This window comes from Ranitomeya variabilis, chromosome 4 (genome assembly GCF_051348905.1).
Source record: "Ranitomeya variabilis isolate aRanVar5 chromosome 4, aRanVar5.hap1, whole genome shotgun sequence".
NCBI classification, from domain to species: domain Eukaryota; kingdom Metazoa; phylum Chordata; class Amphibia; order Anura; family Dendrobatidae; genus Ranitomeya; species Ranitomeya variabilis.
The window spans coordinates 78,559,123-78,847,480 of record NC_135235.1 but is presented as its reverse complement, the minus strand read 5'-3'; the positions used below and the strand labels follow the sequence as shown (position 1 = coordinate 78,847,480).

Below are 288,358 nucleotides of genomic sequence, written 5' to 3'. Positions count from 1 at the left end.
TAGTTTTTTAGAGCTTCAATGGTGCCATCCTGCTTTAGTAGTGCAAATGCTTTCTTTTTACTGTTAATTGCCTGTCTTACTTCTTTGTTTAGCCACATTGGGTTTTTCCTATTTCTAGTCCTTTTATTCCCACAAGGTATAAACCGCTTACAGTGCCTATTTAGGATGTTCTTAAACATTTTCCATTTATTATCTGTAATGTTGAGTATTTAGAGGGAAAATCTCATTGGACAATCCCTCTATTCCCTCCCCAATCCATGCACACCCACCTGTCAGGGCTCTGCATGTATGTGTCCTTTTTGTGCCTCACCTCTGGAGCGCTTCAAGATGCACTTGCACCATGTCCACAGGCCGGAACAGGAAATGCCTGCATTCCAGGCTGAAGAGTAAGCGAGTAAGCAAGTGTACCGCATATGTATGAGATCTCAAGGTAGGCTGGAACCAGAATTCAATGGCTACTGGAAATGCCTGCATTCCACATTGGAATGCATGTAGGCTAGCTGCGCCTGTGCGTGAGAGGTGCTTGCCATTATGGCATACATAATATTGGTGCGCATGCATCTGATGAATGGTAATAGTGTAGAGCCAGCCCAGTGGAGGATCCTTAAACTTAGATGAGACTCATTATAGTACTCTTAAGGATACATATGGGATGTAACATATGGGACAATAAGGGGAAGAGGGGGCAACTGATGGAATATATGGAGAGCCCATTATATTTCACTGCAGATCCTGCAAAACTAAAAATGCAGCAATACTTAATGAGGAGACATAAACCAAGGGTATAAGATGGAGATGTCGACACTCGTTAGTGTAGAGAGCAAATGTAGATGAGATAAAGAACTCATAATAGAGAAATCACATATAGTGATTCATGCCAGCTTCCTAAGGGATTATTTCAGAGTGGGGGGCATAGAGTAAGTGGAGTTATTGGAAAAAGGTATATAGTATATGTTTGTTGAGTCCTTTAGTACTCAATGATCAAAGCCTAAAAATCCATTCAGACTCTATGACTTTTTGCCTTATGAGTTTCACCATACAGAATGAGATGTCATACAAGAGACCATTATGCACACTGTTTATATGTCTGGCTATTGCGGTATCCCATTTGTTTCGCATATCACCCAGGTGTTCACCCATCTGTCTTCTAAGCTCCCTGGTGGTCTTTCCAATATAATCAAGTGGACAGGTAGCTTTAGGCCATGTTCACACAATGCGTTTTTTACTGCGGAACCGCAGCGATTTTGCCGCTGCGGGTCCGCAGCTGTTTTCCATGCAGGGTACAGTACAATGTTACCCTATGGAAAACAAAACCCGCTGTGCCCACGCTGCGGATTTCCGCGGGAAAAGCCGCGCGGCTTTTCTGCAGAAAAAAAGAAGGAGCATGTCACTTCTTGGTGCAGAATCGCAGCGATTCTGCACCCATAGAAATGCATTGATCCACTCACTTTCCGCACGGGGCTGTGCCCACGTTGCGGGAAGTTAAGCGGATAATGTGCGGGTGGTACCCGGGGTGGAGGAGAGGAGACTCTCCTCCAGGCCCTGGGAACCATATTTTGGTGTAAAAAAAGAATTAAAGTAAAAAATGATGCTATACTCACCTCTCAGCGCTGCCCGCGGCGTCCGGTCTTCGGTTTGCTGTGCCGAGCAGGACCTGTGGTGACGTCGCGGTCACATGACCGTGATGACACCGCGGTCACATGACCGTGACGTCACGAAGGTCCTTGTCGGCACAGCCGCGTGCAGCGCCGGGGAGATCGCGACGTCAGAGGGTGAGTATAGCCAATTTTTATTATTTTTTACATTACTATTGATGCTGCATATTGCTGCATATGCAGCATCAATAGTACAGGAGTAATCCCGCAGCGGAAACCGCGGAACAAACCGCGATAAATCTGCAGGGATAACCGCAGCGGTTTTGCCCTGCAGATTTATCAATTCCGCTGCGGGATTAACCCGCAGAGCAGGCTGCACAGTGTGAACGTGGCCTTATAAACCTAGGGGATAAAATTAAGCACACCAGTAGCGCTTCAGAAACTGTGAATCCTGCAGCGGATACAAATACAGTGCCACCCTTCTGTATTAGTAGCTATAAACAGGTATATATATAAAAATAATCCACGCTGGGTTCTCCAGTTTTGTGACCACTAAATACCTCCAAAATACAATAAGTATTTGCACCTTTTATATAACTTTAAAAAACTATTAAAAAATAAGTTTGTGCTGTGTTTTAAAATAGCTCCACCGTGGAGCACGACATTACCATAAGGAAATTCTGAGCAAGATAATAAATTGATTTTTTACCTGGTGCGGTATAGTCGATAATGTCCACAGTTCCCTTTAATCGGTCTTTGTAAAAGTCCAAATGTGGAAAAATGCGGCTTCGGTGGAGTTTTTTTTCCTCTTTTGCTTTCACGTGAGCGGGCTCCAGGCAGTGCCCCGGCCGGCGGCAAACAGCCCTATGCTCGCTCACTGCTAGTAGTGACTATGCTCTGTTGTGCAGCTCTCGGTTCTCTGCCTCTGCAGGACCTTGCGTGATGTCACGGTCATGTGATTGCTCACGTGACTTGCTACAGATAGCACGGTGGACCAATTTCCTACTAGTTTCGGAATAGGATGTATTCCTTCATCAAAGGGAACTGTGGACATTATCGACTATACCGCACCAGGTAAAAAATCAATTTATTATCTTGCTCAGAATTTCCTTATGGTAATGTCGTGCTCCACGGTGGAGCTATTTTAAAACACAGCACAAACTTATTTTTTAATAGTTTTTTAAAGTCATATAAAAGGTGCAAATACTTATTGTTTTTTGGAGGTATTTATTGGTCACAAAACTGGAGAACCCAGCGCGGATTATTTTTTATATATATACCTGTTTATAGCTTTATAAACCTAGCCTGATGTCTTGCAATTTCCAAAATCTCTAACATAGAAATTCTTACCCGATGCTGAGCTAGTGAAGGTCTTACAGGGATTCATCCATTTACATACACATCAGTCACCACATCTACATGAGCCCCAGATTTTCCAGCCATGTAACTGCCTGCTGTGACCTTGAATATAGACAGTGTCAGACATTCCCCTATAGACCTTCCCTTGCAGTAGGTGATCTTAGGTGTTAACGGCACAAGCTCATTGAGATTTGGGTCCGCCAACAGGACATCCCAATTTTTTTAGGACACTGTAGACTTTCTCAGACTGGCTATCAAAAGTCCTGATGAATCTGATGTTACCGTACCGCACAAGAGGTTGGTACACAAAATGAGAATGCTTGGTCTGGGGGAAAATGTGTGTAAATGGGTTAGTAACTGGCTTAGTGATAGAAAACAGAGGGTGGTTATAAATGGTATAGTCTCTAACTGGGTCACTGTGACCAGTGGGGTACCGCAGGGGTCGGTATTGGGACCTGTTCTCTTCAACATATTCATTAATGATCTGGTAGAAGGTTTACACAGTAAAATATTGATATTTGCAGATGATACAAAACTATGTAAAGCAGTTAATACAAGAGAAGATAGTATTCTGCTACAGATGGATCTGAATAAGTTGGAAACTTGGGCTGAAAGGTGGCAGATGAGGTTTAACAATGATAAATGTAAGGTTATACACATGGGAAGAAGGAATCAATATCACCATTACACACTGAACGGGAAACCACTGGGTAAATCTCACATGGAGAAGGACTTGGGGATCCTAGTTAATGATAAACTTACCTGGAGCAGCCAGTGCCAGGCAGCAGCTGCCAAGGCAAACAGGATCATGGGGTGCATTAAAAGAGGTCTGGATACACATGATGAGAGCATTATACTGCCTCTGTACAAATCCCTAGTTAGACCGCACATGGAGTACTGTGTCCAGTTTTGGGCACCGGTGCTCAGGAAGGATATAATGGAACTAGAGAGAGTGCAAAGGAGGGCAACAAAATTAATAAAGGGGATGGGAGAACTACAATACCCAGATAGATTAGCGAAATTAGGATTATTTAGTCTAGAAAAAAGACGACTGAGGGGCGATCTAATAACCATGTATAAGTATATAAGGGGACAATACAAATATCTCGCTGAGGATCTGTTTATACCAAGGAAGGTGATGGGCACAAGGGGGCATTCTTTGCGTCTGGAGGAGAGAAGGTTTTTCCACCAACATAGAAGAGGATTCTTTACTGTTAGGGCAGTGAGAATCTGGAATTGCTTGCCTGAGGAGGTGGTGATGGCGAACTCAGTCGAGGGGTTCAAGAGAGGCCTGGATGTCTTCCTGGAGCAGAACAATATTGTATCATACAATTATTAGGTTCTGTAGAATGACGTAGATCTGGGGATTTATGATGGAATATAGGCTGAACTGGATGGACAAATGTCTTTTTTCGGCCTTACTAACTGTGTTACTATGTTACTATGTTACTGACATCTTTTGTATTGCTGCCTGCTCGGGTCTCCCTCTGATTTGAAAGAAGGGAACATCTATCTCTTCCAACGGTGTGAGCGTAGGACTGCTCAATGACAGATTGTGGGTGACCTCTCTCTTCACATCTCTTATGTAGATCTTTTGCATGAGTCCTGAATTCTGAGGTGAGGGTACAGTTCCTCCTGATGCAGATGACTATCCCACTTCAGTAAGCTATTGGTGGAAGTTGGCTTAAGATATGTTTGTGTGATCAAAGGCCATTGTCTTCCTTAAGTATGTGGAGATCCAGTAAAGCAATCTCCCTAGCGTTATATTCAAACGTAAATATTAACCCAATGGTATTAATATTGAGGAGATCAACAAAAGAAAGGAAGTCAGCCTCTGAACCAGACCAAAATATAAACATATCATCAATGTACCTGGCCCAGAGGCATTAAGTTTACATAGCTTCCCATTTGCTGGGTATCCGTATTCAGGACCCAGTCTTGCTCGGCCCGTATTTGCATGACGTCACTTTGACAGACTGTAAGGTTATAATAATAGAAGTTAGGCTCATCCCAATTTGGGTAAACCTTGACACTGGTGGGAAGGCTTTTATGTTTTTTTTGTATTAAAAACAGTGCTTACTATGTACTCTTTGTTATTTATATGCATTATTACTTATACTTATTTACTTGCAGCACAGCATATGTTCATTTTGTTTCTGTCTTAACTTTGTCTGCTTAATGGCTAGTGTGAACATGCTCCTATTTTGCATGCATGCCAACTTATACTCCAGCAAGTACGTCAAGCAAAAACATCCAAAATGCTATCCTATTGAATAATTTAGTTTTTAATCTCCACAATGAATTGGGGCTGGTGGGAGGGAGCTAAACATTGCATTTTCAACTGTGAATGTATCATGCAGAAACTGCTGATACGTTGCTTTTGACAACCTTTGCCGTATTTGACAACTCCTGGTGGATTTGGGGTTTCCAAATTTCCCATCATGCAGCTGACACATTGAAAAGTTGTATTGTTGGTTGTGGAATTACAATTCTGAGAGATTAACACCGTTTTATATCAAAGATACTGGGTATAACCATGTTTCAAATTATCCTTGGTTTGCAGCCAGGTACAAATTAGTGAGTGTGTTTCCAAGGATAAAGTTGGTGATAACAATTGCCATAGAATAAAGGCTTTACAGGTGCACAACACAACCTACACCAGGCCGCTAATGTGATTTTTAAAGATCACTATGAAGTAATTCTAAGGAGAACTGGGTGGGAAAAGCAATAGACAACTGTTGTTTAAGTATGTTATAACAAAAGTTGTTCTGTAGTTCTGCAGCAAATTATGTTCTCAGCACAATTTAATGGTCTCCAGTGGTATCCTTGTTTAAGTTTAAAATTAATTTCCAGTACAAATTTTGGTCTCCTCAAAGCAAATTGTATTTTGCCTTCAGCAAGTCACCAATGTGGACCCCTTTTACAGTATGTGCAATATGACACTAACAAGCATGCAGCAAAGAATTCCTTGTGTTTTCCTTGTGGTTCATGGTAGTGATCACACTGTGATTTGCAGTAGCCACTTTCAAGGCTAAGTCAAGGAATAGAATTAACATGTAATCAAAAGTAGAATTAAAATGGAGGCATATAACATTGCAACTGAGGTCTGACATGTGCTGCGGCATGATCGCCCTTGCCACACCAGCACCATCTCAAAAAAAGATTGTAGGAAGCCAGACAAACCAAATGCCAAAATAAATTGCAACAGATGTGAAAAAGAGATTGCATATCCCAAAAGGTTATATGTATTAGTCAATATTAGTCAACTAAGGGGACATTTTATCACTCACTGAAGCTCCAGTCTTCTAGAGAAAAACATTCCCCATTAAAAAGAAAAAAATATTCTTCAAAAGATAGATGTAATTTCAACCAGTTATGTTTTACTTTAAAATCTGCGGAGTTTCAGAGAAAACAAACACTTAAAAGCCGGTTTGGATGACAAGTCCACTAGTGTTCTCCCCATATCAATCTTCTTGAATGACAGATCTCCCCTCATACACACGTAGGGAGCTGCACAGCCCAACATTTGACGTTACATCTTATGAGTCTGCTTCAGTAAAGGAACAGTCCAATATAGATTAAATATTATGGTTTTGAATTCTGATTTCTTATTTAGACTTGATTTAGGGCTACTGATGGAAGAACATTGTTGAGACCAAGAATATTCTATGCTTGTTTTGTTATAACATTTTGATCTCTTTCTTTTCATTATATTCTTTTTTAAAGTACATGCGGTCTATTGCTCTTGATTTTCTTGTCTCGATACATCAAATTCATCTGATCTTTAGAAACTGCAACTTAATCACAGAGAGAAATAATATTTTCACATATGTTCATAAGGAGTTTAGGAAGATCTGTCAAGTCTGCAGTGTTTCCCATGATTGTGGAGCCTACTGAAACAAACTAAGGGACGTTTTTAAACACTTAGGAAGCTTTGGAGGTCTTTTTTGTTAATTATTATTATTTACTGAGATAATGACTCTTGGGTTTTCATTAGCTGTAAGCCATAATCATCAACATTAACAGAAATAAACACTTGAAATAGATCACTCTGCTTGTAATGGCTCTATATAATATGAGTTTCACTTTTTTTTATTGAAGAACTGAAATAAATTGACTTTTTGATAATATTCTAATTTTGTGAGAAGCACCTGTATGTTCAAACCTGTTCCATGAAATCAGTAAATTTAGGCAACTTTTTTTTTTATGTGTATGGGCAGATTTAAAGGGTTACTGTTAGAAAAAACTAAGATTATAGTTCATGAATATCAGATTTGTGGAGATCCAACACTCAACAACTCCACAAATCAACTGTCTTTACCTTTGGCAACAACAGGATGTAAACAGTGGACAGATCTGGAACAGCATGGCTCCGTACAATATGTAATGGTTGTTACAGAGATGGCCAACTCACTTCCTATGCTATTCACAAAGTTCCATAGCTTTTTTGTGGCCACAATCTGTTGAGATTCAATTGGAGCTATGATATCTTAATCATGATATGTCTTCTCTTTCTGAAGCTATGCAATGTCATAGCTGAGCTAAACTTAGCAGAAAGGGGAACTTAAATAGTTTTCTTTTAGTTTTCCACTATAAAAAGAAGTATCAGCTGGAAGTTAAGACACCCAAATTATCATGACATGTGTTAACTTTTTTTCTCATTCATAACCTGTGTATATTGTGGCGCAGTGACCAATCTTACAGACAGGGGGCGCTGTGTGTGTGCTGCAGGATGCGCTTGGAGAGTGGTTACAGGTATGTAATGTGACCAGTGTGTGAGTCACATGGTTCCTGTGGGTTCAGAGTGTATGGATCTGTGTGGTCCATGTGCAAGGTCCTGGATGGTCAGTGTTGGAGTCTCCTGGCAGTGGAGATGTCCTGGAAGCACTGAAGAGTGAGTCCCGTAATAGCCTGTGTGTTGGATTGTCCTGAAGTAGGCTGAAGTCCTGGAAGCACTGCTGAGGCTATGGACTGAATGCTCGAGGTGTTGGATTTTCCTGCTATGGACTGGAGTCCAGCAAGTGCCTGGTAAGAGTGAGTCCTGTAATAGCCTGTGTGTTGGATTGTCCTGGGATGGACTGGAGTCCTGGAAGCACTGCAGAGGCTATGGACTGAATGCTCGAGGGTGTTGGATTGTCCTGGTGTGGACTGGAGTCCTGCAAGCACCTCGTAAGAGTGTGAGTCCTGGAATGGTCAGGGAGTTGGATTGTCCTGGGATGGACTGGAGTCCTGCAAGCACCTGGTAAGATCATGGACTGATAGCCTGTGTGTTGGAGGTGCCTGTGATTGGACTTCCTGGAAGCGCATGGAAAGGCTGCATCTACAGAGCCTGACACGGTTTCTGTGTTGGGGAAGCTACAGTTCCCACTGTGGGTCTAGACTATCCGAGGTGCCCTGATTCCAAGGATGGTGATCCCAGTGAGGCAGTTTCCCTGTGAACCAGCACTGGCAGGAGTCAGTGTGTGGAGCCGGAGCTCCTGAGAGGTAACCCCTGGTATGGGAAAAAACCTGTAATATACGGCAGAGACGTATCTGCCATTGGAACAGTCTGCTGGTGGTTAATATGTTCCATTGATGCATGTAATGAACTGTGCAGTCACCTGCTCACTGGAGAGATAAGGCGTGACTAGTGAATGCTTTGCAAAGCCACACGTATTAAAGTAACAGACTATGTGTAAGCTGGTGATGTACAACCTGACTTACGGTGCGGTTTATGACGCTTTAATAAACCAGAATGGACTTCATTTGTGTGAGATATCGTGCCTGTATGCATTATTCCCGTGCAAAGCGAGTGTCCCCCAAGACCCGAAGTAAGTGAAATGCTACAATATGTATATGTAGTTTACTGTCAGTGTGTTAATACACTCAATTACAGCCATGCTTTAGTATAAAGCATTGCTCTGGTCCTCTTCTCAGTAATATCACCGCTTTGCAGACTCTCCGGGTCGATCTGCGCTGTTCACAATCTAGAAGTGGCTTTTACAATGTAAGTCTATGTAGTGACAGAACAGGGCTCCATAGGCTTACATTGTAAAAGAGATTTCCAGCTGATGCATAGAGCATAGAGTAACCCTGATAGTCTTCAGAGTGGTGACATCACTCAAAAGAGGACCAGAACAGCAAAGCATATAGCGATAGGTGAGAATATTAACACACTGACAATCCACTACATACAAATATAAACAGATTTAAAGAAAAAAGAGTTAATGGGAGGGCTTCTGTAAATGGTGTACAGCACATGTGAATACAGGCAGAATAAGACCCATGTGCATTAGCAATATATAGACCCATCACTCTCCAATAGCTCATTAAAGAACATAACCCAAATGAATCATCTGTGCTGGTCTCTACTTCAGCTGTTAGGCGGCGCTGCACCTTTGTTGTGGTGATGCTTGACAGCATCAATCTTTTTTTATTCCTGGGACTTGTGGCTCTCACCAGTCCAGAAGCTATGGGCTTTATCCTGTTAGTTTTGGCTTTCTCCCTTTATCAGAACTGGGTAGGACTGTTCACTATGTAAACACCTAAGAGTCATTTCCCACAGCCAGTCAATGTTTGAGCTAACCTGGGTTTACCTGTGCTCTATGCATCTGTTGTTTCATCCTGATGTATTCTGTTCCCTGTCCTCGAGTAGTTTATTGACGTTTCTCCTGCCTGACAATTTTGTACTTGTCATATATCCTGGTTCTGGCCTGGCTACCTAAGTATCCTTCTTTCCAGCTTGTGCCACCGAACAGCAGCTGACTCTGTGGCCCAAATCTAGGGACCCCTGTGTAAGTCCAGATCCTTGTACAGAAGTTAAAGGGTGAAGGCCAGGGCAACCCCAGGACTCTAAATATTGGAGTAGCTAGCACCAAGCCTGTTCATGGCAGCCATTTTGGAGCTGGCAGGTGATCGCGAACAGTGCACTTATGACACTGAATTTTGTCTTGATAAGAATTCACCTATGAACCAATAAAATTGTTAGCTTAAAGGAGTTTTCCATAACTTATATATTTATGGCAATTCTTTAGGACAGGTCATTAGTATCATTATTTATTAATATCAGATCTGTGAAGGTCTAAAACCTGGCAGCCTAACAAGCAACTGTAGCTCTGCTGGAGACAGATATACACTGTTTATAAAGGAGGACCACCTCTGCTCCATACCCTGTGTAGTCGCTGTTCTTGCGTACTGAAATGTAGCTGTCATTGAAGTGAATGAGGATTGTGCTGCAGTAACCATGTATGGCCGCTGTTTACACTGTGTACATCTGGCCTTAGCAAGAGCTACAGACAGCTAAAAAGTGTGGGAACGAGTGTTGGAGCTCCACCATTTTGAAATTGATGATGTATCCTGAGAATAGTGTATTGATATTGAACCCTTTTGCATTAGAGCCTGTTTTCACCTACATGACCAGGTCAATTTTTTCAATTCTTACCAGTGTAATTTTATGAGAAAATAACTCTTCAATATATCTCAGTGATTCTAAGAATGTTTTTTGTGACATTGTACTTCATGTTACAGTTAAGTTTTGTGAAAATATTGGAAATTTGTCAAAAATTTGGAAACTTTCGCACTTTTCAAACTTTCAAATTTTTATGCCCTTAAACAAGAGTTATGCCACACAAAATAGTTAATGAATAACATTTACCACACGTCTAATTTACATCGACATCATTTTTGAAACATTATTTTTTTTGTTGGGAAGTTACAAGGGTTGAAAAGTTCAGTTATAGTGTTTCTATTTCAAAAACACTATTAATACCCTCAGGGCTTATCAAAAATTAGCTTGGAGAGTGTCCTTGTATACAATCTAAAACATAACCTTTATTAATTCCAACCCCGAGCAAAAACATTAAATACAGAACATACATGAATTAAGTGCTCGTGCTAAACCAGTGCTCATTAAAAGAGTTGTTTTGTCTCACCGGTCCGTAAAGTTCTGTCAGTAGTCAGATCCCAATTTACAGGAGCATTAAAGTATATGTATGGGGGAGGGAATCTATCTTTCCCTGTCGTGCCTCTGCATAGCTCCCGTCCTTACAAGGACAGTACCCAAGTATGATCTGCTACTGACATCCTGCCAAATATGTTTTAATAGTTATCTTCCCAACGTGCTTTTTCCCCAATGAGGGGGATTCATCAGGGGAATAGAAATAGAAAATTAGTGGGTATGCATGGACACTGCAGTGGCAGGAGCCCGGTGTCCTAAGCGTGGTCAGCTATAACTTAACCCATATGTTGTAGAAAACTACTGTTTGGACATACAATCAAAATGAACAAGGCCTGCACCCACAACCACAATAGGAATGGTGCAAAAATAAAGGTAAAGTGCCAATGATAATGGGAACTCATGCAAATGAAAAGCACCATGAATACCAATAAGATACAAAAGTTTATTGAAATATTAAAAACAAGAGGAGTACAACAACGTATAATAGGGATGTGAGACGGTCACCCAATAGTAGATGGCACCACAGGCAAGAACAGAGCAACAACCAGGCATATATTAAAGATACAAAGTGCATGCTCACAGAGTAGACAAACCAGCAGGTGTGCAACCAAGCATAGAGAGCAAATAGGAGGTAGGGGAGCTGTATACCCCCCTGCCCGTTATGAGCAAGCAGAACAGTAAAGTGACTGAGTGCAAAGTAGTAATATAATAGTATACCTGAATGTGCTCTGGAGCTCTGAGGTGCCACCGTCCCCAACGCGCGTTGCGGCGCTTAAGCCTTCTTCCGGGGGATGGCACCTTAGCAGAACCAGAGTCTTTAAATAAAAAACCATACCCAATCAGAGGGATCCAGCTGTCCATGACGCTGTATTGTAGTAGCGCATGTGGACGCCGAATCACCGGAAGTGGAGGCGAGCGAGGGCGTCAGCGGGCGTGCCCGCCCAGACGCGAAGCCCCGCCCACATGAACCACGTGAGCAGAGACCCGCGCCCAGGACAGAGCAAGCCGGGAGGGACGCCATCGCCTGCGTCCAGTTGCCAGGACACAGCGCACATGCGCACAACAGCGAAAGGCAGATAGTACACATGGTAGGAAAATGTTGTGCTGAAAGCTTTATGCAAAGTGCTGTATATAAAAGGTGTAAAGTGCGGTGCATATATTACACAGTAAGTAATGATACAAAGCATCAAAATACAAATGATAATATGAGTATATAACCATAATAAATAAGACATATTAATATTTATAATCATAAATATGGATTAACAATTATCCACTTAGAAGGTGCATAAGAAAAACAATAAAAGAACAGACACCACAATATAAAATATACAATAACAAAAATGCAAGGTGAGTCCATAGTGAATCCATTCGGACAGCTGAAAGATTTCCTCCAAAACTGGATTTAGGGCTGGTATTGATGGGAAGACTAAAACATATAAGGTAAAAAAGAAACATTTAAGACACTAGATAAAAAGATACCATAAAAACAATCGAAGTGGATCAAGGGGTTTGCAAAAAAGGAACAAAACTTAGGACCTCATTAAGACCCTGTGGATGGACAGTACGGAGTTTCCAAATCCAGAAAGCTTCTTTTTGCGCCAATAGGCGACTCAGGTTACCCCCGCGGAGGCTGGTAACAATGCGGTCTATGCCCTTTACAACAAAGCCGGAAGGGTCACAGTCATGAAATTTTCTGAAATGGCGCGGGATGGTTTTTAAGGCCTCAATGTTTTCTTCTTTGGCCGCAGCTAAAATGTCCCGAACATGCTCCCTTGTCCTCACTTTGAGAGCTCGTGTGGTAAGACCCACATATATTTTATTACACAGGCACGAAGCATGGTACACCACCATTGTGGTTGTACAAGTAATCGTTTGCGTGATGGTAAAAGAGCGGCCATCTGAAGAAGAAAAATCACGGGCCGTGGTAATGTTGGGACACGCCACACATCTACCACAAGGTTGGCAGCCCCACGGTTTTATCCGAGGAGGTGGGCATGAAGGAAATAATGGAGGAGTAGGACTAGGGGCTAAATAATTCCTAACTAGGTGGTCACCCAAATTCTGGGACCTACGAGCCGTAACAGACGGTTTGGGTGGTAAATACTGCTTTAAGACTGGGTCTGCCAGAAGAATTGGCCAATATTTAGAGACTGCATTAAGCATGTGTCCCCACTGAGAATGATATTGTGTGACCAATCTTACCTGTGAACCCTCAGCCTTTGTACCAGAAGAATAGAGAAGTTGGTGCCTCCCCGTGTTCCTAGCTCTATTGTAAGCTCTTTTGAGACATCTCCTACTATAGCCTCTTTCCAGGAAGCGGTCCGTCATTTCCCGAGCCTGTACCTCGAAATCTTCATTAGTCGAGCATATCCTCCTAATTCGAAGGTACTGGCCTACAGGAACAGAATTAATCACATGGGGTGGATGGGAAGATGTAGCATGCAGTACAGAATTGACTGCTGTATCCTTACGGAAAGCATCGGCGATAAGGATACCATCCCTACCCCTCCTCACAGTGACATCTAAAAAATCAATAGAGTTTAAATCAAATTTATAAGTTAAATGAATATTCAACTCATTATTATTTAAAACAGAAAAGAAAGTCTGTAACTCAAAAGAGGTACCCCGCCAGATCAGAAAAATATCGTCAATGTAGCGGGCCCAAAAAATGACCCGCTCCATTGACGAACCCTGATCTGACAAGAATAGGTCCCTCTCCCACAGCCCCAGGAACAAATTAGCGTAAGCCGGCGCACAAGCCGCGCCCATCGCGGTTCCTTGGAGCTGCAGGTAGAAGGACCCATTAAATAAGAAAAAATTATGAGTAAGTAGGAATTGTAAAAGAACAAGCAAAAAGTCATTGTCACTGGAGGAGAAGCTAGTCATGGAAAGAAAGTATTGGACTGCCCTCAAGCCATCCTGGTGGCGGATATTGGTGTACAAAGACTCTACGTCACATGTCACGAGGATCATGTCCTCATCAATGTGAACGGAGTCTATTTTCCTAAGAAAGTCAGAAGTATCCTTCAAATAGGAAGGAATAGTCTCCACCAGGGGCTTGAGGAACGAGTCAATATACCTACCGATGCCCTCCGTAAGTCCACCCACCCCAGAAATGATAGGCCTACCTGGAGGGTTGCGGATGTTTTTGTGCACCTTCGGTAGAAGATACAGCGTAGATATTCGAGGGTCCTTAACCAGAAGAGCATCACGTACTTGTATGGTAATGGTACCATCATCCAAGGCCCTCTGTACAATTTTAGACAATTCCCCTTTATAAGAAGCAAGAGGGTTAAAGGTTAATTTCTTATAGCACGAGGCATCCCTCAACATGCGGTAAGCCTCTGCAAGGTACATTTTAATAGGCCAAATCACAACATTCCCGCCCTTGTCGGCCGGCTTGAAGACTACATCTCTGAGTTTTTTGAGTCTATTCAAGCCCATGTTTTCAGCCCTAGTAAGATTATTACCATGAATAGAAGAAGGGATCATGTCAAACTCATTAGAAACAAGCCCGACAAAAATATCCACATTTGGGCATAGTGACAAGGGCGGGAATTTAGTGGACCTAGGGCGTAAGGATGACGGTAACCTACCCAGAGCTGGACCAACGTGCTCCTGTGCCAACTCCTCCAACATTCTCAAAGTTGCCTGCTCCTCTGGTAACGGAAAGGCCTGTTGGATTTCCTCGCTATGGTGCCACTTCTTGAAGATTAGGGACCTAGCAAACATGTGCAGGTCCTTCAGTGCTACAAAAGGATCAAATCGCATGCTAGGAGAAAATGAGAGACCTTTAGCAAGTAGACTAATCTCATCCTGACTCAAAATGTGTTCGGACAGGTTAATTACCTTAAGAGCGTCCTTTTTACCATTAGGACGCTCAGGGCCACGTTTGTTGCTGTTAATTTTTTGGTCCCACTTTCTCTTACCAGAATTGCCAAAACGGGTTTGCATAGACCGTTGAGATGTGTCCGATGCCTCCCCAATAGATGAAATAGAAGACGCAGAGGGGGATCTCTGACCCCTATTAGTAGACACAATTCTTCTCCATCTATAAACTGTTTTATGTTGGAAGTCGGTGCTATCCCGGAGTAATTTTTTAGCATGTGTAGTTCTAATCTGAGTTTCCCAATCAACTGAATTTTTCTCCAAGATGTCATTAAATGCCGAGATATTCTCCGTTGTTGCCACCTTTCTATACTCCACAAAAAGGCCATCAATCTCAGTCTCCAATAGGGAAACAGATTTTTTATTATACTCGGCCAGCAGTTCCATAAATTGTACAGAGGCCTTGGTGCAAACCTCCTCCCATTTAGTAGTAAAAGTGTCATCAGTAACCGGAAAAGAGGGAAACACCTGAATACGTAACCCTCGTGGTATTAGGTTCTTCTTGAGGTAATTTTCTAAAAAAGCCCTATTCCACCATATTTTGGTCCGTTTATGCAAAAGTTTTTTAATTTGCACTTGAAGTGCTAAAATATCCCCTTGATCACCAGATGTATTACTAATGGGACCTTTGTCAAAAACCTGTGCAACTTGTGTTTGCCAGGCAACATCCCTGGATTTGTAATCCATTAGACCTAAAGAAAATCTGTGAAAATACACAGGGTAAGTATAAATCAAAATGAACAAGGCCTGCACCCACAACCACAATAGGAATGGTGCAAAAATAAAGGTAAAGTGCCAATGATAATGGGAACTCATGCAAATGAAAAGCACCATGAATACCAATAAGATACAAAAGTTTATTGAAATATTAAAAACAAGAGGAGTACAACAACGTATAATAGGGATGTGAGACGGTCAACCAATAGTAGATGGCACCACAGGCAAGAACAGAGCAACAACCAGGCATATACTAAAGATACAAAGTGCATGCTCACAGAGTAGACAAACCAGCAGGTGTGCAACCAAGCATAGAGAGCAAATAGGAGGTAGGGGAGCTGTATACCCCCCTGCCCGTTATGAGCAAGCAGAACAGTAAAGTGACTGAGTGCAAAGTAGTAATATAATAGTATACCTGAATGTGCTCTGGAGCTCTGAGGTGCCACCGTCCCCAACGCGCGTTTCGGCGCTTAAGCCTTCTTCCGGGGGATGGCACCTTAGCAGAACCAGAGTCTTTAAATAAAAAACCATACCCAATCAGAGGGATCCAGCTGTCCATGACGCTGTATTGTAGTAGCGCATGTGGACGCCGAATCACCGGAAGTGGAGGCGAGCGAGGGCGTCAGCGGGCGTGCCCGCCCAGACGCGAAGCCCCGCCCACATGAACCACGTGAGCGGAGACCCGCGCCCAGGACAGAGCAAGCCGGGAGGGACGCCATCGCCTGCGTCCAGTTGCCAGGACACAGCGCACATGCGCACAACAGCGAAAGGCAGATAGTACACATGGTAGGAAAATGTTGTGCTGAAAGCTTTATGCAAAGTGCTGTATATAAAAGGTGTAAAGTGCGGTGCACATATTACACAGTAAGTAATGATACAAAGCATCAAAATACAAATGATAATATGAGTATATAACCATAATAAATAAGACATATTAATATTTATAATCATAAATATGGATTAACAATTATCCACTTAGAAGGTGCATAAGAAAAACAATAAAAGAACAGACACCACAATATAAAATATACAATAACAAAAATGCAAGGTGAGTCCATAGTGAATCCATTCGGACAGCTGAAAGATTTCCTCCAAAACTGGATTTAGGGCTGGTATTGATGGGAAGACTAAAACATATAAGGTAAAAAAGAAACATTTAAGACACTAGATAAAAAGATACCATAAAAACAATCGAAGTGGATCAAGGGGTTTGCAAAAAAGGAACAAAGCTTAGGACCTCATTAAGACCCTGTGGATGGACAGTACGGAGTTTCCAAATCCAGAAAGCTTCTTTTTGCGCCAATAGGCGACTCAGGTTACCCCCGCGGAGGCTGGTAACAATGCGGTCTATGCCCTTTACAACAAAGCCGGAAGGGTCACAGTCATGAAATTTTCTGAAATGGCGCGGGATGGTTTTTAAGGCCTCAATGTTTTCTTCTTTGGCCGCAGCTAAAATGTCCCGAACATGCTCCCTTGTCCTCACTGTTTGGACATACTGTAGGGCTCAGAAGGGAATAGGTTCCTGACCCCAGAGTTGGTCAACATTTTTATAAATGTTAAGAGAACTGAAGGTAAACTAAGCAAATTTGAAGACGATGCAAAGCTAGGAGAGACAGCTAACACTAGAGAAGACAGAGAAAGGATTCAGAAGGATCCAGATAAGCTTGAACACATGGCAGTGACTAATAGAATGGTATTTAACAGGGAGAAATGCAAGATTCTACATCTGGCCAAGAAAAATGAAAATTACATCTATAGAATGGGAGGAATAGAACTAAGCAACAGCACGTGTGGAAAAGATTTGGGTATACTAATACAGACTGCATATGAGACAACAGTGTGATTCAGCAGCAAAAAAGGCAAATACAGTTCTAAGATGTATTTAGAGAAGCATAGAGTCTAGATCATGTGAAGTCATTAACCTCCTCTACTCCTCCTTGGTCAGGCCTCATCTGGAATACTGTGTCTAGTTTTGGACGCCACGTTTTAAAAAAGACATTGAAAAACTGGAAGAAGTTCAGAGGGAGCTACCAGGATGGTAAGCGGACTGCAAAGTATGTCCTATGAGAAACAGTTAAAGGATCTGGAATGTTTAGCTATCAAAAAAAGAAGGCTAAGAGGAGACTTAATAGCTGTCTACAAATATCTGAAGGGCTGTTACATTTTAGAGGGGTCATCATTATTCTCATTTGCACATGGAAACACGAGAAGCAATGGAATGAAACTGAAAGGGAGAAGATAGAGATTAAATATTAGAAAAAAAGATGATCAATTATTGAAACTGGGTGCCACGAGAGGTGGTGAGTTCTACTTCAATGGAAGTCTTCAAACGTAGGGAAGACAGACATCTGTCTGAGATGGTCTGGTGAATCTTTCATTGAGTGGGGGGATGGATACGATGACCCTTGAGGTCCCTTGCAACTCTAACATTCTATGATTCTATGAGGTTGTGGATGCCATGTCACAGTTGATGAGCCCCTGACATGCCAAACCAGCAGAACCCCCCACAAGTGACCCCATTTTGGAAAATACACCTCTTGAGGAATTTATCTATGAGAGTAGTGAGCATTTTTAATCCTCATGTGACTCACAGAATTATTTAACATTGGGCTGAGTAAATGAAATATTACATTTTTTTTTCCACTAAGATGTTGCTTTGGCTCCAAGTTTGTAATTTTCCAAAGGGGTAATAGGAAAAAACAAACAGTACATTTTCTTACACAATTTCTCCTGAGTACGTCAATACCCCATAAGTGGTCAAAAACTACTTTTGAGGGACAGTGCAAAGCTCAGAAGGGAAGGAGCATCCTAGTACAGTGCAGATTTTGCTGTTATGGTTTGCAGGTGCAATGTCACATTGGCAAAGCCATTGAGGTCCCAGAACAATGGAACCCCCCATAAGTGACCCCATTTTACAAACTGCACCCCACAATGATTTAATCTTGGGGTCAGTGATCATATTGACATCACAAGTGTGTCACAAAACTTTATATCATTGGGTGGTGATGAAAAATTAACTACATTTTACCACTAAAAAAAATTGTTAAGCCACTAGATTTTAAATTGGTAAAAATGGCACCAAAATTTGTCACACAATTTCTGCTGAACATGGCATTACCACATATGTGACTTAACAATACTGTTTAGCCACATGCTCGGGAAGGCAGGATTATTTGACTCTTGGAGAACAAGTACCACCTGTAAGTACCATAAAAGCAGAACCCACCTAAAGAAACCCTATTATGGAATTTGCACCCTTCTGTGAATTCATCTACAGGTGTTGTGATGACTTTTACTCCATGTGTGCTTACCAGCATCAAGCAGCAATGGATGTTGCTTAGTGAAAATTGCAAATCTGCCATTGTAGTTGCCAGTATGTTGTAGTGCTCAGTACATTACAGTGCCCATACATTGTGCCCAACTCTTACTTCTGGAGACATTCTCCCCGTAAACTAAGTGGACTCTCATCACCACAGAAATGTCAAACATGTGGATGCCTAATGTGCTTTAGGCATACTGTTGGCCTCAGGAAAGAGAGAGGCATTTGGATTTGGGAGCTCAGAATTTGCTGGATTTGTTTTGAAGTATCCAGTGCCCTAAGCTGAGCATTTACATAGGGGTTTCTATTTAAATCTCAGAATGACCTGATTCAGATGAAATCCCGGTGGGATCCATTAACTATAATGAGGCAACAGAGTTACTCTGGACCAACCGCACTATTATGCACTCTTAAAAAGACAGGCATGACTGCCAGATGGTGTCCACAGGGTATCAACCTGCCTCATTATTGGGAATGTTTCACCAGTGATTCAATCTGAATCACGTATTTCAGAGATTTACATGGAAATCCCGATGTTAGCGCTCACTGCAGAGCGCAGAATAAATGTGAGCCAAACCTTACTGTGATCTTTGCAGGGCAAAATGAACAAATCAACAGCAGGCCAAAAATTGTTTTTATTTATTTTTTATGCCATTCACCGTGCAGTATAATTGATTAGATGACTTTATTCTTCGGGTCGGTGCGATTACAGCGGTTCCAGATTTATATATTTTTTTAACTTTTGGCTGCTATCACACACTAAAAACACTTTTTATAAAAAAAAAATATATTTTTGGCATTGCCATATTTTGAGTGCTTATAATTTTCCTATATATCTGCCAACAGAGTCTTATGTGGGCTTGTTATTTGTGGAATGAGTTAACGTTTTTATTTGCATCATTTTTGGGCATATAATATTTTCTCATCATTTTTATTCAGATTTTTAAGAAGCAGAATGAATAAAAACCAGCAATTCAGGATTTGTTGTTCTAGTTTTTTCTTAATGGTGTTCACCATGTGGTAAAAGTACTAAGACGGCGTTAATTTTCTGGTCAGTATGATTACAGTTAGTGAGTAGCGAGTATACTCGTTAGGCCGGGTCACACACAACGTATAAAAATACGGTCCGTTTTACATGGACGAGAATCGCACAAATGTTTACAAAACAGTGATCCGTGTGCAGTGCGAGAATGCAATTTCCTTGCATCAAATTATCCGTGTGACATCCGTATGGCATCCGTATGGCATCCCTACGGCGAGATTTTCTCGCCGACTTGCAAAACGGACATAGAATGGATCCATAGCCTTAAATATTAGTAAAAACATATATACAGTCTAAATATATACATACAGTTAAATGAAAAAGTTTATTGTACATGTGTGTATTGAACAGAAAATGTGCAATCTGCATTCAAACAAAATTTGACAGGTGCATAAGTATGGGCACCCTTATCATTTTCTTGTTTTAAATACGCCTACCTACTTTTTACTGACTTACTAAAGCACTTTTTTTGGTTTTGTAACCTCATTGAGCTTTGAACTTCATAGCCAGGTGTATGCAATCATGAGAAAAGCTTGTTAAAGTGGCCACTTGCAAGTTGTTCTCCTGTTTGAATCTCCTCTGAAGAGTGGCATCATGGGCTCCTCAAAACAACTGTCAAATGATCTGAAATCAAAGATTATTCAGCATAGTTGTTCAGGGGAAGGATACAAAAAGCTGTTTCAGAGATTTAACCTGTCAATTTGCACTGTGAGGAACATAGTAAGGAAATGGAAGAACACAGGTACAGTTCTTGTTAAGGCCAGAAGTGGCAGGCCAAGAAAAACATCAGAAAGGCAGAGAAGAAGAATGGTAAGATCAGTCAAGGACAATCCTCAGACCACCTCCAGAGAGCTGCAGCATCAACTTGCTGCAGATGGTGTAACTGTGCATTGGTCAACTATACAACGCACTTTGCACAAGGAGAAGCTGTATGGGAGAGTGATGCGAAAGAAGCCGTTTTTGCAAGCACGCCGCAAACAGAGTCGGCTGAGGTATGCAAAAGCACATTTGGAGAAGCCAATTTCTTTTTGGAAGAAGGTCCTGTGGACTGATGAAACCAAGATTGAGTTGTTTGTTCATACAAATTTGGTGGAGGTTCCATCATGCTTTGGGGCTGTGTGGCCAATGCCGGCACCGGGAATCTTGTTAAAGTTGAGGGACGCATGGATTCCTCTCAGTATCAGCAGATTCTTGACAATAATGTTCATGAATCAGTGACAAAGTTGAAGTTACGCAGGGGATGGATCTTTCAGCAAGACAATGATCCAAAACACCTCTCCAAATCTACTCAGGCATTCATGCAGAGGAACAATTACACTGTTCTGGAATGGCCATCCCAGTCCCCAGACCTGAATATCATTGAACATCTGTGGGATCATTTGAAGAGGGCTGTCCATGCTCAGCGACCATCAAACTTAACTGAACTGGAATTGTTTTGCAAAGAGGAATGGTCAAAAATACCTTCATCCAGGATCTCATTAAAAGCTACAGGAAGCGACTAGAGGCTGTTATTTTTGCAAAAGGAGGATCTACTAAATATTAATGTACCTTTCCTGGTGAGGTGCCCATACTTATGCACCTGTCAAATTTTGTTTGAATGCTGATTGCACATTTTCTGTTAGTACAATAAACCTCATTTCAAGGCAGAAACATTACTGTGTCCAACAGTTATTAGATATATGAAACTGAAATAGCTGTTGCAAAAAAAACAATTTTTATAAAACATTAAGCTTAAGATTAATAGGGGTGCCCAAACTTTTTCATATAACTGTATATATATATATATATATATATATATATATATATTTATATATATATATATATATATATATATGTGTGTGTCAGTGAGACACATATATATATACATATATTTATTTTTCATATAGCGCTAGATAGCAGAAAAGCCGGTAATTCAATTGCCGGCTTTTGCTATCTCCTTCCCAAACCCGACATGATATGAGACATGGTTTACATACCACTCTGGCGGAGAAAATTGCGTGGGAGCCCACGCCAGTTTTTTCCGTGATTTAACCCTTTATTTTAACAGCTAGAGACCCCAAATTTTGCACACATACAATTGGAACATTATTAGTGCGAAATTTGTTAAAAAATAAGGGATATGAAATGGTTTAATGTATGTAATCCATGTCTCGTATCCTGTCGGGTTTGGGAAGAAGAAAGAAAAAGCCGGCAATTGAATTACCGGCTTTTCTGCTATCTAGCTCTGAATTAAATATAAATATATATATATGTGTCTCACTGATATATATATATATATATATATATATATATATATATATATATATATATATATATACAGGTCCTTCTCAAAAAATTAGCATATAGTGTTAAATTTCATTATTTACCATAATGTAATGATTACAATTAAACTTTCATATATTATAGATTCATTATCCACCAACTGAAATTTGTCAGGTCTTTTATTGTTTTAATACTGATGATTTTGGCCTACAATTCCTGATAACCCAAAAAACCTGTCTCAATAAATTAGCATATCAAGAAAAGGTTCTCTAAACGACCTATTACCCTAATCTTCTGAATCAACTAATTAACTCTAAACACATGCAAAAGATACCTGAGGCTTTTAAAAACTCCCTGCCTGGTTCATTACTCAAAACCCCCATCATGGGTAAGACTAGCGACCTGACAGATGTCAAGAAGGCCATCATTGACACCCTCAAGCAAGAGGGTAAGACCCAGAAAGAAATTTCTCAACAAATAGGCTGTTCCCAGAGTGCTGTATCAAGGCACCTCAATGGTAAGTCTGTTGGAAGGAAACAATGTGGCAGAAAACGCTGTACAATGAGAAGAGGTGACCGGACCCTGAGGAAGATTGTGGAGAAGGACCGATTCCAGACCTTGGGGAACCTGAGGAAGCAGTGGACTGAGTCTGGTGTGGAAACATCCAGAGCCACCGTGCACAGGCGTGTGCAGGAAATGGGCTACAGGTGCCGCATTCCCCAGGTAAAGCCACTTTTGAACCATAAACAGCGGCAGAAGCGCCTGACCTGGGCTACAGAGAAGCAGCACTGGACTGTTGCTAAGTGGTCCCAAGTACTTTTTTCTGATGAAAGCAAATTTTGCATGTCATTCGGAAATCAAGGTGCCAGAGTCTGGAGGAAGACTGGGGAGAAGGAAATGCCAAAATGCCTGAAGTTCAGTGTCAAGTACCCACAGTCAGTGATGGTGTGGGGTGCCATGTCAGCTGCTGGTGTTGGTCCACTGTGTTTCATCAAGGGCAGGGTCAATGCAGCTAGCTATCAGGAGATTTTGGAGCACTTCATGGTTCCTGGCACCTGCTCACAGTGCCAAAACCACTGGTAAATGGTTTACTGACCATGGTATTACTGTGCTCAATTGGCCTGCCAACTCTCCTGACCTGAACCCCATAGAGAATCTGTGGGATATTGTGAAGAGAAAGTTGAGAGACGCAAGACCCAACACTCTGGATGAGCTTAAGGCCGCTATTGAAGCATCCTGGGCCTCCATAACATCTCAGCAGTGTCACAGGCTGATTGCCTCCATGCCACGCCGCATTGAAGCAGTCATTTCTGCCAAAGGATTCCCGACCAAGTATTGAGTGCATAAATGAACATTATTATTTGATGGTTTTTTTGTTTGTTATTAAAAAACACTTTTATTTGATTGGACGGTTGAAATATGCTAATTTATTGAGACAGGTTTTTTGGGTTATCAGGAGCTGTAGGCCAAAATCATCAGTATTAAAACAATAAAAGACCTGACAAATTTCAGTTGGTGGATAATGAATCTATAATATATGAAAGTTTAATTGTAATCATTACATTATGGTAAATAATGAAATTTAACACTATATGCTAATTTTTTGAGAAGGACCTGTATCTACCTATACTATGTGTAGACATTAAAGGGAACCTGTCACCCCGTTTTTTGAAGATGAGCTAAAAATACCGTTAAATAGGGGCAGAGCTGGGCGTTACATTAGTGTCTTTTGTGTGCCTTTATAACCTACCTAAGCTGCCAAAATACCTTTGTAAAGTCGCCGTTTTTTGCTGTCACTCACGCTGGTCTGGTCATATGGGCGTGGTGACAGCGCTGTTTCTCCCCCAGAAACCTGCTCATCATTACGTTGGTGGCGTAGTGGTGTGCGCATGTCCAAAGCGAAGATCCACTGCCCAGGAGATTCAAAACAGCGCGGTCTTTGCTATTCGCCGTTTACCGGTGGGCGCGGCCATCTTTCCTGTGGCCGCGCGTGCGCAGATGGAGTGCTCTGCTGCCCGGGGCTTCAGGAAAATGGCCGCCGCGATCTCCATCTGCGCACGCGCGGAATCCCACGGCCATTTTCCTGAAGCCCCGGGCAGCAGAGCACTCCATCTGCGCACGCGCGACCACAAGAAAGATGGCCGCGCCCACCGGTAAACGGCGAATAGCGAAGACCGCGCTGTTTTGAATCTCCTGGGCAGTGGATCTTCACTTTGGACATGTGCACACCACTACGCCACCAACGTAATGATGAGCAGGTTTCTGGGGGAGAAACAGCGCTGTCACCACGCCCATATGACCAGACCAGCGTGAGTGACAGCAGAAAATGGCGACTTTACAAAGGTATTTCGGCAGCTTAGGTAGGTTATAAAGCACACAAAGACACTAATGTAACGCCCAGCTCTGCCCCTATTTAACGGTATTTTTAGCTCATCTTCAAAAAACGGGGTGACAGGTTCCCTTTAATTTTATCTGTTCTATTCTAACCTGTCAGTGTGATTTTACTGTACACAGCACTGAATTGCCGGCTTTTCTATAGAACACCAGTGCGTATTTCTCGCAAGTCACACTGATGGTCCGTGTGTAATCCGATTTTTTCTAACCCCTTAGACTTTCATTGGCGATTCTCGGCCGAGATACGCTGACAATCGCAGCATGCTGCAATTTCACTCGGATCCTGAATACGGCCAAGAAAACAACAGATAATAGGAGCTGCCCCATAGCTTAACATTGGGCCGAGTGCTATGCGATTTTTTATCGCATTGCACTTGTCCGTATTACAGTCTAGTGTGACTCCGGCCTCACTCGAGATTTCTCGAGCACCTCGGATGACCTCCGAGTATTTTTTAGTGCTCGGAGATTTAGTTTTCATTGCCGCAGCTGGATGATTTACATCTGTTAGCCAGCATAAGTACATGTGGGGGTTGCCTGGTTGCTAGGGAATCCCCACATGTACTTATGCTGGCTAATAGATGTAAATCATTCAGCTGAGGTGAGGAAAACACCCGAGCATGCTTGGGAAATCTCGAGTAACGAGCATATTCGCTCATCACTAATTACTGTGATTCCACATTTATATAATTTTTAGATGTTTTGCTGCTTTTACACAATAAAAACTATTTTATAGAAAAAATTATTGTTTTTGCATTGCTATATTCTCAGAGGTATAACTTCTTTATTTCTCCTCTGACAGAGCTGTATGGTGGCTTGTTTTTTTGCGGGCTTGTCAACATTTTCAGTGATACCATTTTTATTTACATTTGTCTTTTTGATCGCGTTTTATTCCACTTTTTGTTCAGCAGTATGATGAACAAGCATAGTTCTTTGCCTCTTATTGCATTAATATTTTTATGGTGTTCACTGAAGGGGTTAACTAGTGTGACAGTTTTATAGATCGAGTTGTCCCAGACGTGGCGATTTCAAATATGTGTACCTTTTTTTTCTTCTTTTTTTTTACATGAGCACATGTTTTTATTTGTTTAGTTTTTTTTTCTTTTTATTTTGTGATTTTTTTTGTTTTAAATAGTTTTAAAACATTTTACATAGTTACATAGTTACATTGTTACATAGTTATTAAGGTTGAAGGAAGACTTTAAGTCCATCTAGTTCAACCCATAGCCTAGCATGCCCTAACATGTTGATCCAGGGGAAGGCAAAAAAAACCCATGTGGTAAGAGTAAGCTCCATCATGGGGAAAAAAATTCCTTCCCGACCCCACATACGGCAATCAGACAAGTTCCCTGGATCAACGCCTTATCAAGGAATCTAATATATATACCCTGTAACATTATACTTTTCCAGAAAGGCATCCAGTCCCCTCTTACATTGAAGTAATTAATCACTCATTACAACATCATACGGCAGAGAGTTCCATAGTCTCAATGCTCTTAGGCTGAGTTCACACGTAGCAGAATTGCCGCGGAAATTTCCGCGGCAATTCTGCGCCTTCTGCCGCGGGTATATTGCATGCAGAATTTGCATGCATATACGCGCAGAAAACTAGCGTTTTGCAAGCATAATTAGCTTGCAGAGTGCTAGCATTTTCCAAGCGATCTGTAGCATCGCTTGGAAAACTGTTTGACAGGTTGGTCACACTTGTCAAACATAGTGTTTGACAAGTGTGACCAACTTTTTACTATAGATGCAGCCTATGCAGCATCTATAGTAAAAGATAGAATGTTAAAAATAATAAAAAAAAATAAAAAAAAGGTTTTACTCACCTGCAGACCTCAGCGGCTTCCGTTCCTAATGCTGTGTGTTCAGGACCTTCCATTGACGTAGCGGTCACGTGACCGCGACGTCATCGCGGTCATGTGACCGCGACGGCATCGCAGGTCCTTCACACACACCTCTGAAGCCTCTGAGAAGGTCGGGCCGCCAGAAGGTGAGTATATCGCTATTTTTTATTTTAATTCTTTTTTTTTTACCACTTATATGGTGCCCAGTCCGTGGAGGAGAGTCTCCTCTCCTCCACCCTGGGTACCAACTGCACTTGATATGCTTACTTCCCGCATGGTGTGCACAGCCCCGTGCGGGAAGTAAGCAGATCAATGCATTCCTAGGTGTGCAGAATCGCCGCGATTCCGCAATTTTAATGAACATGCTGCGTTTTTTTCTTGATTGCGATTCCACTCAGGAAAATAATGCAGCATGTGCACAAAAAATGCGGATTGCAATCTGTTACATAGGATGCTTAATGTTAGCGTTTTTTTCGCGGTTTTATAGCGTTTTTATAGCGAAAAACCGCGAAAAAAACACGAAAAATCTGCTACGTGTGCACACAGCCTTACAGTAAAGAATCTGCTTCTGTTATTATACTTAAACCTTTTTTCCTCCAGACGTAGAGGATGCCCCCTTGTCCGTGTCTCAGGTCTATGATTAAAAAGATCATCAGAAAGGTCTTTGTACTGTCCCCTCATATATTTATACATTAAAATAAGATCACCCCTTAGTCTTCGTTTTTCCAAACTAAATAGCCCCAAGTGTAATAATCTATCTTGGTATTGCAGACCCCCCAGTCCTCTAATAACCTTGGTCGCTCTTCTCTGCACCCACTCCAGTTCAGCTATGTCTTTCTTATACACAGGAGACCAGAACTGTGCACAGTATTCTAAGTGTGGTCGAACTAGTGACTTGTATAGAGGTAAAATTATGTTCTCCTCATGAGCATCTATGCCTCTTTTAATGCATCCCATTATTTTATTTGCCTTTGTAGCAGCTGCCTGACACTGGCCACTGAATGAGTTTGTCATCCACCCATATACCCAGGTCTTTTTCATTGACGGTTTTGCCCAGAGTTTTAGAATTAAGCACATAGTTATACATCTTATTACTTCTACCCAAGTGCATGACCTTACATTTATACCCATTAAAGCTCATTTGCCATTTATCAGCCCAAGCTTCTAGTTTACATAAATCATCCTGTAATATAAAATTGTCCTCCCCTGTATTGATTACCCTGCAGAGTTTAGTGTCATCTGCAAATATTGAAATTCTACTCTGAATGCCCCCTACAAGGTCATTAATATATATGTTAAAAAGAAGAGGGCCCAATACTGACCCCTGTGGTACCCCACTGCTAACCGCGACCCAGTCCGAGTGTGCTTCATTAATAGCCACCCTTTGTTTCCGTTCCCTGAGCCAGCTCTCAATCCACTTACACATATTTTCCCCTATCCCCATTATTCTCATTTTATGTAACAACCTTTTGTGTGGCACCGTATCAAAAGCTTTTGAAAAGTCCATATACACTACATCTACTGGGTTCCCTTGGTCCAGTCTGGAACTTACCGCTTCATAGAAGCTGATCAAATTAGTCTGACATGAACGGTCCCTAGTAAACACGTGCTGATACTGGGTCATGAGGTTATTCCTCTTCAGATACTCCAGTATATCATCCCTTAGAATGCCCTCCAGGATTTTACCCACAGTAGAGGTTAAGCTTACTGGCCTATAATTTCTGAGTTCAGTTTTTGTCCCCTTTTTGAATATTGGCACCACATTTGCTATACGCCAGTCCTGTGGTACAGACCCTGTTATTATGGAGTCTTTAAAGATTAAAAATAATGGTCTATCAATGACTGTTCTTAATTCCTGCAGTACTCGGGGGTGTATCCCATCCGGGCCCGGAGATTTGTCAATTTTAGTGATTTTTAGACGCCGGCGTACTTCCTGCTGGGTTAAGCAGGTGACACTTAATGGGGAATTTTTGTTATCACTGATCATATTGTCTGCCATGGGATTTTCTTTTGTAAATACTGATGAAAAAAAGTCATTTAGCATATTGGCTTTTTCCTCATCCTCATCCACCATTTCACCCAGACTATTTTTAAGGGGGCCAACACTATCATTTTTTAGTTTCTTACTATTTATGTAGTTAAAGAATATTTTGGGATTATTTTTACTCTCTCTGGCAATGAGTCTCTCTGTCTCAATCTTTGCTGCCTTGATTTGCTTTTTACAGAATTTATTTAAATTTTTGTATTTATTTAATGCCTCCTCACTACCTGCTTCCTTTAATTCTCTAAATGCTTTCTTTTTGTCACTTATTGCGCCCCTTACAGCTCTATTTAGCCATATTGGTTTCCTCCTATTTCTAGTATATTTATTCCCATACGGTATATACTGTGCACAGGTCCTATCCAGGATGCTAATAAACGTCTCCCATTTTCTTTGTGTATTTTTATGTCTCAGGATATCGTCCCAGTTAATTGCACCAAGATCATCTCTCATCTGTTGGAAATTTGCCCTCCTGAAGTTTACTGTCCTTGTAACCCCTCTATTACACATCTTATTAAAGGATACACGAAAACTTATTATTTTGTGATCACTATTCCCCAAGTGACCCCCAACCCTTATATTTGATATGCGGTCTGGCCTGTTGGTTAATATTAGGTCTAGCAGTGCCCCCCTTCTTGTTGGGTCCTGAACCAGTTGTGAAAGGTAATTGTCTCTCATAGTTGTCAAAAACCGATTACCTTTGCTGGAACTGCAGGTTTCTGTTCCCCAATCTATTTCAGGGTAGTTGAAGTCCCCCATAATAATGACTTCTCCTTGAGTCGCAGCTTCATCTATTTGCTTTACGAGGATATTCTCCATTGCTTCCATTATTTTTGGAGATTTATAACAAAGCCCTATCAGTAATTTATTATTTTTTCCCCCACCCCTTATCTCCACTCACAGGGACTCTACATTTTCATTAAATTCACCTATATTATCATGCAGGATGGGTTTTAAGGACGATTTTACATATAGACACACCCCCCCCCCTCGCTTATCTGTACGGTCATTTCTGAACAGGCTATAGCCCTGCAAGTTAACAGTCCAGTCATGGCTCTCATCCAGCCATGTTTCAGATATCCCCACCATGTCATAATTATGCTCCAACAACATTCATTCTAATTCGTCCATTTTGTTGACGAGGCTTCTGGCATTAGTATACATGCACTTGATGTTCCTCTCTGTACCTCTATTCTTTCTTAAATTATTAACTGTTCTAACCCCACCCCCCATGCCACCGCCACCCCCAGCTTCCTTATTTGTGCCCAGTCTCTATCTGCACTATCTTCCCCTCCTATAAATTGAATACCCTCCCCCCAATCCCTAGTTTAAACACTCCTTCAACCTTCTAGCCATTTTCTCCCCCAGCACAGCTGCACCTTCCCCATTGAGGTGCAGCCCATCCCTAGCGTAGAGCCTGTAGCCAACTGAGAAGTCGGCCCAGTTCTGCAGGAACCCAAACCCCTCCATCCTACACCAATTCTTGAGCCACTTATTAACCTCCCTAATCTCCCGTTGCCTCTCTGGCGTGGCACTTTTTTACTTAGTTCCTGTAAGGGACTTCATGTTTTATTTCTCTGATCACTGGTCTCATGCATTGCTTTACACATTTATTGCAATGCATGAGACCTGTCAACTTTACACTGGCAGATCTCCTGTTAGACCCTGCTTTTGACTAGGTCTAACAGGCCACCATAGCTGGCAGACCCGGAGGTCATCATTTGACCTCCGGTTGTCATGACAACCCTTGGTTTCCCCTTGACCACATCGCAGGGATGCTGGAGGGGTGAGAGAAGGACATCAAGAAGATATCAAAGGGTTAACATCATCAGGACATGAGCAAATCACTCTGTACCAGAATCCCAGTGCTTGCTGGACTTAGTGGGTCCTGAGCGCTGCAAGACCACCAACCACAGAGAAACATCAAAATGAATCTACCATTTGAGGTTTGGAAGCAGTTAAGTTACAAAATACTCCTTTAATATCTTACATATAATGTAATAAATATCGATAAGCTGATTATGTACTGAGCCACCGGTATCAAAATGTTGATTTGCAGTTTATTTCAAGGTCTACCCCATTTTTGATCTATCAGCAGTATATCCAGTATGACTCACTATCTTAGTAAGTGTAAATGCCTGTAGTGTTTCTATATTAGGCTCAAATACTTCCTTTATCCATGCCAGCTGTGATGAATTATTTCTGAGTAATTACTGAGTATTTTGAGTAAATACTGAACTTTATTTTATTCTGTGCGGTTGTCAAAATATAGTACATGACTGATAACATGGACAAATTTGCTATGTAAGTAGAGCAATTCTATATATAAAAAATATCGCTTAGTTTGTTTAACTTGGATGATATGAAAAATACACAAATGGCAAAAAGTAGATGGAACATCAGAAAACTGGCATCATAGTAGCAAAAATGCCAACTGTAACCTGGTTATAGATAATGTATCTTTATTACCTACAAAATGACTGGGTGAGAAGGACAAGGGTTTGTTCTATGCCTTGATGTAAAAAAAACGTTAGCACCAGATTTTTATTCAAATTGTGCCAGATTTGTTGTCCATCTAAAAAGGGTTTGCACCATTATTATACACTATGTTCCAAATTATTATGCAAATTATATTTTTCTCTGATTGTCCTAAATGGTCGGTGCAAATGACAGTCAGTGTAATAAAAGTCATCACCCATTAGAGTATACATTGAATTTTATTGAAGAAACCTCCCAATGATAACAGTATAATCTCTAAAATGAATAAAAACTCAAAATGCACTGTTCCAAATTATTAGGCACAGTAGAATTTCTAAACATTTGATATGTTTTAAAGAACTGAAAATGCTCATTTGTGGAATTTGCAGCATTAGGAGGTCACATTCACTGAACAAAAAAGCTATTTAACTCCAAAACATCCTAACAGGCCAAGTTGCATGTTAACATAGGAATCTTCTTTGACATCACCATCACAATTCTTGCATCCATTGAACTTGTGAGTTTTTGGAGAGTTTCTGGTGGTATTTCTTTGCATGAAGTCAGAATAGCCTCCCAGAGCTGCTGTTTTGATGTGAACTGCCTCCCACCCTCATAGATCTTTTGCTTGATGATAGTCCAAAGGTTCTCTATAAGATTGAGGTCAGGGGAAGATGGTGGCCACACCATGAGTTTATCTCCTTATATGCCCATAGCAGCCAATGACTCAGATGTATTCTTTGCAGCATGACTGCATGAGATAGTGCATTGTCATGCATGAAGATGCTTCTGCTCCTGAAGGCACATTTCTGCTTTTTATACCATGGAAGAAAGTTGTCAGTCAGAAACTCTATACACTTTGCAGAGGTCATTTTCACACCTTCAGGAACCTTAAAGGGCCCTACCAGCTGTTCTGGACCAAATCATAACTCCTCAACATCCTTGCTGACGTCGCAGCCTTGTTGGGACACGGTGGCCATCCACCAACCATCCACTACTCCATCCATCTGGACCATCCAGGGTTGCTCGACACTCATCAGTAAACAAGACTGCTTGAAAAATAGTCTTCATGTATGTCTGGGCCACTGCAACCATTTCTGCTTGTGATCACTGTTTAGGGGAGGCCGAATAGTAGGTTTATGCACCAAAGCAAGCCTTTGAAGGATCCTACACCTTGAGGTTTGAGGGACTCCAGAGGCACCAGCAACTTCAATTAACTTTTTGCTGCTTTGTAATGGTATTTTGACAGCTGCTCTCTTAATTCAATGAATTTGTCTGGCAGAAACCTTCCTCAATATGCCTTTATCTGCATGAACTCTGTTTCAGTCATAAATCTCTTCATAGTATGATGATCACTCCTAAGTTTTCGTGAAATATCTAATGTTTTCAAACCTTGTCCAAGGCATTGCACTATTTAACACTTTTCAGCAGCAGAGAGATCCTTTTTATTTCCCATATTGCTTGAAACCTGTGGCCTGCTTAATAATGTGGAACATCATTTTTAAGTAGTTTTCCTTTAATTAGAATCACCTGGAAAACTAATTATCACATGTATACCGATAGAGAAAAACAATTGGAGGAGCAAAATCCAATATAAATCATTTATTAATTAAAATGTACATAATACAACATGCAATAAACAACAAAATAATAATAATATTGCTACAAAAGAGTACAGCTAGATGGAACCATCCACCTGTGGATAGGTTTCAGCAGAAATAGAAAATAACGGGAACAAAGCCCCCAGGCCTAAAAGACCAACTTGAAAACATCCATAGGGCAGTATGATAGTCAGTCCTAAGTGTTAAAGTGCAAAAAGCAGTACGATATTATAATGCACCCAATAGAAAAACCGTCTGCAATATCATATACTGCTGCCACTTATATTGCACTAGCCCTATAGCCTGAAATGCCAGTTAGACCTAATTGTAACTATTTCACATGCCTCCATGCCTCCCTCGTTCCCTTTTGCCTCTTTAGATTGGTATATGAGGCGGTCTCTTTTGGTGTATAATTATCACATGTGTTTAAGATTGATTTCAGTGATCCATTGAGCCCTGAGACACAATACCATCCACGAGTTTATTTGAAAAACAAAGCGATTAAATCTTTATGACACTTAAATCCAATTTGCATAATAATTTGGTACACAGTGTATTGATGCTCATGATGCATGGAAAGCCATTAATAGGATTAGATTATTTTAAGGAGCATGTAATGGGACACTACTATTTTCAGGGACAATGTGGCAATGTGTGACACTTATGTTCAAGAATAAAAGGGTCAAAAATGTCTCTGAAAAGTAAGCTGCTGCAATGAGTCACGATCAGGAGATGTTATGGTTGTCTAGGTTGAATGGAGGAGAAAAGAAAAAAGAACTGTAATCATAGACGACTTGACCTATGAGTCACCAAAATTTCACAACTTATTCTGCCTACAACTGCATCTGATCAGTACTGGATGCACTTGTGTAATCTGCACCATAATGTGTGTTACTATTCTTGCTAGTAAAACAATGACTTCCGACATCCCATTGTGAAGGTCATACTTGGAATAGTAGTTTCCCATACTCCCGTTATACCACAGTTGGATGAATTTATTTTTATTTAAGTGGAATTGATTTGTACGGTACTTGAACATTCTAAAAAATGTTATTCTATTATACTTGTCCTCTGGCTTACAAATACGGATGTAAAATGCTGAGCAAGCACTAAACATTTGAACATGGCCTAAAAGCATATACAGTGGGTACGGAAAGTATTCAGACCCCTTTAATTTTTCACTCTTTGTTTCATTGCAGCCATTTGGTAAATTCAAAAAAGTTCATTTTTTTCTCATTAATGTGCACATCTTGACTGAAAAAAACAGAAATGTAGAAATTTTAGCAAATTTATTAAAAAAGAAAAACTGAAATATCACATTGTCATAAGTATTCAGACCCTTTTCTCAGACACTCATATTTAAGTCTCATGCTGTCCATTTCCTTGTGATCCTCCTTGAGATGGTCCTACTCCTTCATTAGAGTACCAACGGAGCATAGGTTTGTAAAAAATAGTAAATTTTATTTAAATTACAAACATGAAGTGCATGATAATCATAATTTAAAGTGCCAAAGGATGGTGCAGAAGTGGTGAGTTACCGCCGGTGCACAGTGCTGCTACATGCATCATGCATTGAATACAAGGGAACGGGCAGTCATAAGTAAAAGCTCAGCCCGGCTGGGGGCTTTATGGCACTATCTAGTGCATTAATCTCCCTGAGTTTTTTAACATGTTACCTGGTTTTGTTCTCATTAAACTGTCTGTGTTTATCACAGTTTTTTTCAGGTCCACTATGGATTTTAGGGCGCGCGACCTGACATGGCGCGCGCAGATTAATGATACATTTAAGGATGGTCTGACTGGGGGTCTGGATGGGATGAGTGGAGACTTACAGGAAACTATTGTGCATTTTAAGGATCTCCTAAAAAGGAGGATGAGGATATGGTGGAATCATGCCTTTCTGGAGAAATACCTAGAGGGGGGACTTATCCCTCGTGGACTCAGAATCCAAGTATTTCCATCATTCCCCATAACAGATGAGGAATTTAAAAATAAGTGGGAGGAACTGTCTACTAACTGCTCCCTGGGCTTTATATCCTTGTTGAAAGGACTGGATCTGCAGAAACTAAATGATGTTGAGACAGAAATTGAGACTGTCCAGTTAACCCTTAAAAAGGAGATGTCTGGGGATGCTATAAAAAAACTTAATGAGGAAGTCGATGTAGAGCTCCAGAAATGGGTTAATGAAATACAAAGCTTGAAAGCTAGAAAATTTAAGCGTGATGTTCATGATAAGCAGACCTCAAACATGTATAGATGGCGGAATCCGGGGGACCGCTCACGTCCACGTTTCAGGAATTTCTCTAGCTCCCGTTCCAGATCCAGATCCACTAAATCAAATGCTCCATCAGAGGATAACATTTCAGCTTCATGCGACCAAACTGGCTCAAAACCATTTGCCAAAAAGATCGTGACACGCCAAACTTCTAAAATCAAAGCTGCTGTGGAAAAACAAGGGGCAGGCAGCAGTGGTGGCCTCCAGGTATTGAATTTGTCAGCACGGTCCTTTACGGATGTTCAGATTGAGGTTCTGAGTAGAGGTCTTAATTTCTCTCCAACTAACCCATTTAATTATTTCCTAGCAATGAAGGATCTTCATCTATTTTCTCGGAAATTAATTTAAAAAAAATTACACTCTAAGAATTATCCATCTCACGAGTCTGCCGCTGGGATAGAGTTGGAGGCACTACAGGCCTTGGAGGATCTCTTGGAGGAGCAGACCTCTGCACCCCAAGGTAGGTTTCCACAATCTATATTGCCTAGATCGACGAGGTTCCCCTCCTTGTCCTTATGTCCGGCTATAGAGATATTCACAAAATTAGTCATGGAGGATTTTAAACTTCTATCCTCAAGACGTAGATTCGACAATCTTACATGGAAACAGAGAAAGGCGGTTAGGGAACTGCAATCCCTTAAGGATGTGGTCTTTAAGCCGGCAGACAAGGGGGGGAACATCGTGATCTGGCCATGTGATAAATATGAAAAAGAGGCATTCCGTCAATTGAGGGATGCTACCACCTATTCAAAACTGGCCTATAACCCGATTGCCTCCTTCTCATCCCAGCTGCAGACACTCCTCGGTAAGGCTCTGGAAGATGGTGTTATAAATAAGAAGGTCTTGGAGGGACTTACCGTTAAGGCTCCTAGGATACCCACCTTTTACCTCCTGCCAAAGGTCCATAAGGACGCCGTCAACCCACCGGGGCGTCCGATCGTGTCAGGTATTGATGGCTTGTGTGATCCGATTTGTAGATTTATCGATTTTTATTTAAAGCCACTTGTGGAGGTTTTACCATCTTTTATTAAAGACACGACGGACGTCCTATCACGTGTTGACGGCATCATTGTGGACCCAGGGGTCCTCCTGGTCACCACCGATGTGCAGACACTATATACCTGTATTGATCACAGGGACGGTTTGGATGCGGTCCGCCTTTTCTTGGGGACCTCCGACCTGGATGTCCCTATGTGTGAACTTATTCTTGAGCTGCTGCGATTTGTCTTGACCCACAATTTTTTTGTTTTTAAGGACACTTTCTATCTACAGAGGCGCGGCACAGCCATGGGCGCGGCCTGTGCGCCCTCGTATGCTAATCTCTTTCTGGGATTCTGGGAGAGACATATTTTTGGCGATGGGGGCGTGCAGTCCGCGGACCATGTGCTGTGCTGGATGCGCTATATTGATGACGTCCTGTTTTTGTGGGGTGGCACGACACAGCAGCTCAGGGAATTTATGGATCAGCTAAATAATAATCCCTTTAATATCAGGTTGAAATATCATTTTGACCATAAACATATTGACTTCCTAGACGTCTCGCTGGAGATTGACGATACCCGTCACGTCCAGACGGACGTCTTTAGGAAGTCAACAGCATGTTCCCTGATATACGTTGGACTTACGTCTAGGGAACTTCGTGTACGTGTCCGTGAACATGTCAGGGACATCCGCGCAGCATCAACAGTGGATGATGACTCTGACCTGAAGACACTCCCCAGACACTTTAAACAGTTTCATGGTTGTGATGCGGGGACTCTTCAGGTCAGAGGCATTGAGAATGTCCATCTTGGAATAAGGGGCGGTAATTATAAAAAGATGCTGGCTCAACGTGAGGCCGCCTGGATCGTCCGTCTTGAGACTTTGACCCCTAGGGGACTCAATGAATCTCTTAGTTTTTCCTCCTTTCTGTGACATGGGCATTTTCATCTGATCCCTGTAGGGTATTTAGGTATAATTTTTGTACCCTAATGTTCTCTTGTAAGTCCCCATTTCCCATTTAATGATCCCCTTAGTGTGTGGGTCCCTTTTGGATCCTTCCCTGTGCATTTTAATGTTTTTTATTCATTATTGTTTTTCTTTTCTTATTTTTCTTTAGTTTTAATTTCACCTATTCCTAAGTGACCTTTACCTTTAAAGACCTTGGACAATCATGGACTTTTTCCCTCTGCTGGGGATTTGACATCATTACCTTCCACTGCCTTCCACCAAAATCAGTTGCCATGTATGGATTTTTTGCTCTACAGTAATAATGTGATATATTGATTCTGCTCTGAGTAGAGTACCTGTTTTTTACTCTTTATTGCATTAAAATTTTTCAGTATTTAGTTGTGGTATATCTGTATATCTTCTGCTTGTATATGTAATGCACTGTCTCTATTTATTGAGATGGCTATTTTCACGTAGCCATGGCCCCTTTAATTTATATGAGATATATCCCTTATCCGGGACTTACTCAGTCTCCCCGCAGTGATGGTGCGCGTGCGCTGTATGTGGGCCTCTTCCTTCGGTCCGGAGCGGCGTCTTACACTGCCTCGCGCATGCGCCGTGGGCCTTCATTGCCCTAGGCGGCTGTGTGATGCATGACGCCTTCTCCGGTGCGATGGTGTGGCAACCCATACGTGCACGCGCCGTGGATTCATCTGCTATTGGCCCGTATGTACCATGTGATTGGTCACGTGCTCCACCGCCCGCCCTATTTTAAGGTCTTTGTCCGGTACTGTGCCACTTCCCCTTGAGAAAGCTTATGAACTAGAAGGCGAAACGCGCGTCGGGGGTCCTTTCCTTGGGAGGAACCGATCCGGTGCACTCTGTTATGCATTTTGGTAAGCGTTGTTTTTTATTGTTCCCTTGGGCTTTGGTACATTGTGTTACACGGGCTGAGCTTTTACTTATGGCTGCCCGTTCCCTTGTATTCAATGCATGATGCATGTAGCAGCACTGTGCACCGGCGGTAACTCACCACTTCTGCACCATCCTTTGGCACTTTAAATTATGATTATTATGCACTTCATGTTTGTAATTTAAATAAAATTTACTATTTTTTACAAACCTATGCTCCGTTGGTACTCCTTCTTCTTAGTGTTTATGTGGAGTTGGTCTGTCGCTTTTTGGCTGGGGGCTTTATGGCACTATCTAGTGCATTAATCTCCCTGAGTTTTTTAACATGTTACCTGGTTTTGTTCTCCTTCATTAGAGTCCAGCTGAGTTTAATTAAACAGATAGGACTTGATTTGGAAAGGCACACACCTTTGTATATAAAACCTCACAGCTCACAGTACATGTCAGACCAAATGAGAATCATGAGGTCAAAGGAACTGGCTAAGGAGCTCAGAGACTCAGAGATTATGGCAAGGCACAGATCTGGCCAAGATTTAAACAGAATTTCTGCAGTACTCACAGATCCTAAGAGCACAGTGGCCTCCATAATCCTTAAATGGAAGGGAAGAAGTTTAGGACTGCCAGAAGTCTTCCTAGACCTGGCCATCCAGCCAAACTGTGCAATCGTGGGAGAATAGCCTTGGTGAGAGAGGTAAAGAAGAACCCCAAGAACATGGTGGCTGAGCTCCAGAGATGCAGTAGGGAGATGTGAGAAAGTTCTAAAAAGTCAACTATCACTGCAGCCCTCCACCAGTCGGGCCTTTATAGCAGAGTGGCCCTATGGAAGCCTCTCCTCAGTGCAAGACATATGAAAGCCTGCATAGAGTTTGCTAAAAAACACATGAAGGACTCCCAGACTATAAGAAATAAGATTCTCTGGTCTGATGAAACCTTTTTGGTGATAATTCTAAGTCGCATGTGTGCACAAAACCTGGCACTGCTCATCACCTGTCCAATACAATTCCAACAGTGAAACATGGTGGTGGCACCATCATGCTGTGGGGGTGTTTTTCATCTGAAGGGACAGGACGACTGGTTGCCATTGAAGGAAACATGAATGTGGCCAAGTACAGAGATATCCTGGATGAAAACCTCTTCCAGAGTGCTCTGGACCTCAGACTTGGCCAAAGGTTCACCTTCCAACAGGACAATGACCCTAAGCACACAGCTAAAATAACAAAGGAGTGGCTTCAGAACAACTCTGTGACCATTCTTGACTGGCCCAGCCAGAGCCCTGACCTAAACCCAATCGAGCATCTCTGGAGAGACCTGAAAATGGCTGTCCACCAACGTTCACCATCCAACCTGACAGAACTGGAGAAGGAAGAATGGCAGAGGATCCCCAAATCCAGGTGTGAAAAACTTGTTGCATCATTCCCGAGAAGACTCATGGCTGTACTAGCTCAAAAGGGTGATTCTACACAATACTGAGCAAAGGATCTGAATACTTATGACCATGTGATATTTCAGTTTTTCTTTTTAAATACATTTGAAAAAAATTCTACATTTCAGTTTTTTTCAGTCAAGATGGGGTGCAGAGTGTACACTAATGAGAAAAAATGACCTTTTTTGAATTTACCAAATGGCTGTAATGAAACAAACAGTGAATAATTTAAAGGGGTATGAATACTTTCCATACCCACTGTACTTACCCTGGTCTGCTGCTTTGTGCATTCTTGTTTCTTCAATCTACAGTTGTTTCTGGTTACTGACTATGGACTCTTTTGACTTCCTATCTATCTTGTGATTTTGATTCTCACCCTGTTTTCCTGATATTGGTTCAAGTTCTTCCTGATTAAGTCCCTGACTTCAGATTCTGTACTGACTCAGTCCTATCTGCTTCTGATCTGGAATGTCGACTGTCCTCTGTAAACTCGCCTCACAGGCCAGCAACGTCTCCATGGATGTAACTCAAGGGAGGTCTGCACAACTTCATATTCCTATATAAGCATTAAAGCGTGAAATCCAGGTTTCCTCTGGTATCTGCCAAACAGACTGGCTTAAGCAAAGCCTGTCAATGAAGGTTCTTTTAAGAACTGTAAGGCTTCCACATAGGGCTCTAAATTACAATATGGTGCATTTAAAAAAATATATAAATAATATTCAGTTAAAAGTGTTAATCCCCTTTCTGTTTTAAAGCGAACCTGTCACCCCCAAAATCGATGGTGAGGTAACCTCACTGTCATCAGGGGCTTATGTAATTCTTATTACATGAATGCTTATGCATTCTGTAATGCTGTAGATAGGCCGCCGATGTTACCTGAAAGAGGAGAAAAAGACGTTAGATTATACTCACCCAGGGGCGGTCCCACTCCGATGGGCGTCTCAGGTCCGGTACAGCTCCTCCCATCTTCATTCCATGACGTCCTCTTCTGGTCTTCATGCCGCTGCACCGGGGCAGGCTTACTTTGTCTGCCCTGTTGAGGGCAGAGCATAGTACTGCAGTGCGCAGGCGCCGGTAAGGTCAGAGAGGCCCGGCGCCTGAGACCAGAAGAGGATGTCATGGAATGAAGATAGGAGGCACCGAAGCGGACCTGAGACACCCATTTGACCGCGGACCGCAGCGGGACCGCCCAGGTGAGTATATTATAACCTCTTTTTCTCCTCTTTCAGGTAACATCAGGGGCTTATCTACAGCATTACAGAATACTGTAGATAAGCCCCTGATGACGGTGAGCTTACCTCACCATCAATTTTGGGGGTGACAGGTTCCCTTTAAGGATTCACAATCGGTATTAAACTGGAGTAATAAGAAAAGAGGAAAAATAGCAGGATTTTCAACCAGAATATAGTCTCCTTTTTAGGAGTGTAAATTATATTTTTAAGTTCGCACTGTTGGGCAGAAGCCAAGCATAGCCTTTAGACACATTATTATCTTCCTCTCCAAATAAATTAGGGTATAAAATGTGTCTATCAGTTGGAGCTAATAGAACAGAAGTGGAAAAAAAAGCAAAACTTGCATCCTAAAAAAATTATCGCCCTATATACAATGTTCAATACAGCAAGCCCTGTCTAGACCACATTACGGATATCCCCTTTGGTGAAATGTAAACATGAGCAAAACTCTACATTGTGAACTAAATGATGCCTCATTTAATTTATATTTCGAGTACACAGTGGGGGCTTTATTTATATTTAGGGGAACAACGGTGGCTACAAGTTTGCCAAGCGGCACAGTGTTGGCTTCATGTATAATCAGGGGGCACAGGGATCACTTCATTTACATACAAGTGGTGAACAGTGGTGACTTTTTTTTATATTCGGTGGGCACAGTGGTGGCTTCATATATATTCAAAGAGTACAATGGTGGTTTCATTTGTATTCCAAGGGCAAAGTACCAGGGGAAGAGTGGTAACTACATGTTTATGCAAGGGTAAAGTGGTCGCTTCTCATATACAGTATTCAAGGAGCACACTGGTGGCTGAAGGGACACAATGGTTCCTATATGATTATTTAGGGACACAATACTGGCTTCATTGATATTCCAATGGCATAGTGGTGGGCTTTAATTATGCTCAAGTGACATATTGGTGGCTTTCAGCAATAAATTACTTGGCACTCAGAAGGTCTTTTTGCAAGAAAAGGAAACTCGTTTATTCAGTGCATCCAGTTTAAAGTTTTAAACGTTTTCGGTCTAATCATAAGACCTTCATCAGAAAGGTTTGTTTGAATACTGGATAACACAAGATATATGCATGGGCCTACTATGGTGCCAATTTGAGAGGAAGTCCAGGAGACAACGGACGCCTTAGAATGCCTGGAGAGATGGGAGATAAGCGCTGTAGATAGGCGAGCTTTCGCAGGGGTAATAGCGCTGTAACCTCCGTAATGGTCGGCGCCGTGCTGCAGGGACCGCGGTGTAACCGGAACTGCTGTACGGCGCCGACCATTACGGAGGTTACAGCGCTATTACCCCTGCGAAAGCTCGCCTATCTACAGCGCTTATCTCCCATCTCTCCAGGCATTCTTTCGGTCTAATCATAAGACCTTTCTGATGAAGGTCTTATGATTAGACCGAAAACGTTTAAAACTTTAAACTGGATGCACTGAATAAACGAGTTTCCTTTTCTTGCAAAAAGACCTTCTGAGTGCCAAGTAATTTATTGCTGATGTTTGACGGGCTGGATACCCAACTTGTGCACCTCTAAGAAGCCTAGAGTGCCGTGTCTACTATTATCATATTGGTGGCTTTATTTATATTCATAGCATGCAATGGTGACTACATGTTTATTCAAGAGGCAAGGTGGCTACAGTTAGATTTGGCGGGGGGTAATTTCGTATTCACGGGGATAAGCGGTTAATTCATTTATTCAGGGGTCCTAGAGGCTAATTTTTGTGTTGGTGGACAGAGAAAATTCTATATTCAATGGCTTTTTATATATATTTACTATGTTAGCTATAACTTCATGGGAGGCACTGGGGTCAAATTTTATATTTAGGTGCACTGTGGCTACATTATTATTCAGAGGGGCGCAGTGGCTAATTTTACATTCGGAGAAGAGGGTGACAAATTATATATTTAAAAGTGGCAAATGATATTGGAGCGCCCCCACACCGCCGCAGGGCCGAAGGGTACCCGGAGCCGGGCCTCGGGGATCTCAGTCCTGGGGTTGTCACGGTGGCTAGACCCGGTCCGTGGCCCTGTCTGTCAGTGGGGGACGTCCGTTGCAAATAGGTGCTGTTAACGGTGGTATAGCGGTGCAGTTGTGGGGTGCAGGTCGCGGTAAATAACGAGGACACCAGGTTGCAGTCTCTTTACCTCTTTACTGGAGATCTCTCGGTCCTCAGTCCAGAATCCGGTCCACCAGGCTGCACAAGTCCGGCCGGTTCAATGGCACCTCCAGAGTTCTCCTCACAGGTGGAAATCAGTGCCTTCCTTCTTAGCGCTTTGTGTTGTAGTCCTTCCCTGCTGTGCTTACGGAAAGTACCCCACAACTGTTGTGTCTGTTTCTTAAGTTCCCTCACAACTCGATTAACTGATCTTCTGCTAATCTTCCGTCCCTTCCTGATGTTACAGTAAGAACGGCACCCGTTTGTCAGGTAGGCCTGGAGTTCTTCCGGGACCCTAGAGACGCCCCTCTCCCGCAATTGCCCCCCAAGACTTCATAGGTGATATGTGGTAGACAGCCCGCCTGAGACTGACTGTCCTGCCGCTGTTTGGAGTATGGCTTAAAGCTGTATATTATTCCACTCCCTCGGCGTTCCGGCCACCGGTAATGCGCCTCAGCAAGGTGCTGCCTCTTTCAACAAAACCCCTGCTGGTATTCTCCTTCTGCTCGATTTCGTTTCTCACTCAGCACAATCTATCTCGCTTCTAATCCTTTCTTAGGGCACCGCCGCTATTCTGAGCAGGCACGGTCCCGTTACGTTCTTTCAATGCCAAGCCTCTGCCAGGATCCCACCCCCCTGGCAGAGGCCCTACTGTCTCTTCCTCCACAACACCCTCTCTCACTAGGTGTTGCTTCGTTCGATCCAGTCAGCTTTCTCTACTAACTTCCTGCCTGACCCCCAGTTTACCCACTATGGTGGGGAGTGGCCTAATGAATAGCACCCTTAGCTCCCCCCGGAGGCCCAGCTGTGAAACATATTGGTGTCTGTGATACCTGATTGGAGGAACTCCTTCAGTGCCATCGAACGCACCATGGCTCCCCTTAGTGGCGGAGCCACAGTACTGCAACGACCAGGACTCTGGGGCGCTGCACTCCCCCCTGGTTAAACACAGTACTCCGGGACTGGGAAGAAAACAACAATACAGGTTAGCAAAAAGACATACAAATTTGTTGAGTGCAAAACAATAAGCATACTTGAACAGGCTTCCCTTTATGGGAGGTGAGGACACTTTAACGTTACAAAACATAATCAAATATCATAGCAACAGGCTACAATTAACTCTCATTACCCAACCGGGTATTCTACTAAGTGCAAATGCTGGAACAATAAATTAACATTGCCTTTAAGAAACATACACTCTTAGTTTATCAAAGGCCTTCCTATAATCACATTACAGGGCAAGGTAACTTCACATTCTCCTACTTTGAACCTGCAGGACCGCCTGTCCCTATGGCACCAGACCTACTGCCTCTCCTTTCTTTTACAGGACCGCCCCGTTCAGCCAGGGCCTACTGCCTTTCTCTACTATACATAGTATAGACATAACATTCCTTTCCATTTGAGAGCATGGAGCCCACTCTGCTTGGCTCCTATAAGGACTCACTCACTAACCCCTACGGGTCTACTTTCTGTCCTTAGTAACGAACTAACTTTCTATGGGGACGCAGGGTTTACATTCTATCCTCACCTTCGTTATTACTTCTTTACTTTCAGTTAAACGGAACTCTACATCTACCCCTACGGGCTTTCTACATCTTTTTCTTCAAAGAACATTATCTAGGTTTCACATTTTAAACAAATTAAACACACATAACTTTTCCATGAAAAACAGTTACATTTCCTTCAAAGCATTATCTTGACATTACTGTTCTAAAACAGTATCACTTTCAAGTTCAATTCTAACCTCCCCTTTAAGAGGAGATCAAGTCTTTCTGAGGTAGCTCTTCTTCTCAGCCTACCAGTCCATGCAAAGGCTCCGGAATGGTATCTTCACAAAATGTCTTTAAACAAAACCAGTAGGAAGCACCTTTAAGAAGGTGCAAACTATTTACAAGAAAGTTCAAATCATGCACAGTCCATGATTTCGCAGTTTGTGTAACTTTGTGCAAAACTTCAAGAAAACAACAATAGTGACCCCGGGTCAACAAAGGGGTCACCTTTTTAAAGTTTACCCTGGACGGGTTTAGCAGCAACTTAAAGAACAAACAGTAACTATTTACATTTTCATAAAAGAGCATTCAATTCAGAATCCCCCACGAGGCGCCACCTGGCGGGGGAACCCCTGCAATACAGGCAGGTCAGGTTCCAGATTCACTCCCGCGGCCAGGTACACCCCATGGGTGCGGGTCTGTTGCACAACCAGATCGTGTGCGGTGATGAGGGTCTGCGTTCCCACGTCTTTCTGCGCTGGTACATCAGGAACATCGGTCACTTGGAAAGGCACTTCCTTGGCCACTACGGTGGTTGCGGGGGTCATGCGGCAGATCGCAGGTTCTGTGATCAGACAGGTGGGGGCGACCGGGGTGGTTACGGATCGATCACACGGTGGCACCTTGGCTACAGGGGCTGGTTTCTCTTTCTTGTAGACGTTCAGAGCAAACCACCCCTTTTCTCCAAAATGCCGGGTGTAAGTAACGCTGTCCCCCGGGTAGAGGTCCCGATCGGGGTGGCCCTCTCTAAGGTGTGACTCAACATCCCGTCGGTTGACAAAGATCTCCGCATATAGCCCCGGTTCCTTAATAAAGCCCCAGCCTCCTCGGAGCTTAAAGGTGGTGACGATGCCCTGCCTGCGCGGGGCCTGGTGAGTGGTGGGGTCCTTGCGGGCCCGATCCTTGACCGCCAAATCCTTTTGATGGTGAGCCTCCCGCCCAGCCTGATGTACTTTCTCCTCCTCTCGCCACCGATGTTCTAGCTGGATTTGGTATTCCTCCCAGCTTAGGGCCTGTACCATCTCCCCCTTCTGGGTCTCCACCCCGGGGAACCCCATAAGATTGGATCCGGGGTTCATCCAGCGGCACGCCGTGCGCTCCGCGTGGACCTCACACAGCAAGGGAGTAGGGGTGATTGGGGCTCGCATACGGTGTTCCATGCCCGTGGCTTCCTCCCATGGTAGCAGGCGTTGGAGTCTATGGGTTCCCGGGAGAGGTGGTGCCGCTACAGGACCCACTAACACACCCTCGGCTGGCGGGGCAGGATCGGCGGACTCACCAACTGGTACAAGTTCACTTTCCGTAGCAGGTCCCGCTGGTTCTTCCGGTGAGAACTCCGATGTCCGGGAACCCTCTACCGGCTCCACCGGGTGCGGAGCCTGGACTCTCACATTCAGTTGGAGGAGCTGGTTATATAAGTCCTCCATCTCAGCTCTCAGGAATCTGGTGTTATCCACGGAGGACGGGCTACTGGGCTCATCCGGGTAGTCGGGGGAGACTTCCACTTCAACCCCACTGTCGGGTTCGGAGCTGCTGGCCATAGCGTCCTCCACGCGGGTCACTTCCTGGTCTTTTTCCCGCTCTCTCCTTCGGGAGCGGTTTCGTTTTCTCTGCCTCCGCCCCCCATTAAGAATTAGGAGGCGGATCTCTGCTGCTGACGGACACGTCCTCACCGTGCAGAAATATTTAGACTGGGCGGCCATTGCTGTTCGCGCTCTCCAACTTGTCTACGCCCACTCCACGCCCCTCTTCTCTTCCTGCGCTCTCCTCAGCGCTGCAATGGCGGCGGATTTTGGCGGCAAATGGCACAACACACAGTCTTTTCAATAAAGTACGGTTCAAGTACAGTAAATCACAGTCTCTAGGCACACATGACCTGATTCTTCAGGCTTAAGTAGATCCTGTTCGTGACGCCAAGATTTGGAGCGCCCCCACACCGCCGCAGGGCCGAAGGGTACCCGGAGCCGGGCCTCGGGGATCTCAGTCCTGGGGTTGTCACGGTGGCTAGACCCGGTCCGTGGCCCTGTCTGTCAGTGGGGGACGTCCGTTGCAAATAGGTGCTGTTAACGGTGGTATAGCGGAGCAGTTGTGGGGTGCAGGTCGCGGTAAATAACGAGGACACCAGGTTGCAGTCTCTTTACCTCTTTACTGGAGATCTCTCGGTCCTCAGTCCAGAATCCGGTCCACCAGGCTGCGCAAGTCCGGCCGGTTCAATGGCACCTCCAGAGTTCTCCTCACAGGTGGAAATCAGTGCCTTCCTTCTTAGCGCTTTGTGTTGTAGTCCTTCCCTGCTGTGCTTACGGAAAGTACCCCACAACTGTTGTGTCTGTTTCTTAAGTTCCCTCACAACTCGATTAACTGATCTTCTGCTAATCTTCCGTCCCTTCCTGATGTTACAGTAAGAACGGCACCCGTTTGTCAGGTAGGCCTGGAGTTCTTCCGGGACCCTAGAGACGCCCCTCTCCCGCAATTGCCCCCCAAGACTTCATAGGTGATATGTGGTAGACAGCCCGCCTGAGACTGACTGTCCTGCCGCTGTTTGGAGTATGGCTTAAAGCTGTATATTATTCCACTCCCTCGGCGTTCCGGCCACCGGTAATGCGCCTCAGCAAGGTGCTGCCTCTTTCAACAAAACCCCTGCTGGTATTCTCCTTCTGCTCGATTTCGTTTCTCACTCAGCACAATCTATCTCGCTTCTAATCCTTTCTTAGGGCACCGCCGCTATTCTGAGCAGGCACGGTCCCGTTACGTTCTTTCAATGCCAAGCCTCTGCCAGGATCCCACCCCTGGCAGAGGCCCTACTGTCTCTTCCTCCACAACACCCTCTCTCACTAGGTGTTGCTTCGTTCGATCCAGTCAGCTTTCTCTACTAACTTCCTGCCTGACCCCCAGTTTACCCACTATGGTGGGGAGTGGCCTAATGAATAGCACCCTTAGCTCCCCCCGGAGGCCCAGCTGTGAAACATATTGGTGTCTGTGATACCTGATTGGAGGAACTCCTTCAGTGCCATCGAACGCACCATGGCTCCCCTTAGTGGCGGAGCCACAGTACTGCAACGACCAGGACTCTGGGGCGCTGCACTCCCCCCTGGTTAAACACAGTACTCCGGGACTGGGAAGAAAACAACAATACAGGTTAGCAAAAAGACATACAAATTTGTTGAGTGCAAAACAATAAGCATACTTGAACAGGCTTCCCTTTATGGGAGGTGAGGACACTTTAACGTTACAAAACATAATCAAATATCATAGCAACAGGCTACAATTAACTCTCATTACCCAACCGGGTATTCTACTAAGTGCAAATGCTGGAACAATAAATTAACATTGCCTTTAAGAAACATACACTCTTAGTTTATCAAAGGCCTTCCTATAATCACATTACAGGGCAAGGTAACTTCACATTCTCCTACTTTGAACCTGCAGGACCGCCTGTCCCTATGGCACCAGACCTACTGCCTCTCCTTTCTTTTACAGGACCGCCCCGTTCAGCCAGGGCCTACTGCCTTTCTCTACTATACATAGTATAGACATAACATTCCTTTCCATTTGAGAGCATGGAGCCCACTCTGCTTGGCTCCTATAAGGACTCACTCACTAACCCCTACGGGTCTACTTTCTGTCCTTAGTAACGAACTAACTTTCTATGGGGATGCAGGGTTTACATTCTATCCTCACCTTCGTTATTACTTCTTTACTTTCAGTTAAACGGAACTCTACATCTACCCCTACGGGCTTTCTACATCTTTCTCTTCAAAGAACATTATCTAGGTTTCACATTTTAAACAAATTAAACACACATAACTTTTCCATGAAAAACAGTTACATTTCCTTCAAAGCATTATCTTGACATTGCTGTTCTAAAACAGTATCACTTTCAAGTTCAATTCTAACCTCCCCTTTAAGAGGAGATCAAGTCTTTCTGAGGTAGCTCTTCTTCTCAGCCTACCAGTCCATGCAAAGGCAACGGAATGGTATCTTCGCAAAATGTCTTTAAACAAAACCAATAGGAAGCACCTTTAAGAAGGTGCAAACTATTTACAAGAAAGTTCAAATCATGCACAGTCCATGATTTCGCAGTTTGTGTAACTTTGTGCAAAACTTCAAGAAAACAACAATAGTGACCCCGGGTCAACAAAGGGGTCACCTTTTTAAAGTTTACCCTGGACGGGTTTAGCAGCAACTTAAAGAACAAACAGTAACTATTTACATTTTCATAAAAGAGCATTCAATTCAGAATCCCCCACGAGGCGCCACCTGGCGGGGGAACCCCTGCAATACAGGCAGGTCAGGTTCCAGATTCACTCCCGTGGCCAGGTACACCCCATGGGTGCGGGTCTGTTGCACAACCAGATCGTGTGCGGTGATGAGGGTCTGCGTTCCCACGTCTTTCTGCGCTGGTACATCAGGAACATCGGTCACTTGGAAAGGCACTTCCTTGGCCACTACGGTGGTTGCGGGGGTCATGCGGCAGATCGCAGGTTCTGTGATCAGACAGGTGGGGGCGACCGGGGTGGTTACGGATCGATCACACGGTGGCACCTTGGCTACAGGGGCTGGTTTCTCTTTCTTGTAGACGTTCAGAGCAAACCACCCCTTTTCCCCAAAATGCCGGGTGTAAGTAACGCTGTCCCCCGGGTAGAGGTCCCGATCGGGGTGGCCCTCTCTAAGGTGTGACTCAACATCCCGTCGGTTGACAAAGATCTCCGCATATAGCCCCGGTTCCTTAATAAAGCCCCAGCCTCCTCGGAGCTTAAAGGTGGTGACGATGCCCTGCCTGCGCGGGGCCTGGTGAGTGGTGGGGTCCTTGCGGGCCCGATCCTTGACCGCCAAATCCTTTTGATGGTGAGCCTCCCGCCCAGCCTGATGTACTTTCTCCTCCTCTCGCCACCGATGTTCTAGCTGGATTTGGTATTCCTCCCAGCTTAGGGCCTGTACCATCTCCCCCTTCTGGGTCTCCACCCCGGGGAACCCCATAAGATTGGATCCGGGGTTCACCCAGCGGCACACCGTGCGCTCCGCGTGGACCTCACACAGCAAGGGAGTAGGGGTGATTGGGGCTCGCATACGGTGTTCCATGCCCGTGGCTTCCTCCCATGGTAGCAGGCGTTGGAGTCTATGGGTTCCCGGGAGAGGTGGTGCCGCTACAGGACCCACTAACACACCCTCGGCTGGCGGGGCAGGATCGGCGGACTCACCAACTGGTACGAGTTCACTTTCCGTAGCAGGTCCCGCTGGTTCTTCCGGTGAGAACTCCGATGTCCGGGAACCCTCTACCAGCTCCACCGGGTGCGGAGCCTGGACTCTCACATTCAGTTGGAGGAGCTGGTTATATAAGTCCTCCATCTCAGCTCTCAGGAATCTGGTGTTATCCACGGAGGACGGGCTACTGGGCTCATCCGGGTAGTCGGGGGAGACTTCCACTTCAACCCCACTGTCGGGTTCGGAGCTGCTGGCCATAGCGTCCTCCACGCGGGTCACTTCCTGGTCTTTTTCCCGCTCTCTCCTTCGGGAGCAGTTTCGTTTTCTCTGCCTCCGCCCCCCATTAAGAATTAGGAGGCGGATCTCTGCTGCTGATGGACACGTCCTCACCGTGCAGAAATATTTAGACTGGGCGGCCATTGCTGTTCGCGCTCTCCAACTTGTCTACGCCCACTCCACGCCCCTCTTCTCTTCCTGCGCTCTCCTCAGCGCTGCAATGGCGGCGGATTTTGGCGGCAAATGGCACAACACACAGTCTTTTCAATAAAGTACGGTTCAAGTACAGTAAATCACAGTCTCTAGGCACACATGACCTGATTCTTCAGGCTTAAGTAGATCCTGTTCGTGACGCCAAGATTTGGAGCGCCCCCACACCGCCGCAGGGCCGAAGGGTACCCGGAGCCGGGCCTCGGGGATCTCAGTCCTGGGGTTGTCACGGTGGCTAGACCCGGTCCGTGGCCCTGTCTGTCAGTGGGGGATGTCCGTTGCAAATAGGTGCTGTTAACGGTGGTATAGCGGTGCAGTTGTGGGGTGCAGGTCGCGGTAAATAACGAGGACACCAGGTTGCAGTCTCTTTACCTCTTTACTGGAGATCTCTCGGTCCTCAGTCCAGAATCCGGTCCACCAGGCTGCGCAAGTCCGGCCGGTTCAATGGCACCTCCAGAGTTCTCCTCACAGGTGGAAATCAGTGCCTTCCTTCTTAGCGCTTTGTGTTGTAGTCCTTCCCTGCTGTGCTTACGGAAAGTACCCCACAACTGTTGTGTCTGTTTCTTAAGTTCCCTCACAACTCGATTAACTGATCTTCTGCTAATCTTCCGTCCCTTCCTGATGTTACAGTAAGAACGGCACCCGTTTGTCAGGTAGGCCTGGAGTTCTTCCGGGACCCTAGAGACGCCCCTCTCCCGCAATTGCCCCCCAAGACTTCATAGGTGATATGTGGTAGACAGCCCGCCTGAGACTGACTGTCCTGCCGCTGTTTGGAGTATGGCTTAAAGCTGTATATTATTCCACTCCCTCGGCGTTCCGGCCACCGGTAATGCGCCTCAGCAAGGTGCTGCCTCTTTCAACAAAACCCCTGCTGGTATTCTCCTTCTGCTCGATTTCGTTTCTCACTCAGCACAATCTATCTCGCTTCTAATCCTTTCTTAGGGCACCGCCGCTATTCTGAGCAGGCACGGTCCCGTTACGTTCTTTCAATGCCAAGCCTCTGCCAGGATCCCACCCCTGGCAGAGGCCCTACTGTCTCTTCCTCCACAACACCCTCTCTCACTAGGTGTTGCTTCGTTCGATCCAGTCAGCTTTCTCTACTAACTTCCTGCCTGACCCCCAGTTTACCCACTATGGTGGGGAGTGGCCTAATGAATAGCACCCTTAGCTCCCCCCGGAGGCCCAGCTGTGAAACATATTGGTGTCTGTGATACCTGATTGGAGGAACTCCTTCAGTGCCATCGAACGCACCATGGCTCCCCTTAGTGGCGGAGCCACAGTACTGCAACGACCAGGACTCTGGGGCGCTGCAATATAGTGAATGGTACAGTTGTTAATTATTTATGAAGGGGGCACAATGTGCAGCTATTTTTATTCATAGAGAAATATTTTATATTTAGAGACACTGTAAGTCTTATTTTCTATATGAAGTTAGATACACGTATGTGTACAAAAACATTCAATAAAATGTAGAAGTAGGTCGATTGTGAAGGCACATAGAATGGACAGCAAGCACACACTAAACACGGATTGGGGTTGCGGTTGCACACAGGGACACGTTTTTAAATGGGTAAGCAGTAGCACCTGTATTATTAGACCTTTTAATAGATTTTTCATGTATTACTTCTGATTGTATACTTACCCGTATCTCATTCTAATTGTTCTTGGGTTGATCATCATTGGTTTGAGCCTTGAGCCACATGGTGGTTGCCACCTTCAGGAAACATCATGGAAACACACTCAATATCGTTGAGCATATGTACTTTGGTTACTTTTTGATTACACCAGTTTTCTTTCTGGCTACCCTTATATATACCCTTCACCACTGACCTACTTCTACATTTAAATGAATAATATTTCGTATACTAGATGAAATATTGAATAAAATTTGGTATTTTTCTTACAAATTCTCTATTTTTATTGCTCTATTTGTGGTCACCCACTCCATGTTTTTGTAGAATCTTTTCCTCCATTATTATGTGTAGCATGATCCATTATTGCATACAGTGGCCTGCTTTATTATGTATAGTTTTCTTTTATTACAGAGAGTGCCCCTTAATATGATATACAGTATCCTCCCTTATTATAAGTTGAGTCACCCGCTAGGGCAGTGGGGATACTCGGTACCGGGTTCGGTCGCAGTAAAAGGGGTGGTCACGGTGGCAGCGACCCGGTCCATGGACACTCAAGTAAAAGGGAAAGGTCTTTAAAGGGATTGGTGAATAAAGTTTGTGTTTGTGACGCCACCTGTGGTTCTCGGTCAGAGGGGACCAACGCTGCTTAAAGGGGTCCTCTGGGGTGATGTTTCTGCAGCAAGATCATAACACTTCCCACACATGAAGCGGGGTCCCCAGGGCTCCCAGTGTAGTGGGCAAGGATGGTGGGTTGCCGGTAAATAAACGGAGGACACAGGGTTGCAGTCTTTACCTGGTTTACTGTTGTTGTAGTCAGCCTCAGTCCAGGGTACCGGCAAAAGGTGTAGATGGAGTCCAGGCAGCCTGAAGACAGGTGAAAACCCCTTTGACAGGCCAGTTTGGGAGCCTTCCACTTTGCGCTGACTATTAGTCCCTTGCTGCCTGTAGTATCCTAACAAGGTCCTCGTTCTCTCCTGTCCTGGGACAGTACCTGTACGGTAGGCAACTTGAGCCGTTTCTCTGGGGTCTCTTTATACGGTGACTCCAGGCTCTGGAATGCTGCAGGTTTTATGTAGGCAGGTTACTTTCAGCTCTCTGCCCTCCGGTTTTGCTGTGGAACTTGCAGTTGTCCACAACCTCGGGCTCCCGGTGCCCGGTTTCTGCGCTCAGCTTTGAGGGGCCCTATCGTAGCCTCCTCTAGTTTCTGATCACTCCTCCACTCCTTCCCTGTCTCTTGTCTGCACCAGACTAACTTAACTCCTCCTCCTGACCAGGATGTATATAGGGAAGTTCCCCTTAAACCAGGTTTTGAGCTCCCCCTTCTGGCCTGGAGTCAGAATGTGTTTAATGTGAGATTACCTGCCAAAGGGATCCCTCCTGTCTCCAGTTATGGCATTACCCTCCCCGAGAGGAAGGCAGCACAACTGTGGTACCTGAACTCCTGGGGTGCCACATAATATATAACGACTGATGCCTCTGTGTGTGATTTGTATTTGTTTATGAAGTTTTGATTTTTAATAGCAGTCACACACTGCAAAATATGCTTGCAATATATAAATTAACATAACAATCACAGGGATGAAACACTGCAAAAGCATCTCACAGAGTGCCACAAAATAATATTTTCTTTTAACACCCCATTCCAGTGTATTTTTTTATTTCAGGTTTGGAGTGGTGCTGCGAATCTTCATTCCCTGCCCCCTAGCATTATACTTACCCGCCGTCATCTTCATTTATTATCGTGCTGTTTCGGTCGGTCTTCTGCAGTTTGTAACCTGTTGGATCGCTTCAGTGTTTGCTGGGCAAGCTGGAAGTACAGAAGAAGGCCAGACCAAGGCTCTTGCATTAAGAGCTTGTGACCGTTACATCCGACTACCAGTCAGTCAGAAGCTATGGTCACAAGATGGTGGTGACAGACTGGAGAGGCGCCATTAACAGCTGAAGACAATGACTGGCAAGTCTAAAACTAGGGACAGAGAACTTACATTAGTGGCACCACTCCAGTACTGAAAAAAAAAAAAATCTGCTGTAGTGGTGCTTTAAGCAGGTCATCTTGCACAACTCAAGTATGCCAAGAGAAAAAGTAAGGAAGAACACATCTGTAAATGTATTGACGTACAGTTCCATATCTTGGGCCATACCTTGAGGAGAAACAAACATTTTAAAAGATCCCAACAAATGTAGTCAATGAAGGGAAGATGCAGAAGTCTTTAGGTGAGGGTTGCTGTCCTGTCAATAAGAAAGGAAAGCAGCGCTCAGCTGGTCACTTCTGCTCTTATGTTTATTGTTAAGTAGGTAGGTGGGTTTCTATAATATGTCAGATGTTTTCTACAAGTGCAGTTATTATTGTACAAGTGCACTTATTCTTTAAACATTTCATCAATAAATTACAAAAAATATTTTCCTAAGTGGAGAACCCTTTTAACATTAAAATGCAAGACCCTCAATCATATATTTTTTTAGAATTCATGCAGTATAGATATAAGAATCAATCCATGTTTCATGGGGGTTAATTTTCTACCAGCAGATCACTTTTAGTAATATAAATGGAATAGTAATTCTCAGACCAGAATAAACACACAATAGAACACAGTTAATGACAAAGAACACGCTCAGGCTGTGTAATGACCTAAGCAATTCAAATGTGAGAATTGTAAAAGTGCATTAATTAAATGGATAATTTCAGTAAATTAGCCTATTCTCGTAGTTTGTATTGTTGATTCTATCCTCTATTGTAAAACAGTTTATAGAGAAACAATGTCTGAAATTAAGAGCTACATTAAGAACAATGAAAGACAATTATTTTTTGGCTGATGTTAACATTAACTTTCTTGCCATTTTTTTTGTCTATGTCCCATGTTGCGTATTTAGTGGTTACCGTTCGACAATATTTGTCTCTGTAAATAATAGCGAGCTGCAGGGAAACATGGATGTAAGCAACCTGTGATGCTTTTCTGTTTTGTTTTAGATATTTTAACGTTTAATATTCTGAAAAAGAGAAACATTTTTGGAACAAATTCACTATTGCATTTGTGCATGTTTTTTCTTGAGTTTTTAGCTACATTGTTACATGGATTGAAAAATGACTTAGGTCCATCACGTTCAACCTTTCTCCGACTGATATGCATTCTGTATCGTTAGATTATCTATAACCCCATGTCATTTAAAAAAAAAAAAGCATTGCGCCCTTTTTTAAAAGTGTCTGCCATTAGTACCTCTTACAGTCAAGCATTCCATAGTCTGACTGCTCTAACTGTGAAGAACCCTTTCCTATTTAATTGCTTGAATCGCCTTTCTTCCCCCCGTAATGAGTGCCCCCTGGTCCTTAGTATGTTCTTTGGAAGGAATAAGCCATGGTCCAGTCCTTTGCTCTGACCGCACATATATTTATACATATAAATGAGATCAGAACTGAGGCTAAACAAGCCCAACTTTTACAACCTCTCATTATAGGAGAGGCCTTCCATCCAATGTAATAATCTCGTTGCCCACCTTTAAACTTCCCAAAATCCTATTTAAAATATGAAGCCCAAACTGGATCCCATATTCAGAAGGTGGCCTTACAAGTGATTTATAGCAGGGTAATATTAGATTTCGATCACATTCATTTATTTCTCTTTTTATACATCCTTACATATTGTTTGCTTTTGCAGCTGCTGTTTGACATTGAGTACTGCCGCTTAGTTTCCTTGTAAGTAAAATAACTAACTCCTTCCCCTACTCTGTAATCCCTAGTATACTTCCATTTAAAGGGAACCTGTCGCCACTTTTTTCCAATATAACCTATGGACACTACCTTTCATCCCCGTGTGACAGCAATCTATAATGATGCACACATGACTCAAGTTTAACCTGCAAGGCAAATAAAAGACCTTTCATTATGCTCACCTACCAGGTGGTCCGGTCCAATGGTTGTCGTTGGTCTGGGTCCGGTGCCTTGTTTCTTCTTGCAATGCAAAGAACTGTAATGTTCATGCGTCAGCGCTCTTTTGACCTTTTCCTGCGCATACGTAAAACAATACCTTACTCTACCCGTGGCAGGGCAGAGAGAAGTTCGCCTGTGCAGAAGTGTGGAGGGGAATACTATGTGAATGACATAGGACTTGTCATACCCACAAAGCACAGAAGGAGGCATCGCAAGAAGAGAGAAGGCACCGGACCAAGACCAGCGACACCCATTGGATCAGACCGCCCCATAGCTGAGAATAATAAAAGGGGTTTTTTTTGTCTTGCAGTGTGAATTGGAGTCATATGTGTAGCATTATAAAATGCTGTCACGTGCGTCTGAAAGCTGGTGGCTGTAGGTTATGTTTGAAAAAAATGGTGACAGGTTCCCCTTAATGTATATGCAGCAATATGATTACTTGGGACGTAGTGCATTACTCTACATTTATAAACATTAAACCTTATCTGCCCTGTGTTTGCTCTTGCATACATTTTATCCAGATCCTTTTCTAATATTATACTGTCAAGTTCCATTTTTATTATCCTATATAGGTTTTTGTCTCAATCCCATGCACAAGGTCTACAATAAAGACAATAAAAATAATTGGTCCTAGCACAGATCTTTGTAGTCCTAACCGCTGACTTGATTCAATTTAGAAAATGTACCATTTATGACTTTTTGTTTCCTGCTCCTTAACCAGTTTTTTTTTATACATCAGTGCATATAGTTTTTTTTGCCCTTTTGTTTGTGCATATTCATTTTTGAATTTGAGCCTTTTCTGAAATCTGTTCTGTATGTGTTCTTTTTTGGGGGAAATTGTTAATGTGAGCATTGTTTAAGGTTTCCACATGTAGCAAATATATTTGAGTCCTCCAGTGATTTTAAGAACGATAGGTAGAGAAAACTTGGTACAAATTTTATGTCATTAGGAAAAATATACTGGAAAGACAAAGAGCGCAATAGGGTCGAGTATGGATAGAGAACGTATAAGCAAGTGTGCTCACCTGGTGGGATTGTGTTGTTCTTCATCAGGACGAACCTGATGAAGAAGTGTGTTATTTCGAAATGTGTTGACAATAAAAATCGCTAATGAGAAAAATGGAGACCATTCAATGCAGAATTTGCAGCAAAAAAAGGCAATGAATATCACAAGACAAAAAAAGTAAATTCACCATAACAGATAATGGTGAATAGGGGGCTTTGTTTTTTATTCTTCACTATTTAAACAGGAATTTATTCTGAAAGTGTTTAGGAACTGTAAATATGTGAAGAAGGAAAAAAAATTCTCCCAAGGGAACTGAAATAAAATTAGATTAGAGAGACACTCCAAAAGACAAACAATAGGAAATGCCCTCTCACTATTTTAGACTTCTATTCATAGTGCTAGTTAAAATAGATTTGTGTATAATGCATCAAATACAAAAGGGAAGTCTTTGAACAAGCAGAAGACATGTGTGCATGGAGTTATATCTCATGCATGGCTAGATGTAAATAAATAGGACCATGTATGTATCTGTGATACCCAGGGTCTGATCATGCGCCAGGTTTCTACAGGCGATATAATTCATCTGCTGGTTCCTTCATATACTAGTAAAAACATTGTACGCGACTTTTCGAAAAATATGATGTAGTCAAACTAGTGAACTTAAAAAATGATATAACCAAACTCATCATCTTTTCTTCTTCTTACTCAACCCCTCTATCAGATCTTTGCATCATAATAAATGACATCACACTTTCTCGTTTATCACAAGTCTATGGCCTTGGTGTAACCCTCGACTCCGCTTTGTCCTTCATAACACATAGCCATGCCCTTAATACCTCTTACTGCCAAGAACTCAAAAATATTTCCAGATTTTGTCCTTTCCTTAACCCTACATCTACTACAACATAAGTGCATGTGCCCATCATCTCCAGTCTTGATAACTGCATTATCACCCTTTTTGGCCTCCCAACTAACACAATTGTACTTCTTCAGTTCGTCCTTAACTCTGCTGCTCGATTAAACCATCTCTCCCCTCATTACCCCACTGCCCTTCCTCTGCTAATCCCTTCACTGGTTTCCAATTTCCCAGTAAAACCCTTTTAAATGACCAAGAATGACTCACAAAGCCATCCATAGTTTGTCTCCTTCAAAATAATCTCCAGATACTATCAATAAATGCAATTTTCAATTCTTACAAAGCCTCCTTCTCTCCTTCGCTCTAGAATTTTGCTCACCCAATTGCCTCTTAGATTTTCCAAGCGCACCCATCCTCTGGAATTCTGTGCCCCATCACGTCCGAATATCTCCCATATATGGACCTGAAAAATCATCTCTTTAGAGCCTGAAATGTTCCCACTGTCACTGCAAAACCACCAGAGCTGCTACAACCCACGGTCTCCCTAACTGTCAAAGATTTTGCAGCCCGGGAAGGTCACGCAGAACCACCCACTGCGATCTTTGTGTCTAACAGCTCTCCACTGCCCCAATAGTCAGCACAATTACATGATTGGCAACAATTAATGGAGGAGGCTGCAGGCTGTCACCACTAATAGGCCAGTTACAGGGAAACTAACAGTGAGCGTATGGTATATACACCTCCGATACCAATGCATGGAATATGTACATACCCCTCATATGATCACAGCTAATGCCACGATAACCCCAGACTACTCGCTGCCACCACCAGTTGATTTTTTTCTATTATACACAGGCTGACCAAAGGCCCGGTCGGTAGCAAATGGCTTCGAGGTGAAGGTTTACAGAACAAAAGGAACATAGCTATTAAATTTTATATTTATTGCAAAGGGAGGCAGTGTTTATGAAAATTATACAAAAGATTTAAAAAAATGGCCAAAACAATACAGCATATACAGTTACAGAAAACAAAAGGGATTAACACAAGTACCCCTTCTCTACAGAGTCATAGATATTAATATTTTCTAGGGCATCATCATTACCCTGTAGATTGTAAGCCTGTTAGGGAAGGGTCCCCTCCTCTCTGTACCAGTCTCTCAGTTTGCATACTTTATTTTATATATGTAATATGTATGTGACCCTTTTCAAATGTACAACATCATGGAATTAATAGTGCTTTATAAATAAATAAATAGTAATAACGCCCTACACAGCAGCTGCCAAAGTACAAGATTAACAATGACTCATGAGAAACAAAAGGGGGGGCTTGTTATACTTTCCTCTAGATAAACATTAATGGACAATAGGTTGAACTTTATGGACTGTCAACCATACTATCTTGTGAGGCTATGCACGCTCATTGAGTATTTGCTTGCCTTCTTATTTAAAAGACAGTGCACATATTTTGAAAATTTTGGAGGATGTTCGATGGCAGGAACATTACATTTTGGGTACATTGGATATAACCTCACTATATACCGTGATTCAGCATACTAAAGGCTGTGAGGCAGTAACGCATTTTTTAACCAAATCATGGTCCTTTCCTCATGAACAAGTAATGTTCATTAAAGACTGTATTTATTTTATTTTAACTCATAATTATTTTTACTTCGAGGCGAACTACTACTCCCAGCAATGAGGTACTGCTATGGGGACCAGGTTCGCGCCCAGCTACGCCAATCTTTATGTTGGCCAATGGGAGGACTCCGCCATCTATGGGGGTGGTGGGCTGCGCAAGAATCTGGTCCTCTGGCATCGATTTATTGATGATATTGTGTTTATTTGGTCTGGAGGTCCAGACTCTTTGACTGATTTTTTAATGGAGATAAATAAAAATTCATACTTTTTAAAGTTTACTGCGGTTACTAGTAAGGAATCAATCAATTTTTTGGACCTAAATGTTTTGTATCCAAGATGGCACTATTCACACCCGTACGTATTTTAAACCCACTGACTCAAAGAACTACATATCTAGAGACAGCTGCCATCTTCCCAGTTGGCTTTTAAACGTACCAAAAAGCCAGTATACTCGTCTGCATAGAAATTGTTTACGTCCTCAGGACTTTGAATTAGAGGCGGATACACTAACCGCAAAATTCCTAAAAAAGGGATATGATAAGTCTCATCTCTCAAATATGAAAGAAATGGTAAGGTGTAAACCACGAACAGAGTTGCTTCAGGGCAACAAGAGTAATGAGGGAAATAATAACATTATAAATGATATTCTCATTATTACCCAGTATAATACCAATATATACATTTTTTTAAAAATTGTTGGAAAACACTGGGATTTGCTCAGAGGGGATAAAGTAATTGGGGACCAGATACCACCCAACCCCAGATTTATTTTTACTAAAAGCCAGAACCTGGGGAATGCTATTGCCCCCTCAATACCTACCTACAATCATAGAGTAGGTCCCACTCCTTCCGCTGGAAGTAAGAGAACTGGCTTTGTCCCATGTCATGACTGTGGAATGTGCAAATCACTCAAGCTAATAAAACAATACACTATCTCAAATGGGACGACAGAATTTAAAATCCGTGATTTCATCACCTGTACCACTATGGGGGTGATTTATTCTCTCAAATGCCCTTGTGGTAAACTATATGTGGGACGTACGAAACGCCCACTAAATGTAAGAGTGAACGAACACCTTAGAAACATAAAAAATAAATTTTGTGGACATCCACTATCCAAACATTACTTTGATTTTCATGATGGACGAGTTAAAGGTACTATAATCACTGGTTTAGAAATAATAAAACAGGACTGGCGGAAAAGTGATTTTATTAAAAAAAATGTCCAGAGCTGAGAGTAGGTGGATCTTCAACCTGGACACATTGAGGCCGATTGGCTTAAATAGCGAAGTTGAACTTTTTGCATTCATCTAATCAACTGTGCAGCTTGATTGCGCAATTTAAGTGGACAAAGGAATTGTATATAAGTGAGTAGTGGTGGACAATCCCTGACGAAGAAGACCGCGATCTTGGAAACGCGTAGGAACTGGTCCTCACAGCGTTCCTTACTTTGGATGGTCACGTGACTATCTACGTCACGCAAGGTCCTGTTCAGTGTCTGCAGCACCACAGGTTTCGAGCGTGTACCGGCTCTTGTCGCACACCACTAGTGAGGACGATAAGGGGGTGTATGTCACCGGCCGGGACTACACTCCTGAAGAGAATTCCTTTCTTTCTTTTTTACTTCGGATTCTATCTGGACATCATCCGACATCGTATTTCCACCTCCGAGACTGATGTAAGGTAATCGCTAGCACTATGCACTTTATTTTACTGAACTGCAGACAACTTTGCGGTACTTGGACTATTTTTTTCAGAAATTCGGTGGACTATTGCCTATGTCTAATTAGTCTGAGGGAGAGAGGAGGGGAAGGGGAAAGTTGGAGCTTGACACGCTGAGACATGCATTTGTAAGCCGTTGCAAATGAATGTAACTGGTGGGTGCCGTACCTGCTGGTGATTTCAGCTGAAGTAGGAAAGGAGGAAGGGAATTTCCAGCACGTCCATCCAGTGTAAGTAAAAATTTCCAAGTTTATTAGAACATTTTAAAAAACAGTTTTTAAAAAAGAGAGAGACTCTCTGCCTGACGCGTTTCTGGCGCACCACGGCGCCCTTAGTCATAGGAGCCTATGACTAAGTCATAGGACTCCTATGACTAAGGGCGCTGTGGTGCGCCAGAAACGCGTCAGGCAGAGTCTCTCTCTCTTTTTTAAAAAACAGTTTTTTTAAAATGTTCTAATAAACTTGGAAATTTTTACTTAAACTGGATGGACGTGCTGGAAATTCCCTTCCTCCTTTCCTATGTCTAATTAGTGTATATATGTGCGGTTTGGGTTTTTAGGAAGATTTTTTGCTATTTGTTTTACAACATTACTATTAAATATGGGTATTTTCTATTGAATATAGGTAGTTGCGTTATCAAGAAGTGGAGATTTTATGCATAGCGCAAACAACATAGCATTCTTTATACTTAATCTTTGACAATATTTGTGGTTTTTTGTCCTGTTTTGCTGCTGCATTCTTTCTGCTAAATATTGCCATTTTTGTGCCAACCGCCACACATTTTAAATAGTAATAACACCCTACACAGCAGCTGCCAAAGTACATGAGTAACAATGACTCATGAGAAACAAAAGGGGGGGGGGGCTTGTTTAACTTTCCTCTAGATAAACATTAATGGACAATAGGTTGAACTTTATGGACTAATGCCATCTGTCAACCATACTATCTTGCAAGGCTATGCACACTCATTGAGTATTTGCTTGCAGAAATCTCTGCAAGGTTTCTACATTTTTTGGCAGCAAAAAACGCTGTGGAAAAATCCACATTTTTGTTGCAATTTTTTCCCTGTGCATTCAATCCATAAAAAAAGCATAACAAATGCACCGTGTGCACATAGCTTTACAGTTAAAATATAGGTAATGCACAGGAGTCCAAAGCACCTGAGATAGATAAAGTTTGAATCCATTTCTGATGCCTTGGACCTCATTGACATTGTTTCTTCAGCTAGCTTGAAGATCACGCCAAGTTTGCTCAGAGTTCTCCTTGTGGTGCAGGAGACTGTTTTTTATAATTTGGAGGTAAGAAACACCTCCAAAGAATTTTATGATCAGGACTTAAAAATATATTGTCTGAATATACTTTATTGAATGTCTGCTTTTATTACTTTATGGCAGAGGTAACAAACCATTTGCTGCCAAGGGCCATTTGGATATTGATACTATCCTTCGTGTCAGGACTCTGAACATTTTTTACCTTTTGTGCATTACTGCCCTTTTCCAACATGGTGTCTTTGGTCTCATGTGCACTGTGTCTTCCTGCTATAAAACTCCACCCCAGCCTTCAGTCTGTGCTAGAGTATTCTGCCTTGCATCCAGCTCCTGACCTCTGGTTACTCCCTGGCTATATACCTGCTCCTGTGAACCTGTGTGGTGATCCTGCTACTCTGCTCTGAGTTCCTGCTGCATACACCAGTTTCCAGTAATCCTCCTTCATCTGCTGCTCGTATTTACTTCCATCTGCATTTGCTGGACATGTAAGCGTTTGCTGCTCTGCAAAAACCTGAGACTATTAACCAGGCCTCCCTGGTTGAGCTAAGATATTATTTGAACTGCCTTATAAGCTTATCTATCTGTGTTTGGACTAGGACAAGGATTTATTCGTGTCAAGTATCCTCAAGAATAACTGTGCTTCATAGACTTTCTGCTTGATTAGATTTTCCTCTGAAGTTTCCTATATACTGCTAAGCTGCGTTTAATATTTACACCAAGTGTTGTGGACTTGAGTTTCTCTCTGCACCTGTTTGAATCACCATGTGATAATATAGACTTTACCACTTATAAAACTGTGTCCTGTAGTTGTCCTGTTCCACGCAAAGAGTCTCCTGAGTTATCCCCTATAATTATTACAGGATACTCTAGCCATAAAAAAAAGGAGACTGCTGGAACAATGACTGCAGAAAGCAGACTAGAGCAGGTGTTTTCCATAATTAGATCACTGCAGAAAGATGTGGAAGGTCTGCAAAAGAAGTTTGGAAGCTTTGAACTCAATCAACAAGTGTTTGGACAAACTTTGCAGGACTTAAGCAACCGCATGGCAGCCCAGAAAAACACACTTGCTGGCATAGAGTCCCAGTATGGATGGGCTTTTCAGGACATAAGCACGCAAATAGCTGCACAAGTGACTTTACCCTCTGGGCAACCGCCACCAGCTAGCCCACCTAAGTTGCCCCCATTCAGATTTAATGGTGATCGCGACAAATTTCATGGCTTTGTGAATCAATGTATGCTATATTTTGATGTGCATGCTGACCGTTTTCCTACTGATAGATCCAAAGTATTATGTGTAATAATGCTGCTGACCGCACGAGCGCTCGCCTGGGCGAATCCGATGATTGAGTCTTGTGACCCACGGTTAAATAACTTGGATGATTTCTTGGCTGCTATGGCATTAATGTTTGATGACCCTAATCGCCGTGCAACTGCTGAATCTGCTTTGTTGTCTTTACACCAGGCTAAACGTTCTGTTATTGAGTATGCCGCTGAATTCAGGAGATTAGCGGTAGATACCAATTGGGACAGTTATGCACAATTGCCTATTTTTAAAAGGGGTCTATCTAGTATTATAAAAGATGAACTAGCTCGCTCAGAGTCACCCCAAGAGCTAGAGACATTTATACAGCATTGTGTGCGCATAGACATTCGCCTTACTGAGCGTAGGCAGGGGAAATTTGCTGCTTATAACCGTATTTCTAACTTTTCCCTTCCTTCCAAAGAGCCTGCAGGTAAAACCTCTTGGGAGGTGGAGGAGGTGCCCATGCAAATTTTGATTCCGTTCAGAGGCGCCAGATCAATGAGCGCCGGGAGCATCACCTTCGTGAAAGTCTATGTTTCTACTGCGGCCAGTCTGACCACTTCTTGATCAATTGTCCTAAGTGTCCTAGACGGCCTAACAAGGTGCTAGCAGCAGTAGGGGAGTATGACAACTGTGATGATGAATCTGACATCTCTGAATGTAGCCTGCCTTTAAACGCTGTATTCCATTCACTTTCTATGACTTCACCCCCCAAGGAGCTGAAGGAAAAGAACTCTCACTGTTCTCTCCCTATTAAGATCCTGTGTTCAGGACAGTGGATTTCCAGTGCAGCTATGATTGACTCTGGTGCAGGTGGCAATTTCATGGATATCGCATTTGCCAAGGAACATGGTATTGAAATTCAGCAAAGAGCCTCTCCAATTACCATGGAAACAGTGGATGGGTCACCTTTAATCTCTGGGCCTGTGGATCAGGAGACCTTACCCCTTGAAATTGTGTTGGAGCCTAATCATCAGGAGCAACTTTCTTTCTTGCTAATTTCTTCTCTTTTTCCTGTGATTTTAGGCATTCCTTGGTTGCCTTCTCAGAACCCAATTATCAACTGGGAGACCAAGGAGATTACCGTTCCAACAAGGAGCAACTCAGTGTTAACAGAAGCTGTCCCGGAGTCCACGGCTACAGAACCACATGTACTTTACCTCCAGCATATAAAGAGTTCTCTGACATCTGTGACAAGAAGAATGCAGATCAGCTTCCTCCACACAGGCATTATGACTGTCCCATTGAGCTGCTTCCTGGGGCAGCTATTCCTTTTGGTAACGTATACCCTTTGGCGGCACCTGAGCTTCAAGCCTTAAAGGAGTATATTGATGAAAATCTGGCCAAAGGCTTCATACGTCCTTCTTCCTCACCAGCAGGGGCACCTATATTTTTTGTAAAAAAGAAGGATGGGACCCTGAGACCCTGTGTTGACTATCGGGAACTCAATAAGGTAACTGTACGAAACCGTTACCCTTTGCCTCTGATTCCCGAATTACTGGAAAGAGTCCGCCATGCTAAGGTGTTCGCTAAACTGGATCTTCGTGGGGCTTATAATTTGGTGCGTTTTCATCCAGGGGATGAGTGGAAGATAGCATTCAGATGCCGGTATGGACACTTTGAATCTCTTGTGATGCCCTTTGGGCTTTGTAACGCCCCTGCAACGTTTCAACACCTTGCTAATGACATTTTCAGAGATTTGTTGGACCAGTTTGTGGTGATCTATTTGGACGATATGCTAATCTTTTCTGACTCTCTACAGGAACATAAAGAACATATCAAAACTGTTTTAAGACGTCTGAAAGAGAACCATCTGTATATTAAGCCAGAGAAATGCGAGTTCCATCGTTCTGAGATACAGTTCTTAGGTTATATCATCTCTCCCCAGGGGCTGAACATGGAATCTGGTAAGATTCAGGCTATCCTTGACTGGCCAGTACCCAAGAACATTAAGGAGGTCCAACATTTTATTGGTTTTGCAAATTTCTACAGACGCTTCATTCGAAATTTTTCTGATATTGTCCGTCCCATTACTTCCTTGACAAAGAAGGAAAAGCCCTTTAAGTGGTCATCACAGGCTCAAGAAGCTTTTGATCGGCTTAAGATCTGCTTCACATCAGCACCGCTGTTGATACATCCAGATCCAACACTTTCATTCATTGTGGAGGTGGATGCTTCTGATAATGCTTTGGGGGCTATTCTCTCCCAAAGAACTGGAGAGAAGGGTCTGCTACATCCTTGTGCTTTCTTTTCCTGTAGACTAACCTCAGCAGAGAAGAATTACGATGTTGGAGACAAGGAATTGCTGGCTATTATTGCGGCTTTCAAAGAATGGAGGCATCATCTGCAAGGAGCTGCACAACAGATCATAGTGCTAACTGACCATCGCAATTTAGAGTTCCTTAAATCCGCTACATGTCTTTCTCCTCATCAGGCTCGTTGGAACTTATTTTTAAATCAATTTAACTTTGTTATCTCGTACCGTCCAGGTTCTCGTAATGGGAAGGCTGATGCTTTATCCCGAATCCATGCTGCAGATTCCGTACCTGGAGCCCCGTCCAAGACCATTCTATCTGATGCTAATTTCATCGGAGTTATCCACGATCAGGACTTGTGGAAAGAGTGCAGGGAGGCCTATGACGGTGATGTATTTCTGGCCAACCCACCTGTGGATATTAATCTTGTCTTTAAGGGTGGCATGTGGTTCAGAGATCGATGTATCTACGTCCCTGAGGTCGTCCGTCTGCAGATCCTCAAGTTGGTACATGACTCCAAGTTGGCTGGTCACAGGGGAGTACAGAAGACACAAGAGTTCCTGAGCCGATTCTTCTGGTGGCCAACTTGCCTGAAGGATACCAAGGACTATTTCTCTCTTGCGAGGTATGTGCCCGTTACAAGACTCCTCATGTGGCACCTACGGATCTTCTACAACCATTACCTGTTCCGTCCCACCCTTGGGGGTCTATATCAATGGACTTTATTGTGGAGCTGCCTACATCGGGGGGCATGAATACAGTCATGGTGGTAGTTGATCGCCTGACTAAAGCTGCTCATTTTGTTCCATGCACCGGCCTCCCCTCAGCTAAAGATACAGTGAACTTGGTTATACAGAATGTCTTTCGGTTGCATGGGGTTCCGGATGAGATCATCTCTGACCATGGAGTACAGTTCACTTCAAGATTCTGGAAGGGGTTTTGCTCTGCAGTCAATAGCGTACCAACCAGACGCTGGAACAATATCTAAGATGCTATGTCAGCCATCTCCAGTTTGATTGGTTGGAGTTGCTGCCGTTAGCCGAATTTTCATATAATAATTCTCAGAGCGCCTCCACTAAATTTACACCTTTCTTTGCCAATCCGGGTTATCATCCGTGTATTTTACCTAGGTCTCCAATTAATTCTCCCGTTCCAGCAGTGGAGGAAAGGCTGACTGCGAGGAGACAAAATCTGGAGGTTCTGAAGGAGTCCCTGACCACAGCTCAAGAACGTTATAAGAGATCGGCTGATAGATTCCGTAAACCTGCACCCATGTTCAAGGTAGGAGATTCCGTGTGGTTAGCAACTAAGAATCTGAAGTTAAACGTTCCTTCACAAAAACTTGGACAGAAATTCATTGGCCATTTCAAGATCAACGGTATTGTGAGCTCTGTGGTCTGTAGTTGTCTTGTTCCACGCAAAGAGTCTCCTGAGTTATCCCCTATAATTATTACACTTCGGGAGCCGCATGAATTGCATCCCAACTCCACCCATAAAGTATGTCCTGACACTGGCATCAGTATGTAATTTTTTTATTGCATGCGCTTCAGTGTTCAATAGTGAATGCTACATGTGCTTGCGCACAAAGCAAGAAGAAATTAAAGTGCTGGCTGGTCGCTGTCAAAACACAGCTGCCAGTCCCAGCATTGCGATCCCCAGGAATCTGTTCAGGGACTGAAGAGAAGGTAATTGCGGGCTGTAAACGGTCTGTGTGTCTGACTCTCCCCACCCCTGAAATTTGCGAGTTTATCTCAATAAAAGAAACAGAAATACCTAAATGTAATTCTTATGTTTTTATTTTTATTTTTTCAAATTTACATCCAGATAGTACTTCAGGTTCCCCCATACTGCCAGCTTCCCAATGGGTACCAATTTCAATAAGATGGTTTCATTTAACTTTTGGTTGCCATTTACATCTTCTCTTCATACTTTAGTGTTCCATTAAATGTCTCTTGAATAGAGTACATGTGGAAATGTACAAGCATGCTCCATATTTCCACTAGCATCACTAGAATGTTCCTGGAGCTCAATAGGTACACAACAGAAGAATAAACTCATTTATAATAATGCATTCAAAGTTCTTCAGATAGAGATTCATCAAGTGTAATAGCTGCACTGGCTTCCAAACTTTTCGTTTCAGAAACAAGACTTGTGGCTGGCATTTCTGGATCATCAATAGACTCACATGGGCAGCATCCTTCTACCATCTGCCCTTTTGCTTCCCGGTTTTCCAAAGAACTATGAAAGTCTACCAATATTACCACAAGTCGATATAGCTGTAGTAACACAATAAGACTGTTTTTTGCAGCAAAAAACACCAACATTTGGTTGGTTACATTGAAACAAGCCATAAGAATAATCCGACTTATAAGAAATGGACCATCTTGAATGAGTAGACTTATTCCAATGTTCCAAAGATCGGCACTGTATCTACAGAAGAGCAAACAAAGGTTCCTCTTGGTTGACGATCCTTGCTGACATCCAATATTTCTCACTATAAAACAAAAAAATAACAAATAATATAGTTAAAAATGTATGTGGCATTGGATTTTGCTCTGCCACTAAGTTAAAATATACAGTACTGTGCAAAAGTTTTTTAAGCAGGTTTCCAATTTTCAGGGGAAGTAATCATAATATCTCTTTCATTCGCTGCTTGTTTGCGTTGCTGACCAGTGTGCCTACACTCCTCAATGTTTCCCATTATTTGGTGCTACTTCATAAGAGCTTGGATAGCACATTTTGAAACCCCAGTTTACTTTGAAATCTTGGAGAGATGTTTCTGTTGCAGTATAACCATATTACAGTATGTCTTGTTGCTGTGCTCATTCTTTCCATGGTGTATGATCTGTGTCATGAAACAGTCTCCCACAAGCACACCTTTGTAGCAGAGTTTGGCTGTTCTTTTCCCCAGTCAAAATACAGTAATTTGCACTCTAATTGTAGAATTTATTTTAATCGACTTTCAGAAAAGACACGGTATATCATTTTTTCAACATAATCCCCTACTTTTGAATACAATTTGTTGTTGTTGTTGTAGGCAAGCTGTTTTTTATCGTCCCCAAAAATTTTTTTAAGCATGTGCTGTGAGTCACAATTGCAATTGAATTCTTCATACGGAAATTTTTTGACTCTCTCTTTAATTTTTAATTAATGGTATAATTGTTATGTTATTTTCAATGGTAGAGAGTATTATAGGCTGGGCTGTTCTTGTTGTCAAAAAACTAAAAGATCCAATAATAGCCCCACAGCTCAAGTGTGATCAGAGCCTCACTTGTCTTTTTTTTAAAAGTAACACGTACCAGCCAAGTCAAGTGGAAACTGCAACATACTCCATGTCCATACTCCAAGGATAGCACAGACTAATGTAGGGTTTTCTCTGCAAAAAAAAAAGGAAATATATGATTTAATTCTTGATAAATTACATATTTGCTGTATAAAAATAGCAGGAAAGTTTAACTTAATCCCTTAACCCCTTAAGCCCCGAGGGTGGTTTGCACGTTAATGACCGGGCCGATTTTTACAATTCTGACCACTGTCCATTTATGAGGTTATAACTCTGGAACGCTTCAACGAATCTTGGCGATTCTGACAATGTTTTCTCGTGACATATTGTACTTCATGATAGTAGTAAAATTTCTTCGATATAACTTGCGTTTATTTGTGAAAAAAAACAGAAATTTGGCAAAAATTTTGAAAATTTCGCAATTTTCCAACTTTGAATTTTGATGCCCTTAAATCACAGAGATTTGTCACACAAAATACTTAATAGATAACATTTCCCACATGTCTACTTTACATCAGCACAATTTTGGAACCCAAATTTTTTTTTCTTAAGGAGTTATAAGGGTTAAAAGTTGACCAGCAATTTCTCATTTTAAAAACACAATTTTTTTAAGGGGCCACATCTCATTTGAAGTCATTTTGAGGGGTCTATATGATAGAAAATACCCAAGTGTGACACCATTCTAAAAACTGCACCCCTCAAGGTGCTCAAAACCACATTCAAGAAGTTTATGAACCCTTCAGGTGTTTCACCGGAATTTTTGGAATGTTTAAATAAAAATGAACATTTAACTTTTTTTCACACAAAATTTATTTCAGCTTGTTGTACAATTTGTCCTGAGTACGCTGATACCCCATATGTGGGGGTAAACCACTGTTTGGGCGCATGGCAGAGCTCAGAAGGGAAGGAGCAAAATTTGAATTTTCAATGCAAAATTGACTGGAATTGAGATGGGATGCCATGTTGCGTTTGGAGAGCCCCTGATGTGCCTAAACATTGAAACCCCCCACAAGTGACACCATTTTGGAAAGTAGACCCCTTAAGGAACTTATCTAGATGTGTGGTGAGCACTTTGACCCAACAAGTGCTTCACAGAAGTTTATAATGCAGAGCCGTAAAAATAAAAAATCATATTTTTTCACAAAAATGATCTTTTCGCCCCCAATTTTTTATTTTCCCAAGGGTAAGAGAAGAAATTGGACCCCAAAAAGTTGTTGTACAATTTGTCCTGAGTACGCTGATACCCTATATGTGGGTGTAAACCACTGTTTGGGTGCATGGCAGAGCTCGGAAGGGAAGGAGCGCCGTTTGACTTTTCAATGCAAAATTGACTGGAATGGAGGTGGGACACCATGTCGCGTTTGGAGAGCCCCTGATGTGCCTAGACATTAAAACTCCCCACAAGTGACACCATTTTGGAAAGTAGACCCCCTAAGGAACTTATCTAGATGTGTTTTGAGAGCTTTGAACCCCCAAGTGTTTCACTACAGTTTATAACGCAGAGCTATGAAAATAAAAATTCTTTTTTTTTCACAAAATAGATTTTTTAGCCCCCAGTTTTGTATTTTCACAAGGGTAACAGTATAAATTGGACCCCAAAAGTTGTTGTCCAATTTGTCAAAAGTACGCTGTTACCCCATATGTTGGGATAAACCCCTGTATGGGCGCACGGGAGAGCTCGGAAGGGAAGGAGCACTGTTTTACTTTTTCAACGCAGAATTGGCTGGAATTGAGATCGGACGTCATGTCGCGTTTGGAGAGCCCCTGATGTGCCTAAACAGTGGAAACTCCCCAATTCTAACTGAAACCCTAATCCAAACACACTCCTAACCCTAATCTCAACGGTAACCCTAACGACACCCTTAACCCTGACACACCCCTAACTCTAATCCCAACCCTAATCCCAACTGTAAATGTAATCCAAACTCTGACCCTAACTTTAGCCCCAACCCTAACTTTAGCCCCAACCCTAACCCTAACTTTAGCCCCGACCCTAACTTTAGCCCCAACCCTAACCCTAACTTTAGCCCTAACCCTAACTTTAGCCCCAACCCTAACCCTAACTTTAGCTCCAACCCTAGCCCCAACCCTAACCCTAGCCCTAGCCCTAACCCTAGCCTTAACCCTATCCCTAGCCCTAACCCTAGCCATAACCCTAGCCATAACCCTTGCCCTAACCCTAACTCTAGCCCTAACCCTAGCCTGTTGTGAATTTGGATTCTGGGCTCCCCCGGTGGCTACTGGTGGAATTGAACTTGTGTCTTCATCTTCTCTGTTCACCTGTTCCCATCAAGATGTGGGAGTCGCTATATAACCTTGCTGCTCTGTTAGTTGCTTGCCGGTCAACAATGTTATCAGAAGCCTCTCTGTGCTTGTTCCTGCTCCTAGACAACTACTAGATAAGTTGGACTCTTGTCCATGTTTGTTTTTGCATTTTTGTTCCAGTTCACAGCTGTAGTTTCGTTACTGTGTCTGGAAAGCTCTTGTGAACAGGAATTGCCACTCTGGTGTTATGAGTTAATGCCAGACTTTTAAAGTAATTTCTGGATGGTGTTTTGATAGGGTTTTCAGCTGACCATGAAAGTGTCCTTTCTGTCTTCTGCTATGTAGTAAGTGGACCTCAAATTTGCTAAACCTATTTTCATACTACGTTTGTTATTTCATCTTAATTCACCGCCAATACATGTGGGGGGCCTCTGTCTCCTTTCGGGGTATTTCTCTAGAGGTGAGCTAGGACTAATATTTTCCTCTGCTAGCATTATTTAGTCCTCCGGCTGGTGCTGGGCATCTAGAATCAACGTAGGCATGCTACCCGGCCACTGCTAGTTGTGCGTTAGGTTTAGTTCATGGTCAGCTCAGTTCCCATCTTCCAAGAGCTAGTTCCTATATATGCTTATGCTATGTTCTCTTGCCATTGAGATCATGACAGTTTGACCGGCCATCTAAAGGGTTAAAATCCTTGGCTGAGAAAGGAGAGAAATAAGTAGTCTGCTGAAATTTTTTTTTTTTTTTTCTCTCCTTCTAATCTTTGAATGGCTCTGTGTCCACCTGTTTGTAATGGATCTTCAGAGTGTAACTGCAGGTTTGAATAATCTCGCCACGAAGGTACAAAATTTGCAAGATTTTGTTTGTCATGCACCTGTATCTGAGCCGAGAATTCCTTTGCCGGAATTTTTCTCGGGGAATAGATCTGGGTTTCAGAATTTTCGAAATAATTGCAAATTATTTTTGTCCCTGAAATCTCGCTCTGCCGGAGACCCTGCACAGCAGGTCAGGATTGTGATTTCCTTGCTCCGGGGCGACCCTCAAGACTGGGCTTTTTCATTGACACCAGGGGATCCTGCGTTGCTCAATGTGGATGCGTTTTTTCTGGCCTTGGGGTTGCTTTATGACGAACCTCATTTGGAGCTTCAGGCAGAAAAAACTTTGATGTCCCTATCTCAGGGGCAAGATGAAGCGGAAATTTACTGCCAAAGATTCCGTAAATGGTCTGTGCTTACTCAGTGGAATGAGTGCGCCCTGGCGGCGACTTTCAGAGAGGGTCTCTCTGATGCCATTAAGGATGTTATGGTGGGGTTCCCTGTGCCTGCGGGTCTGAATGAGTCCATGACAATGGCTATTCAGATCGATAGGCGTTTGCGGGAGCGCAAACCAGTGCACCATCTGGCGGTGTCCACTGAGAAGTCGCCAGAGAGTATGCAGTGTGATAGAATTCTGTCCCGAAGCGAGCGGCAGAATTTTAGACGGAAAAATGGGTTGTGTTTCTATTGTGGTGATTCTACTCATGTTATATCAGCATGCTCTAAGCGCACTAAAAAGCTTGGTAAATCTGTTTCCATTTGCACCTTACCGTCTAAGTTTATTCTATCTGTGACCCTGATTTGCTCTTTGTCATCTATTACCACGGACGCCTATGTCGACTCTGGCGCCGCTTTGAGTCTTATGGATTGGTCCTTTGCCAAACGCTGTGGGTATGATTTAGAGCCTTTGGAGACTCCTATTCCTCTGAAGGGGATTGACTCCACCCCATTGGCTAATAATAAACCACAATACTGGACACAAGTAACTATGCGTATTAATCCGGATCACCAGGAGATTATTCGCTTTCTGGTGCTGTATAATCTACATGATGATTTGGTACTAGGATTGCCTTGGCTGCAATCTCACAACCCAGTCCTCGACTGGAGAGCTATGTCTGTGTTGAGCTGGGGATGTAAGGGGGCTCATGGGGATTTACCTGTGGTTTCCATTTCATCATCTATTCCCTCTGAAATTCCTGAGTTCCTGTCTGACTATCGTGACGTCTTTGAAGAATCCAAGCTTGGTTCGTTACCTCCGCACCGAGAGTGCGATTGTGCCATAGATTTAATCCCGGGTAGTAAATACCCAAAGGGTCGTTTATTTAATCTGTCTGTGCCTGAACATGCTGCTATGCGAGAATATATAAAGGAGTCCTTGGAAAAGGGACATATTCGTCCATCGTCATCTCCCTTAGGAGCCGGTTTTTTCTTTGTGTCAAAAAAAGACGGCTCTTTGAGACCATGTATTGATTATCGGCTTTTGAATAAAATCACTGTTAAATATCAATACCCATTGCCGTTGCTGACTGATTTGTTTGCTCGCATAAAGGGGGCCAAGTGGTTCTCTAAGATTGACCTTCGTGGGGCGTATAATTTGGTGCGAATCAGGCAGGGGGATGAGTGGAAAACCGCATTTAATACGCCCGAGGGCCACTTTGAGTATTTAGTGATGCCTTTTGGTCTTTCAAATGCTCCGTCAGTTTTCCAGTCCTTTATGCATGATATTTTTCGCGATTATTTGGATAAATTTATGATTGTGTATCTGGATGATATTCTGATTTTTTCGGATGACTGGGACTCTCATGTCCAGCAAGTCAGGAGGGTTTTTCAGGTTTTGCGGTCTAATTCTTTGTGTGTGAAGGGTTCTAAGTGTGTTTTCGGGGTACAGAGGATTTCCTTTTTGGGATATATTTTTTCCCCCTCTTCCATTGAAATGGATCCTGTCAAGGTTCAAGCTATTTGTGATTGGACGCAGCCCTCTTCTCTTAAGAGTCTTCAGAAATTTTTGGGCTTTGCTAACTTTTATCGTCGATTTATTGCTGGTTTTTCGGATATTGCTAAGCCATTGACCGATTTGACTAAGAAGGGTGCTGATGTTGCTGATTGGTCCCCTGATGCTGTGGAGGCCTTTCGGGAGCTTAAGCGCCGTTTTTCCTCTGCCCCTGTGTTGCGTCAGCCTGATGTTGCTCTACCTTTTCAGGTTGAGGTCGACGCTTCTGAGATCGGAGCTGGGGCAGTGTTGTCGCAGAAAAGTTCTGACTGCTCCGTGATGAGGCCTTGTGCCTTCTTTTCCCGTAAATTTTCGCCCGCTGAGCGGAATTATGATTTTGGGAATCGGGAGCTTTTGGCCATGAAGTGGGCTTTTGAGGAGTGGCGCCATTGGCTTGAGGGGGCCAGACATCAGGTGGTGGTATTGACTGACCACAAAAATTTGATTTATCTTGAGACCGCCAGGCGCCTGAATCCTAGACAGGCGCGCTGGTCATTATTTTTCTCTCGGTTTAATTTTGTGGTGTCATACCTACCGGGTTCTAAGAATGTTAAGGCGGATGCCCTTTCTAGGAGTTTTGAGCCTGACTCGCCTGGTAACTCTGAGCCCACAGGTATCCTTAAGGATGGAGTGGTATTGTCAGCCGTTTCTCCAGACCTGCGGCGGGCCTTGCAGGAGTTTCAGGCGGATAGACCTGATCGTTGCCCACCTGATAAACTGTTTGTTCCTGATGATTGGACCAGTAGAGTCATCTCTGAGGTTCATTCTTCTGCGTTGGCAGGTCATCCTGGCATTTTTGGTACCAGGGATTTGGTGGCAAGGTCCTTCTGGTGGCCTTCCCTGTCACGAGATGTGCGAGGCTTTGTGCAGTCTTGTGACGTTTGTGCTCGGGCCAAGCCTTGTTGTTCTCGGGCTAGTGGATTATTGTTGCCCTTGCCTATTCCTAAGAGGCCTTGGACGCACATCTCGATGGATTTTATTTCAGATCTGCCTGTTTCTCAGAAGATGTCTGTCATCTGGGTGGTGTGTGACCGTTTCTCTAAGATGGTCCATTTGGTTCCTCTGCCCAAGTTGCCTTCTTCTTCCGAGTTGGTTCCTCTGTTTTTTCAAAATGTTGTTCGTTTGCATGGTATTCCTGAGAATATCGTTTCTGACAGAGGGACCCAATTCGTGTCTAGATTTTGGCGGGCATTCTGTGCTAGGATGGGCATAGATTTATCTTTTTCGTCCGCTTTCCATCCTCAGACGAATGGCCAGACCGAGCGGATTAATCAGACCCTGGAGACATATCTGAGGTGTTTTGTGTCTGCTGACCAGGATGATTGGGTTGCTTTTTTGCCATTGGCGGAGTTCGCTCTCAATAATCGGGCCAGCTCTGCCACTTTGGTGTCCCCGTTTTTCTGTAATTCGGGGTTTCATCCTCGATTTTCCTCTGGTCAGGTGGAATCTTCGGATTGTCCTGGAGTGGATGCTGTGGTGGAGAGATTGCATCAGATCTGGGGGCAGGTGGTGGACAATTTGAGGTTGTCCCAGGAGAAGACTCAGCTTTTTGCCAACCGCCACCGTCGTGTTGGTCCTCGGCTTTGTGTTGGGGATTTGGTGTGGTTGTCTTCTCGTTTTGTCCCTATGAGGGTCTCTTCTCCTAAGTTTAAGCCTCGGTTCATCGGCCCGTATAAGATATTGGAGATTCTTAACCCTGTTTCCTTCCGTTTGGACCTCCCTGCATCCTTTTCTATTCATAATGTTTTTCATCGGTCATTATTGCGCAGGTATGAGGTACCGGTTGTGCCTTCCGTTGAGCCTCCTGCTCCGGTGTTGGTTGAGGGTGAGTTGGAGTACATTGTGGAGAAAATCTTAGACTCTCGTGTTTCCAGACGGAGACTCCAGTATCTGGTCAAGTGGAAGGGATACGGCCAGGAGGATAATTCTTGGGTGAATGCATCTGATGTTCATGCCTCTGATCTGGTTCGTGCCTTTCATAGGGCCCATCCTGATCGCCCTGGTGGTTCTGGTGAGGGTTCGGTGCCCCCTCCTTGAGGGGGGGGTACTGTTGTGAATTTGGATTCTGGGCTCCCCCGGTGGCTACTGGTGGAATTGAACTTGTGTCTTCATCTTCTCTGTTCACCTGTTCCCATCAAGATGTGGGAGTCGCTATATAACCTTGCTGCTCTGTTAGTTGCTTGCCGGTCAACAATGTTATCAGAAGCCTCTCTGTGCTTGTTCCTGCTCCTAGACAACTACTAGATAAGTTGGACTCTTGTCCATGTTTGTTTTTGCATTTTTGTTCCAGTTCACAGCTGTAGTTTCGTTACTGTGTCTGGAAAGCTCTTGTGAACAGGAATTGCCACTCTGGTGTTATGAGTTAATGCCAGAGTTTTAAAGTAATTTCTGGATGGTGTTTTGATAGGGTTTTCAGCTGACCATGAAAGTGTCCTTTCTGTCTTCTGCTATGTAGTAAGTGGACCTCAAATTTGCTAAACCTATTTTCATACTACGTTTGTTATTTCATCTTAATTCACCGCCAATACATGTGGGGGGCCTCTGTCTCCTTTCGGGGTATTTCTCTAGAGGTGAGCTAGGACTAATATTTTCCTCTGCTAGCATTATTTAGTCCTCCGGCTGGTGCTGGGCATCTAGAATCAACGTAGGCATGCTACCCGGCCACTGTTAGTTGTGCGTTAGGTTTAGTTCATGGTCAGCTCAGTTCCCATCTTCCAAGAGCTAGTTCCTATATATGCTTATGCTATGTTCTCTTGCCATTGAGATCATGACACTAGCCCTAATCCTAATGGGAAAATGGAAATAAATAATTTTTTTTTATTTTATTATTTTTCCATAACTAAGGGGGTGATGAAGGGGGGTTTGATTTACTTTTATAGCGTTTTTTTATAGCGGATTTTTATGATTGGCAGCTGTCACACACTAAAAGACGATTTTTATAGCAAAAAAGTTTTTGCGCCTCCACATGTTGAGACCTATGATTTTTCCATATTTTGGTCCACAGAGTCATGTGAGGTCTTGTTTTTTGCGGGACGAGTTGACGTTTTTATTGGTAACATTTTCGGGCACGTGACATATTTTGATCGCTTTTTATTCCGATTTTTGTGAGGCAGAATGACCAAAAACCAGCTATTCATGAATTTCTTTTGAGGAGGGCATTTATACCGTTCTGCGTTTGGTAAAATGGATAAAGCAGTTTTATTCTTCGGGTCAGTACGATTACAGCGATACCTCATTTACATATTTTTTAATGTTTTGTCGCTCTTATACGATAAAAACTATTTTATAGAAAAAATAATTATTTTGGCATCGCTTTATTCTGAAAATTATAACTTTTTTATTTTTTTGCTGATGATGCTGTATGGTGGCTCATTTTTTGTGGGACAAGATGACGTTTTCAGCGGTACCATGGTTATTTATATCTGTCTTTTTGATCGCGTGTTATTCCACTTTTTGTTCGGCGGTATGATAATAAAGTGTTGTTTTCTGCCTCGTTTTTTTTTTTATTTTTTTTGCGGTGTTCACTGAAGGGGTTAACTAGTGGGACAGTTTTATAGGTTGGGTCGTTACGGATGCTGCGATACTAAATATGTGTACTTTTATTTTTTTTTATTTAGATAAAGAAATGTATTTATGGGAATAGTATTTTTTTTTCTTTATTTAGGAATTTATTTATTTTTTTTTACACATGTGGAAATTTTTTTTTTAACTTTTTTACTTTGTCCCAGGCGGGGACATCACAGATCGCTGATCTGACAGTTTGCACAGCACTCTGTCAGATCGGCGATCTGACTTACAGCGCTCTTGGCTTACCAGCGCCTGCTCTGAGCTCTGAGCTCTTGGTAAGCCACCTCCCTACAGAACCTGGATGCAGCCCCACGGCCATTTTGGATCCGGGGACTGCAGGGAGAGGAGGTAAGAGAGGCTCGGAGCAACGCGATCACATCGCATTGCTCCGAGGGTCTCAGGGAAGCCCGCAGGGAGCCCCCTCCCTGCGCGATGCTTCCCTATACCGCCGGAACACTGCGATCATGTTTGATCGCAGTGAGCCGGGGGTTTATGTGCCGGGGCGGTCCGTGACCGCTCCTGGCACATAGTGCCGGATGTCAGCTGCGATAGTCAGCTGACACCCAGCCGCGATCGGCCGCGCTCCCCCCGTGAGCGCGGCCGATCGCATATGACGTACTATCCCATCAGTGGGAATTAAGGCCCACCCCACCTTGACGGGATAGTACGTCATATGGGATTAAGGGTTAATGACCAATGACAGACATGAGCAGCACGGAAAAAGGTGCGAGGACCCATGGCATCGGTCCCCACACTCAGATGGCTGCACCTCTTGCCTGATCACAGCAGTAGCTCACCACTGTTAGTGGCTGAGCTCCTGCATCAACAGCCAGGGACAAATGGCTAAATATGCGAACGAGAGTGATTACAACATTTAGGAGGCATGGACAGGTAGGGAGCTCCCTCTGTCATCAAATCGGCTCCCTTGTGATGTCATTGTGGTGGCCCAATCGTTACCATGGTGACCCGGGGTTGGCATGACGACCCCTCGTCAGCAATCAAAGCTCAAAGCATGGTCTAAGAAGCTTTCTATACAGGTATAATGCTTTGCAAAGTGAAAAAAGTGAAAGTCCCGCAGAGACAATAAGTAAAAAAAGTTTAGAAAAGTAAAAAAAATTGGTAAAAATACATTAAAAATTATAAAAATATATATATTATACCAACAAATACACAAAAGCTGAAATACAGTTCCATCAGCAGAAAAATTTAAAATTTATAGATTTCAGAATACAGCGATACAAAAATAATTATTTTTTCTATAAATGTTTTTATTGTGTAAAAGCTTCAAAACATAAAAAAATTATATAAATGAGGTATCGCTGCAATCGTACTGACTAAAGCTGCCTTATCAATTTTACCACATGCAAAATAGCTTTAAAAAATCCCCAAAAAAACAATTCCTGAATTGCTGGTTTTTGTTCATTCTGTCTCCCAAAAACTGGACTAGAAAGTTATCAAAAAATGTCATGTGCCCAAAAATAGTGCCAATAAAAACGTCAACTCATCCCGCAAAAAAAAAGCCCTTACATGACTCTGTCAGCAGAAATATGGAAAAATTATAGCTCTCAAAATATGGGGCTGCAAGTTTTTGCAAAAAAAAGCATCTTTTAGTCAAACAGAAAAACTCAATATAAATCTGGCATTGCTGCAATTGCACTGACCAGAAGAATAAAGTTGTCAAGTAAATTATACCACACGACACGAGGAATGGCATGAAAAATAAATAAAACCAATTCTTCACCTGCTGTTGATTTTTTCATTCTGTGTCACAAACATCGCAGTAAGGCTCAGCGCACATTTGTCCTGCGATGTGCGCTGAGCACTTACATCGGGGCTTTGGTGTAAATCTCTAGAGTACAGAATTCAGATGTAAACCCAACGGAAGATTCCCTACAGTGAGGTTCTGTGGACGAAGTCTGGCCTTTGATCCGGTGGTGAAGAGAGACAAGACAGGGTCCAGAGTAACTCTGCCGCCTCATTACAAAGAATGGATATCTTGGGGGTTTCAACTGAATCACGTCAAATGTTGATTTACATGGAATCCCCAATGTAAGTGCTCAGCATAGAGCGCCAGATAAAAGTTATTCGAAATGTTAGGTAAAATGTTCCCAACAAAAGCTTCAACTCAATCCACAAAAAAGCAAGTCCTCACTCAGGTCTGTCAATGGAAATATAGGGGGCTTCTATGTTACTGGTGGTACAAATGCTCTTGAAAAATGCTATGGTTCCTCCCAAAAATTCAGCAAATTCTGCACTGCCAAATCCAAATGTCCTGCACCCTTCTGAGCACCACAGTGTGCATAAACCACATTGAGCATCCATATATTTGGTAAGGGTATAATTTACAAAATAGGGGTCAAAAGAGGAGGGTTTTCTGCTCTTCTAGCACTTAGATGCTATGTTTATGGAGTCCAAAACAGTAGATACACTAACGAACATACAGCCAATAATAAGTGAATAATTATAACAACTAATGTCACCAGAAGACACAACCACAAACAAGTGCATATATCCACATAAATACAGCAATAGAAAAGGAAATAATCCTCAATATTCAGCAAAATTTGGATGGCCCTCCATTTCAACCATATAAAAATCAAGCAGTATCGATTTCAAATAATGATATAAAAAAGGGGAACCATCTCACCTCATATTCCTTTGTTCATCATATCGAGGGACAATATCCCTTAAAAACAGGTGCCATATAAGTAGGGGAGGCAATTAATACTTTTGTCCATACATTACCCCACGTCGATCATCAGTCTGCAAACGTCATGTCACCCCAGAATTTAGGCTTCCCAACGCGTTTCTAAGACTCATCAGGGGAAGATGTAGAAATAGAAGAAATCGGGTGTCGCACCATCATAATATGTGGACACCCATCATAACAAATGGGGGAAAAGGAATCTCGAACCTGTTGTGATGCTGACGGTTAAATAGACTGCCACCGGTCCTGTTTTTGACTCTATTGTCCTCAGTTTTTAAGGATTTTCAATTAAAGGTTAGATTTTAACTTATTAGTCCCACCCTGCTTAATTTAAACTATTTTTGGATTGGTGGACATAGTCTAATTAGAAGCGCACATGACCAGAAGCCATCTTCAGAACTTCCGGTCATGCGCAGTGCGTCTCTGAAGCCAGAAGTGTACACCCAGCTCTTGGTCTGCAAATGGCACATATATTGTCCTTACACAGGGGCCCTTTTCCGTCCTTTTCAGTTAGAATAGGACATGTGCACAATATCTGCTGACCATGCACGATATCTGGCAAGCATCAGTAGGGTCTCACAACTCTGACGCAGAACCCTATTGACAATATCATGTCCTTGCGCATGCTATAAATCAAATTTAAGGAACTGCTCCGGCAGGCAATTGTAAACATATAACAATATGCCAATATGAAAATAAAAATATATGTATAAAATAAATAAAAAAAATATTAAAATATTAGAAAATTTATAAAACTATATACATTCCCTGTAAACTACAACCCCCACTTTATTCATTGTTTTTTTTTTCTTGGCAACTTGTCTCTAGTGCAGTTATCACACATTTTTTTTAGCAGATATCATCTAGATGGTTTCTAGCAAGTAAAGCTTTCATGCCCAACTATAATAAGGCAATGACTTGATAACTGGTGTTAGAAAATGCTTTCAGGACTTTTATCTTAAATGCATTGTGCCGGCACTTTGCCAAATTTCAAAATGATCAAGCTTTCTCAGTCTGCAGGTTTCTGTATTGATTCTGTCTGAAGAACAAAATCCACTCGTATATAAAGCCTTTAGCACATGATGAAAAACAGATTGTTAGTTCCACATCAAACACCCAGGGCCAAAAATCCTCTTGCACAGAAATCATTTGTTCGTAATTTTTATTAATAGAAGTGTTAAAATAAATATGACGGGTTCTCCATCTTTAGATGGATTTAATCATCGACTACTAGGGTTGAGCGACTTTCATTTTTTTAAGATCGAGTAGGGTTTTGGGAAACCCGATTTTGTCCAGAGTCGAGTCGAGTGCAGTCGGCCGATTATCGCTAAAAGTCGGGGATCGACCGAAACACGAAACCCAATGCAAGTCAATGGGGAAGCATAGTCGGCAGTGAGTGGAGGCCAGGAAAACACCTACAGTGCCCATTTTAATGCCAAAAACATCCATTCTTGTTTCTGAAGCTTGTCAATCTTAATTAACTTTATAATAATAGTTGGGCATAGGGAATTGGGGGTCATTTGGCAAAAGTTGTGGGGGGAGTAGGGCCGGCTCAAGTTTTTCGTGGGCCCAGGAAATGCGGACTACGTCACGGCGGTGTTGCAGGGAAAGGTAATTATTTAAAAGTTGCAAGTGCTGTGATCCTGAGCAAGCAGGGGGGGGGCCCACTCGTTCGCATTGCCACTGGCACAGGGCCCCTCAAAGTACGGCGGTGTGTTTGCATGGCGGGGGCGCCTCCCACCAGCAGCGACACTTTTGCGTACTCTGAGGGGCCCTGTGCCAGTGACGTCGCCAACGAGTATGCCCCCCCACCTGATGAAGGAACCTGCACTTTCATCTGCACCTTCCTCTTTGTCCCTGTGTAAGGTGGTATAACATGCGGGAAGGGGAACCTTACTTTCAGCAGGGACAGATTCTGGCTGTGTAGAGTACAAGGGGAATGTAGTGGTCTCGGTCAATGTACCAGCAGACTCATTTAGCAGTGGCTGGGCAATGGGCAGGATGAGGAGGAAACAGATATAGGGCCAAAGAATAAAGTAGGCTACATGCAGTTCAAAATTGGTAACAGGACTAAACAGGCGGCATTGCTTTGTTCAGTGGAGTAGCAAACCCAAGAGCAGCAGACACTGTTTCAAGGGCCTAACCACACTAGTAGGCCAAATGCAGTTTAATATCTGATAGTATAGGGCGAAAGCCAGAATGTGGAAGCTCAGCTTTGTTCAGTTGAGGACAACACCAGGGAGGGGCAGACACCTTTAGTAGGCCGGAAAAGCCTATTGCATTTTTTAAAATGGTAATTTGGAGCAGAAGGTTGAAGCTCAGCTTTATTTAGTTGAGGGCAACACCAGGGAGGGGCAGAAGCCGTTAGTAGGCCCTAACCACCTTTTTTTTTTTTAAAACCACATAATGAGAGCCGGAAGGTTGAAGCTCAGCTTTATTTAGTTGAGGACAACACCAGGGAGGGGCAGAAGCCGTTAGTAGGCCCTAACCACCTTTTTTTTTTTTAAAACCACATAATGAGAGCCGGAAGGTTGAAGCTCAGCTTTATTTAGTTGAGGACAACACCAGGGAGGGGCAGAAGCCGTTAGTAGGCCCTAACCACCTTTTTTTTTTTTAAAACCACATAATGAGAGCCGGAAGGTTGAAGCTCAGCTTTATTTAGTTGAGGACAACACCAGGGAGGGGCAGAAGCCGTTAGTAGGCCCTAACCACCTTTTTTTTTTTTAAAACCACATAATGAGAGCCGGAAGGTTGAAGCTCAGCTTTATTTAGTTGAGGACAACACCAGGGAGGGGCAGAAGCCGTTAGTAGGCCCTAACCACCTTTTTTTTTTTTAAAACCACATAATGAGAGCCGGAAGGTTGAAGCTCAGCTTTATTTAGTTGAGGACAACACCAGGGAGGGGCAGAAGCCGTTAGTAGGCCCTAACCACCTTTTTTTTTTTTAAAACCACATAATGAGAGCCGGAAGGTTGAAGCTCAGCTTTATTTAGTTGAGGACAACACCAGGGAGGGGCAGAAGCCGTTAGTAGGCCCTAACCACCTTTTTTTTTTTTAAAACCACATAATGAGAGCCGGAAGGTTGAAGCTCAGCTTTATTTAGTTGAGGACAACACCAGGGAGGGGCAGAAGCCGTTAGTAGGCCCTAACCACCTTTTTTTTTTTTAAAACCACATAATGAGAGCCGGAAGGTTGAAGCTCAGCTTTATTTAGTTGAGGACAACACCAGGGAGGGGCAGAAGCCGTTAGTAGGCCCTAACCACCTTTTTTTTTTTTAAAACCACATAATGAGAGCCGGAAGGTTGAAGCTCAGCTTTATTTAGTTGAGGACAACACCAGGGAGGGGCACACAGACAGACTCCTTTAGTAGGCCTGAAAAGCCTATTGCATTTTTCAAAATGGTAATTTGGAGCAGAAGGTTGAAGCTCAGCTTTATTTAGTTGAGGGCAACACCAGGGAGGGGCAGAAGCCGTTAGTAGGCCCTAACCAAAGTTGAAGGCCAAATGCAGTTTAATTTCTGATACTATAGGCCGAAAGCCAGAAGGTGGAAGTTCCGATTTAGACAGTGGAGCACAATTTGAATTAGGGACTGCAGACAGACTTAGTAGGCTGTCCCCTGTGGACCATGCATCCACCACATTAACCCATTGCGCCGTAATGGACACGTAATCTTCCGTGGCCATGCCTACAGGTCCATGCGTCTGTTGTCAGGTGCACCTTTGTACTCACAGATTGCCAGAGTGCATGGACAATGCGGTCTTCTACATGCTGGTGGAGGGTTGGGATGGCTTTTCTCGCAAAAGAAGTGTCGACTGGTTAGCTTGTAGCGTGGTACAGCGTAGTCCATCATGGCCTTATTAATAGTAAATAAAATATATAACTAGGCTCTATGAACTTTTAAATAGGTTCCAGGGGTACACGGGCAGCATTGGTGTGGTCAGTGGAGGAGTATTGCAAGTAGGGGCTGCAGACAGGCTATCAAAGGCCTAAAATAACAAACAGTAGGCAGTCATGGCAGTTTTACATCGGTTACATGGATACACAGGCAGGCACTCCAGGCAGCATTGTGGTCAGTGGAGGAGTATTGCAAGTAGGGGCCGCAGACAGGCTATCAAAGGCCTAAAATAACAAACAATAGGCTCATTGCAGTTTTACAGCGGTTACATGGATACACAGGCAGCTTGGTGGTGGTGAGTGGAGGAGTATTTAAAGTAGGGACCGCAGACAGGCTTCAAAGGCCTAACATAAGAAAATGGGCTGGCTGTAGGCACTTTATAATTGGTTCCAGGGGTACACGGGCAGCAGTGGTCTGGTCAGTGGAGGAGTATTTAAAGTAGGGACCGCAGACAGGCTTCAAAGGCCTAACATAAGAAAATGGGCTGGCTGTAGGCACTTTATAATTGGTTCCAGGGGTACACGGGCAGCAGTGGTCTGGTCAGTGGAGGAGTATTTAAAGTAGGGACCGCAGACAGGCTTCAAAGGCCTAACATAAGAAAATGGGCTGGCTGTAGGCACTTTATAATTGGTTCCAGGGGTACACGGGCAGCAGTGGTCTGGTCAGTGGAGGAGTATTTAAAGTAGGGACCGCAGACAGGCTTCAAAGGCCTAACATAAGAAAATGGGCTGGCTGTAGGCACTTTATAATTGGTTCCAGGGGTACACGGGCAGCAGTGGTCTGGTCAGTGGAGGAGTATTTAAAGTAGGGACCGCAGACAGGCTATCAAAGGCCTAACATAACAAACAATAGGCTCATGATGGCAGTTTCACAGCGGTTACATGGATACACGGGCAGGCAGCTTGGTGGTGAGTGGAGGAGTATTTAAAGTAGGGACCGCAGACAGGCTATCAAAGGCCTAAAATAACAAACAATAGGCTCATGGCAGTTTCACAGCGGTTACATGGATACACGGGCAGGCAGCTTGGTGGTGGTGAGTGGAGGAGTATTTAAAGTAGGGACCGCAGACAGGCTTCAAAGGCCTAACATAAGAAAATGGGCTGGCTGTAGGCACTTTATAATTGGTTCCAGGGGTACACGGGCAGCAGTGGTCTGGTCAGTGGAGGAGTATTTAAAGTAGGGACCGCAGACAGGCTATCAAAGGCCTAAAATAACAAACAATAGGCTCATGGCAGTTTTACAGCGGTTACATGGATACACAGGCAGCTTGGTGGTGAGTGGAGGAGTATTTAAAGTAGGGACCGCAGACAGGCTATCAAAGGCCTAAAATAACAAACAATAGGCTCATGGCAGTTTCACAGCGGTTACATGGATACACGGGCAGGCAGCTTGGTGGTGGTGAGTGGAGGAGTATTTAAAGTAGGGACCGCAGACAGGCTTCAAAGGCCTAACATAAGAAAATGGGCTGGCTGTAGGCACTTTATAATTGGTTCCAGGGGTACACGGGCAGCAGTGGTCTGGTCAGTGGAGGAGTATTTAAAGTAGGGACCGCAGACAGGCTATCAAAGGCCTAACATAACAAACAATAGGCTCATGATGGCAGTTTCACAGCGGTTACATGGATACACGGGCAGGCAGCTTGGTGGTGAGTGGAGGAGTATTTAAAGTAGGGACCGCAGACAGGCTATCAAAGGCCTAACATAAGAAAATGGGCTGGCTGTAGGCACTTTATAATTGGTTCCAGGGGTACACGGGCAGCAGTGGTCTGGTCAGTGGAGGAGTATTTAAAGTAGGGACCGCAGACAGGCTATCAAAGGCCTAACATAACAAACAATAGGCTCATGATGGCAGTTTCACAGCGGTTACATGGATACACGGGCAGGCAGCTTGGTGGTGAGTGGAGGAGTATTTAAAGTAGGGACCGCAGACAGGCTATCAAAGGCCTAAAATAACAAACAATAGGCTCATGGCAGTTTCACAGCGGTTACATGGATACACGGGCAGGCAGCTTGGTGGTGGTGAGTGGAGGAGTATTTAAAGTAGGGACCGCAGAAAGGCTTCAAAGGCCTAACATAAGAAAATGGGCTGGCTGTAGGCACTTTATAATTGGTTCCAGGGGTACACGGGCAGCAGTGGTCTGGTCAGTGGAGGAGTATTTAAAGTAGGGACCGCAGACAGGCTTCAAAGGCCTAACATAAGAAAATGGGCTGGCTGTAGGCACTTTATAATTGGTTCCAGGGGTACACGGGCAGCAGTGGTCTGGTCAGTGGAGGAGTATTTAAAGTAGGGACCGCAGACAGGCTATCAAAGGCCTAACATAACAAACAATAGGCTCATGGCAGTTTCACAGCGGTTACATGGATACACGGGCAGGCAGCTTGGTGGTCAGTGGAGGAGTATTTAAAGTAGGGACCGCAGACAGGCTATCAAAGGCCTAAAATAACAAACAATAGGCTCATGGCAGTTTTACAGCGGTTACATGGATACACAGGCAGCTTGGTGGTGAGTGGAGGAGTAGTGCAAGGAGTGTCTGTCCCAGTACTCCCAAAATATAAATAGATGTTAATGTCTCGCAAAACAACCAAAACAAAAAAAAAAGGTGGCATACTTAGGTACAGGGGTGGGCTCATCTACTGAGTTTCTGACATTGTAATTTGGCAGTAACTATTTAATGGTGCCAATATAGGACACAGACACAGACTACTTTAAGTTGCATCATAGATGTCTACAAATTTGTATTGTCAGTGCCAGACATTGAATGATGTCAGCGAATAGACTAAAGATTGGTGGAGCTGTGCGACATAATTTTGCACGTGGTAGAGCACATTTTGAGCTGGGGTAGGGGGGAACTCTCTTGAGGCCGGCGGGACCGCCCCAGGGCCCCTCATGTTACAACGGTGTGTCTGACGTTGGGTGCGCACCACCACCGCCAGAGACACTACATTGTACTATGAGGGACCCAGTAGCAATGCCGTCAACCAAAAGCGAGCACACCCACCTCTTCAGACAAACAGCAGTCTCACGGGTGCTTGCGCCAAGTCGCGATACCACGGCCCCGTGTGGGGAGTTTTGCCATTTAGGGAGGTGTAAACATGTCGTATGCTGTACAATCAGCTGCAGCAAATTAGACATTAGAAAAGTAATTCACAGGCAAGAGCTTTTCATAGGAAAGCTAGGTGTCGGCCGGGCAAGGTGTGGCAAAAGATTTCGAAATCCAGTTGTGGTTCATTTTAATGAATGTTAGATCGTCAACATTTTGGGTAGCCAGACGAGTCCTTTTTTCGGTTAATATTGAACCTGCAGCACTGAATACTCTTTCTGATAGGACACTTGCTGCCGGGCAAGCAAGCTCCTGCAATGCATATTCTGCCAATTCTGGCCAGGTGTCTAATTTGGAGGCCCAGTAATCAAATGGGAATGACGGTTGAGGGAGAACATCGATAAGGGATGAAAAATAGTTAGTAACCATACTGGACAAATGTTGTCTCCTGTCACTTTCAATTGATGCAGCAGTACCTGTCCTGTCTGCGGTCATAGCAAAATCACTCCACAACCTGGTCAGAAAACCCCTCTGTCCAACGCCACTTCTGATGTGTGCACCCCTAACACTCCTAGTCTGCTGCCCCCTGGAGCTTGTGTGAGAACGATCACGTGCGCTGTGTGCTGGGAATGCCTGAAGCAAACGGTCAACAAGAGTTGATTGTTTGGTTGCTAATATTAGTTCCAAGTTCTCATGTGGCATAATATTTTGCAATTTGCCTTTATAGCGTGGATCAAGGAGGCAGGCCAACCAGTAATCGTCATCGTTCATCATTTTCGTAATGCGTGTGTCCCTTTTTAGGATACGTAAGGCATAATCCGCCATGTGGGCCAAAGTTCCAGTTGTCAAATCTCCGGTTGTGATTGGTTGAGGGGCAGTTGCAGGCAAATCTACGTCACTTGTGTCCCTCAAAAAACCAGAACCCGGCCGTGACACGCAACCAATTTCCTGTGCCCCCGTGAAAGTTTCCGCATTAAAAATATACTCATCCCCATCATCCTCCTCGTCCTCCACCTCCTCTTCGCCCGCTACCTCGTCCTGTACACTGCCCTGACCAGACAATGGCTGACTGTCATCAAGGCTTCCCTCTTCCTCTGGTGCAGACGCCTGCTCCTTTATGTGCGTCAAACTTTGCATCAGCAGACGCATTAGGGGGATGCTCATGCTTATTACGGCGTTGTCTGCACTAACCAGCCGTGTGCATTCCTCAAAACACTGAAGGACTTGACACATGTCTTGTATCTTCGACCACTGCACACCTGACAACTCCATGTCTGCCATCCTACTGCCTGCCCGTGTATCCTCCCACAAATAAATAACAGCACGCCTCTGTTCGCACAGTCTCTGAAGCATGTGCAGTGTTGAGTTCCACCTTGTTGCAACGTCTATGATTAGGCGATGCTGGGGAAGGTTCAAAGACCGCTGATAGGTCTGCATACGGCTGGCGTGTACAGGCGAACGTCGGATATGTGAGCAAAGTGCACGCACTTTGAGGAGCAGGTCGGAGAACCCAGGATAAGTTTTCAATAAGCACTGCACCACCAGGTTTAAGGTGTGAGCCAGGCAAGGAATGTGTTTCAGTTGGGAAAGGGAGATGGCAGCCATGAAATTCCTTCCGTTATCACTCACTACCTTGCCTGCCTCAAGATCTACTGTGCCCAGCCACGACTGCGTTTCTTGTTGCAAGAACTCGGACAGAACTTCCGCGGTGTGTCTGTTGTCGCCCAAACACTTCATAGCCAATACAGCCTGCTGACGCTTGGCAGTAGCTGGCCCATAATGGGACAACTGGTGTGCAACAGTGTCATCTGCCGATGGAGTGGTTGGCCGACTGCGTTCTGTGGAAGAGCTGTAGCTTCTGCAGGAGGACGAGGAGGAGGAGGAGGGGGTGCGAACGCCTACAGCCAACTGTTTCCTAGACCGTGGGCTAGGCACAACTGTCCCTAAATTGATGTCGCCTGTGGACCCTGCATCCACCACATTCACCCAGTGTGCCGTGATGGACACATAACGTCCCTGGCCATGCCTACTGGTCCATGCATCTGTAGTCAGGTGCACCTTTGTACTCACAGATTGCCTAAGTGCATGGACGATGCGCTGTTTAACATGCTGGTGCAGGGCTGGGATGGCTTTTCTGGAAAAAAAGTGTCGACTAGGTAGCTCGTATCGTGGTTCAGCGTACTCCATCAGGGCTTTAAAAGCTTCGCTTTCAACTAAACGGTAGGGCATCATCTCTAACGAGATTAGTCTAGCTATGTGGGCGTTAAAACCCTGTGTACGCGGATGCGAGGATAAGTACTTCCTTTTTCTAACCAGAGTCTCATGTAGGGTGAGCTGGACTGGAGAGCAGGAGATCGTGGAACTTTCGGGTGTGCCGGTGTACATGGCAGACTGAGAGACGGTTGGAGACGGTATTGTTTCCGCCGGTGCCCTAGATGCAATATTTCCTCCTACTAAACTGGTGATTCCCTGACCCTGACTGCTTTTGGCTGGCAAAGAAACCTGCACAGATACTGCCGGTGGTGCGGAAAATGGTGGCCTTACAGTGACGGAAGGGATGTTGCGTTGCTGACTAGCTTCATTGGCCGAGGGTGCTACAACCTTAAGGGACGTTTGGTAGTTAGTCCAGGCTTGAAAATGCATGGTGGTTAAGTGTCTATGCATGCAACTAGTATTTAGACTTTTCAGATTCTGACCTCTGCTTAAGCTAGTTGAACATTTTTGACAGATGACTTTGCGCTGATCAGTTGGATGTTGTTTAAAAAAATGCCAGACTGCACTCTTCCTAGACTCGGATCCCTTTTCAGGGATTGCAGACTGAGCTTTAACCGGATGGCCACGCTGTCCTCCAACAGGTTTTGGCTTTGACACGCGTTTTGGGCCAGATACGGGCCCGGCAGATGGAACCTGTTGCGATGTTGATGCCTGCTGCGGCCCCTCCTCCACCTCCGCTTCTGAACTACTGCCGCCTGCACCCTGTTCCCCCAATGGCTGCCAATCGGGGTCAATAACTGGGTCATCTATTACCTCCTCTTCGAGCTCGTGTGCAACTTCGTCTGTGTCACTGTGTCGGTCGGTGGTATAGCGTTCGTGGCGGGGCAACATAGTCTCATCAGGGTCTGATTGTGGATCTGTACCCTGAGAGGGCAATGTGGTGGTCTGAGTCAAAGGAGCAGCATAGTACTCTGGCTGTGGCTGTGCATCAGTGCACTCCATGTCAGAATCTACTTGTAATGGGCATGGCCTGTTAAATGTTTCACTTTCTAAGCCAGGGACGGTATGTGTAAAGAGCTCCATGGAGTGACCCGTTGTGTCGCCTGCTGCATCCTTCTCTCTTGTTGTAGTTTTTGCTGAGGAGGACAAGGAAGCGACTTGTCCCTGACCGTGAACATCCACAAGCGACGCGCTGCTTTTACATTTACCAGTTTCGGAAGAGGAGGCAAAAGAGCTAGAGGCTGAGTCTGCAATGTAAGCCAAAACTTGCTGTTGCTGCTCAGCCTTTAAAAGCGGTTTTCCTACTCCCAGAAAAGAGAGCGTTCGAGGCCTTGTGTAGCCTGACGACGAAACTGGCTCCACAGCTCCAGACTTAGGTGGAATATTTTTATCCCCACGACCACCTGATGCTCCACTACCACTACCATCATTACCAGCTGACAATGAACGCCCACGACGACCTCTTGCACCAGACTTCCTCATTGTTTAAAAATCGTAACCAAACTAACTTTATTTGTTGCTGTCAAACAACTTACACGGTGAGCTATAACTTCAGTATGATTTCAATATCCCTTAACAGGTTGGTGAGACCACAAGGAAAATCAGGCACAATGTTACACACTCTGTTTTCTGTGACACCAAATCACAGAGATGACACACACGCAGGACTGTCACTCAAGCACTAATGTCAATATTAATCTCCCACCTAATTTATTTTTTTTTTTTTCTCTGTGAGACTTTAGAAACCAAATAATATTTAAAAAAAAAACAAAAAAACAAGGCTTTCTATGGCCCACTGAATGAGAGATGGCACGCACAGGAGTGGCACACAAGCCCTGACTGAGGCCAATATTTTTCTCCCACTGATTGATGTAGTGTTTTTGTGTTGAGGTTGATTTTAAAACACAAATGAAGGAAAAAAATAAAAAGGCTTTCTATGGCCCACAATTAGAGAGAGAGGTGGCACACCCAGGAGTCAAGACTGGCACACAAGCTGAAATGGCAATATTACTCTCCCACTGTTTTTTTATGTTTTTTTTTTTTATTTTCAGGGAGACTTTAGAAACCAAATAATATTAAAAAAAAAACAAAAAAACAAGGCTTTCTATGGCCCACTGAATGAGAGGGAGAGAGGTGGCACACCCAGGAGTCAAGACTGGCACACAAGCTGAAATGGCAATATTACTCTCCCACTGTTTTTTTATGTTTTTTTTTTTTATTTTCAGGGAGACTTTAGAAACCAAATAATATTAAAAAAAAAACAAAAAAACAAGGCTTTCTATGGCCCACTGAATGAGAGGGAGAGAGGTGGCACACCCAGGAGTCAAGACTGGCACACAAGCTGAAATGGCAATATTACTCTCCCACTGTTTTTTTATGTATTTTTTTTTTTTATTTTCAGGGAGACTTTAGAAACCAAATAATATTAAAAAAACCAAAAAATAAATAGGCTTTCTATGGCCCACTGAATGAAAGGGAGAGAGGTGGCACACCCAGGAGTCAAGACTGGCACACAAGCTGAAAGGGCAATATTACTCTCCCACTGTTTTTTTATGTATTTTTTTTTTTTATTTTCAGGGAGACTTTAGAAACCAAATAATATTAAAAAAACCAAAAAATAAATAGGCTTTCTATGGCCCACAATTAGAGAGAGAGGTGGCACACCCAGGAGTCAAGACTGGCACACAAGCTGAAATGGCAATATTACTCTCCCACTGTTTTTTTATGTTTTTTTTTTTTATTTTCAGGGAGACTTTAGAAACCAAATAATATTAAAAAAAAAACAAAAAAACAAGGCTTTCTATGGCCCACTGAATGAGAGGGAGAGAGGTGGCACACCCAGGAGTCAAGACTGGCACACAAGCTGAAATGGCAATATTACTCTCCCACTGTTTTTTTATGTTTTTTTTTTTTATTTTCAGGGAGACTTTAGAAACCAAATAATATTAAAAAAAAAACAAAAAAACAAGGCTTTCTATGGCCCACTGAATGAGAGGGAGAGAGGTGGCACACCCAGGAGTCAAGACTGGCACACAAGCTGAAATGGCAATATTACTCTCCCACTGTTTTTTTATGTATTTTTTTTTTTTATTTTCAGGGAGACTTTAGAAACCAAATAATATTAAAAAAACCAAAAAATAAATAGGCTTTCTATGGCCCACTGAATGAAAGGGAGAGAGGTGGCACACCCAGGAGTCAAGACTGGCACACAAGCTGAAAGGGCAATATTACTCTCCCACTGTTTTTTTATGTATTTTTTTTTTTTATTTTCAGGGAGACTTTAGAAACCAAATAATATTAAAAAAAAAAAAAAAAAAAAAAATAGGCTTGCTATAGCCCACTGAATGAGAGATAGCACACACAGCAGTGGCACACAAGCCCTGACTGAGGCCAATATTTTTCTCCCACTGATTGATGTAGTGTTTTTGTGTTGAGGTAGATTTTAGAACACAAATCACGGAAAAAATAAATAGGCTTTCTATGGCCCACTGAATGAAAGGGAGAGAGGTGGCACACCCAGGAGTCAAGACTGGCACACAAGCTGAAAGGGCAATATTACTCTCCCACTGTTTTTTTATGTATTTTTTGTTTTTTCAGGGAGACTTTAGAAACCCAATAATATTTAAAAAAAAAAATAAATAGGCTTTCTATGGCCCACTGAATGAGAGGGAGAGAGGTGGCACACCCAGGAGTCAAGACTGGCACACAAGCTGAAAGGGCAATATTATTCTCCCACTGTTTTTTTAGGTTTTTTTTTTTTTTTTCAGGGAGAATTAGAAACCAAATAATATTAAAAAAAAAAAAAAAAAATAGGCTTGCTATAGCCCACTGAATGAGAGATAGCACACACAGCAGTGGCACACAAGCCCTGACTGAGGCCAATATTTTTCTCCCACTGATTGATGTACTGTTTTTGTGTTGAGGTAGATTTTAGAACACAAATCACGGAAAAAATAAATAGGCTTTCTATGGCCCACTCAGTGAGAGATGGCACACACAGGGATGGCACTGTAGCAGAAATGCCAATCTTAATCTCCCACAAAAAAAAAAAACAAAAAAAAAAAAAAAACTGTCCTACAATTACTATCTCCCTGCAGTAATGTAAGCCAGGTATGGCAGGCAGCAATAGGAGTGGACTGATGCACAAATTAAATAAAAAGTGTGGAAAAACAGAAAAGATAGCTGTGCAGAAAGGAAGGAACAAGAGGATATGTGCTTTGAAAAAAGCAGTTGGTTTCCACAGTGGCGTACACACAGCAATACAGCTATCACGGAGCCTTCTAGGGCAGCCCAATGAGCTACAGCGCTGAGGGGAAAAAAAAAAAAAAATAGCTTCCACAGTCCCTGCACACCGAAGGTGGTGTTGGACAGTGGAAATCGCTGCAGCACAAGCGGTTTGGTGGTTAGTGGACCCTGCCTAACGCTCTCCCTGCTTCTGATGAAGCGGCAGCAACCTGTCCCTAAGCTCAGATCAGCAGCAGTAAGATGGCGGTCGGCGGGAACGCCCCTTTATAGCCCCTGTGACGCCGCAGACAGCAAGCCAATCACTGCAATGCCCTTCTCTAAGATGGTGGGGACCAGGATCTATGTCATCACGCTGCCCACACTCTGCGTTCACCTTCATTGGCTGAGAAATGGCGCTTTTCGCGTCATTGAAACGCGACTTTGGCGCGAAAGTCGCGTACCGCATGGCCGACAAGCACAGGGGTCGGATCGGGTTTCATGAGACGCCGACTTAGCCAAAAGTCGGCGACTTTTGAAAATGATCGACCCGTTTCGCTCAACCCTATCGACTACATTGATGATTTACAGGTCGACTATATCTGGATCACATTCCTTACTGTCTGTAATGGTTTGTTGCTGTGTGAAGTATAAACTGTGGCAAGGTCTCGGTCTACTCTATGTGAATGTTGTGTTTTTGGCTTCTCCCCAGGCTATCGTCACTTTAATATCAACTTCAAAGTACAAAAGATGAGATGAAAACAAACTGCATGAACAGATTAGTCATTTTATCGTTAAATGGCCTCGTCTCACAGCAAGTAATAGGTAAACAAGTTAAACACATATAATCCTTGTTAGCTTCACTGAATCGCACTGAATTTATTTACACCAGTTATAAGCAATTTTCCTTTAAATGTCATTTTAAGAAAAGTTTGAACTTTGTCTTCTCTTTGCCCATCAGTAACAAAAGCCGACATAGACTTATTTTTTACAGTAAGATGGTAAAAACACAAAATAGTAAGGAAAGACTCTTACATATCAATTTTTCTGGATCTATTTCTTTGTCAACTAAGCTAAGACTGAGATTTAACTAGAACTTTACTGAAAACATGGTGTGATAGCAGGTCCTACTTTTGTCACACTCACAAGGGTCCATGAGGGGCTGGTATATGATGAGTTTCTTAGTTATGTTTAGAAGATCAGAGAAATCAAAAGTTGTTTTTTTTTATAATAATTCCTGGACATTGGGGCTGCAAAGTTAGTCCAAAGTATACATATATGGATATTGGGCTATTGATGTCAATAATTTAATGTTTTCAACTACTGTTTTTTTTCTTGACTCATTTTCTACATATTACAGCTCTGGCAAAAATTAAGAGACCACCACATCAAAACCCTGTCATGGGCAGCCCAATCTCCAGACCTGAACCCCATTCAAAACCTCTAGAATTTAATCAGGAGGATGATGTATAGTCACAAGCCATCAAACAAAGAAGAACTGCTTAAAGTTTTGCACCAGAAGCAGTGTGAAAGCCTGGTGGAAAGCATGCCAAGACGCATGAAAGCTGTGATTAAAAATCATGGTTATTCCACAAAATATTGATTTCTGATCTCTTCCTGAGTTAAAACATTAGTATTGTTGTTTCTAAATGATTATGAACTTGTTTTCTTTGAATTATTTGAGGTCTGAAAGCACTGGTTGTTTTTTTTCACTTTGACCATTTCACCTTTTCAGAAAAAAATACAAGATTTATTGCTTAGAAATTCGGAGACATGTCAGAAGTTTATACAAAAAATGAACAATTTATATTTTACTCAAAAATATACCTATAAAGAGAAAAATCTGAAAAACGGAACATTTTGCAGTGGTCTCTTAATTTTTGCCAGAGCTGTATAACTCCAGGTGAAAAATTGACTTTCATAATTCAACAAGCTTCAACATTTTATAAAAAGTAATTATCCACTTCGGCCAGCATCTTCTCACAAAAAAAATTGCTGATGATCAACTGATTGAGGAGGCCCTACTAATGGATACTTTTTTAGACTAGCACTTCAAGAATACTGTGCTATTTGCTAGTTACATTATGTGATTTCATGGTAACCCCCTGGAAATACATTTCTTTTTGTTCACTGAAGGGGTAACCATTTTGTTCAGCAGAAATACCCACATGTCATCACATGACCTATAGCCAGGGCCGGCGTTAGGGGCAGGCAGACTAGGCAGCTGCCTGGTGCCCCCACTGCCCTAGGGGCCCCCAGCCAGGGGCGGACATACCACCAATGCCACTGCTCTAGGGCCGAGAGGTGGAGGGTGGCCCCTGCAGGCAGGCCCGGTATCATGTAGCAACGGGCCCCTCTCACTCCCTCCTGTAATCATGCCAACACCACAGCTGGGGAGAGAGTGGCGCGCGAAGTGCAGGACTTCAAAAGGGGGGGCGTGTCATGCAGGGAGAGATGCTGGCCAATGAACGCTTTCCTCACCAGACTGAGGAGAGCGCTCATTGGCTGCTGTCTCTGTTCTCCAGCATGGCACGTCCCAATGGTGACTGGTGAGTACTCACCTAGAGACAGGGGCCCCGCTGCACAGCACGCAGGAACAGCAGTGGAGGAAGAGCAGGACTTACGTTGCTTCTTCTGCTCCCTCCACTGTTCTGTTCTCGGCAGGCTGCAGCATCTCCTCACAGGGAAGAGATGGGGGAGGATCTCACTGCACGGGACAACAACACGGCAGCACCATGGGGGTGATATCAGTCCTGTCTGCTCTGTGCCCCATCCCCCACAGTGGGTTCTGCAGCCCTCTCCAGCTGAACTGACCTCCTCCAAGGCTCCTCTGATCACCTGATATACAAGATTAGTATGTGTGTATGTATGTGCTCTTATATGTATGTATGTATGTATGTGTGCATCTGTGTATGTACAGTATGGGTGTATCTATGTGTATGCTTCTGTGTATGTATCTGTGTATGCATGTACAGTATATGTGTATGTCTGTGTGTATAATATGTGTGTATCTGTATGCGATATATATTTGTATGTATATACAGTATATATGTATGTTTATGTGCATGTATGTACAGTATATGTGCATGTATGTGTGTACGGTATGTGTATACTTTGTGTATATAACTGTATATGTATGTACAGTACGAGTATGTGTACCTGTAGGCATGTACGGTATATGTATGTGTATCTATGTGTATGTACGGTATATGCGTGTATGTATGACGGTATGTGTATCTGTGTGTATGTACAGTATATGTATGTATGGTATGTGTGTGTACGGTATGTGTGTGTATGTACGATATATGCGTGTGTGTATGTATAGTACATGTATGTATGACGGCATATATATGAGTATCTGTGTGTATGTATGGGATATGTGAGTGTTTGCATATACGGTATATGTATGCGTATCTGTGTGTATGTATGTATGTACGGTATATTTATGTGTGTGTATGTATGTATGTACAGGGTGCGTATGTATGTACGGTATATGTATGTGTATATGTATGTATGTACACTGCAGTATGTGTGTTTGCATATAAGGTATATGTATGTGTATCTATGTGTATGTACGGTGTAACATATATATTTATTACAAACACACAGTATATATATATATATATATATTTATATATATATCCATCTCAGTGAAAAAATATAAATATAAATATTTTTTAGAGGTGTGGGGGCCCAAATAGAACTTTTGCTATGGGGGCCCTTGCTATGTACGCCCCTACTTGCAGGGCAGTAATAATGAGGGCAATCTGACTTGTTTCTCAGAGCCCGAGGCTCCAGGGTGCCATTGCCAGATTGCCATCATCATAAGCAGTGTACCGGGCAGGAAGGGGGGCCCAGACACATTTCTTGAACAGGGGCAACAAGCTATCAGTGTCCGCCCCAGCCAGTGGCGTGTCGCTAATAGCAGCACACCATGCAGCTGCTATGGGGCCCATGAGTCAAAGGGGCTAGCCCAGTGCCAGTGAAGAAGGAGCAGTGGGTGACAGGAGGCAGGAGCCAGCTGCTGCGGCTAAAGCCTTTGCCCGCTGCTAAAGAGAAATTCATAGTCACTGCTCCCCACACCCATAGTCGCTCCCACCACTATGCACTGAAGCCAGTGCAAGAGATGGGAGGGACTATAGGAGTGGAAAGCAGTGAATATTCATTTCACTTTAATAGCGGTCACAGTAGCCGCAGCTGCAGGCTTCCTGCTGCTAGGCAATCACATCTGCCCGCTACTAAAGGGAATGAATATTCACTGCTCTCCACACCCATGAATATGATATATATCAGTGAGCGAGTGAGAACGTGGTGGCCATAATGCTGTAGGACTGCATTATATTCTGTTGGGGACTGCATTACATTCTATGGGGGGGCTGCATTATATTCTATGGGGGGGTTGCATTATACTATATGTCAGAATTATATTCCATATGGGGACTGCATTATACTCTGGAGGACTATGGGAATGTATTATACTCTATGGAGGACTATGGGAGTGTATTATACTCTATGGAGGACTATGGGGAGTGTATTATACTCTATGGAGGACTATGGGGAGTGTATTATACTATATGGAGAACTATGGGGAGTGTATTATACTCTATGGAGGACTATGGGGAGTGTATTATACTATATGGAGGACTATGGGGAGTGTATTATACTATATGGAGGACTATGGGGAGTGTTATGATCCTTAATGGCTGAGGATCACAAACAGACCAGCAAGTGAATAAACTAAGGACGAGCTCTAGGGAGATGGTAACTGGACTGATCGCAAATCTGAACCTATCCAAAACAACTAGAGGTAGCCGGTGAACGTGCCTAAAAAATTCCTAGACGTCTCGAGCCAGCCTGAGGAACTAGCTACCCCTAAAGAGAAAGAAAGACCTCGCTTGCCTCCAGAGAAATAATCCCCAAAGATATAGAAGCCCCCAACAAATATTAACGGTGAAGTAAGAAGAAGGCACATACATAGGGATGAAATCAGATTCAGCAAAAGAGGCCCACTAGTACTAGAAAGCAGAAAATAGAGCAGGGGTCTATGCGATCAATAAAAAACCCTTACAAAATATCCTTCCTGAGATTTCAAGAACCCACACACCAACTAACGGTGTGTGGGGAGAAACTCAGCCCACTAGAGCAACCAGCAAGCGAGGGAATTACATTTTAGCAAGCTGGAACAGAAAACATGAAAAACACTGCTGATAAGAAATGAGCAAACAAAACTTAGCTTGAGCTGGATGGACTGGGAGCAAGGTAGTCAGAAGGAATCTGAGTAGCACTGAATACATCGACAGCCGGCAACAAGTGGAAGTAAAACAGAGCTATATAGGAACCTCCCAGAGGATAACGAACCAGCTGATAGCCAGAGACCAGCAGGATAACAGACAAAGCCACCAGGGGGAGCCCAAAGCAAAAGTCACACCATACCACCAGTGACCACAAGAGGGAGCCTGAACACAGAGTTCACAACAAGGGAGTCTATTATACTATATGGAGGACTGTGGGGAGTCTATTATACTATGGAGGACTATGGGGAGTCTATTATACTATATGGAGGACTAGGGGGAGTACATTATACTATATGGAGGACTATGGGAGTGTATTATACTATATGGAGGACTATAGAGAGTCTAGTATACTATATGGAGGACTAGGGGGAGTACATTATACTATATGAAGGACTATGGGAGTACATTATACTATATGGAGGACTATGGGACTGTATTATACTATATGGAGAACTAGGGGGAGTGTAAAATGCAAGATATTCATCAAGTGATTGGATTGGTTATGCCTGAATAAAAATGATTGTTCTCATCAGCACATCGCCCAGTGAAAACTGCAGATATGCTGCTGCTAAGATGATGCTGTATGTGGACAGATTGATCTAGTGATTATTCTGATCCCATCATTATTCCTCAGCCGATGTAAAGCGGTGCTTTACTTCAATATTATTAATCACACTCGTTTAGTGGCCTGAAATTGACGCATGTAACTACAACCTAAATATTTCTGTGTGATGGTGCAATTTGTTAGCATTTGGGGCCCCATTTTAAACTTTTGCCTAGGGCCCCACTTTGCCTAAAACCGACCCTGCCTATAGCACTGAAGATCTCCTCAGAGGTAAACAGAAACTCCTATCAAAGTGAATGATTATGACTGCACAGCCCATGTCAAACAGTTATAATGTAAAGATTCCACTTCAGTCTCTTATAGTGAATACTTAAACCTATTAATTTATTTAAGAAAATATATAGTACATGGGAGGATATTCACAAAGTCATCTTAATAGATGGCTTTAACTGGTTATATTATGCTGCACTGATGTATCATGGCATTGGAAGCAGAGCTTAAAGAAATACAATGCAAGGTGAGTGTCAATCAATATGACAGCTAATGAAAGCTGGACTGCATGAACATATTTAGGAGAAGTTCAGAGTGTTATGGAAAATAAAGTCGGAGTGCAGTTATTGAAGAAAAAAAGCTGGAAGTACTTTTTTAATGTATGGCCAGTCCTTACTTGTCTTGCAACAATACTGCAGCATAAATAAAGCATTATTCACAGTCTATAGAAATCTATGGGTCATCCATGTAATGCAGACAACACCTTTACAATATAATAATATAATCCACTAGGAAATACTACATCTGCTAACCATTGAAGCTGACTTATGTTAACTTAAAGGAGCTTAGACATATGATATTGATGACCTATCCTTAGGACAATTGGGTACTATCAGGTTGGTGGAGGTCTGTGGGTGCATCTGTCGGATCACCATCGACCTGATGATGATCTACCTTCTAGAGGATAGGTTGTCACTATCATAAGGCTGAACAACCCCTTTAAAAGACTATTATGTTTTCTTTGCAAAACAAGGTTTTATCTGATAATGAAAAGAGTACAATAGGAGATCTTTGTAAAAGTACTGTGCAGGTAAAATAAGTTTTGTCAGCTTAAATAGGTCCATGAACACAAGCTACAATTATTTTACTAAACGATGTTCCAATTTATGGTTACATAAAGACTTGATAAAGATATATATTGCCCTCGCTATAAGGTGAAAAACTACTGTGACTATATAATACATAGATTATTACATCATACCGTAAAAATATTGACCCCGATTGCACTAGGCAAAGTGGATCAAGGTTGCTGCATCCACATTTAGTCTGGATTTGGTCTCGCTTGATTGGCTCCTTTTTATTAAAGACAGTGAAAATTGCAGAAGCAACTAAACAATACTTCCTAAATATCTATTTAGTTAGTACATTATACAATATACCTTATAGTGACGTCTTCCAAAGTCTCGCTAGTAAATTCCAAAATGTCTGCTGCAGTTCCCACAAACATGAGGAGAAGCTGAGAAAGCTGATCACGTGTTACTCCATCTCCAATTGGAAGAAGCCATTTCCCAATAATAAGAAGCAGTAGAAATGTCTGATGCAGTCCTAGTGTCCATACCGATTGGCAAATTTCATTTAATGATTTAACAAATTCTTTGCCCTACATTAAAATAAAACAGTGACATGAGCTTGGAGCATTTCAGGGCAAAGAGATTAGTTATCATGTCATGGTACCATGAAGAACAACTAGTGTTTGGCCCCAACATCGTAGATAGCTCTGCCATTGACATGAAGCTTCTAGTATTAGCTCACACTAAAGCACAATTCTTTTTGAGAATCCAAGGACTAAAATATTAGCAAAAGATAAACATTGTATGGTTGCAAGCGTCAGTCATTTAACCCCTTCATGGACCTTGCTATTTTCCGTTTTTGTGCTTTCATTTTTTCCTCCTCTTATTTCAAGAGTTTTTTTATTTTTCAGTCTCCATAGCCATATTAGGGCTTTTTGTTTGCGGGACAAGTTGTACTTTTGAATGACATAATTCATTTTATCATGTGATGCACTGGAAAGAGGGGAAAAAAATTGAAAGTGAAAAAAAGTGCAATTCCACATCATTTTTTTTTTTGTTTTATTTACTATGTTTAATATATGGCAAAATTGACCTGGCAATATGACTCCCCAGGTCAGTAAGAGTACACAGATACCAAATATGTATATATATTTTTTTTATTTCAGTGCTGACTGAATGTGATATGAATGTGATAGAAACTTTTTTTTTTGCCTATTTTGTCATTTTCCGAGTCCTGTAACATTTTAATTTTTGGGGAAACAGGAGTGCCGATGAGCATGTGTGACATGCTTCCTGTCGGTGCATGTTAAATTCCGCTGTCAGTGAATGACATCGTGATTTAACTGGTTAACAGCCGTGGTGCTCTCCACCCGTGGCTGTTAAAGACACATGATGACTGATTAAATCAGTCATCATGTGCAGGGAAAGGGGTGGGTTCGAAGTACAAGCCCACATCAAAGGCAGGAACATGACATTTGACGCACTGTAAATATACGTAAAAGGCAGTGATGGGGTTAAGGTACTTGAATGATTCTCATCATGTATAAAGGTATTTTATAATACATGTAAGGTTGGGTTCACACTATCGTATGTTCTCTCATGCAAGAGAATCAAGCTGTCAGAATTTGAGCCGAAATTTCATCTTAGTGTGCTCCAATGCTCTCACATGAGAGGATCAAATCAGAGATCTGAAGATGAGGAACTTAATTTCTCCATTTTCTTCATTGTCTGAGTCTGTGGATGTTGGACATTTTCTGAATCCACTGCTGACATCATAGTTCAGTCCAATGTATCACACGCACCCTCAACAGGGCAGACATGCCTGCGCCGGAGCCGCAGTGTGAAAAGCAGAAGAGGACGTCATCTGATGAAGATAGGAGGCACCGGACCGGATTGCGACACCCATCGGACCAGAACCGGACCAGGACCGCCCCTGGATGAGTATAATCTAACCTGTTTTTCTCATCTTTTAGGATACATCGGGGGCTTATCTACAGCATTCCAGAATGCTGAAGATAAGCCCCTGATGCCGATGGGCTTAGCTCACCTTCGATTTTGGGGGTGACAGGTTCCCTTTAAAGGGACCGCTGGGGACAATGGTGATGCAGCTGAGATGGTTTGGCTCCCCACATGTGGAGCGGAGGCCCCAGAGCTACCAGAACAGTCTATGAGGGGTTGTGGATGTTGGGGTGCCGGAATGATTGGAGGACACAGTGACTGTAGTTTCTTTACCTTTAATTTCAGATGCATTCTAGGGCACTGGTGACAGGTGATATTGGAGATCCAGGCAGCCTGGAAGCAGTTTAGAATCCCCCTAGCCAGGTGGGGTTGGAGGCCTCCCCACTGCGCTGTTCTCTAGGATCTTGATGCCTTAAGCTCTCTTCAAGTCCCTCTCTCAGTCAGTCCCTTAAGTGGAACACTACCCACATGGCAGGCAGCTCGAGCCTTTCCCAGGTGTCACTCCTTCGTGGTGACTCCGGGCTCTAGTCTGCTGCTGTGCCTTCGGGTGTCAGTTGTGGCCAGGAGACCTGCAATCTCCTGCCCTCCGGATTTGATTCCTGGGCATGCAGTCCACACACAACCACAGACTCCGGTGTCCGGTCTTTTGCGCTCAGTCCTGAAGTGAGCTCAGTCACAGCTCCACTTCCAGGCTCTCCTCACTTCTTGCCTCCTCTTCCTTCACTGTCTCTGACTGACTAACTAACCCTGCCTCCAGACCAGAACTTATAGGGCAGCTCCCCTGAAACTGGGTTTAGAGCCCCCCTTTCTGGTCTGGAGTCAGGAAAGTGTTGCATAATAATAATAATAATAATCTTTATTTATATAGCGCCAACATATTCCGCAGTGCTTTACAGTTTAACAGTTTCAAACACAACAGTCATAGGTAACAATGTTAACAATACAGTAATAAAGCAGAATAAAACAAAATAAGACGACCCTGCTCGTGAGAGCTTACAATCTACAATAAGGTGGGGAGATACAAAGTACAGGTGTGTATTTACAATGGTGTATTTACAATGATGTATTTACAATGATGGTCCAGCCATCTTCAGGGAGTGGGGGGTAGATGGAGATAGCGAATGGGCTACACACACACAAACATAAAATGAGATTGATTAGGGAATGTGATAGGCCGCTCTGAACAAATGTGTTTTAAGCGAGCGCCTAAAACTATGCAAATTGTGGATGGTTCTAATATCTTGGGGTAGAGCATTCCAGAGGATTGGCGCAGCACGGGAGAAGTCTTGGAGTCGGGAGTGGGAGGTACGGATTAGTGCAGAGGTTAGTCGAAAGTCGTTTGCAGAGAGCAGTGGTCGGCTAGACCGATAGACAGAAATGAGGGAGGAGATGTAAGGCGGTGCCGCACCGTGGAGAGCTTTGTGGGTGAGAGCAAGTACTTTGAATTGTATTCTGTAATGAATGGGCAGCCAGTGTAATGACTGGCGAAGAGCGGACACGTCCGAGTAACGATTAGCCAGATGAACAACCCTGGCTGCTGCATTAAGGATAGACTGGAGAGGGGAAAGTCGCGTGAGAAGGAGGCCAATTAATAGAGCGTTACAGTAGTCCAGACAGGAGTGGATTAGGGCGACAGTGAGAGTTTTTGTTGCCTCCATGGTGAGAAAAGGGCGGATTCTAGCGACGTTCTTTAGGTGTAAGCGGCACGAGCGGGCAAGAGATTGTATGTGGGAGGTGAAGGAGATATCGGAGTCAAACATAACACCCAGACAGCGTGCCTGCTGCCGGGGTGTTATTATGGTGCCACCCACGGAGAGGGAAATGCCTGATTTAGGGAGATTAGTAGAAGGCGGGAGCAGAAGAAGTTCAGTTTTGGAGAGGTTGAGTTTCAGATAGAGAGCGGACATTATGTCAGAGACTGCGGACAGACAGTCAGTGGCGTTCTGTAGTACAGCGGGGGTAAGGTCAGGGGATGACGTGTATAGTTGTGTGTCATCAGCATAAAGATGGTACTGAAAGCCAAATCTGCTGATGGTCTGTCCAATTGGGGCCGTGTAGAGGGAGAAGAGAAGGGGGCCAAGGACTGAGCCCTGAGGTACCCCGACAGTGAGAGGAAGAGGAGATGAAGTGGAGCCGGAGAACAGAACACTGAAGGAGCGTTCAGAAAGATAGGAAGAGAACCAGGAGAGAGCAGTGTCCTTGATGCCTAGTAACTGGAGCCTAGAGAGTAGGAGAGGGTGGTCAACAGTGTCGAAAGCTGCAGAAAGATCGAGGAGAATGAGCAGAGAGTGGTCACCGTTACATTGTCAGAAGGTCATTGGTCACCTTGATGAGTGCAGTTTCTGTCGAATGTAGGGGGCGGAACCCGGACTGTGAAGGGTCTAGGAGGGAATGAGTGGAGAGGTAACGGGTAAGACGGGAGTAGACTAGGCGCTCTAGGAGTTTTGAGATGAAGGGGAGATTGGAGACCGGTCTGTAGTTGTTTGTGCATGATGGGTCAAGGGTGGGTTTTTTTAGTAATGGAGTAATGATAGAGTGTTTGAAGGAGGAGGGAAGAATGCCAGAGGAAAGGGAGAGATTAATAATTGTAGTTAGGTGAGTTGTGACGACTGGAGAGAGATACTGGAGGAGGTGTGAGGGAATGGGGTCGGTGGTGCATGTAGTCGGACGAGAAGAGGAGAGGAGCTTGGAGACGTCTTCTTCTGTGATGGAATCGAATGTGGAGAGTGAGCCAGGGGAGATGCAGGGAGGAATGGGAGTCATTGCACTTGGTGTCTGGGAGCGGATTTCCTGACGGATATTGTCTATTTTCTCTATAAAGTGGGAGGCCAGGTCGTCAGCACAAATGTCTGTGATAGGGTCTTGTGCTTTTGGCCTGAGGAGGGAGTGGAAGGTGTTAAAATGTTTCTTGGGGTTGTTGGATAGTGAGGAGATCAGGGTGGTGTAGTAGGACTGTTTGGCGAGGTGAAGGGCAGAGTTATAGGTCCTTAATATAAATTTGAAGTGGATGAAGTCTTCTGGTGTGTGTGTTTTCCTCCATAAGCGTTTAGCACTCCTAGAGCATCGCTGGAGAAATCGGGTTTGCAATGTGAGCCAGGGCTGTTTCACTCTGTGTTTGGAGGTTCTGAGGGTGACAGGAGCTACTTGGTCAAGGGTGCTTCTAAGAGTGTCATTATAGTGATGTACAGCCAGATCAGGGCAGGAAAAAGAAGAGATTGGGGACAATGATGAGTGTAAGGAGTCTGAAAGTGTATGAGGGTTAATGGCTTGTAGATTTCTGAATGTGTGGTAGGTAGGAGAGTGCTGGGGTGGGCGAGGAATTGTGAGTGTGAAGGAGAGAATGTTGTGGTCAGAGAGGGGAAGTGGTGAGTTATCTAGGTAAGAGATGGAACAGAGCCGGACAAAGACCAGGTCCAGGGTGTTACCGTCTTTGTGTGTTTCAGAGGTTGAGAGCTGTGAGAGGCCTAGGGAAGTGGTTAGTGATAGAAGCTGGGATGAAGATGTGGAAGTGGGGCTGTTAATGGGAATGTTGAAGTCTCCCAGGATAAGGGTTGGTAGTTCTGAGGACATGAAGTGCGGCAGCCAGGCTGAGAAGTGGTCCAGGAAGTGGGTGGGTGAGCCTGGGGGCCGGTATATGACCGCTACTCTGAGGGAGAGGGGACGGAAGAGCCTGATGGTGTGGACCTCAAAAGAAGGGAATGAGAGTGATGGAACTGGGGGTATAACCTGGAACGTGCATTGTGGGGACAAGAGTATGCCGACTCCACCACCAGGTCTGTTTGTGGGTCTTGGGGAATGGGAGAATTGTAAGCCACCATGGGAAATGGCAGCAGGGGAGACAGTGTCAGAGTCCTGGATCCAGGTTTCAGTGAGGGCCAATAGACTTAGAGAGTTGTTCAGAAAGTAGTTGTGTAGGAAAGAAAGCTTGTTACATACAGACCGTTGATTCCAAAGGGCACAATTGAAAGGGAGAGATGAGGGGGTGCAAGTAATATTAATAAGGTTAGTATGGTTTTGATATGAGGTAGGGTAGCTGTTTAGGTTGGGGGATGGGGGACCGGGGTTAGGGGATATGTCCCCTGAAATCAGTAGGAGTAACAAGATAAAAAGCAAGTAGTTTTTGGAAGTGTACGAAGTTTTTTTGTGCAGTGTGTTTGGGTAAGATGGGCTGAGGTTTTTCAGGAAGGTGAGAAGTGCATGGGAGCTGTACATGGGAGATGGAAGGAGTGAGGAGCTGATGTGTATGAGTCGTGGTGGAGGGGGGATTGGGCGGTGAATGTGGATTGCAAGGGAGCATAGGAGTATAGGAATAAAGCACATGGATAGAAGGGAGAACATAGTGTGGGTTACCTGACTCCTGCCCTGACTAACTGCCATGAAATAACTGCTGTATCACGACGCTTATCTTCCGTGACGCTTTGCTTCTGGGACGCTTGCGTGCACCCCCACTTGCGTGCACCCCTAAGGATGGTTCTACATTTATAGTCCAATGCTGAGTCAGAAGAGATGGATTGTGGGACCAGGGTGGTGATAGTTTGGTAGCTGGGGCCAGCACACCAGGGGGTGATTAAATGATCAAACACATTGTGGCTGGCAACATCTATATGCTACAAACACCTTCAGTAAGATAATATCTAGAGTGACCACAGTCATGGATATACATTAAACAGTGAGTGTTACCTGCTAAGGGGATCCCTTCTTGCTTCCAGGCATGGCATCACCCCTTGTGAGGGAGACAATGCCACTGTGGCAACCGGACCCCTGGGGTGCCACATTTTTACTTCACTTAAAGGACTTTACTCTGTGTATGTTTTTATTACATTTGACTATGTTGTTAGTAACGAGGGTGTCTTATAGATGCCTCTCCATTACTAACCTGTGGGTTTGATTCAGTCAGCTGACATTAGAACGCCTGTACTTGATTTGCATTTAAAGGGAATTAGTCACCAGATATTTGCCACCTAAATTGAAAGTAGCATAGTGTAGAGACAGAGACCCTGATTCCAGTGATGTGTTACCTACTGAGCTGCTGGTAATAGCTTTGATAAAATCACTGTTTTATCAGCAGCAGATTATCACTAGAGGAATTGTAAACCTGCTACCAGTTAGTCCTGCATATTCATGAGCTCTGTATAACCCCTACCCCAACAGTGATTGGCAGCTTTCTGCCTATGCACAGTGTACACAGGAAGCTGCCAGTAAGTGGTTAAGGTGGGGTTATACAGAGCTTAGTATTCAGGGAACTGGCAGGTCTGCAGCAGATAAAACAGGGATTTTATGAAATCTACAGCAAGGACCTCAGTAAGTGACACATCTTTGGAATCAGGGTTTCTGCCCCAACGTTATCCTGTGCTCAGATGGGGTAAAAATAAACCTGGAGACAGATTACCTTGAAAATTGTTTCTTTAACAATAGTTTGATTGCTGCTTGACCTTCTTCAAACAGTTGCTTACGTTGAGAGAGCAATAACAGATGTTTTGAATTGTTCTGTACAAAATCTGGCAACTATGGTTGAAAAAGGGGGGTTGTACGTAAGAGAACACCATCTATTTACTGAGAATATCATATGTTTATTTCAAAAGGGACTGATGACATAACCATACAATGCCACACAATAAACCGTATCATGCGGCTGTAATGATAAACTTTAGTTATACCACAAATTATTTCAACATATTTTCTCATGGAGCATTAAATGAAACCAATTATAGACATTAATTCAAGTAACATGATGGGACACTAAATATACTTTATTTCCATGTTAATGTTTTGGTCGGTGGATGAGAGGCAAATCTCTCTACAACATCCGTCAGAAAAATACAAAAAATGCACATTTCCTTGAAAGTCTCTTTGGCCAAGATTTGGTCACGATGCTTCCACTATGTAATAGTCAGCAGGTACGTCGACATCTATTTTATTAGCTATATATGTTACTTGGAATTGTAACTTGGCCAAAGTTCTGATAAAAATTGTAATCTTTTCTCTGGTATTTGGTCTCATGTACCATTGGTGGAGCTTTCCTCAGCTGGGTAATCTCTGGTTTTAAAAACTTTGGTGTAACAGCTGATAAGCAGGCTCTGCAGACTGTATTGCATAGCAGCTGCTGCATAGACTTCTATGGGCAGCAGCTGTAATGTGATTTTAGAACTCTCATTCATTTTGCTGTTATTGGAACAGGAATAGTTGTGACTATTTCACTGTGGATTTTCAAGCTGTGCTATCACTCTGCAATCGTGCAGCGGGTCTCTGATTCATGCTGCCCATGGTTTCACAGGTTCCCCTTTAAGTACATTTTCTTGCTAACAGGTTCCCTTTAACGTTGTGAGTAACAAACAGCTGATGGGTTTATTTTGCCCTTCCTCAATTACCAATTTAGCAAGATATTGGTGTGTACAGTATATAGTTGGCAAATTTATCACTATTCTGTACAGTAGGAGCAAATTGAACAGATTATATCTAGGTTCGTTATTTGGTGCTAAAATTCACACAACACAGCGGAAAGATGATTAATTCTTAAAAATGAAGAAAACACTGTGTAACTTACCACTTGTAGAATATCGGTATGGTTGCCATTTAATGCGATATCCACAGTTTTATTATTACATGGCTAGAAAATAGGTAGATAAAAATAGATGGTGTTAGGATGAAATAAGAAAAAACATCTGAAGATTGAGAATTAGCCATTGTTGGCACATTACAACAGCCATGGCCAATACCAACTATGACTAACAGTAGAATGTCACATAAGATATCATTATTTCATGTTAATGTACTCTGGGTTAATACCCCGGTCTTCATGAAACTGCGGTTGCCTTCTGATTAACACCATCAATTCAATTGGTTATAGATGTCTTAATATTTCTACTTGAGATCAGAAAAAAGATTTTTGCATCCCTGGTCCCACTTCCGGTCCAGTCCTCTTTTACAGCTAGATGTTGCTCTGCGACGCACGTCATGATATTGTATGACGTACTGGCCACTAGTGGCACCCAGGATGCCAGGCTCATACTCATTTGCGAGAAATAAGGATTGCACTTGGACCAATGTTATTCAATGGGTGACATGTCATCTGTGATTTTTTTCGGACTGAGAAAAAAAATCAGCATGCTGCGATTTGCTGCATATCTTGGAGTAGACTTGCCAATGCAAGTCAATGGATGCGAGAAAAAAACACACAGCACACGCACCATGGCCAAACTGTGTTTAGTGTTTTATTTCATTAAAATACTTTATTCTGGCTGTGTCTTTATTTAACCCTTTACCAACTATAGGAATAGTAGTGCATAGGTGTCTTATTGACTCCTGTCCATTACTAGGCCAGCTTGATGTCACCTTACAATACAAAGGTGACATCAACCCCACAACTATTACCCCACTTGCCACCGCTACAGGGCAAATGGGAAGAGCGAGGTTAAGCGCCAGAATTTTCACATCTTACAGATGTGCCTTTTCTGGGGCAGCTGAGTGCTGATGTTTTTAGCCAGGGGGGCCAATATCCATGGTCCCTTCCTAGTCTATCAGCCCGCAGCTGTCTGCATAGCCTTGGCTGGTTATTAATTATGGGGGAACCCCACATCATTTTTTGGGGGGTTCCCCATTTTAATAGCCAGTAAAGGCTAAGTAAACAGCTGTGAGCTGATATAAATAGCCTGAGAAGCTCCATGGGTATTACCCCCTTCCCAGGCTATAAACATCTGCCCCCAGTCACTGGTTTTCCCTCTGCTGGTTTTGAAAATTGCGTCAGAGCCTATGCCATTTTTTTCAAACAAATAACCATTTATTAACCCCATAATCCCATATGACGTACCATCCCGTTGAGGTGGGGTGGGCCTTAATTCCCACCGATGGGATAGTACGTCATATGCGATCGGCCGTGCTCTCGGGGGGAGCGCGGCTGATCGCAGCCGGGTGTCAGCTGACTATCGCAGCTGACATCCGGCACTATGTGCCAGGAGTGGTCATGGACCGCACCCGGCACATTAACCCCTGGCACACCACGATCAAACATGATCGCAGTGTTCTGGCGGTATAGGGAAGCATCGTGCAGGGAGGAGGCTCCCTGCGGGCTTCCCTGAGACCCTCAGGAGCAACACGATGTGATCGCGTTGCTCCGAGCGTCTCTTACCTCCTCTCCCTGCAGTTCCCAGATCCAAAATGGCCGCGGGGCTGCATCCGGATCCTGCAGGGAGTGACTTACCAAGTGGCTGCTCAGTACAGGCGCTGGTAAGCCTGCAGCGCTGTAAGTCAGATCGCTGATCTGACAGAGTGCTGTGCAAACTGTCAGATCAGCGATCTGTGATGTCCCCCCCTGGGACAAAGTAAAAATGTAAAAAAAAAAATTTCCACAAGTGTAAAAAAAAAAAAAAAAATCCTAAATAAAGAAAAAAAATATATATATATGTTATTCCCATAAATACATTTCTTTATCTAAATAAAAAAAAACAATAAAAGTACACATATTTAGTATCACCGTGTCCGTAACGACCCCACCTATAAAACTGTCCCACTAGTTAACCCCTTCAGTGAACACCATAGGAAAAAAAAAAGAGGCAAAAACAACGCTTTATTCTCATACCACAGAACAAAAAGTGGAATACACGCGATCAAAAAGAAATATAAAAATATAAAATAACCATGGTACAGCTGAAAACATCATCTTGTCAGGCAAAAAATGAGCCACCACACAGCGTCATCAAAGAAAAAATAAAAAAGTTATAGTCCTCAGAATAAAGCGATGCCAAAATATTTTTTTTTTCTATAAAATAGTTTTTATCGTATAAAAGCGCCAAAACATAAAAAAATGATAGAATTGAGGTATTGCTGTAATCGTACTGACCCGAAGAATAAAAAAGCTTTAGCAATTTTACCAAACGTGGAATGGTATAAACGCTGGTTTTTGGTCATTCTGCCTCACAAAAATCGGAATAAAAAGCGATCAAAAACTGTCACGTGTCCGAAAATGTAACCAATAAAAACGTCAACTCGTCCCACAAAAAACAAGACCTCACATGACTCTGTGGACCAAAATATGGAAAAATTATAGGTCTCAAAATGTGGAGATGCAAAAACGTTTTTGCTATAAAAAGCGTCTATTAGTGTGTGACAGCTGCCAATCATAAAAATCTGGTATAAAAAACGCTATAAAAGTAAATCAAACCCCCCTTCATCACCCCCTTAGTTAGGGAAAAATAATAAAATTAAAAAAATGTTTTTATTTCCATTTTCCCATTAGGGTTAGGGCTAGGGTTAGGGTTAGGGCTAGGGTTAGGGTTGGGGCTAGGGTTGGAGCTAAAGTTAGGGTTAGGGTTGGGGCTAAAGTTAGGGTTAGTGTTGTGAGTTCCGTTCTCGAACTCCCTCCTGTGGTCATGAATGGTACTTTGGCGAGTTCTGTCTGTGAACTCCCTCTGGTGGCTGTGAGTGGAGCTACTAGCCATTGAGGTGCTTTCCTCACCTGCTCCTCATTTGTTGCTAGACTGGCTTCTCTATTTAACTCCACTCAGATCGTTAGTGTATGCCAGCTGTCGATGTCTTAGCATTGGTTCAGATCTCTCTGGGACCTTTCTGAGGACCTGTCTATTCCAGCAGAAGCTAAGTTCCTGCTTGTTTATTTTTTGCTCATTGTTTTCTTGCTAAATTCTAGTCCAGCTTGCAACCATGATATTTCCTTGCTAGTTGGAAGCTCTGGGGGTGCAGAGTTGCACCACCGCACCGTGAGTCGGTGCGGGGGTCTTTTTGCACACTCTGTGTGGTTATTTGTAGTTTTTTGTGTTGACTGCAAAGATCTCTTTCCTATCCTCAATCTGTTTAGTTAGACTGGCCTCCTTTGCTGAAACCTATTTCATTCCTGTGTTTGTATATTCCTCTTAACTCACAGTCAATACTTGTGGGGGGCTGCCTTTACCTTTGGGGAATTTCTCTGAGGCAAGGTGAGGCTTTGTTTCCTATCTTTAGGGGTAGTTAGCTCTTAGGCTGTGAAGAGGCGTCTAGGCAGAGTCAGGCACGCTCCACGGCTATTTCTAGTGTGTGTGATAGGAGTAGGGTTTGCGGTCAGCAGAGTTCCCACTTCCCCAGAGCTAGTCCCGATTCCGTGTATAACTATCAGGTCATTCCGGGTGCACCTAACCACCAGGTCCATAACAGGTTAGGGTTTGGATTACATTTACGGTTGTGATTAGGGTTGGGATTAGAGTTAGGGGTGTGTCAGGGTTAGGGGTGTGGTTAGGGTTACCGTTGGGATTAGGGTCAGGGGTGTGTTTGGATTAGGGATTCAGTTAGAATTGGGGAGTTTCCACTGTTTAGGCACATCAGGGGCTCTCCAAACACGACATGGCGTCCGATCTCAATTCCAGCCAATTCTGCATTGAAAAAGTAAAACAGTGCTCTATCCCTTCCGAGCTTTCCCGTGCACCCAAACAGGGGTTTACCCCAACATATGGGGCATCAGCGTACTCGGGACAAATTGGACAACAACTTTTGGGGTCCAAGTTCTCTTGTTAACCTTGGGAAAATATAAATTTGGAGGGCTAAAAAAAGATTTTTTATTTTCACAGCTCTGCATTGTAAACTGTAGTGAAACACTTGGGGGTTCAAAGTTCTCACAACACATCTAGATAAGTTCCTTGGGAGGTCTAGTTTCCAATATGGGGTCACTTGTGGGGGGTTTCTACTGTTTGGGTACATCAGGGGCTCTGCAAATGCAACGTAACGCCTGCAGACCAATCCATCTAAGTCTGCATTCCAAATGGTGCTCCTTCCCTCCCGAGCTCTGCCATGCGCCCAAACAGTGGTTCCCTCCCACATATGGGGTATAAGTGTACTCAGGACAAATTGGACAACAACTTTTGGGTCCAATTTCTTCTCTTACCCTTAGAAAAATAAAAAATTGGGGGCAAAAAGATCATTTTTGTGAAAAAATATGATTTTTTATTTTTACGGCTCTGCATTATAAACTTCTGTGAAGCACTTGGTGGGTCAAAGTGCTCACCACACATCTAGATAAGTTCCTTAGGGGGTCTACTTTCCAAAATGGTGTCAATTGTGGGGGGTTTCAATGTTTAGGCACATCAGGGGCTCTCCAAACGCAACATGGCATCCCATCTCAATTCCAGTCAATTTTGCATTGAAAAGTCAAATGGCGCTCCTTCCCTTCCGAGCTCTGCCATGCGCCCAAACAGTGGTTTACCAACAGTGGTTTACCCCCACATATGGGGTATCAGCATACTCAGCACAAATTGTACAACAACTTTTGGGATCCATTTTCTCCTGTTACCCTTGGTAAAATAAAACAAATTGGAGCTGAAATAAATTTTGTGTGAAAAAAAGTTAAATGTTAATTTTTATTTAAACATTCCAAAAATTCCTGTGAAACATCTGAAGGGTTCATAAACTTGTTGAATGTGGTTTTGAGCACCTTGAGGGGTGCAGTTTTTAGAATGGTGTCACACTTGGGTATTTTCTATCATATAGACCCCTCAAAATGACTTCAAATGAGATGTGGTCCCTAAAATTGCTTGTCAACTTTTAACCCTTATAACTCCCTAACAAGAAAAAACATCAGAAATGCAGAGAAGAATGGTGAGATCAGTCAAGGACAATCCTCAGACCACCTCCAGAGAGCTGCAGCATCAACTTGCTGCAGATGGTGTCAATGTGCATCGGTCAACTATACAACACACTGTGTTTTTTTGCCGCCATGCATAACGCCTTTTTGTATTACCAAACAACTAAATCTTAGTTTCATGAGTCCACAGGACCTTCTTCCAAAAAGAAATTGGCTTCTCCAAGTGTGCTTTTGCATACCTCAGCTGACTCTGTTTGTGGCGTGCTTGCAGAAACAGCTTCTTTCGCATCACTCTCCCATACAGCGTCTCCTTGTGCAAAGTGCGTTGTATAGTTGACCGATGCGCAGTGACACCATCTACAGCAAGTTGATGCTGCAGATCTCTGGAAGTGGCCTGAGGATTGTCCTTGACTGATCTCACCATTCTTCTTCTCTGCCTTTCTGATGTTTTTCTTGGCCTGCCACTTCTGGCCTTAACAAGAACTGTACCTGTGTTTTTCCATTTCCTTACTATGTTCCTCACAGTGGAAATTGACAGGTTAAATCTCTGAGACAGCTTTTTGTATCCTTCCCCTCAACAACTATGTTGAATAATCTTTGTTTTCAGATCATTTGACAGTTGTTTTGAGGAGCCCATGATGCCACTCTTCGGAGGAAATTGAAACAGGAGAAGAACTTGCAAGTGGCCACTTTATGTAGCTTTACTCATGATTGCATACACCTGGCTATGAAGTTCAAAGCTCAATGAGGTTACAAAACCAAAAAAAGTGCTTTAGTAAGTCAGTAAAAAGTAGGTAGGAGTATTTTAAACAATAAAATGATAAGGGTGCCCATACTTATGCACCTGTCAAATTTTGTTTGAATGCAGATTGCACATTTTCTGTTAGTCTAATAAACCTCATTTCAAGGCAGAAACATTACTGTGTCCAACAGTTATTAGATATATGAAACTGAAATAGCTGTTGCAAAAATTTTTTTTTTTATAAAACATTAAGCTTAAGATTAATAGGGGTGCCCAAACTTTTTCATATGACTGTATATCATTAAGCAATATAAAGATATATATATGTGTGTGTGTCATTGACACATATGTATATATATATATATACACCTATTCTATGTGTACATATCTCTTCTATCTATTCTATTAAAACCTATTCTATTCTATACTGTATGCGGCAGATCATTTGCCAGCTTTTAATCCCTTTCTGCCAGCTGACGGAATAGTACATCAGCTGGCAGTATCCCCTGCTTTGAGGTGGGCTCCGGCTGTGAGCCCACCTCAAAGCCAATACATGTTTGCTGTTTTCAACAGCTGACATGTGGGCTCAATGGGCGCGAGTGGAATCTTGATCCGCCCGTGCCCATTATCTAGTTAAATGCCGCTGTCACACTCTGACAGCGGCATTTAACAAGCGCTCCCAGCCGCACGGCCAGAAGTGCCCGCACCGCTGACCCCCGTCACGTGATCGGGGGTCATCGGTGCGTTGCCATCACAACCAGAGGTCTCCTTGAGACCTCTGTGGTTGTTGATGGCAGATTGCTATGAGTGCCACCCTGTGGTCGGCGCTTATAGCAAGCTTGCAATTCTGCTGCATAGAGGTGATCAGGGCATGACCTCTATGTAGCAGAGGCGATCGAGTAGTGCATGCTTCTAGCCTCCCAAGGAGGCTATTGAGCATGCTAAAATTAAAAAAAGCGTTTAAAAATGTAAAAAAATAAAAAAAATATAAAAGTTAAAATCAGCCCCCTTTCTCCCCAACCAAAATACAATAAAAAATTCAAACCTACACATATTTGGTATCACCGAGTTCAGAATCACTCGATCTATCAATAAATGAAAGGACTAACCTGATCGCTAAACGGCGTAGCGAGAAAAAAATCAAAACGACAAAATTACTTTTTTTGTTCGCTGCGACATTGCATTAAAAAGAAATAACGAGCGATCAAAAGAACGTATCTGCACCAAAATGGTATCATTAAAAGCAACAGCTCGGCACACAAAAAATAAGCCCTCACTGAACCCCAGATCACGAAAAATGGAGACGCTACCGTTGTCAGAAAGTTGCTCAATTTATTTATTTATTTTTTTAGCAAACTTTGAAATTTTTGTTTACCACTTAGATAAAAGAGAACCTGTGATTAGTGTTGAGCGATACCGTCCGATACTTGAAAGTATCGGTATCGGAAAGTATCGGCCGATACCGGCAAAGTATCGGATCCAATCCGATACCGATACCCGATACCAATACAAGTCAATGGGACTCAAGTATCGGACGGTATTCCTGATGGTTCCCAGGGTCTGAAGGAGAGGAAACTCTCCTTCAGGCCCTGGGATCCATATAAATGTGTAAAAGAAAGAATTAAAATAAAAAATATCGCTATACTCACCTGTCCGACGCAGCCTGGACCTCAGCGAGGGAACCGGCAGCGTTGTTTGTTTAAAATTCGCGCTTTTACTTGGTTACGTGAAGTCCCGGCTTGTGATTGGTCAGAGCGGCCATGTTGCCGGGACGCGGACCAATCACAGCAAGCCGTGACGAAATTACGTCACGGCTTGCTGTGATTGGTCCGCGTCCCGGCAACATGGCCGCCATTAACCAATCACAAGCCGGGACGTCACGGGAGGCTGGACACGCGCCCATTTTAAAAAGCGCGTGTGTCCAGCCTCCCGTGACGTCACGGCTTGTGATTGGTTAATGGCGGCCATGTTGCCGGGACGCGGACCAATCACAAAGCCGGGACGTAATTTTAAAATCCTTAAGGACCTGAAATTACGTCACGGCTTGCTGTGATTGGTTGCGTCTCCCATGTGACTGCGACGCAACCAATCACAACGCCGGAACGTAATTTTAAAATCCTGAAGGACCTGAAATTACGTCACGGCTTGCTGTGATTGGTTGCGTCCCGGTCACATGGGCGGCACGCAACCAATCACAAGCCGGGACTCACGTAAAGGAAAGAAAAGCGCGAATTTTAAACAAAGAACGCTGCCGCTTCCCTCGGTAAGGTGCAGGCTGCGTCGGAGAGGTGAGTATAGCAATATTTTTTATTTTAATTCTTTCTTTTACACATTTTTACATTAATGTTGTTTCGATACCAATACCCGATACCACAAAAATATCGGATCTCGGTATCGGAATTCCGATACAGCAAGTATCGGCCGATACCCGATACTTGCAGTATCGGAATGCTCAACACTACCTGTGATACATGTTTGGTGTCTATGAACTCGTAATGACCTGGAGAATCATAATGGCAGGCGTTTTAGCATTTAGTGAACCTAGCAAAAAAGCCAAACAGAAAACAATTGTGGGATTGCACGCTTTTTGCAATTTCATCGCACTTGGAATTTTTTTTACCGTTTTCTGTTACATGACATGGTAAAACCAATGGTATAATTCTCGTCCCGCGAAAAATAAGCCCCCACAAAGCCATATTCACGGAAAAATAAAAAAGTTATGGCTCTGGAAAGAAGGGGAGCAAGAAACGAAAACGGAAAAAACTAAAAAAGCTGCGGGAGTGAAGGGGTTAATCTATCTATCATATATATATATTTTGAAGAATATTTGAATTTAAAAGGATGTGTACAGTTGTGTATTACAATGTGATTTTAACATGAGCTGTTACATACAGAGAACTGCTGTATGTAAAAGCTCATGTTAAAATCGCATTGCAATCGGAAAGCAATCGCAATGCACTTGGATGTAAATCAGATGCTAGGTGTGAAAATTGCATTGTACTCACATAACACTCGCATGACTCTCGCACTAGTCCGTTTTTTTGGTCTGGAAATCGGACTGTTTTTTTCTCACATAAGGGTATGAGCCCTAAGGATGATGGCTGCAGAAGTGAAGATTGCCATGGTCTGGCTGCTATGGAGGTTAGGAAGGGATACCAAAAGAGGACATCACTCATTTTTTTTTCTTAAAGGGGTTTTACATGTTAAGAAAAGTTTTCCAAAACACTTTAATACTTTTTAAATAACATGAAGAGCAAGTATAACACCCCAGGTAACCGGTTGTTACAGTGATGTTGCCTTCCATTCGGGAAGGGCGATATCATGCTTGGAGGCAAGGAGGATTCTCTTTACCAGGTAAGGCACGAACACACAACACATTCTGAATCCAGGCCAGAAGGGGGAGCTCAGCACCTGGATTCAGGGAAGCTTCCCTCAGCTTTAAGTATTCTGGTCTGGAGGAGGATTTAGGCAGTTGGTCCAGGGAGACCAAGGAGTTCAGTTGGAGAGAGACACGGAGAGAGAAGGAAGTGTGGAACAGAGTGAAGATACGGTGCCGTGCAGCCAGGACTGAGCTGTAGCTCCAGGAAAGGATGAGATCCCGAGGGGTGTTGTGCTCCAGGACACGCGACAGGACCGGAGGGCATTGAACTGTATGTAATTTGCCCACACCACACCTGAAGACGAAGCAGCACCTGAAGAGCCCGGGTTGTGATAGAGACCCTGTAAACAGCTCAAGCTGCCTGCCATACAGGTACCTGTCCCAGGACAGGGGACGGAAGGGGTACTTTGCCAGCAAGCTTAAGGCAGCAGGGACCTCGCACATCAGCACAAGTAGGAAAGGCTTATGGACTTCACCTGGGAGAGGGATCTACCATTGCCTCCAGGCCGGCCGGGCCATACCATCACCTGTTCCTGGTAATCTAGACTGTGGACTGCTACTGCCAGTAAACCATTTTAAGACTTTACCACTCTGTGTCCTCCACTTATTTGCCAGCATACACCATCCTTGCCATACACCTTGGGAGCCCTGGGGACCCCGCTTCACCTGTGGGAAGCTTCACCATCTTGCTGCAGCAACATCACCCCAGAGGACCCCTTTAAGCATCATCGGTCCCTACTGACCAAACACCACAGGTGGTGTCACGAGCAAACTCTTTATTACCAAATCCCCTTTAAAGTCTATTCCCCTTTTTATTAAGTGCCCAGGGCCATGGACTGGGTTGCAGCCACAGTGACATCCCCTATAAGATCGACCGGACCCAGTATCGAGTATCCCCATTGCCCTGGTGGGTGACTCAACCTTGGTGTCACGAACAGGATGGACCGACCCATAGGAATGGGTCCTGTGCGCTATGGACTGTAATGGACTGTATTGATTTGTTTAATGGCCGCCATTGCTGCACCACGAGGCAGAGAGAGGAGGAAGAAGATGTGTTACCATGGGTGGAGTTCAGGAACCGGCGCAAAAGCTGGATCCTACAGAGACTCTAATGTCAACCAAAGATGTCTGTCACCAGGACTGATCTGCCCCAGGTGATGGCCGGCGGGAAAGTGGGGAAGACACCACCCACGAAGTGAGAAAAAGATGCAGGAGGACACGGGAAAGCCTGGCCGCAGAATGGCTGCACGCTACCCAGTAACTACATTGGCGAACAGCAGTGGAGAGCCGCCGGGACCTGCAGACACCAACAGAGATGTCCCCAGTCCGCAGCGACAAGAAACCTCGGACCTGAAGCCTACCTTGGACCCGGAGCTCCTTGGCACAGAGAAGGAGGAGCTGGCCCGACCACTCCTGCAGACCTAGATGACAGCAGTCACCACCTAGAAGGAGTCCCTGATCCGGAGGATGATGACCGCTCAGCCTCAGACCACGCCGTCAGTGCTCACAGCCCCAGCGGAGCCGGAGGGAGCAATGCTGCAGCAGGAGATGGCGCTGACAGGAGATCCGGAGCCTGTGCCTTTGACCTCGGCAGAGCCAGAAAGTAAGGCACTGCTGAAAAAGATGACGACACCAACGGAGAACCCGGAGCCCGCACCTGTGACCGGAAAGCGAGATGCTGCCACCGGTGATGACAACGCCGCAGCACCAGGCCTTGCCACCAGCGATCCAGGCCCCAGCAGAGACAGAAAAAGATACCGGCATCAGCGAGACAGGTATGAAAACTGCCCCGGTAGCTTAAGACACTCTGGTAGGACCCCTAGCTCCCCCGCCGACTGTATCACCTGGCCAGTCAGTAACAGTCACAGTAACCTGGGACCGTATGCTTGATATGGGAGACGCACTTGCTGAGCCAATGGTATTTGAACCATCGCCCCTGGAAAGTATGAAAGCCTAAAGAGACTAATCATGGAGGCACCCTAAAACAGATTTAATGGGATTCCCAATAGAAGCCCAATCCGCAGCTAATAGTGTTAAAATAGCTGAAACAGAAAAATACTGCAGATAACAGATATTGAAACTGGCCGCAGAGGAGAAACAGCGCAGAGCTAGATGAGAGGCTATGGAAGAACATAATATGCTAGCTAAAGCCAGATCTCGTGATTGTAGCCTGACTGACAGAGGACCAATAAGATCAGGAACTGTTGTTACTTGTTACTTTCAACCTAGACAGAGGATGGGGATTTATTAAAGAACAAGGAGGACATACTGAACTGTTTGTGAACCGCAGAGACGTAGAGTCACATCTCATAAGAGGACACCCTGACCGTGATCTGTACCCCGGTGACAAAGTGACCTTTACCCGGCACCATGGAGAACGGGGATATTATGCCCTACATGTTAAAAGGTGCCCAGGACAGCATACTAAAACCCGTGTAGCCACTGAAAGTGGGACGCAGACCCGGGCTACACAGACTTTGGAAGCAGAACAGTTTTCTATGGAGTCACCTGTTGACACCTACTCAAAGGACTTCCCCAGCCAGGAAGCTGTGCACACCAGGACCAGCCCTGGAAGAAACTATAAACAGACATTCACCTGAGTGAAAGTAAAGTTGTAATTATGTTTTGTTGATGTTTTCTTTTCAGTTTAAAGGGACAGTGGGGTAATGGATAACAATTACCTGAGAACTCTTGCCCTGTAAATAGTTTGGCACATGTTCCGGTGCCCCTCAAATGTTTGCACTTTACCTGTGTGAACTTATAATAAATAGTTTTGGTTATGTAAAGTTTTGTTATTCAACGTTCAAGAACCGTACCGCCTATAAAGGGATGCTTAAGTTTTCACCTGTTAACCTGTTGAAATGCATGTCCAAAAATTGTCTTTAACCTGTATGCTTATGTTTCCTTTTTCCCAGTCCGGGAGTACTGGAGTTAACTGAGCTGCAGCTCCAGGAAAGGACGAGAACCCGAGGGGTGTTGAATGTTGTGGAGCTATTGAGGGAAGGAGCAAAGGAGTGGAAAAGGGCTGAGAGGGGAACTGCAACCGGGCACTCTCAGAGCCAGAGTGCAGGAAGCGGGCACCGGGAGCCCGAGGTCGTGTTGTGCTCCAGGACACACGACAGAACCGGAGGGCATTGAACTGTATGTAATTTGCCCACACCACACCTGAAGACGAAGCAGCACCTGAAGAGCCCGGGTCGTGATAGAGACCCTGTAAAACGGCTCAAGCTGCCCGCCATACAGGTACCTGTCCCAGGACAGGGCAAGGAAGGGGTACTTTGCCAGCAAGCTTCAGGCAGCAGGGACCTCGCACATCAGCGCAAGTAGGAAAGGCTTACGGACCTCACCTGGGAGAGGGATCTACCATTGCCTCCAAGCTGGCCGGGCCATACCATCACCTGTTCCTGGTACTCTGGACTGTGGACTGCTACTGCCAGTAAACCAGGTAAAGACTTTACCACTCTGTGTCTTCCACTTATTTGCCGGCATACACAATCCTTGCCATACACCTTGGGAGCCCTGGGGACCCCGCTTCACCTGTGGGAAACGTCACCATCTTGCTGCAACAACATCACCTCAGAGGACCCCTTTAAGAAGCGTCGGTCCCTACTGACCGAACACCACCAGTGGCATCACAAACAAACTCTTTATTACCAAATCACCTTTAAAGACTTCTCCCCTTTTTTATTGAGTGGCCCTGGGCCACGGACCGGGTCGCAGCCACTGTGACATCCCCCTAATTTGGCGGTCCGCAGTGTCTCCCCCAGCAGCTGCATTCTGCCGCCCCCGGTCTGGGAGTCAGCTGTTCTCTGTGCCAACTGTCAAGATGACAGCCGGCACAGAGAAGCTGCAGAGTGCCGGCTCCCAATGTGTGCAGAGTGGGAGGGGAGCCCCTGCAGAGTGGCTGCGGCGGGCAGGGAGAAATCCCTGCAGCTCCTCTGCCCAGCGATCTGTCTTCCTGCTTCCTCTTGCTTCCTCTCACACAGACGCGCTGCTGGATGACGTCATCATTCAGCGGCCGGCTGTGTCAGAGGAAGGCGATGGAACTGCTGCGGCAGAGCCCGAGGAGAGGTGAGAGGTGTGTGTGAATGTGTGTGTATGTGAGTGTGTGTGTGTGAATGTGTGTGTGAGTGTGTATGTGTGTGTGTGTGTGTGTGTGAGTGAATGTGTGTGTGTGAGTGAATGTGTGTGTGTGAATGTGTGTGTGTGTATGTGTGTGTGTGTGAGTGAATGTGTGTGTGTGTGTGAATGTGTTTGTGTATGTGTGTGTGTATGTGTGTGAGTGTGTGAATGTGTATATGAGTGTGTGTGTGTGAATATGTGTGTGTGTGTGTGTATGTGTGTATGTGTGTGTGTGTGAATGTGTGTATGTGTGTGTGTGGCTCAGTATTGGGAGTGTGTGTGTGTATTGCGCTGCAGGGGAATGTGCAGAGAAGTGAATGGGGTGTGTATGGGGGGAGGAGAGGGCAATGATGGGGCTGATGGGGAGAGAGCAATGATGGGGATGGTGGAGGAGGAGAGGACAATGATGGGGCTGACGGGGGGCATATGTCCTTGGGGGGGGGGGGGGCACCAAAATGAATTCTTGCCCCGGGTGCCAGAAATGCTAAATACACCTCTGGCGAACATCAACGCTGCAGCCAATCACTGAGCTCAGTGGCTCATGCTATCTACATCTAGCTGCTAATCTCAGTAATTGGCTACAGTGATGCTGTATGCTGTAGACATTCAGCCAAAACATAGAGACTGGTGCAGAGATGGGAGTCAGAATTGGACTCAGTGTTATGATAGAAGCATTAAAGCATTTTGGTACCACTTTTCTTAAAATGGAAAAACCCTTTATTATAATTTGTATTACATAATGTTATACAAACTATTGATCTTTCAATTTAGTTTGTGAAAAGGCGATAAAGTATATCTGGCAGTAAGCTGTAAGGAAAAGTAAGCAATCCATCCGTTGAAGCAAAAAATCATCAGTTACCATCTTTTATTAAAAGAAGCAAAATTTAGATTCGCATCATTGTATACACATTTATTATTTACAGCAAAAGTACAGATTATGGAGACTTTCTATACACCAGGGCACTGACCCACTGAGACTGGCGTTTCATGCATCGGTTTTAATGAATGCAGGAATAAGATACCTTACTTAATGAATTCAGCCAATATTTCCAGTGGTGTGTGCCTCCATGTCCTTCACCAGAAAGTGACTGGAGTAACTCAGAGACTGGAGTAACATTTCTGGCATAAGGAACGCAGCCACTTTTGATGAATTTGGCAAAAGATTGTAGCCACGCCACGACTCATCCTACTTCAGCTCCTCCCCACTTCCACCTATTTTGGCAGAGATGCTCAAAACTGGTATAAAAATTCCAAGAGTTGCAAAAATGGCCCTAGCCATAGGCATGTGTCTGATATATGGGAGGAAACTACAAAGAGATGTACAACTGTATGCTTTCAACTTTATAGCAGTAATTTGGGGAATGTCATTTCCTACTTCGGCATGACTGTGCACCAGTAGATAAAGCAAGGTCCCTAAAAACTGGAATCATGGTGTGTGGGGTCTCGAAATGCCCATGCAAAGCCCTGGTTCCAACTCTATTGAGCAGTGTCGATACTAGAGTTCGATGGGACCCGATTCAAAAACTGAACCCCCCCGTATGTTGGTCAGATGTATGGGCCCCTGTAGTGTTCTAATTCCTATAAGGACATATGATTTGCCCCTCCCCCTGCTCCTCCATTATGTAGTAATGTCATCCTAGTCCCCTTCCACCATGGTCCCCTTCCTGGCATATATGTCTCCCATCCTGGTATATATGACCCTCTTCCTTGTATATATGTCCTCCCATCCTGGTATATACCTCCCCCATCCTGGTATATATGTCCTCCATCCTGGTTTATAAGTCCTCCATCCTGGTATATGTTCCCCCATCCTGGTATATGTTCTCACATCCTGGTATCCTGGTATATGCTTCTCATTCTGGTATATGTCCCCCATCCTGGTATATGGTCCCGATCCTGGTACATGTTCCCCTTTCTGTTGTATGTCCCTCTTTCTGATATATATGTCCCTCATCCTGGTATATGTCCACCATCCTGGTATATGTCCACCATTCTGGCATATGTCCCTCATCCTGGTATATGTCCCTCATCCTGATATATGTCCCTCATCCTGGTATATGTCCACCATCCTGGTATATGTCCCTCATCCTTGTATATGTCCTTCATCCTGGTATATGTCCACCATTCTGGTATATGTCCCTCATCCTTGTATATGTCCCTCATCCTGGTATATATGTCCCTCGTCCTGGTATATGTCCCTCATCCTGGTATATGTCCCTCATCCTGGTGTATGTCCACCATCCTGGTATATGTCCCCATTCTGGTATATATCCACCTTTCTAGTATATATGTCCCCCATCCTGGTATATGCACCCCATCCTGGTATATATGCACCCCATCCTGGTATATATGTCCTCCATCCTTGCATATGTTCTCCCATCCTAGCACGAGTCAAAAGTCAAATATTATAGACAGAAAGACTCTAGAATCAAACTAAAGTTTCCAACATGTCTCCTGAAATAACACCTCTTCTTTCATTTTATCTTTAATTTTACCTACAGTCTTTCAATGAATAATAACCACTAACTAAATATTAGAACACTCATGAAAAGTTACAGTATAAGCCCTACGTGCTTTCAGGGAATAAAACAGAGAGGAAAATATCCCTCACTAGGAGTGTTGGTGACATCACTGCACCCTTCATAGTGGACCATTGTACATCTGCTGCTAAGCAGGATCCTGCACATGGAGCTCTCACCATTGTGTTACAATGATAACTACGAGTCACATATATTTATTAAAAAGTTTTCCGTCCTTACTTGTGTTCACAATGTTCCTCACATTTAGTCACTACATAAAGTTTACATGGTTGCTGAACTTCAGTTTGCGGTCAAATACACTTGCAGGTCAGAATGTAATCCCATTCACTATAATTACTTCAGATTTTGTGACCACCACGAGGGGAATAAAGTATTACAGGGAGCAATTTGTACAAGACTATGTAATGTATGGATATACAGTATTGTGTACTCTAAAGGGCTATATGCTCTTAGCTGTATATGAGAGTCCCCAATAGTGTATTTCGAAATGTTTTTTTTTTTTTTTTTTTTAAATTAGTGGATGGAGTTGAGAAGAATAAAATCGATTATACTGTAAGTGAATTTAGCTTATGTGAAAGTGTAAAAGTTTTTTTTTATTTTTACTTCTCCGATATCTAGATACTCTTTGTTCTTTGATCTCTAGATCCAGATTAGTGAATATGACTATACCATTACTTTCAGTGTGACTTCCAATAGTAATTCAAAGAATAGACATTGTAGCCCGCTTACCTTCAGATCAGTGTTTATTTCCAGAAGCCAAAGAGATGGCACGATGCTTAATAAGTAGCAGAATATTGGAGGAGAGACCCTGTGGAAACAAGATATGAAATCACTAAAATAAATTGGAAAAAATGCCATAAAAAAGATGTATTGTCCAGGTATGTGAGTGAGATGTATAAATAGATGTAATAACTAGTCGGTTGTTATTTCACATAAGAATCAAGATAGCAGAAAAGCGAGAAAGGCAAGGAGAATGTAAAATGCCATTAAAGGTGGCTCCCTATAAAAACCTTTTATGACATATTAATCAGATTTGCCAGGTCTCATTGGAGTCTCCCACCAATACTGACATACAACATCTATTAATATGTTACAAAAGTGTTTACAAGAAAATCACTATAAGGTTCCAAATTAGCAGAAAAAATCTAAGACAAATACATGGGTTCCATGCCGATTGGTTGCTGATTTTGCCACGGAATTCACTGTTATATTGTCACGGGTTTAGTGTGACAGAGAGGTGCCAGAAGACAGCAGAGTCTGATTTCTCCCACACCTTTACTGATTTGAAGCACTTCACCTTCATATTAAACCATGCAAATTTATTTTAGCAATGCAGGGGTTAATCTGCTCAGTTGAGAACTCCTGGAGCGTTAAGGCTCTCAGCTGTTCACTGTTAGCCACTTCCATCTCCTATATAATCTGGGTTCTGGCTAGCACTCATTGTCAGAGATAGCTTTTGCTACAATGCTGGAGGTTGTTGTTGGTTATTATAGGAGAAGGCGCTTGGTGGATTTATCTGTGACTGTTGCTAGGTTTTGAGTGTGTGAGAATTCCCCTTCTTCTCCTACTTTAGTTTACCCCCATCTTCCACTCCCCGGCACATTCCTCTGTTATATGTGTGAGTATATTTGGTATTTTTTGTTCCCCCTGTTTGTATTACTTTGTCTGGTTGGTGTATTATGATATACTCCTACTCCCCTCTTCCCTGGGAGGGGGAACTGTTGTGAATTCCGTTCTCGGGCTCCCTCCTGTGGTCATGAGTGGTACTGTGTGAGTTCTGTTCTTGGGCTCCCTCTGGTGGCCTTTAGCTATACGGCTGGTCTGTAGCTGGCCCAGCTGTCTCGTTTCCTGCTATTCTGGTTCCTATTTAATTCGCCTGGACCTTTACTTGTTGCCTGCTGTCGTTGTATTCAGTACTGGTTCTGATTTCTTCTGGACTTCCCTAGTGACCTGTCTCCTCCTGGAGAAGCTAAGTCTTGCTAGTTCATTTTGCCCATTGTTTCTTTGAAAATGTTTCTCACTATATGATGAGTTCAGTCCAGCTTGCTTTTATGTGATTTTTGCTTGCTGGTAAGCTCTGGGGTACAGAGTGCGCCCCTCACATCGTGAGTCGGTGTGGGGGTTCTTGTATTCTCTGCGTGGATAGTTTTTGATAGGGTTTTTTACTGACCGCATAGATTCCTTGCTATCTTCTGACTATTTAGTGTTAGCGGGCCTCATTTGCTGAAACCTGTTTTAATTTCTACGTTTGTACTTTCCCCTTAACTCACCGTCATTATTTGTGGGGGGGCTGTCTAAACTTTGGGGTTATTTCTCTAAGGCAAGTGAGGCTTGCTTTCTCTCTAGGGGTAGCTAGTTTCTCAGGCTGTGAAGAGGCGTCTAGGTTTTTAGGTAACGCTCCACGGCTGCCTTTAGTGTGTGTGGATAGGATCAGGGTTGCGGTCAGTATAGCTCCCACATCCCCAGAGCTTGTCCTAATATTCTGGTTTACCTATCAGGTCAGTTCTGTGATCCTTACCACCAGGATCATAACAGGGAACGGTACAGACTGAGGGCGGATTTAGGAGCTAAGACAAGGTACGTGACCCCAGCATGTTCACCATCAGAAGTAATCCAGGGAACAGGCAGAGCTAGGTCGCCGTTAGCATTAGGGACAGGAAAGCAGCCCCTGGTCCCGGGAGACTCGGCAACAAAGTCGTGACATATCTTGCAAAGAGTACAAGCAGTGAATAAAATGCACAGCATAAATTGACAAGCTGCAAAAACAGTATTGGCAATGCAGGTCAATCAATATCCATGTAGTTCTTGCATAGATTGTTTTAGAAGCTTGGCGATTTATAGGTGTGTAGTATTGCCATTAAAGGGTTTTCTCAAGATAGGAAGTTATCCACTATAGATAGGGTAGTGGATAAGTTACTGATGGCTGGAGATCTAACTGGTGGGACCACCAGTGATGTCAAGAATATAGCTCTGCAGTTCCTCATCTGAGTGGTCAAAAGTCAATCATGTGCATCATTTATAGTAGGACTGCTGGATGGAGTTGGTTTCAGCACTTGTCTTTTTCCAGCAGTCCCATCATATTGACAGTAAAGGGAATGGATGTCTGCTTGTTCAACCTCTTCTCTGCTCAGATGGTGATCTGCAGAGCCCCATTCTTGGGATTGGATTTGGATGCCCTGCAAACAGTAAGTTGTCCCCTATTCCATTTTTAGGGATTAATTTCCAATCTTGGCAAGACCTCTTTAAGTTGGAGCCTTCATTAAAGAGGTTGTCGGAGAATCATCATTATTGCTTTATATGCTCGCAGATGACAAAAATAACAACTAGAGCAATACTCACCCCATTAACAGAAATATCTTTCTCCTGCGGCCCGTACCATCTATATCAGCTGAACCTAGTGATTGGCTGCAACAGTCAAGAGCACTATAGATGGAATGTCACCACTGCAGCCAGTCATCAAAGACTGCAACAACACTGAGGGGCAACCCTGGAATCGGAGGGAAAGTATTGCTGTATTTGATATTTTAATCATCTGTTAGCCTTTGCAGCAATAAAAATTACTATTGGACAACCTCAAAAAGAGGCTGTAGCCCCTTCACTTGCCTGCCTCACCTGAGAATAGTTATTTAAAGTTAATCCTGATATGTCTGTGCCCATCGCTGCGCAATGTGGCTCATAGCCCTCCATGTGCTGGGAGCCATGTTTGAAGCCAAGGGCCACATTCAAGTTCTGACCTGCTTACAAGCATATGTCCCAACCTTTATAAGAAATCATATATTGAGAATATTACTATTTAAAAGTATTGTGCCACAACTCAATGCTCATATCTTGTCCTCAGGGAACCTATCAAATGTTCTTCTAAAATGTACACTATTATTTACTGTATAAATATATCCAACCAGTAATTGCAGAATGCTGTGATTAAGTATTTTACTGCTTCTGTATCACCGATCTGTATAGATTATCTTACACTATTAATATATTATAATAGAAAAATCAATAGAACTACGATTATGCCTAAAACACTGGTCTACAAAAAAATAATTTCTGGCATGGACTTTAAGAACAGTTTTAGACTAATTTGAGGGTGCTGAATTCAAATCACGTTTTTGCGCTACAGGTATATAGCCCATTTTCAAGAATTCCATGATAAATATAAGTAGTGTATGAAAAGTGCCGGTTTATATGGTTCACTAAGGTAAATTTAGTTTTTATTTAGTCTCCCAATAAATGTGAGATTATCTTTGTTTTCTTTGAACATGCATAATTCCCATTTGTTATGATAACACCCTTGTTTTCTGCGCTACTGGGACAGTAGAGCTACAGCAGAGCATTCGGTGAAAACTGAATGGCCTCAGTGACAGAGTTTGGCATCTGGTGATAAGAATGTCATCCATGATCCTCTAGTGGATAGGAAGGACATTGTCTTTCCTCCCTTACACATAAAACTTGGATTGATGAAGCAGTTCGTCAAAGCTCTCAATCACAGTGGAGAATGCTTTAACTATATATGTTTAACTTTTCCTGGTCTTAGTGAAGAGAAGAAAAGGGCTGCAATATTTGATGGACCTCAAATAAGAACACTTATGAGAGACCCAAATTTTATCACATCAATGAATGAGACAGAAGAAAGAGCTCGGAATGCATTTTGTAATGTGGTGCAGAATTTTCTAGGGAATAAGAAAGCAGACAACTATGAAGAGATTGTGGAAGAGCTACTAATGAGTCTGCGAAATCTTGGATGGAGAATGAGGATCAAGATTCAGTCTTTACACAGCCATTTGGACTTTTTTTCCAGAGAGAGGGGATGTGAGCGAGGAACAAGGGGAGCGTTTTCATCAGGACATTAAAACAATGGAAGAACGGTATCAAGGCCGGTGGGACTCACATATGATGGCTGACTATTGCTGGAGCTTGATGAGACAACCCAGAAGCTGTACATCACAGATCAGCCAAGAAAAGAAAGTTAAAATAACTGCAATTTGCCATTCATCTGTGTGCCATATATATATATATATGTTTTTATGTTTTGTAGCTTAATTCTGTCAGTGTATTTGATTTGCTGTACATAGACTTTGTAATCTTTGCTATTCCTTGAATAAAAATATACAATGTAGTATCGAAAATCATGTGTTTTTATCATAAAACATCAGGAGTAATTTTCATCAAAAATTGAAAATATCTTGAAATCCTGACGTGATAGCCAAAAACGGAGTTCATATTCATAATCAGCAGCCAAAATTGACTTAAAATATGTTTTAAAACCTTTTGCCAGAAAAATTGCGTTGACCAGTGTAATTAAAGAGAGTTGGTCATCAGCCTTTTCCTAGCTGTGCAATCTTAGGGCATTATCCGGTAGGGTGTGAGAATCTGATTCCAGCAGTGTGTTACTTACTGGACTGCTTTGTGTAGTTTTGATAAAATCAGTTTTATCAGCAGGAGATTATCACTGGAGAACTAGTAAAGCTGCTGCTAGGTAGTCAATCATAGTCTCATGAGTTTTGTATAACCCTGCCCTGCATTAATTGGCAGCTTTCTGTGTCAACAGTGCATAGGCAAAAAGCTGCCAATCAGTGATGGGAGTGGGTTATACAGAGCTCAACATTCAGAGAACTGGTAGATCTGCAGCAGATAAAACTGTGATTTTATCAAAATAACAGCAAGCAGTTCAGTAAATGACACATTGCTCGAAACATGTTCCTGCATTATGCTTCTTTCAGATGGGTTAGCAAAAACCTGGTGACAGATTCCCTTTAAGCAATGAACACTTGGCAGAATACAATCATTGCACAGCATGCAAGAAACTTCATAATTTAATAATGCCCATAATTGACAACTTCAACTCTCATATCTGAAAGATATCTGGAACATCTTGTTAGGCATCACTTACAAAAATGTTCCTTTTACTTATGTGCTACTTTGACCTGGACACAAATATATGATTTCAGATTTACTGGTGCCAATGTAATTATTAGTGTACATTTAGGTAACTGGTAATGTGCAGCACAGAGCCATATAACTGCACGCTGCTTTTGATGTGGATTTAGCATAATCATGATTTTAACTCTACATGTACATTACAAAAAAATATATACTAATGTTTCACTCAGCTGCTCCATTGCCCCCCCCCCCATTAATATGTATCCTCAATGCAACAGCTGAATTCAATATGTCTTTTGAGGTGATTTACCTTTTAATGGGGGCATCTCTGATTCTCAGACAGTTCCCAATCACTACTGTAGCTGTATATATGAAAATGTCTTTTTTCTGAGGTGTTTGATGTAACTTACAAACACTGAAATTCTTCAAGGATTAACTTTTATTCAACAGCGTCACATATACTGAGGAGGCAGGACTAGTCTGGAGGCGCATCTCTTCTCCCAGAATAGTCCTACCTGGGATCTAATCACACCTCCTTCGTCATGATTGACAGTCTACATAATGTGTATCCCACAAGAGGGAGTGTGTAAGGGGTTGGTGCGACCACTATAAATTGCTCATTTATGCCTTGAATGCATAGTGGCAGGTGGGGAGTTTGACTGGGGCAGTACACCTGTTACACCGTAATGCAAGTGTCCTAAGGTGAGCTCAGGGAGGCCAAAACCTTCCGTTGAGCAGAAGGGAGACCACCGTTTGGTGCTTTTTCTCTATGCATGTCAGTGTCTCATGTGTAAATGGAATTTAGAGAAAGCCTTAAAAAGGAAGACATTAGTGATGAGCGAACGTGTTCACTCGAACCTGGTGTTCGATCGGACATTAGGGCGTTCGAAGGTGTTCGGTATTCGGCCGAACATCTCGCGGTACTCGAGTGAAATCTCGTTTTTGTTTTTCTCATTTTTGGCGGTTTTTCAAGGAGCCAATCATGTTAGGTGAGCCTTCTAAGCTACTAGCATGACGTAGGGACATGTACAAGACGAGAGCAGTGAGTGGCTGGCCAGATCAGGTGACCTGACCAGCCAATAGACTGCTTTCATTATGTTCGGCGCTTTCAGCCATTTGCAGTGTGAAAGAGCATAGGGACAGACGTGCTGGGGGGACTGGGAATTGATAGGGACTAGAGCAGGGACAAAGACCAGAATTAATCAGGCAGGCAGGGTGCAGAAATCAACAGCCCTTCTCAGGGCTAATCTACGTTTACTACTACTAGTCCTCTCTTGTATTTGCTGGCTAGCTGTGTGGCAGCTGGGACCAGGAGTGCAGCGGCCGCCATCTTAGCTGCGCACTCACTGTCTCAGTGCCAAGTCTCAATCTCAGTCTCCAAGTCAATCTTTATAGGCATTGGGCATTAGGCAGGGATCGTGTGTGCATTAGGCTGGGCTTTATAGTGCGGCGTCCGCCATTTTGGGCGAACGCCACACTATTAGAATATCGGCTGCTGGATGTTCCTCAGACTCCATTTAGCCTCCAGCACACGCTGTCTGTAACCTCATTTGTGCTGCTGTCTGGGACTTGTAGTGCCTCAGACTCCAGCACACGCTGTAACCTCATTTGTGCTGCTGTCTGGGACTTGTAGTGCCTCAGACTCCAGCACACGCTGTAACCTCATTTGTGCTGCTGTCTGGGACTTGTAGTGCCTCAGACTCCGTAGAGTGGTACAGCACACGCTGTCACCTCATTTAATAATAATAATATTAATTAATAACGATAATTAATAAATTAAAAAAGGAAATATTTGCGGCCTAAAAATAAAACCGCATAAGATATAAAAATGCATTTTTGAGTGATACAGATATACCACACCTGGCCCAAAAATATTTGTTTAGCGTACACATAAGCGCAGTGTACAGAATACGCAATTCTGCCACATATATAGTATATATATATATAGTATAGAATACCCTACATTCTAATCCAAGGTTTTGTGTGTCCAAAAAACCGCATTAGATAAAAATTGCATTTTTATAGCACGCCATATCTAATAGTTAAAGAAATAAAGGGTATTTGATGTGAAGAAATACCACAAATATAAACACAGTTTTATATCTGTTACTGGTACCCAAGTTTTGTGGTTCAAAAATACGCTCTGTATTTAGTGACTAGGCCTGTTGCCAGATTTGTGCACGCCATATCTAATAGTTAAAGAAATAAAGGGTATTTGATGTGAAGAAATACCACAAATATAAACACAGTTTTATATCTGTTACTGGTACCCAAGTTTTGTGGTTCAAAAATACGCTCTGTATTTAGTGACTAGGCCTGTTGCCAGATTTGTGCACGCCATATCTAATAGTTAAAGAAATAAAGGGTATTTGATGTGAAGAAATACCACAAATATAAACACAGTTTTATATCTGTTACTGGTACCCAAGTTTTGTGGTTCAAAAATACGCTCTGTATTTAGTGACTAGGCCTGTTGCCAGATTTGTGCACGCCATATCTAATAGTTAAAGAAATAAAGGGTATTTGATGTGAAGAAATACCACAAATATAAACACAGTTTTATATCTGTTACTGGTACCCAAGTTTTGTGGTTCAAAAATACGCTCTGTATTTAGTGACTAGGCCTGTTGCCAGATTTGTGCACGCCATATCTAATAGTTAAAGAAATAAAGGGTATTTGATGTGAAGAAATACCACAAATATAAACACAGTTTTATATCTGTTACTGGTACCCAAGTTTTGTGGTCCAAAAATAAGCTCTGTATTTAGTGACTAGGCCTGTGGCCAGTTTTGTGCACGCCATATCTAATAGTTACATAAAGAAGGGGTATTTGATCTGAAGAAATACCACAAATATAAAACACAGTTTTATATCTGTTACTGATACACATCAGTTTGCTGTAAACCAAGGTTTGGTTGCATAAAATACGCTCTTTACCGAATAGTCCTTTTTGCAACACGCAATATATCCTCTGTTTGGACAAATAGAGTGTATTTCACCTTCATAACTAGCTTTTCTAGCATAACCTTTACAATGGTGAACCCCAGGGGTAAGGGACGAGGACGAGGACGTGGTCGTGGGCGTCAAAGTGAGGTTGCAGGCAGAGGCCGTAGTCCTGGGCAGGGTGACACAGTACCTGCTTCTGATGGAGCACTGGAACGCCGCAGAGTACCCTTTTCTAGGTTCCTGTCCCAATTTACAGTGTCACGTGGCACACCCCTATTGGATCCCCAGCAGTGCGAACAGGTGATCAACTGGATAGCGGATAATGCATCCAGTAGTTTATCCACCGCCCAGTCTTCCACGCAGTCCACCAACGCTAGCCAAGGGAGTGGACCTCAGGATCTTTCAGCTCAACCTCCTCCCGCCCAGCCTGGCCCCTCCTTGGAAATTAGTGATTCAAATCCTGCATACTCCCAGGAACTGTTTTCCCAACCCTTCCTAGATTCACAAAGCACTGATGAGCAGCAACCTGACCAGTGGGTCTGTCCCGATGCCCAAAATAGAGAGCTTTCCCAGTCTGTGGGTGATGAAAGTGGGGATTTACAAATAGTCTGTGGAGAGGTGTCTGAGGATGAGACATGGGTGTCAGACAGTGAGGTGCTTGTCAGTGCAGTAATTCCCAGGGGGGAGCAGGCTGATGAATGGGAGGAGGAGGAGCCGGTGGATGATGAGGTGACTGACCCCAGCTGGGTTGTTAGGCCTAGTCAAGAGAGTGCTTCGGAGGGGGAGGCAAGTGTAACATCAGAAAACGTTGCAAGAGGTAGACGTGCGACCAGAGGGAGAGGCAGGGCCAGAGTAATTTCATCAGACAGAGGTTCAACAAGTGAACCAGTTTGGTCGAGGCCTCGGTGTTCTAAAGTCTGGAGCTTCTTTAAAGAAAGTGAGGAGGACCGACGGACTGTGTTGTGCAACCTGTGCCACACCAAGCTCAGTAGGGGAGCCACCACTAGCAACCTAAGCACTACCAGCATGCGCAGGCATATGAGTGCTAAACACCCAACTCATTGGAATCAAGGCCGTTCACCTCCTTCTGGTCGCACCGCTGCTCCTTCCCCTGTGTCACATGCTGGCTCTGCCGGTAACTCCCCAGCCCAGGAGCCCGGCACCAGCGACTCCCGCCATGCAACCACCCCTGCACCTTCACCATCCCCCCCACAATCCACCAATGTGTCCCAGCGCAGTGTTCAGCTGTCTTTGCATGAAACATTTGAGCGCAAGCGCAAATATGCCTCCACCCACCCACATGCACAGGCCTTAAATGTCCACGTCTCCAAACTCCTGAGTTTGGAGATGCTGCCCTACAGGCTGGTGGAGACGGAGGCATTCCGCAACCTGATGGCGGTGGCTGCCCCTCGCTACTCCGTCCCAAGCCGCCACTATTTTTCTCGATGTGCCGTCTGTTGTGAAATTGGATTCTGGGCTCCCCCGGTGGCCACTTGTGGAATTGTACTTGTGTGCATCATCCCCTCTGTTCACCTGCTCCTATCAGGATGTGGGAGTCGCTATATAACCTTGCTCCTCTGTCAGTTTCATGCCGGTCAACAATGTAATCAGAAGCCTTCTGTGCATGTTCCTGCTACTAGACAACTCCTAGCTAAGTTGGACTTTTGTCCTTGTGTGTTTTTGCATTTTGTTCCTGTTCACAGCTGCTGTTTCGTTACTGTGTCTGGAAAGCTCTTGTGAGCGGAAATTGCCACTCTGGTGTTATGAGTTAATGCTAGAGTCTTAAAGTAATTTCTGGATGGTGTTTTGATAGGGTTTTCTGCTGACCATGAAAGTGCCCTTTCTGTCTTCATGCTATCTAGTAAGCGGACCTCGATTTTGCTAAACCTATTTTCATACTACGTTTGTCATTTCATCTAAAATCACCGCCAATATATGTGGGGGCCTCTGTCTGCCTTTTGGGAAAATTTCTCTAGAGGTGAGCCAGGACTGTCTTTTCCTCTGCTAGGATTAGGTAGTTCTCCGGCTGGCGCTGGGCATCTAGGGATAAAAAACGTAGGCATGCTACCCGGCCACTTCTAGTTGTGCGGCAGGTTTAGTTCATGGTCAGTATAGTTTCCATCTTCCAAGAGCTAGTTCTCATATATGCTGGGCTATGTTCTCTCGCCATTGAGAATCATGACAGTTTGACTGGCCCAAAAAAGGGTTAAATTACTGGCTGAGAAAGGAGAGAAAAAAGAAGTCTGCTACAATTTTATTTTTTTTTTTTCCCTCTAGTTCTGAGTGTGCTCTTAATTGAATCATTTGCTAGTCTGCCTATACTGCAGCCTTCCTCTCTTTCTCTCCTTCTAATCCTTGAATGGCTCTGTGTTCACCTGTTTCAAATGGATCTTCAGAGTGTAGCTACAGGTTTGAATAATCTCGCCACAAAGGTACAAAATTTGCAAGATTTTGTTGTTCATGCACCTATGTCTGAGCCTAGAATTCCTTTGCCTGAATTCTTCTCGGGGAATAGATCTCACTTTCAAAATTTTAAAAATAATTGCAAATTGTTTTTGTCCCTGAAGTCTCGCTCTGCCGGAGACCCTGCACAGCAGGTCAGGATTGTAATTTCCTTGCTCCGGGGCGACCCTCAGGACTGGGCTTTTGCATTGGCACCAGGGGATCCTGCGTTGCTCAATGTGGATGCGTTTTTTCTGGCCTTGGGGTTGCTTTATGAGGAACCTCATTTAGAGCTTCAGGCGGAAAAGGCCTTGATGTCCTTGTCTCAGGGGCAAGATGAAGCTGAAATATACTGCCAAAAATTCCGCAAATGGTCTGTGCTTACTCAGTGGAATGAGTGCGCCCTGGCGGCGATTTTCAGAGAAGGTCTCTCTGATGCCATTAAGGATGTTATGGTGGGGTTCCCTGTGCCTGCGAGTCTGAATGAGTCCATGACGATGGCTATTCAGATCGATAGGCGTCTGCGGGAGCGCAAACCTGTGCACCATTTGGCGGTGTCTACTGAGAAAACGCCAGAAAATATGCAATGTGATAGAATTCTGTCCAGAAGCGAGCGGCAGAATTTTAGACGAAAAAATGGGTTGTGCTTCTATTGTGGTGATTCAACTCATGTTATATCAGCATGCTTTAAGCGTACTAAGAAGCCTGACAAGTCTGTTTCAATTAGCACTTTACAGTCTAAGTTTATTCTATCTGTGACCCTGATTTGTTCTTTGTCATCTATTACCGCGGACGCCTATGTCGACTCTGGCGCTGCTTTGAGTCTTATGGATTGGTCCTTTGCCAAACGCTGTGGGTATGATTTGGAGCCATTGGAGGCTCCGATACCTCTGAAAGGGATTGACTCCACCCCTTTGGCTAGTAATAAACCACAATACTGGACACAAGTGACTATGCGTGTTAATCCGGATCACCAGGAGGTTATTCGCTTTCTGGTGCTGTATAATCTACATGATGTTTTGGTGCTGGGATTGCCATGGCTGCAATCTCATAACCCAGTCCTCGACTGGAGAGCTATGTCTGTGTTAAGCTGGGGATGTAAAGGAACTCATGGGGACGTACCTTTGGTTTCCATTTCATCATCTATTCCCTCTGAGATTCCTGAATTCTTGTCTGACTTTCGTGACGTTTTTGAAGAACCCAAGGTTGGTTCACTACCTCCGCACCGGGAGTGCGATTGTGCCATAGACTTGATCCCGGGTAGTAAATACCCTAAGGGTCGTTTATTTAATCTGTCTGTGCCTGAACACACGGCTATGCGAGAATATATAAAGGAGTCCTTGGAAAAGGGACATATTCGTCCTTCGTCATCTCCCTTAGGAGCCGGTTTTTTCTTTGTGTCTAAGAAAGACGGCTCTTTGAGGCCGTGTATTGATTATCGACTTTTGAATAAAATCACGGTTAAATATCAATATCCGTTACCACTGCTTACTGATTTGTTTGCTCGTATAAAGGGGGCCAAGTGGTTCTCTAAGATTGATCTCCGTGGGGCGTATAATTTGGTGCGAATCAAGCAGGGGGATGAGTGGAAAACCGCATTTAATACGCCCGAGGGCCATTTTGAGTATTTGGTGATGCCTTTTGGTCTTTCAAATGCCCCTTCAGTCTTCCAGTCCTTTATGCATGACATTTTCCGCGATTATTTGGATAAATTTATGATTGTGTATCTGGATGATATTCTGATTTTTTCGGATGACTGGGACTCTCATGTCCAGCAGGTCAGGAGGGTTTTTCAGGTTTTGCGGTCTAATTCCTTGTGTGTGAAGGGTTCTAAGTGTGTTTTTGGGGTTCAAAAGATTTCCTTCTTGGGATACATTTTTTCCCCCTCTTCCATCGAGATGGATCCTGTCAAGGTTCAGGCTATTGGTGATTGGACGCAACCCTCTTCTCTTAAGAGTCTTCAGAAATTTTTGGGCTTTGCTAACTTTTATCGTCGATTTATTGCTGGTTTTTCTGATGTTGTAAAACCATTGACTGATTTGACTAAGAAGGGTGCTGATGTTGCTGATTGGTCCCCTGATGCTGTGGAGGCCTTTCGGGAGCTCAAGCGCCGCTTTTCTTCCGCCCCAGTGTTGCGTCAGCCTGATGTTGCTCTTCCTTTTCAGGTTGAGGTCGACGCTTCTGAAATCGGAGCTGGGGCGGTGTTGTCGCAGAGAAGTTCCGACTGCTCCGTGATGAGACCTTGTGCCTTTTTTTCCCGTAAATTTTCGCCCGCCGAGCGGAATTATGATATTGGGAATCGGGAGCTTTTGGCCATGAAGTGGGCTTTTGAGGAGTGGCGTCACTGGCTTGAGGGGGCCAGACATCAGGTGGTGGTATTGACTGACCACAAAAATTTAATTTACCTTGAGTCTGCCAGGCGCCTGAATCCTAGACAGGCGCGCTGGTCGTTGTTTTTCTCTCGGTTTAATTTTGTGGTGTCTTACCTACCGGGTTCTAAGAATGTTAAGGCGGATGCCCTTTCTAGGAGTTTTGAGCCTGACTCCCCTGGTAATTCTGAGCCCACAGGTATCCTTAAAGATGGAGTGATATTGTCTGCCGTTTCTCCAGACCTGCGGCGGGCCTTGCAGGAGTTTCAGGCGGATAGACCTGATCGTTGCCCACCTGGTAGACTGTTTGTTCCTGATGATTGGACCAGTAGAGTCATCTCTGAGGTTCATTCTTCTGCGTTGGCAGGTCATCCTGGAATCTTTGGTACCAGGGATTTGGTGGCAAGGTCCTTCTGGTGGCCTTCCCTGTCACGAGATGTGCGAGGCTTTGTGCAGTCTTGTGACGTTTGTGCTCGGGCCAAGCCTTGTTGTTCTCGGGCTAGTGGATTGTTGTTACCCTTGCCTATCCCGAAGAGGCCTTGGACGCACATCTCGATGGATTTTATTTCGGATCTGCCTGTTTCTCAGAAGATGTCTGTCATCTGGGTGGTGTGTGACCGTTTCTCTAAAATGGTCCATCTGGTTCCCTTGCCTAAGTTGCCTTCTTCTTCCGAGTTGGTTCCTCTGTTTTTTCAAAATGTTGTTCGTTTGCATGGTATTCCGGAGAATATCGTTTCTGACAGAGGGACCCAATTCGTGTCTAGATTTTGGCGGGCATTCTGTGCTAGGATGGGCATAGATTTGTCTTTTTCGTCTGCTTTCCATCCTCAGACTAATGGCCAGACCGAGCGGACTAATCAGACCTTGGAGACATATTTGAGGTGTTTTGTGTCTGCGGATCAGGATGATTGGGTTGCTTTTTTGCCTTTGGCGGAGTTCGCCCTCAATAATCGGGCCAGCTCTGCCACCTTGGTGTCCCCGTTTTTCTGTAATTCGGGGTTTCATCCTCGATTTTCCTCCGGTCAAGTGGAATCTTCGGATTGTCCTGGAGTGGATGCTGTGGTGGAGAGGTTGCATCAGATTTGGGGGCAGGTGGTGGACAATTTGAAGTTGTCCCAGGAGAAGACTCAGCTTTTTGCCAACCGCCGTCGTCGTGTTGGTCCTCGGCTTTGTGTTGGGGACTTGGTGTGGTTGTCTTCTCGTTTTGTCCCTATGAGGGTTTCTTCTCCTAAGTTTAAGCCTCGGTTCATCGGCCCGTACAAGATATTGGAGATTCTTAACCCTGTGTCCTTCCGTTTGGACCTCCCTGCATCCTTTTCGATTCATAATGTTTTTCATCGGTCATTGTTGCGCAGGTATGAGGTACCGGCTGTGCCTTCCGTTGAGCCTCCTGCTCCGGTGTTGGTTGAGGGTGAGTTGGAGTACGTTGTGGAAAAGATCTTAGACTCTCGTGTTTCCAGACGGAAACTCCAGTATCTGGTCAAATGGAAGGGATACGGTCAGGAGGATAATTCTTGGGTCACTGCCTCTGATGTTCATGCCTCCGATCTTGTCCGTACCTTTCATAGGGCTCATCCTGATCGCCCTGGTGGTTCTGGTGAGGGTTCGGTGCCCCCTCCTTGAGGGGGGGGGTACTGTTGTGAAGTTGGATTCTGGGCTCCCCCGGTGGCCACTTGTGGAATTGTACTTGTGTGCATCATCCCCTCTGTTCACCTGCTCCTATCAGGATGTGGGAGTCGCTATATAACCTTGCTCCTCTGTCAGTTTCATGCCGGTCAACAATGTAATCAGAAGCCTTCTGTGCATGTTCCTGCTACTAGACAACTCCTAGCTAAGTTGGACTTTTGTCCTTGTGTGTTTTTGCATTTTGTTCCTGTTCACAGCTGCTGTTTCGTTACTGTGTCTGGAAAGCTCTTGTGAGCGGAAATTGCCACTCTGGTGTTATGAGTTAATGCTAGAGTCTTAAAGTAATTTCTGGATGGTGTTTTGATAGGGTTTTCTGCTGACCATGAAAGTGCCCTTTCTGTCTTCATGCTATCTAGTAAGCGGACCTCGATTTTGCTAAACCTATTTTCATACTACGTTTGTCATTTCATCTAAAATCACCGCCAATATATGTGGGGGCCTCTGTCTGCCTTTTGGGAAAATTTCTCTAGAGGTGAGCCAGGACTGTCTTTTCCTCTGCTAGGATTAGGTAGTTCTCCGGCTGGCGCTGGGCATCTAGGGATAAAAAACGTAGGCATGCTACCCGGCCACTTCTAGTTGTGCGGCAGGTTTAGTTCATGGTCAGTATAGTTTCCATCTTCCAAGAGCTAGTTCTCATATATGCTGGGCTATGTTCTCTCGCCATTGAGAATCATGACAGCCGTCCCAGCACTACACCAGCACGTGTCTCAGAACATCAACCGTGCCCTGACCAACGCGGTTACAGAAAAGGTCCACTTAACCACGGACACGTGGACCAGTGCTGGGGGGCAGGGACACTATATCTCCCTGACGGCACATTGGATTAATTTGGTTGAGGCTGGGACAGAGTCTGAACCGGGGTCAGCTCATGTGTTGCCCACACCCAGGATTGCGGGGCCTACCTCGGTGACTGTTTCCCAGGATTACTATACTTCTCCCCCCTCCTCCTCCTCCTCCTCCTCCTCCTCCACAAACACCACTTGTAAATTTCCATCCGTGGACACGCCACCTTCAGTCGGCAGCTGCAGTCGCAGCAGGACCGCAGTGGGCAAGCGCCAGCAGGCGGTGCTAAAACTGCTGAGCTTAGGTGACAAGAGGCACACTGCCCAGGAGCTGTTACAGGGCATGACGGCTCAGACGGATCTTTGGCTGGCGCCGCTGAACCTGAAAGCAGGCATGGTCATGTGTGACAACGGGCGTAATCTGGTGGCGGCTCTGCAACTGGGCAGACTCACACACGTTCCATGCCTTGCCCACGTGTTCAATCTGGTGGTTCAGCGGTTCCTCAAGACCTACCCCAATCTGTCAGATTTGCTCAACAAGGTGAGACGCATCTGTGCCCATTTCAGCAAATCCACCACTGATGCTGCCACCCTGAGGGCAGTGCAACGGCGCTTACAACTGCCAGCTCACCGACTGTTGTGCGACGTGCCAACGAGATGGAATTCCACCCTACACATGTTAAACAGGGTTTACCAGCAGCGCAGAGCCATTGTAGACTGTCAGATGACCACTTCCACCAGAACCGGTAGTCAAGTTAGTCAGCTTCCTCAAATCTACAATGAGGAGTGGACGTGGATGTCTGATATATGTAAGGTGTTAAGCCACTTTGACGAGTCAACACTGATGGTCAGCGGGGATGACGCCATAATCAGCGTCACCATCCCGCTGCTTTGTCTGCTGAAAAAATCATTGCTCAGCATGAAGTCTGAGGCGCATCGATTGTCACAGGAGATGGGGGAAGAAGAGTTGACTGAGAGCCAGAACACCAGCCAGTCTGTTTCTCAGAGTGTAACTGAGGAGGGGGAGGAGGAAGATGAGGATGAAGAGGAGGAGACTGTGGGCGAGACTGAAGACGGTACCCATTCCCTCTTCTCAGTTCAGCGTGTTTGGGCTGAGGAGGAGGAGTTGGAGGAGGAGGAGGAGGAGGAAATGGAGAGTCGGCCTGTTGCGGAGGGGGAATTCTTACGTGTTGGGACTCTGGCGCACATGGCTGACTTCATGTTAGGCTGCCTTTCCCGTGACCCTCGCGTGAGAAAAATATTTTCCACCAGCGATTACTGGGTGTTCACCCTCTTGGACCCCCGGTACAAGCACAACTTTTCCACTCTAATTCCTATAGAGGAAAGGAGTATGAGACTGCATCAATACCAACTGGCCCTGGTGCACAAGCTGAAAATAGCCTTCCCATCTGACACCGCTAGCGGCAGAGGACGTGGTTCTGAGGGCCAACAAGCGAGGGAGAGGAGGGGAGCAGGCAGCTTGTCAAGCGCTGGCAGAAGATCAATCTCCAAGGCCTTTGCCAGTTTTATGTCACCCATGCAAGAGTATGCCACCAATCCACAGTCTAGACAGAGTAGAGGCGAGATTTACAGAAAGATGGTGAAGGACTACCTAGGTGACCATACCAACGTCCTGCATGATCACTCTGCTCCATACAACTACTGGGTTTCAAAGCTGGACACGTGGCCAGAACTGGCACTGTACGCCTTGGAGGTGCTGGCTTGCCCTGCCGCTAGCGTGTTGTCAGAGCGGGTCTTCAGTGCAGCTGGTGGCATCATCACCGATAAGCGTACACGCCTGTCAACTGACAGCGCTGACAGGCTGACGCTTATCAAGATGAATAAAGCATGGATTTCTACAGATTTCCACTCGCCACCGTGTTAAAGCAGCTCAAACTGAAGTCTGTCATGTCACCGTGCCACTCTCCGTGCTGACGCTGCTGACGCCTCCACATGCTGGGTCTTCGCTACCTCCAAACTATGTAATTGTGCCACTCTGTGGCCTCAATGTGTAAGGAATGATGCTGCTGCCGCCTCCTCAAGGGTCCGTCACCGTGCCACTCTCCGTGCTGACGCCTCCACATGCTGGGTCTTCGCTACCTCCAAACTATGTAAATGTGCCACTCTGTGGCCTCAATGTGAAAGGAATGATGCTGCTGCCGCCTCCTCAAGGGTCCGTCACCGTGCCACTCTCCGTGCTGACGCCTCCACATGCTGGGTCTTCGCTACCTCCAAACTATGTAATTGTGCCACTCTGTGGCCTCAATGTGTAAGGATTAAGGAATGATGCTGCTGCCGCCTCCTCAAGGGTCCGTCACCGTGCCACTCTCCGTGCTGACGCCTCCACATGCTGGGTCTTCGCTACCTCCAAACTATGTAATTGTGCCACTCTGTGGCCTCAATGTGTAAGGAATGATGCTGCTGCCGCCTCCTCAAGGGTCCGTCACTGTGCCGCTCTCCGGCCTGATGCTGCCTCCGCATGCCGTGCCCATAGCTGCCATGCTGTGTCAGGCTCAATTTCGGTGTGTTTCACCTGCTACCTCATCAAAGTGGGTCACTCTGTCACCACAAAGCTGTTGGCCATAATTTGGCGTAATGGTGCATTTGGGCAGCCTCAGAGGCAACTATGCATGCTGCCCCTGCTGTTTCCTGTCCATTCCAGTGTTGTTTCCATCATTTTCTGAGCTTCCCAGGTTTTTAGGCGACCTTCCCTGTGCAGAGCTTTGGTCCCGCTGAAAAATGTTCGAGTCTCCCATTGACTACAATGGGGTTCGTTATTCGAAACGAACACTCGAACATCGGGAGATGTTCGACTCGAACAACGAGCACCCGAACATTTTAGTGTTCGCTCATCACTAGAAGACATACATAGAGGAAAAATAGAATCATAGAATCATAGAATGTTGGAGTTGGAAGGGACCTCCTGGGTCATCATGTCCAACCCGCTGCTCAGGAGTCACTAAACCATCTCAGACAGATGTCTGTCCAGCCTCTGTTTGACGACTTCCATAGAAGGAGAACTCACCACCTCTCGTGGCAGCCTGTTCCACCCACTGATCACCCTCACTGTCAAAAAGTTTTTTCTAATATCTAATCTGTATCTTCTCCCTTTCAGTTTCATTCCATTGCTTCTCGTGTTTCCATGTGCAAATGAGAATAAGGATGATCCCTCTACACTGTGACATCCCTTCAGATATTTGTAGACAGCTATTAAGCCTCCTCTTAGCCTTCTTTCTTGCAAGCAAAACATTTCCAGATCCTTTAACCGTTCCTCATAGCACATACTTTGCAGTCCACTCACCATCCTGGTAGCTCTTCTCTGAACTTTCTCCAGTTTTTCAATGTCTTTTTTAAAATGTGGTACCCAGAACTGGAGACAGTATGAGGCCACAGGTGGTTTACCTTTCCTTTGGCAGGAAAACCCCTCACGCATTTGTAAGGCAGCCAGAGTGGTAGTTGTGGCAATGGGCTGTAATGTTCCCACACCCTGGCACCCCACAAATAGAATACAGTGTCCCTTCTTTTGCATGTGCAGTGTGCGCAACAGTACACTTACGTTCACTGTCAGAGTCCTCTCAAGTTCTGTCCCTCTGGTTCTGCGTTTCCGAGCTCCACAAAACGTCCCAGAGACATAGTTCTTTTCCAACAATTGAACTTTACTGAGCAACAGGGCATCAATCACACTTGCAGCACAGGTTTCAAAAAGGGACATCTTCTGAGCTTCCCTGTCTTCCGGGCAGCCTCTATCCTTCCTGTCAACTCTGTCTCTCTTCTTCTGGCAATCTCTACCTTATCTCTAGGAAATCTCTGTCTCGTCCGTACTGTCCATCCCACCAGCTCCCTGCCATCCCCTCTCCCGGTTCCAATAGGGAAAGGTGCCAGGAATGCCATCTCAGCTACTACTGCCCTGGTCGTAGACCCCGGATCCTTCTTAGGTTGGTCCTCCTTGAGCTGGTGCCCGCCTGCATGGTTCCCAGCCTGGGGCCCCTTCCTGCCATAGCAGCTCTATACCCACTGCTGTAGGACTGTCCGATCTCACTACTGCAAGCACCTTGCCCTGGGCAAGGCTGCCCGGGCTCTGCTGCCTAATCAGGAAGTCCTTCTCCTATAGCCCTGTGACTCTGCCCTGTTCGGCTCTAACTCCTCCCTACTGACAAACCCCTATGCTAACTGTACCTAACTAACACTCCTAATCTATTCTGTTATATTCCCTGTCTCTATGATGCCCCCACTATTCAAATCCAATCCCCCTACGGTCCTATACTATCTCCTAGTCTATCCCTAAGCCTTACACAGCACATGACAAATACATTACAAGTATAAGACCATTTGTGACCAATGAGGTGCCGCACATGATCATGTGAACAGCATCCAAGGGAGAGAAGGCACATGAGGGTCCCCGCCACCTCCTTACACATTCAAGGCATATATAAACTTGCCCCTTACAAAGTGTAATTACACCCAATAAGATGTGATTAGAAAAACCGAGACAAAACTGGACCATGGTAAGAAGGCAATTCCGGAATAGTCCTGCCTCATTAGTATAGGAGGAAAAAATTATCCTTGAAAGATTCCAGTGAAACTAAGTTACATAAAACAACTGATTAGAATAAAATAATAGACTTAAATGTCGCTATAATGGAAGTCACCTGCCAGTCCCTCTTAAGAAGAAGTTTTGTTATTAATCAGGAAATGTAAATCATGTTATAGGTTATTTAAATACTGTTACAGGGTTTTTACATTATTTATTTTTTAATAAGATAGAGTAAATCCAAATACATCAACAAATGAGAAAGAAGAAAAACAGAAGCTACCAGTTCCAACAGGAAACCATCTGCAGAGCAGAAATCAGATATTGGTCATGAAAATGCATATCCTTGTGTATTATACATTGTTGAGACATTATGTAACACATCTAACTTGTGATGAGTGAATTTAATTGAGTGCAATGTTGGATGTTGTATTCAAAAGAATATGGATGTTCTGCAATTTGCTCTGAGCAAATTCATCAAAATTGCTGCCAGCTGCAGCCATCATTTTGCTTAAAGGGGTATTCCAATGTCAAAGATTCTATTCCAATATGTAGTGTATGTAATAATAATAATAATATTAGCAAATACCTCTGTGAAGGATGACACCTGAGAGATTATAAAAATTGATGCATGCTGCGATTTGCTGCATATCTCGAACGAGATTCGCCAATGCAAGTCAATGGATGCGAGAAAAAAATGCACAGCACTTGCACCATGTGTGTGCTGTCCGTTTTTTATGCACTGGTGTCCTTCATGTGCTGCATACAGTAAAATCACCCTGACAGGTTAGAATAGAATAGAATAGAAATATACACATAGAATACATACATATATATATATATATATATATATATATATATATATATATATGTCAGTATCACACACATACATATATGTATTTATATTGCACAGAAAAATAGATAGAAGAAAAGCTGGTAATTCATCTGCCGACTTCTGTAAAATAACTGCAGGAGCCGACAGGATAGAAGAAATGGATAACATACAGTAAATACAAATAGAATAGGTAGATATATAGATGTCAGTGACAAATACAATTAGTATAGTGTGTGTGCAAATTGCTGGACATTTATTTAATTAATAAAAGATTATATTATGGTAAAAAAGGGAGTGGGCTCCCACACAATTTTTGCAACCAGCAGAGGGAAAGCAAACAACTGAGGGCAGATGTTTATAGCCTGGGAAGGGGGTAATACCAATGGAGCTTCCCAGGCTATTAATATCAGCTCACAGCTGTATACTTAGCCTTTACTGGCTATTAAAATGGGGGACCCCCAAAAAATTACATGGGGTCCCCCCATAATTAATAACCAGCAAAGGCTATGCAGACAGCTGTGGGCTGATAACCTGATAACCTAGGAAGGGGCCATGGATATTGGCCCCCTGGCTAAAAACATCAGCATTCAGCTGCCTCAGAACAGGCGCACCTCTAAGATGCACCAATTTCGGCACTTAGCCTCCCTCTTCCCACATGCCATGTAGCGGTGGCAAGTGGGGTAATACAGTGCCTTGCGAAAGTATTTGGCCCCTTGGAACTTTTCAACCTTTTCCCACATATCATGCTTCAAACATAAAGATACCAAATGTAAATTTTTGGTGAAGAATCGACAAAAAGTGGAACACAATTGTGAAGTTGAACGAAATTTATTGGTTATTTTAAATTTTTGTTGAAATTCAAAGACTGAAAAAAGGGGCGTGCAATTCTCCAAAAATTTACATTTGGTATCTTTATGTTTGAAGCATGATACTGTATGTGGGAACAGGTTGAAAAGTTCTAGGGGGCCGAATTCTTTCGCAAGGCACTGTAGTTGTGGGTGCTGATGTCAGCGTCAGGTTACATCAAGCCACGAGGTTAGTAATGGAGAGGCGTCAATAAGACGCCCCCTAATAATAACCCCTTAGTCAAATTGTTAAGAAAACACAGACACCCAGTAAAAAATCCTTTAATTGAAATAAAGACACAGACTCCTTTATTATTCTTAAATAAACCATACTTACAACCACACCTAATTCCTGCGATGTCCTCGATCTCCTGTAATAAAAGTAAAATAACAAACCAACAATATACCCATACCTGTCCGTTGTTGTGTCCCACGCAGTAATACATATCTGGGGAATATACACTTTTCAACCTGGACGGTGCCAAGATGCGACTGTCCGGACTGAAAACCACTGATGAATGAGCTGCTGAGAGCGGAGCTTCAGTGACTAGCAGTGACGTCACTGAAGCTACACTCTCTCACAGCCTGAACTGCGATGAACTATGGACCATGGGAAAAAGCACTGTTATCGGATGCTAGGTGTGAAAATCGCATTGTACTCGCATATCACTCGTCTGTTTTTCGGTTCTGATATTAGAACTTTTTTTTCTCACATATGGGTATGAGCCCTAACACTGAAGGCGAGGTGGTATCCGAGGCATGGTTGAGCTGGAAGCCACGGTCTGGAGTGAAGAGGCTGAAAAAAAATGAGCAGAAAAGAAGGGAAATGGTTTGTGGGAATGGCAGAGTTAGTGAGGTTCTGGAGAGACCCCATATTATAATAAGAAAGGTTCAATTAGAAGAGAAATGCTTCACTACAAATCAAATTTTCTGTAAAATTTGTGCAATTTGGCGATTTATAACTTTTGGCAGATCTGCTGATTTCTACATCTCATGTACAGCTAGCTGCATGTCCTTGAAGCCTTAAACTTTCTGAGCTTTTATAACTACAACTCAGGGTAAATCAATTAGAAGTATTTATCTGTAGCTACAGAGATGATCATCTTCATCTTTTCTCTGTGGAGCACAACATGAAAATGCGATATATAAGCCATTGTCTCTTAAATTGCCTGTAATTTCAAGATTAACATAACTCAATGGTCAATATCCTTGCTGATCCGTTACAAAAAAGGAAAAACAAAGATAAATTTAACAAGGCTTTAAGCTGTGAAGTTATTTTCTTACCAGTATGAACTAAGCATTAACTTATTGGCATTTTCTTTTTTTGTGCTTGTTTCCAAATAATTTCACACTTTCTGGGCTCATCTTTAAGAAGTCATTGTCTTAAATATTATGTTCTTTATCTTCAGTTATATCATCTGGGACAAATTAAGGCATGCCCCAAATAGTAGAAAATCTTATAAGCACCTGATGATTTATATAGAATGGAAATACCAATTTAGGACATATCTCCGGAGACACACACTATGGTCAGGTTGGGCTTTTAACCCTTTCCCCCAGCAGCCATTTTTTGTTTTTCCGCTTTAGTTTTTTCCTTTTCTTCTTCCAAGAGCCATCACTTTTTTATTTCTTGTTGACATAGCCATGTGAGGGCTTAGTTTTTGCTGGATGAGTTGTAGTTTTTAATTATATCATTCATTTAACCATAAAATGTAATGGAATATGGAAAATGTGCAGAGAAATAGCATAAAATTTCAACTTTTACATTGTTTTTTTAGTTTGTCTTTACAGCATCTCCTGCATGGTAAAATGACCTGGCAACATCATTTTTTGTTCTCTGTAGCATCTAGCTAAGATGGTGGTCTCCTTAGGCTATGCTTCACAGAAGTGCCACCATAGCAGTCATAATGGCATTCAGTTGGCCTCCCGCTGCTATATCACCACTCTACAGTCGAGTTGTGAGGGGAGCATTTGCCTTTAAACCAGCTGTTAAGCTGAGCAGATCTGCCGAGATACATGAAATATATAACAAAGCAAAAGTGGAAAATATAAAACGTAACTTTTATTAACTAAAGCCACAAACAAAAAACAAACCAAACACCCAAGTGAATAAAAATGAGGACAGATGTCTTTAACAAGTGGTGTACTGACCAAAAAGACCAATTGTCCCCTAACAGGATCGGTTGATTAATCTATATATATTTTCTTGAGAAATCAACTTGACACTAGGATATATCTTGTAAGAGGGCTGAAGTCAAAATACATAAATAACACTCAGCATCATCATATACCTAGTTCCATGTAAAAACAATATATTGCCAGTAGCAGACACATATACAAATGCCACTGGTAACTAAGTACATATAGTAAAAACAGGAACAATCTCACCCGTTCCTAGGTGTAGGCTGAGGAGCACCGGATAACCTCCGATCAGGGAAAAAATCCGGAGGAAAGAGACGACAGTCCCTATGTCAGTCCCTATGGGGCTATCAATGCGCTATCCCCCAATGCTCCTGCCCTTACAAGGGCAGTCCACAGCTACCCCTGCACACACATGCCCTGCACTCTCCCTATTGATGATACGTCCCGACGCGTTTCATTCAAGCTGTCCTGCAGGACAGCATAGAGGGTGGCAGGACTGTTTGTCCCTCCTTTTTAGCACATAGGCACTTTTTCTCCATGCACAAGCTAGTCCCCTGAAGAATCAGCTTGAATGAAACGCGTCGGGACGTATCATCAATAGGGAGAGTGCAGGGCATGTGTGTGCAGGGGTAGCTGTGGACTGCCCTTGTAAGGGCAGGAGCATTGGGGGATAGCGCATTGATAGCCCCATAGGGACTGACATAGGGACTGTCGTCTCTTTCCTCCGGATTTTTTCCCTGATCGGAGGTTATCCGGTGCTCCTCAGCCTACACCTAGGAACGGGTGAGATTGTTCCTGTTTTTACTATATGTACTTAGTTACCAGTGGCATTTGTATATGTGTCTGCTACTGGCAATATATTGTTTTTACATGGAACTAGGTATATGATGATGCTGAGTGTTATTTATGTATTTTGACTTCAGCCCTCTTACAAGATATATCCTAGTGTCAAGTTGATTTCTCAAGAAAATATATATAGATTAATCAACCGATCCTGTTAGGGGACAATTGGTCTTTTTGGTCAGTACACCACTTGTTAAAGACATCTGTCCTCATTTTTATTCACTTGGGTGTTTGGTTTGTTTTTTGTTTGTGGCTTTAGTTAATAAAAGTTACGTTTTATATTTTCCACTTTTGCTTTGTTATATATATGAATTATAGTGGTTTTGTCTATGTGACTTACAGTCAGGATATAGATTTTTGCTTTTTTCGAGATACATGAAATCATAGATTTTCCTGAGAAATCTATTTTGCAGCAAAGTTTTTCTTTGTGAATTGAATGTTCTTTATTATACTCTGGTGTCTCTCCAGACAGAAGTGTGTCGGCGTGATAGAAGGTGCGATCACTTCTCTATTACCACTACTGAAACAATGTCATTGGGGGATGGCGGTGGAAGAAGCTATGGCAGTGACCGCAGTGCCACCACCTAATGATGCTTCATTTCAGGGTAGAAAAGGAAGCAACTTGAGTGAATGCTGGGAGACTCAAACAAATTGTCATCAGAAGAAAAAAAGTTCAGACAGGAAGTTCAAGTAGATGGGGAACGGTCGGGTATTTTAACTGGTATACAGTGGGTATGGGAAATAATCAGACCCCTTTAAATTTTTGATTTTTTGTTTCATTGCAGCCATTTGGTAAATTCAAAAAAGTTCATTTTTTTTCTCATTAATGCACACTCTGCCCCCCATCTTGACTGAAAAAAACAGAAATGTAGAATTTTTTGCAAATTTATTAAAAAAGAAAAACTGAAATATCATATGGTCATAAGTATTCAGACCTTTTGCTCAGACACTCATATTTAAGTCACATGCTGTCAATTTCCTTGTGATCCTTCTTGAGACGGTTCGACTGCTTCACTGGAGTCCAGCTGTGTTAAATTAAACTATAGGTCTATATAAGACCTCACAATTCACAGTGCATGTCAGACCAAATGAGAATTATGAGGTCAAAGAAACTGGCCAAGGAGCTCAGAGACAGAATTGTGGCAAGGCACAGATCTGGCCAAGGTTACAGAAGAATTTCTGCAGTACTCAAGGTTCCTAAGAGCACAGTGGCCTCCATAATCCTTAAATGGAAGAAATTTAGGACCACCAGAAGTCTTCCTAGACCTGGCCGTCCAGCCAAACTGAGCAATCGTAGGAGGAGCCTTGGTGACAGAGGTAAAGAAGAACCCCAAGATCACTGTGCCTGAGCTCCAGAAATGCAGTAGTGAGATGGGAGAAAGTTCCACAAAGTCAACTGTCACTGCAGCTCTCCACCAGTCGGGCCTGTATGGCAGAGTGGCCCAACGGAAGCCTCTCCTCAGTGCAAGACATATGAAAACCCGCATAGAGTTTGCAAAAAAACACACAAAGGACTCCCAGACTATGAGAAATAAGATTCTCTGGTATGATGAGGCAAAGATAGAAATTTTTGGTGATAATTAGAAACGATATGTGTGGAGAAAACCAGGCACTGCTCATTACCTGCCCAATACAATCCAAACAGTGAAACATGGTGGTGGCAGCATCATGCTATATGGGTGTTTTTCAGCTGCAAGGACAGGATGACTGGTTGCCACTGAAGGAAACATGAATGCGGCCAAGTACAGGGATATCCTGGATGAAAACCTCTTCCATAGTGCTCTGGACCTCAGACTTGGCCAAAGGTTCACCTTCCAACAAGACAGTGACCCTAAGCACACAGCTAAAATAACAAAGGAGTGGCTTCAGAACAACTCTGTGACCATTCTTTACTGGCCCAGCCAGAGCCTTGGCCTAAACCCAATTGAACATCTTTGGAGAGACCTGGAAATGACTCATGGCTGTACTAGCTCAAAAGGATGCTTCTACTCAATACTGAGCAAAGTGTCTGAATACTTATGATCATGTGATATTTCAGTTTTACTCTGTTTAAAAATTTGCAAAAATTTCAAGATTTCTTTTTTTTTAATTTAGCAAATGGCTGCAATGAAACAAGAGTGAAAAATTTAATTAAAGGGGTCTGAATACTTTCAGTACCCACTGCATATTTGAAAAGTGATTAGATTATTGGATTAAATAGACTTACAGGTCCTTCTCAAAAAATTAGCATATAGTGTTAAATTTCATTATTTACCATAATGTAATGATTACAATTAAACTTTCATATATTATAGATTCATTATCCACCAACTGAAATTTGTCAGGTCTTTTATTGTTTTAATACTGATGATTTTGGCATACAACTCCTGATAACCCAAAAAACCTGTCTCAATAAATTAGCATATCAAGAAAAGGTCCTCTAAACGACCTATTACCCTAATCTTCTGAATCAACTAATTAACTCTAAACACATGCAAAAGATACCTGAGGCTTTTAAAAACTCCCTGCCTGGTTCATTACTCAAAACCCCCATCATGGGTAAGACTAGCGACCTGACAGATGTCAAGAAGGCCATTATTGACACCCTCAAGCAAGAGGGTAAGACCCAAAAAGAAATTTCTCAACAAATAGGCTGTTCCCAGAGTGCTGTATCAAGGCACCTCAATGGTAAGTCTGTTGGAAGGAAACAATGTGGCAGAAAACGCTGTACAACGAGAAGAGGTGACCGGACCCTGAGGAAGATTGTGGAGAAGGACCGATTCCAGACCTTGGGGAACCTGAGGAAGCAGTGGACTGAGTCTGGTGTGGAAACAGGAAACATCCAGAGCCACCGTGCACAGGCGTGTGCAGGAAATGGGCTACAGAGAAGCAGCACTGGACTGTTGCTAAGTGGTCCCAAGTACTTTTTTCTGATGAAAGCAAATTTTGCATGTCATTCGGAAATCAAGGTGCCAGAGTCTGGAGGAAGACTGGGGAGAAGGAAATGCCAAAATGCCTGAAGTCCAGTGTCAAGTACCCACAGTCAGTGATGGTGTGGGGTGCCATGTCAGCTGCTGGTGTTGGTCCACTGTGTTTCATCAAGGGCAGGGTCAATGCAGCTAGCTATCAGGAGATTTTGGAGCACTTCATGCTTCCATCGGCTGAAATGCTTTATGGAGATGAAGATTTCATTTTTCAGCACGACCTGGCACCTGCTCACAGTGCCAAAACCACTGGTAAATGGTTTACTGACCATGGTATTACTGTGCTCAATTGGCCTGCCAACTCTCCTGACCTGAACCCCATAGAGAATCTGTGGGATATTGTGAAGAGAAAGTTGAGAGACGCAAGACCCAACACTCTGGATGAGCTTAAGGCCGCTATTGAAGCATCCTGGGCCTCCATAACATCTCAGCAGTGTCACAGGCTGATTGCCTCCATGCCACGCCGCATTGAAGCAGTCATTTCTGCCAAAGGATTCCCGACCAAGTATTGAGTGCATAACTGAACATTATTATTTGATGGTTTTTTTGTTTGTTATTAAAAAACACTTTTAATTGATTGAACGGGTGAAATATGCTAATTTATTGAGACAGGTTTTTTGGGTTATCAGTAGTGTTGAGCGATACCGTCCGATACTTGAAAGTATCGGTATCGGAAAGTATCGGCCGATACCGTCACAGTATCGGAATCCAATCCGATACCGATACCCGATACCAATACAAGTCAATGGGACTCATGTATCGGACGGTATTCCTGATGGTTCCCAGGGTCTGAAGGAGAGGAAACTCTCCTTCAGGCCCTGGGAACCATATAAATGTGTAAAAGAAAGAATTAAAATAAAAAATATCGCTATACTCACCTGTCCGACGCAGCCGGGACTTCAGCGAGGGAACCGGCAGCGTTGTTTGTTTAAAAATCGCGCTATTACTTGGTTACGTGAATTCCCGGCTTGTGATTGGTCAGGTCGGCCATGTTGCCGGGACGCGGACCAATCACAGCAAGCCGTGACGAAATTACGTCACGGCTTGCTGTGATTGGTCCGCGTCCCGGCAATATGGCCGCCCTGACCAATCACAAGCCGGGACGTCACGGGAGGCTGGACACGCGCTCATTTTAAAATGGGCGCGTGTCCAGCCTCCCGTGACGTCACGGCTTGTGATTGGTTGCGCCGCGATCAACCAATCACAAGCCGGGAGGCTGGACGCGCTCATTTTGAAATGGGCGCGTGTCCAGCCTCCCGTGACGTCACGGCTTGTGATTGGTTGCGCCGCGATCAACCAATCACAAGCCGGGAGGCTGGACGCGCTCATTTTGAAATGGGCGCGTGTCCAGCCTCCCGTGACGTCACGGCTTGTGATTGGTTGCGCCGCGATCAACCAATCACAAGCCGGGAGGCTGGACGCGCTCATTTTGAAATGGGCGCGTGTCCAGCCTCCCGGCTTGTGATTGGTTGACCGCGACGCAACCAATCACAAGCCGTGACGTCACGGGAGGCTGGACACGCGCCCTTTTTAAAATGAGCGCGTTTCCAGCCTCCCGTGACGTCACGGCTTGTGATTGGTTAATGGCGGCCATGTTGCCGGGACGCGGACCAATCACAGCAAGCCGTGACGTATTTTCGTCACGGCTTGCTGTGATTGGTCCGCGGCCCGGCAACATGGCCGCCCTGACCAATCACAAGCCGGGACTTCGCGTAACCATGTAAAAGCGGGAATTTTAAACAAACAACGCTGCCGGTTCCTGCGCTGAGGTCCCGGCTGCGTCGGACAGGTGAGTATAGCGATATTTTTTATTTTAATTCTCTATTTTACACATTTTAACATTAATGTTGTTCCGATACCCGATACCCGATACCACAAGAGTATCGGAATCCCGGTATCGGAATTCCGATACAGCAAGTATCGGCCGATACCCGATACTTGCAGCATCGGAATGCTCAACACTAGTTATCAGGAGTTGTATGCCAAAATCATCAGTATTAAAACAATAAAAGACCTGACAAATTTCAGTTGGTGGATAATGAATCTATAATATATGAAAGTTTAATTGTAATCATTACATTATGGTAAATAATGAAATTTAACACTATATGCTAATTTTTTGAGAAGGACCTGTATAGTATGACATTTACTGCTAGATTCTGTTGACCTCCTCAATGTTGTGTTATATGATAATAACTTCAGGATTACTTTTGATATAATTTTGGGACCAGAGATTACTTTGCTCAGAAACCTCTAGAAACACTGGCTAATATCCAAGTGTAGAGCTTTTAGGATGTATGAGGTTATAAACACATTATTAATATTATTATTATTATTTTTATTATATTAAAGAAGCACCCCTCCCATCAAAGTGTTTAGCCTCTTAATATATTGCAATCATCATATTATATAGCACTGTGCAGTTACAATTGCTTATTTTGGCCTTCTACTCAGTTAATTCTTCTGTTTTCCATTACGTCTATGACACCATGTGATTAAAAACTGACCAACTGAATCCTTCTAAGCCCTATGTAGAAACAGGAGGTCGATTTTCTTTGCACAAGTCATGAGTCACTGCAAAGGTCTATTGCAGGGGAGGAGGGAGCAGCTGCGTCAGTAGTTGAAGAGAAGATGAGTCATGTAGAGCAAAAGGATTCCTGTTCCTACATAGAGCAGAAAAAAAAGAAGAATTAGGGGGTAGAAAGGTAATGTAAGCAATTGTAAGTTCACAGTGCTATATAATATGATAATTGCCATATTCTAAGAGGATAACAACTTTGATTTGAGTTCTTTAATCAGTTTGATCTCTTGTAAAGCATTTTGTTGGGGTATTCAGGATTCTCTGTGAGTCTTGTTCATGATATCTATGATAGCTTTTAACCATCTTCTTCTATTCATACTTTACTTACATTGACTACACTGTAAAGACATATGAACATTGCAGATCGGTGTCATACATTCATGTTCCCTTCTATTAACTGGAAAAGAGCTGAGAAAAAGTATCTGCAGCTCTAATGAACATTTATATGGACTACCATTTATTTTAAATGGACACTATTTACCATTACGTGTAAATTACTGTTATATCCTCTGGCAATATTAGCGGATCACTGAAGACTATAACAGCCAAACCCTCAGCAATTATTTAATTTGTCTTAGCAATTTTCCTCTGAGTAGGTATCTTGTTACTAAGACTACACATTTAAAGGGTTATTGTGATGAACCCGCACCTCACCACCCCACCTAACATCACAATTTCATCAGATGGATCATGTAATTCTGTCTCCACACTTCCACCAACCTGATGTTCTGCACCCCCTGGGGACACATAAGGTCAGCTTGTTACAGTTTTACACAGATGCCCCCTGTCCACAAAAGCCCAGGGAGGCATGGGGAGTGAGAGGATGTGGCCCACACAGTCATTAACGTGGCACCACACTCGCTCACAACCCTGACAGGCTGAGAGGCCCCTTTCGTAAGTATCAGTGAAACAGAGCACTGCCAGCCCGTATGACTGTCACCAGTTCCTTGTTAGATATAAACCCAGTCTGTTAACGGGATTATATGGTTCCAAAAATAAGCCCCGGTAGCATGGAAAATTAAGCCAAGAAACAGACGTGTGGATTTGTGGATAGCGATAAAAGAGCAGCCCAATGTTAAATTATATATTTAATCTCCTTAAGGGCACACTAGGCAATACATTATATACACAATTGTAATACATATACAATGGTCATATATGCAAATATAATAGTGGTAGGACAAAAAATATAAGCAGATGGATCATATCAATAACAAGGTTGATGTTCAACCACGTTTGGGCTGGGCCGCAGGAGGGTCCTAGGTCCTTCACAGCATGTTACTCGATGCGGCCCCCATTTTTGAAGTGAACCGCAAGCATAACAGAGAGAGAGAGAGAACATGTGGCTCTACACTAGTCCTTATCCTGTTTGGTTCACTCCCCATTGGGCTGAACCTAAATCCCCTCCCCTTGCCTTTAGTGCTACGGAACTTAAGATGGGTAATAACTCCTTAATAGACAGTCTTAGGAATTCGGTTTTGGCGCAATCAGATCCAGACAGATCCCTGCTATGCCTTGAGACTAACACTTCTTTGCTATCTGGTTCTTACTAGCCATTCTTCATATTACTCCTCCCTGGGGAGCTAGACCGAATCGAGACCCTGGAAGGTGTTCGGTCCATTCCAGAGATCTCAAAAATGTTATCGGTGTGTGGCCAGGATGTATGATAAGTTCATATTCTCTTTATGAAATCATAGGTGTCTGAACAAATCAGGTAGACCACATAGTATGGATCCACAGGGGGTCTTCCTATTCTAGTTAGTTGGAGGGGACAGGAATTCCTTCTTTGAAGCTGAAAAGCTGGGCTACCCTGCTGAGCCAGGTGTGTTGTTACTACTGTACGTTTTCAGGAGGATTGTAAGCTGTCAATAAATCCCCTCATCCTTCATAGTTTTTCCATGGCAAACATTTAAGGCATATCCTCAATGATCCACAGTGTTATACTAATGATATACAAACTATGCTGCTGTCTTCCGAGTCTTAATTTATCCAAAGTGATATATTCTCACTTTTCAAACTCTCTTATGTGTTTCAGTTTCAGCCTGCCTTGCCTGCTTCTTGCTTGTGACAGGTTGCTCAATGTCAACTCTTACAAGCAGGAGGCAAGAACTGAGGCTGCTTCTCATAGAAATACACAGGAGATTCTGTGAAGTGAACACACAGATAGTACTAACAGTGTGATTTATTGGACTTCTATAATGCTGCAGTTAATAATTGTAGGGACTCACCTATAGTATAACTGCTGTTTTATATAAAGCAGAAATTATCTCTTCAGCTGCACGATTAGACATTCAGAGAAACAAGGATGATGGAACTAGTTGAGATAGTGTCAGGAAGCTGCTGTGAGGAATTTGATAGGTTATGATGTCACTCTATGGTTCACAAGAAATCAGAAACTAACTTCTTGACTTTTTGTGTACACAAGAGGTCATGTACTGGACAGGTCGTCAGACTGCTCACATAACAGATTTGTCTGTAATAAGAGGATTCAAATTTATTTATGCTACTAAGCTGGGGTGAAACAATTAGAAAGACAGAATAAAGCTAGTGAGTTAGTGTGATAGCAAAATTTAGAGTGCTAATTTAAACAGGTGCACATATACCATGGGTCCAACCTGTAAAGTTGCACAAGGGAACAAGACCAAGGGACCAAGCACCTTCTGTCACAGACACTTAATAATGAATTATTGGACTGCAAAAGGCCCATATACTGTTCTTTCATTATATATTTAAATATTATATTTCTCTGGTTTCTCACAGCCACAACTTTGAGGAACTTAAGTGTATAGTGGACACTGTATGCAGAAAGTTTCTTCTAAGCGTGGCTGCACACAGAGTTGTAATATTGCAGTCTTTGGCTGTTTGAGCAGAAACTGGGGATTTGCAGCTTATGAAAAACAGATGGCCACCTCCTATAAAGATATGCTATGAATCAGTGCAGAATTTTGGACTTGTTTGTATATACAAATTATTGATTCAAAGGCAGACATATACTTTAACCTACAACAAAATCCTTATACACTAATACTTTTACATGTAAAATTAAACATTGATTTGTCTTTCTATTATTATAAATGTCTCTACATCATGCATTGCTTTTATTCCCATAGTCAAATCTCTAACCTGGATGTTATGAGTGGTAATATTATGCAGATGTGAAAAGGACAGACTCCCTTGTTGGCTATGCACTGTGCATTAATATATTGTATAGAAATCTGCTGCCCCCTGATAAGCCAACATGCCCAGCAGCAAAGGTCACATCTAAACATTCTGAAAAATTTCATATTCATTCCCCGTATACATCTTAGATTCTATGTATACAGAGCCAGATGTATGGGAAGTATTTCTGTAATGTGCTGAAACCATTGCATTCAACATCACTAAAGACCATTGTGAAATTTCCGTTCAACATGAAATTATAAATAACAGTAGCTCAATAAAAGGGAAAAAAGATAACAATTTGATGTGATAGGATAAAATGTGATTACATGATGACCAACTAGCTAGTAATAAAATCATATTAGGTCAGAGCAACTCCACTGATAACATGCATTTATGGTATAAATACAGCATATGGGGACTATGAAAAGGTACAAAAATGTATTTTTATAATATCTCAGAACCAAGGCAGGTGCATAGCCTGAGATGGTAAAACTTGCATTTCCTTCATGTTGGGTAAACTAAGCGAAAGTACTTCCACCTAGACTCAATGCACATGAGACTTTAATTTTGCTCTGCAAAAGTGTTTTCTGTATCAACACTTTTTAACTCCTCTCTATCTTTCTCTCTTATATATCTAAAAAAATATATATATCAGGTGTCTTTAACAGATACAGTGCCTTGCGAAAGTATTCGGCTCCCTGGAACTTTTCAACCTTTTCCCACATATCATTCTTCAAACATAAAGATACCAAATGTAAATTTTTGGTGAAGAATCAGCAACAAGTGGAACACAATTGTGAATTTGAATGAAATTTATTGGTTATTTTACAATTTTTTGAGAAATTAAAAAACTGAAAAGTGGGGCGCGCAATATTATTCGGCCCCTTTACTTTCAGTGCAGCAAACTCACTCCAGAAGTTCGTTGTGGATCTCTGAATGATCCAATGCTGTCCTAAATGCCTAATGATGATAAATATAATCCACCTGTGTGTAATCAAGTATCCGTATAAATGCACCTACTCTGTGATAGTCTCAGGGTTCTGTTTGAAGCACAGAGAGCATCATGAAGACCAAGGAACACAACAGGCAGGTCCGTGATACTGTTGTGGAGAAGTTTAAATCCGGACTTGAATACAAAATGATTTCCAAAACTTTAAACATCCCAAGGAGCACTGTGCAAGCGATCATAATGAAATGGAAGGAGTATTATACCACTGCAAATCTACCAAGACCCAGCCGTCCCTCTAAACTTTCTTCTCAAACAAGGAGAAGACTGATCAGAGATGCAGCCAGGAGGCCCATAATCACTCTGGATGAACTGCAGAGATCTACAGCTGAGGTGGGACAGTCTGTCCATAAGACAACAATCAGTCGTACACTGCACAAATCTGGCCTTTATGGAAGAGTTGCAAGAAGAAAGTCATTTCTCAAAGATATCCATAAAAAGTGTCATTTAAAGTTTGCAACAAGCCACCAGGGAGACACACCAAACATGTGGAAGAAGGTGCTCTGGTCAGTTGAAACCAAAATTAAACTTTTTGGCAACAATGCCAAGTGATATTTTTGGTGTAAAGGCAACACAGCTCATCACCCTGAACACACCATCCCCACTGGCCGAATAATTTAGCACGCCCCACTTTTCAGTTTTTGAATTTCCACAAAAATGTAAAATAACCAATACATTTCATTCAACTTCACAATTGTGTTCCACTTGTTGTTGATTCTTCACCAAAAATGTACATTTAGTATCTTTATCTTTGAAGCATGATATGTGGGAAAAGGTTGAAAAGTTCCAGGGAGCAGAATACTTTCACAAGGCACTGTACATCAGAATATTCCAGGTCTTGTTTTGAAATCAAGCTTTATTGGACTTTGAGATATGTTTGGGATCATCGTCCTGTTGGAAGGTCCAATGACGACCAAGCTTCAAATTCATTATAACATTTTCTAGGTTTTCCTGTACTTGAAATAAATAAAAATACTTGATTTAATCCATTTTGTCATCTACATGCTGCAGGTTTCCAGTGCCAGAAGAAGAAAAATGCTTCAGAGCGTCATCGATCCGCATATAGGCATTACTGAGCCACCACCACACTCCACTGTAGGCAGGGTGTTTTTGTTAATATATGATTCCTTTTTCCTCTTCCAGAAACACTGCTGATCCGTAGCCACAAAATGTTCAAGTTTTGGTTCATCACTCCACAGAACCGAATCCCAAAATTTCTGTTGCCTGTTCATATGGTTTGGAGCAAATTGGAACAGACTTTCTTGCGCTTTTGAATTAAGTGAGATGAACATCTTGGAGCTTGGGTAAGGAGCATTTAGTGTACACCTTACTATGCAAACTAAAAACCTTAGTGACTGCTGTCTAGAAATATTGCTGCAGGTCTTTTGCAGTCACTCAAGAGTTTCTGAACTCCTCTTGTGGCAGATGGTGATAGTTACCAATTTTGGCAAGTTTTTTGGACAACTCTTTTGACAACCCAAGAATATTGTTTAACTAGAAAACACTGAGCATGGGGATTGGTTATGATTCCATTGGACTGCTGCCACAAGTTATTGCATGTGTAGGCATCACATTTGTAGCAGGTCATAACAGCCAGTAGCAATTAAAAAATGCATTTTGGAATAAATTTGGAGAAGCTACTCGACATATTACTTGTGTTAAGGTATTTACATTATTATTGTTTGGTTTACTGCAGACAACAAGAAGCCAAATCTAATTTGTAATGGCGAGGTGAATGATCAACAACTTTTAGACAGATTTAAAGGCCTAAAGCTAAAAAAGGATACATTTTGGAAGAATTCTATGCCTGCTTATTAGGTGCACATTTTATTATTTGCATTAAAGGGGTTGTCCAGACTTGATGCTCAAGTTTGCAGTCACTCTATAAGACTATAGATTTGCAAATCCTAATAGAATGCATAGTGTGCATCGCCAGAATTCTCCGCTGGAAAAATCAAAAGATGGAAAAATCAAAGATGAGTTGTACAAGATAAAATGCAAGGAAAGTATATACACTGCTAAATATGAAAAGCACAATAATTGTATCCATGTATGACACAAGTATTTAGCACATAGAGACCCAAAAGCAGAAAGAAAGTTACTACAAAAACAACTTGCAGATGGTGTGGTATTACAGATCTGCATAATCAATGAAATGTACTAGCTGTCTTAAAGGGAAAATGTAAACAAAATCTTTTCCTAAGAATAGTACTACAAAATCAGAACAGCTTCTAACCTTAACCCCTTCCTGACCTGTGATGCCACATAGGCATCATGAAAGTCGATGCCAATCGGACCTGTGATGCCTATGTGGCGTCATGGCGGGATTGCGTTCCTGCAGGTCGGCTGAAAGGGTTAACTGAAATTTCACCCGACCTGCAGGTACAGGGGGACTTGTACTTGAGCCCAGGGGGAGTGGCTTTGCCCCCCCTTGGCTAGGATCGCCCTGGTGACCACTTAGTCACCACCCCCTAGATCTGATTGGAGCTGGCATCCATGTGACGCTAGCTCTCCATTCAGATGTGGAGGGGTGGAGTAAACGATGGCTGCCTCACTGTCCAGCTTCATGCCATTCATGGAAGCAGAACAGTGAGGTGCCTGCTTGCTGCCCTGCCACATACCGCGATCGCCGCTGCTGCCATCATCACCACCGCCACTGCCCCAGGTACTCCCCTCTGCTGCCCTCCACTCCCCCTGCCATCTGAATCCACGCCCCCCAACCTCCGCTCCCTCAACTCTGCCCCGTGATCACCCCCTCCCCCCTGCCCAGGTGATCACACCCTGATCACCACCCTGTTGCTACTGCTGCTGCTGGCTCCATCTCCATCTGCTGCTGCATCTCCTCAGCCCCCCCTGTGCCTGACAGCCCCCTCCTGCCCCCGGTGATCACCCCCTGCCATCCTGCCCCCCGGTAATCACCCCCCACACCAGTGATCACCCCCTGCCCCCTGATCGACCCCTGCCCCTCTGATCCCATTAGGGTTAGAGTTGGGCTAAATTTAGAGTTGGGCTAAAGTTAGGGTTGGGGCTAGGGATAGAGTTATGGGTAGGGTTAGTGGTAGGGTTAGGGGTAGGGTTAGGGTTGGGATTAGGGGTAGGGTTTGGGGTAGGGTTAGGATTAGGGGTAGGGTTGGGGTTGGCATTAGCAGTAGGGTTAGGATTAGGGGTAGGGTTAGGATTAGGGTTGGGATTAGGGTTGGGATTAGGGGTAGGGGTAGGATTAGGGGTAGGGTTATGATTAGGGGTAGGGTTGGAATTAGGGTTAGGGGTGTGTTGGGGTTAGGGTTGTAGTTAGAATTGGGGGGTTTCCACTGTTTAGGCACATCAGGGTCTCTCCAAATGCGACATTACACCCGCGGACCATTCTATCAAAGTCTGCATTCCAAAATGTCACTACTCTTCCGAGCCCCGACGTGTGTCCAAACAGTGGTTTACCCCCACATATGGGGTATAAGCATACCCAGGAAAAACTGGACAATAACTTTTGGGGTCCAATTTCTCCTGTTACCCTTGTGAAAATAAAAAATTGCGGGTTGAAAAAAAATTTTTGAGGAAAAAAAAAGGATTTTTTATTTTCATGGCTCTGCGTTATAAACTTATGTGAAGCACTTGGGGTTCAAAGTGCTCACACACATCTAGATTAGTTCCTTGGGAGGTCTAGTTTCCAAAATGGGGTCACTTGTGGGGGAGCTCCAATGTTTAGGCACATCAGGGGCTCTCCAAACGCGACATAGTGTCCGCTAACGATTGGAGCTAATTTTCCATTCAAAAAGTCAAATGGTGTTCCTTCCTTTCCGAGCCCTGCTGTGCGCCCAAACAGTGGTTTACCCCCACATATGAGGTATCGTTGTACTCAGGAGAAATTGCCTAACAAATTTTATGATCCATTTTATACTGTTGCCCATGTGAAAATGAAAAAATTGAGGCTAAAAGAAAATTGTTGTGAAAAAAAAGTACTTTTTCATATTTACGGATCAATTTGTGTAGCACCTGGGGGTTGAAAAGTGCTCATTATGCATCTTTGGGGGTATAGTTTCCAAAATGGGGTCACTTGTGGGGGAGCTAGAATGTTTAGGCACACGGGCTCTCCAAATGCTACATGGTGTCCGCTAACGATTGGAGCTAATTTTCCATTCAAAAAGTCAAATGGCCCTCCTTCTCTTCCGAGCCCTGCCGTGCGCCCAAACAGTGGTTTACCCCTACATATGAGGTTTCAGTGTACTCAGGATAAATTGGACAACAACTTTCGTGTTGCACTTTCTCCTTTTACCCTTGGGAAAATATAAAAATTGTTGCTAAAAGATCATTTTTGTGACTAAAAAGTTAAATGTTAATTTTTTCCTTCCATGTTGCTTCTGCTGCTGTGAAACACCTGAAGGGTTAATAAACTTCTTGAATGTGGTTTTGAGCACCTTATGGGGTGCAGTTTTTAGAATGGTGTCACTTTTGGGTATTTTCAGCCATATAGACCCCTCAAACTGACTTCAAATGTGAGGTGGTCCCTAAATAAATGGTTTTGTAAATGAGAAATCGCTGATCAACTTTTAACCCTTATAACTTCCTAACAAAAAAAAATTTTGTTTCCAAAATTGTGCTGATGTAAATTTTACTTGTGGGAAATGTTATTTATTAACTACTTTTTGCCACATATCTCTCAGGTTTAACAGAATAAAAATTAAAAATTTAAAAATTGCAAAATTTTCTCCAAATTTCTGATTTTTTCACAAATAAACTGAAAAATTATCGCCCTAAATTTACCACTACCATGAAGCACAATATGTCGTGAAAAAAACAATCTCAGAATCGCTAGGATCTGTTGAAGTGTTCCTGAGTTATTACCTCATAAAGGGACACTGGTCAGAATTGCAAAAAATGGCCAGGTCATTAAGGTCAAAATACGCTGGGTCATGAAGGCGTTAATACACACAGATGGTTGTGGTCCAACGAGTACTCAAACTCCTGGAAAGAATACTTATTTTCTCAAATGGTAAAAATTCTGCGTGTAGATAATAGAACTAAATTGACAAGTAATGAGACACAAAGTGTTATAAGGAAAAATGGAATCATGTTTCAGACCATTGTACCATACAACATTGAACATAATGGTGTTAGCAGAAAAAAGGAACTGAACACTTTATGAAAGTGTAAGAAATATGCTATTTGACACAGATTTGCCAACAACATATTGGAGTGAAGCAATCAAGACAGCTTGCCACCTTCAAAACAGACTACCAGGTAAACTCCATTTGAGCAATTGAACAGCAAGAAGCCTGAACTACAACACTTAAAAATTTTCAGAAGTAAAGTATTTGCACATATTCCCAAAGAAAAATTTATGAAGTGGGAATCTCATGCAAAAAAGGGTATCCTTGTGGGCTTCAATGAACCCAGAAAGGATATAGAATTGTGCACCCAGAAACAAACAAGGTCACAATAAGCAGAGATGCAATGATTGATGAGAACTTTGTGTCTCTCAAGTTTCATGACATCATACCAGTAGTCCAGCTGAAGCAACAACAATCTCTGTTATGATTTCAAAATGATGAGGAAAATGATGTAGATGTTTTGTTAGGTTCTTCAACCACTGAAGAAGCAACAGAAAAATCAGGTGAACCTGAAGTCAGAATATTGTCGAGATCAAACAAGAGTATACCAGCTAAATGTTTATCCTACCTTGCCAAAACACTACCTGAGCCAAAAGCTGCAGTCATGGGATGAGATGCAACAACTACCTGTCCATATAAAACTGAAGTGGATTAATGCTGAAAATGAGGGAAGTCCCTTAATCAACTTCAAACTTGGAAACTCATCAAACTACCACAAGTAAAAAAGCAATCAAATGTAAATGGGTTTTTAAAACCAAGTATGACTCTGAAGGCAAGGTTCACAAATTTAAAGCAAGATTAGTCACAAAAGGATATTGTCAGAAATATGATGAAGAATATTATGCCACATTTTATCTAGTTGCTAAGCAGACCACATTCAGGACTCTAAAGGCTATAGCTGCTGTACGAAAGATGTTTGCCAGACATTTGGTCATTAAAACTTCATTTTTAAATGGTAATATTGACAAGACTTGTACATGACTCAACTTGAGGGTTATACCAAAGAGGGGTGAAGAGAATCTCATTTGCAAACTACAAAAATCCCTCTATGGTCTTAAGCAATCGGCAAGAGCATGGAACACCAAAAGGAAAAAAGTATAATTAGAAGAAGAAGGTGGAAGCTTTCTTCTAAACCAAAGTGCAAAAATCAACAAACATTCTGAGGCAGATTGGAATGTTAGAAGCCAAAGGTATGTCAACCCCAATGGAACAATTCTACTTAAAGCTGAAGGGACTAGTGTTGAGCATTCCGATACCGCAAGTATCGGGTATCGGCCGATATTTGCGGTATCAGAATTCCGATACCGAGTTCCGATATTTTTGCGATATCGGGAATTGGGATCGGAATGCATATTCATGTGTAAAATAAAGAATAAAAATAAAAAATAGGGATATACTCACCCTCTGACGAGCCCTGGTTGTAACCGCTGCAACCGGCAGCCTCCGTTCCTAAGAATGAGCGAGTGAAGGACCTGCGATGATGTCGTGGTCTTGTGATTGGTCGCGTGAGCGGTCACATGAGCAGTCACGCGACCAATCACAAGCCGCCACGTCATCGAAGGTCCTTCACTCGCTCATTCTTAGGAACGGAGGCTGCCGGTTATCACCGCTAGGTCCAGGGTCCGCCGGAGGGGTGAGTATATCCATATTTTTTATTTTTATTCTTTATTTTTTACATGAATATGGATCCCAGGGCCTGAAGGAGAGTTCCCTCTCCTTCAGACCCTGGGAACCATCCAGGATAGCTTCCGAAACTTGTGTCCCATTGATACTATCCGATACCGATACTTTCAAGTATCGGAACGTATCGCTCAACACTAGAAGGGACAAAATGATCTGTTACCCAACAGTGAGAAATACAGACAGGTAGTGGGGGCACTTCTATACATAGCAACTATGATTCCACTGGATATCGCAGCAACAATAAGAATTCTCTTGTATGTGGAAAAAGCGTGCCAAAAAGACTGGAATGCTGTAAAGAAAGTTCTTGAAGATTTGAAAGAGACTCAAGGCATATGTTTAAGGATATTTGCAACAGGAGATCTAAAACTCACAGGCTAAGTGGATGCAGACTAGATTGGTGACTTCAGTGATTGTAAATTGACAAGCGGCTATTTGTTCAAGCTTGGAGAAAGTTACATTTCTTGTCTAAAAGAAGGCAGGTGTCTTTAGCCTTGCCATTTACAGAAGCAGAGTATGTGCCTGCAGCCCATGCAAGTCAAGAGGACATTTGGTTAAACTAATTATTTGGTGATTTTGGTAAACCATCAGCTCAACTGATGGTGATTTATGAATAAACCAAGGATGCATTAAACTTGCATGCAGTGAGAAGATCAATGCAAGAACCAAACACATTGAAGTTAAACATCATCACCTGAGTGATTTGATAGAACGTGACATAATTGAGTTTGTTTATTGCGAGACTGACCAGATGATAGCTGATGTTATGACAAAGCCACTTCCAAGAGAAAAATTTGAAGCCACTATGGGACTAAGAAGATAAGGAGTTGTTAAGTGGGGGTGTTGGAATAATGCTTATTGCTGTATATATGACAACTACTATTTACTACGATTTAATAGTGCATGAGATTCTGTCTCCAGCAATAGTGTTATATTGCAAAAAATGTTTGTAAAAAAAACAATACAGGAAGTTCCTGATAACTATGTGTGTAGCTGGAGCACAGTTTTACTTTCATTTTGTAAGCTAACAGACATGATGTGAAGATCCTTCCTAAGCTATACAAAATACCATTTGTAAGCTGTGTTATCTTTGTTCCTAAATAAATATATATTCACTGTTGAACAGCTGGACATTACAGAGGTTAATTCACTGCAAACACTTATTAATTTATGGTCATTTACAATTGGCTACACAAACTGTATTGAAAGTTCTCATCTACCAGCCTAAACGTAGAACAAAAGGTATATTGCTTCTAGTTAAACTTATCTGGGTCCAACAACTGTAGATAGGTTCTGAGCAACCTTTTGGTCATTATCGAAAGAAAAAGGTATTTATTGGTTATCGCATACAATGTGAATTCCTATTTTATTGTGAAAAGAATGCTAATTTATAAAAACTACAGCTAAGTATTACATCATGTATTGAGCATCTTTTGTGTCTTAAAATTCTGTTGTGCTTCAAATCACTCTTTATCATGAAAAACTTATCACAGAGGTTTGATTTTATCTTGTATTCTTGGTACTTGTAACATCTGTGTCTGAACATGCTTCTGCTCTCTCTGCTTTTGTTGCTAATCAAAGCCGCTTTAATACTCCAGATGTTTTTCAGACATTTGGTCTTTCATTTTTTGGGAGAAACCGTTGTCCTCCTCCAGTTCAGCTGTGTTTTGCAGCAGAAGGCTGGCTCTGTGTCATAGGAAGGGCTATTTCTTACCAAAATTCTCAGCAGCCTGTCTCTGGCTCCCATGTTTATTCCTGTCTGTCTAGTTCAGTCTGTCTATTCCCATCCCTGACTTGGCTTGTGCTTTAAATACCCGATTGTCTATCGATTTTGTACCTGACCTTGACCTCCTGGTTCAAACCTGGCTCCCTGATCATTCTCTTCAGGCCCCCTCCACTGGCCAGCAACTCCTTCATGGATGCAACCCAGGAATCACTGCAAGAATCCAGATTCCTGCATAGAAGTTTAAGGCTAAGCGCACACATTGCAGAATTGCCGCAGAAATTTCCGCGGGGTAAGAAGAGGTTGCTCATACTGCTGTCCACCCTGCCTATCTGATCTAATACTAAAGATACCAGGGGTGCTGGGGTAAGAACAGACTGATTACATTGCTGTCCACCCTGTTTATCTGATCTAATACTGGAGATACCAGGGGTGTGGAGGTAAAAAGAGTCAAGTCACAAGAGACCATCTTAGCTTTTTGTTGCACATGCTCTGAGGCATCTGTGCTATTAAATTCTAGGATAGATTTCTGTTCGTGTTACAAGATGGCTGTAATGTTAATGTTCTATAGTGATTACATACATAGACAAAACAAGTGTAATTTGCTAATTGTAAATGGCATTTTGGATTTGAATTATAATGGCATTTATTTTATTTATGTGTTTTCTATACCTGGAGAAACCCTCTAAGTTGAAAGTCACATTTACTGAAGTACTTGGCACTAGTGACCCATATAAAATAAATGGTAAGATGGTGTATTCTGTAGACTTTGTTGGGCATGTTATATTTCACTTTAGCTCTTTTGCTAAGACTCAATGTTCTGTTAATAGAGCAAAGCAATGAAAAAACTGAACAGTTTCTTTAAAATTTTATCAAAAATGGTACTGAAAAACTGGATAACAATTCGGTATGCAATTTATCATACGAATACATACGAATAATCTGTAATAAAGAGATGAGTCGTTACCTACTTTTCAAACTTTGCTCAACACATCATGACATTTTGAACCTTAACCCCTTCACGACCATCGACAAACAAGTACTCTAGGTTCACAAGCTGAGTGTTACGCTCACTCCCAGACTGGTTAGTGCGAGCGTGGATCGTGGCCCCACTGTACCACGGACCACACTTATCCCGGAGGGGCGTGACTAAGCAGCTATTTGGTGTCTAAGCAGCTATTTTGGTGTTCGCTGGAGCCTCTAGTGGTGAGGTCAGGCTGGTAATGGCAGGCAGCTGCAAGGTAGCACTCTAGGGCAGTTTCCGACAGTAGCAGCTGACCCCCAAGGGACAGGATGCTATCGACAGGTGCAGGTAAGTACTGTCTGGCTCAGCTGATACATCGGTAGGCAAGTACTGGTGGGCACGGCTGATATACAGAAAGGTCGGTGCAGGTGGGCACAGCTGATACATTGGCAGAGGTAGGAGCCAGATCAGACTGGAGGGACAGAAACAGTTTCAGGATGGACTGGGTCACTGGCAGGAATGACTGGAATACAGGAACGGGTATGACCCAGTCCAGACTGGATGGACAGGAACAGTTTCAGAAAGGACTGGGACACAGAAAGGTAAGACTGGAATACAGGAATGGGTAGGACCCAGTTCAGACTGGACAGACAAGGAACCACAGGCGCGGCCAGGGAGAAAACTACAGGCGCAAACAGGGAGAGTACCACAAGTGCAAACAGGGAGCAAACTGCAGGTGCAAACAGGGAGAGAACTGCAGTCGCAAACAGGGAGAGAACCGCAGGTGCAAACAGCCAGGAAACCACAGGCGCTAACAGCCAAGAAACCATGGATGCGGAGAGGAAACCGCAAACGCGGACAGGCGAGACAGGACGTGGTTCATATGAAACAAACAGGATCAGGTAAGCATGAGACAATTACAAAGACAAGTAAAGGCAGGCCAGACAGGATTAAGTTCACAAAGGACCAATACAAGGACAATTACTCTCAGGACTGACAGGACCAGATTCCCATAAAGTACTTACAGTAAAGAAGCACGTGTACACCCAGATCACTAATGTTGCACAAAGATAACAGAATAGGGATAAGTACTGGTTCAGACACTGCAGGTTATAGAGATAGGTATTGGTTCAAACACTGCAGGTTTTAGAGAAAAATTCATGTTCAGACACTGCAGGTATAGCAATAGGTACTGGTTCAGACACTGCAGGTTTAGGGATAGGTACAGACATAGCAGGTTTGAGGAAAGATCCAGACTTGGATACAAACAGCTTCAGGGATTGGTCCTAATTCAGATAAGGACAGACTCAGGTACAAGTTTAGGGCTCATGTCTGGGTATTCAGCCACCAGGGTGGCAGAAGCAGGAAAGATCAGATACAGGTACAAATTCTGGGTTCAGGCCTTGGCAAACAGGTTCAGGCAAGATCAGAAACAGGACAGGACTTTGGAACTTAGTAGTTGCACACACACTGAAAGAGAATGTTACTCAGGCACCTCCCAACAGGTGGAGGTGCTATGAGTGCCCAGTTCCTCTCAGCAATAGGCTATGGACACATTAGGAATGTGAAAATTGTTTCTTTAAGAATCAGAATGTGCAGGTGTGGCCGCCCTAATTATGCAGTCAGGATGTATGCATAGCAAGCACAGGACATAGAGATCACAGCACACAGCAAGCAGAGGACAGAGGACTCATTGCACGTGCTAGAGTTCTGAGTAAGTCGATGTCCCTGCATGGTGAGGGATGGGAAGCCATGCAGGGATGCCGGCAGTGATGTTACACTGCGCTCACATCTTTCCCCACACTTGATTGCTGATTTAATCAGCCATTGAGTGCCTCTAACAGCCACAGGTGGATCACAGATTCACCTGCAGCTTTAACCACTTAAATACCGCTATGAGTCACTGACATCGGCATCTAACATGCGCAGACAGGAAGCGCATCATTGATGTGATGGGTTGTCAGGACAGACAGGGGTCAGCTGAAGACCCCTGTGGCTGTCATTGAGAATCTTCTATTAACACCAGCCTTGGCTGGCATTCATAGGATATTGTAATTTCTGCTATACATAGCAGTGCTCCTAAGGCCTCTTTCACACTTCAGTTGTTTGGCGTCAGTCTGAAACCGCCATTTTCCTAAAATAGCGGATCCGCCATTTTTTTGGCGGATCCGCTATTTTCCCATAGACATACATTAGCGACGGATTGTGGCGGATGGTCGTCCGTTCCATCTGTCATGCGACGGATCCGTCGAAATTTGGCGGACGTTGTCTAGACATTGACGGTCATTGTAACGTTTTTTGTCTGCGCCTAATTGGCGGTTCGCGATGGATCCATCGCGACCGCCATTTCATAGAATGGGTGCCTATGGGCGAAGGATCGGTCGCGAACCGTCATTTGGCGGATCCGTCGCCCCAATCTGCTTTTTTCAATTGAGCATGCTCCAAAAAGTAGATACTTTGCCCAGACAACCCCAAAACTATATAAACAGGACAGGTGGGCCTCATTCCTCAATGTGCCATCAAGAGAGAACGAAGTGCCAGCCAGCAAGCAAGACAGACCCTGCCAGCAAGACAGACTCTGCCATCAAGACAGACCCTGCCAGCAAGACAGACTCTGCCAGCAAGACAGATCCTGCCGGCAGCCAGCAAGACCCTGCCAGAGACTGCCATGTGAGTACTGCCATCCAGCATGAGTTCTGCCAGTGTGTGTGTGTGTGTGTGTGTGTGTGTGCCCACCCTGCATATTTTTATTTTTCATACTGTGCTGGTATTTTGAATGGCTGTGCTGTGACCTGTGTGTGGTGTGTGTGTGTATAAATGCCGTGTGATGTGTGTGTGCCCGACCGCCCGCCTTGGATGTTTTTATTTTTCATACTGTGCTGGTATTTTGAATGGCTGTGCTGTGACATGTGTGTGGTGTGTGTGTGTGTATAAACGCCGTGTGATGTGTGTGTGCCCGACCGCCTGCCTTGCATGTTTTTATTTTTCATACTGTGCTGGTATTTTGAATGGCTGTGCTGTGAGATGTGTGTGGTGTGTGTGTATAAACGCCGTGTGATGTGTGTGTCCTGCATTTTTGTTATTTTTCATACATTAACATACTGTACTGGTATTTAAAATAAAGAGCAGTGTAGCTCCTACTTTCCAACAAAAAAAAAAGAAAAAACAAAAAAAATTTGTAATAAAAATTCCACAAAACTGTCCGTAGTATGATTTCAAGATAAATTTAAAACTGGGTCTACATTCAATAAAGGTGTTTGAGGTTTTATATACAAATGCGGAATGCAAACCTTTGGTATAGAAAATGCTTTCTGGTTTTAGAAAATAGTAACTGTAGGGTAACCATAATTAACATTTTTGGGTATTGGTATTTTAACTTTGAATGAGGGAAATTTTTTATAAAGTTGAAACTGTGTCTGGAGGAGGGGGTGGGGTAGGTTTACCAACATGCGCATGGCGCATATCAAGTTTGATGTAGTTTTGGTGTTGCTTTCAAGGAATTTTTTGGGGAAACAGGAGGTGGAGGGTTTTGCAGCTTGCGCATCAAGCATATCAAGTTTGAAGGTAACAGTTAACACTATTTTTTTTATTTTTTTAGGTATAATAATTTTTGGGGGGGAATCAAAATGTATGTTGGCATACCAATACATAATCATTCTAATTAAAACTGTGTTTAAATTGGAAGATTCTTAGAGGTACCAAGCAAGGAACCCAAGAGAAACGCAGCAAGGACCCAAGACAGACACAGCCAGGCCCCCCAAGTTTGGAAAACAGATGTAAGTATAAAGTCCCGAAAGCTGTATCTATCCTTTTGTATAGTAGCTTAGAACTCTCTTTATACTTGCAGATTCTTAGGGACCCAAGAGAAACGCAGCAAGGACCCAAGAGAAACGCAGCAAGGACCCAAGACAGACACAACCAGGCCCCCCAAGTTTGGAAAAAAGATGTAAGTATAAAGTCCCGAAAGCTTTATCTATCCTTTTGTACAGTAGCTTAGAACTCTCTTTATACTTGCAGATTCTTAGGGACCCAAGAGAAACGCAGCAAGGACCCAAGACAGACGCTAGAAAACAGGACCATAATGTCTTCTTGTGGGAGCCCCCCCTCACATCGTCAGCCACCTGAGGTGATTTTTTTTTTCACAGGAAGCTGAAGCAGAGGGGCTTCCAGAAGGAGACCGGCAGGGTGGACAAATTCAAGGAGCGGGAGCGCATATTGTAAGTTTTGCAGAGACAGATCCTCACATAAAACACACTACACCCAACACAAACATTCAGCACAGCACACACAAAGTACATATGCCTCCATCCAAGCACATAATTTTTTTTTTTTATTAGTCTTCACAATCCGGGACTCGACCTAGAGTTCCTCAAAGCACCTCCCATAGTTGTCGAAATGCTAATCGTGGCGGTCACCGAAGAGTAAGTTCCTTTGTGGTTTGGTGTTCAGTAAATTTTAAAATTCATGTGGTATAATCTTCTCCTTTTTATTTTTTTTTTGTTAAAGGCTTCACAGCGTGCTCCCGAACAGGCTGAGGAAGAGGAGGGGATAGATGTGGACACCCTCATCCAAGCGGTCCAAAATCAGGAGCCGCTGTGGAACATGGCGGACCGCCGCCATGCTGACCAGTTCGTCACCCGACGGCTGTGGGAGGAAGTGTGCAGTGCTGTTCTGGATAACTGGGAGGAACTCGATGCTGGGGCCCAGGATCTAGCGCGTAAGTATTCACACTTCATTACCTTATGTTAGCATGATTTAATGTGTTGTATAGTAACCAATTTTTGCTTTATCTTTCCAGGTAACAGGGTTATTGTGCGGTGGCGGTCACTCAGGGATTGCTTCAAGAGGGAGTTTAACAAGGAGATGCAGGCCCCGAGTGGATCTAGAGGACGCAGGAGCAGGTATAAATATGCCAGAGCCCTGTCGTTCCTCCGGTCGACGCTGCTGAGCAGAAGGTACATATTCAACACCACATGTTTTCAGTCAAACTGTTAAAATGTGTAACCTTCAATTTTTTTTGGCAGCAAGGGCAATTGTAATATCAAGATACTACATTTTTTTTTCTTCTTTAACAGCACTATCTGCAGCACTCGAGAGCCTGCATCAGAGTTGCACCCCTCTGGAGCGATCTCTCAGGAGTCCGCCACCGGGGACCATGTCGACCCCTCTGTATCTGTACCTTCCCTTTTGTGTGATCCCTCGGCCCCATCCACCAGCGCTGGAGCAGCAGGGTAGACTTTGTCACTTGAAGCTGCAGGTGATAAGTTAGAGTTCCCTTTACCCCACACCTCTGACACTGCCGCAACATCTAGACCACCTTTGGGGTCAGGACGGCAGCGCCAGAGAGGTCAGGAAAGGAGCTATGCGCCTGAGTTTTTGCATCTGAATGCAGCCTTCCAGAATGCCATCAAGCTTTTGGGTGAGCAAACATCTGCTGGGCACAATATGCTTAACAAAAGCATACTTGAACTCAGCAGTCATCTGGATAGGATGCATTCAGATGCAAACCAATCCCCAAGACACTGTTTTTTTCAGTCGGTCCTCAGGCACATGGAAAATCTAACTCCTGACCTGCAGATGCATGTGATGCAAGGCTGCCACACTGCTCTAATGCAGGCGATGTCCCAAGCCCCTCTACCTACCCTTCATGTTTCAACACCTTTCCCCTCTCAAGCTGCTGTCTATCCTCCCGTCCATCCTCCTCCCGTCCAGCCTACTTCTACTCCTTCGCCATTCCTTCCTTCCCCCCTCAGTATTTCCCAGTACCTACCTTACCCTTTCCATTTTTCCCCTTTAACTTCACCATTCCCAATCCCACCAACACCTTCACCATACCTCCCACAGTCCACATCTGTACCTCAACTCCCTGCCCAACCTTATGTTTTCACCACCCATTCCACTTCTATTCCTCCCCGTGATGTCCTGTCCCTCGCTATCGACGTGGTCTGCCCTGTCAGCCCCTCCGCTACTATCTCCACCCCAAATTATGAGAACCTGTAAACTTGTAAATAAATAAAAAAAAATTTGGTTTAAAAACATTTTTATTGTCATTCTCTTTTCTTTTTTTAAAACTGTATAAAACCACCAAGGTTATGGTAAAGTAACAGTAGAAAATGTGAAAAGGGGTACCGGTTCAAAGCATACAATACTGCGAGGTTAAAGTCCAAAGGTTTTGTAAACAAAGCAAAAAACATGGTATATTTACAAGTGTGAAAAAAATTTTTTTTACACCATTTCGTACTGCCAGTCAACTGATCCTTGAGGAGACATGATGTAGTCTGCAAAATTGTCCCGCATTCTGGAGACTGCTACTGCACTGCGAAAACTTGTGTTTTGGTAATCCCGCAAGGTGGTTTCTGACACATTATCCTCCAGGGAAACATTTTCTTTGGATAATACAAAATTGTGAAGTACCACACAAGCCTTCACCACATCATCAACAGTCTCAGGCTGCAGTTTAATTGCAGTTAGTAGGATTCTCCATTTAGCAGTTAATTGTTGTGAATTCTGCTCTTGGGCTCCCTCCGGTGGTTATAAGTGGTAATGTTATGAGTTCTGCTCTTGGGCTCCCTCCGGTGGTTTTAAGTGGTACTGTTGCTCCTTTGGATTTCAGCAGTCATCAGGTGCTTCCACTTATTACCAATTCTGACTGGGCTATTTAGTCTGGCCAGATCCTTTGGTTAGTGCCAGTTGTTCATTGTTCCTGGGTGGATTCACATCTCTTCCTGGATTCTCCTGCTTATCAGTTCAAATCATCAAAGATAAGTCCTGGCTTGGTTTTTGCAGTCCACATACTGTGGACTTTATTGTTCAGTGCATTTCTATGTTTTTCTTGTCCAGCTTTGTAAGTGTGGATTTATTCAGTCAAGCTGGAAGCTCTGGAGAAGCAGATTTTCCCTCCATGCCTTTAGTTAGGTGTGGAGATTTTTGTATTATCTGTGGTGGATTTTTCTAGTGTTTTTTAATACTGACCGCATAGTACTCTGTCCTATTCTGTCTATTTAGCTAGATTGGCCTCCTTTGCTAAATTCTGTTTTCAGTCTGCGTATGTTTTTTCCCTCTTCTCTCACAGTCAATATATGTGGGGGGCTGTCTATTCTTTGGGGATTTTCTCTGAGGCAAGATAGTTTCCCGTTTCTATCTATAGGGGTAATTAGTTCTCCGGCTGTGTCGAGGTGTCTAGGACTGGTAGGTACATCCCACGGCTACTGCTAGTTGCGGTGTTAAGTTCAGGGTCTGCGGTCAGTACAGGTACCACCTCCTCCAGAGCACGTCTGATGCTGCTCCTAAGCCACCAGATCTTAACAGTACAACTGGCCAAGAATGAGTTAAATGCAAAGAAGGGAAGAAAAGTGCTGAGCCATTTTTTTTTCTGCAGTCTACTTTGTCTTCTCTTCCCTCTTAATCTCTGGGTGGTTCAGGAGTTTGGCGCTGACACGGATGTTCAGGCTCTGGCTTCGCGTGTGGATCAACTTGCTGCAAGAGTACAGGGTATTTTTGATTATGTTGTCCAGACTCCGGTTCTAGAGCCTAAAATTCCAACTCCGGATTTGTTTTTTGGGGACAGGTCCAAGTTGTTGAGCTTTAAAAGTAACTGCAAACTGTTTTTTGCTCTGAAACCCCGTTCCTCTGGTGATACCATTCAGCAAGTTAAAATTGTCATTTCTATGCTGCGTGGTGACCCTCAGGACTGGGCATTTTCCTTTGAATCAGGGAATCCGGCCTTGCTTAATGCATTTTTTCAGGCGCTAGGGCTATTGTATGATGAACCTAATTCAGTGGATCATGCAGAAAAAACCTTGTTGACCCTGTGTCAGGGCAAGGAAGCGGCAGAATCATACTGCCAGAAATTTAGAAAATGGTCTGTGCTCACTAAATGGAATGAGGATGCTTTAGCGGCAATTTTCAGAAAGGGTCTTTCTGAATCTGTTAAGGACGTTATGGTGGGGTTCCTCACGCCTGCTGGTCTGAATGATTCTATGTCTCTGGCCATTCAAATTGATCGGCGCTTGCGCGAGCGCAGAGAGGTGCACACAATGGCATTATCCTCTGAGCGGAGTCCTGAGCCAATGCAGTGTGATAGGATTTTGACTAGAGCTGAACAGCAAGGATTCAGACGTCAGAATGGGTTGTGTTTTTTCCTGCGGCGATTCTGCTCATGTAATTTCTGACTGTCCTAAGCGTACTAAGAGAGTTGCAAGGTCTGTTACCATCAGTACTGTACAGCCCAAATTTATCTTATCTGTGACCTTGATCTGCTCATTGTCATCATTTTCTGTCATGGCGTTTGTGGATTCAGGCGCCGCTTTGAACTTGATGGACTTAGAATCGCCAAGCGTTGTGGTTTCCCCTTGCAGCCTTTGCAGACCCCTATTCCTTTGAGGGGTATTGATGCTACACCTTTGGCTAAAAATAAACCTCAGTTTTGGACACAGCTAACCATGTGCATGGTGCCAGCACATCAGGAAGATTGTCGTTTTCTGGTGTTGCATAATTTGCATGATGTTATTGTACTGGGTTTTCCATGGTTACAGGTACATAATCCGGTGCTGGATTGGAAATCTATGTCTGTGACTAGTTGGGGTTGTCAGGGGGTTCATAATGACGTTCCTTTGATGTCAATTTCCTCTTCCCCCTCTTCTGAAATTCCTGAGTTTTTGTCAGATTTCCAGGATGTGTTTGATGAGCCCAAGTCCAGTTCCCTTCCTCCGCATAGGGACTGTGATTGTGCTATTGACTTGATTCCAGGATGTAAGTTCCCTAAGGGCCGAATTTTCAACTTGTCTGTGCCAGAACATACCGCCATGCGGAGTTATGTTAAGGAGTCCTTGGAGAAAGGGCATATTCGGCCATCTTCATCACCATTGGGAGCAGGATTCTTTTTTGTTGCCAAGAAGGATGGCTCCTTGAGACCCTGTATTGATTATCGCCTCTTGAATAAGATCACGGTCAAATTTCAATACCCTTTGCCTTTGCTTTCTGATTTGTTTGCTAGGATTAAGGGGGCTAGTTGGTTTACTAAGATTGACCTTCGAGGGGCGTATAATCTTGTTCGTATTAAACAGGGTGACGAATGGAAAACTGCGTTTAATACGCCCGAAGGCCATTTTGAATACCTTGTGATGCCTTTCGGGCTTTCTAATGCTCCATCTGTGTTTCAGTCCTTCATGCATGATATATTTCGGAATTATCTTGATAAATTCATGATTGTATATTTGGATGATATTTTGATTTTTTCCGATGATTGGGAGTCTCATGTGAAACAGGTCAGAATGGTATTTCAGATCCTTTGTGATAATGCTTTATTTGTGAAGGGGTCTAAGTGCCTCTTTGGAGTTCAGAAGGTTTCTTTTTTGGGTTTCATTTTTTCTCCTTCGTCTATTGAAATGGATCCTGTTAAGGTTCAGGCCATTCATGATTGGGTTCAGCCCACATCTGTGAAGAGCCTTCAGAAATTTTTGGGCTTTGCTAATTTTTATCGCCGTTTCATTGCCAACTTCTCCAGTGTGGTTAAACCCCTGACCGATTTGACGAAGAAAGGCGCTGATGTTACGAATTGGTCCTCTGTGGCTGTTTCTGTCTTTCAGGAGCTTAAACGCCGATTTACTTCTGCCCCTGTGTTGCGTCAGCCGGATGTTTCTCTTCCTTTTCAGGTGGAGGTTGACGCTTCTGAGATTGGGGCAGGGGCCGTTTTGTCTCAGAGGAATTCTGATGGTTCCTTGATGAAACCGTGTGCCTTCTTTTCCCGAAAGTTTTCGCCTGCGGAACGCAATTATGATGTCGGCAATCGGGAGTTGTTGGCTATGAAGTGGGCATTTGAGGAGTGGCGACATTGGCTTGAGGGGGCCAAGCATCGTGTTGTGGTCTTGACCGATCATAAGAATCTGATTTACCTCGAGTCTGCCAAGCGGTTGAATCCTAGACAGGCTCGATGGTCCTTGTTTTTCTCCCGTTTTGATTTTGTGGTCTCGTATCTTCCGGGTTCTAAGAATGTTAAGGCTGATGCCCTCTCTAGGAGCTTTTTGCCTGATTCTCCTGGACTCCTTGAACCGGTTGGTATTCTCAAGGAAGGGGTGATTCTTTCTGCCATCTCCCCTGATTTTCGACGGGTGCTTCAGGAATTTCAGGCTGATAAACCTGATCGCTGTCCAGTGGGGAAACTGTTTGTTCCTGATAGATGGACTAGTAAGGTGATTTCTGAGGTTCATTGTTCTGTGTTGGCTGGTCATCCTGGGATTTTTGGTACCAGAGATTTGGTTGGTAGGTCCTTTTGGTGGCCTTCTTTGTCACGGGATGTGCGTTCTTTTGTGCAGTCCTGTGGGACTTGTGCGCGGGCCAAGCCCTGCTGTTCCCGCGCTAGTGGCTTGCTTTTGCCTTTGCCGGTCCCTGAGAGGCCTTGGACGCATATTTCTATGGATTTTATTTCAGATCTCCCTGTTTCCCAGAAGATGTCTGTTATCTGGGTGGTTTGTGATCGGTTTTCTAAGATGGTTCATTTGGTACCCTTGCCTAAGTTGCCTTCCTCTTCTGATTTGGCCCCGTTGTTTTTTCAGCATGTGGTTCGTTTACATGGCATTCCTGAGAATATTGTGTCTGACAGAGGTTCCCAGTTTGTTTCTAGGTTTTGGCGGTCCTTTTGTGCTAGGATGGGCATTGATTTGTCTTTTTCTTCCTCATTTCATCCTCAGACAAATGGCCAAACCGAGCGAACTAATCAGACTTTGGAAACTTATTTGAGATGCTTTGTGTCTGCTGATCAGGATGATTGGGTGGCTTTCTTGCCATTGGCCGAGTTTGCCCTTAATAATCGGGCTAGTTCGGCTACTTTGGTTTCGCCCTTCTTTTGTAATTTTGTTTTCCATCCTCGTTTTTCTTCAGGGCAGGTTGAGCCTTCTGATTGTCCTGGTGTGGATTCTGTGGTGGACAGGTTGCAACAGATTTAGACTCATGTGGTAGACAATTTGACGTTGTCTCAGGAGAAGGCTCAAAGTTTTGCTAACCGTCGTCGGTGTGTTGGTCCCCGGCTTCGGGTTGGGGATTTGGTCTGGTTGTCTTCCCGTCATGTTCCTATGAAGGTTTCTTCCCCTAAGTTCAAGCCTCGGTTTATTAGTCCTTATAAGATTTCTGAGATTATCAATCCTGTGTCTTTTTGTTTGGCGCTTCCAGCCTCTTTTGCCATCCATAATGTTTTCCATAGATCTTTATTGTGGAGATATGTGGTGCCCGTTGTTCCCTCTGTTGATCCTCCTGCCCCGGTGTTGGTTGATGGGGAGTTGGAGTATGTGGTTGAGAAAATTTTGGATTCTTGTTTTCCGAGGCGGAGGCTTCAGTATCTTGTCAAGTGGAAGGGTTATGGCCAGGAGGATAATTCTTGGGTTGTTGCCTCCGATGTTCATGCGGCTGATTTGGTTCGTGCTTTTCATTTGGCTCGTCCTGATCGGCCTGGGGGCTCTGGTGAGGGTTCGGTGACCCCTCCTCAAGGGGGGGTACTGTTGTGAATTCTGCTCTTGGGCTCCCTCCAGTGGTTATAAGTGGTAATGTTATGAGTTCTGCTCTTGGGCTCCCTCCGATGGTTTTAAGTGGTACTGCTGCTCCTTTGGATTTCAGCAGTCATCAGGTGCTTCCACTTATTACCAATCCTGACTGGGCTATTTAGTCTGGCCAGATCTTTTGGTTAGTGCCAGTTGTTCATTGTTCCTGGGTGGATTCACATCTCTTCCTGGATTCTCCTGCTTATCAGTTCAAATCATCAAAGATAAGTCCTGGCTTGGTTTTTGCAGTCCACATACTGTGGACTTTATTGTTCAGTGCATTTCTATGTTTTTCTTGTCCAGCTTTGTCAGTGTGGATTTATTCAGTCAAGCTGGAAGCTCTGGAGAAGCAGATTTTCCCTCCATGCCTTTAGTTAGGTGTGGAGATTTTTCTATTATCTGTGGTGGATTTTTCTAGTGTTTTTTAATACTGACCGCATAGTACTCTGTCCTATTCTGTCTATTTAGCTAGATTGGCCTCCTTTGCTAAATTCTGTTTTCAGTCTGCGTATGTTTTTTCCCTCTTCTCTCACAGTCAATATATGTGGGGGGCTGTCTATTCTTTGGGGATTTTCTCTGAGGCAAGATAGTTTCCCGTTTCTATCTATAGGGGTAATTAGTTCTCCGGCTGTGTCGAGGTGTCTAGGACTGGTAGGTACATCCCACGGCTACTGCTAGTTGCGGTGTTAAGTTCAGGGTCTGCGGTCAGTACAGGTACCACCTCCTCCAGAGCACGTCTGATGCTGCTCCTAAGCCACCAGATCATAACAGTTAATATGCCAAAGACACATTCCACAACTCTTCGTGGTTAAGCGATAATTAAAAATGTTCTTCCTCTGGGTCAGTCCACTACTTCCATAGGGTTTTATCAAGTGTGGTGAAAGCTGGAAGGCATCATCTCCAACGCACACAAATGGTAATGGTGGACCGGTGGTTCCGGGGAGAGGTCTAGGCGGTGGAAAGTCAAATGTCTCTCCATACAAACGACGCCCCATTGGAGAAGTTTTACAAATCTGTGAGTCACTTGCGCGTCCACCGATATCAACAGCGATAAATTTGCAGTGTGCATCGGCTATGGCCATAAATACAATTGAGAAGTACTTCTTGTAGTTGTAAAATTCTGATCCAGAGCCAGAAGGTTTGACAATCCTTATATGCTTCCCATCCACTGCTCCAACACAATTTGGGAACTGGCATATTTGTTCAAAATTGTGGGCAATCTCCAGCCACCTCTCCTGTGATGGCTCTGGAATGTATTCCGCTTGTAAGCAATCCCACAATGCCCGGCAGGTCTCTCTGATGATCCCTGAGATTGTGGATATCCCAAGCCTGAACTGGAAATGTAGGGATGAAAACGAGGAAAAGACAATAATTAATAAAAACTTCAAAAAACAACATTACAGTTATAAGTCTGATGAATGAGAATCATTAAAAAAAATAATAACTTACCGAATAGTCACCATCAGATGCTCCGCTGGTGATATGGAGAAGCGCATCTGGGTGTCTCGTCTCCGTATAGATTCTTCCACATGGCCCAACAACATTTCAAAATTTTCTCCCTTTATTCGCACATAGCTGAAGAATTTTTTGAGGATTTTCCCTCAATTCAATGTACAGTGTGGAATAAACGCCATGGGTCATGCGTTGGGCGGTGATAGGATGGATCCACAGCCTTCTCTTCCGCCGCTGCTGCAGGATGTGCAGTCTTTCTTCCTCCTTGTCTCGAACGATGACTGCCAACCGATTTGCCTCAAAAGTGAAATCCGCACATATCTTCACAGTATTCGCCAGCACCCCTTCCATCTTTGCCACTTTCTCTACAACCTTTCAAAGATGTGGTGTAAATACACTGTATATATAGTTTTCCAGTAGTTTCCAGTAGCGAATAACATTGAGAGCCTCCTTTTTTAAAAAACGGATCCGTCAAAAAACGGTTACAATGGATGGAAAAACGGTCGCAACGGTTCTAACGGATCCGTTTTTGACGGATCAGTGTAACTGATCCGTCAAGAAAACGGATCCGTTAGAACCATTTTCTCAACAATTTTGACGGATCCGTCGATCCGTCACGATGTCGGAGCTAACTGACGCCAAACAACTGAAGTGTGAAAGAAGCCTTAGGGGACTATTAAATAGATTAAATCGTAAATGAAATAAGTTTAAAAAAAAATAAACATAAAAGTTCAAATCACTCCCATTTTGCCCCATTGAAAATAAAGCAATTTAAAAAAAAATGCACATTTTTTATTGGCGCTTTCAGAATTGTCCGATATATTAAAATATAAAATAAGTGAATTCAATTGGTAAATGGCATAAGAATAAAAAAAAAAAAAATAGAAATGTCAGAATAAAATGCAATAAGAAGTGATCAAAACATTCTATCTAAGCCAAAATGGTATCAATAAAAATGTCAGCTCAGTGCGCAAATAAGGTCTCACACAGCCTCAGATCCCCCCAAAATTAGAACTTTACGGGTGTCATAAAATGGCGACAAAAGCAAACTTTTTTTTTTTACAAAATTCAGAATTTTTTTACCATCTAAATAAAAAAAGACAATACATGTTTGATGTGCTGCTGATTCTGAGCGTTCGTTTCTGCCTGTAACCCTGTGCACACTGCAATCTGTCTGACTGATGAAGATCATTATAGGACTAAAACGTCTTCTTTATTTTTGGATTGCCCGCACACAATAAAATTATCTGCTTACAACTTTTACCTGAGTGCCACATTTTCTACAAGATTCACATGGGATAGGATCCTACTTGGACACCATCCACAGGAGTGCCATTTTTACCAATTTTGTGCATACTCCTACTGACCTGGGGAATCATTTTGCCAGGTCAGTTTTATAATATATTGAATATGGGAAATAAAAAATCCCAAAAACATTGTGGAATTGTACTTTTTTTGTGACTTTTTCAACATAAAATGGGCTGGAATTGAGATCGGACGCTATGTCGCGTTTGGAGAGTCCCTGATGTACATAAACAGTGGAAAACACCCCACAAGTGACCCCATTTTGGAAACTAGATCCCCCAAGGAACTTATCTAGATATGTGGTGAGCACTTTGAACCCCCAAGTGCTTCACAGAAGTTTATAAAGTAAAGCGGTGAAAATAAATAATCATATTTTTTCCACAAAAATTATCTTTTAGCTCCCATTTTTTTTATTTTCCCAAGGACAACTGGAGAAATTGGACCCCAAAAGTTGTTGTACAATCTGTCCTGAGTACTATGATACCCCATATGTGGGGGAAAACCACTGTTTGGCCTCACGGCAGAGCTCGGAAGGGGAGGAGCGCTGTTTGACTTTTTCAATGCAAAATTGGCTGGAAATGAGATTGTACACCATGTCGCGTTTGGAGAGCTCCTGATGTGCCTAAACGCTGCACTTGGAATTTATTTTCCCATTTTCCAGTACAGTATGTGGTAGAATGAATCAAGACCTCATATGGCTGGAGACATAAAAAAAAGTTATAGCTTTTGGAAGAAAAGGTGGAAAAAAATGAATTCAAAAAGGAAAATTGCCAGGGGTGAAGGGGTTAATAGAAATCTGCATGATTTTGTGATACTCTGGCATAAAGTATAGTACAAATATCTATGCTATACTACACAATGGTTTTGCTAACATGTTGCAATCTTGTATTGAATTTGTTTAGGGAGAAATTGGAGCCTGTAACCAAATTCAAGAAAAGGTAAGGCTGGAGATGTATATCTGTTTTGATTGTGTTGATAGCCTGGGCAGAATGCTACAGAGGAACTGAACTTTTTTTGCAAGTAAGAGTGTATGAAACTAGTTGTGGAAAACCTCTTATAAGAAACCAAACATTGTGCCCTTCTATCTTGTATGATCCAGCCTGGCACCATAATGGGGGACCTTTTCCAAAATTGCATATACTTCTTGAAAGCACTGAAAACATATTACAAAACTGACATGTCTGTAAGATAAGAGTCTTAAATAACTGCAAACATTTTCAAATATAACATTGTTATCAATAACAAATAGTATTTAGCACCCATTTTCCCTGATACACATTTTGGTTGTGCTCTTTTTCTAAAAGCAAATATTTATTGTGAATAAAGATATTTAATATTGTACATTTGGTTATTAGACATAGTGGGACTTATAGGTGCTCTGTCATCCCATCTCTTTTGGTTTCATTCACAGGGGACACATTTTGTAGGTATAGTGCTTTTTTCACTGTAGTAAGAAGTTTCCTTTTTATTATAAAGGTTTTCAACTATCATTTAACCACTGTTTATATGACCTCTTCATAAGAATAGCTTTTCTAAGATACACTCATTACCAGCACTTATGCTTTGCTTTTATAGCCCCATCATATTCTGCAATGCTTTACAGACATTATCATTACTGTCCAAAATGGGGCTCACAATCTATATTCCCTACCAGCATGTCTTTGGAGTGTGGGAGGGAACCGGAGAACATCCACACAAACACCGTGAGAACGTACAAACTCTGCAGATATTGTCCTTGGTGGGATTTCAACCCAGGACGCCAGTGCTGCAAAGCAACAGCGCTAACCACTGAGCCACAATGCCCACAATCAGCTTCTAAAGGGGAACCGGAAAAGTGTCACATGATCATTTGTTAGCATCCAGGCACTACTTTCTGCTATTTTATGTACCGTCAGTCCCATATTTGGGCCCAGGATTTGGATGGAAAGAGAAGAGCTCTTCATTCTGCTCCTGATATGGGTGCAGCTCACTTAAATGATTGCTAGTATGTCTGAGCACACAAGCTCATATCACAGAGCTCACTGTCTTGCCGATGCTTTGGAGCACCAGTCCCTTCATCTAACAAGAGCGAGCTGCAATGTGCTTGTCACTACTAAGAACACTATAGCAACTGCAGTTGAATAAACAAGCATTGGCAGGGTTAGCCTATGCAGCCTCAATAGTAAAAACATCTAATGTTAAAAATAATTTAAAAAAATAACAAATCATTATATACTCACCTTCCGCCGCCTTTCCGATGCTCCGGTGACCGATCCATGTAAGCGGCAAGTTCCGGTGCTAAGGTTGGTGTGCGACAAGGACCTGCCATGACGTCACAGTCATGTGACCGCGACATCATCACAGGCCCTGCACGCCTGCACGAGAAGGACTTGCCATGATGTCACAGTCATGTGACCGCGACGTCATCGCAGGCCCTGCGCGCCTGTGCGAGAAGGACCTGCCGTGACGTCACGGTCATGTGACCACGATGTCATCACACCCTCGGACCGGAAGCTGCCACGTGAACTGAACACAGGTGACAGAACTACAAGGGGCCCCTCGGAAGGTGAGTATGTTTATTTTTTATTTTTTAACCTGTGACATACGTGGCTGGGCAATATACTATGTGGCTCTGTGCTGTATACTACGTCGCTGTGCAATATACTATGTGGCACTGTGCTGTATACAATGTCACTGGGCAATGTACTACGTAACTGGGCAATATACTATGTAACTGGGCAATATACTACGTCACTGGGCAATATACTACGTCACTGGGCAATATACTACGTAACTGGGCAATATACTACATAACTGGGCAATATACTACGTGGCTCTGTGCTGTATACTACGTCGCTGTGCAATATACTACGTGGCTCTGTGCTGTATACTATGTAACTGGGCAATATACTACGTGGCTCTGTGCTGTATACTACGTCGCTGTGCAATATACTACGTGGCTCTGTGCTGTATACTACGTAACTGGGCAATATACTACATGGCTCTGTGGTGTATACTACGTCACTGGGCAATATACTACGTGTTAGAACTGGCGGAACGCACCAAGTAGAAGATGTAATAATATTGGTGCGTTCGCAGTCCGGGGTCCACTGTGCAGGTGAAAAGCTGCTGCTAGCAAATGGCGGCGCTATATGGCGGTGGAAGCGAACCCTGCTAAGCCACAGGTCCGCAATACCGCACAAATGAGTGCAAGCAAGGAGTCGGCAAACTCAATCCCAAGACTCAGGGTAGAAGTCCGTACAGACAACTTGCTCACCACACCGCAACTGGATGTGTAGGTATAGTAAGAGCACCGAAGTGCGAACTGTGCCGTGCTGGCAGACACCACTAGTACCCGGACGTGGGTTAAGAAGTGCACCACTGGCATGTGGCGCCGCACTGGCGGTCACAGCGATAGACGCTGACTCGTGTGTAACACGTGGAGTGTTTAGTCGGGCGCTAGGTAGCAGCCATACACCTTACGCGATCTTTCATACAATAGGGTAGGGGTATTTAATGAACGACTTGCACTCACAACAAACACACGTATACAAATGTACACTAGCGCATGGCCGTGCGCCATGCGAGCCTTATATAGCTGCAGCAAGTAAAAGACCTTCCTAAAAGGACCAATGAGAGAATGTCATACCAGAGCATGTGACCCTAAATCTCCACTGAGAGATCTTGCCCTGGGCATGCTCAGTGTGTGCAAAGCAAGACTTAGCCTTTGCACTTAAAGGACCTTCCTGAAAGGACCAATGGACTTAGCTGCAGTGTCTGACCATGTGACCCTCGATCTCCACTGAGAGATCTCACTCAGGGCATGCTCAGAACGAGAAAAGCAGGACTTAGTCCCAGAAGCGTCTGTTCGCCGCTGCCCAGTACTGACTTCAATGGCAGAAGCCGGAGAAGCAGCAGTAACTCTTTGTACAGAGTGGGACTGAGCAAGACCCTGGGACCGACGTCTCCGCTGAGCAGACTCCACTGCGGCAGGAGAAGAATGGGAAACCGCAGCAGAGATGGCCCGAGATTCCCTCTGTGCAGAAGCGGGAACTCGACCCCTAACATTGTCCCCCCTCCTTGGACCTCGCTACGCTCGAAGGCAGCAATAAGCTGCGGAGCCCGAATGTGCTCAGCAGGCTCCCAAGACCTGTCCTCAGGACCACAGCCCTTCCAATCCACCAGATAAAATTTTTTGCCACGTACCACCTTGTATCCCAGAATGGCATTCACCTCGTAATCGTCCGTAGACGAACCTGATGTCCCAACAGATGACTCGGAAAACCGGGACATGTATACGGATTCAAAAGGGACACATGAAAGGTGTCGGTGATACCTAGGCGAGGCGGAAGGGCTAAACGGTAGACCACGGGATAAACCCGTTCGAGGACCTTAAAAGAACCTAAGTAGCGAGGTGCAAACTTTGTAGACTCAACTCGCAGCCTGATGTTACGGGCGGAGAGCCACACCAAGTCGCCAGGTGCAAAGGTCGGAGCGGGGCGCCGATGTGCATCGGCGGAGGACCTCATTCTCTCCTTGGAAGCCCGAATGGCATCCTGAGTGCGATCCCAAATGTCCCGCGCCTCCACAGCCCAGTCTGCCACCCTGGAATCGGCGGAGGACACGGGCATGGGCACAGGTACCCGCAGATGCTGACTATAGTTAAGGAGGAATGGGGTCTGTCCAGTGGAGTCGGCTACAGCGTTGTTCAGAGCAAACTCCACCCACGATAGCAAAGATGCCCAGTCATCTTGCCTAGCAGAGACAAAATGTCACAGATATGTGACCAAGGTCTGGTTGGCTCTCTCTACCAACCCATTCGTCTCGGGATGATAGGCAGAAGAGAGATTTAACTCAATACTGAGAAGATGACAAAGTTCTCTCCAGAACTGAGACGCAAACTGGGGACCCCGATCACTGACAATTTTGTCCGGCATACCGTGAAGGCGGAAGATATGCTTAATAAATAACGCTGCCAAGGCCCGTGCAGAAGGTAGCCGAGGAAGCGGCACCAACTGCACCATTTTAGAAAAATGGTCGGTGATTACCCAAATGACGGTACAGCCACGAGACTTGGGCAAACCCACCACAAAGTCCATCCCGACCATCTCCCAGGGCCTGTCTGCCACCGGCAGAGGGTATAACAAACCAGCTGGCCGTTGACGGAGAGACTTATTTTTGGCACAAGAGACACATGCCCGAATGTAGTCCCCGACATCACAAACCATATGTGGCCACCAGTATGTTCTCGCCAGCAACTCAGATGTCCTCTTTGCCCCAAAGTGTCCACTGTTATGATCCTAGTGGCTGAGGATCACAAAACGGACTAGCTAAGTTTATGAACATAGACAAGAGCTCTAGGGAGGTGGTAACTGAACTGACCGCAAACCTGATCCTAACCAACACACTAAAGGTAGCTGGTGAACGTGCCTAAAATCCTGGACGTCTCGACGCAGCCTGAGAAACTATTTACTCCTGGAGGGAAAGTAAGACCTCACTTGCCTCAAGAGAAATCACCCCAAAGATATAGGAAGCCCCCAACAAATAATAATGGTGAGGTAAGGGGAAAACACAAATGTAGAAATGAAAACAGATTCAGCAAATGAGGCCCGCTAATACTAGATAGCAGAAGACAGATAGTGAACTGTGCGGTCATTAAAAACCCTATGCAAAATATCCACGCTAAGAATACAAGAACCCCCACACCAACTAACGGTGTGAGGGGAGAAACTCAGCCCCCTAGAGCTACCAGCAAGCAAGGAAATCACATATTAGCAAGCTGGGCAAGAAAACAAAAATAAACCAAGAAACATATGACCACTGAAGGTCAAAAAATGAATCGAGCAAAACTTAGCTTCTCATGAAGAGACTGATAACGAAGGACTGCAGGAGAGCTCCAAAATAGCACTGAAGACATTGACAGCAGGCAACAACAGAGAGTCCAGGTGAACTAAATAGGAAACCAGCTAACAGATAACGAGACAGCTGATCAGCCTCAGACCTGCAGAATGACACAAAGAACCACCAGAGGGAGCCCAAAGAGAGCACTACACAGTACCAGTTGTGACCACAAGAGGGAGCCCAAAAACAGAGTTCACAACAGTACCCTCCCCTTGAGGAGGGGTCACCGAACCCTCATCAAAACCCCCAGGGCGATCAGGATGAGCCACATGGAAGGCATGAACCAAATCAGCCGCATGAACATCGGAGGCGACAACCCAGGAATTCTCCTCCTGACCATAGCCCTTCCACTTAACCAAATACTGAAGCCTCCGTCTACAAATACGAGAATCCAAGATCTTCTCCACCTAGTACTCCAATTCGCCCTCAACCAGCATCGGAGCAGGGGGTTCAACAGAAGGAACCACAGGCACCACATACCTCCGCAACAAAGACCTATGGAACACGTTATGAATGGCAAACGACGCTGGGAGGTCCAAACGAAATGACACCGGGTTAAGGATTTCCAAAATCTTATAAGGACCGATGAAGCGAGGCTTGAATTTAGGAGAGGAAACCTTCATAGGAACATACCGAGAAGACAGCCACACCAAATCCCCAACAAGAAGTCGGGGACCCACACCACGACGGCGGTTGGCAAAGCGCTGAGCCTTCTCCTCTGACAACTTCAAATTGTCCACCACATAGTTCCAAATCTGTTGCAACCTATCCACCACAGAATCCACCCCAGGACAGTCGGAAGGCTCAACCTGACCCGAGGAAAAACGAGGATGAAAACCAGAATTGCAGAAAAAAGGCGAAACCAAAGTAGCAGAACTAGCCCGATTATTAACCCCTTCATGACCCAGCCTATTTTGGCCTTAATGACCTTGCCGTTTTTTGCAATTCTGACCAGTGTCCCTTTATGAGGTAATAACTCAGGAACGCTTCAACGGATCCTAGCGATTCTGAGATTGTTTTTTCGTGACATATTGAGCTTCATGTTAGTGGTAAATTTAGGTCGATAATTTCCGAGTTTATTTGTGAAAAAAACGGATATTTGGCAAAAATTTAGAAAATTTCGCAATTTTCACATTTTGAATTTTTATTCTGTTAAACCAGAGAGTTATGTGACACAAAATAGTTAATAAATAACGTTTCCCACATGTCTACTTTACATCAGCACAATTTTGGAAACAAATTTTTTTTTTGCTAGGAAGTTATAAGGGTTAAAATTTGACCAGTGATTTCCCATTTTTACAACAAAATTTACAAAACCATTTTTTTTAGGGACCACCTCACATTTGAAGTCAGTTTGAGGGTTCTATATGGCTGAAAATACCCAAAAGTGACACCATTCTAAAAACTGCACCCCTCAAGGTGCTCAAAACCACATTCAAGAAGTTTATTAACCCTTCAGGTGTTTCACAGCAGCAGAAGCAACATGGAAGGAAAAAATGAACATTTAACTTTTTAGTCACAAAAATGATTTTTAGCAACAATTTTTTTATTTTCCCAAGGGTAAAAGGAGAAACTGGACCACGAACAATGTTGTCCAATTTGACCTGAGTACGCTGATACCTCATATGTGGGGGTAAACCACTGTTTGGGCATACGGAAGGGCTTGGAAGGAAAGGAGCGCCATTTGACTTTTTGAATGATAAATTGGCTCCAATCTTTAGCGGACACCATGTCGCGTTTGGAGAGCCCCCGTGTGCCTAAACATTGGAGCTCCCGCACAAGTGACCCCATTTTGGAAACTAGACCCCCCAAGGAACTTATCTAGAAGCATAGTGAGCACTTTAAACCCCCAGGTGCTTCACAAATTGATCCGTAAAAATGAAACAGTACTTTTTTTTCACAAAAAAATTATTTTAGCCTCAATTTTTTCATTTTCACATGGGCAACAGGATAAAATGGATCATAAAATTTGTTGGACAATTTCTCCTGAGTACACTGATACCTCACATGTGGGGGTAAACCACTGTTTGGGCACATGGTAAGGCTCGGAAGGGAAGGAGCGCCATTTGACTTTTTGAATGAAAAATTATCTCCATCGCTAGCAGAGACCATGTCACGTTTGGAGAGCCCCTGTGTGCCTAAACATTGGAGCGCTCCCACAAGTGACCCCATTTTGGAAACTAGACCCCCCAAGGAACTTATCTAGAAGCATAGTGAGCACTTTAAACTCTCAGGTGCTTCACAAATTGATCCGTAAAAATGAAAAAGTACTTTTTTTTCACACAAAATTTCTTTTAGCCTCAATTTTTTCATTTTCACATGGGCAACAGGATAAAATGGATCCTAAAATTTGTTGGGCAATTTCTGCTGAGTACGTTGATACCTCATATGTGGGGGTAAACCACTGTTTGGGTGCACGACAAGGCTCGGAAGGGGAGGCGTGCCATTTGACTTTTTGAATGGAAAATTAGCTCCAATCGTTAGCGGACACCATGTCGCGTTTGGAGAGCCCCTGTGTGCCTAAACATTGGAGCTCCCCTACAAGTGACCCCATTTTGGAAACTAGACCCCCCAAGGAACTTATCTAGATGCAGAGTGAGCACTTATAACCCCCAGGTGCTTCACAGAAGTTTATAACGCAGAGCTGTGAAAATAAAAAATAATTTTTCTTTCCTCAAAAATGATTTTTAGCCCAGGATTTTTTAATTTTCCAAGGGTAATAGGAGAAATTGGACCCCAAATGTTGTTGTCCAGTTTGTCCTGAGTACGATGATACCCCATATGTGGGGGTAAACCACTGTTTGGGCACACGGCAGGGCTCGGAAGGGAAGGCACGCCATTTGGCTTTTTGAATGGAAAATTAGCTCCAATCATTAGCGGACACCATGTCACGTTTGGAGAGCCCCTGTGTGCCTAAACATTGGAGCTCCCGCACAAGTGACCCCATTTTGGAAACTAGACCTCCCAAGGAACTAATCTAGATGTGTGGTGAGCACTTTGAACCCCCAAGTGCTTCGCAGAAGTTTATAACGCAGAGCCATGAAAATAATAAATGTGTTTCCTTTCCTCAAAAATATTTTTTTAGCCCAGAATTTTTTATTTTTGCAAGGGTAACAGGAGAAATTGGACCCCAAAAGTTGTTGTCCAGTTTCTCCTGAGTACGATGATACCCCATATGTGGGGGTAAACCACTGTTTGGGCACATGCCGGGGCTCGGAAGGGAAGTAGTGACGTTTTGGAATGCAGACTTTGATGGAATGGTCTGCGGGCGTCACGTTGCATTTGCAGAGCCCCTGATGTGCCTAAACAGTAGAAACACCCCACAAGTGACCCTATTTTGGAAACTAGACCCCCCAAGGAACTTATCTAGATGTGTGATGAGCACGTTGAACCCCCAAGTGCTTCACAGAAGTTTACAACGCAGAGCCGTGAAAATAAAAAATCATTTTTCTTTCCTCAAAAAAGATGTTTTAGCAAGCAATTTTTTATTTTCACAAGGGTAACAGGAGAAATTGGGCCCCAATGTTTGTTGCCCAGTTTGTTGTGAGTACAGTGATACCCCATATGTGGGGGTAAACCACTGTTTGGGTGCACGTCAGGGCTCGGAAGGGAAGTAGTGACATTTGAAATGCAGACTTTGATGGAATGGTCTGCGGGCGTCACGTTGCATTTGCAGAGCCCCTGATGTGCCTAAACAGTAGAAACACCCCACAAGTGACCCCATTTTGGAAACTAGACCCCCCAAGGAACTTATCTAGATGTGTGATGAGCACGTTGAACCCCCAAGTGCTTCACAGAAGTTTACAACGCAGAGCCGTGAAAATAAAAAATCATTTTTCTTTCCTCAAAAAAGATGTTTTAGCAAGCAATTTTTTATTTTCACAAGGGTAACAGGAGAAATTGGGCCCCAATGTTTGTTGCCCAGTTTGTTGTGAGTACAGTGATACCCCATATGTGGGGGTAAACCACTGTTTGGGTGCACGTCAGGGCTCGGAAGGGAAGTAGTGACATTTGAAATGCAGACTTTGATGGAATGGTCTGCGGGCGTCACGTTGCATTTGCAGAGCCCCTGATGTGCCTAAACAGTAGAAACACCCCACAAGTGACCCCATTTTGGAAACTAGACCCCCCAAGGAACTTATCTAGATGTGTGATGAGCACGTTCAACCCCCAAGTGCTTCACAGAAGTTTACAACGCAGAGCCGTGAAAATAAAAAATCATTCTTCTTTCCTCAAAAATTATGTCTTAGCAAGTAATTTTTTATTTTTGCAAGGGTAACAGGAGAAATTGGACCCTAACAGTTGTTGCCCAGTTTGTCCTGAGTACGCTGGTACCCCAAATGTGGGGGTAAACCACTGTTTGGGCACACGTCAGGGCTTGGAAGGGAGGGAGCACCATTTGACTTTTTGAATGCAAGATTGGCTGGAATCAATGGTGGCGCCATGTTGCGTTTGGAGACCCCTGATGTGCCTAAACAGTGGAAACCCCTCATTTCTAACTTCAACACTAACCCCAACACACCCCTAATCCTAATCCCAACTGTAGCCATAACCCTAATCCCAACCCTAACCCCAACACACCCCTAACCACAACCCTAACCCCAACACACCCGTAACCCTAATTCCAACCCTAATCCTAACCCTAATCCCAACCCTAACCCTAATCCCAACCCTAACCACAACTGTAACCCCAACACACCCCTAACCCTATCCGTAACCCTAACCACAAGCCTAATCTTAACCCTATTTCCAACCCTAGCCCTAATTCCAACCGTAACCCTAAGGGTATGTGCCCACGTAGCGGATTCGTGTGAGATTTTTCCGCACGACTTTTGAAAAATCTGCAAGTAAAAGGCACTGCGTTTTACCTGCGGATTTACAGCAGATTTCCAGTGTTTTTTTGTGCGGATTTCACCTGCGGATTCCTATTGAGGAACAGGTGTAAAACGCTGCGGAATCCGCACAAAGAATTGACATGCTGTGGAAAATACAACGCAGCGTTTCTGCACGGAATTTTCCGCACCATGGGCACAGCGGATTTGGTTTTCCAAAGGTGTACATGGTACTGTAAACCTGATGGAAAACTGCTACGAATTCGCAGCGGCCAATCCGCTGCGGATCCGCGGCCAATCCGCTGCGGATCCGCGGCCAATCCGCTGCGGATCCGCGGCCAATCCGCTGCGGATCCGCATCCAATCCGCTGTGGATCCGCGGCCAATCCGCTGCTGATCCGCATCCAATCCGCTGCGGATCCGCGGCCAATCCGCTGCGGATCCGCGGCCAATCCGCTGCGGATCCGCATCCAATCCGCTGCGGATCCGCGGACAATCCGCTGCTGATCCGCATCCAATCCGCTGCGGATCCGCGGCCAATCCGCTGCGGATCCGCGGCCAATCCGCTGCGGATCCGCAGCCAAATCCGCACATGCCATAACCCTAACCCTACCCCTAACCCTAACCCTACCCCTAACCCTAACCCTACCCGTAACCCTAACCCTAGTTCTAACCCTAACCCTAGTTCTAACCCTAACCCTAGTGGGAAAAAAAAAAATATATATTTTCTTTATTTTATTATTATCCCTATCTATGGGGGTGATAAAGGGGGGGGGTTTATTTATTATTTTTTTTATTTTGATCGCTGTGGTAGAACCTACCACAGCGATCAAAATGTACTTGAATGGAATCTGCCGGCGGGCGTACTGAGCATGCGCCCGCCATTTTGGAAGATGGCGGCGCCCAGCGAGGAGACGGCTGGACACCGGGAGGATCGGTAAGTATGAAGGGGTGGGGGGGGTGTGGATTGGAGCACAGGGGGGGGTGATCGGACCACAGGGGGGAGCGGACAACAGGACGGGGGAGCGGGCAGGAGCACGGGGCAGCGCAGCACAGGACGGAGGGAACCGGACCCCATAACGGAGGACTGGGGGGGCGATCGGTGGGGTGGGGGGGGGCTCACATCAGTATTTCCAGCCATGGCCGATGATATTGCAGCATCGGCCATGGCTGGATTGTAATATTTCACCTGTTTTTTAGGTGAAATATTACAAATCGCTCTGATTGGCAGTTTCACTTTCAACAGCCAATCAGAGCGATCGTAGCCACGGGGGGGTGTAGCCACCCCCCCTGGGCTGAAGCACCACTCCCCCTGTCTCTGCAGATCGGGTGAGATTGGAGTTAACCCTTTCACCCGATCTGCAGGAGCGCGATCATTCCATGACGCATACGCTGCGTCATAGGTCGCATTGGCACCGACTTTCATGATGCAGCGTATGCGTCAAAGGTCGTGAAGGGGTTATGGGCAAACTCGGCCAATGGCAAAAAAGTCACCCAATCATCCTGATCAGCAGAAACAAAACATCTCAAATAAGTTTCCAAGGTCTGATTAGTTAGCTCGGTTTGGCCATTCGTCTGAGGATGGAAGGCCGACGAAAAAGACAAATCAATGCCCATCTTAGCACAAAAGATCCGCCAAAATCTGGACACAAACTAGGATCCTCTGTCAGACACAATATTCTCAGGGATGCCGTGCAAGCGAACCACATTCTGAAAAAACAGAGGAACCAAATCGGAGGAGGAAGGCAACTTAGGCAAGGGCACCAAATGGACCATTTTGGAAAAACGATCACACACCACCCAGATGACAGACATTCTCTGAGAGACTGGAAGATCCGAAATGAAATCCATGGAAATGTGCGTCCAAGGCCTCTTCGGGACAGGCAAAGGCAAAAGCAAACCGCTGGCACGAGAACAGCAAGGCTTAGCCCGAGCACAAATCCCACAGGACTGCACAAAGGAACGCACATCCCGCGACAAGGAAGGCCACCAGAAGGACCTAGCCACCAAATCTCTGGTACCAAAAATCCCAGGATGGCCTGCCAACACCAAAGAATGAACCTCGGAAATAACTCTGCTGGTCCATCTATCTGGGACAAACAGTCTCTCTGGTGGGCAACGGTCAGGTCTATCCGCCTGAAATTTCTGCAGCACTCGTCGCAAATCTGGGGAAATGGCAGACAAAATCACTCCCTCTCTGAGGATACCAGCCGGCTCTGAAACTCCCGGAGAGTCAGGCACAAAACTCCTAGAAAGAGCATCAGCCTTCACGTTCTTCGAACCAGGCAGGTACGAGACCACGAAATCGAAACGGGAGAAAAACAACGACCAACGAGCCTGTCTAGGATTCAGCCGCTTGGCAGACTCGAGATAAATCAGATTTTTGTGATCAGTTAAGACCACTACACGATGCTTAGCTCCTTCGAGCCAATGTCGCCACTCCTCAAATGCCCACTTCATAGCCAACAATTCCCGATTACCAACATCATAATTCCGCTCGGCAGGCGAAAACTTTCTTGAAAAGAAAGCTCAAGGCTTCATCACAGAGCAATCAGAGCTTCTCTGCGACAAAACAGCCCCTGCTCCAATCTCAGAAGCATCAACCTCGACCTGAAAAGGAAGAGACATCAGGCTGACACAAAACTGGAGCCAAAGAAAACCGGCGCTTCAGCTCCCGAAAGGCTTCCACGACCGCAGGAGACCAATTAGTCAAATCAGAACCCTTCTTGGTCAAATCCGTCAAGGGTTTAACCACGCCAGAAAAATTAGCAATGAAGCGAAGGTAAAAATTAGCAAAACCCAAGAACTTCTGAAGACTCTTAACAGATGTAGGCTGAGTCCAGTCATGAATAGCCTGGACCTTGACTGGGTCCATCTCAATAGTAGAAGGAGAAAAAATAAAACCCAAAAAGGAAACCTTCTGTACTCCGAAGAGACATTTTGAGCCCTTCACAAATAAGGCATTAGCACGCAGGACCTGAAATACCATCCTGACCTGCTTCACATGGGACTCCCAGTCCTCAGAAAAGACCAAAATGTCATCCAGATACACAATCATAAATTTATCCAGATATTCTCGGAAGATGTCATGCATGAAGGACTGGAACACAGAAGGAGCATTAGAGAGTCCAAAAGGCATCACCAAGTACTCAAAATGACCTTCGGGCGTATTAAATGCTGTTTTCCATTCATCCCACTGCTTAATGCGCACAAGGTTATACGCACCACGAAGATCTATCTTGGTGAACCAACTGGACCCCTTAATCCGAGCAAAAAGATCAGACAACAAAGGCAAAGGATACTGAAATTTGACCGTGATTTTATTTAGAAGACGATAATCTATACAAGGTCTCAGAGAACCATCCTTCTTGGCCCCAAAAAAGAATCCTGCACCAAGAGGGGAGGAGGACGGGCAAATATGTCCCTTCTCTAAAGACTCCTTTATATAGCTCCGCATTGCGGCATGTTCTGGTACAGACAAATTAAAAAGTCGTCCCTTAGGGAACTTACTACCAGGAATCAAATTTATAGCACAATCACAATCCCTGTGAGGAGGCAGGGCACCGGATCTGGGCTCATCAAATACATCCTGGTAGTCCGACAAAAACTCAGGGACCTCAGAAGGAGTGGAAGAAGCAATTGATACCATGATACCAGGAGCATCGCCATGAATCCCCTGGCAACCCCAACTTGACACAGACATAGCTTTCCAATCCAGAACTGGATTATGGGCCTGCAGCCATGGCAGACCCAACACGACAACATCATGCAAATTATGCAGCACAAGAAAGCGAATCACCTCCTGATGCACAGGAGTCATGCACATGGTCACTTGAGTCCAATATTGAGGCTTATTCTCAGCCAATGGTGTAGCATCAATTCCCCTCAGTGGAATAGGGAATTCCAAAGGCTCCAGGACAAAACCACAGCGCCTGGCAAACGACAAATCCATCAGATTCAGGGCAGCACCTGAATCCACAAAAGCCATAACCGAGTAGGATGACAAAGAACAAATTAAAGTAACAGACAAAATGAATTTAGGCTGTATAGTACCAATGGTGACAGGTTTAGCGATTTTTTTAACGTGCTTAGAGCATGCTGAGATAACATGAGTTGAATCACCACAGTAAAAGCACAACCCATTTTGACGTCTATGATTTTGCCGCTCAATTCTGGTCAGAACTCGGTCACATTGCATAGACTCAGGTCTCTGTTCAGAAAACACCGCCAGATGGTGCGCAGATTTGCGCTCCCGCAAACGCCGATCAATCTGAATGGCCAAAGCCATTGAGTCATTCAGACTTGCAGGTGTGGGGAACCCCACCATAACATTCTTAATGGCTTCAGAAAGACCTTCTCTGAAATTTGCAGCCAGGGCACACTCATTCCATTGAGTAAGCACCAACCATTTCCGAAATTTTTGACAATACACCTCCGCTTCATCCTGGCCCTGAGAAAGAGCCAGCAAGGCCTTTTCTGCCTGGTTCTCAAGATTTGGTTCCTCATAAAGCAGTCCAAGCGCCAGAAAAAACGAATCCACATTCAGCAATGCAGGATCTCCTGGCACCAGAGAGAAAGCCCAATCTTGGGGGTCGCCACGTAACAAGGAGATAACAATTTTAACTTGCTGAGCGGAATCACCAGAGGAACAAGGTCTCAAAGATAGAAATAATTTACAATTATTCTCAAAATTCAGAAACCTAGATCTATCTTCAGAAAACAACTCAGGAATAGGTATTTTTGGCTCTGACATAGGGCTATGAACAACAAAATCCTGAATGCTTTGCACCCTTGCAGCAAGACGATCCACACTAGAAGTCAGACTCTGAATATCCATGTCTGCAGCTGAACACAAAACCACCCAGAGATTAAGGGGATAAGAGAAGCTGGACAGACTGCGGCAAAGATAGAGAGGGAAAAAAAAATAAAAATGTACTCAGGGCTTCTCTTATCCCACTTCTGCGATGCATTAAACACTTGTAGGCCTGCTGTACTGTTATGATCCTAGTGGCTGAGGATCACAAAACGGACTAGCTAAGTTTATGAACATAGACAAGAGCTCTAGGGAGGTGGTAACTGAACTGACCGCAAACCTGATCCTAACCAACACACTAAAGGTAGCTGGTGAACGTGCCTAAAATCCTGGACGTCTCGACGCAGCCTGAGAAACTATCTACTCCTGGAGGGAAAGTCACTTGCCTCAAGAGAAATCACCCCAAAGATATAGGAAGCCCCCAACAAATAATAACGGTGAGGTAAGGGGAAAACACAAACGTAGAAATGAAAACAGATTCAGCAAATGAGGCCCACTAATACTAGATAGCAGAAGACAGATAGTGAACTGTGCGGTCAGTAAAAAACCCTATGCAAAATATCCACGCTGAGAATACAAGAACCCCCACACCAACTAACGGTGTGAGGGGAGAAACTCAGCCTCCTAGAGCTACCAGCAAGCAAGGAAATCACATATTAGCAAGCTGGGCAAGAAAACAAAAATAAACCAAGAAACATATGACCACTGAAGGTCAAAAAATGAATCGAGCAAAACTTAGCTTCTCTTGAAGAGACTGATAACGAAGGACTGCAGAAGAGCTCCAAAATAGCACTGAAGACATTGACAGCAGGCAACAACAGAGAGTCCAGGTGAACTAAATAGGAAACCAGCTAACAGATAACGAGACAGCTGATCAGCCTCAGACCTGCAGAATGACACAAAGTACCACCAGAGGGAGCCCAAAGACAGCACTACACAGTACCAGTTGTGACCACAAGAGGGAGCCCAAAAACAGAGTTCACAACAGTCCACCCACTCTGGACGAATGAGCCCAAGAGAGAACCTCCGGTCGCAAATTGATGGGAACAAAAGTCTTGCCCGGAGGCACAGACTCTAGCAAAACCGGAGCTACGGTTCTAAGACTCTCCAAAGGGACAATAAGCCAAGGCTCCTCCTCCTCCTCCTCAGTTGACACAAGGGAGCGAGAGAGAGCGTCAGCACGAATGTTCTTCTCCCCGGCAAGATAATGTAAAGTGAAGTGGAACCGGGAGAAAAACAAGGACCATCTGGCCTGACGAGAATTCAGCCGCTGGGCTGTACGCAAATAGACCAAATTTTTGTGGTCTGTGAAGACTTGGAAAGGAAACCGAGCACCTTCCAAAAGATGTCTCCACTCCGAAAAGGCCAACTTCATTGCTAGCAACTCCCTATCCCCGATGGAGTAATTTCTCTCCGCTGGTGTGAAGGTCTTAGAGAAGAAGAAGCATGGATGCTTCCGACCTTGAGCATCCTTTTGATAGAGGACTGCTCCAGCACCAACGGATGAGGCATCCACCTCCATTAGGAATGACCTATCCACATCGGGACGATGTAAGATGGGAGCGCTAGCAAAATGAGACTTTATAGAAGTGAAGGCCTTGGAGACCTCTTCCGACCACAATTTGGGATTCGCTCCCTTCTTGGTGAGGGATACCAAGGGAGCTACCAAAGTGGAGAAGTGGGGAATGAACTGGCGATAGTAAATAACCCCTTCCCGACCCATGACGCCACGTAGGCGTCATGAAAACCTGTGCCAATCCGACCCATGACGCCTATGTGGCGTCATGGAGGGATCGCGTCCCTGCAGATCGGGTGAAAGGGTTAACTCCAATTTCACCCGATCTGCAGGGACAGGGGGAGTGGTACATCAGCCCAGGGGGGGTGGCTTCACCCCCCCCCCCCGTGGCTACGATCGCTCTGATTGGCTGTTGAAAGTGAAACAGCCAATCAGAGCGTTTTGTAATATTTCACTATGAAAACTGGTGAAATATTACAATCCAGCCATGGCCGATGCTGTAATATCATCAGCCATGGCTGGAAACACTGGTCTGCACCCCCCCACCGCCACCGATCTCCTCCCCGGTCCTCCATCCCATGCTCCGCTCCCCTCCGTCGTCCTGTCCGCTCCCCCGTCCTCCTGTCGGCTCCCCCCGTGCTCCAATCCCACCCCCCCGTGCTCCGATCCCCCCCCTCATACTTACCGAGCCTCCCGGTGTCCATCTGTCTTCTCCACGGGTGCCGCCATCTTCCAAAATGGCGGGCGCATGCGCAGTGCGCCCGCCGAATCTGCCGGCTGGCAGATTCGTTCCAGCTACATTTTGATCACTGTGATAAACCCTATCACAGTGATCAAAATAAAAAAAATTGTAAATGAACCCCCCCTTTATCACCCCCATAGGTAGGGACAATAATAAAATAAAGAAAATATTTTTTTTTCAACTAGGGTTAGAACTAGGGTTAGGGGTAGGGGTAGGGTTAGGAGTAGGGTTAGGGGTAGGGTTAGAACTAGGGTTAGAACTAGGGTTAGAACTAGGGTTAGCGTTAGAATTAGGCTATGTGCACACGGTGCGGCTTTGGCTAAGGATCCGCAGCGGATTGGCCGCTGCGCATTCGTAGCAGTGTTCCATCAGGTTTACAGTACCATGTAAACCTATAGAAAACAAATCCGCTGTGCCCATGGTGCGGAAACTACCGCGCGGAAATGATGCGTTGTATTTTCCGCAGCATGTCAATTCTTTGTGCGGATTTCGCAGCGTTTTACACCTGTTCCTCAATAGGAATCCGCAGGTGAAATCTGCATAAAAAACACTAGAAATCTGCGGTAAATCTGCAGGTAAAATGCAGTGCCTTTTACCTGCGGATTTTTCAAAAATGGTTCGGAAAAATCTCACACGAATCCGCAATGTGGGCACATAGCCTTAGGGTTGGAATTAGAGTTAGGGTTGGAATTAGGGCTAGGGTTGGAAATAGGGTTAAGAATAGGCTTGTGGTTAGGGTTATGGTTAGGGGTGTGTTGGGGTTAAAGTTGTGGTTGGGTTTAGGGTTAGGGTTGGGATTAGGGTTAGGGTTGTGGTTAGGGGTGTGTTGGGGTTAGGGTTGTGATTAGGGTTATGGCTAGAGTAGAGATTAGGGTTAGGGGTGTGTGGGGGTTAGTGTTCGAGTTAAAATTGAGGGGTTTCCACTGTTTAGGCACATCAGGGGTCTCCAAACGCAACATGGCGCCACCATTGATTCCAGCCAATCTTGCGTTCAAAAAAAATGGTGCTCCCTCCCTTCCGAGCCCTGACGTGTGCCCCAAACAGTGGTTTACCCCCACATATGGGGTACCAGCATACTCAGGACAAACTGGGCAACAATTATTGGGGTCCAATTTCTCCTGGTACCCTTGCAAAAATAAAAAATTGCTTGCTAAAACATAATTTTAGAGGAATGAAAAATTATTTTTTATTTTCACGGCTCTGCATTATAAACTTCTGTGAAGCACTTGGGAGTTTAAAGTGCTCACCACACCTCTAGATAAGTTCCATGGGGGGTCTAGTTTCCAAAATGGGGTCAATTGTGGGAGGGTTCTACTGTTTAGGCACATCAGGGGCTCTGCAAATGGAATGTGGCACCCGCAGACCACTCCATCAAAGTCTGCATTTCAAAACATCACTACTTCCCTTCCGAGCCCCGACTTGTGCCCAAACAGTGGTTTACCCCCACATATGGGGTATCAGTGTACTCAGGACAAACTGGGCAACAACTTTTGGGGTCCAATTTCTCCTGTTACCCTTGTGAAAATAAAAAATTGCTTGCTAAAACATCATTTTTGAGGAAAGAAAAATGATTTTTTATTTTCACGGCTCTGCGTTGTAAACTTCTATGAAGCACTTGGGGGTTCAAAGTGCTCACCACACATCTAGATAAGTTCCTTGGGGGGTCTAGTTTCCAAAATGGGGTCACTTCTGGGGGGTTTCTACTGTTTAGGCACATCAGAGGCTCTGCAAACGTAACATGATGCCCGCAGACCATTCCAACAAAGTCTGCATTTCAAAACGTTACTACTTCCTTTCCGAACCCCAACGTGTGCCCAAACAGTGGTTTACCCCTACATATGGGGTATCAGCGTACTCAGGAGAAACTGGACAACAACTCTTGTGGTCAAATTTCTCCTGTTACCCTTGGGAAAATTTAAAAATTCTGGGCTAAAAAAATATTTTTGAGGAAAGAAAACACATTTATTATTTTCACGGCTCTGCGTTATAAACTTCTGTGAAGCACCTGGGGGTTTAAAGTGCTCACCTCACATCTAGATAAGTTCCCTTGGGGTTCTAGTTTCCAAAATGGGGTCACTTGTGGGGAGTTTCTACTGTTAAGGCACATCAGGGGCTCTGCAAACGCAACGTGACGCCAGCAGAGCATTCCATCAAAGTCTGCATTTCAAAACGTCACTACTTCCCTTCCGAACCCCGACGTGTGCCCAAACAGTGGTTTACCCCCACATATGGGGTATCAGTGTACTCAGGACAAACTGGGCAACAACTTTTGGGGTCCAATTTCTCCTGTTACCCTTGTGAAAATAAAAAATTGCTTGCTAAAACATCATTTTTGAGGAAAGAAAAATGATTTTTTATTTTCACGGCTCTGCGTTGTAAACTTCTATGAAGCACTTGGGGGTTCAAAGTGCTCACCACACATCTAGATAAGTTCCTTGGGGGGTCTAGTTTCCAAAATGGGGTCACTTCTGGGGGGTTTCTACTGTTTAGGCACATCAGAGGCTCTGCAAACGTAACATGATGCCCGCAGACCATTCCAACAAAGTCTGCATTTCAAAACGTTACTACTTCCTTTCCGAACCCCAACGTGTGCCCAAACAGTGGTTTACCCCTACATATGGGGTATCAGCGTACTCAGGAGAAACTGGACAACAACTCTTGTGGTCAAATTTCTCCTGTTACCCTTGGGAAAATTTAAAAATTCTGGGCTAAAAAAATATTTTTGAGGAAAGAAAACACATTTATTATTTTCACGGCTCTGCGTTATAAACTTCTGTGAAGCACCTGGGGGTTTAAAGTGCTCACCTCACATCTAGATAAGTTCCCTTGGGGTTCTAGTTTCCAAAATGGGGTCACTTGTGGGGAGTTTCTACTGTTAAGGCACATCAGGGGCTCTGCAAACGCAACGTGACGCCAGCAGAGCATTCCATCAAAGTCTGCATTTCAAAACGTCACTACTTCCCTTCCAAACCCCGACGTGTGCCCAAACAGTGGTTTACCCCCACATATGGGGTATCAGTGTACTCAAGACAAACTGGGCAACAACTTTTGGGGTCCAATTTCTCCTGTTACCCTTGTGAAAATAAAAAATTGCTTGCTAAAACATCATTTTTGAGGAAAGAAAAATGATTTTTTATTTTCACGGCTCTGCGTTGTAAACTTCTATGAAGCACTTGGGGGTTCAAAGTGCTCACCACATATCTAGATAAGTTCCTTAGGGGGTCTAGTTTCCAAAATGGGGTCACTTCTGGGGGGTTTCTACTGTTTAGGCACATCAGAGGCTCTGCAAACGTAACATGATGCCCGCAGACCATTCCAACAAAGTCTGCATTTCAAAACATTACTACTTCCTTTCCGAACCCCAACGTGTGCCCAAACAGTGGTTTACCCCTACATATGGGGTATCAGCGTACTCAGGAGAAACTGGACAACAACTCTTGTGGTCAAATTTCTCCTGTTACCCTTGGGAAAATTTAAAAATTCTGGGCTAAAAAAATATTTTTGAGGAAAGAAAACACATTTATTATTTTCACGGCTCTGCGTTATAAACTTCTGTGAAGCACCTGGGGGTTTAAAGTGCTCACCTCACATCTAGATAAGTTCCCTTGGGGTTCTAGTTTCCAAAATGGGGTCACTTGTGGGGAGTTTCTACTGTTAAGGCACATCAGGGGCTCTGCAAACGCAACGTGACGCCAGCAGAGCATTCCATCAAAGTCTGCATTTCAAAACGTCACTACTTCCCTTCCGAACCCCGACGTGTGCCCAAACAGTGGTTTACCCCCACATATGGGGTATCAGCATACTCAGGAGAAACTTGACAACAACGTTTGCAGTCCAATTTCTCCTGTTACCCTTGGGAAAATAAAAAATTGTGGGCTAAAAAATCATTTTTGAGAAAAGAAAAATTATTTTTTATTTTCACGGATCTGCATTATAAACTTCTGTGAAGCACCTGGGGGTTTAAAGTGCTCACTATGCATCTAGATAAGTTCCTTGGGGGGTCTAGTTTCCAAAATGGTGTCACTTGTAGGGGAGTTCCAAAGTTTAGGCACACAGGGGCTTTCCAAACGCGACATGGTGTCCGCTAACGATGAAGAAAATTTTTCATTCAAAAAGTCAAATGGCGCTCCTTCCCTTCCGAGCCTTACCATGTGCCCAAACAGTGGTTTACCCCCACATGTGAGGTATCGGTGTACTCAGGAGAAATTGCGCAACAAATTTTAGGATTCATTTTATCCTGCTGCCCATGCGAAAATGAAAAAATTGAGGCTAAAATATTTTTTTTGTGAAAAAAAAGTACTTTTTCATTTTTACGGATCAATTTGTGAAGCACCTGGGGGTTTAAAGTGCTCACTATGCTTCTAGATAGGTTCCTTGGGAGGTCTAGTTTCCAAAATGGGGTCACTTGTGGGGGAGCTCTAATGTTTAGGCACACGGGGGCTCTCCAAAGGCGACATGGTGTCCGCTAACGATTGGAGCCAATTTTTCATTCAAAAAATCAAATGGCGCTCCTTCCCTTCCGAGCCCTGCCGTGCACCCAAACAGTGGTTTAACCCCACATATGAGATATCAGCCTACTCAGGACAAATTGGTCAACAACTTTCGTGGTCCAGTTTTTCCTTTTACCCTTGGGAAAATAAAAAAATTGTTACTAAAAGATCATTTTTGTGACTAAAAAGTTAAATGTTCATTTTTTCCTTCCATGTTGTTTCTGCTGCTGTGAAACACCTGAAGGGTTAATAAACTTCTTGAATGTGGTTTTGAGCACCTTGAGGGGTGACGTTTTTAGAATGTTGTCACTTTTGGGTATTTTCAGCCATATAGAACCCTCAAACTGACTTCAAATGTGAGGTGGTCCCTAAAAAAAATGGTTTTGTAAATTTTGTTGTAAAAATGAGAAATCACTGGTCAAATTTTAACCCTTATAACTTCCTAGCAAAAAAAAATTTTGTTTCCAAAATTGTGCTGATGTAAATTAGACATGTGGGAAATGTTATTTATTAACTATTTTGTGTCACATAACTCTCTGGTTTAACAGAATAAAATCTCAAAATGTGAAAATTGCGAAATTTTCAAAATTTTTCGCCAAATTTCCATTTTTTTCAGAAATAAACTCAGAAATTATCGACCTAACTTTACCACTAACATGAAGCCCATTATGTCACGAAAAAACAATCTCAGAACCGCTAGGATCCGTTGAAGCGTTCCTGAGTTATTACCTCATAAAGGGACACTAGTCAGAATTGCAAAAAATGACCAGGTCATTAAGGTCAAAATAGGCTGGGTCATGAAGGGGTTAATGAACCCCATAAAGCGCTGCACCACTTTAAGAGAATGGGGTTCTTGCCAGTCCATCACAGCCTGTAGTTTGGCAGGATCCATAGCCAATCCCTGGGTGGAGATGATATAGCCCAGGGATTCTTCTTCTCCAACTTTGCATAAAGGGAATTCGCCCGTAAGAGTTCGAAGACTCTGCCTACATCTCTCCGGTGGGAGTCAATATCTGGAGAGAAGATGAGAATATCATCCAGATAGACTACGACCGAGGTGGAAAGCATATCCCGGAAGATATCGTTGACAAAGTCCTGAAAAATGGCTGGGGCATTACAGAGACCAAAGGGCATCACCAGATACTCATAGTGCCCATCCCTCACGGATGCGAATCAGGTTGTAGGCACCCGCAGATCTAGTTTGGTGAAAACCTTTGCTCCCCTTAGCCTGTCAAAGAGCTCAGAAATCAGGGGCAAAGGGTATTTATTCTTAATGGTGATGGCATTAAGACCCCTGTAATCGATGCAAGGACGTAATTCCCCGTTCTTCTTCTGTACGAAGAAGAATCCCGCCCCTGCAGGAGACACTGACTTCCTAATGAATCCTCTTGCCAAATTCTCCTGGATGTATTGAGACATAGCCTCTGTCTCAGGGAGAGAGAGGGGATATACCCTTCCCCGAGGAGGTTCAGCTCCAGGCAAGAGGTCAATAGGACAGTCGTAGGGGCGATGAGGCGGTAGAGTCTCAGCTGCCTTTTTAGAGAATACGTCTACATAGCACCAATAACATTTGGGAAGAGAAGAAAGGTCTGCGGGTACTTCGGTAGAAGAAACCTGTACACACTCACTCACACACCTGCCCATACAAGCCTTACTCCAACCCAATATTGTCCCTGAGGACCACTCAATATGTGGAGAGTGGAAACGGAGCCAGGGTATTCCCAGTAAAATCTCATCCATTCCCTCGGGAAGGACAAGAAGGGAAATAATCTCCTGGTGGGAAGGGGACATGGACAGCGAGAAAGGGACAGTCTGGTGTGTGATTTGCAGTGGAAGTGTGGTCCCATTCACAACTCTAACTGTTACAGGTTTGGCGAGCATAACTAATGGTATAGCGTGGCGCAAAGCAAAAGCAGAGGACATAAAATTCCCCTCTGCTCCTGAATCCACACAAATCTCAACTGTTAGAGTGGAAGAGCCTAACAGGATTGTCCCTTTAAAGGACAGTTTGGAGGAAAATGTAGCCGTGTCTAGTGAACCTCCCCCAATGGTTACTAGATGCGATCGTTTCCCGATCGCCGTGGACATTTATTGGCGTAATGTCCTAGTTGATGACAATACTTGCAAACCACGGATACTCGAGCGGCCTGAGACTTAGGTCCCGCTCGAGAAACCTCCATGGCCTCATGGGAGTCGGACACCAAAACAGGAGACTCAATAGGTCTGGCGAAGGTGGGAGCCAGCCGAAACCTCTGCCTACACTGGGTCCGTTCTAACCTCCGCTCATGAAAACGGAGATCAATGCGGGTAGATACAGAAATTAGCTCCTCCAGTGTGGCGGGTATCTCCCTGGTGGCCAAGGCATCCTTCACGTGGTCTGCCAGTCCCTTCCAGAACACCGGAATTAGAACTTTGTCTGGCCACTAGGGTTGAGCGAAACGGGTCGATCATTTTCAAAAGTCGCCGACTTTTGGCTAAGTCGGCGTCTCATGAAACCCGATCCGACCCCTGTGCTTGTCGGCCATGCGGTACGCGACTTTCGCGCCAAAGTCGCGTTTCAATGACGCGAAAAGCGCCATTTCTCAGCCAATGAAGGTGAACGCAGAGTGTGGGCAGCGTGATGACATAGATCCTGGTCCCCACCATCTTAGAGAAGGGCATTTCAGTGATTGGCTTGCTGTCTGCGGCGTCACAGGGGCTATAAAGGGGCGTTCCCGCCGACCGCCATCTTACTGCTGCTGATCTGAGCTTAGGGACAGGTTGCTGCCGCTTCGTCAGAAGCAGGGAGAGCGTTAGGCAGGGTCCACTAACCACCAAACCGCTTGTGCTGCAGCGATTTCCACTGTCCAACACCACCTTCGGTGTGCAGGGACTGTGGAAGCTATTTTTTTTTTTTTTTCCCCTCAGCGCTGTAGCTCATTGGGCTGCCCTAGAAGGCTCCGTGATAGCTGTATTGCTGTGTGTACGCCACTGTGGAAACCAACTGCTTTTTTCAAAGCACATATCCTCTTGTTCCTTCCTTTCTGCACAGCTATCTTTTTTGTTTGTCCACACTTTTTATTTAATTTGTGCATCAGTCCACTCCTATTGCTGCCTGCCATACCTGGCTTACATTACTGCAGGGAGATAGTAATTGTAGGACAGTTTTTTTTTTTGTTTTGTTTTTTTTTGTGGGAGATTAAGATTGGCATTTCTGCTACAGTGCCATCCCTGTGTGTGCCATCTCTCACTGAGTGGGCCATAGAAAGCCTATTTATTTTTTCCGTGATTTGTGTTCTAAAATCTACCTCAACACAAAAACACTACATCAATCAGTGGGAGAAAAATATTGGCCTCAGTCAGGGCTTGTGTGCCACTGCTGTGTGTGCTATCTCTCATTCAGTGGGCCATAGAAAGCCTATTTTTTTTTTTTTTTTTTTAATATTATTTGGTTTCTAAAGTCTCCCTGAAAAAAAAAAAAAAAACCTAAAAAAACAGTGGGAGAGTAATATTGCCCTTTCAGCTTGTGTGCCAGTCTTGACTCCTGGGTGTGCCACCTCTCTCCCTCTCATTCAGTGGGCCATAGAAAGCCTATTTATTTTTTTTTTTAAATATTATTGGGTTTCTAAAGTCTCCCTTAAAAAACAAAAAATACATAAAAAAACAGTGGGAGAGTAATATTGCCCTTTCAGCTTGTGTGCCAGTCTTGACTCCTGGGTGTGCCACCTCTCTCATTCAGTGGGCCATAGAAAGCTTTTTTTTTTTTTTCCTTGATTTGTGTTCAAAAATCTACCTCAACACAAAAACACTACATCAATCAGTGGGAGAAAAATATTGGCCTCAGTCAGGGCTTGTGTGCCACTGCTGTGTGTGCTATCTCTCATTCAGTGGGCTATAGAAAGCCTATTTATTTATTTTTTTTCTTATTATTTGGTTTCTAAAGTCTCCCTGAAAAAAAAAAATACATAAATTAGGTGGGAGATTAATATTGACATTAGTGCTTGAGTGACAGTCCTGCGTGTGTGTCATCTCTGTGATTTTGTGCCACAGAAAACAGAGTGTGTAACATTGTGCCTGATTTTCCTTGTGGTCTCACCAACCTGTTAAGGGATATTGAAATCATACTGAAGTTATAGCTCACCGTGTAAGTTGTTTGACAGCAACAAATAAAGTTACTTTGGTTAAGATTTTAAAACAATGAGGAAGTCTGGTGCAAGAGGTCGTCGTGGGCGTTCATTGTCAGCTGGTAATGATGGTAGTGGTAGTGGAGCATCAGGTGGTCGTGGGGATAAAAATATTCCACCTAAGTCTGGAGCTGTGGAGCCAGTTTCATCGTCAGGCTACACAAGGCCTCGAACGCTCTATTTTCTGGGAGTAGGAAAACCGCTTTTAAAGGCGGAGCAGCAACAGCAAGTTTTGGCTTACATTGCAGACTCAGCCTCTAGCTCTTTTGCCTCCTCTTCCGAAACTGGTAAATGTAAAAGCAGCGCGTCGCTTGTGGATGTTCACGGTCAGGGACAAGTCGCTTCCTTGTCCTCCTCAGCAAAAACTACAACAAGAGAGAAGGATGCAGCAGGCGACACAACGGGTCACTCCATGGAGCTCTTTACACATACCGTCCCTGGCTTAGAAAGTGAAACATTTAACAGGCCATGCCCATTACAAGTATATTCTGACATGGAGTGCACTGATGCACAGCCACAGCCAGAGTACTATGCTGCTCCTTTGACTCAGACCACCACATTGCCCTCTCAGGGTACAGATCCACAATCAGACCCTGATGAGACTATGTTGCCCCGCCACGAACGCTATACCACCGACCGACACAGTGACACAGACGAAGTTGCACACGAGCTCGAAGAGGAGGTAATAGATGACCCAGTTATTGACCCCGATTGGCAGCCATTGGGGGAACAGGGTGCAGGCGGCAGTAGTTCAGAAGCGGAGGTGGAGGAGGGGCCGCAGCAGGCATCAACATCGCAACAGGTTCCATCTGCCGGGCCCGTATCTGGCCCAAAACGCGTGTCAAAGCCAAAACCTGTTGGAGCACAGCGTGGCCATCCGGTTAAAGCTCAGTCTGCAATCCCTGAAAAGGGATCCGAGTCTAGGAAGAGTGCAGTCTGGCATTTTTTTAAACAACATCCAACTGATCAGCGCAAAGTCATCTGTCAAAAATGTTCAACTAGCTTAAGCAGAGGTCAGAATCTGAAAAGTCTAAATACTAGTTGCATGCATAGACACTTAACCACCATGCATTTTCAAGCCTGGACTAACTACCAAACGTCCCTCAAGGTTGTAGCACCCTCGGCCAATGAAGCTAGTCAGCAACGCAACATCCCTTCCGTCACTGTAAGGCCACCATTTTCCGCACCACCGGCAGTATCTGTGCAGGTTTCTTTGCCAGCCAAAAGCAGTCAGGGTCAGGGAATCACCAGTTTTGTAGGAGGAAATATTGCATCTAGGGCACCGGCGGAAACAATACCGTCTCCAACCGTCTCTCAGTCTGCCATGTACACCGGCACACCCGAAAGTTCCACGATCTCCAGCTCTCCAGTCCAGCTCACCCTACATGAGACTCTGGTTAGAAAAAGGAAGTACTTATCCTCGCATCCGCGTACACAGGGTTTTAACGCCCACATAGCTAGACTAATCTCGTTAGAGATGATGCCCTACCGGTTAGTTGAAAGCGAAGCTTTCAAAGCCCTGATGGAGTACGCTGAACCACGATACGAGCTACCCAGTCGACACTTTTTTTCCAGAAAAGCCATCCCAGCCCTGCACCAGCATGTTAAACAGCGCATCGTCCATGCACTCAGGCAATCTGTGAGTACAAAGGTGCACCTGACTACAGATGCATGGACCAGTAGGCATGGCCAGGGACGTTATGTGTCCATCACGGCACACTGGGTGAATGTGGTGGATGCAGGGTCCACAGGCGACATCAATTTAGGGACAGTTGTGCCTAGCCCACGGTCTAGGAAACAGTTGGCTGTAGGCGTTCGCACCCCCTCCTCCTCCTCCTCCTCGTCCTCCTGCAGAAGCTACAGCTCTTCCACAGAACGCAGTCTGCCAACCACTCCATCGGCAGATGACACTGTTGCACACCAGTTGTCCCATTATGGGCCAGCTACTGCCAAGCGTCAGCAGGCTGTATTGGCTATGAAGTGCTTGGGCGACAACAGACACACCGCGGAAGTTCTGTCCGAGTTCTTGCAACAAGAAACGCAGTCGTGGCTGGGCACAGTAGATCTTGAGGCAGGCAAGGTAGTGAGTGATAACGGAAGGAATTTCATGGCTGCCATCTCCCTTTCCCAACTGAAACACATTCCTTGCCTGGCTCACACCTTAAACCTGGTGGTGCAGTGCTTATTGAAAATTTATCCTGGGTTCTCCGACCTGCTCCTCAAAGTGCGTGCACTTTGCTCACATATCCGACGTTCGCCTGTACACGCCAGCCGTATGCAGACCTATCAGCGGTCTTTGAACCTTCCCCAGCATCGCCTAATCATAGACGTTGCAACAAGGTGGAACTCAACACTGCACATGCTTCAGAGACTGTGCGAACAGAGGCGTGCTGTTATTTATTTGTGGGAGGATACACGGGCAGGCAGTAGGATGGCAGACATGGAGTTGTCAGGTGTGCAGTGGTCTAAGATACAAGACATGTGTCAAGTCCTTCAGTGTTTTGAGGAATGCACACGGCTGGTTAGTGCAGACAACGCCGTAATAAGCATGAGCATCCCCCTAATGCGTCTGCTGATGCAAAGTTTGACGCACATAAAGGAGCAGGCGTCTGCACCAGAGGAAGAGGAAAGCCTTGATGACAGTCAGCCATTGTCTGGTCAGGGCAGTGTACAGGACGAGGTAGCGGGCGAAGAGGAGGTGGAGGACGAGGAGGATGATGGGGATGAGTATATTTTTAATGCCGAACCTTTCCCGGGGGCACAGGAAATTGGTTGCGTGTCACGGCCGGGTTCTGGTTTTTTGAGGGACACAAGTGACGTAGATTTGCCTGCAACTGCCCCTCAACCAATCACAACCGGAGATTTGACAACTGGAACTTTGGCCCACATGGCGGATTATGCCTTACGTATCCTAAAAAGGGACACACGCATTACGAAAATGATGAACGATGACGATTACTGGTTGGCCTGCCTCCTTGATCCACGCTATAAAGGCAAATTGCAAAATATTATGCCACATGAGAACTTGGAACTAATATTAGCAACCAAACAATCAACTCTTGTTGACCGTTTGCTTCAGGCATTCCCAGCACACAGCGCACGAGATCGTTCTCACACGAGCTCCAGGGGGCAGCAGACTAGGAGTGTTAGGGGTGCACACATCAGAAGTGGCGTTGGACAGAGGGGTTTTCTGACCAGGTTGTGGAGTGATTTTGCTATGACCGCAGACAGGACAGGTACTGCTGCATCAATTGAAAGTGACAGGAGACAACATTTGTCCAGTATGGTTACTAACTATTTTTCATCCCTTATCGATGTTCTCCCTCAACCGTCATTCCCATTTGATTACTGGGCCTCCAAATTAGACACCTGGCCAGAATTGGCAGAATATGCATTGCAGGAGCTTGCTTGCCCGGCAGCAAGTGTCCTATCAGAAAGAGTATTCAGTGCTGCAGGTTCAATATTAACCGAAAAAAGGACTCGTCTGGCTACCCAAAATGTTGACGATCTAACATTCATTAAAATGAACCACAACTGGATTTCGAAATCTTTTGCCCCACCTTGCCCGGCCGACACCTAGCTTTCCTATGAAAAGCTCTTGCCTGTGAATTACTTTTCTAATGTCTAATTTGCTGCAGCTGATTGTACAGCATACGACATGTTTACACCTCCCTAAATGGCAAAACTCCCCACACGGGGCCGTGGTATCGCGACTTGGCGCAAGCACCCGTGAGACTGCTGTTTGTCTGAAGAGGTGGGTGTGCTCGCTTTTGGTTGACGGCATTGCTACTGGGTCCCTCATAGTACAATGTAGTGTCTCTGGCGGTGGTGGTGCGCACCCAACGTCAGACACACCGTTGTAACATGAGGGGCCCTGGGGCGGTCCCGCCGGCCTCAAGAGAGTTCCCCCCTACCCCAGCTCAAAATGTGCTCTACCACGTCCAAAATTATGTCGCACAGCTCCACCAATCTTTAGTCTATTCGCTGACATCATTCAATGTCTGGCACTGACAATACAAATTTGTAGACATCTATGATGCAACTTAAAGTAGTCTGTGTCTGTGTCCTATATTGGCACCATTAAATAGTTACTGCCAAATTACTATGTCAGAAACTCAGTAGATGAGCCCACCCCTGTACCTAAGTATGCCACCTTTTTTTTTGTTGTGGTTGTTTTGCGAGACATTAACATCTATTTATATTTTGGGAGTACTGGGACAGACACTCCTTGCACTACTCCTCCACTCACCACCAAGCTGCCTGTGTATCCATGTAACCGCTGTAAAGCTGCCATGAGCCTATTGTTTGTTATTTTAGGCCTTTGATAGCCTGTCTGCGGTCCCTACTTTAAATACTCCTCCACTGACCACCAAGCTGCCTGCCCGTGTATCCATGTAACCGCTGTAAAACTGCCATGAGCCTATTGTTTGTTATTTTAGGCCTTTGATAGCCTGTCTGCGGTCCCTACTTTAAATACTCCTCCACTCACCACCACCAAGTTGCCTGCCCGTGTATCCATGTAACCGCTGTAAAACTGCCATGAGCCTATTGTTTGTTATGTTAGGCCTTTGATAGCCTGTCTGCGGTCCCTACTTTAAATACTCCTCCACTCACCACCAAGCTGCCTGCCCGTGTATCCATGTAACCGCTGTAAAACTGCCATAAGCCTATTGTTTGTTATTTTAGGCCTTTGATAGCCTGTCTGCGGTCCCTACTTTAAATACTCCTCCACTGACCACCAAGCTGCCTGCCCGTGTATCCATGTAACCGCTGTAAAACTGCCATAAGCCTATTGTTTGTTATTTTAGGCCTTTGATAGCCTGTCTGCGGTCCCTACTTTAAATACTCCTCCACTCACCACCACCAAGCTGCCTGCCCGTGTATCCATGTAACCGCTGTAAAACTGCCATGAGCCTATTGTTTGTTATTTTAGGCCTTTGATAGCCTGTCTGCGGTCCCTACTTTAAATACTCCTCCACTGACCACCAAGCTGCCTGCCCGTGTATCCATGTAACCGCTGTAAAACTGCCATAAGCCTATTGTTTGTTATTTTAGGCCTTTGATAGCCTGTCTGCGGTCCCTACTTTAAATACTCCTCCACTCACCACCACCAAGCTGCCTGCCCGTGTATCCATGTAACCGCTGTAAAACTGCCATGAGCCTATTGTTTGTTATTTTAGGCCTTTGATAGCCTGTCTGCGGTCCCTACTTTAAATACTCCTCCACTGACCACCAAGCTGCCTGCCCGTGTATCCATGTAACCGCTGTAAAACTGCCATAAGCCTATTGTTTGTTATTTTAGGCCTTTGATAGCCTGTCTGCGGTCCCTACTTTAAATACTCCTCCACTCACCACCACCAAGCTACCTGCCCGTGTATCCATGTAACCGCTGTAAAACTGCCATGAGCCTATTGTTTGTTATTTTAGGCCTTTGATAGCCTGTCTGCGGTCCCTACTTTAAATACTCCTCCACTCACCACCACCAAGTTGCCTGCCCGTGTATCCATGTAACCACTGTAAAACTGCCATGAGCCTATTGTTTGTTATTTTAGGCCTTTGATAGCCTGTCTGCGGTCCCTACTTTAAATACTCCTCCACTCACCACCAAGCTGCCTGCCCGTGTATCCATGTAACCGCTGTAAAACTGCCATGAGCCTATTGTTTGTTATGTTAGGCCTTTGATAGCCTGTCTGCGGTCCCTACTTTAAATACTCCTCCACTCACCACCACCAAGCTGCCTGCCCGTGTATCCATGTAACCGCTGTAAAACTGCCATGAGCCTATTGTTTGTTATTTTAGGCCTTTGATAGCCTGTCTGCGGTCCCTACTTTAAATACTCCTCCACTGACCACCAAGCTGCCTGCCCGTGTATCCATGTAACCGCTGTAAAACTGCCATAAGCCTATTGTTTGTTATTTTAGGCCTTTGATAGCCTGTCTGCGGTCCCTACTTTAAATACTCCTCCACTCACCACCACCAAGCTGCCTGCCCGTGTATCCATGTAACCGCTGTAAAACTGCCATGAGCCTATTGTTTGTTATTTTAGGCCTTTGATAGCCTGTCTGCGGTCCCTACTTTAAATACTCCTCCACTCACCACCACCAAGTTGCCTGCCCGTGTATCCATGTAACCGCTGTAAAACTGCCATGAGCCTATTGTTTGTTATGTTAGGCCTTTGATAGCCTGTCTGCGGTCCCTACTTTAAATACTCCTCCACTCACCACCAAGCTGCCTGCCCGTGTATCCATGTAACCGCTGTAAAACTGCCATGAGCCTATTGTTTGTTATGTTAGGCCTTTGATAGCCTGTCTGCGGTCCCTACTTTAAATACTCCTCCACTCACCACCAAGCTGCCTGCCCGTCTATCCATGTAACCGCTGTAAAACTGCAATGAGCCTATTGTTTGTTATTTTAGGCCTTTGATAGCCTGTCTGCGGCCCCTACTTGCAATACTCCTCCACTGACCACAATGCTGCCTGGAGTGCCTGCCTGTGTATCCATGTAACCGATGTAAAACTGCCATGACTGCCTACTGTTTGTTATTTTAGGCCTTTGATAGCCTGTCTGCAGCCCCTACTTGCAATACTCCTCCACTGACCACACCAATGCTGCCCGTGTACCCCTGGAACCTATTTAAAAGTTCATAGAGCCTAGTTATATATTTTATTTACTATTAATAAGGCCATGATGGACTACGCTGTACCACGCTACAAGCTAACCAGTCGACACTTCTTTTGCGAGAAAAGCCATCCCAACCCTCCACCAGCATGTAGAAGACCGCATTGTCCATGCACTCTGGCAATCTGTGAGTACAAAGGTGCACCTGACAACAGACGCATGGACCTGTAGGCATGGCCACGGAAGATTACGTGTCCATTACGGCGCAATGGGTTAATGTGGTGGATGCATGGTCCACAGGGGACAGCCTACTAAGTCTGTCTGCAGTCCCTAATTCAAATTGTCCTCCACTGTCTAAATTGGAGCTTCCACCTTCTGGCTTTCGGCCTATAGTATCAGAAATTAAACTGCATTTGGCCTTCAACTTTGGTTAGGGCCTACTAATGGCTTCTGCCCCTCCCTGGTGTTGCCCTCAACTAAATAAAGCTGAGCTTCAACCTTCTGCTCCAAATTACCATTTTGAAAAATGCAATAGGCTTTTCCGGCCTACTAAAGGTGTCTGTCTGTGTGCCCCTGCCTGGTGTTGTCCTCAACTAAATAAAGCTGAGCTTCAACCTTCCGGCTCTCATTAAGTGGTTTTAAAAAAAAAAATGGTGGTTAGGGCCTACTAACGGCTTCTGCCCCTCCCTGGTGTTGTCCTCAACTAAATAAAGCTGAGCTTCAACCTTCCGGCTCTCATTAAGTGGTTTAAAAAAAAAAAATGGTGGTTAGGGCCTACTAACGGCTTCTGCCCCTCCCTGGTGTTGTCCTCAACTAAATAAAGCTGAGCTTCAACCTTCTGCTCCAAATTACCATTTTAAAAAATGCAATAGGCTTTTCCGGCCTACTAAAGGTGTCTGCCCCTCCCTGGTGTTGTCCTCAACTGAACAAAGCTGAGCTTCCACATTCTGGCTTTCGCCCTATACTATCAGATATTAAACTGCATTTGGCCTACTAGTGTGGTTAGGCCCTTGAAACAGTGTCTGCTGCTCTTGGGTTTGCTACTCCACTGAACAAAGCAATGCCGCCTGTTTAGTCCTGTTACCAATTTTGAACTGCATGTAGCCTACTTTATTCTTTGGCCCTATATCTGTTTCCTCCTCATCCTGCCCATTGCCCAGCCACTGCTAAATGAGTCTGCTGGTACATTGACCTAGACCACTACATTCCCCTTGTACTCTACACAGCCAGAATCTGTCCCTGCTGAAAGTAAGGTTCCCCTTCCCGCATGTTATACCACCTTACACAGGGACAAAGAGGAAGGTGCAGATGAAAGTGCAGGTACCTTCATCAGGTGGGGGGGCATACTCGTTGGCGACGTCACTGGCACAGGGCCCCTCAGAGTACGCAAAAGTGTCGCTGCTGGTGGGAGGCGCCCCCGCCATGCAAACACACCGCCGTACTTTGAGGGGCCCTGTGCCAGTGGCAATGCGAACGAGTGGGCCCCCCCCTGCTTGCTCAGGATCACAGCACTTGCAACTTTTAAATACTTACCTTTCCCTGCAACACCGCCGTGACGTAGTCCGCATTTCCTGGGCCCACGAAAAACTTGAGCCAGCCCTACTCCCCCCACAACTTTCCCCCAATTCCCTATGCCCAACTATTATTATACAGTTAATTAAGATTGGCAAGCTTCAGAAACAAGAATGGATGTTTTTGGCATTAAAATGGGCACTGTAGGTGTTTTCCTGGCCTCCACTCACTGCCGACTATGCTTCCCCATTGACTTGCATTGGGTTTCGTGTTTCGGTCGATCCCCGACTTTTAGCGATAATCGGCCGACTGCACTCGACTCGACTCTGGACAAAATCGGGTTTCCCAAAACCCTACTCGATCTTAAAAAAATGAAAGTCGCTCAACCCTACTGGCCACTCTAACTCTGAAGCTAGAGTCTGGAACTGGATGGCAAACTGGCTGACCACGGACGAGCCCTGAGTAATAGTCAACAACTGGAGCGCGGTATCGTGGGTAACACGAGGTCCTAAAAAGACCTGCTTCAGTGCATCCAGAAAGAGAGGAGCATTCTGTACCACATGATCATCACGCTCCCAAAGTGGCGTTGCCCACTCCAACGTCCTGCCCGACAGGAAAGATAGAATAAATCCCACTTTCGCCCGTTCCGTAGGGAAACGTGATGCCAGGAGCTCAAGGTGTATGGAGCACTGGCTCACGAATCCGCGACATTGCTTACTGTCACCAGCAAACTTGTCGGGAAGCGGGAGACGGGATAAAGTCGGGGCAGGGGTGGCAGCGGACAAACTGGCTGCGGCTACACTTGCAGCCTGAACAGCGACAGCAGTGACATCCACAGCCGAAGTTGAACGCTCAAGAGCCGCCAACCTTCCCTCCAGCTGCTGGATGTACCGCTGTAAACGGTGATCGTCCGCCATTTACTAGCCAGACCCTGGCGCTAGTGTTCTGTTAGGACTGGCGGAACGCACCAAGTAGAAGATGTAATAATATTGGTGCGTTCGCAGTCCGGGGTCCACCGTGCAGGTGAAAACCCGCTGCTAGCAAATGGCGGCGCTACATGGCGGTGGAAGTGAACCCTGCTAAGCCACAAGTCCGCAATACCGCACAAATGAGTGCAAGCAAGGAGTCGGCAAACTCAATCCCAAGACTCAGGGTAGAAGTCCGTACAGACAACTTGCTCACCACACCGCAACTGGATGTGTAGGTATAGTAAGAGCACCGAAGTGCGAACTGTGCCGTGCTGGCAGACACCACTAGTACCCGGATGTGGGTTAGGAAGCGCACCACTGGCGCGTGGTGCCGCACTGGCGGTCACAGCGATAGACGCTGACTCGTGTGTAACACGTGGAGTGCTTAGTCGGGCGCTAGGTAGCAGCCATACACCTTACGCGATCTTTCATACAATAGGGTAGGGGTATTTAATGAACGACTTGCACTCACAACAAACACACGTATACAAATGTACACTAGCGCATGGCCGTGCGCCATGCGAGCCTTATACAGCTGCAGCAAGTAAAAGATCTTCCTAAAAGGACCAATGAGAGACTGTCATACCAGAGCATGTGACCCTAAATCTCCACTGAGAGATCTTGCCCTGGGCATGCACAGTGTGTGCAAAGCAAGACTTAGCCTTTGCACTTAAAGGACCTTCCTGAAAGGACCAATGGACTTAGCTGCAGTGTCTGACCATGTGACCCTCGATCTCCACTGAGAGATCTCACTCAGGGCATGCTCAGAACGAGAAAAGCAGGACTTAGTCCCAGAAGCGTCTGTTCGCCGCCGCCCAGCACTGACTTCAATGGCAGAAGCCGGAGAAGCAGCAGTAACTCTTTGTACAGAGTGGGACTGAGCAAGACGCTGGGACCGACGTCTCCGCTGAGCAGACTCCACTGCGGCAGGAGAAGAATGGGAGACCGCAGCAGAGACGACCCGAGATTCCCTGTGCAGAAGCGGGAACTTGACCCCTAACACTATGCGGCTGGGCAATATACTACGTGGCTCTGTGCTGTATACTACGTAACTGGGCAATATACTATGTCACTGGGCAATATGCTACGTAACTGGGCAATATACTACGTGGCTGTGCAATATACTACGTCACTGGGCAATATACTATGTCACTGGGCAATATACTACGTGGACATGCATATTCTAGAATACCCGATGTGTTAGAATCGGGCCACCGTCTAGTGTAACATATATACTGTAGAAATGCTCTGATAGAAGAAGTGCAGGTAATGAAAGTATATTAGGAAAGTGATTGTTATGAAGAGTTAGGATGTACTAAAGAGGGTAAAATAGTAAACCATTTATAAACTGATCCTACTATTTGCATGAGAGACAGTTTTAGGGAGAATCCAGCAAGATCTAATGCACAAAGTAACATCATAAGTAAGATTCTATACAGGTCCTTCTCAAAAAATTAGCATATAGTGTTAAATTTCATTATTTACCATAATGTAATGATTACAATTAAACTTTCATATATTATAGATTCATTATCCACCAACTGAAATTTGTCAGGTCTTTTATTGTTTTAATACTGATGATTTTGGCCTACAACTCCTGATAACCCAAAAAACCTGTCTCAATAAATTAGCATATCAAGAAAAGGTTCTCTAAACGACCTATTACCCTAATCTTCTGAATCAACTAATTAACTCTAAACACATGCAAAAGATACCTGAGGCTTTTAAAAACTCCCTGCCTGGTTCATTACTCAAAACCCCCATCATGGGTAAGACTAGCGACATGACAGATGTCAAGAAGGCCATCATTGACACCCTCAAGCAAGAGGGTAAGACCCAGAAAGAAATTTCTCAACAAATAGGCTGTTCCCAGAGTGCTGTATCAAGGCACCTCAATGGTAAGTCTGTTGGAAGGAAACAATGTGGCAGAAAACGCTGTACAACGAGAAGAGGTGACCGGACCCTGAGGAAGATTGTGGAGAAGGACCGATTCCAGACCTTGGGGAACCTGAGGAAGCAGTGGACTGAGTCTGGTGTGGAAACATCCAGAGCCACCGTGCACAGGCGTGTGCAGGAAATGGGCTACAGGTGCCGCATTCCCCAGGTAAAGCCACTTTTGAACCATAAACAGCGGCAGAAGCACCTGACCTGGGCTACAGAGAAGCAGCACTGGACTGTTGCTAAGTGGTCCCAAGTACTTTTTTCTGATGAAAGCAAATTTTGCATGTCATTCGGAAATCAAGGTGCCAGAGTCTGGAGGAAGACTGGGGAGAATGAAATGCCAAAATGCCTGAAGTCCAGTGTCAAGTACCCACAGTCAGTGGTGTGGGGTGCCATGTCAGCTGCTGGTGTTGGTCCACTGTGTTTCATCAAGGGCAGGGTCAATGCAGCTAGCTATCAGGAGATTTTGGAGCACTTCATGCTTCCTGGCACCTGCTCACAGTGCCAAAACCACTGGTAAATGGTTTACTGACCATGGTATTACTGTGCTCAATTGGCCTGCCAACTCTCCTGACCTGAACCCCATAGAGAATCTGTGGGATATTGTGAAGAGAAAGTTGAGAGACGCAAGACCCAACACTCTGGATGAGCTTAAGGCCGCTATTGAAGCATCCTGGGCCTCCATAACATCTCAGCAGTGTCACAGGCTGATTGCCTCCATGCCACGCCGCATTGAAGCAGTCATTTCTGCCAAAGGATTCCCGACCAAGTATTGAGTGCATAACTGAACATTATTATTTGATGGTTTTTTTGTTTGTTATTAAAAAACACTTTTATTTGATTGGACGGGTGAAATATGCTAATTTATTGAGACAGGTTTTTTGGGTTATCAGGAGTTGTATGCCAAAATCATCAGTATTAAAACAATAAAAGACCTGACAAATTTCAGTTGGTGGATAATGAATCTATAATATATGAAAGTTTAATTGTAATCATTACATTATGGTAAATAATGAAATTTAACACTATATGCTAATTTTTTGAGAAGGACCTGTAAAGCCAGAAGAACAATAGTAAAACAAATACTAATACTGACCATTACTTTGTATACACAACTGTCTATTAAAGCATTGAGAAAAAGTTATTATGTGTTGTGCACAATTTCACACGGCCAGGTAAAAAGACATGATATAAGCAATGAGTCAACCGTCCAAGCATCTTTACGTCTGCGGGTCTAGCCAAAAGTGGAGATGGGAAGAGCTGATGAAAGCTGATAACACACATTATCCTTCTTTGGTAATTACAAGTCTCTTGAAGAATGAAATAAAATTATTTTTTTCTTGTGTGAAGCTGAAGGAACGATTAAGAGGAAGTCAATCTGCATATGGTATGAGAGCACTGTGGATAATTCTGGTGATGTTTATGTATGATAAATGTATCCTCATTTACTGCCCATGACTAAATGAGATATAATGGACGGATAGATGTATGGATGGACAGAGGGGGACTTGCGGAGTCTGGGCTTATCTTGTTATACTTTGTGAAATATTTATGAATGTATATAGCATGCTTTCAGTGCATTAAGATATTTTTAGAAGGGAAATTGTAAAAACAGCCTATACAAGATGAACTAGTGAGCTACATTGGCAATCTGCACTGGAAGCTGTTATCATAGAGATTCTAGACCACAATGCATGACAACAGGTAATAGTAAGGGAATGCTTAGGCTGCGTTCACACACCGCATGCAGTAGCACAGCCATGTCTATCTGAAAGAGTGAATGAGCCTACATGTTTGCAGGTAACATGCAGCAGCTGTATCATGAGATGCCAGTCTAAAAATCAGCAGATTGCCCCTTTTATGTGGTCCATTCATCAATATGTGCAAAACTGTACACAGTTATTTACCTATTACATATCAAAGAGAGATAACATTTACTAGAAATTATGCAACCATCAATCCATTGAATAATGAGAGTACTTTAAGAGGTAAAAGGGGCTGTAGAACTATTAATAGGCCAAAGTCCCACCATATGTTGGACATTTATGACCTATATAGAGGATAGGTGTAAAGGTTTCAGTTGGAAAGGACAATAAAAGACAATTATGATATAAATATCCAATAGATGCAGGTCTCACCTCTCATGTTGAGAAAAGGGTTCCCATGACCCCAATTACACCTGGTTGAGGGGGTCAAGAATACATGGACACATTTGCCCTTATATCTCCATTCCCATCTAAAGGAGATCTATGGGTGATATAGAGACACCCACTATGATTGGGACCAATGCACACTATAAAGCTAAGCCCCCGTAGAACAATGCATTCTGCTCTTTACACCCGTCAAAACTCTGTGTAAAGAATTCATAGATATTTGTATATATGAGTGCAACTGTCCGCAAAGTGAATGCAAAAGATTTATTATCATCCACAATGTGACATGGTGGCGACGTGCCATTGCAGCTGCTTTTTATAAAACCAATGTAAAATATAGTCAGAAAGGCGCATTGCATGAATAGAAGCATTGTCGTATCTAAGAGCTGTGAAAAGGCCCACAATGCTGGAGCTGAGCAGAAAATTAATGACTTACTGCTAAAATTATAAAAATGTGCTTGTGGTCAGTGCAAATGCTGAATATGTTGTTTTTAAATATATGGAATAAGATGGTACTTGTTGCAAGCAATCAATCAGCACTTTCCAAATTAAAATGACTGTACGGTACTCAACCGAGCCAGCTCCAAGTATTCATCTACTCAAGTGTGTCACGGCGTGGTATTCAGTGAGACAAATGTCCTTTTGAGACACTTTCATTGAGTAAGCTTCAATAAAGCGCTATAAACCTTCACTAGTGACCTTGTATTAACAGTCTCAAAGGTTTATTCTATATGATCCAAAAAACTTCAGAAACTCGCAGAGCATATGTCTTAGAAGCTGTGTACCAAGGGATGCAAAAAAAGCCACCAGACTTGTCTAGGGTATTTTCAAAGAAAATTATGGGAGAAGCCCTAAATAAATGTAAGCCTACCTAGCACACAGAGCTGTGACTGTCCCAAAATAACAAGAGCACACAGCTTTTCTGTTTATAGTCATGACAATCAACACGTGACTGTTCTTCATGTCTCAGAACTCTAAGCTAAACATTACTTCATTTACATTGCATCTATCTTATTTCTCACCCATAATAAACCATTATAATGTCGGAAGCATAATTAATCAGGTACTTGTCCAGGCACATCAAATTTTTCCTGGAAAGCATATCCATAAAACTTTTCCTGGAGCATAGTCTAGAATCTCACTTTCCCCAGAGAACAGTCTAGAATCAAACTTTCCCTGAAGCATAGTCTGTAATCAAACTCTTCCTGGACAATAGTCTAGAATCAATCTTTTCCTTAACCATAGTCTAGAACATTTCATTCAGACCACAAGAAGCAGCTTAGGTTTAAACAGGAGCTGTCACCGTTTAAAGAAAACACATCAAAGTTTTTATACTCGTAATCTATTGCAATCATATTATATAGCACGGTGTACTTACAATTGCTTATTTTGCTCTTGTACACAGTTAATTCTTCTCTTTTCTATTAGGTCTATGACATCATGTGATTAAATATAGACTAGCTGAATCCTTCTAAGCTCTATGTAGAGACAAGAAATCTCTTTTACCTGCATGAGTCATCATTAGAACTACAACTATATAACCTTGCAAGGTCCCTGGCAGGGGGGTGGAACATTTGGGTCAGGAGTTGAAGAGGAGGTGGAGCTCTGCTGCTAGGGACTTTGCATTGATGTAGGATTGTAGTTCTAATGATGACTCATGTAAGGAAAATAGACTCCCTGTTTCTACATAAAACCTAGAAGGATTAAATTAGTCTTTTTTTAATCACATGATGTCATAGACCTAATGGAAAAGAGAAGAATTAACTGGTTAGAACAGCAAAATTAGTAATTTAGTACACAGGGCTATATAATATGATGACTGCAATACATTAAGTGGATAAAAAATTTGATGGGAGTGCATCTTTAAATACTTATATTCCCAATGGAGGAAAAATCCACTTTTTCCTTAAGTTTTGTGCTTTATGGGTCCTCTGTTCTTCCGGTTTGATACTTGATTTTAATACATTGACAACTAGGAGTTACAATTCCACTTGTCACATTGGTATATCTAGACACAGTCAGCACTGAATGGATAATGTCAGAATGTGCAGAAACACTCTACCAAAAATTACCGGTAACACCCAGGTGTGAATTTTTTCATAAACTTCGAGGAATATGAGAAGAACAGCACAATATTGAACTCTATGAGAAAATGCTCCAATATTGGTATACTATAGAGGATACAATTATTTGTTATACAGACATGTCAAGAAAGCTGACAGATCCTCTTATGGAAAGAAAATTACCTGGCCTTGTGCCATGAGGAGTATTTGTTCATATATACTGCCAAGAATTGTATTTACATTATTGATGCAGTTGCAATACTGGGAATACATTTCATACAGTGGCATCAGACCTGAATTTGTCAATTAACATTTTAAGGATTCATTATTTGTACTTCCTACTACAATAATGTAATAGGTTTATCTGCAGTCCAATGCAAATGTTGATATGATACATTATGCCAAGCAATAAACTCAGCTCTTCCACATCCGATAACCATAGCGCCGCTCGTAGAGCTGTACATTATTTTGCATTGATGCACTTCTCCATACATTAATAGAAAATAACTTTCTAAGCTAACTACAAGTTAACTTTTTAGAGTTAGAGAGGTCGTGTTTGACACTGTATCAGTTCCATTCATTTCGGAAAGCGCCTCAGTGGCAGCATCATTTCAAGTATGTTTCATAATTGATCATTAGATTGTGACATTTGCAAATCCACATAGATGTCATGACAACATGATACAACAGACTAAGGTATTAGCAAAGCTGATTAAAAGGAAATGCACCAAAGATGATGGAAATAATAAAATGTATAGAGACTCACTTACCATTTAAGCCCCTTTCCTTTCTTAAGTTTTAGAGTCAGCACCATCTCAATACATAGTAAGAGGTTCACAAGAGCTAGCAACCAGTATATATTGTCATTTTTTAGCACAGTAACTCTCCAAACTCCAACTACAGAGTGAAGCATGAATAGGAGTCTAGTTAGAACTGCATTAAGCAAGACTTTGAGTTCCATGATCCTAAAGATTGTTCCTTTGTAAATCCTATAAAATGTCTCCTTTTTCTGCCTCTCCAGTGAAATTTTCAGAGAGGACAGGAAAGTTACTCTGTAGATATGTGATGTGTTTCTGTGTGAGATGCTCTTTCCTCTCTTGCAACAAAGAAGCCTATAGCAGCTCTTACACCGCCCCTCCTCCAGACTTCCTGAACTTATGCGCCTGCTGAACTCATCCCAAGCTGAGCAGTTTATAGGGAGAAAAAATTCAGAATGAGTCTTCTAGAGTTATTGGTGATTACACCTCCTTCAATTTCACTAGATGCTACATATGAACAGGACCCTTTTTCTTCTTTTCTAATCCTAAAATATCTAAAGCTTAGAATTTTAGTTTTTGGATACTTGTTTGTGGAATATCAGTTTTTCCTATTCATTATTTGGATTCAGCAGTAAATCTCATGCCTATGCAGCATCAATAGTAAAAAAATGTAATGTTAAAAATAATAAAAAAGCAAAAAACCTGCTATACTCACCCTCAGTAGTCCGCCGAGCCGCTCGCGCCGGCCGCCATCTTCCGTTCCCGGTGATGCATTGCGAAATTACCCAGAAGACTTAGCGGTCTTGCGAGACCGCTAAGTCATCTGGGTAATTTCGCAATGCATCCTGGGAATGGAAGATGGCGGCCGGCGCGAGCGGCTCGGCGGAGCTTTGGTGGATCCCAAGCGTCGGTAACCGCTTCCTGGATCCAGGCGCCAACGGAAGGTGAATATATAACTATTTTTTATTTTAATTCTTTTTTTTTAACAGGGATATCATGCCCACGTTGCTATATACGTGGTCTGTGCAATATACAACGTGGGCTGCGCAATGTACAACGTGGGCTGCGCAATATACTACATGGGCTGCACAATATACAATGTGGGCTGCGCAATATACAACGTGGGCTGCGCAATATACTACGTGGGCTGCGCAATATACTACGTGGGCTGCGCAATATACTACGTGGGCTGTGCAATGTACAACGTGGGCTGCGCAATGTACAACGTGGGCTGCGCAATGTACAACGTGGGCTGCGCAATATACTACGTGGGCTGCACAATATACAATGTGGGCTGCGCAATATACAACGTGGGCTGCGCAATGTACTACGTGGGCTGCGCAATATACTACGTGGGCTGCGCAATATACTACGTGGACTGCACAATATACAATGTGGGCTGCGCAATGTACTGCGTTGGCTGCGCAATGTACTGCATTGGCTGCGCAATGTACTGCGTGGGCTGCGCAATGTACTGCGTGGCTGTGCAATATACTACGTGGGCTGCGCAATGTACTGCGTGGCTGTGCAATATACTATGTGGGCTGTGCTATACACTACGCATACATATTCTAGAATACCCGATGCATTAGAATCGGGCCACCATCTAGTATTATATATGATGGCCATGTAAAATCTGAAGTTTGCTAACATACAGTGGAATGTAAAAGTTTGCGCACCCCTGGTCAAAATTACTGTTATTGTGAACAGTTAAGCAAGTTGAAGATAAAATGATCTCTAAAAGGCCTAAAGTTAATGATGACACATTTCCTTTGTATTTTAGGCAAAAAAATATATTGTCATTTTTTACATTTTAAAAATTACAAAAAGGAATATGGGCTGATAAAAAAGTCCACAAAGCAGGAGAAGGTTCTAAGAAGATAGCAAAGCGTTTTCAAGTTGCCCTTTCCTCAGTTCAAAATGTAATTAATAAATGGCAGTTAACAAGAACACTGGCGGTCAAGATAAGGTCTAGAATACCAAGCAAAATTTCAATGAGAGCTGTTCATAGTATTGCTAGAGAGGCAAATTAGATCCCCTAACTTGACTGCAAAACACCTTCTGAAAGATTTAGCAGACTTTGCAGCTGTAGTACACCTGCATAAATATGGCTTCCATGGAAGAGTCATCAGATGAAAACGTCTCCTGCTTCCTCACCATACAATTAGGTGTCAGAAGAATGCAAAAGAACATCTAAACAAGTTTAATGCATTCTGTAAACAAGTTCTGTGGACTGATGAGGTTAATGTGGAACTCTTTGGCCACAATGATCAAAGGTATGTGTGGAGAAAAAAGGGCACAGAATTTCAGGAAAAGAGTATATTAAAGTGGAATTGAATTCTAGATGAATATTAAAAAAAAACTCCACATTCACCAATGTCAGGGAACCAGCAGGGGATCACACAGATGTCTCATGCAGGCTCCAATTTGGCACAAACCAGCACTCCCCTCAATCCAAACTTTCGCTACTAGGCAGGTTATTGTGCACTTCCCAGCGAATGTATGGTATAGCATATCCACATTCGGTTCTAAAGCATGGAATATATATATATATATATATATATATATATATACATATATATATAAAAGCCTGCGATGACCCAAGAAAACCTAGCTGCCACCACCAATTGGTTATAGAGGTCGATTGGACACTTATTTCTGGTAACGTCTGGCCTCACAAGGCTTCAGGGATATAATTATATAGAGCAAGAGGAAAAAAGCTATTATATTTTATATATTTAATTTGAAAATCAGGCAGTGTTTTTAAAAAAGAGCCTATGGTGACCAATCTAACAATATGGAGGATTGTGAAAACCCAGAGCCTATAAGAAGAAAAGATCCTCCAAAAGCAAGAATAATAAATATTTTTTATTTAATTATCAATATAATAAAAACATGATAATGAAATAGAACACAGGAGATGACAACACTTACTGTCTGTGCAAAAAATGAAATACACTGTGCGAATAAAAAGTTAATCCATATAGAAAAAATAGAAAAAATAAAGTACATAAATTTGGTAAACACCTGAAACAAGAACAATCCTATAGAGCAGCAGCTAGAATCAAAAAAATACATGTATTATACCAGACCTTTCAGAAAGCCATATACTGCATAAAGTACAGATTATTCACAAGGTAGAGTGCTAAGTGCTTCAAATGTGGAAATAATGCAGGACGATGCTGGAAGGAATCCCTAACCTGTACTGCAGCCCATAAGGGATGGATGTGAAAATAAAGCTATAATAGCATCAATCCATACCCTATGTCTGCAGACAGGCCAGGGAAGTAACTGCTTATAAGAATGACATTATCTAATAATATCTAAGTCAGGGTTACCAATAGATGTATTTACCCAAAGTTGGACTTGCGACAGTGGACCCCTTTACGTGCGTTTCGGCTTGTTCTTCCTCAGAAAGCACCCCTTCTTGCCCCCTCCGATATTTGCCACTGCCCCTCTGGGCCGAACTGAAATCTCCTCCCCTGATCTCCCAGCTGAAATAATTCCCAATATCTAGGATGGGTCATAACTTCCAAGTGGGAGGTCAAAACGGGACAACTGATGTCTCAACGGGTTTGTTTGGGCTTGACCGATATCCAAACGTGGGTTGGCTAAGTGGTTCTGGAAAGCCAGCTCTATAGCTCAGTATCTGTGTCAGCTAGAGAATGATGAGACACAGGTTTGTGTGTGGGGAGCTCCCAGGATTCTGATGGTATATTGGACTTAACCCTGAGATGCACGGTACTCTCATAATTCATCTCAATGTGTCGTGCCTCTCCCGTCTAGGAACTCCACCGTTAGCTGGCACAAAAGACAGTAGGGGGTCCCAGCTCTTTTTCCTCCTTACATTAATTAACATGGGGCCTCAAATTTTCCTGCCATATGACAAGTTCTTGTTCTTTTCCGAATTTGTGTGTTTATCTCATGGATGGAGGCCACAGTTTTGGGAACAGAGGGAGAACTCTGGATAATATATTGGGCCTGAAATTAATAAATCAAAATGGTGTCTCCCTTGTTCCTCTCAGACAGGCTTAACCACTTCTCTATTACCAATATTGTCTATATTTTTCGGTGTGTAATAGGGAGCAATGTTAGGCTAGTTTCATACTAGCGTTCCGCAGGGCTGCAAATGAAATCCTTCTTCCTCTGTTAAGCCCCGCCCACTGTCGCACCTCTTCCTTCAGCTCCGCCTACGTCTGCATGTGTCCTGCATACCCTTTCTTTAACATTGGGTACGCAGGCCATGCGGATGTATGCAGATGCCTCTGCATGCATTGTTTTGACCCTGTGCCGACCAGAGCAAAATGCAACATGTTGCATTCGATGCAGGTCATCGCAGCGTCAAGACGACGCATGCGGAAGCAACCATATACATCCGCATGGTCTGTGCAGCCAATATTAAAGATGGGGTACGCAGGACGCATACAGACATAGGCGGAGCTGAAGGAAGAGGCGTGACAGTGGGCAGGGCCAAACAGAGGAAGAAGGATTTCATCCTCAGCCCTGCCAAACGCTAGTTTGAAACTAGCCTTAATTGATTGGTTGAAGTCTATGAAGTGGGCTCAAAATACAAAGGCATTAGTATGTTATTCATAAGCCATCAGTATGACACGTTTTTTAAGGGTCTGTCTTCAAGGGGCTGTCCAGGTTTTGGGGCTCATGTATACAGTCGCTCTATGTGACTGCAAACTGATGACTCCTCATAGCGCACACACTGCATTGTCAGGATTCTCTGGTGTCGGGAGCGGGTGGTCATGCTTGCAATTTGCATACTCCTGCTCACATTCATTACATTAAACTGTAACTGGCCTTGCTCAGTGCAATTGTATTGAAAGAGGCCTCACACATGAGATCGCATGTATGCAAGTCGCATACTTGTCTGTGCCTGCCTACTCCCAAAACTGGAGAATCCTGTGCCGTACAGTGACTGCAGACTTGAGCCCCAGGCCTAAACAACCCCTTTAAGTAGTTGAGTTTCCTCTCTAGAAGCAGTTCATGTAATTTGAGACATACAATAACCAAATTAGAAAATGGAGCCATGTCTGTTCAATACCTGTAAGTCTCAAGATTTTAATAATTATATAATGAAAGTGAGAGTAAAAATTGTCACCACAAAATATCCATAAGAAAACTATACAATAAGAAGACTCCTAAAATGATAAAATATGGTGGTTAAACATATTAACCCAATAGTGGTCGTTCTGACACTCACTGTGCTAAGTCTTTTAACTCTTTAATGACCGCCGATACACATTAAAACCACGGCCGTTAAGGGGCTTTATTACCTCATTGCCATTTAAATCGGTAATTGGGAATAATAAGGTTATAGCGCCCCCCCAGCATTGGAAGATTTCAGACCTTGGAGAACTTGATCATAGCTGATTTTTCCAGTCCCTGATCATGTGATCACTTTTATTCAATCAATAACAGCGATTACATAAAAAAAGAATTGAGGTCCCCAAGCCTCTCCTTATACCGCTGACATGCCCTGGTCCCTGCAGCTCTGTCCCCCGACCATCCACCTCCTCTTTCTGAAATAAAAAAATGGAGGACGCATGCACAGTGGGCCCGCCGAGATCTGTTGGAGGGATTTAAACACCGCTTCACTTTTTACTATTGATGCTGCCTATGCAGCATCAATAGTAAAAAGATTTAACCCCTTAGTGACGGAGCCAAATTTTTGAAATCTGACCAGTGTCACTTTATGTGGTAATAACTCTGGAATACTTCAACAAATCCTAGTGATTTTGAGACTGTTTTTTCGTGACACATTATTCTTTATGATAATGATAAATTTAGGTCGATATGTTTTGTGTTTATTTATAAAAAAACAAATTAAATTAGCAATTTTCACACTTTGAATGATTATCCCTTTAATCCAGATAGTCATAACACAGCAAAACATTAATAAATAATATTTCCCACATGTCGGCTTTACATCAGCACTATTTGTAAAAGCATTTTAGGAGGTTTAAAAAATGTAGCAGTAATTTTTCATTTTTTCAAGGAAATTTACAAAATTTATTTTTTTAGGGACCTATCTATGTTTAAAGTACCTTTAGTGGTCCGATATATTGGGAAACTCCCAAAAGTTATACCATTTTAAAAACAGCACCCCCTGACATATTGAAAACTGCTGTCAGGTATTTTATTAACCCTTCAGGTGCTTTTCAGGAATTAATGCAAAGTGGTATGACAGAAATGAAAAAGTCGATTTTTACCACCTAAATGCCTCTAACTTCTGAACAGGTTACAACAGCCAGCAAACTCTAAGGCCGCTATTTGGTCGTGAATTGCCATGGCAAGCATCAGGACCACACAATCATGATCTGAGGGCACCAATTGGGATAAAGAGGAACCCCCCCCACACTCTGTTAATCATTAATAATGATGTAGTCACATTTGACAGCAGCATCTAAGGGGTTAACAGATTTGAACAGTACAAATACTGATCGTGGCTAATTGCGCAAGTTGTCAGCTATAGTGCACAACTGATGGCTGCTGGATTGTCACCTGTATGGGGAGGCTATTCTCTTATATGTCAGATCAGTTAAAAGACGTATTGGCGGTCATTAAGGGGTTAATGTTAAAAATAATTTTAAAAAAATCGTGATATTCTCACCTTCCGGCATCCCCAGCAGCTTTTCCCGCTCCTCGCGATACTCCGGTCCCAGTAATGGCTTGCGGTAATGACCCCAGATGACGTAGCGGTCTCATGAGACCGCTGCATCATCATGGGTTATTGCCACAAAGCATCACTGGGAATGGACCTGGCGGGAGCATCGCTAAAGGCCTGGGCTCGATCCGGGGGCCACCGGAAGGTGAGTATATAACTATTTTTTATTTTAATTCTTTTTTTAACAGGGATATGTGCCCACACTGCTATATACTACGTGTGTTAGGGCTAGCGGAACGCACCGAGTAAATATAGAGGTGTTATTATAATTGATGCGTTCCCAGCCCGGGGTCCACCGTGCAGGAGAACCTGCTGCTAGCAAACGGCGGAACTATATGGCGGTATGAGCTAACCCTGTTACTTCACAGAGTAGCCGAAACTCAAAGCACTACGCCCTGTTTAACTTCACAGTGGCACAGGCTAACTACTCAACTGAGAGCAGTCAGTGGTCATGCATGCACACAAACTCCTCGTTGGAGGTGCCAGCATTCTAGGGGCTTATTTCAGCCAGGTCCCTGAATACATTCACACAAAATCTCCTCGCCGGAGGTGCCAGCATTCTAGGGGCTTATTTAAGCCGGGTCCCTGAACACAAACTCACATGACCACACTGGAGCAAAGTACATAACATAGAACAATACTAGCGCATGGCCGTGCAGCCATGCAAGCCTTAAATTGTTGCAGCATGTACAGGACCTTCCTAGAAGGACCAATGAGAGGCTGCCACAGAGCGTGAGCACCTACAGGACCTTCCTGAAGGACCAATGGCCTTAGCTGCAGTATCTGATCATGTGACCCTCGATCTCCACTGAGAGATCTTACTCTGGGCATGCTCAGAACGAGAAAAGCAGGACTTAGTCCCAGAAGCGTCTGCTCGCCGCTGCCCAGCACTGACTTCCATGGCAGAAGCAGGAAAAGCAGCAGTAACTCTTTGTACAGAGTCAGACTGAGCGAGACACTGGGACCGACGTCTCCGCTGAGCAGGCTCCACTGCAGCAGAAGAAGAATGGGAGACCTCAGCCGAGATGGCCTGAGATTCCCCCTGTGCAGAGGCGGGAACTCGACCCCTAACATTACCCCCCCTCCTAGGGCCCCCCTCCTTGGGCCTCGCTACGCTCGAAGGCAGCAATGAGCTGCGGAGCCTGAATGTGCTCAGCAGGCTCCCAGGACCTATCCTCAGGACCGTAACCCTTCCAGTCCACCAAATAAAATTTTTTGCCACGAACCACCTTGCACCCCAAAATAGCACTCACCTCATAATAGTCCGTAGACGAACCCGATGTCCCGGCAGACGACTCAGAAAACCGGGACATGTATACGGGCTTAAGGAGGGACACATGAAAGGTGTCGGTGATTACTAGGCATGGAGGAAGGGCTAGACGGTAGACCACAGGATTAACCTGTTCGAGGACCTTGAAGGGACCCAAGTAGCAAGGTGAAAGCTTAGTGGACTCAACACGCAGCCTGATGTTACGAGCGGAGAGCCACACTAAGTCGCCAGGAGCAAAGGTCGGGGCAAGGCGCCGATGTGCATCGGCGGAGGACCTCATTCTCTCCTTGGAGGCCCGGATGGCATCCTGAGTGCGTCCCAAATGTCTCATGCCTTCACTGCCCAGTATGCCACCATGGAGTCAGCAGAGGACACGGGCATAGGCACAGGAACCCACGGATGTTGGCTACAGCGTTGTTAAGGGCCAACTCAGCCCACGGTAACAAGGATGCCCAGTCATCCTGCCTGGCAGAAACAAAATGTCGTAAATATGTGACCAGAGTCTGATTGGCCCTCTCAACCAACCCATTCGTCTCGGGATGATAAGCCGAGGAGAGATTTAACTCAATACTGAGTAGACGACAAAGCTCCCTCCAGAATCGACACTCAAACAGGGGACCCCGGTCACTGACAATCTTGTCCGGCATACCGTGTAAGCGAAAGATATGCTTGATGAACAAGGCTGCCAGAGCCCGTGCAGAAGGTAGCCGTGGAAGAGGCACCAAATGAACAATTTTGGAAAAATGGTCGGTGATCACCCAGATAATGGTGCAGTTACGAGACTTGGGTAAGCCCACCACAAAGTCCATCCCAACCATCTCCCAGGGCCTGTCCGCCACCGGCAGAGGGTAAAGCAACCCAGCTGGCTGTTGCCAAGGGGACTTGTTCTTGGCGCAAGAGACACATGCCCAAACATAGTCTGCGACATCACGAGCCATATGCGGCCACCAGTATGTCCTCGCCAGTAACTCAGATGTCCTTTTGGAACCAAAATGTCCACCCACCCTGGACGAGTGTGCCCAAGAGAGAACCTCCGGTCGCAAACTGGATGGTACAAAAGTCTTGCCCGGAGGCACAGACTCTAGCAAAACCGGGGCCACAGTTCTCAGGCTCTCAGTGGGGACAATAAGCCGAGGCTCCTCTTCCTCCTCCACAGATGACACAACGAAGAGAGAGAGCTTCGGCACGAATGTTCTTCTCCCCAGAAAGAAAATGGAGGGTGAAATGAAACTGGGAGAAGAACAAGGACCATCTGGCCTGGCGAGAATTTAACCGCTGGGCTGTCTGTAGGTACACCAAATTTTTATGATCTGTGAAGACTTGGAAGGGAAAACGAGCTCCCTCCAAGAGATGTCTCCACTCCGAGAAAGCCAACTTCATAGCTGGCAACTCCCTGTCCCCGATGGAATAATTCCTCTTTGCTGGTGAGAAGGTCTTAGAAAAGAAGAAGCAAGGATGCTTCCAACCTTGAGCATCCTTTTGGAAGATGACTGCTCCAGCACCAACAGATGAGGCATCCACCTCCATGATAAAAGGCTTATCTACATCGGGGCAAAGTAGGATGGGAGTGCTAGTGAAGTGTGACTTTATGGAGGTAAAGGCCTTGGAGACCTCCTCAGACCACAATTTGGGATTTGCTCCCTTCTTGGTGAGGGCAACCAAGGGAGCTACCAAAGTTGAGAAGTGCGGAATTAACTGGCGATAATAATTAATGAACCCCATAAAGGCTGCACCGCTTTAAGAGAATGGGGTTCCTGCCAGTCCATCACAGCCTGTAGTTTGGCAGGATCCATAGCCAATCCCTGGGTGGAGATGATATAGCCTAGGAAAGATAAGGACTCCTGCTCAAACATACACTTCTCCAACTTGGCATAGAGGGAGTTTGCTCATAGGAGGTCAAAGACTTTGCAAACATCTCTCCGGTGGGAGTCAATATCTGGAGAGTAGATGAGAATATCATCCAGATACACTACGACCGAGGTGGAGAGCATATCCCGGAAGATGTCATTCACAAAGTCTTGGAAAACAGCTGGGGCGTTACAGAGCCCGAAGGGCATCACCAGATATTCATAGTGCCCATCCCTGGTGTTAAAAGCCGTCTTCCATTTGTCCCCCTCACGGATGCGAATCAGGCTGTAAGCACCCTGCAGATCTAATTTAGTAAATACCCTTGCTCCCAGAAGCCTATCCAAGAGCTCAGATATCAAAGGCAAAGGATACTTATTCTTAACGGTGATGGCGTTAAGACCCCTGTAATCTATGCATGGACGCAGTTCCCCATTCTTCTTCTGCACGAAGAAGAACCCAGCCCCAGCAGGTGACACTGACTTCCTGATGAACCCTCTTGCCAGATTCTCTTGAATGTACTAAGACATTGCCTCCGTCTCCGGGAGAGATAACGGATAGACTCGACCCCGGGGAGGCTCAGCACCAGGCAAGAGGTCAATAGGACAGTCATAGGAGCGATGGGGCGGAAGGGTCTCCGCTGCCTTTTTGGAGAACACTTCCGCATAAGACCAATATTGCTTGGGGAGAGAGGATAGATCTGCAGGTACCTCTGTAGTAGCAACCTGAACGCACTGCCTCTGACACCTACCCCCACAAGATTCACCCCATCCCAAAATTCTGCCTGAGGATCACTCGATATGAGGAGAGTGGTACCGTAGCCAAGGTATCCCCAACAGGACCTCATCAATTCCCTCAGGAATTACAAGCAGAGATATAATCTCCTGATGGGATGGCGACATGGACAGAGTAAAATGGATAGTCTGGTGTGTTATCTGTGAGGGCAGTGTCGACCCATTCACCACTCGTACCGTTACTGGTTGAGCTAGCATAACCAGCGGTATTGCGTGATGTTGGGCGAAGGCAGAAGACATAAAATTGCCCTCCGCCCCAGAATCCACGCAGAGGTCTACCGAGTGGGAGGATGAGCCTATAATTATTGTCCCCTTAAAGGACAATTTGGAGGCAAATGTTGCCGTTTCTAGTGTACCTCCACCTACTATCACTAGACGCTGACGTTTCCTCGACCGCTGGGGACATCTGGTGGCAAGATGTCCTGACTGCTGGCAAACATGACAGACCTTGAGTGCACAAGCGGTCCAGGACTTAGATCCCGCTCGTGACACTTCCATGGCCTCATGTGACTCAGGAACCAGGACCGGAGATTCCAGAGGTTTGGCGAAGGTGGGAGCCAGCCGAAACCTCTGCCTACACTGGGCTCGCTCTAACTTCCGCTCGTTAAAATGGAGGTCAATACGAGTAGAGACAGATATTAACTCCTCCAGTGTGGCAGGAATCTCCCTAGTGGCCAGAGCATCCTTCATGTGATCAGCCATCCCCCTCCAAAATATGGGGATAAGGGCTTTATCCGACCACTCTAGCTCAGAAGCTAAAGTACGGAAGTGGACGGCAAAATGGCTGACCAAGGACACACCCTGAGTTAATGCCAGTAGTTGGAGTGCCGTGTCATGGGTGACTCGATGTCCTAAAAAGACCTGTTTCAGAGTGCTCAGCAACAGTGGAGCACTCTGCACCACATGATCGCCACGCTCCCATAGCGGCGTAACCCATTCCAATGCCCTGTCCGACAAGAGAGACACAATAAATCCCACCTTAGCCCGCTCTGTGGGAAAACGTGCAGCCAGGAGCTTGAGGTAAATAGAGCACTGACTCATGAATCCTCTACAAGATTTGCTGTCTCCAGAAAATTTTTCTGGCAGCGGGAGGCGAGATAATGTCGGAACAGGGGTGGCAGTGGACAAGGTTGCTGCAGCCACGCTAGCAGCCTGTACAGCTACTGCGGTAACATCCACAGCTGAGGTTGAGCTCTCGAGAGCCGCCAACCTACCCTCCAGCTGCTGGATATACCGCAAGGATTGCTGAATGTCCGCCATTTACTAGCCAGACCCTGGCGCTAGTATTATGTTAGGGCTAGCGGAACGCACCGAGTAAATATAGAGGTGTTATTACAATTGATGCGTTTGCAGCCTGGGGTCCACTGTGCAGGAGAACCTGCTGCTAGCAAACGGCGGAACTATATGGCGGTATGAGCTAACCCTGTTACTTCACAGAGTAGCCGAAACTCAAAGCACTGCGCCCTGTTTGACTTCACAGTGGCACAGGCTAACTACTCAACTGAAAGCATTCAGTGGTCATGCATGCACACAAACTCCTCGCCGGAGGTGCCAGCATTCTAGGGGCTTATTTCAGCCAGGTCCCTGAATACATTCACACAAAATCTCCTCGCCGGAGGTGCCAGCATTCTAGGGGCTTATTTAAGCCGGGTCCCTGAACACAAACTCACATGACCACACTGGCGCAAAGCACAGAACAATACTAGCGCGTGGCTGTGCGGCCATGCGAGCCTTAAATAGTTGCAGCACGTACAGGACCTTCCTAGAAGGACCAATGAGAGGCTGCCACAGAGCGTGAGCACCTACAGGACCTTCCTGAAGGACCAATGGCCTTAGCTGCAGTATCTGATCATGTGACCCTCGATCTCCACTGAGAGATCTTACTCTGGGCATGCTCAGAACGAGAAAAGCAGGACTTATTCTCAGAAGCGTCTGCTCGCCGCTGCCCAGCACTGACTTCCATGGCAGAAGCAGGAAAAGCAGCAGTAACTCTTTGTACAGAGTCAGACTGAGCAAGATGCTGGGACCGACGTCTCCGCTGAGCAGGCTCCACTGCAGCAGAAGAACAGGAGACCTCAGCGGAGATGGCCCAAGATTCCCCCTGTGCAGAGGCGGGAACTCGACCCCTAACAACGTGTCTGTGTTATATACTACATGGGCTGTGCTATATAATGCGTGGGCCGTGCTATATACTACTTGGGCTGTCCTATTTACTATGTGGGCTGTGCTATATACTACGTAGCTGTGTTATATACTATGTGGCTGTGCTATATACTATGTGGCTGTGCTATATACTACGTGGCTGTGCTATATACTACGTGGGCTGTGTTATATGCTACATGGGATGTTATATAATATGTGACTGTGCTATATACTACGTTGCTGTGCTATATACTATGTGGCTGTGCTATATACTACATGGGCTGTGTTATATGCTACATGGGCCGTGCAATATACTACGTGGCTGTGTTATATACTATGTGGCTGTGTTATATGCTATGTGGCAGTGCTATATGCTACGTGGGCTGTGTTACATACTATGTGGCTGCGCTATATACTATGTGGGCCATATAATATACTACTTGGCTGTGTTATATACTATGTGGCTGTGTTACATGCTATGTGGGCTGTGTTATATATTACGTTTGCTGTGCAATATGCTACGTGGCTGTGCTATATGCTACGTGGGCTGTGTTATATACTATGTGGGCTGTGTTATATGCTATGTGGCTGTTCTATATGCTATGTGGGCTGTGTTATATACTACGTGGGCTGTGTTATATGCTACGTGGCTGTGCTATATACTACGTGGCTTTGTTACATACTGCGTGGCTGTGCTATATACTATGTGTGCTGTGTTATATGCTATGTGAGCTGTGCAATATACTACTTGGCTGTGTTATATACTATGTGGCTGTGTTATATGCTCCGTGGCTGTGCTAAATGCTATGTGGGCTGTGTTATATACTATGTGGGCTGTGCTATATGCTACATGGCTGTGCTATATGCTACGTGGGCTGTGTTATATACTATGTGGGCTGTGTTATATGCTACGTGGCTGTGCTATATTTCTCTGCTGCATCTGTGCATCATGAATCGTGGTATGTGTTAAAGGGCAGGGCCCAATGAGTCTCTTTCACCTGGGGCCCTCAAAAACCTGGAGCCGGCCCTGGCTTCACTGATTGGCCGCGCCCGGCCAGGCGAGACCAATCAGCTACAGGTGCAGTCCGGCTGCGAATTGGCACGGGATTTGAACCACGCTTCGCTGATTGGTCGCGCCAGGCCAGCAGGCTGGCCGAATCCTGTGTATTCATTGCATTATTCTTAAATCTTCATAAATAAACTGCATTCATATTCTAGAATAACCGATGCATTAGAATCGGGCCACCATCTAGTAGGGTTAATAAACTTCTTGAATGTGGTTTTGAGAACTTTGAGGGGTGCAGTTTTTAAAATGGTGTAACTTTTGGGTATTTTCTGTCATATAGACCCCTCAAAGTCACTTCAAATGTGATGAGTTCCCTTAAAAAAGTGGTCAGATTTAAAAAATTTGGCCTGGTAACTAAGGTCAAAATTAGCTTCAACACCATGGGGTTAAGTCATTAATGCAAGATATATAGCATACAGAGGACAACACATTTTAGATCCTCCAAGCCTCTTTCTACTGCTAAACTAAGGAGTCATATAGAACAATCTAAATATCTGTCAGATGGTAGTTAATGATGTCACATATTGTAGACAAAATCAAAAGCAGAATTTGGTGGAAAGCCATATATGCCACTAAAATGTATGTAAAGTGAGTTAAAAGTGGTAGTCTGAACTATTTTTTTTTTGTGCTAAGACGACAGAGATTTTTTTGTAACACTAGTAGTCCTCATAATTATGTAAATCTAATGTATTCCTTATGACTGAAGCTGTAGTTCCATAGAGAAAAATAAATCAGTAGTGCTACTAAATATTTTTGCATAATCCTCAGCCAACAGGCAAATAGACTCTTCAGCAAGGAAGAGGACTTGAAATCTAGTGCCATCTTTTGGAAGTAGCAATTCTAAGAGTCAATATCAACCATTTAATGAGTCTTGCCATATGACTTAGAAAAAAAGCCAAACCAGAATCTCAGTTTGCAGACAAGTGTTTCAGGGTGTTGCCTCTCCTTAGAGAGAATGAAACGCCTCTGACTGGGTTCAAACATCTGTCTTTTGGAAAGTGACATGCCAAGGTAAGAAGACTTATAGGCTATGCAACACTCCACTGGGCGATTAAATATATAAATTAGCGTTGATATTGACTTTTAGGATTTGTATACTTAATTTTCAAGAGGAGCACTATAACTCTCCTTTTATTGGCATGTCACTCCCTACAATGAGAGACATTACCCCTTAGATCACAACCAACAAACATAGCATCACATTCGTCTGTGAGCTGTGCTCGGTATTGTAGTTCATCTCCCTTCACTTGAATGTGAATCATCTGCAATACTTGACACGGTCTACATATAAGAGTGGCGCTGTTTTTTTTTTGTTTTTTTTAATTAAATCTTTTGATTTACAGATAAGAAAGGAACCATCAGTTTTTGGTGTCAGATATACACAAAAGAAAGGAAGCAATTACTTATTACAGTATTTTATATGTCTTTGTTTTCAACCCTTACCACTTAAAGGTACCTTCACACGAAGCGACGCTGCAGCGATAGCGACAACGATGCCGATCGCTGCAGCGTCGCTGTTTGATCGCTGGGGAGCTGTCACACAGACCGCTCTCCAGCGACCAACGATGCCGAGGTCCCCAGGTAACCAGGGTAAACATCGGGTTGCTAAGCGCAGGGCCGCGCTTAGTAACCCGATGTTTACCCTGGTTACCAGCGTAAAAGTGAAAAAAACAAACAGTACATACTCACCTGCGCGTCCCCCAGCGTCTGCTTCCTGACACTGACTGAGCTCCGGCCCTAACAGCACAGCGGTGACGTCACCGCTGTGCTTTCACTTTCACTTTAGGGCCAGCGCTCAGTAAGTGTCAGGAAGCAGACGCTGGGGGACGCGCAGGTGAGTATGTACTGTTTGTTTTTTTTACTTTTACGCTGGTAACCAGGGTAAACATCGGGTTACTAAGCGCGGCCCTGCGCTTGGTAACCCGATGTTTACCCTGGTTACCAGTGTAAAACATCGCTGGTATCGTTGCTTTTGCTTTCAAACACAACGATACACGGCGATCGGACGACCAAATAAAGTTCTGGACTTTATTCAGCGACCAGCGACATCACAGCAGGATCCTGATCGCTGCTGCGTGTCAAACTAAACGATATCGCTAGCGAGGACGCTGCAACGTCACGGATCGCTAGCGATATCGTTACAAAGTCGTTTCGTGTGAAGGTACCTTAAGTATTCTATCTTGATTACATATTCATGGTTTCGAATGTCTATATTGTTTCCCATTGTTGAAGTGATGAAAGCTTTTGCTGTTGCTCTAATTCATTCTTGATTACTGAAACTCATTACTAATTGGTCTTTACCTCTCCAATGTCTCCATACTCCAATCTATCCTAAATGCAGCAGCAAAACTAAATTTTCCATCCAACTGCTAAACCAATTAACGTACTTTACCTTGTACCAGACAATGCATTGGTGGTTGTTTTCTCATTCTCTTTAGAATCCAGTTTAAACTCACATACACCCATAAAGTCTCCATAGGGCTGTACCACCTTATATCGCCTCCATTTTTTTTCCAACCAATAGTTTTTTATTACATTTTCAGAAAATTTTGAACATACAAAGGGTCGAACAAAGCCCCACAAATACATACAATAACAACATATGATAGGTACCCATACACATTCTACATATACTCATTAAAAGGTGACTTCTTCACCATCCCACAGTGACATCATGGGGACTCCTCGGTTAAAGCATGATGATATAATCCCAATAATGTAAGTTTCATAGGGTCAAATAAGATTTTACATCTTCAGTGGAAGGGGGCTGACCTCTGGCTATCCAGCCATGGATCCCATATTCCCTATTCCCTGAATTATTTCTTTAGCTGAGATGGAATGAGCCAATGCCAATTCATATTGACAGTGTATATTAACTTTCTCAATCACCTCTTTTATTGATGGCAAACTCGTCCCCCTCCACCTAGATGCCAGAGCTAACCTGGCTGCTATCAAAATATGCCAGAAAGAACCTCTAAGCACCTGCGGTATTTTATCTATGCCAATATGTAAGACTCCCATACTGGACTCCAAAATCAACTCATATTAGATTACCAATATCTGCCCAAGATATCTCCTCCATTTTTATCCATCACCTTACCCATGCATTACACTCTGCCAATGATTTAAGACTAACCTCCATAATCTGAATCTCCCACTCCCATTTCAAAAAGCTTTTCTCATGCACCACAGGCTACCTGCAATGTACAGCCTTTAGTAATCAGATTTACTTATCACATCCACATTTTTAAGTTTGCCCTTAACCCATCATTTTATGCAGACCAATCACAAGCCTTAAGCTACCTCCCCTCTGTTTAACCCCTTCTAAATTTCTAAATTATTCCTTGAAACTAGAGAAGAGCGGATTGATCTGTGCAGGATCAAAATTGAGTCAAATCTCCTGAAATGCGCAGTTTCAAGCAAATTTGAACACTTTGAGATTTGATTTGCTGTTCGCAAAAAAAATTTGCTCTGTGCCATTTCCCACACAGCTGAAGCATCAGAGTAGGCTAACTACTTTTTTTTCTAGCCTCACTGGCCTACCCATAATGCCCTGCAGCTATGACATCTTATGGATTATCATACCTTATACAGTGATGGTCAGTACCTGGGTCATCACAAATCAGCGCTTCCCAGTGGAGCACAATTTGTACAGAAGACAAATTTTTCATCTCCACAGTCACTGGGTACATCTCTCTCTTCTGTAGAATGTAAGCTCTAATAGTCAGTGAAGTTTTCTCTCTTTCTTTCTCTTGTAGAATGGAAACTCTTAGGCCGGAATCACACTACAGCGAGATACGGCCGAGTCTCGCAGGTTAAAAACAAGCTCTGGCACCGGCACTCCGGAGCGGAGCATGCAGCTCCATGTATTGCTGTACGGCCGCACACTCTGCTCCGGAGTGCCGGTGCCAGAGCTTGGCTTTAACCTGAGAGACTCGGCCGTATCTCGCTGTGAGTGATCCTGGCCTTATAGTCAGTGCAATACTCTCTTTTTCTCTTGTTTGTAGAGTATAAGCTCTTATAGTCAGTGGGGTCGGCACTCTTGCTCCAGTAGAGTGTAAGCTCTTATGGTTAGTGGGGTTCACTCCCTCCCCTGCAGTGTGTAAGCTCTTATGGTCAGCATAGTCTTTCTCTCTCTATTTCCTGTAGAGTGTAAGCTTTTCTGGTCAACATGGTCCTTTCTCTCTCCTATAGAATAGAAGCTGTTTTGGTCAGTGGGGTCAGTTCTCCTTCTCTTTCCTGTAGAGTGTAAGCTTTTATGATTAGTGGAGTCTTCTCTCTTCTGTAGTGTGTAAGCTCTTATAGTCAGCAGGGTCCTTTCTCCCTCTCTTACGAGGTACATGTACACTGACGAACAAAAGGATAACAATGTTTTGAACTTTTGACTTTCATGTTCTACATTTCACCGTCTACTACTGCTTTGACAATCATATGGCTATTTCCACATAAAATAAACTATTTTACATATGATTAGTTATGCAGATTCATGTCATGTCACTGTATTATTACTGTTTTGCTCCTAAAAATCTAAATATTATTTTTATTATTTTGTTGGTATTTTGTAAATCCACCTTTGGCTTTCAACATTGCCTGAATCCCTATGGGCATGTTCTTTATCAGATTCAAACATGGCTTTTATACCAGGTATTTTCTACGCGTTCCCAAAGTTGGTGCATACTGGTCGACTCCCTTGGGTATCAAGTGTTTGATTGGGTTGAGGTCAGGGGACTGTTGGGGTCAATCCAGCACTCCTACTTGTCATTGTCATTGAACCATTTTTGCGGCAATCTCAAAGTATGCTTCAGGTCGTTGTCCTCCTTGAACACTATGCTATCCTTTTCATACCCATAGTTCTCAAGTGTATGAAGTAACTTGTCTTGTAGGATACTCATATACAGCTCACCATTGAGACCACCATCGATCCTGGTGAAGTATCCACCGAACTTGAGAGTTTCTTCAATTTCTCAATCCTTTCTTTCTTGTTTCGCCCAGACCCATTTGCAGCCATTTTCACAAATCAGAGCCTAGTCTATGGACTATCTCATCATTCCAAATAACCCACTTCCAATCTTCTACTGTCCACTTTTTTGCCAACTTGAGACAACGCTTCTTATGGCAATGTTGAAGTCAAGGCTTCTTCACCTTTTTTCAGCCCACCATTCCAGACTTTTGCAATATGTTTCACAAGGTGCTTTCGTGGACATACAGTCATGGCCAAAAGTATTCACACCCCTGCAATTCTGTCAGATAATACTCAGTTTCTTCCTGAAAATTATTGCAAACACAAATTCTTTGGTATTATTATCTTCATTTAATTTGTCTTAAATGAAAAAACACAAAAGAGAATGAAGCAAAAAGCAAAACATTGATCATTTCTCACAAAACTCCAAAAATGGGCCAGATAAAAGTATTAGCACCCTCAGCCTAATACTTGGTTGCACAACCTTTAGCCAAAATAACTGCGACCAACCGCTTCCGGTAACCATCAATGAGTTTCTTACAATGCTCTGCTGGAATTTTAGACCATTCTTCTTTGGCAAACTGCTCCAGGTCCACTGATATTTGAAGGGTGCCTTCTCCAAACTGCCATTTTTAGATTTCTCCACAGGTGTTCTATGGGATTCAGGTCTGGACTCATTGCTGGCCACCTTAGAAGTCTCCAGTGCTTTCTCTCAAACCATTTTCTAGTGCTTTTTGAAGTGTGTTTTGGGTCATTGTCCTGCTGGAAGACCCATGACCTCTGAGGGAGACCCAGCTTTCTCACACTGGGCCCTACATTATGCTGCAAAATTTGTTGGTAGTCTTCGGACTTCATAATGCCATGCACACCGTCAAGCAGTCCAGTGCCAGAGGCAGCAAAGCAACCCCAAAACATCAGGGAACCTCCGCCATGTTTGACTGTAGGGACCGTGTTCTTTTCTTTGAACGCCTCTTTTGTTCTCCTGTAAACTCTATGTTGATGCCTTTGCCCAAAAAGCTCTACTTTTGTCTCATCTGACCAGAGAACATTCTTCCAAAACGTTTTAGGCTTTTTTAGGTAAGTTTTGGCAAACTCCAGCCTGGCTTTTTTATGTCTCGGGGTAAGAAGTGGGGTCTTCCTGGGTCTCCTACCACACAGTTCCTTTTCATTCAGACACCGACGGATAGTAAGGGTTGACACTGTTGTGCCCTCGGACTGCAGGGCAGCTTGAACTTGTTTGGATGTTAGTTGAGGTTCTTTATCTAACATCCGCACAATCTTGCGTTGAAATCTCTTGTCAATTTTTCTTTTCCGTCCACATCTAGGGAGGTTAGCCACAGTGCCATGGGCTTTAAACTTCTTGATGACACTGCGCACGGTAGACACAGGAACATTCAGGTCTTTGGAGATGGACTTGTAGCCTTGAGATTGCTCATGCTTCCTCACAATTTGGTTTCTCAAGTCCTCAGACAGTTCTTTGGTCTTCTTTCTTTTCTCCATGCTTAATGAGGTACACACAAGGACACAGGACAGAGGTTGAGTCAACTTTAATCCATGTCAACTGGCTGCAAGTGTGATTTAATTATTGCCAACACCTGTTATGCGCCACAGGTAAGTTACAGGTGCTGTTAATTACACAAATTAGAGAAGCATCACAGTGTTTACACAGGACTAGCTTCAACTCCAGTTAAGCCATTTCGGCTTTGGAAGGCAACTTAGCCATCGATGGTGCCTTTAAGGAGGTCAGTCAGGGGTGCTGCTCTCGTGGCAAAATTCGGGATGAACCACAGATAGTATCCCACAATTACCAGAAAAGCTCTAATCTGTTTCAAGGAGACTGGTTGCAGCCAATTTTGAATCGCCTCAACCTTGTTTTCCTGGGGCTTGAATTCACTCCTACCAATGATATAACCTAGATATTTGATGCAGTTCTTCGGGTTTATGGTGAACCCCGCCTTCCTCGGTGCATTCAGTACCACCTGGACCTTCTGCAGATGACATTCCTAATTCGAACAGAAGATCACAATATCGCCTAGGTAAGCTGTGGCATATTTTTTGTGAGAAGTTAGTACCCAGTCCATGGTCCTCTGGAAGGTGGTTGGGGCTACTTGCACACCAAGAGGCATTGTGGTGCATTGGAAACACCCATCAGTTATAGAGAAGGTCGTCTTCTCTTTAGCCATTTTGCCAGTACCTTTTCGTTAGGTTAAGAGTGGTATTGTATCTTGCTGACCACAACCTCTCAATTAGCTCATCAACCTGGGGCATTAGATATGCATCAAGGTTGGACACCTCATTCAACTTATGATAATCATTTCCAAACCAACATCTCCATTTGGCCTCAGCACAAGGACAATGGGACTGGACCAGCTGCTTTTCGACTCTTCAATGATGCTCAGGCTCAATATTCTTCTCACCCCCTTTGGAATCATGTCACAGCGGGATTCTGGGATTCTATATGGCTTAAGATATACTTGCCGTCAGAAATTCATGCTCCACGGTCTGAATACATCCCAGCAACTCTGAAAACAGATCTTGGTTTCACTGTAGCAGTTCTCGGTGCTGTCACTTCTTGGCCAGTGATAGCGTCTCGGCCACCTTAATATCATCAACATTGGCTCTGGGGTTAGCCCTCAGTCATGGAGCTTCCACCGGCTTCCTATCATTCCATGGCTTGAGCAGGTCAATGTGGTAGACCTGATAGGGCTTTTTCTCTCTGTCTGGTGGACATTAGTTAACTTTTTTTTTTTTTAATTCGTTTATTAAGAACAAAATGAAATTACGTTACATTCACATTTGCTTTCAAACAATTAAACGTAATGAACATTACAGCTAAATTAAGTACTTAGTAAACCTGTAATAGAATATTGTCTTAATTATAGCAAACATTCTCATGAAGCTATGGAGTAAGGATACCGAGTTATTTGTAACAAATAAAGAAGTCAATCGTAAATTATACCTATCTCTACTCTAACAACTAATACACGGCATATCTGCCGCCCATATAATATCTCTGGAAAGAAAAAGAAATAGAAGCCAGCTCACCGACCATGAAGAGAAGCACGGAAGCAGTCCTGGTGAGACGTGGATAAGTAGAAAAAAACGAAATTTCCAGCTTGCTCTTGATAAAATTGTAAATCTTTAATCCAAACGGTTAAAATAGCGATACATGCTCCTAGGACCCACCATAACCCCTTGAGGGAGAGCGACGCGTTTCGACTGACAAGCAGTCTTTATCCAAGCTAATCAATCCCACACAAACACCGGTATATAAGGACCCAGCAGCCAATAAAATTGCTATATACAAATCACATGATACACACAATGCAAAGGTCCTAAACAATAAGTGCTATAATAAAACATATATAGAAATTAATCAAAATACAAAAAAAGGAAAAGAAAAATATCACAGAAATATACATAAAATGCTGCAAGATAGCGAACATTAGTAATGGAACATGATTTCATTTCTACGATTGAGTCCATCGGGGAACCTTGTGCCCAGCATGAAGATCCAATACGCTTCACGGGTAAGTAAAGTTCTATGTGAGTCACCACCGCGATGTGGTTTAATCACCCTTTCAATACCGGAGACTCTGAAAGATGAAATGTCACGTGAATGATAGTCTATGAAGTGTTTGGCTGCGGAAGAAATGTTACAGTTAGTGTTTCTCACATTAGAAATATCGTACAAGTGCTCCGAAATGCGATTTTTCAATTTGCGGATAGTGCAACCAACATAAGATTTACTACAAGCAACACCATCAATCTTATATATTACAAAACGGGTATTACAATTAATAAAATCCTGTATTTGAAAACTATTAGAACCCGTATAATCAGTAAAAGATTTTGTTGTAATCATATGTCTGCAGGTGGAACAATTAAGGACATTGCATTTGTAGCTACCTTTACAGCTTAACCATGTTGATTGCGGTTTATCTGAAACAAATAAGCTGGGTGACAGAATATTACCAAGAGTGGGTGCTCTCCTAGCCACAACATTGCATCCCCCTTGTAAAATTTTGAAAAGAATTGGATCTTCGTATAAAATTGGAATGAATTTATTAATAAGAGCCTTAATATCATTGAATTGTGGACTATATTGTAGACAAACAAATGGTTCGTCGGATTGTTGATTGGTAACTGAATTGATGTTGGTATCATGTTTAATATTTTTACTTTTATTTGTATTTCTTTTTGAGTTACCAATTATGGATATAGATTTTTCATTAATGTTTGGGGATACAATGTTGAGGGCTCTGTTGAGCATCCAGTTGGGATAACCACGTTTATTGAATTTAATACGAGATTTAGCCAAATCATGTTTAAGAAAATCATTATTATTGCAATTTCTCTTCAACCTGGTGAATTCCCCAACAGGAACCGAGCGAACAGTATGTCTGGGATGGCTGCTGTTCGCATGCAGGATAGAATTCCCTGCCAATGGTTCAAAATAAGTTCGAGTGGATATTAGCTCATTAGCCACACCTGTAAGTTCCAAATCAAGAAATGAAATTTTAGATGTTTCATGGACAAAAGTAAACCTGATATTAAACTCGTTATTATTAATGTAAGAAATAAAATCCTGTATGGCAGATACATCGCCCCTCCAGATAATGAGTGTATCGTCGATGTATCTGCCATACCAAAAAATATGTGAAGAAAAATTGTTGGAAATAGAAAATAAAAAATGATATTCCCAGTACGCCATTACTAAATTTGCTAAGGAGGGTGAGAACTTCGCCCCCATTGCCACACCGGTACACTGCAAATAATAATCTGAATTAAAAGAAAAAAAGTTATGAGTCAACAAAAAAGAAGTGACCTGTAAAATATATTGAATCAAATCCTGTGAATAGCAACTGTATGAGCATAAATGAAATTGCAATGCTTCAAGTGCTAATTTATGGGGAATGCAAGTGTACAAAGAGACTACATCGCAGCTGAGCCATGAAAAGTCCGGTAACCATTTTTTATGTGCCATAATATCAATTATATCCTTGGTGTCTCTAATATGTCCTGGTAATCTTAGAACTAATGGTTGTAGTAAGGAGTCCAACCACTGACCCATGCGTTCATTTGTGGACCCTATACTGGATATTATTGGACGCATTGGAGGAAATTCACTGATCTTGTGAATTTTAGGCAAACCATGCATTATTGGAGTGACGGGGTGTGAGACTGTCAAAAAATCTGCCTGTTTTTTAGAAATAACACCCAAAGACAAACCATCATGTATCACATTATCAATTTTCTCTTTAAAACTAATAGTGGGATCAGATTTTAATTTCCTATATGTGGTGTTATCGGATAATAAATCCATGATGGCGTTTTTATATTGCAGGGAATCCATTATAACGACCACTCCTCCCTTGTCACTCATTTTTATGACGATGTCCTTCATGTCTTGTATCTGTTTGATTACACATCTTTGTTTCCTTGTCAGATTTTGAGTTGTATTCGACTCTGGTTCACTATATTTAAGATGTTTAAGTTCACGTTCAAGAACCTCCTGAAAACGATTCATGCAGTCCACTCTAGATTGGATGGGATAAAAAAAAGGATTTTTTAGTTTCAACTGATTGGATTGATTAATAGAAGAATGAGAAGAATTATTATGATCCTGCAAATCTTGTAATGTCAGCAAAGTTACTTGTTCCTGAAAATCAAGCGAGTGGAACTCATTGTCTATGGTCATACTTTGATTGTCACAAATGTCAGATTCCTCAGCCCAAAAATGCTTTTTTACCATTAAATTACGGACAAATTTATTGATGTCTAACATGGTTGAAAATAAATTAAAATTGTGATCCAGAACAAAATTGAGTCCATAAGACAACAATTTCAATTGTTCATCCGAAAATTTCCGGGATGAAAGATTTAATACATTGTTAGGGCTTATTTCAGTGTGAATTTCTTTTGGCGTGTTTGCATGCCAGAATTGCCTCCTATGTTTCTGGCCACCACGCCTTTTGCGTTTTTTGAATTACTGGTGCATTTGGTAGAACTGCAGGCTGCAGATTCATTTAAAGATGTATCCGACATGCTGAGACCATTATCGCCTGAGTCACCTTCGTGGGAACTGAAGCTGACATATCTGTTAGAATATCTTCTTTTGCAATTAGAATGTCTCAAAATGGATCTAGGGGTTCTAGAAAAAGAATCCCATTCATAGATTTTGTTAGATGCATAGTCTTCTAAATCACGTTGGAATTTCCGCTTTTTTCTAAGCATAATATCATCTTCCAATTTGACTAATTCATCCTGCGTTTTCTTAAAAAATGCATTCTCATCCAATATAACATTACGTGAGCTTAATTCCTTTTTAGTGTTATCAATATCCTTTTGTATATCGGATAATTTGAGTTCTTCGTATTTAATGATTAATCGCATCAGATTGAGTGAACATGTGCTTAAAATTAACATGATACCAACATCAATTCAGTTACCAATCAACAATCCGACAAACCATTTGTTTGTCTACAATATAGTCCACAATTCAATGATATTAAGGCTCTTATTAATAAATTCATTCCAATTTTATACGAAGATCCAATTCTTTTCAAAATTTTACAAGGGGGATGCAATGTTGTGGCTAGGAGAGCACCCACTCTTGGTAATATTCTGTCACCCAGCTTATTTGTTTCAGATAAACCGCAATCAACATGGTTAAGCTGTAAAGGTAGCTACAAATGCAATGTCCTTAATTGTTCCACCTGCAGACATATGATTACAACAAAATCTTTTACTGATTATACGGGTTCTAATAGTTTTCAAATACAGGATTTTATTAATTGTAATACCCGTTTTGTAATATATAAGATTGATGGTGTTGCTTGTAGTAAATCTTATGTTGGTTGCACTATCCGCAAATTGAAAAATCGCATTTCGGAGCACTTGTACGATATTTCTAATGTGAGAAACACTAACCGTAACATTTCTTCTGCAGCCAAACACTTCATAGACTATCATTCACGTGACATTTCATCTTTCAGAGTCTCCGGTATTGAAAGGGTGATTAAACCACATCGCGGTGGTGACTCACATAGAACTTTACTTACCCGTGAAGCGTATTGGATCTTCATGCTGGGCACAAGGTTCCCCGATGGACTCAATCGTAGAAATGAAATCATGTTCCATTACTAATGTTCGCTATCTTGCAGCATTTTATGTATATTTCTGTGATATTTTTCTTTTCCTTTTTTTGTATTTTGATTAACTTCTATATATGTTTTATTATAGCACTTATTGTTTAGGACCTTTGCATTGTGTGTATCATGTGATTTGTATATAGCAATTTTATTGGCTGCTGGGTCCTTATATACCGGTGTTTGTGTGGGATTGATTAGCTTGGATAAAGACTGCTTGTCAGTCGAAACGCGTCGCTCTCCCTCAAGGGGTTATGGTGGGTCCTAGGAGCATGTATCGCTATTTTAACCATTTGGATTAAAGATTTACAATTTTATCAAGAGCAAGCTGGAAATTTCGTTTTTTTCTACTTATCCACGTCTCACCAGGACTGCTTCCGTGCTTCTCTTCATGGTCGGTGAGCTGGCTTCTATTTCTTTTTCTTTCCATGTGATGCTGATTGCCGTGCACCCGATCCTCTCTTTTTTGCTCCTTAATTGTGGACCCACCTCCCCAATATTCTGTGAGGGTCACGTTCATCCTTGATTTATCATTCACCTTTTTCTTCTTTCTATTTTAACTAATTTTTTGCTGCAATATGACGGACATTGTTAAGAACTGAATTCAGAAGGCTGCTCAAGTCTTTTCTGATGTGCCACATACTAATGATGATTCTGCGGATCTCATGGACACATTTACTCAGTTACAAAAATCTATGACTCAAGAAACCAAAATTTGGTGGGATTTGACAACTTTACAAAATTATGTCTCAAAGGATATGATCCCTAGAGGCTTGAGAATAAAGAAAAAATCTACCACCAATTTTGGTGAAATGTTTTCAAATGAGTGGAATTTAATTTTAAGCACATGTTCACTCAATCTGATGCGATTAATCATTAAATACGAAGAACTCAAATTATCCGATATACAAAAGGATATTGATAACACTAAAAAGGAATTAAGCTCACGTAATGTTATATTGGATGAGAATGCATTTTTTAAGAAAACGCAGGATGAATTAGTCAAATTGGAAGATGATATTATGCTTAGAAAAAAGCGGAAATTCCAACGTGATTTAGAAGACTATGCATCTAACAAAATCTATGAATGGGATTCTTTTTCTAGAACCCCTAGATCCATTTTGAGACATTCTAATCGCAAAAGAAGATATTCTAAGAGATATGTCAGCTTCAGTTCCCACGAAGGTGACTCAGGCGATAATGGTCTCAGCATGTCGGATACATCTTTAAATGAATCTGCAGCCTTCAGTTCTACCAAATGCACCAGTAATTCAAAAAACGCAAAAGGCGTGGTGGCCGGAAACATAGGAGGCAATTCTGGCATGCAAACACGCCAAAAGAAATTCACACTGAAATAAGCCCTAACAATGTATTAAATCTTTCATCCCGGAAATTTTCGGATGAACAATTGAAATTGTTGTCTTATGGACTCAATTTTGTTCCGGATCACAATTTTAATTTATTTTCAACCATGTTAGACATCAATAAATTTGTCCGTAATTTAACGGTAAAAAAGCATTTTTGGGCTGAGGAATCTGACATTTGTGACAATCAAAGTATGACCATAGACAATGAGTTCCACTCGCTTGATTTTCAGGAACAAGTAACTTTGCTGACATTACAAGATTTGCAGGATCATGATAATTCTTCTCATTCTTCTATTGATCAATCCAATCAGTTGAAACTAAAAAATCCTTTTTTTTATCCCATCCAATCTAGAGTGGACTGCATGAATCGTTTTCAGGAGGTTCTTGAACGTGAACTTAAACATCTTAAATATAGTGAACCAGAGTCGAATACAACTCAAAATCTGACAAGGAAACAAAGATGTGTAATCAAACAGATACAAGACATGAAGGACATCGTCATAAAAATGAGTGACAAGGGAGGAGTGGTCATTATAATGGATTCCCTGCAATATAAAAACGCCATCATGGATTTATTATCCGATAACACCACATATAGGAAATTAAAATCTGATCCCACTATTAGTTTTAAAGAAAAAATTGATAATGTGATACATGATGGTTTGTCTTTGGGTGTTATTTCTAAAAAACAGGCAGATTTTTTGACAGTCTCACACCCCGTCACTCCAATAATGCATGGTTTGCCTAAAATTCACAAGATCAGTGAATTTCCTCCAATGCGTCCAATAATATCCAGTATAGGGTCCACAAATGAACGCATGGGTCAGTGGTTGGACTCCTTACTACAACCATTAGTTCTAAGATTACCAGGACATATTAGAGACACCAAGGATATAATTGATATTATGGCACATAAAAAATGGTTAGCAGACTTTTCATGGCTCAGCTGCGATGTAGTCTCTTTGTACACTTGCATTCCCCATAAATTAGCACTTGAGGCATTGCAATTTCATTTATGCTCATACAGTTGCTATTCACAGGATTTGATTCAATATATTTTACAGGTCACTTCTTTTTTGTTGACTCATAACTTTTTTTCTTTTAATTCAGATTATTATTTGCAGTGTACCGGTGTGGCAATGGGGGCGAAGTTCTCACCCTCCTTAGCAAATTTAGTAATGGCGTACTGGGAATATCATTTTTTATTTTCTATTTCCAACAATTTTTCTTCACATATTTTTTGGTATGGCAGATACATCGATGATACACTCATTATCTGGAGGGGCGATGTATCTGCCATACAGGATTTTATTTCTTACATTAATAATAACGAGTTTAATATCAGGTTTACTTTTGTCCATGAAACATCTAAAATTTCATTTCTTGATTTGGAACTTACAGGTGTGGCTAATGAGCTAATATCCACTCGAACTTATTTTAAACCATTGGCAGGGAATTCTATCCTGCATGCGAACAGCAGCCATCCCAGACATACTGTTCACTCGGTTCCTGTTGGGGAATTCACCAGGTTGAAGAGAAATTGCAATAATAATGATTTTCTTAAACATGATTTGGCTAAATCTTGTATTAAATTCAATAAACGTGGTTATCCCAACTGGATGCTCAACAGAGCCCTCAACATTGTATCCCCAAACATTAATGAAAAATCTATATCCATAATTGGTAACTCAAAAAGAAATACAAATAAAAGTAAAAATATTAAACATGATACCAACATCAATTCAGTTACCAATCAACAATCCGACGAACCATTTGTTTGTCTACAATATAGTCCACAATTCAATGATATTAAGGCTCTTATTAATAAATTCATTCCAATTTTATACGAAGATCCAATTCTTTTCAAAATTTTACAAGGGGGATGCAATGTTGTGGCTAGGAGAGCACCCAATCTTGGTAATATTCTGTCACCCAGCTTATTTGTTTCAGATAAACCGCAATCAACATGGTTAAGCTGTAAAGGTAGCTACAAATGCAATGTCCTTAATTGTTCCACCTGCAGACATATGATTACAACAAAATCTTTTACTGATTATACGGGTTCTAATAGTTTTCAAATACAGGATTTTATTAATTGTAATACCCGTTTTGTAATATATAAGATTGATTGTGTTGCTTGTAGTAAATCTTATGTTGGTTGCACTATCCGCAAATTGAAAAATCGCATTTCGGAGCACTTGTACGATATTTCTAATGTGAGAAACACTAACCGTAACATTTCTTCCGCAGCCAAACACTTCATAGACTATCATTCACGTGACATTTCATCTTTCAGAGTCTCCGGTATTGAAAGGGTGATTAAACCACATCGCGGTGGTGACTCACATAGAACTTTACTTACCTGTGAAGCGTATTGGATCTTCATGCTGGGCACAAGGTTCCCCGATGGACTCAATCGTAGAAATGAAATCATGTTCCATTACTAATGTTCGCTATCTTGCAGCATTTTATGTATATTTCTGTGATATTTTTCTTTTCCTTTTTTTGTATTTTGATTAATTTCTATATATGTTTTATTATAGCACTTATTGTTTAGGACCTTTGCATTGTGTGTATCATGTGATTTGTATATAGCAATTTTATTGGCTGCTGGGTCCTTATATACCGGTGTTTGTGTGGGATTGATTAGCTTGGATAAAGACTGCTTGTCAGTCAAAACGCGTCGCTCTCCCTCAAGGGGTTATGGTGGGTCCTAGGAGCATGTATCGCTATTTTAACCGTTTGGATTAAAGATTTAAAATTTTATCAAGAGCAAGCTGGAAATTTCATTTTTTTCTTCATATAATATCTCTACCAGTACCAAAAGCAGTCATGTTATAATTACAGAGTAAGGTGGGAAGAATTCCATCTACCCCAAATTTTTCCAAATTTTCCCGGACACCCCCTGTTTTGATATAGTGTACGTTCATATGGAGTGATCGAGTTTACCAGGTCAATCCAAGATCTCAGGGAGGGGTGTGAGCCTCCCATCCACTGCAGCGCCAGTACTTTCTGTGCCATAAAGAGAGTTTCCCGCAAGAGAATCCCAGTGTGGTGATCCCAATTCTCCTCCCACACACCGAATATACAAGTTAGTGGGTCAAGGGGAACAGGAGTTGATAGTAACAACGTCAACAAGGACGCCACATCCCTCCAATAATGAGAAATGACAGGACAGCCCCATATCATGTGAATGAAGTCTGCATCTGGTGAATGACATCGCAAACATTCTGATGTTTGGAAATGACCCATTTTAAAGAGCCGTACCGGAGTTAAATATGCTTGGTGTATTATGTATAGTTGGGTCATCCTGTTGTTGACTGATGGGGATACTTTAATTGGAGATTCAAGGACATCATCCCAATCCTCTTCCTGTATACCGGAAAGGAGTCTCCCCTGTTATGGACCTGGTGGTTAGGAGCACCTGAAATGACCTGATAGTCAAACTGCAAAAATAGAGTGAGCTCTGGGAAGTGGGAGCTCTGCTGACTGCAACCCTGATCCTATTATCACACACACTAGAATCAGCCGTGGATCGTGCCTGACTCTGCCTAGACGACTCTTCACAGCCTGAGAGGTAACTACCCCTAAAGAGAAATATAGCCTCACCTTGCCTCAGAGAAATTCCCCAAAGGAAAAGGGCAGCCCCCCCCAGACTGTGAGTTAAGAGGAAGGCACAAACATAGGAATGAGACAGGTTTCAGCAAAGGAGGCCAGACTGACTAAATAGACAGAAGATAGATAAAGGGATCTTTGGGGTCAGCACAAAAAAACTACAAAAAGCCACGCAGAGTGAGCAAAAAACCACCGCACCGACTCACGGTGCGGTAGGTGCCACTCTGCAACCCAGAGCTTCCAGCTAGCGAGACAATATCATAATAGCCAGCTGGACAGAACTTAGCAGGTACTCAGAAATATATTCAGCACACAAATGAACAACAAAATGAGCTTAGCAGGGACTTAGCTTCTGTTGCAGTAGACAGGTCATCAGGAGATCCAAGAGAGATCTGAACCAGTACTGATACATTGAGACCTGGCATCAAGTAACGATCTGAGCAGAGTTAAATAGAGGAACCAGCCCAGTACTAAACGATGCAGCTGAGGAAGCCACTTTAAGACCAGCAGCTCTACTTTCAGCCACCAGAGGGAACCCACGGACAGAACTCACAGAAATACCATTCCTGACCACAGGAGGGAGTTCGAGAACAGAGTTCACAACACTCCCCCATTTCCCTTTAATAGAATCTAGAGTAGGTGTAGCTCCCATAGATAGTAAATAAGTACAGAGAGAGGAGATGAGACCCTGAGGACCTTGAGAATTGAGAATCCCTATCAAGGGTAGAGAGGATATAGCACGGTTTGCGCCCGAGTGTCTCATTTACGATTGCACAGCTGACCTCAATTGTAAGAATCGAAAGAACTGGGACCTCGGTATACTATATTTAGCTTGTAGCTGCTCAAAAGACACAAAGATTCCCCCATTATAAAGATCGCCTATTGAAGAGACACCATGCGTCACCCAAAAAACCGTGGACGGGTTGCCAGATAGAGCCGGAAAATAGCCGTTGTTCCACAAAGGCATTTCTGCTATAATGGCCGTAAAACTAATAATCTTTTTTATTTGCCTCCAAACTGAACGTGCCAAACGAAGGGACATTTTTTAACTTTGCTCAGATTTTTTACCACTTCGTATGGCCCTTGCCACTTAGCCTGAAATGCACTTTCCAATGTGGGAATCAGCACTACAACTCAATTTCCAGGCTAAGCTGTCTCAACCTTCTGACCAATTGTAGACCATTGATTGGGCCTCTTGTGCCAGGAGGAGGCTCTCTCTCACAATCAGCATTTTCTCTGCATTTCTTCTGCATCATGGCCACATGATCGAAGATGCTTCTGCGGGGTGCAACTTCTGCTTCCTAGGTCTTCTTTGCAAAATACAGGAGACCCTGAGGGCAGGGCCATACAATGGTTTAAATAAAGAGCCCACCAGGATATATTGATGCCCTTGGGTGAACATTATCAAGTGTCCGGCTAGATCCATGGCCTTGGGAAACGGGACCTCTATAATGGGTAACAGTACTAGGGGACTCTGACAATAAGGGACTGGGGTGGTTAGCTGACAAGTGGAACAGGACCTACAATAGTTCGAAATCTCTTGGTGACATCCAGGCCAATAGAACCTTTGACGAATCTGCTCTTGGGTCTTGTCTACATCCAGATGGCCACCTGTTATGATCCTAGTGGCTGAGGATCACAAAACGGACTAGCTAAGTATATGAACATAGACACGAGCTCTAGGGAGGTGGTAACTGGACTGACCGCAAACCTGATCCTAACCAACACACTAAAGGCAGCCGGTGAACGTGCCTAAAATCCTGGACGTCTCAACGCAGCCTGAGAAACTATCTACTCCTGGAGGGAAAGTAAGACCTCACTTGCCTCAAGAGAAATCACCCCAAAGATATAGGAAGCCCCCAACAAATAATAACGGTGAGGTAAGGGGAAAACACAAACGTAGAAATGAAAACAGATTCAGCAAATGAGGCCCGCTAATACTAGAAAGCAGAAGACAGACAGGGAACTGTGCGGTCAGTAAAAAACCCTATGCAAAATATCCACGCTGAGAATACAAGAACTCTCACACCAACTAACGGTGTGAGGGGAGAAACTCAGCCCCCTAGAGCTACCAGCAAGCAAGGAAATCACATATTTAGCAAGCTGGACAAGAAACATAAATAAACCAAGAAACATATGACCACTGATGGTCAAAAAATGAACCAAGCAAAACTTAGCTTCTCTTGAAGAGACTGATAACGAAGGACTGCAGGAGAGCTCCAAAATAGCACTGAAGACATTGACAGCAGGCAACAACTGAGAGTCCAGGTGAACTAAATAGGAACCAGCTAACAGATAACGAGACAGCACTCACACAGTACCAGTTGTGACCACAAGAGGGAGCCCAAAAACAGAGTTCACAACAGTACCCCCCCCTTGAGGAGGGGTCACCGAACCCTCATCAAAACCCCCAGGGCGATCAGGATGAGCCACATGGAAGGCATGAACCAAATTGGCCGCATGAACATCAGAGGCGACAACCCAGGAATTATCCTCCTGACCATAGCCCTTCCACTTAACCAAATACTGAAGCCTCCATCTAGAAATATGAGAATCCAAGATCTTCTCCACCACGTACTCCAATTCGCCCTCAACCAGCACCGGAGCAGGGGGTTCAACAGAAGGAACCACAGGCACCACATACCTCCGCAACAAAGACCTATGGAACACGTTATGAATGGCAAATGACTCTGGGAGGTCCAAACGAAATGACACCGGGTTAAGGATTTCCAAAATCTTATAAGGACCGATGAAGCGAGGCTTGAATTTAGGAGAGGAAACCTTTATAGGAACATACCGAGAAGACAGCCATACCAAATCCCCAACAAGAAGTCGGGGACCCACACCGCGACGGCGGTTGGCAAAGCGCTGAGCCTTCTCCTGTGACAACTTCAAATTGTCCACCACATGGTTCCAATCTGTTGCAACCTATCCACCACAGAATCCACCCCAGGACAGTCAGAAGGCTCAACCTGACCCGAGGAAAAATGAAGATGAAAACCAGAATTGCAGAAAAAAGGCGAAACCAAAGTAGCAGAACTAGCCCGATTATTAAGGGCAAACTCGGCCAATGGCAAAAAAGTCCCCAATCATCCTGATCAGCAGAAACAAAACATCTTAAATAAGTTTCCAAGGTCTGATTAGTTCGCTCGGTTTTGCCATTCGTCTGAGGATGGAAGGCCGACGAAAAAGACAAATCAATGCCCATCTTAGCACAAAAGATCCGCCAAAATCCGGACACAAACTGGGATCCTCTGTCAGACACAATATTTTCAGGGATGCCGTGTAAGAGAACCACATTCTGAAAAAATAGAGGAACCAAATCGGAGGAGGAAGGCAACTTAGGCAAGGGCACCAAATGGACCATTTTGGAAAAACGATCACACACCACCCAGATGACAGACATTCTCTGAGAGACTGGAAGATCCAAAATAAAATCCATGGAAATGTGCGTCCAAGGCCTATTCGGGACAGGCAAGGGCAAAAGCAAACCGCTGGCACGAGAACAGCAAGGTTTAGCCCGAGCACAAATCCCACAGGACTGCACAGAGGAACGCACATCCCGCGACAAAGAAGGCCACCAGAAGGACCTAGCCACCAAATCTCTGGTACCAAAAATCCCAGGATGGCCTGCCAACACCGAAGAATGAACCTCGGAAATAACTCTGCTGGTCCATCTATCTGGGACAAACAGTCTCTCTGGTGGGCCACGGTCAGGTCTATCCGCCTGAAATTTCTGCAGCACTCATCGCAAATCTGGGGAAATGGCAGACAAAATCACTCCCTCTCTGAGGATACCAGCCGGCTCTGAAACTCCCGGAGAGTCAGGCACAAAACTCCTAGAAAGAGCATCAGCCTTCACGTTCTTTGAACCAGGCAGGTACGAGACCACAAAATCGAAACGGGAGAAAAACAACGACCAACGAGCCTGTCTAGGATTCAGCCGCTTGGCAGACTCGAGATAAATCAGATTTTTGTGATCAGTTAAGACCACTACACGATGCTTAGCTCCCTCGAGCCAATGTCGCCACTCCTCAAATGCCCACTTCATAGCCAACAACTCCCGATTACCAACATCATAATTCCGCTCGGCAGGCAAAAACTTTCTTGAAAAGAAAGCACAAGGCTTCATCACAGAGCAATCAGAGCTTCTCTGCGACAAAACAGCCCCTGCTCCAATCTCAGAAGCATCAACCTCGACCTGAAAAGGAAGAGAGACATTAGGCTGACACAAAACTGGAGCCAAAGAAAACCGGCGCTTCAGCTCCCGAAAGGCTTCCACAGCCGCAGGAGACCAATTAGTCACATCAGAACCCTTCTTGGTCAAATCCGTCAAGGGTTTAACCACGCCAGAAAAATTAGCAATGAAGCGACGGTAAAAATTAGCAAAACCCAAGAACTTCTGAAGACTCTTAACAGATGTAGGCTGAGTCCAGTCTTGAATAGCCTGGACCTTGACTGGGTCCATCTCAATAGTAGAAGGAGAAAAAATAAAACCCAAAAAGGAAACCTTCTGTACTCCGAAGAGACATTTTGAGCCCTTCACAAATAAGGCATTAGCATGCAGGACCTGAAATACCATCCTGACCTGCTTCACATGGGACTCCCAGTCCTCAGAAAAGACCAAAATGTCATCCAGATACACAATCATAAATTTATCCAGATATTCTCGGAAGATGTCATGCATGAAGGACTGGAACACAGAAGGAGCATTAGAGAGTCCAAAAGGCATCACCAAGTACTCAAAATGGCCTTCGGGCGTATTAAATGCTGTTTTCCATTCATCCCCCTGCTTAATGCGCACAAGGTTATACGCACCATGAAGATCTATCTTGGTGAACCAACTGGACCCCTTAATCCGAGCAAACAGATCAGACAACAATGGCAAAGGATACTGAAATTTGACCGTGATTTTATTTAGAAGACGATAATCTATACAAGGTCTCAGAGACCCACCCTTCTTGGCCACAAAAAAGAATCCTGCACCAAGAGGGGAGGAGGACGGGCGAATATGTCCCTTCTCCAAAGACTCTTTTATATAGCTCCGCATTGCGGCATGTTCTGGTACAGACAAATTAAAAAGTCGTCCCTTAGGGAACTTACTACCAGGAATCAAATTTATAGCACAATCACAATCCCTGTGAGGAGGCAGGGCACCGGATCTGGGCTCATCAAATACATCCTGGTAGTCCGACAAAAACTCAGGGACCTCAGAAGGAGTGGAAGAAGCAATTGATACCAAAGGAGCATTGCCATGAATCCCCTGGCAACCCCAACTTGACACTGACATAGCTTTCCAATCCAGAAATGGATTATGGGCCTGCAGCCATGGCAGACCCAGCAACATCATGCAAATTATGCAGCACAAGAAAGCGAATCACCTCCTGATGCACAGGAGTCATGCACATGGTCACTTGAGTCCAATATTGAGGCTTATTCTCAGCTAATGGTGTAGCATCAATTCCCCTCAGTGGAATAGGGAATTCCAAAGGCTCCAGGACAAAACCACAGTGCCTGGCAAACGACAAATCCATCAGATTCAGGGCAGCACCTGAATCCACAAAAGCCATAACCGAGTAGGACGACAAAGAACAAATTAAAGTAACAGACAAAATGAATTTAGGCTGTATAGTACCAATGGTGACAGGTTTAGCGATTTTTTTAACGCGCTTAGAGCATGCTGAGATAACATGAGTTGAATCACCACAGTAAAAGCACAACCCAGTTTGACGTCTATGATTTTGCCGCTCAATTCTGGTCAGAACTCGGTCACATTGCATAGACTCAGGTCTCTGTTCAGAAAACACCGCCAGATGGTGCGCAAATTTGCGCTCCCGCAAACGCCGATCAATCTGAATGGCCAAAGCCATTGAGTCATTCAGACTTGCAGGCGTGGGGAACCCCACCATAACATTCTTAATGGCTTCAGAAAGACCTTCTCTGAAATTTGCAGCCAGAGCACACTCATTCCATTGAGTAAGCACCGACCATTTCCGAAATTTTTGACAATACACCTCAGCTTCATCCTGGCCCTGAGAAAGAGCCAGCAAGGCCTTTTCTGCCTGGTTCTCAAGATTAGGTTCCTCATAAAGCAGTCCAAGCGCCAGAAAAAACGCATCCACATTCAGCAATGCAGGATCTCCTGGCACCAGAGAGAAAGCCCAATCTTGAGGGTCGCCACGTAACAAGGAGATAACAATTTTAACTTGCTGAGCGGAATCACCAGAGGAACGAGGTCTCAAAGATAGAAATAATTTACAATTATTCTTAAAATTCAGAAATCTAGATCTATCTCCAGAAAACAACTCAGGAATAGGTATTTTTGGCTCTGACATAGGGCTATGAACAACAAAATCCTGAATGCTTTGCACCCTTCAGCAAGATGATCCACACTAGAAGTCAGACTCTGAATATCCATGTCTGCAGCTGAACACAAAACCACCCAGAGATTAAGGGGATGAGAGAAGCTAGACAGACTGCAGCAAAGATAGAGAGGAAAAAAAAAAAAATTGTACTCACGGCTTCTCTTATCCCACTTCTGCGATGCATTAAACACTTTATGGCCTGCTGTACTGTTATGATCCTAGTGGCTGAGGATCACAAAACGGACTAGCTAAGTATATGAACATAGACACGAGCTCTAGGGAGGTGGTAACTGGACTGACCGCAAACCTGATCCTAACCAACACACTAAAGGCAGCCGGTGAACGTGCCTAAAATCCTGGACGTCTCGATGCAGCCTGAGAAACTATCTACTCCTGGAGGGAAAGTAAGACCTCACTTGCCTCAAGAGAAATCACCCCAAAGATATAGGAAGCCCCCAACAAATAATAACGGTGAGGTAAGGGGAAAACACAAACGTAGAAATGAAAACAGATTCAGCAAATGAGGCCCGCTAATACTAGAAAGCAGAAGACAGACAGGGAACTGTGCGGTCAGTAAAAAACCCTATGCAAAATATCCATGCTGAGAATACAAGAACCCTCACACCAACTAACGGTGTGAGGGGAGAAACTCAGCCCCCTAGAGCTACCAGAAAGCAAGGAAATCACATATTTAGCAAGCTGGACAAGAAACATAAATAAACCAAGAAACATATGACCACTGATTGTCAAAAAATGAACCAAGCAAAACTTAGCTTCTCTTGAAGAGACTGATAACGAAGGACTGCAGGAGAGCTCCAAAATAGCACTGAAGACATTGACAGCAGGCAACAACTGAGAGTCCAGGTGAACTAAATAGGAACCAGCTAACAGATAACGAGACAGCACTCACACAGTACCAGTTGTGACCACAAGAGGGAGCCCAAAAACAGAGTTCACAACAGCCACCCAAGTCATGACAATGGATCAGGTCTAACACCCTATGCTTTTAGGGCCCTTGTACTACCAGTTGTTCCAATAACTCTCCCACTAGCTTTGTCACCTAATAAGGCAAATCCCAGTTTACTGCAAAATGGGGAGACCTGGTGTCAGCCTCCGGCTCTTGAGCAACCCCATTTAACATAGTGACATTATCAAACGCCCCTTTTAGAGTAAGGTTTTTCAGTTAAGCAGTCCTAAAGTTCTCCCCTCAAGCCCCAAACTCAGGGATGTCAGCCTCATGGGTCAATGTCTCATCCTCATCTCCCACAAGTACACACAGGGGAATCCCACCCACCTGCATTGCTTTTTTTATGTTTTGAACCTGCACTTATTTGAGCCAAGCATCCCTGCAGTTATTGTTCTTTTAAAGAATACACAGACTATTTTATTTTGTGTAGTTGTCACTGTGACGTATCATCCCATGTTCCCAGAGGTCCATTGCTGTGCTCCTTTTTAAAATGTATTGCCCATATATTCATTACATTTTGAATTGTGATCTTTACTGTGGTTTTGTCCTGATGAGGAGGTTTGTGGACCTTGGAAAGTGTTGACGCAGTAAACCGCATGTATACTACATCTTTGGATACTTGGCAGAGCAGATTTTGTATAACTAGATTCCTCATTCTATTGCAGCTAAACCCATTGATGATCCTGCAGCAGCCTTCACATGCTTTATACTGGAGTTGTGATTGTCACAACCTCATCAGGTGAGCATATTCCTTACCTTTCTATACCCTTTTGCCGCCAGATTAGACCCAATTTTTGAGCTTTTTGTCTCTTCAGTCTTTTCATTTTTATTTATCTGAGTCACTTAACACCTCCCTTTTTGCCATAAATCCCAAAGTAAGGTGATGTCCTGTACTAAAATAACCAGGTGTATGCTCTTGACCACATAGACTTCATGGAACCACAGTTCGTTTCTATTTTCATTCAAGCAAAAGGGTAGTCCTTAGTGTCCTGGTGAATATAGCAGATGCCCACAATCCTACCTGAGATCAACTTGTGAGGGAGATTGACCCTTACGAGGGTCACTAGGTTCTCCCTGTCCAAGAGTCCAGACACCAGCACTCCATTTACCATCATAGGATATGTCTGCGGTCCCTTCCAAGGTTATCAGTCCACACTGCAGGCCAGATAAGCGTAATACAAACCGTATCACCCTAGGCTGCAGTCCATTTGTTCAGGGCACATGGGACAATGGGACAATGAGTGGCTATGGGTCCTGTACCCTAATACCTCCAACAAATTAAGTCCTTAACCCCTCAGCGGTCCCTTGGCACCTTGGATAAGCCCCATTTGTGTCTCTAGAACCCCTTTTTTGAGAGTCAGTCTCCTTTTGGATACCCCATTACCAGGATGTGATGACACCTGGTTTCCCTAAAAACTTCTTGACCACCTGGTACCTTTCCACAATTCCAACCAGGTCATCCACATTCCGAGATTCTCCCTGGTCACACCAGGTCTGCACTGGTCTAGGAAGGGCATGAATAAATCTGTCCATAACTAAGGTCTTTGACCATCTGGGCTGGGGTGGAGAACTCTGGTTGCAACCACTTCTGGACAAGATGTAAGAAGTTAAACATTTGAGATTGGGAGGGATTGTTGCCGAAATACACCCAGTGTTGGACCCGTCGGACCCTGACAAAGTCAGACCCAAGCATGCCAATATTTCTATCTTTAGTTTGGCATATTCCTTAGCATCTTGTAAGGCCATAATAATCCTTTTGGGGCTTTCCCATTAGATACGATGCTAGCACCTTCACCCACTGCTTTGCTGATTTTCTGCAACCCTTTCAAATACAGCCAAAAATGCCTCTACATTGTCACCAAGGATCATCTTTTGTATGGCACATCTTATCACCTTCCTGACGTGTGAGTCATTATCTGTATTTGGGGATGGAGCAGTCACCCTTCTATGGACTGCTTAATGGACTGAATTCAATCTCTTGCGTAGACAGGTCCTGTTGCTGCCGCTGTATCCATCACCCAGGAAACAGTGTCCGTCACCCAGGAAATGCAGCCATCACACTTGCTTCCTGTGAATCTTGTCTGCACTTCTAGCACCAACTGTGGTAGGTCGATTCTCTTGGCTGCTTAACAAGATTGTCAAAGGAATGTTTTTTCTTTAAATTTTATGCTGGTTTATTAAGGTATGTCTCATAAACCAGTCTAAACCAAATTAGCCATATTCAGTCTTGTTGGCCTAAATAAAGAGCATACATTACAGTCTGTATAATTGCAGGACCCGACCACCCAGAAATCAGGGTACCGCTCTTTAACCCCTTTCTGACCTCGGACGAGATAGCATGTCCGAGGTCAGATCCCCTGCTTTGATGTGGGCTCTGGTGGTGAGCCCACATCAAAGCCGCGACATGTCAGCTGTTTTGAACAGCTGACATGTGTGTGCAATAGCGGCGAGTGGAATCACGATTTTAATCACCCCCCTTTCGCCCCAAATTATAACAATAAAAATAAAATCAAATATACACATATTTGGTATTGCCGCGTTCAGAATCGCCCGATCTATCAATAAAAAAAGGACTAACCTGATCACTAAACGGCGTAGTGAGAAAAAAATTAGAAAGACCAAAATTACGTTTTTTTGGTCGCTGTGACATTGCATTAAAATGCAATAACGGGCGATCAAAAGAACGTATCTGCACCAAAATGGTATCACTAAAAACATCAGCTCGGCACACAAAAAATAAGCCCTCACCCTACCCCAGGTCACAAAAAATGGAGACACTACGGGTATTGGAAAATGGCACTTTTTTTTTTTTTAGCAAAGTTTGGAATTTTTTTTCACCACTTAGATAAAAAATAACCTAGACATGTTTGGTATCTATGAACTCACAATGACCTGGAGAATCATGATGGCAGGTCAGTTTTAGCATTTAGTGAACCTAGCCAAAATGCCAAACAAAAAACACGCATGGGATTGCACTTTTTTTGCAATTTCACCGCACTTGGAATTTATTTCCCATTTTCTAGTACACATCATGGTAAAACCAATGATGTCATTCAAAAGTACAACTTGTCCCGCAAAAAAATAAGCCTTCACATGGCCATATTGACAGAAAACTAAAAAAGTTATGGCTCTGGGAATGGGGAATGAGGGGAATAAAAAAAGAACACAGAAAAATGGAAAATCCCAAGGTCATGAAGGGGTTAAAGCAAAAGCCCAGCTTTTTAGGTCAGCTCTCCTTTAGAGATCACAGAACAATCAATAAGTCTAGAGGCTTCCCTTTTACCTCCTGAACCACCACACCCTAGGGTGGAGATATGGTGAACAGCTATCCTGCCCAACTCTTTAGCTGTTCACAATTAACCTGACCCTATCATAACCGAATAACCCTCTCAGCACATAACATGTTGGAGCAAACTTCCAGGTTCATATTACTGAAGCTAATAACCTCAGTGAAATATATCCTCAAGGACCCTCTTACACTGCATAACCATATGTCCCTATAGTTAGACTTCCTTTCTGTTGTAGAAAAATAAACAGCCTTGGTTGACTATTTCCGCATTATCACTATCTGCATTGTTGCATCCTAAACTGTTCACATATACATGAAAGAAATAGGCAACCAATTTTTATATAATAAAATAGAATATTAATTTCATGTCCATATACTGTAACTTCTATATAGGAATGCATATTAGACATTCCTTTATATATGTAATGTTGATATTTTTATATTATGTACTTATCAGTTTATAGGTAACCCATCATTTTTAAAAATATATCTGTAATATATTAGAATTATAATCCTTTTATATGACTCAAACTATGAGAGGGTGGAAATGGCGCACTCCAGCTGTGCGAATGGTAAATAATTCATGGTGGCAAATAGTAAAATAGTCATCAGTACAAATAAAATAAGCCCAGGAGTACATTAAATGTTGTTTGTACTGAGTGGGATATAGGCACTAATTGGTCTAAGTGCTGAAAACACAACTGCAACTTTACGTGGTGTTACATAAATGTAAAAGAGTGGTTTATAAGGAAGTAATAACTTACTAAAATGTTGTGAAGAAAAATCTTACAGTGTAAACAGCAAAATGGGAATATAAAGTATATGAATATGAGTAATTTCTTAAAATGCACATTCACCTCTAAAAATGGTTTTATAGCTTACGTATCAAAGTAATTTAGAGGCATAGTTGAATTTTCTACATATTTCAATGTACTTACTTGCTTCACTCATCGTCATGGATAGATCCTGAATTATTGATTGTACTGATGGTTGCTGCAACCAGCAAACCTTAAAGGGAAACTATCATGTTCCCCGTACCCCCAGAAACCCCAGCAATTGTGTCTGCATATATAAACACCCTGCCTAGCAGTCCCTGTATTGCATTACGCACATAAACAGATCTTTATAAAAAGTATTTCTAAAATCTGTTTATGATTTGTAAATTAGGCCTTTGACTAGTAGAGGGGGCATTATGCATCCAAGAAAAAAATGAAAAGTGGCACTCAATAGTAGGGTTGAGCAACTTTCATTTTTTTAAGATCGAGTCTGGTTTTGTGAAACCCGACTTTGTCCAGAGTCGAGTCGAGTGCAGTCGGCCGATTATCGCTAAAAGTCGGGGATCGACCGAAACACGAAACCCAATGCAAGTCAATGGGGAAGCATAGTCGGCAGTGAGTGGAGGCCAGGAAAACACCTACAGTGCCCATTTTAATGCCAAAAACATCCATTCTTGTTTCTGAAGCTTGTCAATCTTAATTAACTTTATAATAATAGATAGGCATTGGAATTTGGGGGTCATTTGGCTAAAGTTGTGGGGGGTAGGGCTGGTTCAAGTTTTCGTGGGCCCAGGAAACGTGGACTATGTCATGGCGGTGGAGCAGTGAGAGGTAAGTATGTCAAGTTTGCAAGTGCTGTGATCCTGAGCAAGCAGGGGGGGCCCACTAGTTGGCATTGGCACTGGCACAGGGCCCCTCAAAGTACAGCGGTGTGTTTGCACGGCGGGGGCGCCTCCCACCGGCAGCGACACTTTTGCGTACTCTGAGGGGCCCTGTGCCAGTGACGTCGCCAATGAGTATGCCCCCCCACCTGATGAAGGAACCTACACTTTCATCTGCACCTTCCTCTTTGTCCCTGTGTAAGGTGGTATAACATGCGGGAAGGGGAACCTTACTTTCAGCAGGGTCAGATTCTGGCTGTGTAGAGTGCAAGGCGAATGTAGTGGTCTAGGTCAATGTACCATCTAGCAGTGGCTGGGCAATGGGCAGGATGAGGAGGAAACAGATATAGGGCCAAAGAATAAAGTAGGCTAAATGCAGTTCAAAATTGGTAACAGGACTAAACAGGCGGCATTGCTTTGTTCAGTGGAGTAGCAAACCCAGGAGCAGCAGACACTGTTTTAAGGGCCCAACCACACTAGTAGGCCAAATGCAGTTTAATATCTGCTACTGTAGGCCAAAAGCCAGAAGGTTGAAGCTCAGCTTTATTCAGTTGAGGACAAAAACCAGGGAGGGGCTGACACCGTTAGTAGGCCCTAACCACCAATTTTTTAAAAAAACAGCACTTAATGAGAGCCAGAAGGTTGAAGCTCAGCTTTATTCAGTTGAGGACAAACACCAGGGAGGGGCTGACACCGTTAGTAGGCCCTAACCACCAATTTTTTAAAAAACAGCACTTAATGAGAGCCAGAAGGTTGAAGCTCAGCTTTATTCAGTTGAGGAAAAACACCAGGGAGGGGCTGACACCGTTAGTAGGCCGTAACCACCAATTTTTTAAAAAACAGCACTTAATGAGAGCCAGAAGGTTGAAGCTCAGCTTTATTCAGTTGAGGACAAACACCAGGGAGGGGCTGACACCGTTAGTAGGCCCTAACCACCAATTTTTAAAAAAACAGCACTTAATGAGAGCCAGAAGGTTGAAGCTCAGCTTTATTCAGTTGAGGACAAACACCAGGGAGGGGCTGACACCGTTAGTAGGCCGTAGCCACAAATTTTTTAAAAAACAGCACTTAATGAGAGCCAGAAGGTTGAAGCTCAGCTTTATTCAGTTGAGGACAAACACCAGGGAGGGGCTGACACCGTTAGTAGGCCCTAACCACCAATTTTTAACAAAAACAGCACTTAATGAGAGCCAGAAGGTTGAAGCTCAGCTTTATTCAGTTGAGGACAAACACCAGGGAGGGGCAGACACCGTTAGTAGGCCGTAACCAAAGTTGAAGGCCAAATGCAGTTTAATATCTGATACTATAGGCCGAAAGCCAGAAGGTTGAAGCTCAGCTTTATTCAGTTGAGGAAAAACACCAGGGAGGGGCAGACACCGTTATTAGGCCCTAACCACCAATTTTTTAAAAAACAGCACTTAATGAGAGCCAGAAGGTTGAAGCTCAGCTTTATTCAGTTGAGGAAAAACACCAGGGAGGGGCTGACACCGTTAGTATGCAGTAACCACCAATTTTTTAAAAAACAGCACTTAATGAGAGCCAGAAGGTTGAAGCTCAGCTTTAGACAGTGGAGGACAATTTGAATTAGGGACTGCAGACAGACTTAGTAGGCTGTCCCCTGTGGACCATGCATCCACCACATTAACCCATTGCGCCGTAATGGACACGTAACCTTCCGTGGCCATGCCTACAGGTCCATGCGTCTGTTGTCAGGTGCACCTTTGTACTCACAGATTGCCAGAGTGCATGGACAATGCAGTCTTAAAAAATGCTGGTGGAGGGTTGGGATGGCTTTTCTCGCAAAAGAAGTGTCGACTGGTTAGCTTGTAGCATGGTACAGCGTAGTCCATCATGGCTTTATTAATATTAAATAAAATATATAAATAGGCTCTATGAACTTTTAAATAGGTTCCAGGGGTACACGGGCAGCAATGGTGTGGTCAGTGGAGGAGTATTGCAAGGAGGGACCGCAGACAGGCTAACGAAGGCCTAAAATAACAAAAAATAGGCTCATGGCAGTTTTAAATCGGTTACATGGATACACAGGCAGCATTGTGGTCAGTGGAGGAGTATTGCAAGGAGGAACCGCAGACAGGCTAACGAAGGCCTAAAATAACAAAAAATAGGCTCATGGCAGTTTTAAATCGGTTACATGGATACACAGGCAGCATTGTGGTCAGTGGAGTATTGCAAGGAGGAACCGCAGACAGGCTAACGAAGGCCTAAAATAACAAAAAATAGGCTCATGGCAGTTTTAAATCGGTTACATGGATACACAGGCAGCATTGTGGTCAGTGGAGTATTGCAAGGAGGAACCGCAGACAGGCTAACGAAGGCCTAAAATAACAAAAAATAGGCTCATGGCAGTTTTAAATCGGTTACATGGATACACAGGCAGCATTGTGGTCAGTGGAGGAGTATTGCAAGGAGGAACCGCAGACAGGCTAACGAAAGCCTAAAATAACAAAAAATAGGCTCATGGCAGTTTTAAATCGGTTACATGGATACACAGGCAGCATTGTGGTCAGTGGAGGAGTATTGCAAGGAGGAACCACAGACAGGCTAACGAAGGCCTAAAATAACAAAAAATAGGCTCATGGCAGTTTTAAATCGGTTACATGGATACACAGGCAGCATTGTGGTCAGTGGAGGAGTATTGCAAGGAGGAACCGCAGACAGGCTAACGAAGGCCTAAAATAACAAAAAATAGGCTCATGGCAGTTTTAAATCGGTTACATGGATACACAGGCAGCATTGTGGTCAGTGGAGGAGTATTGCAAGGAGGAACTGCAGACAGGCTAACGAAGGCCTAAAATAACAAAAAATAGGCTCATGGCAGTTTTAAATCGGTTACATGGATACACAGGCAGCATTGTGGTCAGTGGAGGAGTATTGCAAGGAGGAACCGCAGACAGGCTAACGAAGGCCTAAAATAACAAAAAATAGGCTCATGGCAGTTTTAAATCGGTTACATGGATACACAGGCAGCATTGTGGTCAGTGGAGGAGTATTGCAAGGAGGAACCGCAGACAGGCTAACGAAGGCCTAAAATAACAAAAAATAGGCTCATGGCAGTTTTAAATCGGTTACATGGATACACAGGCATCATTGTGGTCAGTGGAGGAGTATTGCAAGGAGGAACCGCAGACAGGCTAACGAAGGCCTAAAATAACAAAAAATAGGCTCATGGCAGTTTTAAATCGGTTACATGGATACACAGGCAGCATTGTGGTCAGTGGAGGAGTATTGCAAGGAGGAACCGCAGACAGGCTAACGAAGGCCTAAAATAACAAAAAATAGGCTCATGGCAGTTTTAAATCGGTTACATGGATACACAGGCAGCATTGTGGTCAGTGGAGGAGTATTGCAAGGAGGAACCGCAGACAGGCTAACGAAGGCCTAAAATAACAAAAAATAGGCTCATGGCAGTTTTAAATCGGTTACATGGATACACAGGCAGCATTGTGGTCAGTGGAGGAGTATTGCAAGGAGGAACCGCAGACAGGCTAACGAAGGCCTAAAATAACAAAAAATAGGCTCATGGCAGTTTTAAATCGGTTACATGGATACACAGGCAGCATTGTGGTCAGTGGAGGAGTATTGCAAGGAGGAACCGCAGACAGGCTAATGAAGGCCTAAAACAACAAAAAATAGGCTCATGGCAGTTTTAAATCGGTTACATGGATACACAGGCAGCATTGTGGTCAGTGGAGGAGTATTGCAAGGAGGAACCGCAGACAGGCTAACGAAGGCCTAAAATAACAAAAAATAGGCTCATGGCAGTTTTAAATCGGTTACATGGATACACAGGCAGCATTGTGGTCAGTGGAGGAGTATTGCAAGGAGGAACCGCAGACAGGCTAACGAAGGCCTAAAATAACAAAAAATAGGCTCATGGCAGTTTTAAATCGGTTACATGGATACACAGGCAGCATTGTGGTCAGTGGAGGAGTATTGCAAGGAGGAACCGCAGACAGGCTAACGAAGGCCTAAAATAACAAAAAATAGGCTCATGGCAGTTTTAAATCGGTTACATGGATACACAGGCAGCATTGTGGTCAGTGGAGGAGTATTGCAAGGAGGAACCGCAGACAGGCTAACGAAGGCCTAAAATAACAAAAAATAGGCTCATGGCAGTTTTAAATCGGTTACATGGATACACAGGCAGCATTGTGGTCAGTGGAGGAGTATTGCAAGGAGGAACCGCAGACAGGCTAACGAAGGCCTAAAATAAAAAAAAATAGGCTCATGGCAGTTTTAAATCGGTTACATGGATACACAGGCAGCATTGTGGTCAGTGGAGGAGTATTGCAATGAGTGTCTGACACAGTTAGTACTCAAAAAAAAATAAATAGATGTTAATGTCTCACAAAAAAAAAAAAAAAAAAAAAGGTGGCATACTTAGGTACAGGGGTGGGCTCATCTGCTGAGTTTATGACAAAGTAATTTGGCAGTAAATTAGTATTTACTGGTGTCAATATAGGACACTGACCCAGACTACTTTAACTAGCATCATAGATGTCAACAAATTGGTATTGTCAGTGCCAGGCATTGAATGATGTCAGCGCATAGACTAAACTTTGGTGGAGCTGTGCGAGATAATTTTGCACGTGGTAGAGCACAGTTTGAGCGGGGGGGGGGAACTCTCTTGTGGCCGGCGGTACCGCCCCAGGGCCCCTCATGTTACAACGGTGTGTCTGACGTTGGGTGCGCACCACCACCGCCAGAGACACTACATTGTACTATGAGGGACCCAGTGGCAGTGCCATCGACCAAAAGCGGGCACACCCACCTCTTCAGACAAACAGCACTGTAACGGGTGCTTGCGCCAAGTGGCGAGACCACGGCCCCGTGGGGGGAGTTTTCCCATTGGGGGAGGTGTAAACATGTCATATGCTGGACAAACAGCTGCTGCAAATTAAGAGATTGGAACACTCAGTAAGACCAGTCCACAAGCAAGACCTTTTTATAGGAAAGCTAGGTGTCAGCCGGGAAAGGTGGGGCAAAATAATTTGAAATCCAGGAGTGGTTCATTTTAATGAAGGTGAGATCATCCACATTTTGGGTAGCCAGACGAGTCCTTTTTTCGGTTAATATTGAACCAGCAGCACTGAATACTCTTTCTGATAGCACACTAGCTGCTGGGCAAGCAAGCTCCTGCAATGCATATTCTGCCAATTCAGGCCAGGTGTCTAATTTGGATGCCCAGTAATCAAATGGGAATGACGGTTGAGGGAGAACATCGATAAGGGATGAAAAATAGTTAGTAACCATACTGGACAAATGTTGTCTCCTGTCACTTTGAATAGATGCTGCAGTACCTGTCCTGTCTGCGGTCATTGCGAAATCACTCCACAACCTGGTCAGAAAACCTCTCTGTCCAACGCCACTTCTGAGCTGTGCACCTCTAACACCTCTGCCCTGTAGCCCCCTGCAGCTTGTGTGAGAACCATCACCGGCGCTGTGTGCTGGGAATGCCTGAATCAAACGGTCTACAAGAGTAGCTTGTTTGGTTGCTAATATTTGTTCGAGGTTCTCATGTGGCATAATATTTTGCAATTTGCCTTTATAGCGAGGTTCAAGGATGCAGGCCAACCAGTAATCATCATCGCTCATCATTTTAATAATGTGTGGGTCCCTTTTGAGGATACGTAAGGCATAATCCGCCATGTGGGCCAAAGTTCCAGTTGTCAAATCTGCGGTTGTGCTGGTTTGAGGGGCAGTTACAGGCAAATCTACGTCACTTGTCTCCCTTAAAAAAACAGAACCCGGCCTTGCAACGCCACTAATTTCTGTTGGCCCAGGAGAAGCTTCCTCATTAAAAAAGTACTCATCCCCATCATCCTCCTCGTCCTCCTCCTCCTCTTTGCCCGCTACCACGTCCTCTACACGGCCCTGACCAGACAATGGCTGACTGTCATCAAGGCTTTCCTCTTCCTCGGCTGCAGACGCCTGCTCCTTTATGTGCATCAAACTTTGCATCAGCAGACGCATTAGGGGGATGCTCATGCTTATTATGGCGTTGTCTGCACTAACCAGCCGTGTGCATTCCTCAAAACACTGAAGGACTTGACACAGGTCTTGTAGCTTTGACCACTGCACACCTGACAACTCCATGTCTGCCATCCAACTGCCTGCCCGTGTATGTGTATCCTCCCACAAAAACATAACAGCACGCCTCTGTTCGCACAGTCTCTGAAGCATGTGCAGTGTGGAGTTCCACCTTGTTGCAACGTCGATGATTAGGCGATGCTGGGGAAGGTTCAAAGACCGCTGATAGTTCTGCATACGGCTGGAGTGTACAGGCGAACGGCGGATATGTGAGCAAAGTCTGCGCACTTTGAGGAGCAGGTCGGGTAACCCAGGATAACTTTTCAGGAAGCACTGCACCACCAGGTTTAAGGTGTGAGCCAGGCAAGGAATGTGTTTCAGTTGGGAAAGGGCTATGGCAGCCATGAAATTCCTTCCGTTATCACTCACTACCTTGCCTGCCTCAAGATGTACAGTGCCCAGCCATGACTGAGTTTCTTTCTGCAAGAACTCGGACAGAACTTCCGCGGTGTGTCTGTTTTCGCCCAAACACTTCATTGCCAATACAACCTGTTGACGCTTGCCACTAGCTGTCCCATAATGGCACACCTGGTGTGCAACAGTGGCAGCTGCGGATGGAGTGGATGTGCGACTGCGGTCTGTGGACGAGCTCTCGCTTCTGCAGGAGGAGGAGGAAGAGGAGGAGGGGGGGCGAACGCCTACCGCCAACTCTTTCCTTGACCGTGGGCTAGGCAGAACTGTCCCAATATTGCTGTCCCCTGTGGACCCTGCATCCACCACATTCACCCAGTGTGCCGTGATGGACACGTAACGTCCTTGGCCATGCCTACTAGTCCATGCATCTGTTGTCAGGTGCACCTTTGTAGTCACAGACTGCCTGAGTGCATGGACGATGCGGTCTTTAACATGCTGTTGGAGGGCTGGGATGGCTTTTCTAGAAAAGAAGTGCCGACTGGGTAGCTCGTAGCGTGGTACAGCGTAGTCCATCAGCGCTTTGAAAGCTTCGCTTTCAACTAACCGGTAGGGCATCATCTCTAATGAGATTAGTCTAGCAATGTGGGCGTTCAAACCCTGTGTACGCGGATGCGAGGATGAGTACTTCCTTTTCCTAACAAGAGTCTCATGTAGGGTGAGCTGGACTGGAGAGCTGGAGATCGTGGAACTAGCGGTGGTGCCGGTGGACATGGGTGACTGAGAGAGGGTTGGAGATGGTATTCTTGCCGGTGCCCTACATGCAGTGTTTCCTACTACTAACCTGGTGATTCCCTGACTGCTTTGGCCTGGCGACGAAAGCTGCACAGATACTGCAGGTGGTGCGGGAAATGGTGGGCTTACAGGGAGGGAAGGGATGTAGCGTTGCTGACTAGCTTCATTGGCCGAGGGTGCTGCAACCTTTAGGGACGTTTGGTAGTTAGTCCAGGCTTGCAAATGCATGGTGGATAAATGTCTATGCATGCAACTTGTATTTAGACTTTTAAGATTCTGACCTCTGCTTAAGGTAGTTGAACATTTTTGACAGATGACTTTGCGCTGATCATTTGGATGTTGTTTAAAAAAATGCCAGACTGCACTCTTTCTACTATCGGATACCTTTTCAGGCATTGCAGACTGAGCTTCTTTAACCGGATGGCCACGCTGTCCTCCAACAGTTTTTTTTTTTGCCACACGTTTTTGGCCAGATACGGGCCCGGCAGATGGAACCTGTTGTGATGTTGATGCCTGCTGCGGCTCCTCCTCCTCCGCTTCAGAACTACTGGCGCCTGCACCCTGTTCCCCCAATGGCTGCCAATCGGGGTCAACAACTGGGTCATCTATGACCTCCTCTTCTATGTCGTGTGCAACTTCTTCTGTGTCACCGTGTAAGCCGGTGGTATTGCGTTCGTGACGGGGCACCATAGTCTCCGCTGGGTTTGATTCTGCCTCAGTACACTGCGAGGGCAATGTTCTGGTCTGAGTCAAAGGAACAGCATAGTAATCTGGCTGTGGCTGTGCATCTGTGCACTCCATGTCCGATTCAACTTCTAATGGGCATGGCCTGTTAACTGTTTCACTGTCTAACCCAGGAACGGTATGTGTAAAGAGCTCCATGGAGTAACCTGTTGTGTCGACTGACGCATCCTTCACTGTTGTTCTGGGTGAAGGACACAAGGAAACGACTTGGTCCTGACCGGGAGCATCCACTGACGATGCACTGCTCTGACATTTGGCACTTTCCGAGGAGGAGGCGAAAGAGCTAGAGGCAGAGTCAGCAATGAAAGCCAATACTTGTTCCTCCTGCTCCGGCTTCAAAAGTGGTTTTCCTACTCCCAGAAAAGAGAGCGTTCGAGGCCTTGTGTAGCCAGACAACGAACCTGGCTCAACAACTCGAGACTTAGGTGTTGTACTGCTTTTACCACGACCACCTGATGCTCCACCACCACTACCATCATTACCAGCTGACAATGACCGCCCACGGCCACGACCTCTTCCACTAGACTTCCTCATTGTTTGCAAAACGTAACCAAAGTAACGCTATTTGTTACTGTAAAACAACTTATAAGGTGAACTCAAACTTCTGTAGGATTTATATATACCTTTATAGGTGCCTGACACTGAAAGGAAAATCAGGCCCAATGTTACACACTAGGTTTTCTGTGCCCCAATAATTTGAGACAGATGGCACACACAGGACCAGCACTCAAGCAGAAATGCCAATCTTAATCTCCCACTATTTTTTTTTTTCCTGGGAGAATTTAAAAAAAAAAAAAAATATTACACACTAGGTTTTTGGTGGCACACAATGAGAGACAGATGCCACACACAGGACTGGCACAGAGGCAGACTTGCCAACCTTTATCTCCCACTAATTATTTTTTTTTACAGGGAGAATTTACCCCCCCTCCAAAAAAAAATGGCCAAGTATTACACAGTGGTTTTCGGTGGCACACAATGAGAGACAGATGCCACACACAGGACTGGCACAGAGGCAGACTTGCCAACCTTTATCTCCCACTAATTATTTTTTTTTACAGGGAGAATTTACCCCCCCCCCCAAAAAATGGCCAAGTATTACACAGTGGTTTTCGGTGGCACACAATGAGAGACAGATGCCACACACAGGACTGGCACAGAGGCAGACTTGCCAACCTTTATCTCCCACTAATTATTTTTTTTTTACAGGGAGAATTTACCCCCCCCCCCAAAAAAAAGGCCCAGTATTACACAGTGGTTTTCGGTGGCACACAATGAGAGACAGATGCCACACACAGGTCTGGCACAGAGGCAGACTTGCCAACCTTTATCTCCCACTAATTTTTTTTTTTACAGGGAGAATTTACCCCCCCCCAAAAAATGGCCAAGTATTACACAGTGGTTTTCGGTGGCACACAATGAGAGACAGATGCCACACACAGGACTGGCACAGAGGCAGAATTGCCAACCTTTATCTCCCACTAATTATTTTATTTTTACAGGGAGAATTTACCCCCCCCAAAAAAAATGGCCCAGTATTACACAGTGGTTTTCGGTGGCACACAATGAGAGACAGATGCCACACACAGGACTGGCACAGAGGCAGACTTGCCAACCTTTATCTCCCACTAATTATTTTTTTTTTAAAGGGAGAATTTACCCCCCCCAAAAAAATGGCCAAGTATTACACAGTGGTTTTCGGTGGCACACAATGAGACAGATGCCACACACAGGACTGGCACAGAGGCAGACTTGCCAACCTTTATCTCCCACTAATTATTTTTTTTTTACAGGGAGAATTTACCCCCCCCCAAAAAAAATGGCCCAGTATTACACAGTGGTTTTCGGTGGCACACAATGAGAGACAGATGCCACACACAGGACTGGCACAGAGGCAGACTTGCCAACCTTTATCTCCCACTAATTATTTTTTTTTTACAGGGAGAATTTACCCCCCCCCAAAAAAAGGTCCAGTATTACACAGTGGTTTTCGGTGGCACACAATGAGAGACAGATGCCACACACAGATCTGGCACAGAGGCAGACTTGCCAACCTTTATCTCCCACTAATTTTTTTTTACAGGGAGAATTTACCCCCCCCAAAAAAAAAATGGCCAGTATTACACAGTGGTTTTCGGTGGCACACAATGAGAGACAGATGCCACACACAGGACTGGCACAGAGGCAGACTTGCCAACCTTTATCTCCCACTAATTATTTTTTTTTTACAGGGAGAATTTACCCCCCCCAAAAAATGGCCAAGTATTACACAGTGGTTTTCGGTGGCACACAATGAGAGACAGATGCCACACACAGGACTGGCACAGTGCAGAATTGCCAACCTTTATCTCCCACTAATTATTTTTTTTTTACAGGGAAAATTTACCCCCCCCAAAAAATGGCCCAGTATTACACAGTGGTTTTCGGGGGCACACAATGAGAGACAGATGCCACACACAGGACTGGCACAGAGGCAGACTTGCCAACCTTTATCTCCCACTAATTATTTTTTTTTTAAAGGGAGAATTTACCTCCCCCCCAAAAATGGCCAAGTATTACACAGTGGTTTTCGGTGGCACACAATGAGAGACAGATGCCACACACAGGACTGGCACAGAGGCAGACTTGCCAACCTTTATCTCCCACTAATTATTTTTTTTTTTTAAAGGGAGAATTTACCCCCCCCCAAAAAAATGGCCAAGTATTACACAGTGGTTTTCGGTGGCACACAATGAGACAGATGCCACACACAGGACTGGCACAGAGGCAGACTTGCCAACCTTTATCTCCCACTAATTATTTTTTTTTTTTAAAGGGAGAATTTACCCCCCCCCAAAAAAATGGCCAAGTATTACACAGTGGTTTTCGGTGGCACACAATGAGACAGATGCCACACACAGAACTGGCACAGAGGCAGACTTGCCAACCTTTATCTCCCACTAATTATTTTTATTTTACAGGGAGAATTTACCCCCCCCCAAAAAAAATGGCCAAGTATTATACAGTGGTTTTCGGTGGCACACAATGAGAGACAGATGCCACACACAGCAATGGCACAGAGGCAGACTTGCCAATATTTATCTCCCTGCAGTAATCTCAGAAAAGTATGGCAGGCAGCTATAAAAAGGACTGCTGCACACAAAAGTGTGGACAAACACACAAGATAGCTGTGCAGAAAGGAAGGAAAAACAGGATTTGTGCTTTGAAAAAAGCAGTTGGTTTGCACAGCGGCGTACACACAGCAACACAGCTATCAGGGTCAGGGAGCCTTCTAGGGCAGCCCAATGAGCTACAGCGCTGAGGAAAAAAAAATGTAGCTTCCACTGTCCCTGCAAACAAAAGGTGGTGTTGGACAGTGGAAATCGCTACAGCACAAGCGGTTTGTGGCTTTATGTACCCTGCCTATCACTATCCCTGCTTCTGACGAAGCGGCAGCAACCTCTCCCTACGCTCAGATCAGCAGCAGTAAGATGGCGGTCGGCGGGAACGCCCCTTTATAGCCCCTGTGACGCCGCAGAAAGCAAGCCAATCACTGCAATGCCCTTCTCTAAGATGGTGGGGACTTAGATCTATGTCATCACGCTGCCCACACTCTGCGTCCACCTTCATTGGCTGAGAAATGGCGCTTTTAGCGTCATTGAAACGCGACTTTGGCGCGAAAGTCGCGTACCGCATGGCCGACCCCACACAGGGATCGGGTCGGTTTCATGAGACGCCGACTTTGCCAAAAGTCGGCGACTTATGAAAATGAACGATCCGTTTCGCTCAACCCTACTCAATAGGTATGGGATTCAAAAAGTCCTTTATTTTCAATTCATTGAAACAGAGACGAGTAGAACAGAGGGCAGAGAATGTGCAGGGGAGGAACAGAGAACCCCAGCCGTTTCATGCAGCTGCACTTCAACTGGTTTAACAGTCGACGACTCGTCGTTCTCTGGTCCTACCCTGCACACTCCCTGCAGGAGACAGATTCTCTGGTGTCTTGATGCGTCCTTTAGTCCATTAGCACTGTGGCCATATATTGGTAAGTATGACCTTTTTTCTGTGATGTTTTTAGAATTTGATGTTTTTTTCAATGATTCACTTTTAATTTTAGTGAAGGGATGAGCAAGACAATGGGACCTAAAATTACACATAACTTGTAATCTGTCCTTTATTCTCTAATTCTAAAGTTAGGAGGTATGGCTACTGGCATTGTACAGTGGTTCATGGACTAGATGACAACCATAGTGTATCCTCAAATACAGTATATACCCCAGGTAAACAGTGAGTTGTCATAGATAACAATGAAGTTCCTGGAAACTCAGAGTATTTCTTTAGCCATTCACGTAATTTCTACTTGTACATCTTTGAAGGAATACACTGTACTTGAAGAGAACCAGACAGCTGATGAATGCTGCCCAATCCATAGTATTTATCAGGCACTGGCTGTATAATTTCAGTCATGTATGTTTGACTCTGAAACTCTACAGCGTTTCAGAAAGAAAACATTCTTTTAAAGTCATCAGGGACCAAGACTAGTTGAAAATGACTGACAAGTCTCTCCCTACAGGAAAACCAGTCCGGGAGAGCCACCTTAGATTCAGGTTGGGTCTGCATACATGCATGCATGCCCTTATTCCTCACAATGGGTATGAATTGTGATTTCCCTACTTCAAGGGGATCCTCAATCCTGTTCCTTTTTCCTTCTGGTCAAGTCTCTCCCTATAAATGTATGCAGTTAGAAACCCTTCACTCAAGGTGAGCAGGCAGGAACAAGTGACTTGTGTGATTTGGTTCCTGGTGGTGTTTAAAGTACCACTTCAGCTCCTTCATTTATTGCAGCACTGGAGTGGTGTTGCTAATCTAAGTTCCCAGACCCTTGCATTATACTTACCATTACAAGCCACCTTCTTTCTCTTTTATCAGCTCTGCTCTGGTTAGTCTCTAAAAGTTTGTTTACTTGAGCGATCCGGAAGTCACAACTCAATGTTAGTCTATGAAAGTCAGAACGAGGCCAGGAGGAGGCCTTCATAGACTTACACTGAGAGTTTGTGACCATTACCTCTGACTTCTAGTCAGTCAGACATTGTGGTCACAAGATGGGGGCATGGGATTGAAGAGGGGCCGGGAAAAGCTGAAGTCAGAGGCTGGTAAGTACATTACTAGGGTCAGGGCACTCAGATTAGCAGCACCACTCCAGCGCTAAAATAAAAAAATAAGCTGGAGTGGTGCTTTAGTTTAAAGTATGTTTTACAAACATACCTGATTGAAATGAAGCAGCCAATGTCTGATAAATGCAATAATAAACTCACAATGAATTCATTTGTACCAAAAGGCTGGGAACCTATTTTTGTAGAAAACAGTTTATGATCCCCCATATAGTTTTAAATAGATGAACAATAATTCTAAACTCATGTAATGCATTAAACACAGAAAAAAAATGGAGTACTATACAATATATAAAAATATCAAAATGTTATTTTATTTTATAAATACAAAATATAAGAAAATTATTTTGAATCCATAATTACAACAAGGACAAAGAACGAATATAAAAACGTAGGACCTGAGAAAACAAAATGACCTATATGCAGTCACAATGGACAGTGATACCCAAGCTGATCCTAATCAAAAATCATAATTTGTTTAATAAACAAACTTGGTTTAAGAACAATCACCAATTATTAAAGTTTGACCCCCAAAAATAGAGGTAAAAATGGCAAGTATTTATTGTAATGTCTAATATGTTTAATGTGTATAATTAGAAATGATTCCACCACCAAGATATATTCTCTAATACCATAGTGGTGTAGCAGATTCAATACACAAAAAGTATATATCATTAGCTTGGGTGTTTAACCCCTTCATGACCTTGGGATTTTTCGTTTTTCCGTGTTTGTTTTTCACTCCCCTCTTTCCCAGAGCCATAACTTTTCTATTTTTCCGTCAATTTGGCCATGTGAGGGCTTATTTTTTGTGGGACGAGTTGTACTTTTGAACAACATCATTGGTTTTACCATGTCATGTACTAGACAACGGGAAAAAAATTCCAAGTGCGGTGAAATTGCAAAAAAAGTGCAATCCCACACTTGTTTTTTGCTTGGCTTTTTTGCTAGGTTCACTAAATGCCAAAACTGACCTGCCATTATGATTCTCCAGGTCACTACGAGTTCATAGAAACCTAACATGACTAGGTTATTTTTTAGCTAAGTGGTGAAAAAAAAATCCAAACTTTGCTAAAAAAAATAAATAAAAAAATTGCGCCATTTTCCGATACTTGTAGTGTCTCCATTTTTCATGATCTGGGGTCGGTTGAGGGCTTATTTTTTGCGTGCCAAGCTGACTTTTTTAATGATTCCAATTCGGTGCAGATACGTTCTTTTGATCGCCCGTTATTGCATATGGCGACCAAAAAAACGTAATTCTGGCGTTTCGATTTTTTTTCTCGTTACGCCGTTTAGCGATCAGGTTAATGCTTTTTTTTTATTGATAGATCGGGCAATTCTGAACGTGGTGATACCAAATATGTGTAGGTTTGATTTTTTTTAATTGATTTATTTTGATTGGGGCGAAAGGGGGGTGATTTAAACTTTTATATTTTTTTTATTTTTTTCACATTTTTGTTTACTTTTTTTTAACTTTTGCCATGCTTCAATAGCCTCCATGGGAGGCTAGAAGCAGGCACAGCACGATCGCCTCTGCTACATAGCAGCGATCTGCTGCTCGCTGCTATGTAGTAGAAAATCAGGTGTGCTGTGAGCGTCGACCACAGGGTGGCGCTCACAGCTACCGGCGATCAGTAACCATAGAGATCTCAAGGACCTCTATGGTTACAATGGAGAAGCATCGCCAACCTCCGATCATGTGACGGGGGTCGGCGATGTGCTCATATCCGGCCGCCCGGCCGGATGCGGTAGTTAAATGCCGCTGTCTGCGTTTGACAGCGGCATTTAACTAGTTAATAGCGGCGGGTGAATCGCGATTTCACCTGCTGCTATTGCGGGCACATGTTAGCTGTTCAAAACAGCTGACATGTCCCGGCTTTGATGCGGGCTCACCGCGGAGCCCTGCAGCAAAGCAGGGGATCTGACCTCGGACATACTATCCCGTCCGAGGTCAGTAAGGGGTTAATAGTGATAAGCAAGTATACTCGTTGCTCGGGTGATCTCCGAGTATTTGTTAGTGTTCGGAGATTTAGTTTTCATTGCAGCAGCTGAATGATTTACAGCTATTAGACAGGCTGAGTACATGTGGAGGTTGCCCGGTTGCTAGGGAATCCCCACATGTAATCAAGCTGGCTAATAGCTGTAAAGCATTCAGCTGCAGTGACAAAAATTTAATCTGCGAACACTAACAAATACTCAGAGATCACCCGAGCAACAAGTATACTCGCTCATCACTAGTGTTTAAACATGTTGTATAGGTTGCTGTACCACAGGACTTGGCTCAATCCTGAGGTGTGTTTTGCTGTAGCTTTTTCAATAGGGAGTGAGGAAGTGATCTCAAGGCAGGTGTAATATACTCAATCTAATTAGGTCACACTCTCAAGTGCTCATGTCATGCGCTGTTACATTCCCCGGAAGTGGATCTTCCCATTCTGGCACTCACCAGGCATGCCTATCATGGAGAAATCTCCTGGTGATGTGATGGACATGCGCATCTGGGTATATTGAAGTGGTAAATGCAAGGTCCAGTCGGAGGACGCAAAGTGTATGCACCGATCTGTTGCCATCATGGTGAAGTCAAAATTAACTTCTTTCATATTCAAACTTCACCATATTCCGGGAGACCACGATTTTAATTTTAATATGAAAGGCAGGATAAAGTAAAGTTGTCACCGGACTGTGTGATGTACCCCAAATTAATGCTAAAGGTATGATTAGTAATGTTGAACATAAATGTAACAAAATACATGATGCAAAATCAAATAACAGTAGATAAATAGTGCATTGTGAGTGTAATGTAATCTACATTACCACCGCTATGTGTACTCTGCAAACCCACCTGTGAAAGTACTGTGCTAAAATCTGTTGTGTGTACTCTAACCCCCCCTGTGGGAGTACTGTCCTTTAAGCTGCTGTATGTACTCTGCTCCCCCACTTGTGGGCATCCTGTCCTTTAACCCCTTTACTCCCCAAGCCTGTTTGCACCTACTGCCAGTATTTAAAAGACATTTTCTTCAAGCAGGGAAAATTCTACATCTTACAAGAAAACCATTATTTTTATGCAGGACAATGCTCCATAGAAGTATCCACTGCTTGGCTTCCAGTAAAGGTCTTAAAGATGAAAGAATAAGGACATGGCCCCTTAACCCCTTCTCCCCCGGGTCTGTTTTCACCTTCATGACCAGGACAAATTTTATAATTCTGACCAGTGTCAATTTATGAGTTCATAACTCTGGAACACTTCAACGGATCCAACTGATTCTGAGACTGTTTTATCTAGACATATTGTACTTCATGATAGGTGTAAAGTTTGTTCAATATGTCTTGCGTTTATTTGTGGAAAAAAATGGAAATTTAGCAAAAATGTTCCAATTTTCAAAATTTTTATTTTTATGTCCTTAAATCAGAGAGTTATGTCACATAAAATGGTTCCATTTACATTAGCACAATTTTTGAAACACATTTTCTTTAGGAAGTTATAGGGGAAAAAAGTTGACCAGCGATTTCTCATTTTTTAAACAAAATTTCCAAAACCATTTTTTTAATGGAACACATTACCTTTGAAGTGACTTTGAGGGGTCTATATGACATAAAATACCTAAAAGTGACAAAATTCTAAAAATTGCACTCCTCCAGGTGCTCGGAATTACATTCAAGAAGTTTATCAATCAATCAGGTGCTTCACAGGAATTTTTGGAATGTGGAAGGAAAAAATGAACATTTAACTTTTCTTCACAAAAATTTTACTTTAGAGCCAAAGTTTTTTTATTTTCACAAGCGTAACAGGAAAACATGGACCCAAAAGTGTGTTGCACAGTTTCTCTTGAGCATGCTGATACCCCATATTTTGGGGAAAACCACTGTTTGGGCACATAGGAGGGCTCAGAAGGAAAGGAGCAACATTTTTTGAATGCAAAATTTGCTGGAATAATTAGCGGATTCCTTGCTGCGTTTGGAGAGCCCCTGATGTGCCTAAACTATAGAAACCCCCCACAAATGACACCACTTTGGAAACTAGACCCTTCTACCGGGGTATTTATTTAAATACTTCTTTGAATAGAGGTATTTACAATACTTCTGTGCTTCTATTTAACTGAGAGTTTGCGCACTAGAGATTCCGGTAATAATAATTTGGCACAGACACCTGCTGATTTCAATATGTATACAGTATGTAATGTTTTCTTTACCCTGCATGAAAAATAAGGTTCATGTCACATTTAAAATGCAGATAATATAGTCAGGGATGACGAATGTAAAGATAAAAGTTCAATTAGAATAGAAGCATATTGGCATGATGAGACTTTCTCTTAGCTAAGAATTTTGTATATTGCTAGAATGTATCACATACAGGAGCAGTAGCTCTTCCTCCCTGGGTAACAAGGATTCATGATTTTCTCTGTTAGCAATAAACTATGCATCATAGTAATAGACTGACCCGATTGACTTAGTATTTGTGCTACAATATGTCTAATTTAGCTAAATTAAAAAAAAGTTCGGTAACTGCTGCAAATGATTTATCACAACCAAACATACAACAAAAAAAATGTATATTCAACGTTTTATTATTATTAATATGTCATTATACTAGAATGTTTGGGATTTATTTTATACTCAAAGAAATCAGCAGGAAATGTTATATACGAACAGCATGCTATCTATGTATCTCAGAAATGCACAGAATTATTTACATAATCACAATGGAAATGTATGCTGACGAACACATTTATATTCCTTACTTGAAAGGACAAAAATGCATCCTTTGAAATGTTCTTATTCAGCAAGGGTAGCGCTATTCAATAGGTAGGAAAAAATGTCTAATTGTGACTCAAATCCTTTGTTATACAGTTATAAAAAGAAGTATGAAGCACAATTTGACCCAAAATGTCAAGTTTTCCTCGCTGTACCATATCTACTGTCTACTAAGATATTTCTGATAATATCACAGATACATATGTCTGGTTATATAGTTACATTAGTTTTCCAGCACCGGGGTCCAATCTCCTATTTCACTTATTTGTAGGTCCAATCTTCTTATACTTACAGCAGGGTATATGTTCACTTTGTTTCTTAGGTTTTGCCTGTTTAATGACCTGTGTGGATATGCTCCTACGCAAGCTGCATGTGTACCAACTTATAATCCAGTTCAATTATTTTGATATGACCAGTTATGTAGTTACATTAGTTCTCTAGTGCCTGGGACCAGTCACTCTATCCCATTTATTCCTCTTGTGTGGCTTCTTGGTTTATGGCATTTTGGTGTCTGAAGATGCAGGGAATGCACCCCCTAATGTTTTGATTGCTTGGCAAAAGAATTTCTGCTGAGCTTTTTATCATGAGATATGGTCTAAATCATTTTTTCTAACCCACAAACTCTTTTTATCCTATAAACTTCAAAAACTAAACTATAAGATATTGTTTCAATGATACAGAACCCTGATCAAGCTCCTCAAAATGTATGCCTGTGTATCAGACATCTGCTAGAGAAATTCATCAACCTCAGGCATGATGCTACATACAGCTCTGGCAAAAATTAAGAGACCACTGCAAAATGTTCAGCTTGTCTGATTTTTCTCTTTATAGGTATATTTTTGAGTAAAATGTAATTTGTTCTTTTATTCTACAGGAAAGAAATATATCTGGGTACCGTGTTAGCCAGTAGATAGAAAAATATTTAGAATTGAGAGTCCTCAGTGGTTGATACCTTTTAATAGCTAGCTGAAAAGATGGTAACAAATTGCAAGCTTTCGAGACTACACAGGCCTCTTCATCAGGCATAGACTAAAAGAAATTCTGGAGAATCTCATATTTATGCACAAAACAATAAAAAAAATGGATAAGACAGGTGACATGAAGCTTCATGTCACCTGTCTTATCCATGGTTTTTTTTATTTTTCTGTTTTGTGCATAAATATGCGATTCTCCAGAATTTCTTTTAGTCTATGCCTGATGAAGAGACCTGTGTAGTCTCGAAAGCTTGCAATTTGTTACTATCTTTTCAGCTGGCTATTAAAAGGTATCAACCACTGAGGACTCTCAATTCTAAATATTTTTCTTTTATTTTAAAAACTTCTGACAACATGTCTCTGAATTTCCAAACAATACATTTTATATATTTTTTCTGACAAAGAAAAATGGTCAAAA

The 288,358-nt window shown here is 43.7% G+C and overlaps 1 protein-coding gene across 3 annotated transcripts; it reads right to left on the bottom strand.

The window, feature by feature from the left end:
• Positions 1 to 67,262: 67,262 nt before the first annotated feature.
• On the bottom strand, positions 67,263 to 226,271 carry TMEM26 (transmembrane protein 26). Of its 3 annotated transcripts, none has more exons than XM_077258784.1 (6): positions 131,421 to 131,501; positions 125,412 to 125,490; positions 108,884 to 108,946; positions 100,750 to 100,970; positions 68,764 to 68,840; positions 67,263 to 67,958 (listed from the first exon to the last, which is right to left on the bottom strand). In XM_077258784.1, exons 1-6 carry the CDS (start codon positions 131,474 to 131,476, stop codon positions 67,537 to 67,539), a joined length of 918 nt encoding a protein of 305 aa, XP_077114899.1. In that variant the 5' UTR covers positions 131,477 to 131,501; the 3' UTR covers positions 67,263 to 67,536. The 3 variants fall into 3 exon arrangements, with proteins under 3 accessions (XP_077114899.1, XP_077114898.1, XP_077114900.1); XM_077258783.1 differs by lacking the exon at positions 131,421 to 131,501 and adding an exon at positions 225,918 to 226,271 and having other exon boundaries at positions 67,264 to 67,958; XM_077258785.1 differs by lacking the exon at positions 131,421 to 131,501 and adding an exon at positions 148,284 to 148,408 and having other exon boundaries at positions 67,264 to 67,958.
• Between the last annotated feature and the right edge of the window lie 62,087 nt (positions 226,272 to 288,358).

Coding starts and splice junctions, on each gene's coding strand:
- TMEM26 (XM_077258783.1), bottom strand. CDS start 226,108: ATGGAACTCAAAGTCTTGCTTAATGCAGTTCTAACTAGACTCCTATTC. Junction 100,971..108,883: donor ATACCGATATTCTACAAGTG/GTAAGTTACACA, acceptor ATTTTAATGTAG/GGCAAAGAATTTGTTAAATC. Junction 67,959..68,763: donor GTTTCCACTTGACTTGGCTG/GTACGTGTTACT, acceptor TTTGTTTTATAG/TGAGAAATATTGGATGTCAG.